The sequence below is a fragment of the Ptychodera flava genome, chromosome 12 (assembly GCF_041260155.1).
Source record: "Ptychodera flava strain L36383 chromosome 12, AS_Pfla_20210202, whole genome shotgun sequence".
Lineage (NCBI taxonomy): Eukaryota > Metazoa > Hemichordata > Enteropneusta > Ptychoderidae > Ptychodera > Ptychodera flava.
The window spans coordinates 12,765,377-13,053,734 of record NC_091939.1 but is presented as its reverse complement, the minus strand read 5'-3'; the positions used below and the strand labels follow the sequence as shown (position 1 = coordinate 13,053,734).

The window sequence follows — 288,358 nt, the reverse complement described above, 5'->3', positions numbered from 1 at the left end:
TGCATGCTCATTTCAGTTCAGGCAAACAGCCCATTTCCCATTTAACGCGGAAAACCGTATAAGGAAAGTGTTTCGGTAAAATTAACCTTAGAACATTTCAATAAAATAAGATACAAGGCATGAAGTCGACTGTCAGCTTTTTCAACAGTACAGTCTCAACACCATAAATATAAATAACACGATTGGAACTAATTTGGGATAATTGGATCTTCATATTTTTCAAATTTCTCAAAAATGCTGGGTGCCCTTTAGCTGAATGTTGCAATATTACAAATTACTCATATAAAAAAAGGTATAACTTCAAAAGAAAAAAAAGATGAGCTTACATTTGCAGATTGCACCGACGTTATTTCAACATCCAATTATCCCAGATTAGTTTCAACCGTGTTAAATTTTCAAACTACTCGAAAATGGGTCCTTTTGATCCACGCTCAAATATAATCGAACTTTACTGTCTAGTTATTGTTCCACACATGGTGTTCATGAAAAATGAAGCAAATTTAAATTGAAAAAAGAAGTTTTTATTTGTAAATCACCTGAAGCAATGCAATGATTGGGTGTTTCTTCTTAAGCAATATATCTCCTCCATGGATTAAAAACGTTATTATACGCTGAAGGAGTTGGAATCGGATCTATTTCTTTTTGTCGTATTCATTATTTAGGCTTTGATTTTTCTCGTTCACGGCAGGGCGTTTGCTGGTCGCCTCTTTGCGTGCGATGGTCCGCATGATGCGCTTCCTGATTTCGTCTTGGGTCAGAGGTCGCGTGTCGTCTATGTCCATATCAAACTCTTCTTCCTCACTTCTGGAATAGAAAATGTATGCAAATATCGGTGTGAAAGGTTAAGCTCCATTGGGTGAAGCTTTTCATGTTTTTTTTCACAGCATTTCGTTCTGTTGTAAATTAGAGCGGGTCGAAATGCAGTGTACATTATGGACACAACTTGTAAGCTTACATAATATGTACATGTTATCATTGACAACTGAATTTTAGATTGGAATTAGAATTCACAACAATGCCGTTGTTGACAAATGAAACTGTACACAATGCTATGTGTTGGCAGGTCTAGTGCAGTACATTTGGTCATATTTTAACCCTTTCACCACCATGGTTTTGCCCAAACCTATTGTCATTAATGAGGTTGTGGACCTGTTTACAGAGAATTCGGGGTGAGCAGGTTAGGGGAGAAAAATAGGAAAGTGTGTTGTTTCATAGAACAAATCAAAATGATGAAAATATGATCAAGTTACGAAATATAGTGACATGAATTTTAGAAAGATATTTAAAACTGTGCATGATTACACAGACACACGATCAAGTTTTCAATAGTACACACTTGAATTAGATCGACACTTTGAATAGGCTTTCTCTTCGCGAGAAGACGAGTGTTTTATTTTTTCTGTTCAAAACCTGTAAAGTTTGCCCCAACATTTTTGACAGGGTATGCGGAACTTGATCATCACAAACAGGCACCAGGAGTGGCATCGTCCGCTCGCACGGCTCGTTAGCCAGACAGGAGTCTTCCACTAACTACTGAAGCATCCGGCTGCCCGAACAGCAGGCCTTGGCAAGCGAAGATGCAGGAGTGGTAACAAACACTAAATACGGTTTTCAACACATGTGTTCAGCATTTGTTGAAAGAACAAGAACAACTGAGAAGGCCACAGGCGCATGGAAAGTCGACGATATTTTACAGTACTGTGCTGAGCACTCAAAGCGAACACACAGGCAATTTGAAACAAATATCGGCAAGAGTAATTCCCGATAAACTACCCTTTAAAGGAACTCATTCATCTGTATTTACCACAGCTAATCGTTGAATTTCACAAGGAAGTCACGCTTTAAAAAGTACGTCGCTTTTAAAAACTGCCCAGGCCGCTTACTTGATATATCAGTTAACAGTCCCCGGCCTCGGACTGTGTTACATGTAAAATAGTGTATGTCTCGAGGGGGAAAACTTAAACTTGTACTAAAACTTTTTTCAAGAAAACTTTCAACCATTCTCTTGCCAATTAAAGAATACAAATCATGGGTAACCGATGCAAAGTTCGAACTCGAGCAAGATAACGAAATTACCTAGCAGTATTAGAGATATGTATTTGAAAATCAAAATGGCCGCCATCCTTATGTTAACTCTATGGTAAATACAATTTTCGATTTTCAAAAAAAAAAACCGAGACAGTGAAAATGTTTCTTACTCCAAGAAGCTCAAAATGGGCTCCCATAAGCGGTAGATTAAAGAAGTATCGGAAAGATCAAAGAAGTATCGGGAAAATATGAAATCCCGAATGTTTGTCCCTGAGGCGCATTACTTAACTTACTCAAAGGATGATAGGACACATTAACCCTTTGACTACCGATTTCGTTGCACTCGATGTCTTCAACGTTAGGAATTTGGGAGAGTCGGGTTTATTTGTGACTCATGAGTTTGTCGTGCCCAAAAGCTGAGACAATCGGGTCCAACAACTGTAATAAATTTAAAGATTCCGTCATCACTTTCAGTTATTCTCGTCCCACAAAGACAAGCCCTTTCTTTTCAACATATGTACGCCGTCTGATCGACATCTGCTGTCCCTTGATCTATCACCCTGGTAACTGAACATAAATAGCGATAAACAATACCAAAATACAAGACTAATTACCAAGTCGTGCATGCCCACCAAGTTGCAACAGAAATTAATATTATCACCCATCTCAGGTGTTACCTCCTGCGGTTGGTGGCTAGCGTGATTCCAAATTTGCCATTAAAAAGTCACACCAAATTAAAATAATAAGTAAACGAGTAAGTCTCCAAAATCTGTCGAAAGGAAAGCCTGTCTTTAAAGACGGTTCTCGTGACAGAATTTGTTCCACAACACAGTGGAAGATAGTGCATTGAAATATATAAGACGAAAAATATCAAGCCAGAACCATTTGCTGCATTTCACGTTTTAAGACTCTCCCCCCCCCCTCTCTCTCTCTCCTCTCCTCTCTCTCTCTCTCTCTCTCTCTCTCTCTCTCTCTCTCTCTCTCTCTGATGTATCTATGTACGTGTGGTGTATGATGTATGCATTATGTATCTATGTATGTATCTATGTATCTATGCATCTGCATCTATGTATGTACCTGTATGTGTACGTTCGCTCCGTAAGACAAACCATAGACCCTCTTCTCGAGGGTCTATGGACAAACCATGGTAAATATTAATGTAGTTAAATTACAAGACCTGATTGTTATTGGTTAATTACAGATTTTCCTCTATTCGCACACAACGCTTGTTAGACAAACATATCTGTCGATTATCAGGTTCAGCCTGACAAAGCTTTTTCTGCGACAAACCAAATTGATGATTCGCCAACATAGGTGTAAACTAAGCATTCGAGAAATAGTGTAGCGTTGCCTGTTTTTTGTACGCTTTTTGTCCCTTTCAGTCCAACTTCCCGATATTTCAGTTAAATCACGCCATTGACAAAAATAGACCATAGACGAAAGTTTGGTGTTGAACGAGTTACACACAGAAGACCACCCCTAGCATATATACACCATAGATACTCGCGATGGCATGTCGGTTGGACGCAGTCGTTTTATATCATGTAGAGTGATGCTTACCCGGTAGAAGGCGGGCAGATGACGATAGCTGCTACGGCTGGTTTGGTCAGGGGAACCGAGACACTTGCTGTCTTCTGTGGCTGTGCAGGCGGTTGTGGTTTAGGCTCAGTGGTGATAGTTTCCTGTGAAAAAAATTTTGCTCTCATGTAAAATATTGAAGTAGCTGGTAACCTGAGCGATGCTGTCTGCGAGGTTTAAGGGTTTAGCATAATTTGTCGGCAACCTCTAACAAATTAGATCTCGAATATCTGTGTCGCAGGAAAAGGCCAGTGGCGTTTGCTTTACTGTTCGGGGCAACCTTTAAAGTCTAAATAAATGATCAATGCATATGGCCTGTGCTGTGTATACACAAAATGAGATGATGCGTACACGACGAAACCTAGGCCTGTAATATAAGTGAAGAAATCTCCATTGCTCCGTCGAATAAATATTTGTAAGACGAGCAACAAAAATAAAAGTACAAGTTTGAACCAAGATCCTTCTGTTATTTGACTTCCTTTTTACAGAATTAATCGATTTTCAGCGTCGACAAAATGTTTGGTTCTGTTTTTGTACCAGTCATAGCCGCAAATTAAAGTTCCCCTTTTTGCGATAAACCCAATTGATGATTGTGAGCATAAGTATAAGATATTCGAGAGAATTTAGTGTTCCCTGTTTTTTGTATTTCGCGTCGTGTCTGATGTATTTCTCATCGTCCAATAGCAGCTGGCCTTACTGGGATCGTATACTTGTTGTGTCACTACAAACCTTCATTTTCAGGTACTGTTTCAGTCGCAGCAGTTCATTGGTCCTCTGTTCGATGATGCCGAGATACTGCATGAGATTTCTGTCGCTGATTCCGCCACTACCGCCGAGCATTTCGGTGATGGCTGTCTTGTCGCAATTGACCTTGTTGAAAAGAGACTCGACTCCGCTTTTTATTTGATCTAGAACCTTGCTGGTCTTTTTCAGTGACCTTTCGCTTTTGTCCGCATCCTTTGTGGCTACGGCAAGTTTCTCCTAGAAGTAAACGAGATATGAACTGGAATGCTCACGTATTTCAGTTGTCTGTGAATTGAAACTTTTCCCATAAGTATGCCACTTCATTAAAATCTTCATTAAAATAATTATTGTCATGATCAACTTCACGAACAATATTCACCATAGGTTAATTCAAAAATTATCAAGTATACAAATATGTAATTAGCTGAAATGAAGATACCACATGTCTTTGACTCCTGTCATTGTATCACCACTTACATAGCGAGTGTAATTGCCTTTGGTAAAGTCCTTCAACCTTTATTCATTGAGTATGCAAACTATAAACTGATCTGGTGCAAAAAAAACTATTTGTTTTGTACTTTCACTACTATCATATAACGTTATCATCGTTGTACATGACACTTTCATCAACTTTGGCCAAGTCCTTTAAGTTAACACTGATTTTTAAAAAAAATCATTAAATATGCAAATTAACAATTAAATTACATGTCGATGATCACCCTTTAATATCTCTCACGGCTGATATATCCTTGTGCAATTAACATTTTACCAAATCTCATAAAATTTTGTCCGTGCAGCCGTTCTAAATGTATATCCGTTTTTTTCTTAAATCATTAAATATGCAAATAATCATAATCTATTCAAACCACATCCACCAAAACTAATCAGCTATTGCCATCTCCAAACATAATCTATGTGCCCAATTTCATTCCACTCCCATCAGCTGTTCTTGAGATATCGCGCCAAAAGACAGACATATAGACTCACAGACGCACAGACATCGCTGCGACATTAGCTCATGGAAATGTGTGAACACGTGAGCTAAAAAGGAGTAGACAGTCACAAAACAAGCAATGTTCTGGCAAAATGGAAACCTTTCAATGTATTTGTACTCTCTCTGTCTCCATCTCTGTTTCTGTCTCTGTTGCTGCCCCTTCCCCCGCAAACACGAAGCTCTCAATCTAGTGAAGTCGTCCATTTCACATTCGATAATTGCTTTTTTTTCACTAAGGGAAGAATGTGAATTTCAAAGGTCAATGGAATAATTTTCCTTTTAACATCTGACTGACATTTTTAAACGAAATTCATCCAGCAATTCACACCGTGCAGACACCTGCGTTCTTTGACCATTCGCCAGCAGGAAAAGGGACAGGTACGTTCCTATTTGTGTGACAACGGCCATCTCGAATGTTACCCGCCTTGGGAGGGAGATTCTAAGCTTTAAAATTTCGATCAGTCGACCCTCTTTGCTCTGCCTCTCTAACAAGTAATGGAGCAGCTTTCTTCGTACTTGTCTGCTGAAAACAACCTACATTTCAATCAAAATTTATTGCAATCCAACCATCCTTCACAACTTCGAAACAAAAACACAAACACACAAAAACAAAGAACATGAAAGCTCATGATGTTAATTTTGCAAATTAACCCCAACCCTCGGGTCTTTTTGCAAGTTCAGATTCCCACAAAACGATAACATTAATTACGATCGTAAAAAGTATTTCCGTTATTTTCTGTTCGAAATGATTAATTTATAGTAACAACAGCGAAATGGATCCCATGTGCTACTTTTCTACGTTTGTGTCAATCTCTTGATTTGTTATTTTGTGTGCGTGAGAGTCCTGTCAGTGCCGATCGCAATATTACTAATTATTAGTAAAGTCTTCTTTCAAATCCCATATATCTGCATTGCAATTATCTCAGAAATCAACAGATGGTGATAATCAGCTATAATGCAGCAAAGAAAGCTGCGGGCCGTCATTCGTGGTAGTTATGGCAACTACAGAATACCCAGTAGACGAAGCCAGGAAGGAAAAATTCATATTCGCGCAAATTTATGAGAATGCGAGAATCACGTGACGGCAACAGTGAGTAGTAAAAACAATAAGGCATGTTTCATGATTAAAATGGGATTACTTCTTGTTATGTTGTGCGCGTGTGGGCGTTGTTTGGACACCTTAAGTTCAACCCTCTCTCTCTCTCTCTCTCTCTCTCTCTCTCTCTCTCTCTCTCTCATTTGAAATAGAGCCAGATTTCTTGATATGAAAGACATGATGCAGAGTTAGTTGTTTACGTAGCCATTCCCGATACAGAAGAAATATCTATCTATGTAATCGCTTCACCCTCTATAGATGGGAAAGTTTGAGAAAAAGTTTAAGGTTTTCAGTTCCGAGGCGCATATTACCTTAACCAAAAATACTTTTCCATAACAACGTCTTTGTACCGTTATGCACAGAGTAGCAACACTAGTTACGATTGATGACTTTCGATCTCTGAGAGAAACTCTCAACATATGGTCACCTTGTTTTGATAGGCGATATAAAAGACGCCTGACAAATTAATTACTGTCAGAATATACACCGTCGGATCGTCGTCCAGTCGCGACATGGCAGTCAGGGTCTCGTCTGTACAGTTGTTGGTCCTCTTTATGTGTATTTCTGGGACCCCGGGTCAAGACAATGGTAAGTCTTCAAGTTTCCTTATGCTTGTCTCCTCTTATCCTGTTGTTAGTTGCCTTACGATTCTTTGACAGCATAAGGCAAGTATTTCGAGTAATTTGACGCGAGATTCAACGTGTTACGGCTCTGGACGGCACTTGACGATCAAATGCGTTCAAAAATCTCTACGACAGCGTCGCATTTTGTATTCTGGACGTCACCTCCACCAACTTGGCAAGGTGAGGCAGCTTATCGAAGTGAAGGTTCTTATGAGTGAGGTCACACATTCTCTTAGATAACCTGTCGGTGTGGTTTTTCTTTGAACAAAAAATTCGGCATAAAGTTTTAAAACTCTCAAATTTCGACGTAAACTTTTAACTCCTAAAAAGGATTTTAGTAGCACTCTTTCTGGCATTACTCAAGAGTTAAACATATTTCCCTCCTCGGCATGTTGTACCGACTTTAGATGCAATTTACACCAAAGTAAAACCACTCTTGGCTTACCTTTTGAATTACATAGAAGTGCGCATTTTGTGGTCGGCAACCGCTGACATTCCGTTCCATGGTATCTTATGATATTATGATAATAAATTAAACTGTATATTGATACATCAGAGCAAAATTACTGCGCTTTTGAGGGAATGGACGAATTTACGAAATTCTACGAGGTTAAGGTCACGTGTAAATGACGTTTACGGAGAACGTAGATATCTAACAGTGTTAGTCAAAATTTACGCAAACAATTTGTCTATTTCATTAGGAAGTGGAATACTGTATAAGCCAAGGCTATTGTTGCGACACAAAATCTTCGGGGTCTATAAGAGTGAGAAACAACCCCCAGGTTCCATTTCGATTCAAATTATCTTCAATCTCGATTTTCAAAATTTCAAATAAATGACTAAATACCTATTAATGTTAACTTTTGTTGATGTATAGCGTAAAACTGAAATTGAACTCTCAGTTTCCATACATATAATGCTATTTTAATAGCGACACCCGCCAGCAAAGAGTGAGTACGATAATATAGAGTGAAAGAATGAGTGGAAAACTTTCTGGAGACAGATTTTGACTGAAAATCTTTGAAATCCAAGCTATTGGCTTTGGTTCTTTTTATCCTGCCTATTCGCCGATAACAGAGGAAAATTAGGAAAAGTGGAGGAAAATTAGGAAAAGTGCAGTTAGGCCAAGAAAAATAAAAAGTTTTGTTTCTCATCCTCGCGCGCGTCAATTCAGACCCGCCGCGTCAACCTTTTTTTCTGCTCGTGAGGAAATTAATGAAAAAGAAAATAAACGCAAAAATACGCGACGATAGTGCATAACACAGTGCTGTATAAAACAGAACCATAAAAAAAATAATTGACACTAACATTCCATTCAGAACTATACACATATGTCGCTGTTATATTACGCTGTCAAAACTGTGCATTGCTGCTATACAAAAATACTACAGCAACACTGCTGTGCATTTATTTCTGCGTGCATTTCTATGTTGTTTTCATGTTTTTGCGCGTTCTTGTTGATTGAAGAATAAAAAATTTGAGAGAAAAAACCCGCGTCACCGCATCATTTTTGAAATATGTCTAGGATGAGAAACAAACGTTTTATTTTTCTTGGCCTTATGTGGAGAAAACTTTGTGTCGTACCTTTTGATGACCTGGCCAGGATAATTTATTGCCTTTCGTCTGAAACTTACCAAGATTGAAATATTGAAATATGGTTTTGCGGAAATAAGATTGAAATATGGCGGACAGTGGATAAATCACACTTTCTCTTCTTTGTCCTTGGGGTAACTTAATTTCACTAGAACTTTATCGACCTTTTTATAATAGACTGCGATTATCCCGACACACCGGTACCGGACGACTCGTGCAAATGGGTGAACTATGACCTGCCCAACGCTGACTTTGAGGACCAGACCAATATGATCGATTGGTTCCCAATACCAACGGAACTTTTCAAATACACCACGGAAGAGGCTCACAGCGGCATGCAATCTATCGAGGTTGAGCTGGAGAGCAGCGACGAGAGAGGCGGCGCTTTCCAGATCGTGCAATTTGACGAGGGGTGAGTTTGAAGCTTGCAAACTTTACTCCCAATATTATTTTACGCATGGTGAAAATATTTTATGACAAATCTGGTGGCATTCTAATCGATACCACGGGTTATGCAAGCAATATTCGTCTAGAAGTTATGAATATGATCAATAAATGTCATGTATATATGAGCTGCTAACAAGTTATTTGGTCAGGGCGATAAGCCCCCACGTTGGTGATCGGCAGAACAAATTAATGATGGGGATTAGGGAGGGCAATTAACAGATATAAATTGTTTTCTTTGAAATACTATACAGAGATAGCTAGGGTAAAGTAATCGGCACACACTAGACACAGGTAAGGCTTGTATAATGAAAAAAAAAGTTTAATACATGACATTTATTGATCATATTAATGACTTCTAGACGAATACTGCTTGCCATACCCTGTGCTCTTTCCGAAGTTTGGGGCCCACAGAGTTCAGTGGCAAATCAATCGATGTGGCCAAGCAATTCCCCCGATCTTGCCCTCTGAATAAAGCTAAAGAAGTAAATCTATTTTAACTTATAACGTTTGGCTAAGGTCTTAAGGTAGAACGCGCCTCGGGGACAGACATTCTGACTCAAACTTTTACAATTCTCTTCTAGTGTACTACTTGTGGGGGTTCATTTTAAAGCTCTTGGTGTAAGAAAACTATTCACCGCTTTAGTATTACGAAATGCGAAAATTTTGATTTTTCTCCATAGAGATAACACGGGGATGGTGGCCATTTTCAATTTCAAATATCGGTAAATCTTGGGTTATTTGTTTCTCTTGTACCAAAATTTGCACGGTGACCCCCTCCTCCCCCCCCCCCGATTTTTATTCTTAATTATGAAAGAGAATGATTGAACGGTTCCTTTAGGAAAGTTTGAGCAAAAGTTTAAGACTTTCATTTTCGAGGCCCATACTACCTTAAGTCATTGTACATACACGAACAGCTAAAGGTATAGCACCTTGCGTTTTAAGCATTCGTAGCGAGAGGAAGACGATCTTTGACTTTTGAAATTATCCGGCGATAAGATGAATTTCGCCGGATAATACTCAGGCCGTGCAATTAAATTTATTATTTCAACAACTTTGTGATGTGGGGCATATCCCCTAACACTAGAATGTGGCCAAAGTTTACTCTGAGGCGTTTTCACCATCTTTTAAATTGACACCCACAGGTCGGAACCCACTAAAGTCGTCTTCCAGGGCTGGAGCAAGGCAAAAGACGTCAGCGGCGTTGTGGACAAATATTACAGCTTAGAGTGCAGAGCTACGGTGAGTAATTCTCAACAAGTATACGACATCTATGGCTTTGAGTTTTCTCATGTATATTATAATACAGTTTAGACAGGAAGCGCCTCAAACAAACATATAATTTTTTCGGTAATTTCTTTTGTTGCACGGTGACTCTTCTTTTTTATAATTCTTTATTTCGAAAGGGGTGTTTTACCGATGACAAATTTACTCTTTACTTTCATATACTACCCAGAATACACTCGGCGTGGAACAAGGCATCTACAACGCTAATTTCACAACGGGGAATCAGGACTGGAACATGCAAGAGATCTACATCACGGCAGACCCCGACACGGAGGCCATCACCAAACTGGTCTGCACCTGTTTGTTCCAGTTCAAGACGGGAATAGTGTATTTCGATGATATGTCACTGATACTGGGGTATGACTGCGAGACTCAATAGGTGCGTCGTGGAATTATAGACTGTAATCTGATATTAAGGTTCGGGTGGTGTTAAGACAGGGGACATTCTTTCTTAGATTCACAAATTTGAACTTGACGACGTGTACAGTGTCTTTGCAGACACTGGTACGAAGTTTTAGAGAATTTACCAAGGGTCTTACGCATAAATATCTTAACAGTAAATCATGTGTCTTATAAAATAGGGATTGTTTAAACGTCAAATGAGCATAAACACATTAAGGAAGGTATAAATACTAAATTTTAAAAAATATTAAAATAAAATATAAAATTTTTCAGCTCTTCGTTTTCAATTATTTTAATAGTATTTAGACTAATATAGAATTTCTCTAGTGTAGTTGCGAGTGTAATCGGGATCAAAAGATGTCCAACAATTAGAATAATTTCATCATTTCAGAGACTGTTGTGCTAAATCTCTTCGCCCAACTACATTTTTGAAAACATATTATATAAGATTTTTGAATCTTTGATCAATGGCGAAAAATCAAATAAAAACAAACAAACAGAGAATTCAAATTAGAATAATAATTTCACGCAATTTTCAAGCGAAAAAACGGAATTTGTAAAACTCCTCAGGGGGCATCTGTACATGAAATATATCAAGAGGTACGGAATAACCCTGCTTGGTGGAAATGTTCCTTACACAGATAGCAATTAATTTTACGAATTGAAGTATTTTTGCCTATTTTGAGAGCAATGAAAGGTAAAGAAACTTACGAAGAGCACCGAGAAAAAACGTGACATCACAAAGTGTCGTCTGAGACGACAACGAACCCAAACTTGATGAATTCAAAGATGGTGGCTGTAGTATGGATGCTGACCCCTGTTACTGTTATTGAAAACTCACAGTGAGGTTTCTTGCATGGAATACCTTACAATATATTTCATATCTAACAAGCCCACTCCTCTTTTAATGATATCGGATATATGATAAATCCTGTCTTTCACCCCTTTCATATTGGCGTCAGTAATGAAGGTCTACAATGATTTGCATTCCACATTTTCGATACTATAGCACACTATGTGATATTTTGCGAATTTTGTATATTTGCCGATAAGATAAAATAATTTCGGATTGATTTGGCCAGGAAAAATAAAAAACAAACAAACAAACAAACAGTTTTAGTAGAAGAAAACATACAAAATCTTTGGTAAATCCAAAAACTTTGGTAATTTTTTTGTCCGAGCAATAATCAATCAGCTAATCTAGACTCTGAACTTTCGCTTTTGAAAATATAGATATAAATTTTAAAAAAATGAAAGTACGACAGTCGAGCAATGCGGCTATTAGTGGCGCCGCCAAACGGGGGACATAGGGGGCAGGGAAAAGCAGATTGTTGGCAACATATCCAAAGGGCATTGGAGTTTCAATGGTGTTAAATACAAATGATGTATTATGGCATAAAAGATGTTTAGTCGATAGATGAAGATTAATAAAGCTATAAAGCATTGGTATAAAAACTCAACAGCGAGTATCACATCATTTTTATTTTATGTGCGAGGCCTGGCAGCTGCCAAGTTCCCAACGTGTTGGCATGGTATCGCTAAAGCTCCTGTGAGCTTGCTTTGGTGTCAGCTAGCAGTTGGGCAGTAAATCATATTAGTAACAAACCATCGGTTTATTGATATGATATCTCACGTCAGAGGAGCGGGAGAGAGAGAGAGAGAGAGAGAGAGAGAGAGAGAGAGAGAGAGAGAGAGAGAGAGAGAGAGAGAGAGAGAGAGACAGAGAGAGAGAGAGAGAGAGAGAGAGAGAGAGAGAGAGAGACAGACAGACAGACAGACAGACAGACAGACAGACAGACAGACAGACAGACAGACAGGCAGGTAGGCAGATAGAGGCAGATATACAGAGAGACAGAGAGTAAGACAGACAATCGGACGGACGGATAGACCGACTGACTGACAGACATTCATATGGACATGCGCACACTGAACACTCTTTGACCCTCTTCCCTCTTCCCCTCTGTCGAATCCTCCTCCGCGTTCAACAGCTCTTCTTTCCATTTCTCTCTCCCAACAAGCCCCCTCCTCTTACCTCGAGACTTTTCATAACCGCTTGTCGCTGCTTTTCCAGCGCGATCCCTTGCTTCTTGAAAGCGTCTATGTCTGCATTTACGGCGGCTATCTGGTCTTGCAGCACTTCGATTTCGCTGTTGAGCTCGTTCACGTAGTTATACAGGGCGAAGTTCTTGTCTTCGGTCTCAAGAAATTTCTCCACGATAACTTCGACGTCCTCCTCGCCGGTGATCTCCTGAATTCTGCTGAAGGCTTCTTCGAAAGAAGTCACTGTTTCTTCGTGACTGTCGTGGTCCTTCTCTGCTCCCTTACCTGCAACAAAGGAGTTACTGATGTTACTCTCAATTGCTACCTAAGAGCGCATGCGCCTCGAAACTGAAAGTTTAAAACTTTCGATCAAACTTTCCTTGCGGGAGCATGGGAAAATGTATCACAACCAGGAACGAAAATCAGGTATAACCATGTAAACTGTAGCACTACAGAAAAAATTACTTTAGGTCAACCGATCATTGAAATTAAAAATGTCCGACACACCTTTATCTCTGCATAGACAATAAGGTTTTTTTATTTTCATAAGCACAAGAAGGTGAAAACTTTTATTTCGCCCATCTGCTTCAAAATGAGGTAACACGTACACTGTAAATGGCAAGCAAACGTACATGTAGTACTGTAATTTTCGTGAAATTTTACTCGTAGATCGATCAAAAGAAATCTAGTTTACTGTTTGGTAAAATCACGCTGTCGCTATGCTCAACCTTGCCTCTGCGTGGCAGGGCTGTGTGTTACCGGCGTTATACTGCCTCCCTCCTGCCACGCAGAGCTTAAAATTCCCACTGCAACCGATCGTACACCGATGAGCAATTTTTGAAAACTCGAAAACTTTGTGCTCGTGAAATTACATCACAGTCACAGTGAAATCTTCGCGCGATATCAGAAGTTTAGTTGTTTGCGGTTACACGAACGAACAGCAAAAACAGGATGCACTTTACAAGGACTACGCACTTATTTGTCTGTACAGAATTGCATCGTCTGCTAAATGCCTAGCTCTGCCCATAGGGTCCTCAGTCTCCGATGATGATGCTGATGATGATGATGATGATTAAATATTTAAAAATGAAGAAAAATAAAAATATATTTGTAAACAGTGAATTTGTTGTTGTTGTTGTTATTGTTTTGTTGATAGTATTTGCAGAAAAATACAAAGTATGCGCTGCAAAATTCAATACAGCCTAACTTTAACCTGTATTGAATTTTGCAGCGCACATGTATAATTAGGCTGTATTGAATTTTGCAGCGCATTCTTTGTTCTTTTCTGCAAATACTATCAACAAAAACAACAATAATAACAACAACAACAAATTTACTGAGTCCAAATATATTTTTATTATTTCCTCATTTTTAAATATTCAATCATCATCATCATCATCATCATCATCATCATCATCATCATCATCATCATCGGAGACTAAGGATCCTATGCTCTGCCTGGCAGGGCTGTGTGTTACCGGCGTTATACGGCCTCCCGCGGTATAACGCCGCTAACACACAGCGCTGCCACGCAGAGCTAAATACCATGTTACGCCATTTCCAGTCGAATCACACACACTTGTAAACTCTTGTACCTCTCTTTTTCCGTTTTGCGGCCTCCTCCGCCTTGTATTCGCTTCTTTCCTGTGCCTTGGCAGCCATGAAGTCTTTCAATTTCTGATCGTGGTCCAGAATCCGTAGAAGTTCCTTCAACTCCGCGTTGTACTGCAATTGATCTTTCTCGCTTCTCTCAGTCAGCGATGTTATTTTGGATTGTGCCTCGTCTCTGACGGAATAAACAATTGTGGTATCAGTTAAGGTATCTTGTTAGATGGTCTTTCACTCTTGACGATTAACTATGTTTATATCTCAATAATCTCACAACCAGACTCTCAATCAAACGATCAGAAAGTCAAACTTGTGTATCCGTCATCAAGTTCTTCCGTTTTGTATGACTGTCCTCCTAGTACGTCTGTTTAGGTGTCTACCTGTATATATTTGTCTGTCTGGTCATTAGCACCGATTTTATTTCCTCTACCTAATGTCTGTTCGTCCGCATCATTGTGCTATCTCCGTCTGCCTACGGATGTATGTGTATATATATAATATATATATATATATATATATATATATATATATATATATATATATATATATATATATGTGTGTGTGTGTGTGTGTGTGTGTGTGTGTGTATGTGTATATATATATATATATATATATATATATATATATATATATATATATATATATATATATATATATATATATATATATATGGACTACAAGCCCATTGGATTAATATTTTATATTAAGTGTTTTTTTTGTTGTTGTCTTGTCATTTTCTTTTATGTTTTTATATGGACGTTTTTTTATGTCTGAATTAAAGATTAAATAAATATATATATATATCGTTCATCATTTTGTCTGCACTGACTATTTATCATGTTACTTAACTCCATGCTATTTAAAACACTCTCTTTACCTGAATGCATAAACTTATCTGTTGCAGTATATATACGGCAAAAACCCGTCTAAGTGTTGATATGAGCTACAGTAAGATCTGAGCTGTAAAGATCATTTACCTTGAGTCATAAGCTTGTGTGGCAGTCTCGATCACGGACACAATCTCTTTCCTACCATCGCCCAGCTCTCGTGACAGTCTTTTGTAGAGGGAGTCAAACAAGGACCTCTCTTGCCGGAGGTGGTCGATAGTCGACCGCAGCTCGGCGTTCTTCGTAAGCAAGGTGTTGAAACGAATGGTGGCCTTGTTCGATAATATAAAAAAAGCGCTTGAAACCATGTATATTCAGTAATTGTACTTACTTTTTTCGCATTCTATGTTTCTAAGAATGTTATGTAACGCGATTGGAGCTTGTCTATATTTCTATAGTGCAGAAATATGAACGAATTCTATACGTTAATCTTACGTGTTTATTTTATTTCTCATGTCATTTACATTTTGTACGAAAATGATAATTAATTACCAATTCAACCGTTTCGCAGCCAAAATAGTATTTTTTGCCACGTGAAGCTGCCGAAAATGGTTCAAACCAAATTAATCCTCTACATACTGGTACTGTGCTGTCCCATAGACCCTCGAGAAAAACGTTTTTCTCGAGGGTCTAAGGCTGTCCGTATACTTTAGACGATTTTGTTGCGTTTCGGATATTTGACCCTTTAAAAAATTTAGTGCTATTTAGCACATATTTTTCCACTAAGATACATCGATAACTCCACAACATCCTACATCTACTAACCGAAGTCCGCCCACCCCCCACCCCCAAAAGTGGCTATGTGTAAAAAGGAAAGACGCCATATTTAGGAGTTCCGATTTGACAAGTTAGTTCTCAGTGGTAGCTCGCGTATATGATCGCCATTAACTCACATTCACAAAATCAATAATACATGAGATTAGTATTGTATTATATGTGTTATCTCTCGAGACACTCAACCCATTCTTCCGGAAATTACAATCAGCTGATCAATTCACAAACTTCATCGGTACATGTCAACGGAGTTTCCCGTCTTCCGCTTTGGTGCTGACTGACAGCATATTATAACGGTAACCAAGAGCAACTACATTTCTGGAAAAACGAACTGTGCGAAAAAAGTGATTGTGTCTTAAGTATCTGAAATCAACAACGTGTTAAGTTGATTAATATAAAGCAACAGAAAAAAGAGTGGGGATATTTCCATGATCAGAAAGCACATCTAATTGTATGTTTCACCGTTGATGGACACTCAACCCATTCGAGCAATTAGGCTATGGCGTGCACTCGATCTTAAAAGATTAAAATTTTCATCCCCTTTTTGTTTACATATCCCCCTTAATATAGATGCGATCTAGTACAACTGGATTGAATGACAGATAGCTAACGTAATACTTTTTGAGTGAATGTAGAGGGGTCGCTGAAAAGACTCTCTACGCTTCTGCAAGATACAAGTACCCCTTTGTCGTTTTTTTACAACTCTATTCCAATAATGAGTATGGCTTCATATCTATAACCGTCTCTACACTGTGTATATTCTTTATTGTGTCAATCTCACATTGAGTCTATTATGTTGGTAATCAAATATACGAGCACAGATTTTTTGCCCACGGCACAGTCCCGTGCGTGTGTGCAGAGAATGTGCAAATGCTGTTCTGCCATACATCTTGCATTTCAAACGTTCACCTCTCACCTGGTCCAGCCGGTTTTCAAGAACCCGGATGTTCTTCTGGGTAGCAATGTGCGTCTCTTGTCCGTTGTTGACACCTCCCATTGTTTTGTTCTGCTGGCTTACCTTCTTCTCCCACTCACGTATCTGCCATCCAAAACGACAAATACGTCTGTACTCATTTACGGTTAACAGTTCCATTTCCTGTGCAAAATCCTCGGTTTTATTTCTTGCCGATTGCTAAATCTTTCATATGGTTTCACTGCAGCATGTTGCGTGCAGGAAACGTGTATTTGGATCATACCAACGGTACACCTTTTATTCGGTACGACTGTGGATCACTGAAGTAAGGAAATGCCGAGGTAGCCTGAAACATAATTCTATAATGGAGAATTCGTTGACCGACAACTCTGAAGGATCTTTCCTTATCCATGGGCATGTCTCAATATGTTTGCGAACTGTAGCTCGATTTCCCGAAGTTCAAATCGTATCCTCGGTGAATGCCTCCCAAACATCAAAGTCTGTTTGATTTATATCTGTGAGCCCCCCCCCCCTCCGAAATTATCGCAACAGCAGTGCCACATCTGCCCGCGGACACAAACAAGGGGCTTCATGGCAATGTTATGCGGACTGAAGCTTCACTTCACATCAGGTGAATGTATATGAAAAGCAATGCATGACCGTAAAGGCGAATATTGGGCATAATGCTTGTACAATTGACATTTCGATTTCTTCCTCCCATTAAACGGAACGAATCGCGGCCGAGAAAACGCTTTTTTTCCAGTTATGACAGTTTTATAAATCTGATGATCCTCTAACCCCACTGGATAGTGAAAAAAATGCCCCTCTTGGATTCCAAAATTAAGATGAACCCCCCCCCCCCGCCTTACAAAATCTAGCCACTCCTTTTACAGATTTGAATGAAGCAAATGCAACCACGTGACTAGCATAAGCCTTGAACTTAACTTCTTTTCAGATTCGAGGTAACCCTGCGATATTACGGGAACCTTGTGGTTCGTGATGTAGTGCTATATCTATACAGAGCGACAGTCCTCAATCCCTGGTGCATTAGTGGTTGTTGGCATTGGCTGCATTGGTTCTTTATGTGGTTCTCCTTTGAAAGTTGTGCACAGTTAGTCAATTTGCTCAGAGACAAAGCTGATAGAAACAAGCCCCTTGAAAGCTAAAGCCCACTCCCTGCTATGAAATTACAAAAAAGTATGGCCTCCCCAAGCATACATACTTAAACGGTGAAAACTAAATATTGGACACCTAGACTACCTTCATATCGAGGTCTGCTATTTTCTCCTTTTCAATTTCAAGCAGAGCATCGTATTCGTCCTCACGTTGTATCAGGTTTTCCAGTTGTCTGGTGTTGTCTCGGTCTTTCTTAGCGTTGTCTTTGCTCTGGGCGAGCTTCAAGTCAGTCGTGATGTCATCTTTCTCGTTCTGAAGTGCTTCGATCTCGGTTCTACAGGCGAGTCAAAAACAACGAAAATGTTTTCTATCGTCTGTTCATTATTCCAAAAGCACCGGGGTGACATTTATTAAACTTTTGAACACGATCGTGATTGGATAACTGGGATTGCACGGTGTCCTTTCTTTTTGTCGTGAAAGTCGACTAAGTATCTTGTTTCAGGTCCCTCTGGGTAGAGGACGCATGTGAATATGGTGCGAGAATATTTATTGCGTCTGTAAGTATTTGATGGATTTATGGTTAATATTATCATTTATGCTGTGCCCTGACTCTAATTTTCCGCCTTAAAGTGCTGATTCGTGATGTCCGCAAGGAAAAGTGGATGTCGCTGAGCTGATGAACTATTTGTGGGGGTGGTAACTTAAACGAACTTGAAAGTAACAAGTCACCAGTATTTCACTGTCATGCTGAGAGAGAGGGGGGCGAGAGAGGGAGTGAGAGGCACAGACCGACACAGAGAGAGACAGGCAGAGAAAGATATAGACAGTCAGACAGACAGATAAAGTGGGATGAGACAGACAGATAAAGTGGAAAGAAAGAATAAACGAAAAAGAAAAAGAAAGAAAAACGAGGGAGGGAGAAGAGGCGAGAATCTTGAATTTACCTGACAGTGTCCCCTATACTTAAACGGCTAAATGTGCCTGAATACATACATGTAAATCTAAAACAAGGCCCCGTCGTCCATTTTGTGGCACATCATTGATTATTTTAATCTCTTAAGAGAAGCTTACTTTTGTTTTCGGATGATATTTTGAGTTTCTTCATTGTAAGCTTTCCGATCACCTTCCATGATGCGATATTGTCGCTGCAGCTTTGAAAGTTCGGCCTCCGCGGCGCCATCTATCTCAGGCTCGCTGATGTCAGAACGTCTGCTCAGTGCTCGTTTCATCTTGAAAGTTCAGTCTCTTGTGGCGTTAAGGTGGATCACAACGCTGAAGTAAAACAAAATATGATCACTTTCTTTACTGAAAAGGGACTGCTCTTGCCATTTTATCTCTAAATCGAGCATTTAACTCCAATTTTGAATACATTTTGTAAAATGTCGTCTCGTGCCGAGACTTTTGCGGATATCCCAAGTAGACAATATTACAATGGCTACTCCTGCATTTCCACTTGGCTGACACTGTACTCCACTAACCATATGTAGTAAACAATCTAAACCTCGCTTTAAACAGAGAAATGACCTGATTATCAATTTTTTTTCAGGAGTTAAATTCGATCAACTACACGTAACGCAGTAACACTTTCAACACTTTTAGATCTTAATTTGGGGGAGCGGGGGTAATATGCACGTACAATACAACTTCACTGCATTTAAAATTGAATATTAAAAATTGATTACACAACTTCAAAGACGCGAAAAGAACTTTGAAGCCGGTTTTTAGAAACTTCATGATGTTACACTAGCAGACAGTCACAATCTAGCGCACATTCTCGCATTCATATACCCAAGTGTGCGTGCTCTGTAATAGTGTCAATCCACCTTTACGTGTTCTTTGCAAGTCTCGTTAGCTCAGTGATAGTACAGGTGGTGAGGCGTTTATCAATATACGCCTCGAAAGTGAAAGACTTAAACTGTTGCTCAAACTTTCCTGCATGAAACTTTCAACCATTCTCTTACCAAATCAACAGTAAACATCTGAGGTCACCGTATAAAGTTTGGAACTAGCGAAACAAATTACCCAACATTTTGCGACATTTGAAATTATTCAAAATGGCCACCATCCAGTGTGCGAAATTAAGAGACAATAGCTTCAGGTCATAAGGACCTGCACCAAGCCAAAGCTTCAGAAAACTGCCGGTCCTCAATAAATGCAGATGTTAACGACCATAGAAGTCAACTTCTCCACCAATACTAAGCTTATGCTTTTGAATGTTGTAATATTTAATTTTTCATGCCCTTTTACCAATAGAGTCAGTACGTATTCTCTGAAAAGGACTATTGTTCACATAGATTGCAGAATAGTGTAAGTGAATGATCATGAATCATTCATCTACATGATCTGGAATCTGAAAAAGATCACAGCCCTCATCTTCCTCACTTTCATGCGCACACGTTTATCAATGTTTTCAACCACGGGGGGGGGGGGACTATGGGACTAACAGGAGAATTTGACATTTTTTTCCTAGCCATGTCAAATCCCCCACTCTCGGACTATAAAATAATGTCAAACACCCAGGGATCGGTGAATACAGACTGATGCACTGGCTACATGTGAATGATGAAAGCGAGACAGTTTGTCTCTCAAGGCTTTCTATGGGGGATGATGTTCTCTACATTGCTGTGTACAATTGTACACTACACCAGGGCATGTGATATTGTGATTTGAAAATGGTTGGCGAGCTGAAAATCACTTCTGAAATTAGCCAACAGGAGTGGTAGAAGAGTGAGTGAATAGCTTAGTACCCTGAAAACAGTCACGAGAAAGGGGAGTGTATGAATAATTTTCTATGCAAACATTGATCACTACGTCTTTTTTATTGTAATGTAAAACAGAAGGGAGAAAATACCTGGTATGTATTTTGATATGACGTATGGATTACTTTATTTTCAAAAAATAAATATGCTTAAATGTGGCCTCTGTTGCATTCATGAAGAAACAGATGAAGTTATACTTTTAATTAAAAGGACAAGTATCGTAACTTTTTCTCGATTATAGAAATTGCAGACAATATGAATGGCACACGTCGCCACTCATGGAAATGAATGCATTTTTTCTGATCGAAAAGTTTTGCCTTAGCGATTGCTGGGTCTCATCGCCCTTTAAAAGTTTAAAGTTATTAAAATGACTCTGAAAAGTTTGACAGACACTCTATAGGCCCTACTGCTGCAAACCACTATCATTTAATCAGTTAATCAATTAATGATACCGTAAAATCTTAAAAGACGTCATTTTTTGCGACATTTAGGCCTACAGCCCAGGGTGACGGTGAGTTTTGCATGCCTGTCGTAAAACGATATACATCGAAACAATTTGAAGCCCCTCAGTCTCTGAGAGTATACGAGACGGATCGTGCAACTCGACAAAACTGTTATGAAAATGCCGCTTTGTTTTATAGAGTGTAAACTTGTTATCACGTCGATATATCGTGGTATCAGTCGCCGCCTTGTGAAAGACCAACGAGTAAGCAGGATGTTCTAGCGATCCATAAAAAAATGCAGCGAAATGTGAATTTGACTGTCGACTGCAGGTAGCACAATTGGGCTATTGTGTAACATCTAGTCCTTGTATTGGGTGTAGTTCAAAACCATAGAGGTTAAAAAATATCTCCATCTTCAAAACCAAATATGTTTAGTCAACAGCACTTTTCTCGTTGTAGGTTTTTGTCTTAAACTCATCTATGAACTGTTTATGTTTTGAACGCTTCAATGGAAAATCAAAGCAAAGAAAACGGAGTCAGTTTGATAAAATGAAGGGCTGTATTATGTACATTTGTATACATGTACAGTCCGAACACTTAAAGTGTGGAACTAGTGAAGGGATACTGGATTTTGTTGTCATATGACACAGATATGCTAACATTACCATGGTTACACTCACTAGACGAGTATTATTATAATATTGTGCCACATTGTTGCACCAAAATCAATCCATTCTATTGCTAGAATCTGCATGCACGGGCATAATTCATACTGATCTGAATGTAATCAGTTGCACCGTGCTATGCGCGTCGATTGGAGGGATTAGACTCTTCGTAAATGCAAAAAGTCGCAAGACAAAAATTACTATGTTGTGACATTGTCGACCCCCCGGGGTCTGGCGTAGGCCCTACTATCATATAGAGATCGAATTCCTCACCATCAGGACACGAAGTGCGATCAATATCCCCTGTTGCCCCGCACTCCCACGGTGAAAAACATTGATAGGTGCATGGCATTCAAGTCTGAATCAAATGATTCAGAGTCAGTCATCATCTGCATCTGTTACAGGTCTTGACGGAAAAATTTTCATCATATTCCAAATTTCAGTCGGTCATAAGGATCGACATATGTTGCAAAAAACTTTCGGCCCGACGAGAAATCTGTCGGTCTCGGACCGTCGGACCGACGTTAATTTCGCACACTGCCACCATCTCCTGTGTTAACTCCATTGGGAAAAATTAAATTTTGGATTTTCGAAAAACTAAGACGGTAGAAGTTTTTCTTTCTCCAAGAGCTTTAAAATGAGCCCCTTCGAGTGGTAGATCAGACAAGAATTGTAGAAATTTGAGAGTCCAACTATCTGTCCCCGAGGCGCGTTCTACTACCTTAACGAGAACAGCAAAGAACAAGCAAAGGTGGAAACGTCGCATACGATTTTAATCAGATTGGTGTAGTTTGTGCCATGTCGGTGCACAAACACATGATGAGACAGACAGAAGCCTTGAGAAGACTAGCTCTGTGGTGGAAGGCCTACAGCCTGCAAGACACAGTCCTGCCACGCAGAGCCATTGTCATGCGGTGGTCATGTGCTTTGGTTGAATAAGACTGTCGACAGTCCGTTGTGCGTTCTTTGCCAAAAATACCGACGTAACCACTGTGCTGTAGAGTGTGCTTGTCCCCATAAAAGTGAGAAAAAGGCTCGAAAGCGTGCCGAATGTTTGTGTCTAACGAAACATTCCAACTGCGGGACAAAATGGCACAAACGGCTATGGTCAGGCTAGAGCTGCATGTCGACATTGATGTCTGACGACAGGGTTCGGTAACATGACAGGAAACTTTTTCGGAAATCATGAAATTACCTAGAATGCGCCTCGGGGATAGATATTCGGACTTTCAAACAATTACAATTCATTCCTAACCTACCACTTATGGGGGTTCATTTTAAAGCTTTTGGTTTAATAAAACTGTTCACTTGCTTAGTTTTTCGAAAATCGAAAATTTTATTTATATCCATGGAGTTAACACAGTGATGGTGGCCATTTTGAATTTCAAATCTTGGGTTAATTTGTGTCTCAAGTACCAAAATTTGCATGGTGACCCCCAATTGTTATTCTTGATGTTGAAAGACAATGGTTGAAAGATTCCCTGAGAAAAGCTTGAGCAAAAATTTAAGTCTTTCACTTTCGAGGCGCATACTACCTCAGGCCTAATTAATAAATAAATCGTTTGCATCTTTCCGACCGACAGATCTAGATATCGCGACCGTTCGAACTCAGATACGATAGTTGTCTGTGCAATGATTCATATTGTAACTACTCAACTATTTGTGTGACCATGGTGTGAGAATGCGATCGCGTGTTCTGCGGTCGTCATAGATGTTTTGACCTAGTCCATTAGTAAGTACGTCATCAGGCCTAGTACGCTATGACGTCAAGCTTCACACATCCTTTACCTGAAACTTTGCCGAACTTATTTAAGACACGACTTCTAAATCAGAGCTTAGTTCAAGGTGTCGATGACGTATTTGTTCAATGATGTGTGTAACAGTCGTGAATCGGTTGATGACGGTGAATCCACGGAATCTATAGAGGAAGACCGCTCTGTACAAAATTGAACCTTCAGAGCGTGAAACGATGACAATAATCTACATTCCTTTTATCACTCACTTAAAATTGTCTCAAACACTGGCATATGACAAACCTTTCCGTATTACTCACGTAACTCAGTGTTGCTACCGTGGAAACATCCCTCAGTACGTACTTGTCGTGGCTTCGCGACAACGCGTTCTCTCGAGACCAAGTTTTGTTCGAGTTGCCATGGGAATGTCAACAGACTTTAGAACTTGTAATCTCACCTCTCTTCACGTTCACGTTAGACTAGAATAAGTTTCAGGCGCGCACGCGTGCGGTCATTAAAAAAATTACGTCAATTTATATCAGCGTATCAAACTTAAAGCAAATTTCGAGATTAAGTTTTGCTTCTGTGCTACCTTTTGTGAATAAGACAATTTCTTATGTGTGACACGATCTGCAGTTATTCGAGTAAGTTTTGGGGAGACGGCAGGCACTTTTACGAACGCAGAATAGGCCTACAACAAAAATATGAGTAGGTAGCGATTCTAGCATAGCTGCATATTTACAACCATGTTAGCTTTATCATGTGACGAAAAAAATTACTGGAAGTATACTATAAGGTTATTACGAAAATACCGCAAAGAATGGAGGAGGACATTCGCGCACGGCGATGCACGGCGACATGTGCGGACTACATTCTTTGCGGTATTTACGTATAATAACTTTATTATTACATTCGTGACTGACGTCAAATGGGCCTTGTATCGACCGTTTTCCTGCAATGTCAACGGTTTTTCTTCCGATTTATGACGCAAGTGTAGAATGCTATCTTGCACGCGCTTCTGTCTACATAACTTGTACAGCGCGCGAGATACATGCCTGCAATTGTTCTACTCCGGAATAAAAAGGACGCGATGCGTACGCCGTTCTACATATACTCAGTACGCCCATATAATCACGTGATGCCGGTACAAACAAACCCACATGTGTACTGAACGCGTATGGAAATACACGTACGTCTGTGCGCGTTTGCGCACATGGCTTTGTTTGTACCGTGGTCGATTCGAATTCCGGGTTTGGCCTATGTCCAATGGGTCTCTTGAAACCGTTCAACAGTGAATGTGCACGGGCACTGGAGGAGCCCTTGAAACGGCAAATGTTGGGGAACGGGCTTTAGTCTCTGAATCATGCATACAGCTTCGTCTGTACTAACTTTCGGTACATTCAGCCCATTCATTTCCTTTAATACAACCTATTAGGCCTATGCGCTCACTGAAACGAGACAAACTTAATAAAGTCATTTGGTTACATATGACTAAATTGGATATAATCATGCGACTGTGTCAAAATCCCTTTTCTCAGAAGCCAAACATTTGATATGTAATCTATCAACTTAAAAACTTTCCTTCAGTCCAAATCAGTGAAGCTAATTTTTTTTATGTGGCATGATATGAAAAATGTCAAGCAAAATTGAGGCCAGACCTTAAAGTGTGCTTGAAAAGGCTCGGAGATGTACGCTTACCCAAATATAAAATCACAGAACTAAACATAAGTTCATTGAAATCCACATCAGGCCAATCTATAGGAAAATAAATTCTGACAACCTAGAGACTAAGTCGCCATGTCAGCATCAGGTCAAAAAATAAGCATCCATTCATCTTTCCAATACAAGTGTTTCGTGTCAAAAACCAAGCAAGCAAGACACTCGTTTACCTATCTCTTTCTATACCGTAACAAGTCTTTTATTCTAAACGAACTCGGAGAAATATACCTTTTTATTTTGTTTCACTCCACTTTTTTGTTGTCGGGAATGTAGACAGAACGATCACACACGCTTTGTTGAAAATCAAATATTATTTAATTCCTGTTTCTTGCTCATATCGATTCCGTCGAAATGCCCCTTTTTTACAGAACAGCACCGACGTGTTTTTACGAGATGGTGAGGCAGGACTCTTATGTTGGGTTCAAAAGACGTTTTGGATCATCCAATGATGACTGTATCTCGAGGGATACAGTTTCAGAAAAACGAACTAAAGTCTCACAATGGTATTAATTTTTTTCTTTATTAGCCTTTTATCGAAAAGCGTTGACAGTCATAAAAAGTATGGTATGTTCGTGCAGTCATGCGCTCGGGGAATTAACTAACCGTCTTTACAAAACGCTTTCCGTTCTTAAAGCACAGACTTTCAATTGCACATCCATGGCAACATTTAATTATAGGAATTCATTGACTTCAAACTACATTTCATTTGGACGATAAGTTTGATATGTAATAATAAAGGATACAGGTGCAAGATTTCTCATACTAAGTATAGGTTACAGTTCAACATGAACATGCTGACATTTATGCTAAGCACTCCCCAAGCTTCTTTACTCAAGTACATAATCCTATCCATACAATTTTCAGATTGGCAAAAATTTCATTCTGATTGCCTTTATTTTTACCTTTTTTACCTTTTTTTCTGATTCAATTTCAGTAGCGAGAAATGATCCACACGTAATAAATATCGCCTTGTGGAGTTTAAATGTTGTCGGCTGGGGGTGAGAGAATGAATGAGAGAGAGAGAGAGAGAGAGAGAGAGAGAGAGAGAGAGAGAGAGAGAGAGAGAGAGAGAGAGAGAGAGAGAGAGACAGACAGACAGACAGATACAGAGAGACAGAGAGAGACAGAGAGAGAGAGACAGAGACAGAGAGGGAGACAGACAGACAGACAAAGAGAGGAGAGCAGAGAGACAGAGACGAACATAGGCAGAGACAGTGAGACAGAGACAGACGTAGGATGACTCAAAAAAAAGAACAAAAGCAGAAAGCGTAAGGCTAGTCGACATCTTACATACCATTTACAAAATAAAAAAGACCTGATCGTTGGCGTCAGATTTGGCACGAACTGGCAATTTTATCGGACTTGGTCACCAATTTTATTGCTCTAGTTGGGGCATTAATCCACTAGATATGGTTGGTTGAAAACTACTCATTCGGCGGATGGGCAGCTTACCCATATAAACCAGGGTGATGCTCACTTGGTGCGAGGAAAAACCTCAGTGGAGTATCAATTTATTTTCTGAATTTCAAGTTGGGATTCCTTTTTCTAGGCTTCCAATAAATGAAATAAAAATCCGAGAAAATATCAAGAACGTTTTCCTGATTGCGACATGAGCAATGCACAGTCCACAGTTTTCCTCATTATAACCAATAGGAATAAAAGGACACGTCTCGCCCCTAATTAAATATGTTGATCAGCCCAGGAGCATGTAAAGGTGAGATGGACTAATATAGCTGCGCTTTTTTGAAAGCCGCCGAGGATTAGTTCAAGGGAGATCCTTTCGAGGCAACTGGGATTTCAATGCCACCCGTTGTCATTAAAGATTAAAACACGACGAAATGAGCTCACGAAAACCAGCCATAATTTCAACAATCATTGTATATCCCTCAACTTGTGTAGACCTCGTATATTTTGGACCTTTCTTGCATCTAATTAAGCGAACTGAATATACCGTGCTTGTCGCCGGAAAAGTAGGCGTTCTTTGCTACACCCGGATACTTTCACTGTGAAGTGAGCATGATAACCTTTTCACTACTGGGTTGGGGCGTGGCGCAGACTTTCAACTCAATGACATTTCTAGGAATGACATAGATAGGCCTTCAGGCGGGTCGGAGATGAATTCTGCAAATGTTACCTTTACTTTTTACCCGCGCTTGAGATTTAACCCAGATTTTATGAACCTGACGGGCAGCTGTTTCTTTTACAAAGAGAGACCGGTTATAAAACAGGAAAGGCCTTCTGGCGGGTCAGAATTCTACAAATGTCACCTTTACTTTTTTACCCGTGCTTGAGATTTTAACACAGTGACTGATTTTATGAACCTGACGAGCGGATGTTTATTTGGTAAGGAGAGGCCGGCTATCAAACAGGAAAGCGAACCTCGCCAAGACGTGTATGTAAACATAACCAATGAAGATATCGATGTACCGTTCTACTTCTTCCTTTTCCCTGCCATCTGGCCGGGTCCATTTTTAGCGAGATAAATGACGCATGCGTATCCACCTCAATGAAATTGACTAAATCTTTCTCCTCTGTTCATTCTGCACAAAACGCCATTAAGACAATCAACACATTGGAAATAGATTTACACGTTGTAAGTATAAAAGTGAAACTGAACACAAAATCCAGCTGTTTATTCTTTCACAAATATATTTTTATTGACATTTTTATCAAATCTATCATTGCTTTCGATTCTTGGTTAATAGTTCCGCCACAGCCCCGCCCTCCCCTCTATCGCACAGGCCCTCCATCACAGAATATTTACTATACTTTATAATCAAGATCCCAATTATTAGGGACACGATTTTAATAAGCGCCTGTGTTTTTTTTATATACCAATCGACACCATAAAGTCTAATGACTTGTCGGTGGCGAATGGATGAGGCTCGATTTTCGTATTTTTATAGAGACGTTCAGACGAGCTGATCACAAGCGCTGAGTACCATGACCGATAAATGGTGATCAAAAAATGCTGAAATTTGACATTAAAGTGTCATCGGGTTTCCGATTACGGAAAATGAAGCACCTGAGATTTATAACGATTTTCCATTAGTTTTTCATTTTCTTCGCCCTTCAGCCATTCACTCGCTAAAATTATGACTAACCACACACAGAGTACCAACTTACATGTCGTATTTCCCAGGGATTTACAGCTACTTCCTGTGTGGCTGATTAAGTAACCGTCCTGGGCAACGAATTCATTTCTTATTAGGAGACAAGAGGTGGCAAAAATGTAGCATCGTCTTAATCGGGCAGAATGGCCAGGTCTTTTCGACATTTCGTGTGTCGCTCTTCTATTAATTGACTGTACAGCCGTCCAAAGTTTGCAATGCGATACTGATAGAAATTTCAAGCACGTTGTATATATAACAGGCCTGTCATGGTGGGACTGCGATGACCTGGCCATGGTACGGTGTGGTTTGTGTATGTAAAGGCCGGCCGTGGTTCATGGCTATAGCATTGTCACTTATTGTGTGCTCCAAGAGGATAAGAGGTTATCGCCCATAGCCTTCGTAATCAACATCAATCCCTTCCACCAACGCCACTATTAGCATTATCACTGTCATCGCCGTCTACATCATTATCATCAACGCCGTCATCGTCGTCATCATCATCATCATCATCATCATCATCATCATCATCATCATCATCATCATCATCATCATCATCATCATCATCATCATCATCATCATCATCATCATCATCATCATCATCATCATCATCATCATCATCATCATCATCATCATCATCATCATCATCATCATCACCATCATCATCATCTTCTTCATCATCATCATCATCATCATCATCATCATCACCATCATCATCATCATCATCATCATCATCATCATCATCATCATCATCATCATCATCATCATCATCATCATCATCATCATCATCATCATCATCATCATCATCATCATCATCATCATCATCCCCTCTACCACCACCATCATCAAAATCAGTGACAGAATGATTCATATATTTATTCAGTAAACTGAAAAAAATTCTACCGTCCAAAACTGAAAGTTTTAGTGAAAGATCAGTCTAACAATTCAACAAATCACAAGTATAATTTCAATAAAGTTACATCATGTCAACTTGATTATATTCAAGCATATTTCGGGGTAAAAAGTAACCATTTAGTGGTAAAATAACTTGAGCGATAAAAGTGAACAACTGTCAATTTGACGAGACTCACGGAAATGATGAAGAATTCATTAGGTATAGCAGAGAATGATTAGACGGTTTCTAAAACGTAAACCAAACGTTTATTCAATTCGTAGCCTGGCTATAAACTGATCCAACTACGAGATAAAGCTAAACAGAAGTAACCTGTACCACATTCTTTGACGAGATTTACATGGTTTTTAGGGGCCTTCAAACGTTACCACTTAAGCATGGACACGCATTTCATTCACTCAGAAGTATTTAATGTGGACTTCGTGTCCTGTACATAGGTGAAAATGACATTATACAATGCATCCTTGAATAACGTTTGCTGAGAGGGATTTCTTTTTGTACGGCGGGAGATGGTAGGGTTTGAAATCATAGAAACCAAAGGAGTTACTTTTGTCACGAATCCGTCATTACGATCGAGTACCCTAAGGTTATTGAACAAAGTCCCTAGGAAAGAGGAGTGACTCTAATAAGAACGCTAAATGCCTGAAATGTCAATTGAACTCTGCAATTTATACATTAAATTTTTTGATGGTATAAACATATCTAGCAGTGAAATTATTCGTTCGATGAAGTGTATGTATCGCACTGGGGAGGGGGTCGAGGGGGTGGTGGAATGGGGAACGGGACGAAGTATATCGTTTTTAACCTCTATGTTGTTCTGACAGTCAGGGAGTGCAATGCTTTGACGTTACTCACGTCACCAAACGTTTGCTATGTTAAGATCTAGTCGGTAAAGTGTACTCTGCGTCACACCCTTTCACTTACAGTAGTTACTTTCTAGAGACCGTGTGAAACAACGTCATCAGTGACTTCACATGTACCCCCTAACTGTCTGGAATTTTATCCTTGTTTCAAACTTGAGGCATACTGACACGACATTGTTGAAAATGTTACTAAAATGCATTGCATTGATATGAGACTTGACGATAATTTACAACTCAAACAACACTAGAATGTCACCATGGTAACACGTAACTTATATCCAGGAAGACAACTTCTGTTTTTTTATTATTTAGCGGAAATCATGCAACAAGAATACGTGGTTCCGGGAAAAGAAAAACAGCAAAAAGAAATGTTGGTTTGAATGATAAGAGGGGATTGTCATCTAACGTTTCCACTTACGTGTGAGGTGGCATGTGCCTCGAAAGTGAAAGACTTAAACTATTGCCCAAAATTTTCCCCCAATGGAACTTTCAACCATCCTCTTACTAAATCAAGAATAACAATCAGAGGCCACCGTGAAAAGTTTGTAACTACAAAAAAAAATTACTTAACATTTGTCGTTACATGTATGTGAAATTAAAAATGGCCGCCATCCCTATGTTAACTCTATTGGGAAAAATAAAGTTTTCGATTTTCAAATGAAATTAAGACGATGATATTTTTCTTTTACTCCTGGACCTTTAAAATGAGCCCCCACAAGTAGTAGATCAGAAAAGAAATGTATACAGACTTGTGAGTCCGAATATATGTCCTGGAGGAGCATTCTACCTTAACGGCGAAGACCATATTCATTGAGTCCAAATCATTAAAATAACACCCTGGTTAATTTCCCTTGGTGACGTTTTTAAAGAAGGTGGCGGCAGCTTGACGCAAAATGTTGTAATTGAATTTTCTGTGGTACACTTTAACTTTCGACGCTATTCCGAGTTTACCAAAACATACTATTACTAAGATAAACTGACCAACTGATCTTTTTGGGAAATCCTCGCACTGCCTCGGGATGTATTGCATTGTCCATATGGTCCAACAGACTTGAAAATGTGACATGGGGTGAGATCGTCAAAATATCATTTTGTCATCATTGGGTTTATATTTGATTATTTCATAATAACATCGAGTCAGCTTATATATGAGTAACTTTTGTCCGAAAGCATAAAATAAGGTTTCAAATTGCTTGAGTTTTTCAAATAAAAGTCAAACACATGATCAAATAATGCGGCGTTGCACTCAAGTAATACTTTTTTCAAATCAATATTTCTCATCAAAATAGCTTGAAAACCCCTATGCTATCAATTTCAGAAGGCAGAGAAGTTTGGTACGGTAGCAGTAAGGTGAGAAGCTGAATGCTGTTATTACATACTAAGATTAACTTAAAGGTAAAAAACCTTGATATCATTTTATAAAAATTAATATCTAATCGGAAACTATACTTCATTTTGTCAACACAGTGCCTTTGTTCTGTCTACTCTCATTCTAATTTGACCAGAATGGAAAAAAAAACTTATATTAAAGGGACATTATCGCTATCTTTTGATCCTTTATCACCAATATTGTTGCAAACGAGCAGTTGCTGATGTTGTTCGACTTATTGAAAGATGTCTAAAAATGGTCGACCACAGACAACTTCCATCCCATCTTGCCTATTAGAAAAACCTCGGGTCAGGGGTTTTAGGTGGGCTACCACTTTTAGACATCTTTCAATAAGTCGAACAACATCAGCAACTGCTCGTTTGCTACAATATTTGTGAAAAAAGGGTCAAAAGATAGCGATGATGTTCCTTTAACCCTTTTCCTGCCAGACAGTATAAAGACTATTACTTCCCCATCAGCCAAGTCAGTAAAAAGCGGTATCGAGCCCAAACATGACGTATTTTCACCCGCTTGGCTTGCATATAGCATCTTTAGTCCACAAAAATCAAGTTTACAGTATTTATGTTTTCAACAGCCTTCAAATCTACAGTATTATGTTAAAATACACCATGTGGAATATGTTATGTTTCATTAATTTTAACCATCTTGACCTGATGGTGAAATATGGACTTGGCAGGAAAAGGGTTAAAATGGTGATTAACGACTGGATAAGCTAAGGTGAAATGAATATTATTTTCAATTGTTTTCTGACAAAGTTTGATCCGACATTGTGATTTATGATTTAGTAAGTTACTTGAGCCTACGAGTAGTTGTTGTGCTACAGTCTGAAGTTTTCTCCAAAGTCTTCGTGTCAGGCAGGAAAAAACCCAAACGGACTAATCGGTTAGCCCCTTGCACGTCACTTTATCGCCTGTGGCTATGAAAATCGTGATGAAAATCAAACGTCAATAGGGGCAGACATTCCATTAGCGATTCGCCGTCTGCTAGCACAGAGTGCAGATTTTGGTGTATGTTTTCGGAGACCAAAGTTAGTTTAACAAATACGTCATGAAAAACACCTGCCGTTATTCGGGAATAGTTGAGCATATTGATTCCCTGCCGACACATCCGGGGAGCTGTGGACTCGACGATTCTTTCAATGATTGGGGCGACCCATTGAAGACATTGGACACAACGACAGAGCCGCACGACATCGTCCTTTGTAATTCGGGAGGCGACCTCTGATTTTCGGCATCAGAAGTATCGCTAACACTGTCGAAAGTTACGCCTTTGATGTCGATGAAACTGTCGTATAGCTGCTGCAACATCACTAAGGAAAGCGCTCTCTTCTGCGACAACGACGTCTGGTCAGAGGCATCGCTGTTTGCGCCGTTGCGTCTGTCTGACCAAGTCGAGCAAGAACGTTGTAGCCTGCACGGAAGGGACACCGAGTCTGCCCCGGAGCGATAGTTGACTTCCTCTGGGCCGGGGGAGTTTGCGGCTTCGTTAAAGCTGCCGCCGTCCATGATGAAAGATTCTTCCGGCAGTTGTTGCAGAGAGACCCTGTAATGGTCGGATGGTGAGTCCATGGTGCCGTCGTCCGACTCACCAAGAGACATCAGGTCCAACAGCGGCAGTTCGTGTCTGTCTTCCGACTTGGATCTCGAGAGGGATGACTTTAGGCGTGAACGCGTACTTTGACTCAGGCGTCTTGCGCGGTTGCCTAGCGACGAGACGGAGAAGTGACTTTTCAGCGAATCGCGTCGCGAGCTCGACTGACTTACGCTGTCGCTGTTGTTGATCAAATCTGGCATGTTTGATGGACGACTCTCCGGCGAGTAACTTTCGCTACTTCTCATTCGCTTCTGTCGGCTCAACCGGCGAATTGAAAACGATGAAGACCTAGAAGACGACGACAGTGTCGACTGTCTCCTGACATAGTGCTTTGATCGCGTTTCGAACGGGATCTCCCAGCTTGATCGCTTCTCCGGCAACGTCAGCGTAGACGAGCACTGCCGTACCAATTTCCGTATAGGGGGATTTTTCTGCATTGGAAGTTCAGGAAGGACAGTCTGCACCACAACTTTCTCGGAGATCGTCATTATTTGTTGCTTGTTGTCGGCATTCACGCCATAGGGCAGACCCATCGCTGAAGCCGACCGTCGGGCGTCGGTGTCCTTTTCAGGGAAACTGCAGCAACAGAGGCAGGTGGTCTTGAGCACTCCCAACGTCACTGGGTGGTACTCTTTCAAATACTCGTAGAAATCGTGACGAAGCTGTTTGTTCAGAAAGCCGTACGCGATCGGATTTATGGCGCTGTTTATGTAAAGTAACCAAATCGACAGGACCCCAAAGATTGACGCAGTTCTACCACTTGCAAGACTTGCCATCAAAGTCACAACGCTGAACGGTGCGAGTAGGATGAACACCTTTGCCAAGATTGCAAATATCACACCCCGTGCCTTCATATGCAAAATCACTTTCCTTGGGCGCATCTGCACTTGCCTTTTCTCGGGCTCAGCGCCGGCGTTGTTGCTTCCCACGATGACGACGGTGTTGTGTTTAGAGAGCGAAAACAGCAGCCATAAGTAACAGACTGCCATGGTGACCACGGGGAAGAATGCGCCTACCACGACCAATGTGGTCATCATGACAGTGCCACCACCGCCAGTGGGAGTATCGATATCACATACCGATAGGTAGTTGTACATACTGTATCTCGTTTCTGCGTGAAAGACAAAAGGAATAATATTTAAAAAATTGGCATCAACATAACTGTCCAATATACGCAAGAAATTCTGCATTCGTAATAAAGGCCTTCTTGGGGATTTAAGATACACTAAATTCGGGTTCAATACTCGACATAAATGCAACGAAATGAACCCAAATCAAGTGTATACTATAGCCGCCTACGAAGGGGATTAACGCTTTCATATGCTTTTATGTTATCAACATTTGTGTTCATCACATTAAAAAAGTGTCTCCTCCATAGTTTTAATAGTTTTAGCACCAGAAATAGGAGAAAGTAGAATCAAATATTCAGTGATCGTCGTCGGACAGAATTCAACGCCCGGGACCGAGCATTGTTGAAGGAAGCAGCACGCACACTTTGCCGTGGCTGGAAATGTGCAGCAACTAGGAAGGTTAAATCTAAGCAGTAGATTTGACATTATTCACAGCAACTTAAGGGGTCTAAAGCTAGAGTGACCGAGTGGTGAATTTTTTTGAAATAATTCAACAGGAACAAGGAGTTTCAGCTAACCAATTTGCATAAAAGCTTCCGAGAGGTTGGTGACACTGGTAAAAAAACGTAAAGTCGCTAATTTTAACTTACGTCAGTGTTACATAGAATGGAGAAGTTCAGTTTTACACTTGTCACTCTAACTACGTGGTGGAGAATCCTGTCTAAATTGCATAGAATAGCTTGAAAAATGGAGGATTCCTCCCGAACAATTACATAGAAACGGTCGATTAATACTACTTATAATCATAGCTAGTGGACAGGTAGCGAAAAGTTAAAACTCTGAGAACGATACCTTGAACATCATGACATTGCCATCTTATAATGAAAATCTAGAGTGGTGCTATCACAAGTTGAGCCAGCTTCAGTTATTGAAAGCATTATGACCCAGACCGGTATCTTTGAGTCAACTCATTGTCTCTGAGGCGCGACCGTGATAGATGTGGGAATCCTTACCTTTTACAAGTATGGGAAGAAGACCAAAAAGTAGCCCCGATGTCCACAAACAAAGCAGCATCTTCAGCACCCTGGGACGCCGTATATTATTGCGAAATCCGTAGGGACAGGCAACGGCCATCTGCCGCATGACTGCGATCGATGCTTCGGAGAAGAGCGATAAGAACAGGCAGGTGTAGCGCAAACAGCCTGGAGGAAGATACATAAAGTGTATGACAGAGACACAGAAAAAGTACTACAATTAAGAATTGCAGAAATACACAAGCCGTACATACACACTTCAACCCTTTGAGTACTGTAATTTTTTCTCACAAAAATTTTAGTGAAATATTTTACCAATTTGTATGAATTTTTCTGTGTCTTTTTATAATTTTGGACCAAACGGACATCACATTTCATTGGCTAAAGTTTTTTATCAAAATTTTGGCAGAAATCTGAAAAAAAATCCACTTGTGTTTATTTTATAAACGTGACAAAATTGACATTTGCGCTCAAAAGGTCAATGTGGAAAGCAAAAAATCTAATAGAAATCGGAATAATCTGTTTGACTTTTGTGAAAGTTAAGTCCAATGCAACTTTTGTCGTGCGTGTCCATTGCAAATTTTAAGACCGTAAAAATACTGCAATTATACGGTGTCGCTCAAATTTGATCAGAATTGGTACATACCAAAGATCAACAATAAGTGTTATTTCTATCTGTTCAGTGCAGGAAAATTATACGTTGACGTATGACAATTTCTGCACAGTACAACCAGAAAAACCACAAGAAATATTTAAACCAGAAAATTAAGAATGACAACAGTAAATAAGGTCTGAAACTTTAGGTACTGAAGGTCAACTTTAGCAACATGCATAGCAGAGAATCTTTCTACCATGGATGTACAAAAATAGACATCCATATGGTTTCAGCAGATCATGTTAATATGTCACAGTTCATAAACAATGACGAAAATGATCAATTAGCTGTTTCAGTTACTGCTACCACTCCCAAACATAATAGGTACCCTGCATACAAATAGGTTAAAGGTCCAAATCCTCTTATTCAGATGTGTGGGCTGATTCAGTTCACTGCCACCACTTCTGCACACTTGCAGTATTTCCCTTTTTCGTACCTCATTTGCATATTTTTGACACCGATGTGTTCATTTGAACCATTCACATCTCAACCCCTACATCTACCTGTACACCAAATACTGAGACGGTAGCTTGGCGGTATGGGAGCCTTTGTGTGTGACGGATATACATCCGCACATACCCACAAATATACAGACATACAGACATGCAAATCAGATGCAAATGAACTGATTCAGCTTATACGATAACCTCACATTGGTATACCAAATGTGAGCTAAAAACTGGCATTGATTTGCGAATTAGTAGCTTACGGGGACCGGTATTAAAATCGGTTTTTAGCGAGACAGAATTAGGATAACACAGTGTAACATCATGTTCATCGCTTTATGTAGATATTATCGTAACTTATCAAAGACACAGACAAGGTGTGTGTCAAAGATAGGACAGACAGATAGGAAAGCTACGCAGCTGCAAAAGAATGCCAACAGGCAAGTATACAGACAGACAGACAGACAGACAGACAGACAGGCAGTCAGGCAGGCATAACAGATAGCGTGAACACTCAATGCAGAGCACAGGGTCGGACGAACACTACATTGATTTATCAATTACGGAAAATGTATTAGGTATTTAATATTTCATAACATTAGCTTGATTGTGACAGTGCTTGCCTATAGCTACCCATTCACTGTCTCCGCATTAGTGTTTCATCGGAAACAGTCCATATCTATTAACTGCCCATCCAAATTTCCCACATCAGTTACGCCAATCAGGAAAATAATGCTCCGCGTGACTCTTAACAATAACTGATGGCGGCGATTAGGACGGCAATAAGTATAGTTACATGTATTTGTTTGCCATAGGAACTGTCGCCATAGACACACACTGACACAGTTCAAGCTTTTGCAGAAATGTTTAACCTCTTCTCTAATAATATTTAGTGCTCGCTGGTCGCTTTGTGCAGAGCAAGAGCGACGGTATCTGGAAGTTTTAGTAAAAGACAGGCACGCAAAAAATGAATCTACAATGGTGTGGATGAAGATTCTAGAGTTGCGACAGGGTCATGGACAACGACAATAGGGGAGTGATGATTGAAATTCTTTCTAGTTAAGCTCAAATTGAAACATAATCCGCACTGCATTTCCAGGCGCTCAATTTCGTGTAACGTCTACGGAGAGCGAAACACTCGCACGTGTGGAGTAAACGAACGCGCTTCGCCTCTCATGCGCATGCTCCAGTTACCAGTCATTTTAGTGATTCTCAAGAGAAACGGACACGTCTATTCTAACCTTCTCCTCTCTTTCTGATAACGTTTGAACAAAAGAGACAGATTGGACTGAAGAGCCAATTATTCACGTTCACCTTATGAAATTTGATGCGCCAAGGAGACCGATAAGTTCACCTATGCTACCACTTAACCTCGCCATCCCAGTGAACTTCACTTTACTGATGTAAAGCTGCGTTCACAAAAAATGTGGGGGGGGGGGGGGGGTTGGAGGAATTCAGGGGGTGGGTTCGAAAATTTTGGGGTAGTAGAGGGGGGACTTGAAAATTTTGCTCTGCCTGTAAGGGGAGGACTTGAAAATTGTTTGGTTCCCTTTTACGTTTTACATTTTCCAATTCCAAGTTTTTGTATGTAAATCAATGAAAAATAAATACCATTTTTATGTCATCCAATTGTTGTAATGTTTATAATAGTTTAACAAACTCTAGAGGCATTTTGTCACATTTCATGACTTTTATCTTGAAAAAATCTAAACATGTATGATTTGTCGTAAAAAAAACAAACTTGAGCCCAGTAACAGGGCAGAAGCTGCAACTGTTGATGATTTTGCAATATTTCTGTGCGATATATCAACTACAGTTTCTTACTGTTTCCCTACAGCATCCTCAAACACACAATATTCAGTTTGTCGACAAAGCCTGTATATGCAAATATGTATTAGGTGATAATTTAATTAGAGTCCAGACTGACAGTCAGTTGTCAGTGATACAAATGTATGGTACACCTACACAGGCTGTGTCAGCAAGCTGAATACTGGACAGTTCAACATGCTGCAGGGAGTAGAACAAGAACACAGTTGTATAAACTGAAAAATATTGTGGATCGAAATCAAAACTCCTATCGGAAGTTGTTTTCCGCAAGCGCCATCCGACAGCTTTGGATGAAATCCTAAAATATTATACCCTGCAGTCGTCACCGCTTCATGATCAGGTATATGAGGTATATGGAAACGACCAAGTGTACTGAAAGATCCTTATAAAGACTGAACCTCTGGTGTGTTTTTACATCATTTTTGTTCTTTCTGTAAAGTATCTGTTGCAATTTATTGATCTTCTCCAAAAGTTACGCCCAAAGTACCAGTGTTCCGCTACTGAGCACCGTCACGCTTATCGCCAGTATGAAAGTAATATTTGGAGCTTATTTGAGCAATTAACCACACCCAGCGTCTGTATAACACGAGATTTTCACCAGTTCACGATATTTATGCACGAGCGACAGTATCAACTGGTCAAAATCTCGCAGTATACCCGTTGCTGATCTATATCGAATACTAGTGTAGCATGGTTATTTTCACGTCTCGATTAATCGGATCGCAGCATATGCGTCATCAATATACTGGTATGATATACCCATTATAATATACCAATGCCCATATCGCTCCATCCTGGTGACGTTTGCCGTAAAACGTCAGCCATGATATTTTACAGTAAACGCCGATTATGCGATAAACGTCATCGCTTTTGGAGTATTCCCTAAATACATTTACAATTTGATAGTAAACAAAGTAAACAAACAAAATGGCTGTCGCTCTCGGCCTACGATGCGATGTTGCAGACATAAAAGTTTGAAGGGCTTTGAGAAACAAGGATCGGGTGACGAAATACAGGACTAATATGTTGAATCTTGTAACTTTACTGGAAACGTCACCAGGGTGGGGTTATATTGGCATGGGTATATGATAACCAGTGTTATTGTCGATGGCTGAATATCCTCCAGATTACAATTCATTTATTAACATTAACATCACACATTACACTGAATGCTCTTTGATAGAATAAAATGTATGTCTAATATACAATGCAAAGGAAACAAACAATGAAAATATTGCGAAAAGTTACAGATATTATCCCTCTAAAATTGACTTCTTTCACTGAAATCTGTTGAACTCGATATGTGGTAAAAATAGGCAATCTTGTGCGATTACGTTGCATTATTAGAATTGATGACAAACAACAGCTTGCGTTGAAGAACTCAGTGTTTGCAGCTTGGGGAGAGGCGTGGCTAGCGTGTAGCGGGCAAATGACCTTCAGTTGGAAATCGATCGTAACACTTAGTTTATCTCGTCCATCGAGATAAATTTGATCAAGTTTATCCGGCTTTTAAATTAGAATTCCACTAATGAAATTGTGCTGACCGCGACTGTCGGTTGTTGATAAATGAAGCATCACGTGAGCGATATTGGCTATGGTCGAGAGAACTTTCGGACGAAATTTCCCAATGCGTCGGTTTATCACATCGCCTCGGTGTTGCAGGAGTCCTTCACACTTTTGTGTCATATCTCATATCATTGTTCGTAATTGATGACCATTTTCGTCGATTTTTTTTCTTTGCGTGAAATTTTCGAAACTCTTGTCAAGTGATTTCAGACGAATATGACGTCATTTTTGAATCAGCCCTACTGAACGCTAACATGTCGCCCTAAGGCCAGACTCGACAAGCTGAGTCGACTTGGAAGGTTTCATTCTCTTTCCAAAGGCTGCGGTTGACACGGAATAAATAGCTTATATGTGCATTTCCTCGAAGTTGACGCGTGTACCTCGCCGAATGAACCGGGGATAATTTAACTCCCATTCAATCTAACAAATGATATCAAGGCTAAAATGACGTTGCCTTGGAAACAGATGATCGCTTCTAATCACGGCGGTAGGATCCGGCCGACGGCTAATGTAATCGTGACAATTTCATAAGAGGACATTCGTTTGTGGGAAGCTTTGTGCAAGCGAGATCACTCGTATTCACGTTTTCTGTATAAAACAGCGCGAGAACTGCCGAAATAATACAACAGGGTGAACAAATCACTCCCTTGGCTGTAAGATTTATCAGTTTTCTTTCAATGTCAAGTTTACGTAAAATTATGCATTTGCTTTATTTCACTTTTACGTTGGCGTTTTTGACAAAGACAATAATGGATAATATAAATTACCGCATTAAAATCCTCGCATGTCCTACGTTTAAAACGCGGTATGTCAGAATTCTTGACGGGATATTCTGACAAATAGAGTGAAAAACCTCAAGATCTAATACGAAATGTTGCCGGCATGTCAGTGTCGATTTAGCGCTTACTTGGCACATGACCGTAATGCCATTTTAGATTATCGATTATATGAAGCCCTAAGGGCAGACCATATTGCAGAATGGACGGTGAGATCAAAGCTATCTAACAAGCGAGTTTGGAGATATGGTATATCTGTTTGCTTCCTTTTCCTTGTTTTCTTAAGTCACGTGACTTATCTTATCATTTGTGGGAGCCACGCATGTTATCAGCTCAACACGAAGTCCACTATTCAAAGGTGTAATTTAAAAATGGCCCTTTTTGAAATATCGGTGACAGCGCTGTCCTTGAAACCGAACAAATGCACACATTAACTCGCTACGTTCTGACTGCAGGGTTTTCTTGCCTGTTGAATGCATTCATTTAAGACTGCAAATTGAAGCCCTAAATGAACACCAGCTTTGAGATGAATGCGCTCCCGTGTTCGAGACTCGATTGATCAAACAACAACAACCACATGAAGTGAACTGAATGGAGTGTGCTCCCGTGTTCCCGAGTCTTGTAGTGGTTTTCTGTTCATTACACCCCAGAAAACGACTTCGAGATAAATAATACCTTGATACTCTCACATTTAAGAATTTAATTCACAATTATAGTTCTGTGTATAGTATATACTCCATGAGTAAGGCTTAAGGCGTAGCGTGATTGATAAAAAAGGGCAGACCCGAATTTTATGTGATCTAAATTTCACTCTGAATATGATGTATAGCGGACTGACCAAGTTAAAATCTGGTTTTTCGTTGATATGTCAAATATTGATCACAATGTGTAAAATTTCCGTCTTATTACAGTGCCACATTCGTTTATGATGACCGTTTTCTCCAAGCTTTATCAAGCATTCGCAGCTTATGTTGAAAAGCTTGCCCTTGTGCTGGATTTAATTGAGTATGCAGATGACCCTTGATTTTGCAAACAACACTCAGTAATTACTAATCATTTGTGCGTAGGCGTCACATAAATGTTCTGGTCCATATTCAACACACCGGATGTTTTGGTCAGACATTGATCACTTTTTGAAAGATTATTTTGTATTTAATCAGTGGCGTGTAATGAAATTATGTAAGCTAATCCGTCATAATGTTATCCTGCTCACTGATTCATAGGCAATACATTTGTACTCAAGTCGAGTTTCGCATGGCAAGCTGTAATTTAGATTGGGATAGCGTGAACTAACAGAAATGTATACTAGGCCACTGAAGATCGCCACAGACAATGGTACCAAAGATGCATTAAAAGTAAAGGGAAGTAAGGCGGATCTTTGCTGGTCACCTTTTAATTAACCGGCCACGATACGATGTACTTTTAGCAAAAAGCTTCTCCCCTCCCCCCGACAGTAATATTCTTTAAAGCTACCACGGTCAGGGTGTAACTGATACAGATGAGTATCGATGGGGCGTGGCATACGCGTACATCTGATGCAATCATTGAAGGTAACTACGAAACGGGTTTCCTAGTGATATTAATATTTAATATATATTATATATATATATATATATATATATATATATATATATATATATATATATATATATATAGTATATATATAAAATCAGCATTAAGTTTGTAGTTTTCTCTGCATCATGTTAATGAAATAATGAGGATTAAATGTCATGTACAATTAGTAATGGCTTTGCTCTTTACAGAGATTCGCCGTTATCACATAATTGAATAACAGCAGACATGGAATGCCTCAAGTGAAATTTAAAAAAATATGATTGTTATCGAGTAGTCTTCTTAGTCAGGATTTTACTCAGCTGGTATTGAATGTCATGTTTTTTTTACATAGTGTGTAATGTATGACCTGTCTCTTTTACCAAAAATATCATATATTTAGAAATTTAGCACTTTATCATTGATAAACGTTTCCCGTGGTTTATGGAACATAGCAGTGTGGTCCAGTTGGTCAAATGTCTAAAATCAATGATGGCACAATAAGACAAAACTTCACGTTTAGACATAAACCTAAATGATATTGTCAGCGCCGTGGTTCTTTCCAAAGCCGCTGTAACAAGTGCTTAATGCAGTAAGATACAGCGGTAAACTACGCTCGCAGAGAAGGAGCGTGGATGCACTCCTCGTATATAGCCAGCAACCATGAGTTCCACTGAACAAATATGTGAAACATTCAAAGTGCATAGTCGTTATATTATTCGGCGTTTTTTAAGGCAAGAAAGACGCCAGTTACAGCTTCTTGAAATCAATCAGTAGCCCGAACAATATCCATGAATGAACACAATAATTGCCAAATGTATCTCGCCAAATGTATCCACACAGTATACTGCACGCCGAGGTTTGTTAAATGTGCTGGTACCTCATTAGCGCCTATTGCAGGTAGGTGATACAACATAATGTATGATGGCTTCCTTCAAATTTTTTATTTCAAAATTTAGCTGACGCAGAGGCTATGTTTTGTCAATCACCGTTCTGAAATGTTTGAAGATGCCGAACTGTTGAGTTCAAAAAAAACTCTCAGGAAATACAACAATTGTATAATCTATGTCCAGAGAGAGAGAGAGAGAGAGAGAGAGAGAGAGAGAGAGAGAGAGAGAGAGAGAGAGACTTTTTAACTGCTTACATTAGACAACCAACATACCAAACTGTAGAGTTGAGAATTAAACAGGTCAAGTAACACGGCATGTACTCAATATTTGCAAGTTCAAATAGTTCTCTTTCCGGTAACTCAGATAATTAAGAGGAAGAGCATGTATAACGCCAGTGGAATTGGTCAGGGATATTGGTCAAACGACAACTAGTATTCGGAAATTAGATCTGGCTTTTCGGAAAGAGTGGGCATATCCAGTCTATCAAACAGACACCACAGCAAGGCCATTGGTAATGCTATTTGACACCTTTTTGCCACGTACGGTTAAAATTCTTTTATTTTTCATGTTTACAAGATATTTGCACAAGGCTAACGGCCTTATTAGTCATAACTTCAAGTACAAACGTTTCATACATGTACCGGACAGACTTCTTGCAAATAAGTAATGTACTGGTACAAAAAAGCTCCTTGCTGGAAGTTGCTGCTCACAAAGGACGTACATCAAAGGCTTCTTTCTCTCGCTCACAAACTCATCAAAAATACGTTTCTGTTCAACAGAACAGCTGGGCCAAAAGTCATACTAGTGCCCTGCGGCATCTTAGGTCAAAGTTACGCTGATATACAGATGCTATCAATCCGATTGGTGTTTTCATGAATTTTTCAAATTTCCCTATCGGAGAACTCACACACACACTGTCATTTTTCTCGGTAGCCTGAGCAAGGTCTCAATCATCGGTTTATCAGAGAGATTTCATGATGGACGACGCTTGTCCTAATACGTCATACATTTTCAGAGGTGACGTCACCAACATGCGATGCTCCCTTTGACCGTTTGTCCATGTAGACGAAGAAATCACAAAACTCAAAAAAAAACCTAACAAAATCGAAAATAAAAGTTAACTGTAGGACTTGTGTCCTTAAAGTCTTATTATTCCTGTTTTCAGCACAATACTTTCCGTACAATATTTAGCAATAATGTACCCCCACTCAGCCCATAGTAGACGAAACGAAACTTTTGCACAACATAATGTACAGGGTGAAGTCGAGTACATTAAGGAGTACAAACTTTACTTGAGTCCATTATGGACCGGAAGGGAGTACATTCTTGCTATTATTTTATAGTTTCACAATGCCGGTGAATTTGTAGCTGAGGAAAATATCTGGGATAATCTGGGATAAGCACTGGATAATCGTATAGATTATCAGGAATAACCTTGGGGAGGGGGGATGATGTCACAAATTTCACTTATATTGAAAAGGCTACGATACAATACATGTTATAGTTGACAGATACATTCTACACTAGATTGTCAACAATGGTCCTGGACATGACACGCCACTAGATTGTCAACAATAACCCTGGACATTACACGCATACATACTGTGTTTACAAGTTTGCAACATGGTATTTGACATGGCTTCGGGGATAGAACAGGAAACTGCATTTTACATAGAGAACAAAAGTAATGGAAAGTGCATCACAAGATAATTTTACTGATGAAAGTCAATTATTAGCATATGGAAACGACATGTGTCATTTTGAAAAAAATATAGTGATGAGAACACATCCAAGATGTGACGATACTTTTGATGGTGTATTTGTGGTAAAAATATTGCAGTGTTTCTGTATATCGAAGTGTGAAGCGAAAGTATTATATGGAAACCAGAGTGAAGGTGTTTTAATCTTTACACATTGCGAAAACCATTGAAGGATTAAGGAACGACATTTGAAAGCTGAAACGACTTTTGCGATAATTGCAATGCGTTTTTTAAGCTCCTTATGCAGAAGTTGAAGAAAACAAATTTGCTATACATCATCTTAAAGAACGACAATTTATTGACTTGTAGGCGGTCGACTTGTAGGCGGTTGATTTGAGGCGATTAATATTTCTGAAAATTCCCAAGTACGCAGCTTGTCGTTTCAGGTGCGCTAGCAAACCATCACACCTAGAAACAAAATCTCTCATATTCTACAACAACACTTCTGACTTATGAAATGATAGTGCGATTGATAACATAGCATTACCCCCCAGGGAGATAACTATATGATACATTCAACAGAACACGTACAAGCTGAAATCCCTGCAGAAGAGAATTAAGCTCAACCATTGCCAGGGAGCGAAGTACGTAACCCAATCAAATCGAACTCTGATAAGGCCAAGAAAAATAAAAAGTTTGTTTCTCATCCAAGACATATTGCAAAAATGATGCGGTGACGCGGGTTATTTTTCCTTTCAATCTTTTTTTTATCCTTCAACCAACAAGAAAGCGCAAAAAAACATGACAACAACATAGGAATGCACGCAGAGATAAATGCACAGCAGTGTCGCTTCAGTGTTTTGGTATACACTGTAGCAAAATTTCCGCGGTTTGAATTTTAGTGCAGCAATGCAGAGTTTTGACAGCTTAATATAACAGTGACATATGTGTACACTTCTGAATGGAATGTAAGTGTCAATTATTTTGTTTACAGTTCTGTTTTATACAGCACTGTGTTATGCACTATCGTCGCGCATATTCATGTTATTTCCTCATGAGCAGAAAAAATGGTTGACGCGGCTGGCCAGAATTGACGCGCGCGAGGATGAGAAACAAACTTTTTCTTTTTCTTGGCCTGAGGATCTTGTGCTCATTACCCTCGGACTCAACAATGCGGGATACGAGATAATCATATATGGGTCATTGACTACTGCGAAAGAGTTATAGCACAAAATCGTCTGATTGGAAAGAAACGTCGGATAATGGATACAGAAACTGAAGATGCATTTTTTGACCCATGTCAGCTTCACTCTATGTTGCAATTTCTTGCATGTCTTAGTGTTTTTTATCCCGGTTATTGTGAGTCTAAGTTTGGTAACGAAACTAGCTGCACGATCGTTGTTTTGCACCGTAAGAATTGCAGATGTGTGCATGCATGCGTGCTTGCATGTTTGCATGCATTCATGCCTGAGCGCATGCATGCACGCATGCATGTACGTACGTACGTACGTACGTACGTACGTACGTATGTATGTATGTATGTATGTATGTATGTATGTATGTATGTATGTATGTATGTATGTATGTATGTATGTATGTATGTAGGTAGGTAGGTAGGTAGGTAGGTAGGTAGGTAGGTAGGTAGGTAGGTAGGTAGGTAGGTAGGTAGGTAGGTAGGTAGGTAGGTAGATAAGTAGGGATGGATGTATGGGTATATGGATGCATGGATGTACGTACGTACGTACGTACGGACGGACGGACGGGATGGTGAATTGATGGATGGATGGATGGATGGATGGATGGACGGATGGATGAATGGATGAATGGATGGGGGAGGCAGTTGTGTTATACCTGCCAGTCCTACGTCTACGGGCCTATATTGAAATACGCTGCCGATATATTATCATTATTGACTTTCAACTTATGACTATTGTTACATGATAACTTTGGAAAGGTATTTTCAAGCTATTTATTCCCAATATTCCGAGGCAAAAAGCTCTATAGGTTTATTTATCAGGCCTACACGGATAGATTTTCGAGATATAATTTTCACTCAATTCTTCTGAACAGGAATGTCGACAAAATTTCAGCCGTTGTTATATTCCAGCTTGTTCCTAATCAGTCGTAGACGTCAGACAGTCTCTAACAGAGCACGACTTTTGGCAGTCCGGATTACCGAAATAACAATACCGTCTAATTGTATGTACCATAGGGTATTGCATGCAGCATGAACGGTGTATATCTCGTGTGGGAACACTGGATGTCACTACGTGCATTAGGGACGATTCAGAATTTACTTCCAGGGGGAGGGTGGAGGATTTTCTATTTTCTGGGTGATTTTTTCCACGGCCCCCCCTAGTAAATTATAGAAAAAATCTATGGCCCCCCCCTCATCTTTCCTGTTTTTTCCCATGGCCCCCCCTAATATATATATGCATGCTTATACATTATAGACATATCCAGTCTAACAAGTTGCAGGAACTGTAGTGGACATATAATCGATGATATAACAAATCATTTCAGGGTTATGTGACTATAAAAGAATGATTTGCAGGGACTGCAAGTGGCACACTTTTGGAAAGGGTAGCAATAAACATATCTGGTTGTAAATTTCTGAAGAAAAGTTAATTACTAAATATGAATACTTTTTTCGTTATGTCTCACTGATAAATATGATGCACACAAAGACAAGCAAAGATGTCAGTTAGAATAGTGAACAGAAAATCAGAGGAGCAGATAATTGGCAAAGTGATGTATATCTTGAAGTTTAATGGTACATCATTTGCAGATATCCAGATATTTCTGGAAAGTGAGATGTACATGTACATGCACACGTTCAGCATACATTTTCATTTGATGATGCTGAATTTGCAGACTCACGGTGAAAGTTTTAAACATTAGGAATTAAAATTGGTGAAAGCCAACTTATTTTTAATTTTCTCTTTTTTCTAATTTGGTTGTCATAAGACCAAGTAGCTGCCACTGAAAGCAACAATTGCTGAGGAATATTTTAGAACATTTCTTGAACAAAACACCTTATCCAAAACATGAATTCACATGTTATTCTGCTCATTCCATTCACAATCCAATGTTCATATTAAAATGCAGATTACCCTGTGTAAGTCAAAGTTCACATTTTGTCAGCAGTATTTTTCAAAATTGACAGAGCATTCATATTTCAAATTTTTTTAACAAACTTTAATTTAAAATAGTCGTAATGCACATGTTTTCAGATGACACGAAACAATACATGTTAATTTGTTTTTTTGCCTTTTCTGCCAGCCGCCACTGTGAAATCTTTGATTATACATATCAGAATGAATGGGACACAAAAGTATTAGCATCAATACACAATGTGTAAGCCTATCCAGATTTCTCCTAGCCTCATACACATTGAGATCACTTCTTGGACTACAGCAAATTTCTTGTGTACACAATATTTCAACAATCCGACACCTAGCATTGATGCAGTGCCACATAATCTTCTGGATGCCCATACAGCATTATGGCAAATCAACCCTTTTGTAAATTTATCACCATATATTTTTGACAGTAATACATAATATTTTTATTTTAAACATTAAAAAACTATTCGCTGAAAAGCAACTTGAAGATGAGAAGGCCATAAATTTATTTTCAAAAAAGTTTATAGTAGATGTAAGCACTGTAAAAAGTTATGTAAAACATTAAAAATTTAGAAAGGTAAATTGATGAGAATGAAACATAGAGAAAAAGGAGCAGAAAAGAAGAGAGGATAAAAAATACGAGGACTATGACTGGTTAAAGTTGCTCTTGAGTGGGAACCTTCAAAATTTAAACGTAAAAGAATTAAAAAAATACCTTGATAAACATAAATTACCAAAACAAAAGAAAAATGAAAGCTGAAAAAGTTCAAATTATAACCGCACATATACATGCACAACCTTCATTCAATTTAAGAAACTGTCAGGGAAAGATATTGTAACAACTTATGTCACAGATGAGTCAGAGTCAGATAGCAGTGACTCTGAATTGGAAACCTCTGTCAATGGAGTCATTGAGAGTGATGATGATGGTGTTGGTTCTGAATATGATAGTGACACAGACACTGACACTGACAAAATCCCAGAGAACCAACGTGACCATGGCAGAGTAGCAAGTCGTTTTGTTTTGAATTAAGGTGGAGCTGCATGTTGCCAATACAGTTTTTTCAAAGCAATATTTCTCATCAAAGATGACAAGGAAACCCCTCATACCATATACTTTCAAAAAGCAGAGACTCTAAAGTTTAGTATGGTAGCAGTAGTTACTCAAAGGATGAAGTGGGTGTATATTTGGGGTAAAAAACCTCAATTTTGGTATTAATGATAAAAATTAATTTAAGTCAAAAACTAGACAGTATTTTCTGAAATGTAATATTTCACTTGAAAGGAGAGTATATGTAGAAAAAAACAACTATTTTATTTGGCATTATCCATCCTCATTTTAAAATTGTAGGGGTTTAAAGACTGACACACTAATAATTGATTAAAATCATGATCAGCAAAATTAAAATGCCTCTTATTCAAAATGCCTCTTATTAAAAATGTAAGAGCTTTATTGCCAAACAAAACCAATTGATAGTCGTTGTGTTATATAGCACGTAAAAAACATAATGTGAAATTTCAGAAATTTGACCCAGCCGGAGTGGAGTTAAATTCTTTGGAAATTTTGAAATTTGGAGGCAAAAGAAGCCAAGAAATCGGGTGATTTGCATAAATTAACACTTCTTTATCATACAACTTTCAACTGCTTTACAAGCTACAAGGTAAACCAACCTTAAAAAGACATTTGCTGTAATTTTTAGCATTTGTTCAATGTTCATCTCTGTGTATCAGCATTTGTTTGATATTCTATATCACTACATAGAACACCCAATGCTGTATTTAGCAACATACCAGTGTGACATAAATGACCATTGTTATTGTTGATAAATGAATTCTAGTCTGGACTTGATCCGAGATCTCTTTTCACACAAACAACCCTGACTGTTCACTGTATGGTTTGTGTTGACATGCTAAATACTGGACATTTCATGACGCTTCAGGGAGGAGAACAAGATACTGCAGTAGATGCATAAAACAAAACCACTGTGAATATTACCGAATTTGGCAGCTAAAGGAGTTTAAACATGTTGAGTTTATCTGTCACCCAGGTAGCGTCTATGGTTCTCTTTTGTAGAGATCAGAAATTCTGGGCAAATATTGAATTGATGTTTTTTTTCCTTGCCCCCCCTAAAAGATTGTGGTATTTTTGTCTGGCCCCCCCCTAAATTTCTTGGGAAAAATGGGTGGCCCCCCCTGAAATCCTCCACCCCCCCTGGAAGTAAAATTCTGAATCGTCCTTATACCTTTAAAAACGATGGCACAGTGCAAGAGTCTTCTGTGTTTAAGCATTGGAGATACGTCCCTCTTCCACTGGGTCATCGAAAATATAGTCTAAGCAGACTTCGAAAACGGCATGTATTATTTTAGAAAAAGAGCATATCCTAGTCTTGTGTCTGGCAGAGATGATGGCTAATTGATAATAAATTATCTCTTCATGTCGGTAAAACAGAATCCATTTTGTTTGGTTCAAGTCGAAAATTAAAACAGTGTTCGGAAATGCAGGTTTTGTGTGGGGATGTCGACATCGCTTCAAAAAAATGTGTGCAATATCTTGCTACTGACTTGGAGCAATCCTTGTCTGGTGAAACAGTAGCATCTAAGGTTATTAAAAAGACATGCTCTAGTCTCAAATTTGTATATCGTAATAAGGAGCTTTTATATTTTCATACGAGAAAACTGTTTGCTACCTGTTTGATACAATGCCATTTTGATTATGCACGTTCTTACTGGTACAGTGCCTTGACTCTAAAAGGCAAACAAAAACTTCAAACTTCTCAAAGTAAAGTTATACGGTTTGTCCTTGGTATGTCAGCAAGAGCACACCTTGAATCGGTTCACTTCAAACAAATGGGGTGGCTACCTAACCACAGAGTCGCATATATAAAACTCAATCATGTTCATAGAGTTACATTAGGATTAGCACCGAAATATTTGTCAGATAATTTAGTTTTTAACAGTCATGTCCATAGAACGAGATCCGACCCTGTTCTATTTTTATTCCAGGTGGGACTCGGTTTTATCAGAAAAGTTTTGTATATACAGCTAGTGTTGAATGGAACTTAGTTCAAAGAAATATACAGAGTATTACTTCAAATTCTCTGTTTAAAAGAAGTTAAAGGGAAACCTAAGTCCAGCGACATTGACCGTTTATCCCTTCCAAAATCACCCTTGAATAAAATGCAGCTCAAATTTGCAACATAATTGCACGCGCCGACGACTACGGAGCGACGAAAAGGACATTGAAGTAGACGACATTTATGGAAATGAGCTCGGAATCCATGGGTCGCGAAAGGGCTCATGGGAGGAGCGTGCGTGACGTCATCGGCGATACACGAACGTGTGTAACAGCTTACCAAAGCATTGGAGTCTATGACTGCAGCAGTGCAGTTCTGCACGTTACGACTCTTTTATGCTCAGTATCATAAAAAATGCTGAGCATAATTATGAAGCAATGAATCAACGTGAGCAAAATGATTTTGTTTTTTATTAATTGTTGTCGTGCCGATTTGCTTGTGATTTTATTTTTCGTGGGATCACAGTGGAAATAGGTTTTTAACTTTTCTGTGCTATCCCAGCACTTTCGTCTTTGTCTTTTTCCCTGTTTGTATAGTATGGTTTTTTAAAGTGCTAAACAGATAAATTAAAAGCAAAATCTAGTCTGTGGCTGTTCTATAATGCTATCAGCGTTACCATAGATACTCACTCTCTCTACTGTCTATTGTGTTCTAATAGGAGTTACAGAATCGTTCATAGGCGGCCGCGAGAGACTTGAATTGTATCCATACGAGAATGGCGACGCAATGACAACAATAGTTATTTCTGTGAGGTCCTATAGGATCATTAAGGTGTTTTACGTTGTCTTCATTGGTATAAATGTGAATCAGCATATATACTGTAAAATTCTGAATATATCTTTAATAGGGAATTCGAAGTAAAGCTTATTTTCACAGATCATGACTATGTCAAATTCGTCATTCCGAGAACGATCATATATTCCAATTCAATTCAATTCAATTCAATTCAATTACTTTATTATCCACAATAAATGTAGAAATTTGCCTTCAGGCTCATCATATACAAATTGAAATAGTACAACTAGCAAGAGCATTCTATAAAAAGGGACGCTATTACACATTGAAATGTTTAAAAACACACACAAGGTAGCGACATAGATACAAAAATTGACACACAGACGGAAACAACAAAGGACCAACTGGAGGTTTAAAACAACTACATCGAGTTTGAGTTTAAAATTGAAACTGCAGATGGAAGAAATGACTTTTTGAAGAGGTTTTTCTTTGCACGAGGAACACGAACATCTCCCGGACCATTGATAATGGACGAAAGGAAATTTTGCACATCATTCGCGTCGTACATTATGTCGTGCAAAGTTTGCTTGAGTCCATTTATGGGCCCGGAGGAGTGCATTATAATATTTACAGTTATGGGCAATATCAGAGATTTTGTCGATTAAGAAATCATCTGGGGCCACATCGATGATGGATAATCGGATACGTTATCTGTACTAATCTTGGGGAATGACGTCAAAAAGTTCACTGGTATTAATAAAGCTGTAAAAATAATTTTATTCACAGACTTCTAAGAAGTCTATACAATTAGATACGATCCTGAAAAGAGCACTCACAATAATTCTCGTTTTGTCCCTGAAGAATTTGTCATGAGTTCGTCTTAGTAGGTCACTATGCAGAGAGTTGTCAGTATGCTCTAGTTTCTCGTCGACGATTGAGTTTAGAAAATACAGTTTCCATCAATAATGGGGGATTCCCTCCGGTACTAAATAATGTATACCGGTATTGTCCTGCCAACTTGCTATTATATGAAAACTATTTTTCAAAAGCTTTTGAAACACATACAACACTCGTTTGGCAAAAACCATCAATTTTTGATCGATGTATCCGTCGACGATTCCATTTTATGGATCATTTTGGTAAAATGATCAGCTCCATCAAGCTCGCCTGAATAGAAAGATTTGATACTTTCTTTTGGCTCCTGCTCAGTACTTGAATATTTCCTGCTTAAAGAATCAATTTTTAATCCCACCTCCACCATTTGAAAATATCCTGAGAGCACAGTTCGACTCTCATCAGCCTGTGGTGTTAACATTTCAATGAATATGTGCGTGAGAGTATGAGCTGTATATACGCATTCATTCATTCTTTTTTGCAAGCTTTCATGGGAAGGTTGCTCTAGAAAGCGACTTTTAAAAATCTCAACGCCTTTGAGAAGGTATAGTGGCTCTGCGGTGAACAATTGTTGTACAAGATTGCTCAGAAATTGCAGGGTAGAAAATATCGGTGTTTATTGAAATGCAGATGTGGGAAAGATCGAAGACCGTACCAAACCAACTGTATTATATGACTCTGCGTTTACCTGCACGCGGAAATGGAGAAATCCTCCTATCCGGCCGTAAGAAAATCAAATCTATGCCAAAGAAGTAGGGGTCGTAAAATGCGAGCTGTCCAAATATTGTAATGTAACATTGATTATGATCAGCAATAGTTTGCTGCCGATCTGCCATGCAGGCGCAATTCTCGTAGAATCGCGTAGACTCGCTCTTTGAATTACAAGTCATTGTGAGAAGTACTGTCTGAAGAATGATTATATCATGAGCAACACATTGCCAATAAACCCAAGAGTTACCATTTTGTGGTAAGACTTTTCTGATGGTGGTACATATCCTTCTGATCAGAAGATGGGCAATATACTTATTCGTTTGAAACACGATTGGAACTAATTTGGGATAATTGGATCTTCATATTCTTCAAATTTCTCAAAAGTGTCAGGTGCACTATAGCTGAATGTTGCAATATTACAAATTACTCATAGAACAAGTGTATAACTTAAAAAGAAAAGCAGACGAACTTACATTTGAAGATTAAACAAACATTACTGCACTATCCAATTATCCAAAATAATTTCCAATCGTGTTTTGAGAACTAGTGTACTCATTGAATACAATATCTGAAGCTGTCGGATGGTAAAGTTTGTGACGAAATCCTGTCATCAGAACCCTTTTGACGTCGACCTATTATTCTAAGTTATGATTTAGAATAAAAGCTACGGCATATTTCTTTGATTTGCTGCTTTAAAACTATAATTATAAACAGTCTGTCAAGTCAAAAAGCAAAATGTCTTGTAACTATTCATTCCAGACTCCTTCGTCAGGCAGTTTCAATATATCGTGTTTCTGTCGTGTGGAGACTTACAATTCCCCATACCCCTTAAACGACACCGTAACCCAAATGTGTAACGACAGAGTACTCTTGATGTGAAACGCATATGCTGTCTAGGGAGAGCCAGCTCATCTTTGATATACCAACTGTTGTCTATCAGTGTCAGAGAACATCACATTTTTGCGAGTCGGATATTCAGGCAGTTTTGTCACATGATGTAATCTGAGGCAATTCACAGTATAGGGTTACTACATATGGAAACATGAGAAGACACGCTCCCCGTCAGAAATAGGATTATATTATCCAAATTGTACACGAATAAGCGCTTTTGTAGACACAGAGCAGAAGGTCAATTATTTGTACGTGATTACTGTGTAGGTGGTAAGTTGAAGTCACGCTCAGAGAGTGTGCTGCGTGTAAAGACATTTCTCATGTAGCATTTGTCTCCACAGCTAAGAACTGTTACACACTAGTATTCAAACAACACATCCCACCGATGATATTCCCAGACTCCGGCTTCATGCTCAATCTCTGGTTTTCGCGTGAGCGAATGTGTGAAGTGCTCGCTAACACTTTGTCATTTTTTTTTGTTCTCCGTTGAAATTTTTATCAACTTAAGTGCTCCTCTTGTCGAGAATGTATTTTGGAATATTGATATTTCCTCGTGATAAAGTTGATCCTTGGCTAACAAAGGAATTATTTTTTTAGTGAAATTATTGTTTAGGTGAGTATCTCTTATTGAATTTTGCGTCTGGGATTAGACTTGGGTCTGACCTTGCAGGCGCCTTTCAAGTAATATTATATCCCTCGTCTTCGCATTGATTGATGTGTGAAGTGCTCGATCACACTTAAACTTCTGCTCTCCATTGAAAATTTTATCGGTCAAAGAAATTTCCTATTATATAAATTTCATAATAAACTCGAACGTTTAAGTCTGCCTTGTGTTATTCAATAGTCACACATTTTCAAAATTTGTAAGCGAGTTTGACTTGATAATTCGTTCCTGTGGTTCTTTTCCTCCAGGAAGAGCACCGACATATTTTACATGCTTCTCAATTGACGTAAAATGTGTCTCAATTTTTTACGATTCTTCTCTGGTCTAACAATTGTCGACGCTCTTTGAATTAGTTATGGTTTCAATGTCGTGTTTTCTTGAAAGCCAATAGCCAGATAGGGTAAACCCAGGAATAGCGGGCATTTTGAATTTCAAATATGGTAACATGTTTCATGTAAGTATTTTGTTCCTCTAGTATCAAACTTTCTCTAGTTCCACATTTCTTATTTTTATTCTTGCCTTGTAAAGAGAATGGTTGTAAGTCTAGTTGGGGAAAGTTTTAACGAATATTTAATTTTTTCCGTTTCGAGACCTGTATTTACCTTGAAGACAAGAAACAAAAAAAAGCAAAGTACACAAACTGGCTGAGAAATCAATTTTCCTGGCATCGTAAGGTACACTCATCTAAGGGAGCGTTCAGCACTTATAGCCGGTTTGGGCCCGCAGATTCTTCTCATGCCTCCGTAAAAAATACCAAAAAATACCCCTACCAAGTTAAAAAATACCCCTACCAAGTTAATAATATGTATGTATATTTGCCATGTCGTGTTCAGATATTCTCAGCTAATTTGAGATTGATGAAATTATATCATCTTTTTGTTCGTTTGTGTAAAGGCGTCTCTTCTGTTTAAATTTTCGGAGCTGTATTTGACATGGTGCCTACAAACTCGTAAAAATACCAAACACGTGACAAACAAACAAAAACTTCTAAGTATCTATCGAGTTTCATGAAGATGCAAATATGTCTTCTGCCAAAAGTGACATCCTAGGGAGGTTAATGTGTCTAATACTCTGACCAAGCCTTTACAGGTGTGACATCTTATTGAACATTCCTATCATAGAACAAGAGCCATCTAAATCATGTAATGATTGGATTGAACCATTTTGGGTCCGCAGCAAAAACAAACCAAGTGGTTAAGGGTAAGACAGATGATGTTTTCATCATCAACATCATCATCATCGTCGTCGTCATCATCGTCATCATCGTCATCATCATCATCATCATCATCATCGTCGTCGTCGTCGTCGTCGTCGTCACCATCACTATTAGTGCTGTCGTCATTATGTTACTTGAGAGTATATATCAAGCACATCATGTACAAGTACCCTCAAGCACAACGAAACCTTGCCGTCAGCTTTGTTGTAACACTGTCTTATGAAGTATCACTGAAAAAAAGCCACTGTATATCGTTCCTGTTCGGGGTCAAAACGTTTCAGTTGCATCATTATTTTCAAGCGCAAATTGGAAGCCTTGATAAGCCACTGAGTGGCCTGCTTCTGATAAAAGTAGCTTAGTATTTCAGGAGTGATAGTTAGCACAGATCCCGAGTCTTTCGAGAATTCATTACTATTAGTTCATCCTTCCCTTGTCACTGTGTCATTGACAGTGAATCTCTGTCGCGCACTTACTGATTCAACCAATTGAAATGATAACTATTCATTACTGCCGTTATTATGAATTGGATCGACCATAGAGGGGATATTGCAACAAAGTACCCGGATGGAAAGTTCGTGATACCGTAATCGTCTGGTCCGCGGGAGATCGTTAATATAGGACAACTGTGGCCTACAACGGCGGCGATGTCTGCAATTTATAGAAATTCTAACTCATTACGGGAGTGATTCATGGATAAATCCATGGCAACTGGAAAGCGTGAGATGCGATTAGAACACGGTCGCAAGCAAACAAGACCAATCGCACCTACTCTGTGACCGCATGAGGTAAAGCACGATGGGCCGTCGATCCTGATAATTGCGAAGGCCAGCTGACATGCGACATTTAGCGAAAATAAAAATCTTGTGTCCAAGAATACGGAAGATGCAGAGCTACGATTCACAAAGACTTGTTCGTTTTATGTGATTTCTCTCATATTTTACACGTTACAGGCCCTATGTCCAACAATGACATGTTGCAACCTACAGTTAACCTGCACAGTTCTACTCTTGCTTAAGTTTGGGGACGTATTCAAATATCAATTTGCAAAACAACAACAACAACAACAACAACAACAACAACAACAACAACAACAACCACCACCACCACCACCACCACAACAACAACAACAACAACAACAACTAAAACTAAACAAACAAAAACCCAACCAGTGCCCCCAAAACAATGAATGTCGGTAAAATTAGCTTTTTTTCCGTTTCAAACCACGATCCAGACGGAAGGGAGCTTCTCCTTCAGAGATAACTTCGAAACGATTAATAAAAACCCGCTGCCTTCATTTCCAGACATCACGATTCAAGATCCTCTCTAACCCTAATAGCTCGCCCCTCTGCTTGAATGAATGGTCTTTTACGAAAACGATGTGGTGTCGATCACAGTTTTTTGTCTCACTTTCTTTCTCTTCTTTTATTTTTTCTTGCATGTACGCTATAGCCCACAATATACAACTACCTACATCGTCGATCGCAACAAATCAGAAATGTCATGTTTGCATATAGCACTGCGGGTACTTCTGACAATCATGCATCAAGTGGACGACAATATAATTTGACTGTTCAGAGTTGTACAGGCCGCGCACACCACACCACACTACAGACAGTACATGTTGAACTTTCTTCTAAGTGTCGCATACTGCCATTTTTCATGTAATTTTTTTTTCTAGCGGAAGTGGCAAAAATGTTGACACAGCTGATCTAAATCGACGGATGCGACGATGAAAAACAAAAGCTCTTCTTTTAATAGCATTAGAGACGTGACCGCAGTTTGGCCGACATGAGGACTTTTAATGGAATATGAAGGAACAAGAAACAACACCGTTCATTGGCTAAGGCCAAGAAAAATAAAAATTTTGTTTCTCATCCTCGCGCGTGTCAATTCAGACCCGTCGCGTCAACTTTTTTTCTGCTCATGAGGAAATAAAATGAAAAAAAACCCGCAAAAATGCATGACGATAGTGCATACCTCAGTGCTGTATAAAACAGAACTGTAAATAAAATAACTGACACTAGCATTCCATTCAGAACTGTACACATATGTCACTGTTATATTAAAAAACTGTGCATAAATTTACTGCACTAAAAGTCAAACCACAGAACTGTTGCGATACAAAAATACTAAAGCAACACTGCTATACACTTATCTCTGCGTTCATTCCTATGTTTTCATGTTTTTGCGCGTTCTCGGATCGTTGATTGAAGAATAAAAAAAAAAAATTGAGAAGAAAAAAAACCCGTGTCACCGCGTCATTTTTGCAATATGTCTAGGATGAGAAACAAACTTTTTATCATTTTTTTTTTGGCCTAACCATCCTTTGTGTGACAATCAGTAATTGGAAAACTGAGTACACGGTCTAGTCAGATTTTAAAGGTGCGAAAATGCTCGGGGGGGGGGGTGTTTCTCCCTCCAGTGAGATCTCAAGTAGGGGATCTTTAAAGGGGTGCAATGGTAATTGTTACTGTCGGAAAATAGAAAAATGGTCCAGAACACACCATAGTGAAGATAACAATTGAAAAAACATGCTCTCAAATTGTGTTCCCTCTGGTAGACCATTCAAAAGTTTCATTTTGTAAGAAGGCTTTAAACGCTGTCACTGATGATAAAATATTAAAAGAGCAGCGATCAATCGACCACTTTCTTCATTGTCATTGACGATGCATTATCTTTTACTTTCCATCAACAGTCCGTGTACTTGAAAAATTTGGATTGGAGATGACAATGCTATCTTGCACTAGGCGGTAGACATACTTAAGGTAGAACGCGCCTCGGCGACAGATATTCGGACTCTCAAACTTTTTCAATTCTTTTCTGATCTTCTGCTTGTTGGGTTCATTTTAAAGCTCTTGATGTAAGAAATCTTTTCACCGTCTTAGTTTTCCTAAATTCGAAAATTTTATTTTTTTCTCCATAGAGTTAACACAGCGATGGTGGCCATTTTGAATTTCAAATATCGGTAAATCTTGGGTTATTTGTTTCTCTAGTACCAAAGTTTGCACGGTGACCCCCGATTTTTATTCTTGATTTTGAAAGAGAGTGGTTGAAAGATTCCTCAAGGAAAGTTTGAGCAAAAGTTTAAGTCTTTCACTTTCGAGACGCATACTACCTTAAGGTAGAATGCACCCTATATTCGGACTCTCAATTGTTTACTATTCTTTTCTGATCTATCACTGGGGGCTCATTTTAAGCTCTTGGATAAAAAAGTTCACCATCATAGTTTGTCGAAAATGGAAAATTTTATTTTTCTCCATAGGGTTAACACAAGGATGGCGGCCATTTTGAGATTCTTATTCTTGATTTGGTGAGAAAATGGTTGAACATTTCTTGGAGGAAAATTTGAGCAAAAGTTTACGTTAGACTCTTTCACTCTCGAGGCACCTACCATCTTTAACGCAGTATGTGCCTCGAAAGTGAAAGACTTAAACTTTTGCGCAAACTTTCTTCAAGAAGTATTTAAACTTTTGTCTCTCAAAATCAAGTATGAATATCGAGGGTTACCGTGCAAATTTTGGAACTACAGAAACAAATTACCCAAGATTTACCGATATTTGAAATAGCGCTGATAGCAAATGACGTCACTGTTCTCTCTCATTAATATGCATAAATAAACATTTGTCCGCATTTTCCGCATAACCACGAAAATAAAACCTGTGAGTGTTAGAATGGCTATTTAGCGTCACACTTATTCGTATGAATTGATGACTGAGACTACAAGCTGCAACAACAGCCGCGCATACAACGACAAAATTTGTCCTAATTTCAGCATATATGTCCGAAAGTCGCGCGCGTGCAGCTATATTTAGTAACAAACCCGAAATCGCGATCAACGCTATTCAAAATGGCCGCCATCCCTGTGTTAACTCTGTAGAGAGAAATAAATTTTTCAATTTTCGAAAAAGTAAGTCGGTGAAAAGTTTTCTTACACCAAGAACTTTAAAAAGAACCCCCTCAAGTGGCAGATCAGAAAGTTTGAGAGTCCGTACATGCCGTACCCGAGGCGCGTTCTGTTAAGCATGTCGTTCATGTCGTAACGCGTAAAGTAGACCACGCATATGAAGAAGTTGTTTCTATTGCCATTTCTTCAGGAAAGAGTTGGTCATGTCCAGTTGGAGACGATGTGTATTATTTACTTCTACTATATTTCCAACTTTGTGATGTCTTTTCTCAGTCTGTCTCTGCAATGGGGATATGCCCCTGTTATGTCTGTCTGTCTCTGCATATGGTGTGCAGACCTCTCTATCCCCGTTGGTAAGCCAGTATTTGTATATCATGAGTTGGGCCCATGAGGGCATAAATGCGACTTGAGCGACGGAAATGATAGCCGCCTTTTAAAGGATCATACGTGATAAATGCGCTTCTAAATAATCTTGTCGGAGTTGGAGAAGTATTAAAACCTTTTCGTTGGTATATTGTGGGCGCCATGTTTATGAAAGCCGAAAGCGAAGTCGCCAACGCTCGTGACATTGCACTGCTGTGGGATTTTGAGGGTGGTTGTGCTCGTTTCATTCGATCTTTAAAGGTGAATGACATCACTGATCATTAGTCCACAGGATCCTTGCTGCATCCCAGAACGGTATTCCTTTCGGGAGATGGTGTTTAATTGAGCATTTTTCTCCTTGGAAAATGGTCAGGGGGGCTTCGAATGCAGGCCTTTTAAGAAGTAAGCTTTCTTGAGGTAATGGCGTTTTTTCAGTGCTAATAAAATCAAATTGAACTTGAATGGTTAACCCTTTGAGCGCCATAGTCAATTTTTATTGCCTTTATAGAATATTCGAAGTCAATTTTTTTCAGATATTTGCTAAAATTTTGATAAAAAACTGTAGCCACTGAAATATGCTGTCCAATTGGTCCAAAATTATCAAAAAAAATACAGAAAAATTCATGAAAATTGGTAAAAAGTTGCACTAAAATTTTGGTAGGAAAAATTACAGCACTCAAAGGGTTAAATATATCTGTCATTGGCTTGGAGAATACTGATGGAGATAATTACTGCTACGACAACTAAAACATTCACGGCTACCTTATTCAGTCGAGAAAAGGGCTTACCTCATACCGTGTTACCGAGACTGTCCAGCTGCTACCTACAGCCAACAGCATGAGAAATGTGACGTAATACGGACCGTAGCAAAACAAATTAACGACATTACATTTTCATATTTTTAATGGGCGTAAAATAGCAAGTATGCTTAGTATATTCAACCAGAACCGACTCATATCGAATAAGATTATTTTCAGAATCTATTCGTCTGCGCTATAGCGTTTGATAAGGGATAGGTATAGATGCGGCGCATGAAGTGGTTGAGACAATTAGTGACAGAAATGTGCCATGGATTTGTTAGTAAAGGACTGAAGCAATATGCCACAAATGTGTCGCTACCGAGAAAGGTAAAATTGTTTACATTACCAAGCTTAGTTTTTAATTGAACAATGACGAAAACCAATCCTACAGTAGTATGACGTCACGTTAATTCGAAAAAAAGCAGGTTACGGTCATTGCATGTGACGTTGTTTGATGAAATGCACCCCATTGCGCATAGCAGTTGGCTAATTTTCAATATTGAATTTCCCATTCAGCAGCTTTGCATTGGATACCTAATCATTAATTATTGCGTCATTTCAGACAAATGATTTCGCACTGTTGATCCGACTACGAACAGAAGAAATAAATGCATCCCACGCTATAGATTAAAACAAACAAGAGACTTCGTTGAAACCAGTTGGCAAAGAACTAGCTGTTTGAAATATTACAGTAACCGTGGCATTTCACTCTTTTTTGTCTCCGTCCTTTTTTAATGCGGGAATAAATCAAATCACTGGTTCAATTAATTGTAATAATCATGTTTGGTTAGTGTGATTGGTTTGTTACGTAATAAAACACCTGAGAGATATTTATTTCCACAATGACGGCGACTGTTGACGATGACTTACAACATAATTGAATTTTATAGGTATTTCACACAAAATTGTACCAATCTCCTTGCCCCTCGCTCAGCGAGATCGAGGCAAACGTTCGACTCATCTTTGGTAATCAAACATAAAAAACTATCAAAAACACAGCAGAATAATAACGAAGAGAAAATTGGAGAAAAATTAGCGAAAAGATCAAGTGAAATCACTTACCGCTTAACTGGCAGTAAACAGGCAAAACATCACTATCAACTACCAGGTAGTACAGGTTACTTGGCATAATGATTGCCGTTATGAGCGAGTCTACTAGTACCAGGTTCGTCTGCATCAGGTAAATGGGTGTTTTACGCCTTCGCGATCTCAGCAACATAATCAGATCGAAGCAGTTTAAAACCAAGGACGACAGCAAGACAACCGAAAGGAAAACTATCTGTGTAACTCTCAGAGCGCTGTAAACCACGCCAACTTTCAGGGAAGTCGCATTTGCAGCAGATGTCCAGTTCAAAGCAACGCGCGAGTTGTTCATCGAAGCCATCGAATGTGAATGGCGAGAAGGCTCTGTGCGTATCTGGCCGGCTAGCAACGTTCACAAAACGAGCGTTAGGAGCGGGCACTGGTAGAGGAACACAAGATCGTCTGTAGAAACACATCGTGCGCAGCATAGAGCTGTGACACGAGCGAAAGCTGTCTCCTGAGAATGTTGTTGGCCTTCTGCGACAGAGAGTAGGTCCATGGTTGACCGGCAGAGGCTAGACTCTAATTATCACCACGCAGCGTATGGGCAATGCTCCTACACACTGACAGACATGGAACAGCTGAACTAGCGACTGAGATCCAGACTAATACGAGGCGTGTTGCTATGGTAACAAAGATGGGATCAGATATGTTTTGAAGATGACGACAAATGGAGTTTTACGATGGCGTATTTCTGTCGATTTCTGCATCCCGTTCTTGAACTATCATCACAGCTGTCAAATCTTACCCGTTACATCGATAGCTAGTATTCACTTGCAGGGACAAAAACTCTTCTATCGAGAAAACGCCATCTTGCTGAGTGACTTACATAGATAGTTATATGTACAACAAAAAATGTAACACAGATGATCTTGACGATGATAAGCTGCTATTTGTTGACGATGGCAACTAGGTCGGCAGTTCTTAACCAATTTTATGCTAAATCGTTCTTGCAAAAGAAATTCATCGTAGCGAACGGACCAAAGCAGCGACAACGATGATAACGTATTTTTTCTGCCATATTTACCTCGGATAAAACATTTTGAACCAAGTGAGTGACAGGGCAGTATTTCACAATAAGAGTGAAAAAATATGCTTGACTAAACACTCAAGCTTCTGGTACTATTATTATAAAAACAATGCCCAGCGACTGACAGTTATCAGGGCACGGGCATGCACCGACCTTAAAACAGGAGACGTCAGCGTAATTGCTGTCTCACGTGCACATAAATCTGAATATTCTACTCAATGTTGGGAATTAATCGTATATAATCAATCACAATTTGATAACGACGGCAAATTAAGTTTAATATTTCTCATTCGAATTGGAAATCCCCTGGTATTGGAATTGATTTGGTTCAAGGGATGTATTATTACAAGTTGACAAATTGCAGCAAATACTAGCACCCTAGTTGGTGTAAACTTATTAATAGAATAGAATAAAATAAATTAAAATAAAATAAAATTGGAAGAGAGAGAGAGAGAGAGAGAGAGAGAGAGAGAGAGAGAGAGAGAGAGAGAGAGAGAGAGAGAGAGAGAGAGAGAGAGAGAGAGAGAGAGAAACACGAAATGATCTTATGACTATTATGGGACAATTATTGTTTCACTGCCTTTGTAATTTTCAGGCGAAGACACGTGCACAGCAGCAAATACACAGACCGGTATGTGTAAATTCTAAAGTGCTTTTTCAGCACCTATATCGAAAATGACAGTTACACCCCTGCAGTGCATTCAGTCACATTCTTGCCAAATTCATACACTTCCTCTGTGTCTACAAACACGTAAGCTTACCTTTCTTCTCCAACATACGATCGGACTTTTGCAGAAACATTACGTGGTCACTTCGAAACTTTCTACATAGCCTGCTTTTCATAAACGGGTAATGCATCGTAGATTCGACGAGAATCTTTGGGGAAAACTCGAGAATGATACATCTAATTAGCGTTATATCAACCTTGCATTGTAGTCGCAATGCACTATTAACAAAAGTTTCCGTATATGATGTCTTTTCCGTAGCGAAATGATAGACAGGGGGGGAAATACGATCTTAGGAATGGACGAACCAGCAAAACATTATGAAGTCCATTGAAAGCAGAGGGGCTTTTGCCATTTGCAGGCAGAGCTTCAATCCGATCCACAAGCCATCAAGTTGTAATCTATATTTACTTCAGGTTCATGTCTTTCTCAATTTAACGTGACTGGGTCGTCTGAACTGCGCTTAAAGGTCGTATTGGACCAATACTACTACTGTAAACACTGCATATGCGGTACGTTGGAACGCAATATTACTCTTGCGCCGAGCTTTTTTTTAATTTTATCTTACCTTAGGGACTGGTAAGTTTCATTGACCTGGGGTGGCGTTGGATTATTTTTTGCGGACGTAAAAAGTGGCTGACCCCCTATTCCAATTTGCGAAAACAGATGACCCAACTCCATATATATATATATATATATATATATATATATATATATATATATATATATATATATATATATATATATATATATATATATATATATATATATATATATGAAACGTCTGTGTGGATGTCGGTTAATGTATACTATATGTATTCGTAAGCCTACATCGATACCAACACAGGTAACTATCTACCTAAAACATACATATACATACTACGTATACATATAAGTATACATATACGTATACATACATATAGTCATACATACAAACACAGTTGGTGTAAGCCCCCCCCCCCCCGAAAAAAAATTGGAATATAATAATAGTATAATAATAGGTTCTTGCACAGGGCACATATCCATAAATACTTGCGCTCAAGGCGCTTTAAAATTATTATTACCCCTTGTCAGTGGACCTAATTTGATACCAATCAACTCCCTGGGTATTGGGAACATACAACAGCTCAAATGTGCATGAGCGCAGCAAGCTAAACGCACTCCTTACAAGCACTGTGGTAGCTACTGGCCTTCATAATAATAATTATAATAGGGCCTTATATAGCGCATATATCCACAAGTTAAGCTCAGGGCGCTTTACAATTATTACCCCTGGTCAGTGGACCTAATGTAATACCACCCACCTCCCTGATGAGCGTACAATAGCTCACATGTGCAGCCAATGAGCGCAGCAGAGCTAAACGTACACACTACAATACCAGGTACCCATCACTCCTTGGTGGGGAGAAGCAGTGAGGAATAGCGCGCCTTGCTCAAGGACACATCATTACACGTTATAGCCATGTCGGGGCTCGAACCCGCCATCCTTAGATCGGGAGTCCACTGCTCGAGCCACTCACTGGCCAATGATGCTGCTTCCCACCTCAAATTGTCATGTAAAGTTCTCGTTCAAGTCGATGTGTTATTTGTCCTGTCTCAATGCACATAAAAATTCACCCACTAACACTCATCCTTTTGAACATGTTGGTTTTTCCCTTTAAAGTTTAAGGATATAGGCATCGACAAGGTTGTGACAGAGCTTTTAAGTATGGTGTGTTGTTCCCTGACTGTCAGCGACTGCAACTTGTAACTCTTTAACTGCTCCAGTAACAAGTTTTCCACAGTTTTACGCTCATAACATGGAATAGGATCCTATCGTTTACTGCTGCCGCCTATCTGTCTGTATATGTTCCAATAGTTCGCAGATTACATCCCTTGAACAGAGACTTTTTATAGAGGGCACTAATGATATTAATCAGTGCGAGCCAGTTTAGGCACAGGGGACCAAGAAATCTGGTTGTTGTTGTTTGTATTGTTGTTTCTTTTTATATTAGTCGTGTTGTTGTTGTTGTTAACCAATAACATTCAACAAACATAACTATTGTGATGTTGTTGTTTCAAACCACGGTTATAGGGACCGTGTTCAAACGTAAGGGACTGGTCAGTTTCTTCGGCAGGGGGGGGGGGGAAGCGGTGGATTATTTTTTGCCGACGTCAAAAAGTGGCTGACCCCCCTATTCCAAATTTTGAAAACAGGGTGACCCCCCTATTCCAAATTTCGAAAACAGGGTGACCCCCCCCCCACGCGCGACAACGGTAAAAAAAAGGTGTAAATAAATTATATCATATGTATATCTAAATAATTATATATAAATTATATATAAATATATATATATATATATATATGTATATATATATATATATATATATATATAATTTTTTTTACATCTATTTTAAACAGTCATTCTGTGTTTTAATGAAATTGTTGACATGTCAGTTGTAAGATAGGAATTTCAAAGTGTCAATCTTAAAGTTTGAATACAGTAAATTTTGAATGAGCTGTGAATGTGTTTCACACTTTCTATGCTTCACCAGATGTCCTGAACTGTTGTACAGAAATGGATGTCAATCATTAATATCAAAGAGGAAAAAGCAGTAAATCAAAAACTTTGATGGGTGTTAAGACTTGCCAGCCATCCAATTAAATCTCCTGAGGAGCCATAGAGAGCTATTTTAGTCAAATCTGATGTGTACAGTGTCCGAGAGGACCTTTTCTTTGAACATTGAAACCATAAAAGCACAGCTAATAATGAGAAAACTGCCTTTTTTTAACTGTTACTTTGGTCATAAAAAAGCATCTTTCTACAGAAAACCTGAGACACAAAGGAAAATAGTTGCATAAATGAGAAGGAAAGATATCTTGTCATAAAATAATGTCATAAAATAAGTCACTGTATATATTGTGAAATATTTGTGCATGTTGCTTTCTCATACTGAATTCTCATAGAGAAAACAGAAAAGTATCAGGAATTTGTCATGCTTTTCATATGAACTGCAGATTTCATAATGGTACACTTAGCAAACATCAAGATATCTCTGACATGTATCTCTGATTTATCAAAGTATGGCGCCCGAAGGACAGGCCGAAAAATATGAAACATCCTGATATCTCTGATATATATGTCATGCATATTAAAGTCATGCACCGGAAGGACGTGCTGAAAAATGTCTGATACATTAAAGTAATGTGCTCAAAGAGCATGCTGAAAAATATTAAACATACAGATATCTCTGATATATGTATGCCTGATATGTTAAAGTCAGGTGTGCTGAAAAGTATGTCTGATTATTAAACTTACGCGCCCAAAGGGCGCGCCGAAAATTGCAACTGAATGATGAAATTTGTGGCTGACACGATGCATTTTAGGCAATGATGAGCCAGTGTCAAAATTGCATTAATGAGAAGGAAAGATATCTTGTCATAAAATACACGGTAGTCGTGTCGATAAACGTGTCTTTTCTACTTACTGACACGATGATCATGTCACGGTGATCGATACGTAGTTTTTTTGATTTATTGACACGATGGTCGTGTCGATTATGAGCATTTCCCGCTTATTTGCATCGTGTCGATAAGTAAGAAAAACTATGTATGGACACGTTTATCGTGTCTATAATCAGTTTTTTTATCAAAACACATACAGACATGATCATGTCTTTGTGTAGATAAGAAAAACAAATGGACAATAGACACGATCATCGTGTCTATAAGAAGCATTTTCCACTTATTTGCACGACGATCGTGTCTATAGTAGTTTTTCTTATTTATTGACACGATGATCGTGTCTATAAGAAGCATTTTCCGCTTATTTTCACGATGATCGTGTCGATACGCAGTTTTTCTTACTTATCGACAAGATCATGAGGTTTTGTTTCTTACGATCATCAAACACAGCAAATAATGTTAATGTTAATTTCCCATCGGGCAAGCAAATTTACTTTAATGTGTATCGGCACACTTGTCTTCCTTAAAGCCAAACGCATGATACTTTGTATTTTTAAAGTTCTGAATCTCCACCAAAGATCGGCGGAGATTGTCCAAATGCAATGAATGTAGCGGGAAAAGAGAAAAAATGGGAAAGAAGAGTGGGGGAGAAGAGAAAAATTACAAAATAACGGACAAAATGAAAAAGAAAGTAGAAAAAAATGTTTCAGCCAAATGGAATTTGAACACACTCGCTACGAAGGGACGAGTCCATTTACTCGCCGACCGTCCGTCCTCCCTACCCCAACTCCATACGCCACAAAAGGGTCGGTATTAAAAGCGGAGGCAATAAGCTTTATGAATAGAAGAAGTGGTTTTGTGTGCTTGAAGCTGCAATTTTGTTTGTTATGCTCTCTAATTCATTTTTTCGGAGGCAGTTTGAGTCTCGAAAACGTGAAATATTGAGATCGCGAACACGATTTCAGAGGTGGTTTATTTATGAAACGGCGATTGGATTTTAGCAAGCGATGTCAGCAATTGTCCATCGAGCACGTAGGGCTTAATATGGAGAACACACTTTTGTCACACGAGGAAACTTTATTTCAACACGAAAGCCGTACATTTGAGACCATTGGATAAAGCAAAATGGTGACATAAGTGTAAAAGTTGCAATTAATCGCAAGTTGTCATGATCGTGTCTATAAAGGTGCTTTTTCGCACTTACCGACACGATCATCGTGTCGATAGCCAGAACACATTATTTGACCCAATGCAACTTGCTCCAAACGTACACTCTCTTCATATTGTTCGTTGGGAGCGAGTTGCAAATAACGATAGCGTCCTTATACTGTTCCTTATGACATCTACATTATGTTTGAATACGGTCCCTATAACCACGGTTTGAAACAACAACAACACAATAGTTATGTTCGTTGAATTTTATTGGTCAACAACAACAACAACAACAACAACAACAACAACACGACTAATATAAACCTTTTTCAGCTAGCTCTTCTGTAACTTTTTATTTGCATTTCCAGTGCCCAGAGTAATTTGCTGCTCCTGTTGTTCTCAGTGAGCCCCTGCTTTAAAAGGGTTGCAAGAAACAAACAAACAAACAAACAAATAAATAAATAAATAAATAAATAAATAAATAAATAAATAAATAAATAAATTAATAAAACAAAAAACAATACAAACAACAACAACAACCAGATTTTGGGTCCCCTGTGCTTTAGGTTCGTGAGAATGGTACATGCTAGAATCTTTGAACTTCTCGTCTGAAAGTGTATTGTATGAGTATTTCAATAATACCCTCCTCCCCCCTCCCCTGTCGAAACTGATTACACTTCGAGTATATTCAACACGCCAAAAATGACCACAATCCTAAAGATGCCTGACAACTGCACCTCAGAGTCAAAACAATTCTTTTTCAACAAAAAATCATTCAAAGCCACAGAAGCTGAAACTATTGTTGATTTTTTCAGAATTGAAATGTTCAGTGTAATATCAAGTACCATTTTTTGTTCTACTCTTAAGAGTTTATTGAAATACCTAGTATTCAGTTTGTGAACACAAGTATACATGTGAAGTGCATCAATATTGTGTACAAATGAATCTCATCCCGGACTAATATTTGATTGTGCACAATAAGATTGCAGTGTATACATGGAATGGCTGTAACTCTTAGTACATCAACAGAGAGTAAAACAACAAACTACAGTGACATTGAACAAAAACACTGAAATAAAAAATCATTAAACTTTATAGTTATTTGTCTTTAATATTTGATTATGTCATTATGTGAAAATATGTAACTATATCTTTGAACATGCACATCACCGACTTTATTTCATCGTTCCACAACCTTCAAAGATGAATTCAGAGATGCAATGTCCCTGCTTGATGTACAGCACAATGCTTGCAAACTTTCCATCAGGTGATGACTGGTCTTCACAATGCTGCAAGGCACTACCTTCTGTATTTTCCATCAACCCATCACTACATATACTATGGTATAGCAGTGCAAGAATTGGAAATGACAAGGACTAGTGTTAAGTCAGTGGTTGCATCATGCAGGCCTATATTTCATATATATATATATATATATATATATATATATATATATATATATATATATATATATATATATATATATATATATATATATATATATATATATATATATAATGAAAAGAGTTACCTCTACCTATCTGCAATTTCCTATTTTGTCTATATTTTAAATTGGTAGTCATAAAGTCTTCCTAGACAGCTTATGAAGTGCTTTGAAGTTCTCTTTGCTGGTTCCTACAGGTGTTCAGATACTTCAACGTGCAAGTTGTAACAAAATTAGCTGTGTTGATTTTAGGATAGTTAGATTATCAGAATATCAAAAAAAAATCTCCAGAGAATGCTTTTCTAATTGTTTGAAGAGACCAAGCATTCCAAGAAATTTGCCCCTTTTTAATAAAATGTTAATAGAAAACTGTTAAACAGAAATGTTTAGAGCTACAATGTCCCCTCGTTTTTGCCTTTTTCCTGAAGTTTTAGGGTTTCAGCCTGTTAGCAGGAATGCATTTGTAAACAAATTGCAAACGCACAGAATTCAAGTACACATCCATGCATACTTACTCAGCTTTCTGCTCGAATATTTCCACTAACCCAGTCTTGCCATATATCCTATTCATCAGATTAATGATCAACCAAATTGGGAGAATTGGATCTTCACATTGTTTAAATTTCTTAAAAGTGTTAGGTGTCCTATGGCTGAATGTTGAAATATTACAAATTACTCATAAAGACAAGTGTACAACTTAAAAAGAAAAGCAGATGAGCTTACATTTGCAGATTCAACCAACATTATTTCACTATCCAATTATCCCAAATTACTTCCAATCGTGTTCACTTAAGATAGTCTACTGTCTTGGGGTACACAGCAACATTTTTTACAGCCTTCCTTGAAGCACTTTTTTCCCCTGCCCACTGGGCAGACACATTTTTTCCTATAAATGGCCATCAGCAATTTTTTCTGAAAATCCCCCAGCCCTATTCCAGAAATCAAATGATCCACCGCCAAGGACCAGAATTCTTTGAAGCTTTTGGTCATTTTGTTGGCTGAAACTCATACTTATTATTTCTCATCAGCCAATCACAGAGAGAATTGCCCTAGTTTCAAGACTCCTTAGCTCTCTGAAAATAATGACAATCTACCAGACTCCTTAACTTTCTGTAAGTAACGACAATCTACCGATCAGATAAACCTGATGCACAGCTGGCTTGGAAGGTTATATCTGATTGATCGATTGTTACTATTCACAGCAACTTAAGGAGTCTATTGTGTATAATTCGATGAAAAGGTAATATTCAGCCAACCAATTGGATAACAGCTTCTGAGATGCTTTGCATTAGATATGTTCTGAGAGGCTGCTCCATTCTCAGTAGTCTTTGCACAACCAACATAAAAAATACCGCCAATGGCACTTGGACATAATGACCGCCTAGTATTATCGGCAATTATCAACAACCCCACTCACTGTGTATTAGACAGACCACGAAGTCAATGTGCAACATATAGCTGAAAGAGTATTTTTCACTTTGCAATTTTAAGCCCATTTTTGCAAGAAAAGGGACATGTATATGTATATGGAGAAAAAAGCAGAAGACATATTTGTAAATGGTTTGTTGAGTGACAATCATGTATGCATATCTTGAAAATTTTGTGGTTATAAGGTATAACAGTAGTGTAAGAATAATGAGGTTAGAATAAGTGAAGTAAAGTTAAGTTGATTAAAAAGGAGGTTAGCAATTTCCCAAAACTATCTAACGGCTACACCGTTTAACTCCATTTTTAGGAATCGGAATCTTGAACACAATCTGAATATCTGTACTAAATATCAACTCAATCTATTCAGTGGTTTTTGACTTTTTGTCATTTAAGGAAAATTTTCATTGTCCGACACCAACTTTACCCATCACAATGACATGATGACCATCGGTCATTATGTTTAAAAATTACAATATGGGCTTGCTGCAGATCCATAGCCCTGCCACTCCCTGTTTGTATTGGGGAGAGAGTTACAGATCCACAGAAATATTTGGACATGAAATTACCCAAAGAAGTGAACAAATCAACTTACACAAATTTTCTTTTTCCACTCGTGGTGTATATTTATTTATACATTGTGATAATTTCAAAAGGTAAAACAAAACAAAACATTTAAATACATGAGTTTAAATGTCACAAGCTTTGGCTTATAGTCACACAGAACTGCCGGTAAAATAAGACTGCACAATTTAGATTTCCCAATCTAAACAATGCACATTGATGTTAACAGGCAGGACTGAAAGACGCAGGTCTGAGTCACTCCATAAAGTTACTACCATTATCAATGATAATATGTAAATAGTGTATTTATAAGATATGCAAAATGTCACAGTCCGAGGAAAGTCTTATATTTACGTGTTCATTTTCTTTACTCACTGAAATAAAACGTTTGAAGTGGCGTTTGTACATAACAGTTTACCAGCTTAAACTGCACCCACCTCACAGCTGTGACAAATAATATACCATACACAGCTTTTAGCCAAATTGCATTTTTTTACACTCTACATAACAGTACAACAGAGAGAACATAGCAAAGAATAGTGATATATGAAAAAAGAAATCATCTGTGCTTAAAACATACCGGTATCTTTTCAGTTCAGTGATTTACACAAAAAAGCCACTAATACTGGGCTATATCATAGACCCTCGAGAAAAACGAGGGTCTATGGCTATATGTTCAGAAAAGCTGAAAGCTGAAATAACCTTTGGTATATACCGTAATGTTATAGAAGATGGTACTCATCTTCCTGACGTCCTTCACATTTAGATTAAATCGATGGCAAGATTAAAATAGTTCCTGAAAAAAAACCCATATTTGATGAAGAAGCATTTTCTGAGACATTCATATTTTACTAAGTGCTCATGGCTATTAAAAAGACTTGAAAATAATAAGGATGTGCAATCTTTTTGGTCGCTGTACATTTGGTGTCCATTAAGGTAGCGGTAAAGGCTATTTTTGCACCAATTCTTTTCTCAGAGTTAATGTCAAGTTTCAAGTGTTAGAATCAAGATATTTAGTTCAAATTTTCAGGATAACTCCCTTAGTTAATACTTTCTCCATAGAATATAAAAATTGTATATATATAGCCATGATTTTGAAATATGACACCAGTCAATATTAAAATTTAATTTTTCATATTTTTTTTACATATTCGAATTTAATAATAATTGGATAGTATTAATATTACCAAATTAGTTATAAATATGTTGACACTATTCATTGTAAGATTTGTACGGCATGATTTGTAAATAAAATGTTTTTATGATTTTACATGGGTTTACATATCAAAAAATTATTAAAAATTCTTTCAAATTTCAAAATGTGGTTTTTCAAAAAGAACTTCAAATACAGGAAAATTGTGCCATACAAATCTTATCTGTAACCTTGTTAATAGGCTGTAAAAATTCCATGTCCATATCTCATTTCAAACGTTGGATTAAATTGGCATAAATTATGTAGGAAAACTGTTATTCTGTCAAAAATGTTGAAAACAAGCCATGTTTGCACCCCTCCTTTGAAGTCACAGGGCAGTCTTTTTGGTTAATCTCACTGTTGACACATCTTGACACTCAAAGAATCTAAATATGCATTTACAATAGCAGTCACGCATTCTGAATGCAAGCACTGCCTTGTCAAACTTTCCTGAAAAATAGTAAAAAATGACTTTCCCTTTTCAAACATTTTTTTAAAAGCTAGGGGACCTCTACCATAGTTAATACACTAAGGACTCCCCAACTTCCTCTTATTTGGTCAGTTTTTCAGAAATTTAAACAAGCTATAACTCTGCAATGCCTATGACCCCAAATGTCTAGTTTTTTTATTCCACAGAGAATGTTGACTACTTTTATATTTTAATAGTTTTATTGAAGTTTATAACTGACGCTCTACCCTTTACCGCTACCTTAACACTTCTTTCTCAGTACAGAAATGGACCACGTATATTCCTCACTGACATTACTGAAGAAATCGGAGAGAATGTTGGTTGAGGATTTACGCTGTATATGATACAATACTTGAGCGAACGTTGACAGAAAAGGTGTCTAACCATAGCGAGAGAGAAAATGTCTTTGTTGTTGAGATTCATCATTAGCTCGCCAGAGAATGTCGAAGTATGCCAACTTGTACATCCCCGATTCAATGTAAACTGCCCCATACTCACCATTGAGGACAATGGGCTTGGGCCAAACCACGGTGGTAAGAGGGTTAAATATGTTATGGAATTGTGTTGTATTAATATCACTATTTCCAGAAGGTATTTCAGCGGCACTTGTTTCACAAGTAAAGAATTCTTGCTTGTTGAAAGTTAACACAAATGAGCTTCTTACTGTAAAACTGACTGAAGAGGGCTACCCCACTGGACTGACTGGCTAAAGGGATGGACTAGCTTCTTTTATAAAACTGTCTAGTCTGGCCAAGTTTGCCGAAGCAAAAATTCAGCTATGGACAGAGACAAACAAATCATGCCTTTATGGTTAAATGACAGTTAACCATTGGTTGCATGTGCGTGAACTACAATATCCTTATGCAGGCAATGTCAAACCACAGGAGCCAAGTACTTGCTATCTAAATCTCGGTCATGGATGCTGATGGTGAGCTTCATAAATACCAACACTCTCTGTTTGTACTGGACACAGAATTTCACACGGCGTAAACTTGGCCTAACAAATATTCAAACAGGACAACAGTTTCTCAGAAAGGATAGCATTTCAATTGCATCATCAGCTATTTGTGAATCGTTATTTGGTACTAGATGACAGACGCACTCTACGCTGTTGTCACCTCGTCATGGTCTAACTGCAGGGATTTCAATATGATGGATGGACCCTACATGTACAAACTTGACATGGGATGGGGATGTAGGCTTGAGAATTGAAATAAAACCTCACAATTTGGTCTTCACTTTTAAATTTATTCATCCCTTTTCTTCGTAAACGTACAGATGTTGCTGTAAAAAAATGGACCATTCCAAAGGTTTGGACATTGAAAGAGTTACAAGACTCCAAGGAAGTATATCATCCTATATTATGATAAAACTCTACATTTCATCTTGAAATAAAGATAATGCTTAAAATATGTTATCACGGTACAACTTGCAATTCATCTTTGGTTAGGGGTACAATGAATTCGATGATGTAATATCTTCTGGCTGGCTACAAAATTATAAATTACCGTCAAAGCTACAAAAAATACCAAATGTAATACAGTTAACCCAAAAGGCATAGCCTGTTTGTTTATAAAAAATAATACAACAATGATATAACTGTTACTTTTTGTACATAATTTATAATGAAAATTATAAGATAATACAAGATCAAACCTACAGCCCATGAATTAGGGTTTATATAGCTGCCCACCGAATTATTCCATCGCTAACTGAATTCAAATGTTTCAAGAAAATAAACAATGATCACAACAAAATCTATCATTTAAACCGATCAACTGGCCATGTCACAGGTCTCAGAAAGATTCCTACATCATGTGGTGTTGCTATAGCAACAATGTCTGCACATGATATTATGACCTCTGACCTTCAGGTCAAAACTATTGTCCACACAGCATCCACATTTATCGCTTGCAAACTTTCCCCCTTCACATCAACCTACTTGGAATATTAGAGACAATATTGAGGTTAACAAACTTGTTTACATGTGAAATAAAATTTACAAGTCAAATATCAACCAAATTTACTTTTCTTTTGTGTGGTTTCATCTTGTGGGCGACTCTGAGTCACATCATGGTCACGTTTTGTGGAGTGACCATGGTAATATACACACAAAATACTGTTAGCAAACTCTATCTACAATAACCCTGCCATCTTTGTCTTTCACGCGTATCCTGCCATTGGAATATCTGGTTTCTTGTCTTCCGTCTGGGTAAACAGTTTTGACAGTTCCATCCGGATATTCCCGTTTCTGGAAAGAAATACTGGATTGTGAGGAAAAGAGCTTTCAAATTGGTGGTTTGACAAACCAGCACAAAACCTTCCAGTTTGCTCCTTAAGGTATTATGCACCTCGAAAATAAAAGACTTAAAACTTTTTCTTAAACTTTCCTCAAGGAATCTTTCAATCATTCTCTTTCAAAATCAAGAATAAAAATCAGGAGTCACAGTGCAAATTTTGGTACTAGAGAAACAAATAACCAACGATTTACTGATATTTGGTATTCAAAATGGCCGCCATCCCTGTGTTAATTTGGAGAAAAATAAAATTTTCGAATTTCGAAAAACTAAGCCAGTGAAAAGTTTTCTTATACTAGGAGCTTTAAAATGAACCGCCAAAAGTGGTATATCAGAAAGGAATTGCTAAAGTTTGAATATCTGTCCCCGAGGTGCGTTCTACTTTAATACATTCAGGCACAGAACCAGTCATCTGACTTCTTCACAATCACACTTTCCTACATTCCTCCTGTTTTTGATGGAGTGATATAGATGAAAAAGTTACAAATCATTTGATCGCTCATATTTATGTCTTGCATTCTTTGATTTCTCAACTTGAAGATTCTACATTTTATTTCTTTTACATGTTGATGCCTTTGCAAATATATGTAGTAGACTTTACAAGCACAGACACTATAGGTATACGAACCGATTTTTGAGAAGTTTTCTTTGTTATGGAATCACAGTACCTTCCCATGTTAGAAATGTTAACTCTACAAGTAAATTCAGGCATTTCTTGACATTTTCTAGCAAACAAGATGCCAGCATGAGAGAGGCCAAATTTTTGTCAGGTCACAAAAAAGAATGTGGAGTCAGTGGTGTGCTGTATCGTCTTATAGAGGTCACTCAGGAGGACATCATAGTGCAAGATTTGAGACCGTCAAAAACAGAATTTATTATAAGTTACAGATACAAAGTGCAATCTTGGATGGAAAAAATGGCATCGAAGACAAATGATCCACAGCAGAAACCTGATCATGGCAGGAAATAAACCTGATTTAATCCCCTTCTATCTGTATGCTTGCCAATGGCAGGATTTACCTCTTGCCACATTCACAGAGAAACATTGGACTCATCCTACAATCATGTTTTATTAAGCTTTCCCTCTGATAATTTTTTGGAGGATTATGGGTGATGGTGATTGGGAAGGGGGATGTCGTCGTTCATCACAACATTTGAATCAAACAGCACACTAATCTATAATCATACATAATAGTCTTTCCTTCAGACTATCTTGAAGTCAGCGTTGTATCTTGCACAGTGATGATTTAGCTGAAACTTAAGATTAATCTAGGATGATAGTACATGGTAACATGTGCCTAGAAACTGACAGTTGAAACTGTTGCTCAAATTTTAGAGCAACCCAATCACCTTATGATCTAGTAATATTTGACATTCAAAATAGCAGTTTCAATTTCCACAAAACCAAGGCGGCTCCCACAGAATTCAGAATGAATTGACACAAAAACCAGACCAGCAAACTGGTGTTAAAAATTCAGCATTTACCAAAATGTCCCAAAGGCAAGTACAAACATGGTAAGCCTGCCCTCCGAATATCTGAGAAGCATATAGGCTTGCGCACCATTGTTACATCTGTCATTGGGGATGATTTTTCCACAGACGTGAAGCACTGCATGAGCTATGGACACACAGTCAGATCATATTTTACTTCCCAGCCAACTTACTTTTGAGAGAGAATATTTTTTTCCTCAGGGGGTTCATCTTTCATATAAGCAAGAATCACCAAACTTCCCATCTTATTTTCCTTGTCCATTAAGACTTACTTTTAATTGTCACTAGCACAGTACCTGTGGTAGGTTACATTTACGTTTGCTCATTTCTGACAGGGAATATCTACCAATGTTGAACACACATCACTTTCGAAATCTCAGAGACAAAGAAACTGACAAGAAAATATGACAAAGTGAATGATGTGTTTTGTTAAAGGCATATTTTTTATCAGCTTTCCTTATCTGTCAGCAAATTTACGAACTATACTTCAACTCGATGACAGGCAAAATTTGGCGGTAAGGCTGATATATTATCCTTCAGTCATCTAGATGCAAACTCAATCCGTGACATGAAACAATTTTTTGAATGCACAGTCATGGAACATCAAAGTAAAGCACTCAATGTATAAATTCCAGGCAGTAAAGACAAAATTACAAGTGACAAGCAATGAGAGAGAGAGAGAGAGAGAGAGAAAGAGAGAGAGAGAGAGAGAGAGAGAGAGATTTATCTTATCATTCTGCCCTTTGGTACAGGGCATTTTACTGTCCTAGGAATACAGTCAGTGTGAAGATTCCCTCGTTTACCTTGTACTGGGGTGTATGTACTTCCCGTTGTCCATTGGGAAACTCCATCGTCTTGTCGCCGTTCTTCTCCATTCGAAGGACGGTTCCATCCGGGAAAATGCTCTCTTCCGAGCCGTTTGGGAACAGGTACTTGATGGTGTGGTCCGGAAAGGTTATTTCCTTGGTGCCGTCGGGATAGTGTTTCTCAATTTGTTTACTGCACAAAAGAAACAAATGTACAGTTTCTGAAGTTGGTATCATCTGAGATTATTCCTAGCAAGTCAAGACACTACGTCATGGCATGTTATGAATCTTTCACACACACTTCCAGTTGGGTTGTATTGTCAATAAAGTATATTAAATTGTAATTAAATGTGGTACAGGAGTAAGTGACAATGTGTTTTCTATTTCCACACAACTTGGAGATCTTTGCAATGAAAATCTGTATGATGGGAAAGTGACATCCTGACAATTGATATAATGTTTGTTGTTTGTTGTGGTGTGATCACTGTTCACCCTTGATGACAATTACCCTATATAAATGCCTTCTGGAAAAATGGTGAGATTTTCAAAGAGTTCGATGATCCAAGCCATCTCAAAAGATTACGTGATATATTCTGTCACAGTATGTCCACTTCGACACATTATATAGAAACCTTGGCCTTCCTGAATTGTGACATCACCAGATAGCAGCAAAATCTTGATAGATATTGTATCATTGCTGGGGATGGTATGCTTACTCTGACCACCGACACTGGGTGTACATGGAAAACCTTACCAAGACAACACTGATCAAATCTGGTGATTCATTTCATTATAAATAATGATCTTGTCTTGTCCACTTGGCAACTTTAATTATGATTACATTTTTTTAACATAACAATTCTTACACATTTAATGTTAACTGTGACTTGCGACTTTCAATCACTAGATGATGAATACTGGATAACACAATCTAGCTGATAGAATTACTTGGAAAAGAGACAGGGTGATATGCCACATTTCAATTCAGAATAACTCTCCAATATGGACTGAAAACTTACTTTGGAAACTGTAAGACTTCCAAACCATCTGGGTAAGTAGTGTGGGTTGTCTTGGCTTCGTCGTAATAGTATATCTGTAACATTCCAAATATGAATACAAAAATATTGCAACTTTTGTTGAATCCAGTATCAGAGTATCAGAACATAACAATATGCACATCAACATTACATGAATCTCTGAATTTATTTTCTGTTATCACTGAGACCCCATGTGGAAAGCTATAATACATGCTTGTCTTAGTATTGTACAAGACCGTTTGATATAAAGGCACATGCTACCATATGATAATGGAAGGTATCAGTGATAAGAGGTGTGGTTTGCCTTGTGTAGGGTATATCAGGCAAAGAGGGGTTAAAAAATTTTTAGAGATTGAAGGTTGAATTTGAAGACCTATATGACAGAAGATAACATGACTACTGACCACTCGTTGATCAGGTAAGATCTGTTTGATATCGCCATTGAAGAATGAGACAACAATTGTTTGGCCATCTTGACTGATTTCTTTCCTTGTTCCATTGGTAAAAGTAATCACTCTCCTACCACTTGCATAGATACATTCTACCTGTAAAGGGAAAAAGAATGATGCCGGTAAATTTCTGTGATCGGTGGGTATTCTGATTTTCTGACTGTTCAAGTGTTGAGATGCCTATAAGTTCAGTGGAGTTCAGTTCCTACAAACATATATAAAAGTTGACATGGACACATAATTTTGTATTACCCATGTGCTACATCATAACAATCCCTTTCTGGTGGAAAATGACTGGAAATGATTTACCAAAAGATATCTGGCTACTCTCTGGGAGTTGAAATAAATGAAGTCAAAAACTCATTTTCAAGTAGGTAGCTGACATAACCAAAATATTCACACAAGGAAGTGAGTTGCTACGTTGCTGAGCAATCAAACTGTATTCATGACAAGGTCCTGTCACCGCGGCCATCTTGGATTTGGTGAAGTCGGAATCAGATTTGTAATGATTTCAAATATTGATCATTTGGTCTTGATTATTTTTCAAATACCTTCATGTAATCTGCTTTTCAATGATTGTCAAACCGAGCCATTACATTTCAACGACAAAGTACTACAATATTGGTGTAATATTGAGTTGAATTTGTATGTCAATTCACTTTGTCGACTCATGAACTCATGTAAACTTTCTAGGCATCACAGTCCAAATCCTTTCAGAAAAGCAAATTTTGCTTTTTGCATTAAGTACATGACCTTTCAATAATTATGAAACATACTGGACATTGATTGATAAGTCTAAACACACTTGCACACACTTGGGACAGCTATATGGGTCAGCTCTCAAGATCTGTCCATAAGGGACATAATTTCACCATTGTTGCTGAAACCGGTTTCACAGCTATGGTGTCACACACACATGCTCCCCCTAACACAGTGAGTCGATTATTTCATGAATGTACACCACCATGTATATGACCTTCGACACAGTAATTGCAGAACTAAAATTGCTGCCAGAGGGGCCACCAGCCTCGAGGGCTGCAATGTTGGCGTCCTGATGTTGGCAATAAACTTACAATAAGGAGAGATTTGATGGGGATTTGAAAGAGATTAGCTGACATTAAAAGCAAAGAGCGAGATTGGTTGATCAAGGCGCAGGTTGTCTCAAGGACAAGCCATCAACAATGGCGCATTTACGGCATGTATTTGATTGGTCAGATGATAAAACTGCAGGTCTGACTCGTTGACTGTTGTTTGGCCATTGTAACATATAAAGAGCAATGATTTTAAATTATACATCCTTGTTGCCCAGAGATCCCATTCCTATCCTTAGCAACCACAATCACACATGGTATTTGGGGATCAGGGGTTGCCAAGGTGGCTAGGCACCCTCTGACGTATCATGGCTGTAGTACATTCTGATACTAAAAAAAATTCCTTATGCATGGTGTATATTTGTGTTTTCTCAATAAACATGTCCTCCTGAGTCTTGATTCTATTTTACCTCATCTTGTACTGCTTGGAATACATTTTGTTTCGGGTCATATATACAAGGGCAGGTTTCATGAAAATTCAGTCATAACTGTTCCAGCTCATTCTTGATGACCGGCTGACATAAATGCTTGTCTACATGACAAACATGAATTAACACTGACACAATTTCTAAAGTGGGCCTTCAAATTTTTGACAGCAGCTCATTCAAACTTCTGTCATTCAAACTTCTGTTGAACTGCTATGTATGGTGGTCTTCCTCAGCTACGGTGACACAGCTCATAAAAGCTCTTATGAAAAACGGACATACATTGGGCGTCATACTCAAAAGGAAAACATGAAGAATTCTGTTTCTGGGCAACGCTTCTACTGTTTTTGTCACAAACCTCGGATAATTATTAAAATTTGTTGTGAAATAATGCACAGTTAACATAATTTGTTTAAACTTGCTATTTGTCATACAAACATAACTATTTTTACAAGGAAAGACTTCGTTTACTGAGGGTCACCTTTGCAGATCAAAGACATTATACCTTTCTTCTTTAATCTCAATGAAGCAGAAAATCTGCATCAGAATGGATGAACGTTTGCCATACCTTTCCATCTGGGTGGACTATTTCATCGAAATCACCACTTTCATCGCTGTCCGTCCTGACGGTTGGTTTCAGCCCATAACCAGTATCAGCGTCACTGTTGCCGTCAAATTTGATCGCTCGTTTTCTCTGAAATCGCCTTCTGGGAGGGTTGTCGGCGCCCTCACCATTGTATCCCTCAAACTCACTGGCGTCAGAACTGTAATATAAACGTGAAAGTGACAAGGATGACTGACTTACTTTCATAATAAGGAAATCAGACTTAAAACTGTAGTAGTGGTGGCATGGCCGTGGTGGGGGGGGGGGGGGGGGAGGAGGGGTGGTTGCTATTGTGACATTTGGGACCATGCTGTGGGAAAGTTTTGATGTCATAGTGGGACATGCCAAGGTTATATGGACTGGAAAAACATCAAAACTTACTTGTAGATAGATTTGATTAAAGTATATGTGCATTCTTCAAAGTATTCATATGAGATACTCTTTGGAATTACCAGGGGCTTTACTAGTAAGTTACTAATGGAAACTGTGAGTTCAAGAACTCCATACAGCATTTCAAAACTACACCTTCATGAAAACTACATTGATAAACTGGCCAAATATCTTTTTTTAAGGCTATTGTAGGGGCTATTTTAAAACACTAACCGTGTAGTACCTTGTTTTCAGAGTTTGCCATCTTTTTGTTGCAGTAGATGGTAAAATGCAGTGCAGGGGGAAAACCGGATATTCGGTTGGCATGGCGACAATTTCAGGGTTAAAAATATGAGGAAATTTGTTGCAAAGATATCTATTGAACGAAAAGTCATACAACAACCGAATTTTTTCTGTAGCATTCAGATGTATATGTATTACAATATGAACCTAAATCTATGACTGTATAAGATGTCAATATAAATTAAATCATAGTCATCTCGGTAAGATTGAAAAATTAATAAATTTCACAACTTTCCGTCAAGTTTTTACTATGACATGATTGGATGACCTTGTTTTTTGAGGTTTATTTTGTAAAGTATTTAATTTCACATATGTTGGCTGATTTTCATGGCATTCCAACCATTCTTTCAAGAGTTATTACTGCCACAAGAAACGAATGCAGTACAAAACACAATTGTTAGGAGTATTGGATTGAAATGTTTACAACATAAAGGTGATACTCATACTTCATGCAAAGTTTACGACCTCAAAATAGGGTATTGGACAAGTTTAAATTGTCAGTTAGAATTCTATTTACAAAAGCCTGGTTGTAATTGCTTTCTAAGTGAAAAATGAACTGTTATTATCAAAAAAACATTGATTTTATAATCAGCATGATAATGAAATTCATGTGAGATTCTTTACTTGTTATGTATATGGACACCATAACATCTAATATGGTTGTTTTTTCTGGTTTAATTGCTATACCTGAATGAAAATCTTCATATGCCTTACAGTAATATCCACACAAAATATAAAACAGAATCATTTGTTGCAAATTTCTTCCCGATTACTCATTGATCTGGCTTTTTTAGACTGCAATTAGTCTCAAACTCACAATTTCCACAACGCCATATTTTTACCTCTGAAAAAGCTGCTTCAATAAGCAAGCAAATGGTCACTACTTCATACATGATGCCATAACTCAACAAAGTTTTTAGGTAACCAAAAATAGCGATTTACCTGTTTTGAATATATAATTAGACTAAATAAAATTTGACCAGGGGTCAGCGGGAAAAAAACGCGATTTTTCTCGATTTTAGTTAATATTTTTTGAAGAATGATATAGCTTATTTGAAAGTATACATTTCGAGGGTGACAATGAAGGAAAAAAATAAAATTTGATTTTTTGAGCATTTTGACCGACATTAGCCCAGACGATGGCCTTAAATTTATTAGCGTCACTTATGTGAAGTGCCTCCTCGAAAGTTACTAGTGATACAAGCTGGCAGAGACAGGTTGGTCCAACAATGGAGCCAGAGAGTAAAGGGAATATATATTATTGCACGATTTATTACTGTGACGTGTGCTTTGCATTGTAAAATACCTACTTTTGAGTAATATTTAAGAAAGATAATGGTTGTGTCTGAATAAATATTGGTATATTTGAGTACATATTGGAACTACTGGGTGGGTACATTGATCATAGCATGCAATTTCAAGGAAATACGACGGCATGAATATCGGCATGCAACATAGTAAATCAATCACTTACACCACTCTCCGATTTCTCTAAGTCCAAAGTTGATCAGTGGAAGACGGAAAGAAACAAAAAACATTTCAAGAAAACTGGTAAAGTTGGAGGATATAAATAACTGTTGAAAAACTTTCTTGGACTGTCTTCCCTTTTTGGCGTGGCACCATACACAGGAACAAACAGTTTGTTATCGATATTTTGAATTGGAGTCAGAGCCAAACATTTCCGGAGTTCTTTGAAACTATCAGATGACATTTATCGAAGTAATTGTACCCTGCTGTTTTTCATGCAGATGGAACAAAACACTGAAAAATGCGAGGGGGTGAAAAGTTCAGATCAGGGCAGACGATAGCCGTGTAAAACTGATGAAAGTGGAGCCCACATAATCCCAATAAGATGCATTATCACAGAGCTACGAATACTACATCAGTGTTTTTGTCCAGGTTGGGGAATTTTGGTAAAAGTGAATGTAGAAGTAGGGTATTACTCTTTCAGTGTTTTCTAATAGATTACTTTGATCACAGTCACTCAGACAGACTGTACTTTGATACAGTAATGGACTGATATGGGAATGCGAGAAACGTTTACTCACTTTTTGGCCTTCAATGTAAACATATTTTTTAGGATGCTAATACACAGATTGCAAACAAATTAAGCTTATAGCAGCTTTGCTTGAGGATTGTTTTTTAGAAAACAAGAAACAAAGAAAAGCCAGATATGGTATTTTGCTGCATTCAACTACTTCAAAAGAGTAATAGTATTTAAAAAATATAACATAAAGCTGTGTACATAACTGAAGTTGTGTATGATGTATTCGGTACACATTTAATGAAATGGCCTCTTTAAGCACATCTGAGCCTCAAGTTTAAGTGTGATGTGTTTGTATGAGAATAAGAAAAGAATGCAGCTTTTAACACAGTAGATAGATTTACAGGTACCACTGCACATACACCAAAGAGATCAAAGGTGATAGGCAAAGGAACATATTTAAAAACACACACTAGATTCCAAGCTGAGGTATTGCAGAATGCACCTGAGAAGCACGTTGTTGATTTTTGTGTAAAATATCAGATGTTGCGATTGTTTGCCATACTCGAGTCATTATTTATTCAAAACCAAAAATGATGCACTATAGTTAAAGATAATGTTTAGAAAAGTTTGGTGGCTGGTCAAAGATGATGTTTCACAAAACATGGCTGCTAGTCAAAACGATCTTTCAAATATAGGCAGCGAGTCAAAAAAATGATTTCAAATAAGGTGACCAATCTGAATCTTGTGAAATGAAAATGGAGTCCACAATACGCTGGTTCACCACCTGGCTTTTCTTAAGTATTTCACCAGCAGAGTTCAGACTTGGTTGTCTTTTTGGATCGTAAATGATGATAAACATTAGATAAACTGTTTTCAAAAGTTAAGAGGACCACTGATATTTGTATTTTGGAAAATATCAGCAAGCAGCATAAACATTGGTTAAAGAATTACTTCTGAAGTGCATGGTGCGTGATCCACAGAAAAATTGATTACACACATGATTGCTGATAACTAAACATACTTTGTAGTCAGGAATGTCTCTTTTTAAGGACTCACAAACAACAAACAACAAACAACAACAACAAATTCACATGTTAACTCTGGTTAGAAATGACGTCACATATCTTACTTACGGCAATGTTGTGGCAGTTGTGGTTAGCTGGCTAGAAACAAACATGTAAAACAGGTAATGTGATCTCAATGAACGATTAGACGTTCAACTTTGGATGGCAGTTGTGGTTAGCTGAATTGAAAGACTGATAAAGGTCAAAACAGTAAACTGTCATATTGTTATTCTCTTTTTTGAAGTACCTAGAAGGAAACTGGATGATTTAATAGCCAGATTTGACAAAAGTGTAAGTAACTTGTTACAGAGAAAAGATACTTATGAACATTAAAACAAATATGACTTCTGTGTTAATGTTTGATGGTTATACTTTGGAAAAAATGGATGACATAAAGTGAAAAAAAAAAGAGTAAAAATCCAAAAGGGTACTTCAAACTTCAAACTATGTCAGTGTCATGAGGCAGTAATGGTTAGCTGATGACCATGAAATAGTCCTTGTTTGGGCCAAGTTCACTGTCAGTGTTCACACAACATACAATAACAGACAAAGGCACTTCATTGCACACATGACATTGACAACACAAGATAAACATGGACAACACAACACAACACCAATAACAATAAATCAACAACATCAACAAAACAATAACAGAGAAATAAACACTGTACAAGGAGGCTTGTCATAGATGCTCTTTCACGATTGCTTGCTGAGTGAATTACAACTATTGACAATACACTGGCAACTGGACCATAGCCATGGTGGAGTCACTACTACACAAGCTGGCAGCTGGCCATTTGAATGAAAAAGTTATGTTTCATTGGTGTTATAAAAAACACAGATATACACTGTACAATTAAGCTGTGATGAAATGGTTTGATACTGGACTGAAAATGCAGACTGTAGGCCGATCATGAAGTATGCAAATATTATTATTCCCTAGATTTCAAAGTAACAGCAATTTGGATAACCACAGATATTCATAACCCAACCAACCCAGGTAATCCTAATGAATTGAATCAAAGAGGATTAAATAAGACCATAAAGTCTATTGCCAAATGTCTGATATTGATTCTAATCAGCTGTACCTTTGTTTTGCTGGACTGGTCACTGGTAAGAGTTTACGTGGAGTGTCCTCTGGCAGTGACATTTCATAGAGCAGTCTCTGTGACAAGTCCCCGTCATAAACTTCCCTGTGTCTGTCTGTCCTCTTGGCGTGTTCATCTTTGCTGTTGAGTTCTGGTGAGGTAGATTTAGCATGCTCTGCCTTGCTGTTTACGACGACTGGACTGGTGTTTTCCTTGGACGTCTCTGGTGAGAGGGCTTTCTCTTTGCCCTGGCTCTTTTTGCGAGGTTTTTCCTTCCCCTGAACATGGGATTGTGATTGAAAATAATGATTACAAGGTGTTGTTGCTTTATGTTTGTAGAGTTGACCAGGTAAACTTAAATAAAATCTCTGCTGATTTGCTGTTTCTATTTTCCCATTATTTCAATTTTTTCTCAAAAATTCCTTAAAATCAAGTTAGGATACCTCTGCATCGCAATTTTTTGTAGTGCTAAATTACTGTAGTAACTGTGTTCTTGTTCTTACTTTGCACGCTGAACTCCTCAGTTTTAAATGAAATTTTGTGTTCGTTTCCATCCAATGATTTTGGTGATATTACTTAAGCAGTAACCACATCTTGTTAAATTATTCAGGGAATTTACTAGTTTGTATAAAAATATGAGAAAACTTCTCCTACCAAAAATTTGTTGTCTACTTAAGATAATCTGAATAATTATGATTTCTTTTCTTGCCTAAGATGACATATGCTCCTGGTTTTGAAATTCAGTTATGAAGCATTTTGTAGTACATTTTGCAAGGTATTTGAAGCTGTCATTATTTACATGCCATTATTTATAAACATTTGTATACTGGCATATGTATTTTGTGAGTTAGTACGATAGCAGATGTACTAATTTTTCATACCTGTAAAGCACAAACAAAATGTTCAACATGATTAAGGCAGAATGTGCTTCGAGACAGTTTTCTAGTCATTCAAATTTTAAAATTATTCCCTGGTCTGTTTTTTTGTGTGAACTCATTTTGACGCCTTTGGCAAGTTTTCAGCCTTTGTTTTTGCGAAAATCAAAAATTTAATTATCTCCTACAGAGTTAAGCGTTTAGCACACACTTGGTGGGCCATTTTGAATTTCAAATATCAGTAAAGTTTGGATTATTATGTTTCTATGATCTGCAATTTGCACAATGACCATGGATTTTCTTATTTTTTATCATTAAAGAGAATTGAACAGTTTCCTTGAGCAACCTTTTGAGCACAAGTTCTGAGGTGCATGCTACCTTAGCCCTTTCACCCCCATTTCCCTGTCTAAAGGTCCAACTTTACCATAGAAAACAATGGGATTGGTTCAAACCACAGTGGTAAAAGGGTTAAACTCAGAACTTGAAGTGATGGTGAATTTCTGTCAATGCACACTCACCCTTCCTGCATGATCTTTTTTCCAAGCATCTAGCCGCCGTTTTTCTAAAACTTGAATTTCATCTCTGAGTTCTTGGTTTTCCCTTTCCAGTGTGTCTACTTTGCTGCGAAGTCTGGTACTGCTGCTGGTCCACCTAGACTCTTTCCTCTGCATCTCATCTTCCAATTCACTGACCTGAAGCAGGATACAATTTTTGGTGTGAGTTTCTGCCCTGAAACACTATTTGGAATTGGGTTTGAACAACACTCTGTACTTTGGTATTTCCATGGGTTTTATAAAAAATAGTTATAATTCTGATTGCACTTTGATTAAACACAGTGCACGATTTTAGGCCTTCTCCACTGATAGTTACTCAGTATATATTAATTTGCATAGAGAAACAATGCTCATTCATATGTTGACAAAAATCTATCCAAGAAATGAGATGGTTGAAAATTACAATAAAAATCTACTCTGATCAGGACCACAATTGAGAAAACTGACGAAAAATTTCAGTCAACATTTTAGTACTACAAGCACAATGCATTGTGAAAACAATGGCAAATGCCATTTAACAATTAAAATATTCAAAACTGAAAATATTTTGCACTGAATTTCTTCATCCGCAGAAAATATTAAAGATCAAAAAATGTCTTACCTGTCTTTTCAAATTTTCAATGTCTTCCCTCTCTTTCTTGTCTGGCATTGCCCTTGCTGCCTTCTGGTATTTTTCAAATATTTTCTTTTCCTTTTTAATTTTTTTCATTTCTTCATCCCTGTATTCCTCTATCCTCTGCAACTCTTCATTTTTGTATTTTTCAAAGTCTTTCATTTCCTTCTGTAAACTTTTCATTGCCTGGTTGTGGAGAGGGTAAGAAATTTTAAAATATATTTGACACTACTTCATTTGTTGTCTGTGATATGTACAATGATAAAAGGTGGCCGCTGATTGATCAATGGCCAATGTTTACTATTGAATCAACCAATCATAGCAGTGCTTTTAATGTATCTGATCTTTTCACTATACATCACTAAATGGCAGTCAAACTTTACCGTACACACATCTCAGTTATACCAAAATTGGCAATTCACAGTGAAGGGATGACAGTCATACAGGGAACACAACAAATGCCGTTGGTTTTTTTCCTGCAGAATTCAACACCTAGGACAAATGTGTAAGACCACTCCAGACCTATACACTAAGGGGTACCAAATGTTGTAGATGTTGCATCCTCATATCCTTAACCTGTTCACCCCTGATTGCCTGTGAAAAGGTCCAAAATCTCCATTGATAACAATGGGTTTGGGCCAAACCATGGTGGAGAAAAGGTTGAAATATGGACTTAACCACGCTATAAGAACTGCATTATTTGTTACCACACTTTTGGAAGCCTTATGGTGCTGAAAAATTATCATGCATTGGTTTCTGTGTACCAAGTGTTTATCTGATAAACTTTTCAGGAAATTCTCAGTGACATGGGACATAATTCTTATATGGACTATTCAATACCTAGCACCTCTGTAGGAATCATTTACTGGATTGTAAGTCAAAATCAAAAGTGATATAAAGGCCTATGGAGGCTGACTGCTAGAATAAACTGTGGGGACAGACACGAATCTTTACAACACTTTCCTGGTAGGATACGTGTGTGTGTGTGTGTGTGTGAATCTGCTTTAAGCCTGTTGAGTAAATGGGGATTTCACAACTTGTTTTGTGTGAGACTCAAAAATTTAGTTTTCCATAAAAGGAATATATGAATATCAGTAAAAATTCATATAATTGTTTTGTAATTTAAAGCTTTGTGGGGGTCCATACCCCTGCTCACGGTCCCTCTACCACCAAGTGATAGAGGGACTGTGGTGATAGAGGGAACGTGGTGACAGAGGGACTGTGTCCCTCTATCACCACGTGATAGAGGGACTGTGTGCCCTGCTTTTCGTTCTTGATTATGAAAGAGAATGGCTTACAGTTTCCATGGTGAAAGTTTGAGCAAAAGTTTAAAACCCACTGTTTTGAGGGATGTGCTACCTTAAGGACCTCAATGTATGTGTGTCCAGTCTGTTTAATTAAAACTTTCCTGCATTTGCATGGTCTTCTGTCTCACGCTTCAAGCAATGAGCAGCCAAAACAGTAACTGAGTAATTCCTTTTGTAAGACTGTCTTGAAGCCATTATAAAATCAATCTTTGAAATAATTCTTGATTCTCTGTCAAACATGGATTTCTGGAACTCATATTCATCTTGTAGTATTACTAGTAATTTATTACTGTATTACCTTCAACTCTTTTGCATTGCGTGTAATTTCTCCTTTTGATGATTTTAAATCATGGTTTTTCACAACTGTCCAAACTAGTGAAGAAATTACCTACATGTTTTTCTAAACTCAAGACTTTCATGAAAAACTTCATGATGTCACAATGCATTCTTAAAACCCCTATGTTTGAACACCCTACCACTGGACTTTCAATTGGTACATCACAAATGTTTTCAGTTGGATGGGTGGACCTATATGTCAGGAAGTAGGTGTGCCAGGGTCGTTACAAGGCAAGGTTTTGACCTATGAGGGGAGCTATTGAGGGAGAGGTTACGCCAATGTAAACACACTGTTACATATAAACTGTAGTTCTGAGAACACAGAAGATTGTAGAGTTTTGGTCATTTATTACTCTCTCACCTTCTCTCTCTCTTCCCTGAGTTTCAAGAGTAGTGCATTTTCCGTCCGAAATCTTTCGATTTCCGTTTCTAGTTCCGCTAGCTTCTCTTTCAATAGTTTGGACTGTACACCGTCTCCAAGCGGCCTGTCATTCACTGCCTGTAGCTGCCTTTGTTGCTGATGCTGCTGTTGGGTTTGTTCTTTGGAAGCGACTGGTTTCAACTGCGGAAACAGTTTCGTCATGAGCATTGAAGTGGGCGGCGTGGAGGCTGTTTCCTTCAGTGTTTCCTTGGTGATCAGTGATTTGGAATCTATGAAGGAATAAAACACACACAGAGATAACAATGATTATTCAATGTGCACACACAAAAAAATATTTCATCATAAACTGACAAAATGAAGCAGTGTCGGTATACGATGCTCTAAATACCAACGGAAAGGTCAGCATCCCAATTGGAAGAAACTGGAAAAAAGTGGACCTCATCACAAAAGCGTGACTTCTTTTTCACTGATAGTATGCTGTTGACCAAGAGATAATTGCCCTCTGCTTCACCTTGTCCTATACATTACCTTCAAACCAAGTATAGTTGTATTTTCATTGCATGACTCTACCAGTGTGATTGAATACAAAGTAACAGTCAACCATATTCACTAAGCAGTGAACTGCATTGCTCAAGCAACTTTTTTTTTGAGAAAACAATTGTCTTTTTCTTACAGCGAAAATATTGAATTTTGAATATTACACACTACTCAACTAAAGGGGTGTTTAAATCATGCAGAGGTCATGAAGATGACCCCTGTATTCATAACCCTTCACCTCTATTTTACTCTACTGCAATGAAAATGGTGCTGTGCTTAACTATATTTGCAGGTAAAAGGGTTGGAACATTTTCTTTATCCGTACTAGAAATCTCATGCTTAATCATGCTCTAACACTTTTGAATGCATAAACACTGACAAATAGTTGCTTCCACAAAAACAGAAAATTTTTGACCTTTAAAATTGCCTGTAATGGCATATTTTTGTAGCTGACTTTTAATTGAAATTGCAACAACTTTTCAAATGTGAATGAACATACAAGGAGATAGTTACACAGAAGACACTGAAGCACATGGACAACAAAAAAGATCAAGCTTACCATGAGATGGAAATTTCCTGACAGGTGGAGTTGATGTCCTCATAGGCACAGACCCTGCAATAATGCTTTCATCATCTTTCCTGTCGTCATGGTCACTGCTCCCGTCTTCATCAGACTCCTCGTCCTCCTCGCTGTCTTTCACATCTTGACTAAAATCACCCCAACTTTCATCATCGTTAAAGTCAGTATGTGACGTCTGCTCCCTGGATTGGTCAAGTTTCTCGCTGTCTGCTCCTATCGTTCTATCATTATCGCTGTCTTCATCATCTTCATCTTCTGTTGAAGAGTCGCCGTCATCTCTCGTCTCATTCTGTGAGGCATGGAGCTCATCCTCATCTAGAGATTTTTCCTGAGTAACTTCCCTTCTGTCATTATCAATGGCAACGATCTCCTCAATGGTACTGGCTTTTGTTGTAAGTTTCTACGAGCAGAAATAAACAAACAAACATACAACAAGCAAATAAATAAAATGTGAGCTCTCAGTACCGACACTTGCATCAACAAATTATCCATTTTATCAGAACTGGAAGAATAAAATGAATGCACGTGTACATCTTAACTTTGAAGTGTGTTCAGATTGTAGTTAGGGTTTTGACAAGCAGGGTACTCACTGGCATATTGATGGACAAATAAATAGACAGTCAGGAATACAAGTACTTCAATTACAATTACACACATTGATGGCTTCAGACACTCACCCCAATACAATACAATGACATGATATAATATTGAAACTGATTGAAACTCTGCACACAGACACACATGCTGCCATCCTAACACATATTAAACTTGTATAAACACAAAGCTGCATCCATCCACATCAACAGTTATAAGCTCATTATGACTGTAATATTACCAACTTTACAGTAACACTGCATGACACTCGTACCTATCTGTTCATGGATTTATATAAATGTACTGGCCAAACTAACTAAAGTATCACATAAGTCAGTTGCTTTCATGGTAAAAGGTCCACTTTTGATCTGGGTGTTAGTTAATAAAACGAAATACAAACAGTATATTTGTTATATTTATGTAGATACATGTATGTGCCCTGATGTTGCATGCAATTCATGGCAAGACAGAAGAAAACTGGGAACCATTGTCAATTTCACTCATCCACGTAATCTTAGGGGGCAATTGTGAGGGCCCCTTAAGAATACAGGATTGTTCTTATAATGGAGATCGGGCCAAGTATCATACAGTGTTTTAACCTTTTCACCACCATGGTTTGGCCCAACCCCATTATTACCAACAGTGATTGTGGACCTGTTTACAGGGAATTAGGGGTGAAAGGTGAAAGTGTTACAGTTAGGTTTATCAAGGATTTCACTTCATATACGAGAATTTTATTGTTTTCCTTTTTCACAAGAAGATGCTATTTTAATGTTGTGATTTCTTCTACCATTAGATTTTATTCTTTGTCAGAATAATTGAGTCTGAACTGAGGCAAAGGCCAATGTGATGCAAACTACTGGACAGGCAATAAACAGCAGCTCTAAACCTTTAAATGTTTACACGTTTGACTGGACACATACTTCAGATAGCTGTTTCACCATGGCAACATAATTGACCTTCGTTAAGTTGTCATGACCCAGCAAAAGCTGAAACTTTGATCAAGATCTGTCTGGGAGGCAAATTCAAACATTCCACTTGTATTTGTGCCACTGCAACTGTGGAGTTCATCACTGTCTGGCATTGGTCTTGTTAGCCAGTCAGGTCTAGTCCTGCATGGTCCTATCCATGACAGCAGAGCTATTTTCTGAGTCAATACTCTTGACCTTTGCCACAAAGGTCAACCGATGATGACCTCTGTCACAGAGGTCAACCAATTCAATCGCCCTGCTGCAACACATGGTTACAGTTTAATGATACGGATTGTTGAATAGCGGCAGAAATGGTAGCACCTCCATGTTTCAGGGATTTTGGACATATTTGGGAAAAACCAAAACAAACAGCAACTCTTCTATGTGAAATCAAAACACTAACCTTTTCTTTTCAAAAACCTAAACAGTAGCCACTCCTTTGCATGTAAGAACCAACTGTACATAAAATGATAGAGACTGCCTTTTACAAAACAAGTAACATTACATGTTCCATATGTTGCCTTGTACAACTTAATAATCATCATACAGTCCTGCATGGCTTGCTTCAGTTGGCAAGGTACAGTCTCTCCATTGTTTTTAGGGAGGGTCCCTAACCTGGTAAACTAAAGTTGCATCGTAATTTTCACTTTTACCATTTTTCTCGCACTGTAAAATACTTTCAGTGACTCCCACCTACAGATATCACTCAGAGTTTTCCTTAGAATTTACACAAGCTAGATGATATATAACAACATTTTTTATTGGGCCTATGTCACTTTGCTGCTACCTCCGGTCTGTTGAGCAAACAACTCTATCTGTGCAAAAAAGACAAGTTTACTGAATGGCAACAGTTTTTTGTCATTGACTTGACAAGCTGAAGAAAGTTTACGTTTACACACCGATAAGAATCCCAAGATTGCAGAGTTCTTTGTGAGCTGACAGGTGTCTTTTACAGCCAGAAGGGGATTTCCATAAATGTTTTTTAACGATGTTGGACTAGCAATAACTTGAAAGACAACTTATTTGGTGGTTGGCTACATGGCAAAGACACGCTAAAACTAAATTACTCATTTTGATGCGATAGGCGATAACAACATGTACAGCAACACCTACAATAGATAAGATATACTGAATGAACATGGTGAGCTTGACCTTTCAACTTTAACCCGTGTGTGAGACTTTCTGAAAAGAATGGCCACCAGTTTTTTCAATTTTTACCAGGTTTCAGTGTTGTTATCTTCTGCATGTCTTTTAATCTTGACTGTGCTAAAACACGAAGTGGCCCGGGTCACTGGACTACGTGTAATAAACACAGCATAGTGATAATCCTCTGACCAGAGTTCCTGCGATATCTGACATGGAGTGGTATCCAGGCAACTCACTCTCAGCTAGTATTAAAATATCCGCTTGTTGGGACACTTGTCACTTTTGTGATAAATTAATGGGGACTGATCTGCCACTGTGCGATAACTCTTTCTGGTCACTGCAAAGAGTTCATCTGAACCATAGATGATCTTTGGATAACTCTCTCTCTACCTTATTGGATGAAATAAATACCACTTTGTACGTCAGTGATTTGTCATGCATATCAGTGACATGCCTTTGGCAGATCTCACATTTTTTTTTGCTTTTACTATTTCTTCCTTTTTCACCAAATTTTTATGATTTTTTTAAAGTGGTAACATCTTAGCCTTGCCACAGGCTTTCCTTTATTGAGATTAAACACTTCATCACCAAAAATAAGTTTTTTTGTAATCCTCAGAAAAAAAACAGACATACTGTAAATGTTAAGTATTATGAGGATGAACATCAAATTTTGTCTGGTTGTCTTTTACCAAGAGATCGGATATGCGACCAAAGTTGCTGAGCACAGTGTATTGAGAGTCACGCTTTGCTGCAAATAGATGTGAAAAAAGAACTTTACTATCATGATCAGCTCCTTATTCCTTCCTTCCCTATCTCACTCCCCCCTCTCTCTCTCTCTCTCTCTCTCTCTCTCTCTCTCTCTCTCTCTCACTAACACATAAACATAAACACGTACCTGTCTACTCATCATCCTTGCAACCATGGATGAGTTGCTGGAAAACGACATGTTATCAGCAGCTTTTTCCAGCAATTCAAATTCTTCCAGCTCTTGTTTCTCTGTCTGCAATACAAAAAGAAAGTAGCTACAGGTTAATATCAATAGAATTAAATGTGATGATACAAATCAGACTAATAGCCAATACACACTATTCAGTGAAGTGTAAAGTATGTGTTGAGAAAGGCTTGTCTAAAACTAGTTATCACTACCCCTATAACTCCTCAGTAATATACAAATGTACGGGGCGGTATCTACATTTTGCAGAAACACAGGAGTAAACATATTCCAAGTGAACTGATGGGAGATGCAAAATAATGTGTGCAAATGTGATAGAGGTTCCTCAAAGTTAGAGTCATGGGGAGAGAGATGGTGACTCTAGTTTTTCAAACTTTATTAATAATATGACAGGCATGTTGTGCAACTGCAACAGGAACTAGTAAAACCATAGACAAAACTATCAACAGGTAGATGATCACTAGGTGAGAGTGTGTGACGAACAGTTTCAGTGGTGGGACTGGTCAAATTACAGCTGTTGAGAACAAGATGCCATTCATACATGCAGTCATGTAACGTGCTGAGAATTGTCAGTGTCTGACGTCCCAAAATTCTCCTGTCAATTCTGACTGTGAGTATCGTGGTGTTGTTTCCATGTTACAGGCTACATGGTTTGAATCTCTACAGAATGAGCTAAGGTGCTGTGTATCTCGGTGGATACCAAGGCGGTATCTGAATCATATAACGTATACAAAAAGGAACAATGTGAGTTTGCCAATTAAGAACAGCGTGACACTAATTCCTATCAAAGTAAGATCTTCCCAAAAAAATCAGCAAATTTGAAATCATCATAGCCAGGTGGTTTGGTACATAAATATCACATTAGTTATCTAGATGGGGAGAGTTTTACTATTTTGCAGTTTATATGAAAAATGAATTCTAAATATCTCGTTTCAAAAGATGAATATTTTGCTCAATGTTATGTGGAATGGTCACTATTGAGATTTCAGCAAAATTTCTGAAATGTATACACTGTTGAAAACCACTTTTGAATCTCAACATTTTAATTAAACTTGATGGTACATATATAGTGATTTTGCCAAGCGTTAGGAAGATAGATAAATTGTATGGGAACCCTCGTACCATTTTTGTTGTCCCCAATTGGACTGCATTGGTATATCAGGGGCAAACACAGTACAATGACTGGGCAACTCTGGTATAATTTACCAGGTCACTGGCCTTCACAAAAACACTGAATCACATGAAAAGTTGGGTTTTCTACATCATGACTCCACTTGAATTATATTCTGTCACCATTTCTTAGATAGCTGCACACATCTTGTTCTTGGTGGGCTCTACACAGATAATGTCAAAAAACATCATGATCTCTTAATAATAAAATTTTATGACCAGTTGCTGGAGCTGGATAAACAGAGGTGTGATATATTTACAATGCTCTTGTTAAGTTCATGGATGTTATTAGGGTCAAAGTTCACTGCACATGGAGTTCTACATTTGTTTTAAATCAATACCTTCATTTGAATACAGGTGTTAGAGAGGAAATTTTCATACCAGAAAAAAACAAATCTTTACTATTCCCCTCTAAGAGTGAGATTAAATCAGAAATATTATTAATTTCATTATGTGTATGTGTGAATGGAAATCGTTAGGTGTTCAAAATAAGCTCTTGATTTCAATACCAGGCAAACCTAAAACACATCTTAACAATCCTTCTCTTTTGTGGAAAAAAGCATATGTTGTCTCCACCGAACATTTCACCGAAAGGTCTAGAATATGGACCATTTTGTGAGATTCAAATTTGGTGTCTGTGAATTCTAAAAGCGACCTAGCGGCCGATATAGCTCCGCTGTGTTTATGTAGAGAATAACTATTTTTGACACATGTTGATGAAGAAGGTGGAAATCTTTGATACCTCAATGCAGTGGCCAGAAAAAAGTGGCTAAAATAGCTGCAAAAATACAAAATCGAAGATTTCATCATACTTTGAATATATCACATGGGATCATCCCTAAGAACATGTCAACCAAAGCTATCTCATGAGTAATTTTTATGAGAATAAAATTTTCTGACCAAAATGGCAACAATTGCCCCAAAAATAAAATTTGCAGATTTCATCATAATTTCAAAAGATCAAATTTAGTTCATCTATAGAAACCTGTATACCAAATTTCAAAGCTGTTAGAGCAGTTATGTTATGCTATGTTATATCAATTTATTAAAGTGTCATGTGTGGTCTTAAACAGCTTGGCTGCCTCACCCAGCCCCAAGGGCTTACAAGACACGAAAACAGTATATTTTGAGAAACACATTTTTTAACCAAAATGGAAAAAATTGACCCAAAAATTCAAAATTGCTGATTTCATCATAATTTCGATAAATATTATTTAGTTCATCTATAGAAACCTGCATACCAAATTTCAAAGCTATCAGATGAGTAGTTTTGGAAATACACATTTTTTGACCAAATATGGCAAAAATTGCCCCCAAAATACAAAATTACAGATTTCATCAGAAATTCCATATATATTACTTAGCTCATCTGTAGAAACCTGTATACCAATTGCAAAGCTATCAGACCAGTACTTTATGAGAAACATTTTTTGACCAAAAATGGCAAAAATTGCCCCAAAATTACAAAATTGCAGATTTCATCATAATTTCCACAAATATCATTAAGGTGATCTGTAGGAACCTGTATACCAAATTGCAAAGCTATCAGATGACTAGTTTTGGAAATACACATTTTTTGACCAAAAGTGGCAAAAATTGCCCCAAAAATACAAAATTGCAGATTTCATCATAATTTCAATAAATATCATTTAGTTTATCTGTAGGAACCTGTATACCAAGTTTCAAAGCTATCAGATGAGTACTTTTGGAAATACACATTTTTTGACCAAAAATGGCAAAAATTGCCCCAAAAATACAAAATACAGATTTCATCAGAAATTCCATACTTATTACTTAGTTCCCCTATAGAAACCTGTATACCAAATTTCAAAACTATCAGACAGTACTTTTAGAGAAATACATTTTTTGACCAAAAATGGCAAAAATTGCCTTAAAAATGCAAATTTGCATATTTCTGCACAATTTGAACAAATCTGAAATAGATCATCCCTAGGGACATATGTACCAAATATCAAAGCTATCTGACTGGTAGTTTTGAAGAAGAAGATTTTTAAAGATTTTTTTACCAAAAATGACAAAAATTGCCTTAAAAATACAAGTATGCAAATTTCACCACGATTTGAACAAATCTGACTGAAGTCACCCTAAGTAAACTGCATATCAAATTTCAAAGCAATCGGACAAGCGGTTCCAGAGAAGAAGATTTTTTACCAAAAACACCAAAAAATGCCCCAAAAATACAAATATGCAAATTTCACCACGATTTGAACAAACTTAAGTGAGGTCACCCCAAGTGAGCTGCATATAAAATTTCAAAGCAATTGGACTTGCGGTTTCAGAGGAGAAGGAAATTGTTGACGGACGACGACGACGGACGACGACGACGGACGACGGACGACGACGGAAAATCAACCTATTTGATAAGCTCCGCGTCGCTGACAGCGGAGCTAAAAAGGGATATCGTTTACTGTGTATCAAACCAAACATCCCCCTACCTCCCAGGTCTGTGAATGGGCAGATAATGTGCGACGCAAGCATACGTCACGGTATAACCACCTGACAGTGCAGTGTCTATTTATGTGGAAATCATCCTGTGAACAGAGGAGGATGGGTCACTTGCTGATTTACTGTGCACTACAGTCACTGAAATCTTGTTTTTCAATCCAAACATGAAGATATCAGTAAGGTTTTTTTTTTCCTGAGATTCTTGATTCTCTATTTCTAGTTTATTTGATGGGATATGAGGATAAATATCACAACTGAATCAACTGTTGTATGGGCTTACGAAGGTTGATAATTTTCTTATTGTGTTTAAAAGAATGCTAGTCTCCACATAATGGTTATACAATGATAAGCAAAATTCATCATACAAACTGCATTCTGATCCGCATTTTCACTTTTGCCACTTTTCAGAATGGTGTCTAAAGTATTCTCAACCGATACTGTCATCAGATTAATTTGAACCTTTGTAGTCTGGTATTGTGAAAAGACTTCTGTGACAGTTGCAACTCAATCAACAACACGATGTGACCTGCCAGGAAATGTTTTCCTAAATATTGATAAGGCCACACTTGAGTGATTAATATCTGTCCCTAGAAGTTCAATGGAAGAGCTGGGCTGGTTTTGAAATCTGCTTTGTTCTGCTCATGTTGATTAATAAAACTGGTACATACGTAATTAGGTCGAACCATAGGTGCACTCAGACAGCAGTTGCGTAAGTCTGCTATAACTGTTTGCATTTGTATTTTCTACCTTAGTTGAAGTATGAATAACAACAGAAATCAAAACACTGCTATGCCTTCATAATACTTTGAACACTGTAGCCAAATAAAGCTTAGGTAGCTCAAGTTATTAGTTAGAAATCAACAAGAACTTGTGATTGACTTCACAAACAAGTCCTTTTCGAAAAATTGACATGCTGGTTTGTATTCAATCAGCTCTGTTAGAAAATTTTGGTGTTTGGATTTCAACTATTTACCATAGAGCTTTCACCCTAGTGCTTTTTGTTTCAATTAACATGAATATCTTATTTTTGTCTTGTCTAGCGCAAGTGTGTTCATGCAGTCGCATAGCCATGAGGCAAAACCTGGCTCAGAACAAGAGTCCGCATCTAAATATCAAAGGAGAGTTTCAATGTACAGGTGATTCAATGGAGCTGGTATATCAAGACTCGGACCCTGTAATGCACTGACAAGACCTGGCAATGACCTTCTTTTGTCTACTGGTCGGGAAAAGTAAACCTTTGTTTTTGCATTAGAATACAGTACCAAACAATGACTTTTAGCCAGTTCTGCGAACCCACAACAATGCACTGTTTAACTAAATCTCTTGAAAGTTTACGTGTCTTTCAAGTCGGCACAGAATTCATTTGCATCTGATTCGTGGCATTTCTAAGATGCCAGAAGACATACTTTCTGCTCAGCACTTGATGCCTTAGCTACTGACGCTTTTCAGAATGTGCTATTGACACATTTCCTCCCTGAAGATGACATTTTTCAAAGCGATTGCTCGGTTGTCAAGGGCGGTGCGGACATTTTGCTGTGCCCTGCAGGTCTTGAAAAGAAGGTCTCTCAGGATCAGGAGACCTTTCGATTGTGAAACAAAATTCCTTGACCTGACTTCTTTATCTGTCAAAGCCAGACAACCGACAATTTTGTTCACATAAGTGACGCAGATTCAGTGAATACAGTTGGACCTTAGGCTTTCTTGTGAAGTATATTTCATGTTGCTCGTTGCAATTTCAACCATATCAAACATCCTAGAGCTGATCAAAGCCAACACTTTCAAGTGAAAGATTGGATCGTATTTGGAGTGAATGTATTCACAACTTGGGCAAGAACAAATTAGGAAGAAAACAATTCTGGTATCAGAGTTTGAATGTTGCACACTACAACAACGGCTCTTGTCATCTCAAAAAAAATCAACCAAAATTGCCAGCCACATAGATAAGTTTTTATTTGCAAAATTTTAAAACCACATTTCTCTATTTTAGATCAGTAATTTCCAATTGAGAGATACGGTTTTCTATTTCTAGTACTGATATTAGCTCCATTCTCAACAATTTTGTCTTTTTCAACATTTTAACTTTTATCTATTAAATCTTAGTTTACGAATCAGGGAAACAATAACTTGGCCACTAAATAAAACATCCCAGTAACAAATAACCTTGTATGTTTGCCAAGGAACTGGGGATGACCCATATACAATCTAACAGTTATATTTGTTCATACCAAATTTAGAAAAAAACCATGGAGGATAATGCCCTAATTGGATGGTGTTCTCCAAGACAGCGCCAAAAGCTACCAGCATCTTTGTACAAGTGTGCCAAGCTTTCCAAAGCATTCACATTGTAAAATTTGATGCTGAACTTTGACCTAGACTTTTAGGTTTCCTCAAGAGCTCAAAATTGAACTTTGACCCAGATGTAAATTCCTTTTATACTCACACTCCTTTGTCATATGTTTTGTTCATAAACACAACATATAGTTAACGTACATGTGACTTTGAAATGAACCTTTTCCTGGCTGAAGAAGAGATTGTAAGTTTCCTCACACAGTTAAAAAAAAAAACATTTCACCTACTCAACCACTCTAATTTAAGCAAAACTCACTGACTGGGGTAGAACAGATTGAAAAAAAAGAAAATCAACTTTGAAAATTCAGAGAGGGTAGATGTTGCTTCAGTTTTTCACAAACTTTCAAGGGGTCCTAAAAACCTTGATTTCTTGGAAAGAAAAAATTAAAATTTTGCTTTTCCATAGGTTGCACCTGGGTTTGAAATGTAAGGTTTGAGGATACAGCTATAGGTACACTAAGACTTTTCCATGAAATTTGTTTCCCTTGAGAGATCTTCTTAGAGTCTGCAATATCTGAAGAAAAAATAATTACAGTTGTATTTTTCCAATATTTTGATATAACACTTTCATTGAATCTCATTACATGTAATTTTAGAAGAGAAGTTGGAACTGTCCGCCAAGGAGGGATTGTATTCTAAGTCCACCCCTTCACTTAATGGTTTGATCCTATCCTGTTGTTTTCAGCAGTGAGGCTGCACCTCCAGAGAGTGATATGGCAGTGACAGGGCTAATACCAGACATTCAGGAAATGAGAATGTCAAATCTCAAGCATAAACAATCCAACGAACTTCTGAATATCATCCAAAATGGCGGATTGTGTCAAAACACATTTTGTTCTGCCACCTGCACACGTGTATCCCACCTAGAGGGCTGTTCAGTGACCTAAAATCCAGCCTGAGAAGCTAAACAGTACAATTTGGTGTCAGACACTGCATGGGCAAAATTTCCCTTCCAAACCACAAAGCAGCTTAAAAAGCTGGCTGATCTGCTGGTAACTCCAGTCAATCCCATCCTTAGGCATGTCTGGAAAAATTGACCTTTTTTATGTCTTTTTTAAGCTGTAAGAAGGGAGATACATGAGGCTGAGTATAGCAGAGTATCTCTATTGGGGTGGCAGAATGATGTGGTTGAATTGGACAAGGCAGTTTGGAAAATTGGCCTGCTAATTTTTGAGATTTTGGCTGTACGACATGGATATATATATAGTTTGGTGAAAATCTCCTATAGTATGGATAATTATGCAGTACTTGTCAACTTAAGGTAGTTCGCGCCTAAAAAGTAAACTTTTGCTCAAACTTTCATCAAGTAAACGTTAAACAATTCTCTTTCAAAATCAAGAATAATCATGATAAAGAAATTTCCGATATTGACCATATTTGAAATTCAAAATGGCCGCCATCCCTGTGTTATCTCTATAGGGGAAAATAAAATTCCCGATTTTAACAAAACTAAGCCCCTGAAAACTATTTTTAGTTCATCCTCACAATGAACCCCCACACGTTGTAGGTCAAAGGAATATAATTGTAAAAGTTTGCAAGTCTAAATATCTGTTCCACAGATGCATTCCACCCTAACCCTTTCAGGCTTGAACACCTCTATATAGGGGTAGTTCTGGTAAGTTACCAGAAAGCCAGACCTGAAAGGGTTAAACATCAAGTAAAAATGCCCAACAGATCAAATGGTTGTAATTGTATTGCCTTGTTGCTGACAGCCATGTGATACTGGTGAGTTATTCTGATGACTGACAAACTTGAAAGAGTTCCTTCCCCTCTAGGGTCACACCAATTATCCACTTTTGAACCTCTTTATCTTTGAGCATATGGAAGGAAGTTTTCTGTTCCATGATTCTCAGAAATAAGGTATAATCAGGGCTTATCTACTAATTCTGTTAACCTTGTAGAATTAGAATTAGGTCAGTTATGTTACACAGCAACTGTGGGCAGATCGTCCATGTAGCCGACACGAACACGAAGTGTCTGTTACCGGCTACCAAAAACTATGAAAAATAGTCAAGAATGAGCTACAAATCACTATCAGTTTTAAGTTGCAGGTAGAATAAGTCTGTGCCTTTGTATTAAAAATACTATAACAAGCGACCTAGCGGCCGATATAGCTCCGCTGTGTTTATGTAAAGAATAACTATTTTTGGAGGGCGCTGTTTTACCACAATTCGGAGAACAACGTGTGTGCATGTCGTCTCCGAATTTGTTACATTTTGTGGGAAAGACAAACCCTGTTGAAGCTGAAGAACTGAGTGAGTCCACTCTATGTATTTGTTAACAAGATTTTGGCAATATGGTGTCTCTCTTGAAGTATGGAGGTTGCGAATCGGCAGTTTTTCTCAGCATGGGCAAGCAAGGTGCCGTGACAATGGAAGACGCCATATTGGAACGGACAATGTATCGTTGAGTGTCTTCGTCCGCCTAGCCATGCTTCTCAGTCTGCTAGTACTGGTGTGTGGAGACATAGAAAGTAATCCTGGACCCAACAAAGAAAGACAGCAGCAACAACAAATAAAAGCTATGATTACCAGGCAGAGTAAACACACCGAATCAGCCGTGCCTATCTCTACTGCCACCTGTGACCCAATGCCTTCGCCGATGAACACTCAGCCTAGTGAACCGTCAAACGGTAGTGGAGACGCCATTGTTCTCCAGCTTAAATCTTTCATCAATGAGAAAATGTCATCCTTACACAAGTCGCTGGAGGACAGATTCTCAATATTGGAAGAAAAGGCCGAGCAGAGAGCAGCGGATTTGAAGGAAGGTCTCCACGGTGTGGAAAAGGAACTGGCTAAAGCTAATTGTCGTATTGCCGAACTGGAAGCAGAAAACTTGGAACTGCGTAAGAAACTCGACAAAATGGAATCGCAACAGGATTACACAAACGGTCAGTTAAGAAGAAATAACTTGATAATTCATGGCATTGAGCAAAACGAAAATGAAACATGGAGTGACACTGAACAAAAGGTACGCAATTTCGTGAACAAAGAACTCGACATAGAAGATGCAAATGTGGAAATAGAGCGAGCTCACAGACTAACCAGAGCCAAAACCAGTCCCCAACCTGTCGTCGTAAAGTTCAACAAATATAAAGACAAAGACAAGATTTATCAAGAAAGCAGAAACCTTCCTCGTGATTCTCCGTATCGAGTAACAGAAGACCTCTCTCCGTTGGTGCGCGAAAAAAGAAGAAAACTCGGACCGTTCCTTGCGGCAGCTCGACAGGACAATAAAAGAGCCACCATGCGTTACGATAAATTGATTATAGAAGGTGAAGTATTCATTCTAGATCCACATGAGAAAGATCCGAAATTGAAGAAGCTCAACAACAGATAGGGGTTTGGCCGAGGTCCATGTGAAATCCAGCCAGCTGTATATACACAAGGTAATCTGAACATTCCAAGTGATCAGCCACAAGCAATATTACAGAACTCTGTAGGCCTAAATCATGAAAATTGTTTTTCTGTGAAACCGTTATCTTGTATTCTATGGAATATTAATGGTATAAAAAGTAAATGGAGCAATCCTGATGTGTTAAAGTATTTTCAAAGTTTTGATTTTATATTCTTAACAGAAACTTGGGTTGCACCGGAAGCTGACTATTCACTGTTTGGGTATGAGAAATGTCATGTAAGTCGTAGTAAAACCAAACATTTTGGTAGACTCTCAGGAGGAATCAGTATTTTTTATCGCTGTCAATATTACAATAATGTTAAGATTTTCAAGAGTGATGCCACTAGTGATATTGTATGGGTTATGTTTCACAAAGATTCTCTGAAGTTGTGCTTTGGTATTGTTTATTTTTCTCCATATGGATCCAGCAGTTATGCTGATGAACAAAATTTCACACTTCTGGAAGATGATTTTGCATCATTTACAACAAAGTTCCCAGATTTTAAATTTATTTTATGTGGGGACTTCAATGCAAGAACAGCCACAGAGCCTGATTATATTCCAAACGACAATGTGGGTTTTCTCCCTCTTGCGGAGGAATATGCTTATGATGAACAGTTACCAGAACGATCCTCTATGGATCAGATTGTAAATTCTTATGGTCATTTACTTCTTAGTTTTTGTAAACACTCTGGTATGAGAATTGTAAATGGTAGATTGTTCGATGACCAGGAACGAGGTTATTTTACATGTGTTAAAGAACAAGGTGGAAGTGTAGTTGACTACATCTTAACCAATTATGTTAATTTTGCAATGTTTGACTATTTCAGTGTCTCAGATCGCTCTGAATCAGACCACCACCCAATTGTATTTGATATTCAATTTCCCTCAGTATCTCAGAATTCAAATAATAGGTGTGTGCAGGATCCAATTCAGTCTACAAAATTTATTTGGAATGAGAAACATAAAGATGCTTTTAATGTCTTTTGGGAAGGTGATATGGGAAATGTCTGTTCAGAAAATGTATTGTCTGCCTTGGAAGACGGTGACATATCTAAAGCTGCCTCCATCTTTATAGAATCAATTCACTTATCAGTCCAGTCTATGAAAACTACTACTGTAAATAATTCCAGGCCAGGTTTTGACAAACATAATGCCTGGTATGATAAGGAGTGCAGCCAGATGAAAAAGTGTGTTAGTAGGTCCTTAAATCTCTTTAGAAATTCAAGATCTAGAGGTTCACTCCAGGGTTATGTTAACATGAAAAAAGAGTATCAACTTTTGTTAAAAATCAAAAAAACTGCATTTTATGAATTGGAAAAGCAAAAACTTCAAATTCTCAGTAGCCAGTCAAACTCAAAGGAGTTCTGGAAACTGCTTAGCATAAAGAGCTGTGGACCAGCTCCAAATATCTCAGTTGATGAATGGTTTGAATTTTTCTCAGGTTTATTCACAGAACCAATAATCCAGGGTCATACTGCAAATGATGAATTTTATGAGGAAGTTAAAACATTTTTGGAGCGTTTGAACTTCAATGAGGATTTTAGTGACACTTTGTATGATAGTAGTTCCATTGATACAGATATTACAATGGAAGAACTTGATAATGCTCTTGGGCGTCTCAAAGCTGGTAAAGCATCTGGAAATGACGGGATTGCTCCCGAGATTTTAAAAAATGCTCCATCACATCTTAAGAGATTGATATTGTATTTCTTTAACAAAATACTCAATACAGGTCAGTTCCCTAAACAGTGGGCTCAAGGATTGATCGTCCCACTGCATAAGAAAGGTCCAAAAGATAAGGTAAACAACTATAGGGGAATTACCCTTTTGCCAACGATAAATAAAGTTTTCAGTGAGATTATCTATCAGAGATTACTTGTCTGGTCAGAGACCCACTATCCTCTCATTGAGGAGCAAGCAGGCTTTCGGAAGAAATATTCAACTGTAGACAATATTTTTATTTTACATACCATTATAGATCGATACATAGCTCTGAGTGGCAGATTATACTGTGCCTTTATTGACTTTGAGAAGGCTTTTGATCGTATTAATCATTGCTTGTTATTTTATAAATTGTTCAAAGCTGGCCTTAAAGGTTTTTTCTGTGCTGCGTTCTATGTATGCAAATGTAACTGCATGTGTTCGAACCACCTCAGGGTTGTCAGATTTGTTTAAATGCCAGCTTGGTGTACAACAAGGTAGTATCCTCTCTCCCCTTCTGTTTACTCTGTTTATTAACGATATGGGTGAAGCTCTTGAACATGATTTTGCAGGGATACATATAGCTACCATTAAACTTTTCTTTTTGCTTTTTGCTGATGACCTTACTCTTTTTAGCTCAACACCAATTGGACTTCAAAGGTTATTGAACAATTTATCACACTATGCTAGTAAATGGAAGCTGAAAGTTAATGCTTCAAAATCCAAAATTGTTGTGTTTAGAAAATCAGGCAGGCTGAAATCTTGTGAAAAATGGTTCATAGATGGGAACAAAGTTGAGGTGGTCCCCACGTATAATTACCTTGGTGTATTACTCTCAAGCTCTGGTTTGTGGAACAAAGCTCAAAGACAATTGGCAATTCAAGCAACAAAAGCTTTATTTAATGTTAAAAAAGCACTTTGTAAATTCAGTTCAATGGATATCAGCTTAGCATTTAAGATATTTGATTGTAAAATATTACCAATCATGATGTATGGGAGTGAAGTGTGGGGATTACATGCTGGGGAACAATTGGAAGTAGTTCAAAATAAGTTTTGTCGCTATATCTTGAAATTGTATCATAATGTACCAAATCTGGCCATCAAGGGTGAATTGGGGCGTTTCTCAGTTCGCACCTTTAGACTGGCAAGAGTTGTAAACTTCTGGCTTAGATTATTGTCTCTTCCTCAAAACCGTCTCTCGTACACCTGTTATAAGTTTCAATTTGATGAAGCGGAAAAGAATAAAAAGTGTTGGGCACTTGGGGTGAAACAGCTGCTTTTCTCAGTGGGGATGGGAGAAGCTTGGATAAACCAAGGTGTTGGGAACATAAATGTTTTTATTAATTTATTTAAACAGCGTTGTAAGGATATTTACATCCAAGAATGGCAAGCTAATTTGAGTTTTTTCTCTAAGCTGGATACTTATTGTGAATTTAAGAGAACATTCAATAGAGAGAAATATTTTTCAGTCTTAGATAAGAAGAAATTTTGTTATGCTCTGTGCCGTTTTCGTGTTTCTGCTCATTCTCTACGAGTTGAGACAGATAGATATTTACACAACCCTCGTGCTGATAGAATCTGTCTTTTTTGTGATACACACCAGGTTGAAGATGAATTTCACTTTTGCTTGATATGTCCATTTATACAGATTTGAGAGCTAAGTACTTATCAAGATATTTCTATACTCCACCTTCTACAGTTAAATTTGTAAAATTATTGCAATCTGAAAATGTGTCTATTATACGTAATCTATCAAAATTTATATTTTACGCCTCAAAGAAACGTTCTAGTGCAATTCCAAATGTAACAAGTTCTGTATAACTGAAATGAATTTTTTGTAGAGCACAGTCTATATTTGTATTTACAGCGTCTTCAGAGATGTAACTATATTTTGTGATATGTATACTTACGGGCCGGTGGCCTATAGTATATGAAATAAATATTATATATATAAATATATATATATATGAAAAAAAAAAAAAAAAAAAAAAAAAAAAAAAAAAAAAAAATAACTATTTTTTACACATGTTGATGAAGAAGGTGGAAATCTTTGATAGCTCAATGCAGAGGCCAGAAAAAAGTGGCTAAAATAAGCTGCAAAAATACACAATTGAAGATTTCATCATACTTTGAATATATCACATCCGATCATCCCTAAGAACATGTCAACCAAAGCTATCTGATGAGTAGTTTTTTGAGAATAAAATTTCTGACCATAAATGGCAACAATTACCCAAAAAATGAAATTGCAGATTTCATCTTAATTTCAAGAGATCAAATTTAGTTCATAACTTCATCTGTAGAAACCTGTGTACCAAATTTCAAAGCTGTTAGACCAGTACTTTTCTTGAGAAACACATTTTTTGACCAAAAATGGGAAAAATTGCCCCAAAAATTCAAATTGCCGATTTCATCATTATTTTTTAATAAATATCATTTAGTTCATCTATAGAAACCTGTATACCAAATTTCAAAGCTATCGGATGAGTAGTTTTGGAAATACATTTTTTGACCAAAAATGGCAAAAATTGCCCCCAAAATACAAAATTACAAATTTCATCAGAAATTCATTATATATTACTGAACTCATCTGTAGAAACCTGTATACCAAATTTCAAAGCTATCAGACCAGTAATTTTTGAGAAACACATTTTTTGACCAAAAATGGCAAAAATTGCCCCAAAATTACAAAATTGCAGATTTCATCATAATTTCAACAAATATCATTAAGGTGATCTGTAAAAACCTGTATACCAAATTGCAAAGCTATCAGATGAGTAGTTTTGGAAATACACATTTTTTGACCAAAAATGGCAAAAATTGCCCCAAAAATACAAAATTTCAGATTTCATCAGAAATTCAATATATATTACTCAGTTCATCTATAGAAACGTGTATACCAAATTTCAAAACTATTAGACCAGTACTTTTTGAGAAATACATTTTTTGGCCAAAAATGGCAAAAATTGCCTTAAAAATGCAAATTTGCATATTTCTGCACAATTTGAACAAATCTGAAATAGATCATCCCTAGGGACATATGTACCAAATATCAAAGCTATCTGACTGGTAGTTTTGAAGAAGAAGATTTTTAAAGATTTTTTTACCAAAAATGCCAAAAATTGCCTAAAAATACAAATATGCAAATTTCACCATGATTTGAAGAAATCTGACTGAAGTCACCCTAAGTAAACTGCATGTCAAATTTCAAAGCAATCGGACAAGCGGTTTCAGAGAAGAAGATTTTTTTACCAAAAACACCAAAAATTGCCCCAAAAATACAAATATGCAAATTTCACCACGATTTGAACAAACTTAAGTGTGGTCACCCCAAGTGAACTGCATATAAAATTTCAAAGCAATTGGACTTGCAGTTTCAGAGGAGAAGGCAATTGTTGACGGACGACGACGACGACGACGACGACGGACGACGGACGACGGACGACGACGGAAAATCAACCTATTTGATAAGCTCCGCGTCGCTGACAGCGGAGCTAAAAAATAGTAGAAAGTGAACAACCAGCTGAAAGTTAGTTGAGGAGACCTTAACCGCATATCATTTGCATCTTATTGTCGGCTACATGGACTGTGTGCCCAACTGTGCTGACCCCTGTTCCCATGTCCAGTTTTTGAGAGAGAGCCGTTTCTGTCTCCTCAGTTGCATGTGAAGTTCCATCAGTGCGCTGTTGTATACTGCCCTGGAAATTTGTTCAGTTTGTAAAATGTATTTTCTCGCTCAATTCCAAAAATCATGTCAAACTGTGCTGTGTTCAACATGTCAACACAGCCTGTATGAGTGTAACATCCGGTGTTATTTTTTTACAAATGAATGCCCATCCTCACTAGATGTCATCATCCTCACTAGATGTCACACATAAACAATAACACAGTATAGGGTGCCTTGCGTTGGCAAGACTATTACTATTTTGCAACATACCTTGGGAGAAAAGAATATGAAAGTGAATTTGTCTTATAGAATAATGAAAATGTTGGCCAAAATTGGGTATCGTTCCTCCAAGATGAGGAGATCAGGGCAATAGTATGTTGATATCAGAGCATTAGTATGTTGAGATAAGGGCAATAGTATGTGGTGATCAGGGCAATAGTTTGTGGAGACCAGGGCAATAGTATGTGGAGACCATGGCAATAGTAAGTGGAGATCAGGGCAATAGTATATGGACACCTAAAAGGCTGGCCACAACTATGTTTACATGGAGAGGGGAAATTTGTATGTATATGCATGAATCAATGTGAATTTGTTGAACTGAGGAAACTTTACTGACAAGCCAAACTTTACCTCTGCCTGGAGTTCAAGCTCCTTCATTCTATTTTGAAAGGAGATTTCCATGGTGCTGTTGAATGGCTCCACCTTCTCCAGCGAGGAGGGGCTGCCTCCGGTGTGGTCATCATCCTTTGTGACAGTGACGGCAGACTTCTTAGGCTTGCCGCCTTTTGGATTCAGTTTCAGTTTCATTGGAAGGGGACGCTTGAATGGATCACTGTTTTCTGTTGACGTTTTGGTGGCTACTTTCCTGGAAACCTGAATGTATGAAGCATGCAAGATTTATTACTGGGAGTATACACAACGTAGTTGAGGAAACTACAGTAGGGAATGGGATGGAAAAATAAAATTTCTGAAAAGCAGTGCCATTGACCAAATGAAAGGAAGTTTATATATATATATATATATATATATATATATATATATATATATATATATATATATATATATATATATATATATATATATATATATATATATATATATATATATATATATATATATATATATATATATATTATAGGTGTATATATATATATATATATATATAGTGTGTACGACTTAACTTATGAAAAAAAATTGGAAAATGTGTAAGTCTATGAGGATTTCAATTTATTTACAGTTACTTTGCTCATGAATAATTTTACGCCTTCAAGTTGATGGAATTTGATACCAAATTCATTGCTCGTGATTTCTTGAAATACACTCTACAACTGAGCTTGGTGTGACAATACTTAAAACGGATTACATCAGCACACACATACAATGTAATGCAACAGACTGTACAGCACATAGTTAAACAGTGTTTTCTCCAGGTTTATATAACAAGGGGGGAGTTTCGCCTGGTTGAAAGTTTAATTGAGTAAAGTTTGAGCAAATGTTTAAGTCTTTCACTTTCGAGATGCGTACTACTGTAATAGTGCTAACAGACTTGTATGTAGGGAAATGGAGCTGACAAGTTAATGGATATTGCAATTCACATTTATGTGTGTCATCATGTACTCCTTGTAAGCCTAATTAGGACTTCCTATACCTTTAAGATAAACATGATATTTGTGGAAAACAAACAAAACAGATGTTGATACAGTGTCAGAATTACACAGTGTCCAAGTTGTTATGGTATGTCAACATGACACTAGAAATATAGCACTGAGGTCAGGTTGCTGTCATTGAAAATGGCTTGTTTATGCTTTACCACCAGGTGTAGGGACTTTGAGGTAATCCCGTTTCTATGACTGGCACCATAGCAACCACATCATGATCATCCTGTCAGTCAATAATGTGTGTAAATGCCATCAAGACTGGAATACCGTCATCACTAGACACGCTGAAATCCGCCTCAACTTTGTACTCAAAATTCCTGATGACTTATCTGGGGATGACTGCCACAGGCATTTTCTGCGAGAATTGTTTGGAAATTTCAACAAATCATTAGCTTCTTTGCAAGGTAGTGTAAGCTGAGACTCCTTTTTATGCCCCAGATGTACAGCCATTGGACACAATTTCACTAATGCTCAAATCTTTGTACTGTTGCTACAGTTGTTTTTTTGAGATAGCTTAGTTGTTGTTGTTGTTGTATTTTATTTATTTAAGTGTCCTATGTGGACTTATTCACCATTTAAATAAATTACAATGAAATGTTTTCTATTGCCACATCCAGCCCACTGGGCTTATAAGACACGTTGAATATCACATTGAAGACAAAAAGGAAACATTATTTGTAAAGTGTACTTTTCCTTCTCGAAAATGCCCTATAAATGTAGTCTGCTACATCATTACAGAATTTTGTCATAAGTATACATAACTTGTTATCGTTGCTTAAGTCATTAAAATCTGGCATATCAGTCAATATCTTGTCTAAAAGTGACTTACGGTAATCTTTATACAGAGTACATTGAAACAAAAATGAAATTCATCTTCAACATGAAGAGGACAGAATTCGCATAACCTCTGTTCAACTGCAAGATTACTGAATCTCCCAGTTTCTATTTTAAGTGGGAGTATGCCCGTCCTAAACTGGGCCATGAGAGACCGCTTGGCACGAGACATACAACCTGCCAAATACATTTCTTTTCCGTATTCCTTTTTAAAAATACAATACGTCCTTAATTTTGACTTTGTTGCACATCTAGTTCCAATTTTCTTGCATGAAAATTCTTAACAATTCACGAGCTTCTTCTAATTTTATCACTTCTCGGTTCACAAATCTATTTTGAAAGCCAATTTCTGAGAGAACACTTATATCGTTAGACCAATTTTTTGTTTGCAAAGCATAATCCCACAGAAAAACTGATTTCGTTATTCTGTTGTCTGGTGTTTTCAACAGTCTATTCCAGAAACGTAACATATCAAGCTTTCGACGAAACTTGGGTTATCCCAACCCATATCTCCATTTAAAGCCAACTTTGGTGCATATTTATGTACACCCATGAAATATCTCAATGCTCGATCTTGTATTGTGTCACAGTTTTTAAACTGACCAAATCCCCATATCCCCGCACAGTAGTCCAAAATTGGAACAACACAGGAATTATACAAGGTAGAAAAAGTATTGTAATGGAAATCCTTAAATCTATGGATTTTAGAAATAACAGCTCCTAAAGCCCTTCCTGCTGAATTGCATAAGATTTTTGCCGTTACTTCGTAGTCTAAAAACTCATTGAAAACCAGACCTAGATATTTATACTGAGACACTGTTTCTAAATTCAGTCCTTCACATTTAAAAACAAAATTTGACATCCTGACATTTTTATTTCTAAAATGAACAACTTGTGTTTCGGTTTGTTATCGTTTACTACCATACGCCATTTCTTACTCCAATTTTCTAGACACTCAACAGCCTTTTGGAGATTTTCTTCATTTTCAGCAAGAATGACTATATCATCTGCGTACAGCAGAATTGCAACCTCTCGGTCACCAACTGGAACTCCAATATGGAGGTTATTTACCTCTTTAGCAAAATCATTCAGATAAATAGAAAAGAGTGTAGGAGATAGTACATCTCCCTGTCTAACACCAGAATTTGTTGAAAACCAAGGGAAAGCAAACCATTTACATTAACACAAGAAAGTGGGTTCTCATAGAAACTCTTAATTGCCTTGTACAATTTGCCTGAAACACCATTTTCAAGTAACTTAAAGAACAACATATCTCTGTTTACCCAATCAAATGCTTTTTTCATATCTATAAAAGCTGCAAATGTGGGCAAACCTGACGCTTTTCTATTTCTGATAATACTTGTCATAACATAAATGTGGTCGATACAGGCCCTACCTTTCCTAAAACCATTTTGCTCATCGACTAAAATATTTCTGCGTCAAAATATTGAACAAGTCTATTATTTATAATTCCAGAATACAATTTACTCACAGTTGACAGAAGGCTTACTCCTCGATAATTTAAAGGAACTCGGGGATCATTCAATGCATTTTTGGGTATTGGTTTGATTATAGCTTTTCTCCACATACTAGGTATTTTTCCAAAATTAAAATAAAGTTGAAATAACTTGTGAAGCAATTTAATTGCAGTTGGGTTTTTGAAAATCTCATAAGGAAGTTTGTCAACGCCAACTGCTTTATTGAGTTTTGACTTATTTACTACATTCGTTACCTCTTGAAGTGAAATATCACAATTCAATATGATTACTGTCTAACTGCCATTCCAACTGATTTTTACAACTCAAAATATGTTGGTAAAAGTCCTCATCGAATCCAGTGTCTCCCGTGACAGAAAGGCTATAGAGATCTTCAAAGTCAGATTTCCATTTATTTAAAACTGAATTAACATCTGTTGTGACGCTATTGTTTTCTGCGTAAACCTCCCATGGAATATCATTTTTTGTTCTAGGACCCAATTTATTAATGTGACTCCAAAACTCAGTTGGATTCTGTGTGTTTAAATTTTCAATATCCATCATAACCTGTCTTTGGTATGACCTCTTCAGCTTTCTGTAAAATTTGTCAAATGTATGTTGGGCATTCCTAAAGTTTTGTTAAATACCAAAAAGGAAGATTTTATTACCCTACAAAAGTGGGTCAGCCCCTGCGACTGGTGCCTGGGATAGCATTGGCGCCAGCAATCACCAAATATTGGTCCTTTGAAATTAATAGCAGTCCGAGAAATTTGGAACTTCTGAGCTCATGGATAAACTCACCTGCACAACAATGAATGCGTACATGCAAAATTTATTTAGTAAATAAATTTTGAATATTTGAAGATTTCAGAGATGGCTACTGACGTTGCAGTTCATGCTATGGTCAGCCTTTGATATAACAATGGTCAAAACTTACAGTGTATTCAATGTCAGTACTTTTGAAACAAAAATTTGTTTTACCAGCAGTTTATTATAAATGATACAGATATTTCACATGAGTTTTTGCAGCTATATACCGTCACTTATATACCGTCACTTCTACTTCAAAGTTGAGAAGCATTCTAGTCATTTGCATGTAAGCATTCTCTGTTGTGTAGGTGAGAAGTTCCGAATTTCTCGGACTGCTGTTAATTTCAAAGGACCAATATTTGGTGATGGCTGGCACCAATGCTATCCCAGGCACCAGTCGCAGGGGATGACCCACATTTGTAGGGTAATAAAATCTTCCTTTTGAAAATATATGCCCGTTTTGTTGCCTAGCACATAATTGTAGACGCCACCATTTTCACAAATGGTGTACAGCAAATTCTAAAATCATAGCCCCTCAAACCACTGCCTCATTGGATGTAGACTACCCTATTCATGAATGGATTTGCCCAGTATATTAATCAGACGGCTCCCCTATTGCTAGTTAATTTCCATAAAGTAGTTGGATTTCTACACTATGAAATAGGGGAATGAGAATGTTATAAAGGTAGATCTGCCTACCTTTGGAGAGATTCTTTGAGTTTTCTTCACTGGTGATGATGGTTTATCATTTCGTGTTTTGGATATTTGTCTCTCAGCGCTGCTACTCCTTTGCTGTTTACTGGAAAGCGTTTTCTTTTTACTGGGTTGCTCATTTGGAGGTTGTTTCGACTTCTTCACTGCCTCCTTGTTCATTCCAAATCTAGCTATTCCGTCCCCTTTTTTGAGGAAGGGCTTCGTTGAAGCCATTTTGCGGTCTGGAGACAGACTTCTCCTATCCTGAAAAGTAAGTGGGTAGAAATTTGGCATTTAATTTCAAGTCATTTTCAAATGTTCTGACTTTACAAAAATTTACAAAACCAGAAAGTCATCAAAGTAAGCATTACGTATACCTTGTCAGGGCACTGTCTCACTTGACAAAATCAGGTGGCTGACCGTCTTTTTGTTCCTTCACACTTCTTGTTCATAATGAATTTTTGAGGGAATACAGCAGTTTTGCTAATTAAATGTTTCCCTTAAATACGTCAAAACAATTCTATTGTTTTCTGTGCCAAAAAGTTGGACAATCGTAGTTTGGCTTTGGGAGGGAGTTTAAAATATTCTGTGAATTTTAGTATCTGTGAATCTCTGAAAGAATTATTAGATCTACATTGACTCTTTCAAATAATAAGTAATTTGCATGTTGCATTATCATTGTGACATCTGCCAATGCCCAGTTCTGAACCAGAGAGCTACAGAACAACGAACTTTCTTCCTCCAGTGCAAGCTAAACCAAAAAATATCTTTGAATTCTTTGAATTGCTCCTGTCATTGTGGCAATGAACTAAGCTGGAAAGGGCGCTGTTTAGGCATGCATTTTGTGAAGTCAGCGTCGCTTTCGAAAGTGCAAGGAAATTTAGTTCCAGGTCAAGAAATCTTCGCTGAAGTTTCAGGGTCTTTGTTGAAGTTTCGAAGCAATACCTAACCGAATGTGAACAGTTTAAAATTATCAAAGTGCTCCTTCTCACTACTAACTAACAGCTTCACAGTAACAGACAAACTGCACTATTTATGTGAAGCGAGACTTGACCAATGAAAAGTTTTCAATTCTCTGCTGTTATGGACACCCAAAACACTGTCACTAACCGTCTTTTACAAGACCAACCAAGAGTGTGGCTTTTGAGAACAAAGCATCCAAACAGCCGGAAAAAGCCTTGAATAGTCGAAGTTATATCAGCATTTTCCTTGACTTGCTCCTGACAAAGGGTAGTAATATTGAGCATGAAATCACCATCAGATGGGTTTGCCCAGTTACGGATTGTATTGAAATGTGGACATTTTTTTCAGAAGACTTTGATGGACATTTTCAAGATTTCCAATTCGCATGCATTGATGCTTTTTGGGGGTACGTTTGCTAGTTCAATCTATTAAAAAAGTGCAGTATTTCATTCAAACGGAGTTATGCAACACATGCATCTTGGAAGTAATTGTCTATGAATGACAAATCTATCTGTCTGAATATTTCAACATCCTTTGAAAACCATAAAGGCAAGCAGACAGTGCTGTGTCTGTTGCCGTTGACAACAAATCAACCTCAGACAAGCTCATAAAAATTTTTACGATAGTGACAAAATGAAAGGAAGGAGACAGGACAGATCTGTTGTTAAAAACAGACAAGTGCTACTCATCACATAATAATGGACAAAAGTTTTCGACACTTGGTTATAAACATAAATAAATTGCAAACCAGGAGATGTTGCTATTACTAATCCCATTGTACACATTTCACCGCCCAACCTGATCCTATTCAAAGGATTTGAAAAGTGTTTTCTTCATATCCACTTGGGCAATAATCTTTTTTATTAGGGGTGTAGTTACATTTACATTTGCCTTTGACTGGTCTAAATGGATGAGTCTTCAGGCACCTGGTCGGTCCTTACAAGAAAATAATAGTGTCTTGTGTTACGCAGGCATCAAAGATGTAAAACAAGTTCACATCATTTACAGTCAGGCTGGATTTCAGTTTCAGTTTCAAGTCATTGAGATGAAGAAACAGTAACAACAACTCTGATGCCCCCAAATAAATTTTTTTCGTGATGAATCCAATCAAATGTCACTTTTCTGTCCATGAGGTTGTCTGAGAAATTCAAGTTCGAAATAGACACCAACTGCTTGCAGTAAATGTAGTTTTGATATTTGACAGATAAATATCTATGTAAAAAGTGTATCCCGACTGTTAATGGGCATTCAATGAATTGATTATTAAGATTACAGAACTTGCAGAATATATTTTTATCTTAGATCATCAGGAATACTTTAGACTTGAAAATTGCAAACTTCAAACCTCTTGGAATCAACAGGATTCATACTCACTGTTGCTTCTTCATGCCGTAACTTTTCCTCAAGAAGCTCCTCGAATGTTTTCACTCTTGTGCCGAGGCAAGAACTCACCGGTAAATCATCAAAGTTTGTGATCGGTGAGTCTGGCACCTGACCGTCTGTTTCATTGAGCGTCTGCAAAGGGCATAAAATAAAAGAAACCATGGTGTCAGTTTCTATATTTGGGACGATCTTGAGGTCAAAAGAAGCAAACATAAATGACAATCTGTCCATAACAGAACCTACATCAATGTATTGTTTCACAAATTTTTGTACAGGAAAAATTTTTGTGAATGCGCGGGAAACTTGAAGAAGATTGGCTTTGTATCAAGCTGTAATAAATAAAAGTTGAAATTTTAAAAAATTACTCTGTTTGGGTGTTTTTAATAATTTTCTATATTAAAAATGCCCTCTAACACAAAGCACTAACTATATGTGAGACAGAACTACTCAATACTCAGGTATCCTGTACTGTTATAATGAATATCAAAATTTTCTTGTTTTTTATGGTGCAGGCATGCCTACTTACAACAGAATGGAAGAAGAATGGCTCATTGGACAATGGAAACAGAAAAATCACTATATTTATTCATATTAAACACTGGCACGGACTTGAAAAAACTTATTAAGCGAAGTTATTTATTAATACGGTTTAAGATTGATTAAACAAAACAGTTTTTTGGAAGTAATTTGCGTGAATGCAGACCCCCTGTAAAGGATGATAGGGATGCTTTACTAAGGCATAGTATTGCATATATGGTATTCAAAGGTATTTGTCGAGGTACATGTGAGTACAGCCACGCAAACAACGTGGACAAATTCAGATGACCCTTAACTTCCTTGACTATGCTTTGATTCTTATATGTACTAAACTGCTTTCCTGGTGCCTAACACATTCAGATCGTTTAAGCCCAGTCCATTTTCAAATACTCTAGAAGGTTAAAATCAAGGTTTTCACAACTGACCTAAAGGACGCTGTCGTGTTTGCACATCAATGAAACGACCCTTGAATTGAGTGCTTTGGACAAGGCACTCTGGATAAACCACGGTACAAAGTATACCATTGAGATGTTGACCTAGATTTGCAGGGCAGACAGTGATGTAATGTGAAGGGGTACACATTGTAACATGCGAGTGTGGGAGCTGTTGTGCTCTTTGCAATTGACTTAACTTCGATATTAAAACACTCAACACTCCATTTAACACACCTATGCCGTATCCTCCAAGTTCACAGTCCATTCATCCATATTTAAACAGACCCTCCGGAACAACTCCGGGGTCTGTGGTTTAAATAGGCGGGTATGTTTGATTTGGTGTGGCAAAAGCTCTGGGCTGCGTTGGAGGGCCTCATAAATATCAACATTGGTGTGATTGGAGTGGTTTTCGTAGTGTTTGGTTCTTTTTCACCCTTTTACTCAGGGTCTAAGGCACAACATGCAAAACATACATTTTATCCATCACAAAAGAAACAAAAACACCTGGTTCAAAATGCTGGTATATATGTGTGTGCAATGGTAGTAATCTAAAAATGTGGTTTTTTTTTCATTGGGGGTGGGGGGAGTTGTGGGTTTAAGGGTGGATCTCTAATGTACTGGATATACAGAACAAAGGGTGTACCTCTCATCTCTTGGTAAGTAACGCGTGGAGACATACACATAAGTGTGTGGGCTGTAGGCGCACAAATGGAGTATAGTGGTTGACGTTATGCAGTCTCATTCTCACTTACAAAATCTCACTTTGGCCTAAAAACCTCAGAGAACAAAAGATGGGATTATCTTTTTGTTGGGACATTAGAAAATGAATTGTCCCCACTGTTTCATCTCCAGTGTCTTGGCTAATCCATTTGTAACTCAGTGTTCTGTGGTCACATTCAAACTTTGTGTGTCAGGGGAAAAAAGCTTGGCTGTGAGGTTTGAATGTATTTGTAAGACAACAGAATATTCTTCCTGTCGATAAACACACTTTGCGGAAAATGAGTTGTTCTTTCTCTTTGGAAAATGAGAAAACATCCACTGGATGGGTCGGAAAACCACCCAGAACCAAGTGATTTATTTCAAAACCATGACGAAACCTCAAACAGAGGGAAAATTCCAACACCTGGGCCAGTGCATGAATAGATGTACACAAAAGTTTTCTAACTGAAAAGACTGACGTTATGAAACACAGGGTCTCACTTGTAAAAACCACTGACCATTGGAATTTATTGGTGAAAAAGTCCTTATTCTCACTAGTCTTACTCACATGTGTGATTTATTCTAAGCATGGACTGACCTACATCATGCTGACAATAATTCCTAACTGTCACAAAGGTGTCAACTGCACACACATTTCAATTGAATATCTTCTGTTTCAACAAGGACTTCATTCAAAGTTGTGCCTACAACTGAATTCCTTTTTTTCCCATCGAAAGACTTTCGTTGGGAAACAATCTTTTTCTATGGAAGGCATGTTTTCTGATGTTTCATTTCTGTGGAATCAGCAAACACTGTATCTTGTTAATGACAACATCTGACACCAACCTCTCACACACTTCTTCAAATGGTGACTCTTTCCAATTTATTCATTACCTTCTAAGTCCTACTACTTAATTTCCTTAATAATACATTCATCTATGCATAACGTGACTCATTATGTTAGGAGAACAGTCAATGGTCTTAAATCTGCACTTAATTACCACATAAATGTTCATCATCATTATTATTATCATTACTATTATCATTTTATTATCATTACATTATTATGAAATAGAAGGGCTGAATTTTTGTGCAGGGATGTAAGTTTCACAGATGGGGAAGGATAACTGTGGCAGTAAGTGGCATTGCAAAAGTTTGTTCGTTTACCTATGTCACATTACTTTTTGAAATGCCTATTCTTTTCAATTGCATCAGCATACAAAGAAATCACAGTTGGTTTGGTGGGATGTGAGCAGAATTCACTACAGATTAATCAGACACAATATTACTATGCATGTCATGTAGGTGGGGCATGTGCCATAATAATTACAGAGAAAGGATGACATATGGGTACATGAACAGGAAGTACCCCTAGATAACCTTATATACAATATTCAGTATCTGTTGATCTCAACTTGAGACCAGTCAGCATTAAACGTCTAGTGGTATGGTCCACTGGTTGGTCAGTCCTGCTGCACTGGTTGGCCAGTCCTGGCGCACTGGTTGGCCAGTCCTGGCGCACTGGATGGCCAGTCCTCGCTCACTGGCTGGCCAGTCCCGGCACACTGGTTAGCCAGTCCCGGCACACTGGCTGACAAATCATGGCACACTGGTTGGTCAACCCTAGGTATTTGGACTCTCAAACTTTTCCAATTCTTTTCTGATCTACCACATGCTGGGGTTCATTTTAAAGTTCTTGGAGAAAACTTTTTACTATCCTAGTTTTTCCAAAATCGAAAATTTTTATTTTCCTCTATAGACTGAACACAGGGAGAGTGTCAATTTTGAATTTCAAATATTGGTAAATATTGGGTAATGTATTTCTCCAGTACCAAAATTTGCATGGTGACCCCAATTTTTATTCAGAATTTTGAAAGTGTTTTGCTGAAAGATTCCTTGACGAAAGTTTGAGCAAACGTTAAAGTCTTTCACTTTCGAGGTGCATACTACTATAAGTGCTGAAAGGTACTTCTTTCTTAAGACAACATCACTCAAACAAAATTCCCAGCAGTATATTTACAAACTCATGTTGAGTAAACTTGTTTGACAGAGCTTTAATCCCTACTTCAGAGCAAAATTTTACTAGTATTTCAACCTGTGATGCTTTGCCAGTGAGATATCTTTTTTGAAAAAATTGTCTACACACAGTTGTAGTTTGCAAGGATTTCAGAAACTGGATTGGTTTAATGTTAATTGCAATTGAAATACCAGGTAAATTTGAACTTGACTGAAAAGTAGGAAATTTGAATTACTATACTGTCAGAAAACCTGAACAAATGTGACTACGGGAAGTGACAGTTAACTGACAACCTACTCATTGGATGTTTCAAGGTTGGATTTTCAGTGAAATTAAAACCGACTCACCCTTTCTTCACTTTCTTCATTATCGGCAATTGTTTCCATGGTTACCACTGGCTGTGCCCTGGAATGTTTATCTTCCCCTGGCAAGTCACTTAATTCGGAGGCTGTGTCAGGGAGCGGCTCCACCCCCTCAATCATAGTACTGCTTGGAACGTCACTGACAGAGTCCAGTTCAGAGTCGTACATTTCTGGCTCTTGTTCTGGAGGGAGTGAGGGCTGGGGAATGAACGGCTGGAAAAGAGAAATAATCAAACTTTAGATGGAGAAGTACTAAAGAGCCACCAGAATTCACAAATCCAAAAAAGAGTTTTCATGGGTCTTTGGATAGGAATCCCCTAATTCGTGAATAAAAGAGAGGATATAAATACCCAAGTCTAATCAAACAGCTCTTTTCATATATCATTTGAAATTCCTTTATATATAGAATAATGCACTATAAAAGTGACTTTTCCAAATTTCAGGCTGTTTATTTGAAAAATCTTCACATGAATACTTGTCACTTACATTGGTCTGTATCATGCAATAAACTGACATGCAGTCATATCAAGCCTCCCAGTAGAAAGATTGAAAGAAATTCTACCAGCACTTTACTGTTACCATATTTAATCATACCATTGAATTATATGATATCAATTAATGCTGATCCCAGTTCTAGAGAAAAAACTATGAAGATGTCTTCACGATAGCTATGGATGCAAATAAACTGACACAAAATGACCCATAAGTCAGACTTGTATGACAATGCAAATGAATTAGTGCACAAGTACATCACATGGTTATCATGTGACCAACTGATAATATGCAAATAACTTATGATGACATTGAGTTTTGAGAAATGTGGACTACAACATTGGACTATAAAATGTTCACAATGCAAACTCTATCTTTCTATGCATCGTTTGTTTGTTTGATTTTCACTTGCTGCTATTATGGTTTACATACCCTGTCTCAATGGCTTGGTTAAAACCCATACCAACATAGACGTAATTTGGGATATAAGTGGTGATAAATAACTGCAGTGGTTTGAAATCACAAATTTTAAACACAACCCTTTACTTTTTAGTTCACAAATCTCAAAAAACCAACAGAGTAACATGAGTTCAAAAAGCAGACAATGGAAGGATTCAAGCAGTTGTGACATCTTGTTATCTTAAGCTTCTTTGAATCCAGACAAGATTAACAGATTGTACATTTAATGAGTGGCTTGTAAGCTGCAAAGATTATGATACTGTGGAGGGTTGGATATGATGAACCACTAGGTCACCTGTCCATGAAGAAGTGTGTAACTGTCACAGCGTCTGTTGTCTTGTCTGGTATCTGTGATTTATAACTTGGTGCATGGTTGAAATAAAATGCCGGAAAACATCATCACACCGATAAAACATTTTTGTCTTTACTTCCTTTCCTCAGGGGCACATTAGATACATTTGTCTGTGATTGGAACGGAATGTTATTATTCGGAACAAAAACTGTAATGAAAGAATCTTATTTCTCCTTTCAACATGGTATAGAATATTTGTCAGTAGTTGAAACTGGTGTTTTATTACCAACATATTTGTTACCATTAAAGGTGTAGTCATTCAAAATACATCAACAGATTTTAGAATTTTGTCACATTTCCTCAATCTCATCACTGAAATATTCATACCTCAACTGGTATATGCACTTGTTTGACCATTCACATCTATCTTACATTGCAACAATCTTTTAATCATTTCCCCTAAGAGTCTATTCGTAGAGTGAGGGGTTCTACTGTTGAGTAAATATACGACATGACAATGTTTTTGGAAAAATTCAAGAAACTGGGTCCATGTGATGCCATCTTACAATTTAATATAATCCTAGGGGGTATGGTTTCATGACATCATTATGACAGGTACCCTTAGGCAGATACGACATGCACCAATCGATGACTGGATACACTAGCCATTAGGTTGTCCATGTTTTTGTTGGCATAATATTTTCTTGGAAAAAAACAACAACTGAAAAAAACAAGTAATCTAAAGGGGTTACTATTTGGGCTCTTATAGTTAAAAATATATTATTAGTACTAACTTTTAGCATAAGTTGTCATTTTAAATTTGACTTGCCAATTCTTGTAATCCATTTCAAACATAATCTCAATATAGAAAATTAGGCTGTTGTCAAGTCATTCATGTCCTACAGATATCTACTGGATTTATATCATATGCTGGATTTACGGATATTGTGAATGTTAGGAGCTAAAAATATGCCCACAAGAATTGTGTATTAAATGAAGGTTCTTTAAGAAGCAGAACAACTGAACAATATATAGTTTGCAATTTAAACTATTTAAAGAAAATAGTTTGGAAGCGATAACTAGTTTTTCCTTTTTTGTACTGATCCATATTATCAATGAATCAGGACAATGTTGATGGGAAGCGATAACTAGTTTTTCTTTTTTTGTACTGATCCATATTATCAATGAATCAGGACAATGTTGATGGTTTGAAATGAAATGTGTGTTTCTTTGAGTTTGAAGGCTGCACAAGACTTTCAAAGCATCTTTTCAGCTTTCAACTTCCAAAGTCACAATGTGGACACAGGCAGATTAGTGGTAATACTGTTTCAATATTGCCACAGTACTTTCTCTCTCAGCCTGTAGTCCACAGAAAAATGTATAGTCTGGTATCGGTATGTCTGTTTCAAACTCCAAAAGTAACAGTAGTTCAGTGTGTGACTTCAATACAGATGTACAGATACTAGACATCAGAATGACTTCAATACAGATGTACAGATACTAGACATCAGAATTTAAGAATGTAAGGACTGGATTATTGAAAATGCCATTCTACCAATGGCTTCACTAATGTTTCGTTGCAAATAGTACAGCTGTATTTGCATACATCTGTGCAATCTTGCTGACAGTGTGAGCCAGAATGGAGAAATTGAACGGTGCATAGCAAAGTGTTGGATATCCAATGGCGAAATACTACCTGGCACTCAACCTCTGTCAATGGGGACAAAGTTTCAATATTGAGGAGATAACCTACGGATATGGACAAGCACAGATTAAGCCTGACATCACTGAATTTGCAACGACCCTGTATCAGTCGCAACATGTATCTTGAATGCGTACATATCTGGGTGTGAATTTAATGAAAGACATATAATGACCTGTGTCTGCATTGGAGTGATCTCGTCTAAAACCCAGGTCACAGATTTTAGAAAAACTGAATTGAAAAGCAAACTGTCTTAGAAATCGAGGCCCGAATCCTTTTGTTCCCGAGAGAAATAACATCCAATGAAAGGCCTGAATGACACTGAATGAAACCAATAAAAAAACCCTGTTGACAGTTTATGATGTACAACCTACATGTACTCAAAAAGTTATGGCTTTCTGAAAGACACATTTGAATGATTGTTAGTCCTTAGGGGTGGCATACTTTCTGGGCATAGCCCCCGGGGTGATTTGCCTTGCAACAATGATATAACGGTTACTGCAATTTTCCCAAATCACCAGAGGTTAAACTGTGCAGCTAGCCGTATCTGGTGCAGTATCTCTCACAGAAGCCCCATTGAATTCACTCATGGCTACCCTAATTACATATCTACACCGTCCTCTCTCCTCCTGCATTCTTTTCCTTGAACCCGGCGGTATCACGGCAACCTCTAACCATCCGCGCACAATGGCAGGAGGGCCGCAGACAGACATGTCTGACTCTTGAGGTCCCCGGTTTAGCGGTTACTCAGATTTGAAAATGCAAATTCACTCCCCTCAACCGTTAGCTTTTACCCCTGGAACAGAGCAACTCGCTCCAGCAGAAGAACCCTAACACTGATTTACAATAATTGTTAATTAACTCTCATGTTCTCACTTTCTATTGATTAATCAACAACAAAAGAAAGCGGCTATGCTCTGTTGTAATTAGGGGATGGTATGATTGTCTCGCAGTTGCCTCTGTCCCTTGAAAAGTTCCCACTCACTCAATGCGTGTAGTGACATGACAGTCAGCGCCACTCACTCATGCTTGATGATACAGATAAGCTTTGGGAATCACTCCTCAAAGGCAAACAAAGTAAGATCACGCTAAATGCTGGCTAGTCATAACTACCTCCCAGAGGACGACTCCAAAGAAACGAAGCAAAATGCACGCAGTTTACACTACAAGAGAGGACATATTTCCCAAAGTTATGTACCCCGTCACTTGCATGGAACATCCATAGTCATTTGTAGACAATGGACTGTCTGCTAATTGTCTGATTTGGCTAATTAATTATCTCTGACAAAAGTGGAAGCTGCTTACACCATGTAGGAATGTTTGCAACAACACTGATAATAACTATACTTCACACTTGTTTACAAGTGACTTCAAAGCCATGGATAAACCACTGATCTGTGGGTTTGACTAAAGGAGCCATTCAGTCTCCAAATATAATTTGTATAAAAAATAACCATTTTTACAGTTAATGTTGCTGAGGCACACTGAAGTTTGATAGGCTTATATTTCTAATACTGTCATTTGCATGTAAATGAAAACACTCAAAAAGATCCGGGGGACATACCTAACTTTACAATCAAAACTTTGATCTTGGAAGACTCTTTAAATAAACCTTTGGAAATTCACATAAAGAATTACTGTATTTTCATGAACTTTGAGACTGAACAGAGACAAATTATTGATGTTACTGAACCCACTCTTTTGACTAAAAATATATTTTAAGCAGGCTCAACAGAAAACAAGGCTGACTGAAAAACATGATAATGCTGTTTTCTATTACGCTTTAAAGAATCTTAAAATCACTGAGTTTAAAATGTTCAGTACATCAACAGTACTACTAAACATAGGTATGGACTGATATACATGTACGCCTTTTAAGATAGAATTCGCCTTGGGTACAGATATTCAGATTTTCAAATGTTAACAATCATGCTAGTATGGTCTTTGTACGGACTCATTTTTGAAGAAAGCATCTGGTTTTTGTGAAAATTGAAAATTTTGCTTTTCATCCACTGAGTTAACAAAGGGATAGCTGCCATTTTGAATTTCAAGAGATTGAAACATAAGGTGACTTATTGCACTGGTATCATAATGTGCTAGGTGACCCTGATTTTATTAGTCTTGATTACAAAACAGAATATTGTTAAATTTCCTTGAAAGTTTGAGCTAATGATAAAGTTTTCCGATTTTGAGCAGTGCACTCCCTTAAGGTAGTATGTGCCTCGAAAGTGAAAGACTTAAACTTTTGTTCAAATATTCCTTATAAATGAAACTTTCGACCATTCTCTTACCAAAGCAAGAAAAAAATCAGGGGTCACCATGCAAAATTTGGTACTAGAGAGACAAACTACTTATGATTTCTCGATATTTGAAATTCAAAATGGCCGCCACCCTGTGTTAACTCTATGCAGAAAAATAAAATTTTTGATTTTCGAAAAACTAAAGGTGAAAACTTTTCTTTCACCAAGAGCTTTAAAATTAGCCCCCACATGTGGTAGATTAGAAGAGAATTGATAAAATTTGAAAGCCCGAATATCTGTCCCCGAGGTGTGTTCTATCTTAAAGAAATAATGAATAGAGTCTAATATCACATGGATTGCTTACTTTCATCAGCTGTTTAGGTGGGAAGTCTCGATGTGTTTGGTGTGATGAGGTACCACTGGTGTCCCCATTAGCAGACGATTTAATGGCAGCGTTGGCAAGAATCTGAGGTATGGTGCTCGGTTTAATCGACGACGCTGATGCTGTGGACGTCGAATGGCGCGACTGAACTTCTACGCCTGTTGTCTGTGATCCTGTACCTTTCCAGAGAGGTACCAAAAGCACAATTGCATCAACAATTTCGTAAAACTGCTCACCAAGTCAATACAAAGTTATCTAACTGTAGTGTTGATTCATGTAAAAGTCACACACAACTTGTATGATATTAAAGAGCAGAACAAAAAGACTTTGAATATTAAAAAGATATTCATAGCCACCTTATATCATTATGACAAATGAAAAAGGTAACATTAAACAAACATTGAGACAGGATAAGTTGCAATAAAAATGCTCTAAATATATACTTTCCGGTTGAAAACATCTTGATAAGCTAAATATTTGGTTGTATTTCTACTCAGACTGTATAACTACTGTTGTCTGTTGCTGATGTTTGCTGTATTTATTTGCATGTCTTTTTAAAGTGAGTCAGCCGCTTTGGACTCCAGTAATTAAGGACATTTTCGGTCTTCAAAGCATGTTTACTGTACATGTTCAAAATAAATGGTCAACTGCTCCACTTCTTGTGCTGTGTCGATTTCTATGCCTCATCCTATTTTGGTTGAAAAATGACAAAGTGTTTTCTGAGAGTCAGGGTTCAAGCTGAGTTGCAACTTTTCATCCATGATTGCTTGCCCTAGACCAAGACAAACATGTCTTGCATTTAATCCCTGACACATTCCTGCGTTGAAACTGCCTGAAACCATGGAAACTACGCACGGGTACCTTCCAGAAACAAAAACGTTCCTGCGATGAAAACACATGCAAACATCTCATTGAACAAATGATCTTCATTGTAAGTAACACTTCAAGGGACTTCTAATGGTCCGTACAGAAGGCACCGCACAATTTTTTTTGAACAAATCAATCAATCTGATAGCATGGGAATCAGTCTGGTCCTAAAGGCAGTTAATTCAAACAGATAGGTCACTTCCACAGAGGTCTTGGTGTCAGGCAAACAGCTGAGATTGCTGCGATGGTCAGTAATGCTACATTTCCTTTAGGTTTTAGACCTAAAGTCACCAATTTTGTACTGGCAAATGAAGCATGAAACACATTGCCACTTTGAAGTCATTGCGTTCATCTGAGGATAAATTCATCAAAGATACTCCAAATAATTGCTCAAGCCTTTTCTGCAAACATTGGCAGGTATATCACAATGACTTTCTGTCTCAAATGTCATCAGTAGTAAGTCCTAAAGTTTTAACTCTTTAACCCCCTCCCCCAACCACCACAGAGATGATCCCTTCACACCATTGAAAAGAATGAGATCAGACCAAAACAAGAGTTAGAAAAGGGGTGGAACGCCCTGGAGGGGTGGATCATGACATGTTCTTACCTCCCCACTGTATTTGTCTTTGTAATGCTATCTCATTGTTCACTCTCTCTTGAACACTCTTCAGCTGTTCCAATTCCTGGTACTGCTTACGTAAGAGTTTCTCCTGTTGTTCCTTCTGTTGCTGCTTCAGTTGCTTGTACCTCTGCAGCAGTTTCGCTTGCTCCTTGGCCGTGTGGTGCTCAAAGGCATCCCGACTTGTTTCTGAAGGTTAGGCAATCATAGAATGATGTATACATAAAACGTTCAAGGGTTAGTGCCCATAACTTTTGATGATGTTTTTCCCGTTACTTTTGTTTTTAATGTCAACTACAGTTTCTTATCATACTCCAAAAAGCATATTGAGATACACAGTATTCAGCTTGCCAACTCAGCCTGTGCATGTGTGTAGACTATATTGATGTGCTTTGAAAGTGAATTACTACATGGATATTGTCGACAAGAGGATTCTGGTCCGGACTAGAATTCAAATACAACAAAAACAATGCATTTTTCATTTATAGACACTGTGTCCACCAGCTAAATAGTTGGTGTTTCAACATGCTTTGAGGAATAGAACAAGGTGTTGTTGACAATAACAACCCAAATAGTGAAAAAAATAATCAAAAGTTAAAGTTACTGGGCCCTTCATAAAGATATCAACAAAATTCAAAGTTCAACTGTCATATACTTGTCTCGGGCAAGTAAACGATGTAAAGATTCTCCATTGAAATTTACGCCATAAAAGCATGTATTCATCGTGCATATTATTATATTTGTATGTCAGTAAATTATACAGAAATATTAATCGGCTGAAGTTAAATCTAGTTGAACACCTGTTTTGTGCCAGAGATATCTAAAATATTGCAAATTCTAGTTCCAAACAAATGAAATTATTGAAACTGTGTAATTTTGACAGTTCAAAGACAACTTCGTCGACAAGCTACTTATGGGCGTTGGATGGATAAAATATGAAATGAAAAACAATCAAACAGATAATGAGGTTGCTTGAACAGTTCCCATAACGCTATCCCCACCTTGATTTGGCCCAAACTCATTATTATCAGTGGTGCCCGTGGACCTGTTTACAGGCAACTGGGTGGGAGGGGGGGGGGGGGGGGTAATAAACCTGGCAACTGTGAATATAACATGTTGGCAGAAAGAAGATTAATAAAGTATTCCAACATTTTTGCTTGAATCTTCACGGATGAAATGAAGTTGGTCATTGTATGGGCATGCTATATTGATTCACCCTGAACTGTCCACACAAAGGAAACTATGGAAAGGGGTTCCATTCAGGAACACACCTGAAAAGACCTTGACCACTGATCCGTATAAACTCACACCATGGATCATGTGGCTTTACAGTTCAGTCCATCACCATTATTCACACCATTTGTCAGCCTTTTCTAAATTTTCACGAGATTCTGCAGACCAGATTTCTTGAATCCCTTTTTTTTATATTAAGTCTGGTATTGAACCAGTTAAAATTGAAGTAAACCAAGATTGAGTAAATGAGTTATGATTTTAGCCATTTCAAAAACCACAAAGTGGCCCTTTTAAAATATTCACTGTCTGCTCATGAAACTGTGATTGCGATCTGTATTAAAGTGAGCATTTCTGCACCACTGTCTTGCAACATGTGAAAAATGACTACCGCAAAAGATGAGAAATTCATGCAAAGGAACAGAGAGTAACCTGTACAGAGGATACCCACTGATGAAAACTTTTTCTGTCACCTGTCTAATGATCAATGTGCTCTCTCACTTTTAAGATTTCGAAAATTTAGAAATCGTTTGAAATTTCCTTTGGTTAGCCCTAAAATGATACCTGTAAAAATGTTCAAGTGAGAAACAACACTATAAGTCAGTGGTGCGTCAAAATGCCAGTAGGGTACTTTCTGACCGCACTGTTCAAAACTTTCAGACATGTCAAAGTTATTTCTGCAATGTCAGATTGTTTGAATCGGTGGTTTGTCATTTATCTACAACGGCCAACCACACAGTGACTGATCCCATCCTTAATCCTGTGTGCAAATATGCTTCAGTGGTATCTGGATGGATAATCTCTTCATTGCAGATATGGAGTTTGTCTGATGCAAATAAACATCATATATCACAATTGAGGTAGAATGTGCCTGGGACACAGATATTTGGACTCTCAAATTTTACAATACCATTTGTGGGGGCTTACATGTATTTGGAAGCTAATGGATTTAATAAAGTTTTTGCATGTTTATTTTTGTGAAAATAATATTCTTTGCAATAGCGTTAATACAGGGATGGTGGCCAACTTGAATTTCAAGTGTTGGTAAATACTAGGTAATTTGTTTCTATAGTACCAAATTTTCTGCAGCGGTTTTTATTCAAGTTTCCTTGAGGAAATTTGGGCAAAAGTTTAAGTTGTTAAATTTTGAGGTGCAAACTAATTACATTGAAATGGACACCCTGTTTTCACATGTATCATTTCCGAGTTCATGACCTTTCCTTTTCCAATAGTTAAAATTAGCCCTAGTATCCCTAGTATCTCTTCTCCTTTCCATCTAAAATATTTACAGTATTGAGTCTCATGATTCTAATGCTAATTAAGTACATGTATATCATATGGGTAAGTTGGAGGGCCACTCAACCTAGTCATTGTAAGTTTTAACTCAATCTGTCTGATATTCTGTGAAGTTGAACACATTACCCAATGGTTCTTTTATTTCCATTTATGCCCTTCAAGATGTGGTAAAGATGAATTGGCCAAGTTCCACTACAACATACATGATGACATCTTTGCACTTCTGTACATTCTATAAACTCTATCATCATTTTAAATTTATGCATTTTCCATGGGCCTAAAAAGTTTGTCACATAAATATAGAACAAAAGGTGTAACATAAAAAATTTCCTGAGACAGGATACATAGGTGGGTACTTCATTTTCTGGAAGTCTGAAAATATGTTAATAGAGAAGCATGCAATCAGTCTGACAGACAGTTCACAGTAAATGTTACTTACTGTGTGCTCTATGACACTGAAGTAAAGGATGGGGAAGGACTGAAGATAATTTATACTGCTACATGAACTCTGCCTACTTCAATTTTAGGTCGCAGAAAAGTACAGAGCCCAAAAGATTGACTTTGATGTACACGTCAACCGCATTTGTAGACTTAATAAACTGTACGTAGGTGACAAGACTTGTCCCAAGTTATCAAGCGGTGGAACAAAAACTGAATGCCATAGAAGGATATTGTTGTTTGCATTGGGAGGTATGAAACAGTCTTAAACATGTTGCAGGTTCTTCTTCTTGCACTTTATTGATACAATACTTGGTGATGTAATTTTTGGTACATCGTTCTATGGTATTGAGTTGAATGGAACAAAGGTATATGTTATGAATGAGTGTCACATGGTGCCCTGTAGTGCAACTCAACTGCCAGGCACGTCATGCATAAGTGGATACAAAATAAACTATCAGAACATTCAACCAGTATAAGAAAAATACCCTTTGTTTTTGCCATATCGCCTGGTAGAATTCGGCATCAGTGAGCATGCAGATTAACTGTGTATAATTTGCATAGAAATGGGTATTCACAGCTCGTAAACTTTATTTTGAAGCAAACAGTTGTAGCTCACTGAATGCCATGGGAGTGGAAAATATCAGTTAATCTAATGACTTCATGCATTTGTTGACGTGGAATGCAGTTTGGCATTACTCCTGAGAAAGCATGTTCCATAAGAATGGCTTTTCTGTTTTGCATTCAAACAAGCCATACTACCTTCAGTTAATCACTTTGGATAAATTTCAAGTGTGTTATACTTGATTCAAAGACATCAGCCGAACATGTTTCAGATTCCTCACTGAATGTAACTTCCCGTCACGTTCTCTGCATGCTTGTTTTACAATATACCTTCTAAAAGCTGACTTTTACCACTACCACTGGCTTTGTAGATGGGCTTCCTGCAACTTTCTTTATCAAAAAGCTAAATATTTTTCTTTGGGAGCCCAAATCTCCCTTTATGTGACAGCCTGAACAAGGCACAATACAAACACATGGGGTCTTTTCAACCCCCACCATGATGACCTTGTCTGGTGTCACCGGCAAAGCACACTTGTCCTGAGCAAGCCGAAAGCAAACATACCTCACATGATAAATAATACATGATTTAAATGCAGTGATAAAGAATAGCCAGTTATATTGGTTCAGGAGGGCTTTCAAGCTCCTTTGATGGGTTAGTTCAACCTTGGATGGTGCGCATGAAAGACAAAACAGATAAACTGGCCAGAAAGGCATGTTTCAGACTTGTTTTGGGGGGAAGTTATCATTGGATACGAGGCACTTATAGCATTGTAGTTAGAATACCTAGCGGCATTTAACATGTAAGAGCCTGAGGGCTAAGAATGACATTTCAATCAGTTCGCTGGGATGACAAATTGTTGTGAGAGTTCGTAAACACCTCATAACTGCAACAATGCTAACAGAAGGTCAAAACTGAAAGCTGATTGGCATTTGGAACCGTCCATATTTTGAACATTTTTCTGAAAAACTTGTCTTCACCAATAAGATGTAGAGATTTTTATTCTTGTGCTATTTATATTACAGTAATGAAACCCCCAGAAAATTATTTGGATCAAACAATTTTAATACAGGGAAACTAAAGAATGGATGACTCTGGTCGGAATGAGCTTGACTGTCAGTCTGTCTCCTTGATTTGCCACATCACTTGTGAAACAATCCAAGATAGGTTGTTTTCCCTGAGTACACTTCAATCGTTTGCACAGATCCACTCACAGTGTACTTAATTCAATCTGATGAACTACAGGCAGGGATGAATGGCTCTCACACAAAGATGACTGAACGGAGCTGTAGATAAATTCCTCCTACTAAAAGATTCAATGGGACCCATTGTGGGTCCACGCTTTCAATTGCTCATCATTGTGCCACCTTCCCGTTACAGCCTGCCTTATCAATGTCTCACAAGCCAGATATTGCCGCTGGTGATTTTTCAAACATTTTCAATTACTCTTGTAATCCAATTGCAATGAAGAGGCAGACCGTAACTTATACCCTATACATCAGAACACATAAATTTTGTGACAGCTAATACTGAAGTAAAAAGAGGCCGTTGACCAAGGATTGTTCCCTTAAAATCACTTGGACATACTTACCGAGCTCAGTTGTTGAGTTGTATCCACTTCTTTCTGTGCTGTATGGTACAGCTAATGCCCCTGGCAGTTTATTATCATGTGATGTGTCCTTATGAAGGTCATGCATAAAATCTGTTTGTACAGGTCCATTAAATTTTGGATTTTTGCTGTCCAGCCCATGCAAAGCATGCACACTGCTGTGATAAGTATCCCTGTGTCCTGGGGCCACCGCATTCACGCTGTCTGACCCCGGCACATAGGTTGTCCTGCTTTCAGTTGCCTGCATGTCTGCGGCGACATTATCATCAACGTTTTTCGAGTTGAGAACCGGTGGATGGAAGTCCAACAGGACACCGGCTCTGGAAGTCCAGGCTGTTGAGGCCGAGGCTAAAAATCCTGAGGGTATGGCAGTTGTAGATACTGGTAAATTACTCACACATGGAGTGTCCTGCTTACTTTCTTCACTCTCCATGTTTTCACAGCTAGTGCACTGGATACTCCATTATTATCTAATCCCAGTTTATCTCATCAGCAAACTCCAAACTGATTCCCTGTTCCAACTACATTGATATATCTGAGATTGTGAGACCTACATTGAAATAAAAAACAGTTGATATTTACAAAGGCTTCGCTGCATTAAGTATTCCAGATCTTCATATCCATCATAACATTAGTGTATGTTGTTGACAGCATCAGATAATATACGTATGACTGCACATAAAACTATCAAATGCATGTCAGAAAGATTGTTTAGATGTTCCCTCTCCTTTGCTTGGCGGTGCTAAGCGTTCATGTAACAATACTCACACTACATTTAACATTTTCTGACTGGAGAGGGCAAATGCACATGTGCTTCATCATTCAAAATTACACGGATGTAGGAACAATTCTACCTAACCTGTGTTACAAGCACATTATCAAGATAAGCCCTCCAACAGGTGGTTGGGAAGAACAAACAGGCACCAGCACCAGTCTGCACTTTGAACAAACAAGGTCAACTCATAACTCCTCGAAATTTCTTTGCATGCATCCTATTCAAATCTATGTGATATTTAAAAAACCTGGCATATAAGAGAACTCTTTGAGGCCAAGTAGTGTGTTACACTGAGAGAAGAAATGCTGATTTGTTCTGATGGATAAAAAAGCTATCAAAATTTGTAGCGCCTCCGCATTATCTTGTCAGATAAGCCAGTCTTTGCGTTATCTGATACACAGTCAAGGCTTACAGTAAACTTACCCCACTTAATAGGAACATGACAGTTTGGTGCTGTGATATTTGAAAAAAATGAATGCATAAAAAAAGAAAAGTTACTGAGAAGGCTGAACTTTATGGCTGTGCAGTGAACTTTTGGGGTTAATCTAACGTGCTGTTGCTATTTCCTGTTCAACACTTACAATTTAGGTTGGATTTTGAAAGCCGCATTGTATGGGTAAAGTAGATTACCAAAGCATGCACAGTAAAACAAACATATCAAGTTGAGGAAAAAAATGTAGACATGAAACCTTACTACCATGCTGCATTACATGTGGTTGAGTTTTTCTCACAGTTGAGACCAAGGTTAATTCATGTAATTGGGTCTCTATCAAGTCATGGGACAACTCAACTACTCCGTTTGAAGACTAAATAAGCATTTGAAACCAACAATGCATGGTGACTGAGAAGCCCTGTGAGTCTTTGAATGAACTGAAAGGAGAGCAGAAATAATAAAGGTGGAAACGACAAAAAGTACAGAAGAGAGTTCACAGCACTAGAGGGGCAGAGTTGTGACTTTGGTGATTTGTCCTGGGGAACTGACCTAAATAGCAAAAGAGTTAAAGTTAACTGCTTTAACTACTGTGCAAGATACACATACTTTATCCACAGGCACACTATATGCCATGGCCACTTCTGTTACAACCAGCTTTTCAAAGGAGTAATTATACAATGGTTTTGACACAACACTGCATCACAGGTTCGTTAACATTAAAAAGCATGTGCACTGAGATAGCTATATCTTGACACACTCACTTGGATGTTACTGAATCAACAGATTTACCGCTCATGACAAATGGAGATAAGTTGCTGCACTGAAGATACGTCCACAGGGTCAGTTAGTCGAATTGCCTCTCAGCTCAGTGTGACATGTTAAGTGCGACCAAACATTTTTATGGCTTAAGCACAAAACAATGGAGGGCAGAATACATAAAGAATACCAAAGGGCCTCCCATGGGACTGTGAATAAAACTCACTCAAAATTACCGGTACTTGTATAAATTAAACACTTTGCCAATAAACTCTTTTCATAACCTAAGTTTACTTATTTAAGTCCGTGTAAGCTGGATTTGTAAATCATGGATGAAGCCCTAGACGTATATCATCCCTTGAGCGCCTACAGCAAGCAGCAATATTGGATGCTTAGAATACCTCTTGCAATGTAATGCCATGTATCAAAGCTTCATTGGCAAAATATAACAACAGAATCTTTTGCGGACCATACAACTTTTTATTGTCGCCATGTCTTGTACACATAAGCCTTACGGCTATAAAATATGTGTGCATAGTAACTTGTACCGTGTAAATTCCGGTACCAGAATGCAGTGTAGTTTTCACCCTGGACTCTCGGTCTATTCACGCAGAAGACCCATTTTCTGCAGGGTTTGAAACCTGGGACGAGCGCCAGTTTACTTCGGAGAAGCGGTTCACTTCGCTATGATAGTATGACAATGTACAACGCACCACCGCACCGCGTGCTTGTGCCTTGTGGCAAAGCACTGGCCCTGAGTCGAGACGTGAACCACGTTACTGAACTCAGTGGAAACTGACACACACACTTAAGAATTACACATGTGAACAAGCAAACTGTCAAAGTGCACGGTTTCTTAGGAGACAGAAGGAAATAGTTGGGAGCGACATACCCTTATCCTCATAAACGCTGCGTCGATTTCCAATGTCATACAATAGCGCTGCACTCCAAATTTCTATCGTGCACCCTCATGCAGCTCGGTGTCGCGGTACGACACACCACCAGGCACCGCTACCAAAATCTTTCCACAGTCACTCTTCAAATTTCAGTCAACGACAACCTTGTTTATCCGTTAATTGCTCCAGTTTTCGAGCGAAAAGAACACAGTCTACCGTATATAAACGACAGTCAAACTTTAAGCCTACGAGGCAATCGAGATTTCACCTTGTCAATTGGAATTCAAATCCCTGCATACAATTTACAGTGTAAACATCGACTGTACTCTACATGCGTGCCCCGCCATTTTCAATTTGTGACCTTGCATCCTCGAGTGCGATACCGATATTTAGTAATTGTGCAACATGACACAAGGCTCGTAAATTACATAAAAATTGTCACATATTAATATTAATTGATTGTATATTATTACAAATATTATTTGAGGGAAGGAAAGTGGAAGTGAAGACGAAAATCTCTTTCAGGAAAATATTGATTGGAACGAGGATGACCCTTGACATATGAAAGAAGGCTGAACAGGAACTCGTGTGTAATTCGTTCGGCTAGGCTGCTGATGTGCTGAAACGTTGGAAGACCGAATTCATCTGTTCCATTATATCTACGAATTCTCTCAACGAAGGAAGAAGTCTTTCTGTTTAAAGTAAATAATTTAATGACGCAAGACGGGTGTTACACTGTTTATGTTGCGGGAAAACAAGGTATCCCACAGAGTGATTCAGTGTGAACTGAACTCTTGTTATTTGAAGCGTCATGGAGTAGCAGGCCTGCAGTTGTGTATCATTAGCAAAACTGTCGTTATGACGACAATGTAACCCGTATCCAATTACTACTACTTTTCTCTAAAATTGCTCCAATTTGTAAGTCTTAGAGACGAGTCAGAGCAAGCGGGAAGCAACCATGCAACATCGTTATCGTGATGAGCCACAGTTCATCATCGTCTTTCAAAAAGAATCTATCTTCATCAGTGAGAGGACATCTTTAGAGAACCAAAGTGATGGAAGTGATAAACAGGATAAATACCTCAGATTTCAAGATCGTCAACCTGAACCGTCAACTGGTGAACTCACAGAGAAGGGTCAAATTCAAACGGAGATAGCGAAAGTTTCTCTGATGATGGATCAAGTGCTAGCCACCTGTGTCATGAGCCAATTGCTCAAATCGCATAACTTCTTGCAGCATTTCATCAGATACATTTGCACTGTGAAGAGAGTAAGGCTTGCAAATCAAAAGGTGATGAGTGTACGACTGAATAAAACTGCAAAAAATCTTAAATTATCTGCAAACAACTTTATAATGTTTATACATTTAAATAAAAATATTCAAGCAAGCTTGCTCCAGATTGGACAAGACTTATCGTGGTAAGTTCTGGTCATCAGTTTCAAATGAAGTATTTCTGTCGGCTTGACAGGATCCTTACCATCAATCCCGTTCAAGTAACACAGCAATCATTTAAAAAACAAAATTGTTTGTTTCAGTCGTGTACATCCAGCCTTCAAGCTAGGCAATGTTCATTATTGACAAAACACAGTCGGGTACGAGCTGGTCATATGTGCAAGCTCTGTGCATATTCAACTAGCTGCATCAATTACATTAAACATTTTATACAAACTGACATGTGATCACTCAAAAATAACTTGAAAGCAATTTTCCGTGAGGGACCAACACTTTCTAGCAGGCAACTTTGAAAAGTTGCCTGCAGGATTGTCTGGTTAATATTTTCCGTAAATTTTCGAAATTGTGAACAGGTTAAACCTGATACATACAATAATGATATTCATGTGCATGATTTTACATCCTATTTCATTATACTCTTGAGGGCTATAGCTTTACGTTACAGTTACATGCATGTCAATTCGTAAATGGTAACCTGTTTCCATACTGAAGCATGATCCTATCATCAACATTTCCTCTACAGAAGGTCGAGCTTTGCAACAAAAAAATGATGGTTATTCCAAATTTTAATAGCGGCAGGAAGGTTAAGCAATGAAGGAAGGTGTACTTGAGTTTTTCTAGATTTTACACATGTATCAGTCAGCAGGCTAGTACTTTATATAATATGGAAAGCTTACAGTTGCAATATTATGTCCAGGGTATTTCCATCATGTTCATGGCAGGATTGCCAAACCGAGGTGGTAAAAGGCCATAGTCTCCTTTCCTTGCATAGTTTTTGATTCACAGAAGGCTTCAACTGATCCTTAGACCCTGGTATTATAGGGCATGAACAAATTTTGAGATATATGCTATAGCAACAGACTAATTTTTCCACATTTTCTTCCAAGGTCAAATCGTATGGTTCCGCAGATAAATGTTCGAATTCATTTGGAAGATGCTTTTTCCTGGTTATCAACTCTTGGTGGCGCATACTCATCTCTTGGAGATACTTACATACATTGTGTAAGTTTCATTATTCAAATTTATAATTCCCCCCTTTTTTTTTGCAACTTTCTAATATTTCATCAAAGGCCCAGTAGATACATTATCTTTTATTGTTCTCTTTCGATTTGATTCAATTTTAATTGTACTCCAATAACATACTGTTTGAAACAAGGCAAGGGCCAGAATATGTATTATTTGCCTGATTTCAGATGCTGGATACCATTGCAAGATATGCAATGCTCATTATTGCATAAAGGCTTTCAAAAGAGTAAAAATTCATGCAGTGTTTATGATGCGGGGATAAGTAAAACCAGCAGTCCACAGTTCAGTACCACGAACTCCTTTTTTTTTTTAATCAGGGCAGAGAAATTTGCCATCTGCTAGTTGAACTGTCTAACAAATACCATTGCCCTTAGGGACCGTCTCAGATTGTCGCATAAGTTCATGAACGAAATTCCTTCGTTTACATCAAAACCCCCTCCCCCTAAACGAAAGTTCAAAAGTGCGAAATGTTGATGCCTGCCTGTAAGTACAATGTCGCATTTTGCTATAGCTACTGAAGAATATGTATCCCCTGACCACATTACATCGTCAAGTAATCAATCAAATTTGGGTACTAACCGTCATCAGTATGACACGAATGAGTCGGAAATATACAGCAAAATTTGTTCGTATGAGTATGCAGTTTTTGTTAATTTTTACACACAATGTAAAGAGAACTTGTAATCATAACATAAAAGTGCGAAAGTGAAGTTCACTAATTGAATGGAGGTCAAACCCCCTCCCCCCCTAAACGAATAAATTTTGCTTCTTGAACTTATGCGACAATCTGAGACGATCCCTTATGTGATTATGAACATATATACAGGATTGCAGGAATGCTGACACTGGTCTGAGGATGAACAGATACAAGATGCATTTGCTCATCCTTGTGAATGGTCAGTTTTTTGTGCCACTTGCCAAACTTCAAAATTTGTTTATAAAATTTGGAACCTGAAACATCACATTGTACATAATAAAGGTGTGTTTTTTATCACACTCCTAAACTTGAATTTTCATATCATTTACAGTGGCATTAATATTTTACTCTCATGAAATTTATGTTCCTCTCATCTCATTTAAATACCAGAATTTTCCCTTTTTAGTCTTTCCTCAGAGTGTCATTACAGGAGTATATCAATAAATTATTGATATACTCCTGTAATGACACTCTGTCTTTTTTTTCCAATACACCTAGTCTTCAAGAGCTGGCAAAATCTCACTTCAACAGTTGTACTTGGCATGGTCCCTCGGTGAGCCTTTTTTAGAGTCCAGATGCAAACTGTTCCTGGCACAAAGTCTCATGCAGAGGGGATACCTGAGGCAGGCAAAGAAAATCATTAGGTAGGTGATATGAACACTGCCCTCAACGGCGGTATTGAGAGATCTCACGCTGCCTCTTCTGACAAAGTGTTGACACACAACTGTCAGTTATTATGACTGATGCATTAGTTTGAAATGGCATATTTATTAGAACAAAGCAAAGCTTGTCATAGAATGTCGAAGTGATTATGGTGTTGACGCAAGCTGATGGAAGCTTAAAAGTATCATATGCAGGAGGACATATTAGGGTTAGCATTGGTGACAGTGAAGCCTTCAGTTTCACTGACAGTGACATCGTTATTTGAAATCTGACCTCTATCACTGCAGCTGTATAGGTGTGCTGGATATGTAAAAGTTAACTTGTTTTGATGTGCTGCCCCATATATCATGATGCCAAATGTATCCAGGCATTCTTTTGTTTCGGAAAAAAAACTGGCAAATCAAACGATAAAGAAAACCCAATGGTATGATTTCCAGAAACGGCTTTTGCTTTGACAAGGGAGTTTGCCATTCACCATACTTCAACAAGACTAGCAACACTCATGGAACTAAACATCGAGAAATATATTCGGGACTACGGCAGTATAAATTGTTTGACCACAGTGATTGGGATTCATACCTTGATTTTATTCCTGCATGGGGACGACTGAATTCAAAAACAGATTTACTATGTGTGTGCATCTGTCAATTCACACTCCAGGGAGCATAACCAGGTGACCTCCACAAGCATGAGTAACACTTTATTGAGCCTCTCCAGAGAGATATGTGTCGTTACAGTGTAAATATAATAAATTCCATGCCTTACAACTTTGTAAAGAAGTCTAGTCAGAGAGGGCGGCATCATAAAAAAAAAAAACGAGACAAATATACATAAATCAGATTCTCTGATCATACTATGTTATTGTAGGCTCCGAAAAATACTTTCATTCTGATTGTTTCATTTTACTGGGTACAGCAAAATAAAAATCAAACTAACCTAGCGTAAGTTTTGATTTATCAGTTAGATATTTAATTTGATTTGTATCATGGGAAGATTAGATTTCCAAGAATAGTAGCCATTGTTACTATTGAAAAATGTTTCATCTCACTGTCACAGTACATGCAGTTTCCCTTGCGCCGTCCTTAGAGAGGGGTTGATGTGTACGGCAGCAGTGGTCTTGCAAGGTTGTCTGTGATAGGTACAACCTCATCATATTTTGTACACTGACAAATTGTAAATCTCTTAATCAATTGGATTAGGATTACATCTTGTGACGCACACGAAAAAAACTTGTCATGAATGAATGAATATGATGAACAGTGAGATTCAAATAAGTGCAGTTTCTAATGGATATACCAATATGATGCTATGATACTTGTGTACCTCTTATTTCTGATGATTTAACCTTTTCACCACCATGGTTTGGTCCAAACCCATTGTTTTCTATGGTAAATCTGGACCTCTATACAAGGAAATGGGGGTGAAAGGGTTAAAGTGTTTTTTTTAAACTCTTCTGCAAAAATCATCAATTTTTAGCCTAATTGAAAAAGAAAATTGCCAGAAAAAGCTGTCCACATCTGTTGAGAGCACTTAATGATGAAAATATAGCTGCTTGAAAATTTCAAGTAAATATGGTGAAATTCATGCTGCTGAATGCTCCTCCAAAGTCAACTATGTATTGCTTGTGCAGAGGCACTCTCAATGACTAAAGAAAGTTTCACACTTTACATTCAATGATAAAGCTGTTTGCAAATTTATTGGATTTCATGAATGGGCCAAAAATACAGTTGAGAAAGAGGTATGTCATAGGGAGCAGTGTTACCTGTATATCTGTATAATTGACAATGGTTTAAACTAAATGTCATTACAGTCAGTGTGGTATCAACATTGCATTTCTGTTGACTCATTCTCTCAGCTGTCTGATAAATGAACACCCCAAGGTCTCTGCCGTTACTTTAAAATATATAGTTTAAACATAGAGAGCCATTTTTCTTTAAATATCTTATCAGAAACTTCAAATTTCACAAATGTATTTATCACTCATATCAGCTCAAGGCATTTCTGTATAAATATGACAGGGGTCATAGCTCAAAGGGAGTTGTAAATATTAAGTCGATCCATTATGTTTTTACATTTTTAATTCAGAAATGCGCATATTAGTCCCCACGGACACCGTCCAGGGGGACTTATAGGTTTGGTCATGTCCGTGCGTCTGTCCGTCCGTTCACACAAATATCTTAGAGATGCCTTGAGCGATTTTTTTCAAACATGGTACAAGGATTACTTCATATGTCATGCAGATGCACGTCGATTTGTTTCTGATACGATCCAATATGGCCGCCAGGCGGCCATTTTATTACGATTTTTTCATGCCATAACTCAGACATGTTTCAACTGATTTTATTCAAAGTTGGTACAAGGACATTGACCAATGTCATACATATGTACGTCTATTTTTTCTGTGATATGATCCAATATGGCCGCCAGGCGGCCATTTTGTTACGATTTTTTCATGTACAGAGCCATAACACAGGCATATCTCAACCGATTTTATTCAAAGTTGGTACAAGGACATTGACCTATGTCATAGATATGCACGTCAATTTTTTTTGTGATGCAATCCAATATGGCCGCCAGGCGGCCATGTTGTTACGATTTTTTCATGTACAGAGCCATAACTCAGGCATATCTCAACCGATTTTATTCAAACTTGGTACAAGGATTACTTCATATGTCATACAGATGCCCTTTGATTTGTTTGCTTATACGATCCAATATGGCCACCATGCGGCCATTTTATTATGATTTTTTCATGTACGGAGCCATAATTCAGACGTTTCAACCAATTTTATTCAAAGTTGGTACAAGGACATTGACCAATGTCATTGATATGCACGTCAATTTTTTTTGTGATGCGATCCAATATGGCTGCCAGGCGGCCATTTTGTTTCGATTTTTTCATGTACAGAGCCATAACTCAGACATGTATCAAGCAAATTTATTAAAACCTGGTACAAGGACATTGACTTATAGTGTACATATGTACGTCAATTTGTTTATCGATATGGTCTGATAATGGTCACATGGTGGCAATTTTGTTATGATTTTTTTCATGTCGAGAGCCATAACTCTGGCAAGTCTCAACTGATTTAATCAAAGTTTGTACATGGACATTGACTTGTGTCATACATATACGTGTTGATTTTTTAAACAGTAAGAGCAAATATCGCTGCATGGCAGCGATTTTGTTACGATTTTCTCATGTACTGAGCCATAACTCAGACATATTTTCACCAGTATCATTCAAAGTTGGTACAAGGACATTGACCTATTTCATACATATGCTCGTCAATTTGTTTAACGGCATGTAGCAGTATCATGTCAATTATTGAAGTTTTGTAATTAGGCTGATATGTCAAGAAATACTGCATCAAATTTCATGAAACTTTGTACAGATGTTAAGCTGACAATGCTTTAACAGTGAAAAAGACATTTATCAGTGTCATTTTAATTAATTTGTAATTGCATATGTAATGAACTTTCCTAATTAGAGTGATATATCCACAAATACAACGTCAAATTTGATGAAACTTGATACAGATGTTGATCTCATAGTGTTGTAAATACTGCATCAAACTTTATGAAATATGGTACCGGTGATAATCTGTTAGTGTTAGGATAGTATGAAAAAATGTTTTGCAACATCCTGTCGACTAATTCCCAGTTGACTCATGTAATGACCTTTGGGATAGTGGCCTACATTGGTTTTATGTTTTCATCACCATGGAACTCATTCTTGGCCATTGAGTGCCATCTGTATCAAAGTATTTTTGTCACAGACCTAATGAAGAGGACTCTATCCTCTCTGAGGACTTGTAATCAAAGTACCCATTAACAAAAGGGGACTGTGTCATCAACGATGACTTGCTTTGTATATACCATGAGAATACATAAGTTTATGCCAAGCAAAATACTATGATACATTCAATTCTTTAGGTGTTTTATGACATTGCATGTTGTTTGTTGCAGGCAGCAGTACAAGTTTGCAAAGGCTGCCCTCTATGGCCGTGATGAGAGATTGGTGACAATGTGCCTTGGAACATGGCATCGACTGAAATACTTCTATGAGCTTAGGAGAGAGAGACGGGCAAGGCGTAAAGGTCGTACTGACGAGAGAAATGGTCTACAAATAAGAATAGATGTTAAAACATAGAATGGTATAACACTTCCAATTCCTTGTGTGGGTAGTTTAGAAGATAATCTGTGTTTTCATCTTATTTGCAGTGTAAGCAAATATCAAGAGATTTTCAAGGCAAATGTTTGTCACCTAAAAATGTAGATAAATGTTTTCCTGTGGGTGTTGCAATAACGTTTCTATAATTTTTTAAGCAAACTATGATGTTCCAAAGTCATGTTACATCATATTATGTCAAAATTTTATATGCAAAGAGGTGTGAAAGTTTGTGATATTTTTCACGATCATTTACAGCAAAATGTCTCTGAGAACTCCAATGCCAGATTTTGTGAAAGAATTTGAGTAATTATGGAGTTTGTGCATTTACAGAAGGTGAATTAGGCTCTGATCATCATATCTTAACTTTTATCACATGTAAAAAAAAGAGCAATAATTATAATTATCAGCATGTTACATGCCTCAAGAATGGCCAAAATTTCAGCTGTAAGCGCATTTCATATACCTGCTTGGTGCACCTGTGTTGATTGTCTTATGTAGCAGAGAACTTGGTATGATGAGAGGGTGCCTTATATTAAATACCACCCTACTACAGAAAACGGCATCAGATCTATGCCAACTGGTGCAATCAAGATTCCATCTGTAATTGAATCCCTGATATAGGAGAGTGGTGTAATAAGGGTAGAGCTTATCGTTCCAATCAACCATGTAGGATAACATCACAGGCGTGCAAAGCACTCACTACTTAGATTTAGGCCTTTTGTGATGCTTGTATGATTAATATTATAGAAATAACGGGCGACGCGCTGACCATCAACGTTTATTTGTGGGTAAGGGCGAGAGGAAAGCCAAAAATAACGGGCGAGGCCTTCTGAGCCCGTTAATTTGGCTTTCCTCAAGCCCGCGCCCACAAATAAACGTTAATGGTCAGAGCGGAATCTGTTATTTTCATTATATTATCAGCGAACCCAAGAAAACCGTCAAAATTTCCGAAAATTTCAGGAGCGAATGACAACTGGGCCCCAGAAACTGAGCAACACGCGACGCACTGTCACGCGCGCTGTAAAAAATTGGCAAATCTGGAGATGTTTTCAGAAAAAAGTATCTCAACTTGACCTACAAGTGCTCCATTTTATTTTGTGATTGATTATGATTTACGTTTGAGCTGTAAAGTTACGATACTTAAAGTTGTTAATCTTATTATTCATATTCGCGGGTGTATTTGTGGTCAGTCACGTGGTTCAGCTCGACCAATCAAAATGCGACGGTCAGGGCATGGTAATATAATTAGTTTTCATGGGTAATGAAATTTACGATTTGTTGATTTGATGATCAGTATGGTAATGCCTAACAGGGCTATTTGCATGTACAGGTTTGTTTGTAAAGTTACCTCTGCTCATGTGGCATGGGACACTGCTGATAGAAATTGTGACAAATTTTTTTTCTAGTTGGAGCCAATAACATTTCGTTTCTAATGTTCATCGTACATTGGCAATCACCTATTGAGCTACATTTTCTTTGTTTTTGCATGCCTAATTTCCAAAAATGTAATTTCGCATATTAATGAATGGCATGACTAGCCCTATTCTATGTGTTGTTTTTCCTCCACAAATGTAGCAGAATTTTCTGTACGTGATGATTCAAAGTTGTTAATACCAAGTATCGCCCGTTCAGTTGTATTGTAGAAACATCCCAAAACTAACAACCTATAAAGTGGACATCTCAACATTTACTGTATATCAATGCTGATATTATTTACAGTAAACGCTATTACTATAGTCTGATATTGGCATGGATGTATGAAAATACAGTATGTCCTTTATGGTGAACATGGTAGTTACTGTCTTTACAATATTTGTGTAAGAGAGGTTTTGTGTTGGTAATCAAATGTTAAACATTCAGGAATCTGCTTGGATTTTTCACCCAACTTGATTATAAAAGAATTGATATTGATTTTGTACATTTTGAATAAAGATGACAAGTTAAGTCATTTCAGTCAATTTGAAAAAACTGTCTCTCAGGGTTAATTTGTTGTGTAGTATTTCACGGCACTGCATTTATCATCAGATGGCGCTTATTGCGTTGTCAGGTTTCTAACTAAGTATTTCACGTAAGTGCAACTCTTAATATAGCTGCCAACTAAAATTCAAATGAAGTTTTTCTCAAAACACTTGTCCTTATTACTGTTGCTTGTGATCATATCCTTTAGCAAATAATTGTTTAAGTACGTTTCATTCATAATGTTGTTGATACCAAAGTACGTACCACTCTCACTATTACTGTGAGCTAAATTTGCAAAAGTATTATCAATAGTTTCAGACAAATATGTATTTTGCATGTCAATGATGGAGCTATGACATCATCATGAATTGATCAGCCCTACTTTTGCATGCAGTATTGGGTATATTGAATGCTATGATCACATATGTACAATCAAGTGCTGCGTGTGATTCCATTCTTGTGTGCACCTGTGAGAGTTAACTAAACTTATAGCTTGTAAATCCTTCACAAAAGTGGTGACAATGTGTGATATTAATACTTATTGTAGGTATTTTTTTTTTTCCAGGAAGCTGTGATTGATGATTCAAAATCTCAACTAAATGAAGGGTCTGTTCGCTCCTTGAAAGTCCTTGAATTTAAAATCCTCTTGAATGGTCCTTGAAAATGTGATAGTCTTCAAAAACTAATAAGCCACCCACAATTTCCATAACTCACAAATCTATTGGTCATGATATCATAAATACACAAATCTATTGGTCATGATATCATAAATACGATTTATTATTATATGTAATAAAAAAAGTACCTGGAAAATGGTACTTTGGACTTTAAAAAGTCCATAACATTACTGGGAAAGTCCCTGAAAGTCCTTGAATTTAATGTGACTGTGATTGTGTTGACCATGTACTTATAACCCCAAGGATGAAGGATTTGACTTTTCATGCAAAAAACAAAAGTTATTCTGATATGCAACACTAGAGGACATTTTAATATGGGGATCGCCGGTAATGCAATATAGCCAGAATTTCTTTTCCTTCCTAATTTTGACTACTGTGCTTGCACAGACCGCGCTATTTATTTTAAAAGGAATACCAGTTTTTCCCGACAAATTGTTGTTTATTCTTTGCCTACAGTACCAAAGTTAAGGACGACAGTAGTTTATCGATGCATGAAAAACTGTTCACTCGTAATATTCCCCAAATTAACAACTGGAAACACTTGTACCACAGGGGGCTCTTACTTCTTGTTTATTTGTGTCTGTGTTTGTGTGTATGTGTTTGTGTTTGTTTATTTATTATTTTTAATAAAATAACAGCGAAAAGCTGTTTTGTTAATATTTGTCAATAAAGAGCAGTTTATTTATTTATTTGTTTGTTTGTTTTTTGTTTGTTTGTTGATATGTATTTCCGATGGTTAGGGTTAGGGTTAGGCTTAAGTTAGGGTTAGGGTTAGGGTCAGGGTTAGGCTTAGACTTATTCACTCCCCCTATAGTCTAACCCTAACCCTAACCCTAACTTAAACCTAACCCTAATTCTAACCATCGGAAATACATATCAACAAACAAACAAAAAGACAAACGAACAAACAAATAAATAAATAAACTGCTCTTATTTGACAAATATTAACAAAACAGCTTTTCGCTGTTATTTCATTAAAAATAACAAATGAAAAAAAAACACAAACACAGACACAAATAAACAAGAAGTAAGAGCCCCCTGTTCTTGTACCTCTCGCCGTTAGTTTATGAGAACAATTTTCCCCCCGAAGGGAGAGCGTCTCAGTTCTCGGCAGCCAAGGACATAAGATCTCTATTTTGATTGCTTGTAATATTTGCTTTTATCCAATCAAGTAACAGCTTTGCAGAACTCTGTCCAATGGCAGATCTCGTTATATTCGCCTTTGTGTAGGCGAATACGATCGCTTCCGTAGTTACAGCTGAACGCCAAAATGGCTTCCTACAGAAGACGATAACACTTACGGTGTAATATTTGTACAGGTGTCAATAACTTCAAGCGTTGCGTGTGATTTGCACATTCTATGCCAATGTTACAGTAGTGTAACGTTCTCTCATAAGGTGAGTCACGAGTTCGCGGTGTCAGTGTATTATACCAAGCAGTTAGAACTAGAAGTATTTCTAATGTACTCGTTCAGTACCAGTTGTTTGCCCGTACGTTATGCAGGCTAGTTACGGCTGAGCGCCGCTATCAAATCGCTGGCGCTGTTTTCACACACAGCTGACAAGATCATAAGTGATTTAAGGAACGGTGCAAGATACCGTCCTGGTTATTCATCGCAGGTAAACATGTTGTTATTTTCCGTTTATTTATGTATTGGTATGCGTTCGAAAGAATAGAACGAGACCACCATACATAACTTTACATATGAAATCGATTTAACGTGCTCGCCGAGGCAATCAAAGCTGAGTCATCGTTATAAGCGCGCCGACGATACAGGCGTATAACAAGAAATTTCTGCTAAAGATAATCTTATTCTGCGACCGATGTTTTGTTATGGAGCTCAGTAGACTTGTTTTCCTTCCCTATGTCACACACTGACATTCACATTGTCGACACGGACGAGGACACGCTCATAACATGGGCCATGATGGGGGTAGAAGGTGACGAGGCTTCCAGTCTTCAAATTCACATTCCCAAGCTGTACGGGAGATTTAATACTCGAACAAATTACCCGTTCATTGTTATTTTACCGCGAGGCGTCAACACGCCAAAGGAATTCACCTCGCTTTAGGCGATGGCGTTCATATCATACGTTGCGCACAACTGTACTATATAACAATCGCATTTTGCGCATTGTACCACTTGTAATTCGTGTTGTGGGAGACTAATCTTTCTTTCCACAAACAGGGTATGCATATCGCGGCATTGAAATTGACTGAATTGATCGCAAAAAATCGATTTGTTAGACAACAAGAACCCAGATACACAGTGTATTAACTAATACTTTAAAAGGCCTCACACAATTGAAGCATCAAATAAGTTTACAGCGCCAAGTTGGAAAAAAAAAGATTTTAAGTTAGTTAATCACACAAGGGATTCATGATATCTACATCACAACTCAAAACACTTTGTCCACATGTCAAGTCTATGGAATTGATCAAAGGTTTGAGCAGTAATTTTTTCATAAGATTCCTATTCATTTTGCCTTTGTTCTGTCCAAATCTTACAATTTTCAGTTATATAGAACCATATTGGCTGCATGACAGCAAGTTGCTCATTCAATCTTAAATTTTTGATCACAAATAAGTAATAATGTTGTCTTCAATGCGTTTCAGGATTTGATCCGTCCATTTTTGAGTCTTCTGTGAAGATGAGAAGTCAGCTGGAAGACATAAGCCAAAATTTGTTCCCAACTTCAGTTTAATGACCTCAAGAGCATCTCGTAACCATGGTTACTCCGTAACTGTCAGTACTGGAGCCAGTGATTGGGCCGTCTCAGTCGGATCAAAAGATAGTAACAGGAAACTACCACAGATGGCGACACCAAGGAACACAGCAGCAGCGCACAAAACAAGGCGTTTAGGGTCTCCCAGAACGATAAACAGTGTAGCCGGTGCCCAGACCAAATTCCCTCCGCTGTCAAGGCGGTCTTTGCCGGACAGCAGGTCAATCAAAAATTACAATGAACTTCAAGGTGCTTTACAGATTACAGGGATTGACACTGAAAGCCCTGATGGCAATACCAGTCCAACTCGAGCCTTGACTGCAAGGTCAGACACGGCAAAGTCAGAAGAGATAAAAGATTTACAGGTAAACAACTATGATTGCCACGTAGCTCAAAATTTGTACGCTGACATTTTTCTATTTAGTCCGTGATCTGGCTATTTTCATGTGAAGATAAAGAAAATTTAGAAAAAACTTTGCTGTAGGGAAACCACAATGTTGAAGACTAGGTTGTTGAAGCATAGCAGTTTTCATTCCACTGTCTTGAAGTTTGAGAAAAATTTGCAAAAATTGTCATTACCTAGACAATTCTTTCAACTTTTCAATAATGACATTCAAATGACTAAGTAATTGTTTTCAAATTGGTTTGCCTTAAAATGTAGAGAAAACAACATTGTTTGCCCATAAAATAGATTATATGGCCACTGTCCTTGATAAAGTCAACACTCAACCCTAACTATGTTGTAAATTTTGCATTGTGATTGTATGCAGCACAGTCAACTCAGAAACATTTGATTATGTACAACAATTTACTACCTGACAAACAACGAAAATGTCTCATACATTTGGCAAGCGCAGTGTACATCTTTCTAACGCATACCAGATGGTAGCACATAGAGAAATAAATTCAATAGTGCAATTTAATAAGGCAGACAGAAAAGTGTTAAATCAGATGTTGATTCCATGGTTAGTGCATTTATAGTACATGGAAACCATGTAGTGTTCACATTCATGACTTGAAGTTCATATCAACAGGTGGTTGTATGCACAATTTATGTCTTGTCACTGTGACACAAAGTGAATTCTGCAAGATACGCCCTTTTGTTATGGGATTTTAGCTTGACCCATTGTTTTCAATGGCACTGTATGATTTCCATAGAGGAAACGGGAATGAAAAAGTTGGAAATTTAATACATCATATGTTTGACAAAACCAAAACATTCTATTATCCGCACTTGAGATACATGTAGACAGTATAAGAACCATTTTAGCCTATCAAAACACACTTTATCTTTTTCTGAACACATAGTGGTTAAGTTTAGAGGTCATTTTCTTCAATTTGCCAAGTTTCATTCCATTGTAATCTGTATTCTCATCTGAAGAAATTTTCTGCAAGTTCAAAGTCTTTACAGTCCTGTTAGTAGAATTCAAAAGGAACGGATAGTGGGGTACTTTGAAAAATTTGATCCCAATTTTTGACTGAGGACATGTTGTTAGTAAATTACAGCATTTTAATGCATTACACAGTGTTTTTGTTATTGGATCATATCCAGCAGATGGTTGTGCGGAAAATAAAAGGAGTGAACTTTGACCCTGTGAAACACTGACTTGAAGTATTTTGTTGATGTTTACACAGGCAAAAGAAAAACAGTACAAAAGTAAGATAGCATCACTACAGAAGCTTGTGGATCAGCTGAAAGCTGAATTGAAAACCAAACAAGAGGAGAATGACAGCCTTCAGTTGAAATTACAGGAAGTGGTAAGTTGAAAAATTCTGTAGAATAGTAAATTACGTCAAGAACCAGAACAATCATATATTTTTTCAGAAAAATGCTTGTGAATGATTTCGCTATCATTTGGTTGTTATGTATCAATGGTTGTTACATAATTTTGTATGTTTGACTCTGTGTTTAATTTTAATTTAAAGCTGAACTTTTACTGTCTGAAATTCAATTTCCCAAGAATAACAAATTTACTAAATTTTAATCATTTTGAAAGATATTTCATTAGCCTAACATTACCGGGGTACCTTGATTTTGCGTTGATATCAAACTCATGCAAGAAAGCGAGAGAACACCATCCTGTGTTGGTGGTGAATGGGCTGTTAACTCTGTCCACAAGTACCTTACCTGAAGGACTTGAATTTGAATAAGCTTATTTCAGTTCAAAGGTCAACAGTTGCCATGGAACTGAAAATGCTTTCCCATGACCTCTGAGTAAAAGCTCACCTTTCAGTGACTGTGTTTCAAATAGTTTGTAAATTGCATCAATTGCATCATTGATAACTATGACTGGCTCCAAAAACATTTTCACAAGTAACAAAGGATTTGAAAATCTAAGTGAAAAAAATAATTGATAGCTTTTCCAAGTCTTGTAATTTTCTGAATAAATGTCCTTCCGGTAAAATGTTTTTGGTGCCACCATTGCGCATTTATTTCTGTTATGCCATGAGATCTCAATACCCCATTTGTTATACGGATCATTATTCATTTTACTTACAACCAGGAGCAGAAATATAAGAAACTGTATGAGGATGAGAAAGAAAGCCATGAGAAAACCAAACAAGAACTTAAAGATGCGTTAGAACTTTTGAAAAAGAAGGAAAACCAAATCACTGAACTCAATTCGGAACATGAAAAGAAAATAAAAGAAGTAACTGACAAGGTAAGTTAATGTTTATTCAAATTAATTCCTGTTTATGTTTATTCTGTGGTACAACCCCATTGGTTTCTATGGAAGGGTCAGCTCCATGTGGAAAAGTAGGGATGGGAGGATATCAACAAAATTTATATGTGAAGGGCATTAAAGTATAGTGTATATACTTTTGAAGTATCAATCACAGAGCTAGGTCTATTGCCAAATAAATTCATGCATAGTCATTAAAAGTTTTTGGGTGAAACTTTGGTGATTTCTGTGAGTCTGTTGAATGCCTTTAGGCTTCATGGAAAAAAAAATGAAAAAACTGAAATCGAAAATTAATACATTCAAAAGCAGCAGGTTAGTGTGTAAAAAGCAGCTGATATTTGATGTAAATTTCAATTGTACTTCTTAGGGCTTAAGAAAATTGCAGCACTGTATTTTTGTCCTGTGCCAGAAGATCATTTCCCTACAGAGGAAAAGATAAATCCATCTTGTGAGTTGCTATCTCTCACCACTGAACCATAATACTTGTAGAAAATACTTAATATTTAAAAAGATGTGACATTTTAAAAAATTGACCAAATATCAAAACAAATCAGTAAGTGCACATCTGTCTCCATATTCTATGAAAGGCAGACTTCATGAGATTTCAGTTATTGAAGAGGTAGCAATATTCAATGGATGGATTTTTCACATGGAAGCTTGGACATTTCTCTCTGTCTGGCATTAAAGGCATCTATCCTTTGTAGCTATTCAGCTCTCATTATACTGGTGGACTATTTCTCATAAAAAACTAACAAAAAGGCAACATAACCCATTGTTCAACAGATTGGTCCTATTGATAAAGAGAAAAACATTCAATCTATGCTGGAGCCTGTGGAGACTGACACTGTTTTGTCATAATAACAGAACTTAGTTCCTTTGCAACAGAGAATTCAAATATCAGATACGCTTTGAGGCAGTACCCTCTTTACAAACTACAGTTTGACAGTAACTCATGTTCTGTGCAAAGACACTCATAATCAATAATTAGAATCAGGGGTTAATATGTAAATTTTTGTCATAACGAGAAGTGAACAGCCTTAAATTTACCAATATTTGAAATCTGTAATGGCTAGTTCCTTGGTGTTAACTGTAGGTAAAAAATTGGATTTTCGGTTTCAGAAAAAATAAAGATAAAAGTGTAGAATTCCATCAACAGATATAAAAATAATTCTCTTGAAACTGTAATCTAGTGATGAATTGTGTGAAACTGTTTTGAACTTGAATATCTGTCTTCTGCTTCAACACAACATCTCAGTTGTTATTTGCACATCTTTTAATAGTTCAAGAGATGTGCTCTGCAATACAAAGAAATGAAAGGAAACCACATGAGTTTCCTGCAACCAAACAAAGAGAAATCAGACAGCGTTGCCAAACTCTACTCACAATCATACCCACCATTGAGTATTGATAAGACACTGGCAATTGTAACTTGTTAGCGAGGTACAATACGGTAAAGGTAAACTATGGCAACAGACAAACAAACGTTTAAAAATGTACCACCAGGTGAGGTCGTGACTTCTCATAATAGAAAATCAGGTATCTGTTTTACTCTCTGGAAAGTTAATTATTTTGAATCAGTCACGCTCTGGGTGTTTTCTATGGAATGATTGATATTTTGGTCATGCTAATTATTGTCTGTTGTGCAAAATCGCCTGCAGTGAATTCAGCAGATGAAATAAATGCAATTAACCTTTTGGTATTGACATATTTGTCTAGACATTTTTAATGGCTGGCTATTACATCCCAGATTGTTGACAGTATACTTTACAGCACGTGTTGCCATTGTTGACTGAGAGCAGACAAGGAATTTTTTGTTCAGGTTTAAACCATAATCTTCACAAGATTTTGATATAGTCACAGACAAAATGTTTTTTCAAATTCCTTGCAAACCTTTCTTGTGTAATCCAAACCGCTACTGTTATTTTAGCTCATGAATTAGGACTTTAATATAATTGGAAATACAGGCAGTGAAGATGTTCCAAGGTTCTACACACCTCAAAGTTGACAGACATTAATTTATTGTCCAAACCTGAAAAGTATTGTACAGATTTGTTGGTCTAAATATCTAGCCAAGAGGCGCATTCTACCTTTCAGTTTAGATGAGTACCTACAGGCTAAATCAGCCATAATGTTAAGAAACTAAAGAATACAGAGTCTCTAAATTTCTAATTGTGGTCACTTTTCTGATCATTTGTATTCCATATTGAGACTGAGGAATAAACCTCTAATTGTATTTCCTACATTGTTATTCTGAACTTGAAGGGTAAATTCAAGTTGACGGTCTGAAACATATTTTGACAACGTTAAAACTACTGTTTATTTGAAGTACAAAACAAAATTGAACTCAATGGAGAAATTCTAGCAAAGGCAGTTATAGTATCCTGTCCAGAGTCATTATAAAGTGTCATCTTTTGACTCTTTACTTGAGGAAGCTTTCAATCAATTCATGATTCTCCTTTATTTTTTTTCAGTATGAAAACAAATTGCGGGAACTCAGGATAGAGAAAGACCGAGAAATAGCTATACGGGATCAGAAGTTGGACAGTTTGAAAAAGAAAATGGCTGAAGCCCTGAAGGACAATTCATGGTAAGGTCAAGGCTGTATTCCAACCTGTTTACGATAGTTTGTGAGTGATTTGGTCAGTCTGTTTTGAAGACTGTACCAGTGTTCAGACTTTATGTACTACATAATGTGCACAAGGTGATTTTGTTAGGTTAAACTGTGATTTTGTAATGACTATGAGCATACTAAGAATAATGTAATTTCCAATTTTGTGCCTGCAATGAGTTTCTTTGTAAATACAATTGAACCATACGACTTATTTTTCTGTTATAAAAAAGTTACACAAGTGAGTGTTCACATCCTGATATTACAAAATTGACTACGATTAATATGAACTAACATCTTACAGATAACCAAATTATTTGCTGTCACATGTTACTTTTAAACAGTGGAATTTTTTTCTACTTTAATCCCCAGTTTAGGTTTCCATTTTTCTCACCCTTATTGATTGTACCCTGAACTTTAACCTTCATCAAACAAAAACAAAACACACTTCACTCTAAATATACCTCCAACAAATGAGACACATTATTTGAAATCTTTGCCCTTTTCCTCATCATTGATTCTCATACAGATTTATTGTGTATGCGAATGTATGTTTTACGTGCATTGTACTCCACTATGCAAGAAAATTAGTTTTCGATAACAGAAGCTCAGTGAAAATTGACATTTTGCACCTATCCAAAGCAGTGAAATACCAACAGCATAGAACGATGACTGTATCTATGTTCAGACTACAAGAGTTTAGCTTCAGCCTAATCATGTTGATGTGAAGGATGGTTCAGAACAAACACAAATTTTAGACAAGGCCCAAATTGTGTATGAATGGTTTATATTGGCCCTGGATCCAGTTGATGCCCTCTCAGTTGGCCTAGAGTGGGGTCGATAAGTGACTTGAGTGAGGTCAAGTGACTCGAAAGGTGGGAGATTCACATACATAGCGTGAATGTAAACCAAAATTTTTTCTTACCTTACCACAATTGGTATCCCTTGACCTGAGTGTGAATCTAACACTTATATACATAATTTCCATAAATTTAAATGCTTAATCGGTGATTACTTATAGGAATAAATATAAACACATTTAATTAATTAATTAATCAATTAATTAAATAAATATAAACATATTTAATTAATTAATCAATTAATTCATATTTGTATCATTTCAGGGAAAGACAGCAGCAGCTGGAAGAGTTGAGCAAAGAACTTGCAAGAATAAATGAAGAATGCAGACTTCTGAAGTCTAAAATGAAGGCACTCAAAGTTAGAGACGTGAGTTCATAAATGCAGTGAAATTCCGGTGAATTTTTTGTACAAAGGTAGCTTTGTCACTTTATCAGTGCAGTTACAAAGTTCACTGTCAATAATATTGCCCTTGTTTGTAGCAAAATGCAGCCAGGAATGACTTGATGTAGTTTTTATATTGTGATTGAATTCAAACCACAAACCAAGCTAGGTCTTCTTTTCTATCAGTTTCACGGTAAAAAGCTTAAAAAAAAAGCTTATTAAAATGTAGTTTTACTCTTTGATGCAAACACCTTAAAGTAATCTATGAGTCTGTATTAAATCAAAGGCCAAGAAGTTTGAATCAGGCTGATTCAAAATGACGTTGAAATGACAAGACTCACGCAAATCATGCATGCAAACGATGAAAATTCGGCAGTTTGTTATCACTAATTTTAGTTGTCGAAGCCATAAAAATCACAAATCAATTCACTCTGTCAGACTTCAACCAAAACACACTGGGGTGATTCGGGTATGTTACCTGGGAATCTATCTTGAAAGGGTTCAGCCTCCAAGCATGGGCTGCAAAATAAATCTGGGTAAAAACAGACCACCCTTGTCTTAATTTCTGTTGGCAGCAACCAATATCACTCATGGGACACCGTAAACCTTCTGCATCACAATCACAATCTTTGCTGTTACATAAATCACTTATTCAGTGTTGCATGTACAACATGTCAGATTAAAAGCGGTGATTACCATCAACTCATTATCTTGTAATCGGGTATGGTAGTTTGTATCAGCATCTGTACATGCTCTAAGACAGTGATTTGTAACTTGTTGTTTCACAGGACAACTGTCAGAACTGTCAAGCTCTGATAAAACAAGTGGAAGAAAAGAAAGCCACTATAGAGGGCCAGGAAGCCACCATCAAACAACTTGCAACATTGTGTAAGAAATTTGAACTTCAGTTAACCCAGCAGGTAAGGCATCTGTCAAGTTCATTGAAAATCAACAGAAAATAACAAAACTAGAAATTTACGCTTTCATCTCTATAATTTTTGCAAGTGTTTGAAGTGATTTTTATGATTCAACATTTACATTGGACACAAAGAAAACAATTCTGCTCTTCTTTGTTAATGCATGCATTTTGTGTGTATGTGACGGCGCACATGTGTATACATGTTCCTTACATAGATGATTACAGATCTAACTAAAAGTCAGGTAAATTCTTAGGGATGGAATCTCCAGTAATGATTACGGCCTGACTAAGGTCATATACTCACAGCCCCAAGCTTATATACTGACAGCCCCCAGCTCATATATTACCATTCCCCAGCTCGTTGCTCACAGCCCCCAGCCCATATACCCTCAGCCCTGAGTGGTTACATGCTCTCTGGTGACCTAAGTGTAATATTCCAAGTTATGAATGATGATCCAAAGTCTAAGGCTTTCAAAGTTGTGCCTCCCCTCCCCCATATATTATGGCTTAATGTCATTCTTCTCCTCCTTGTTTGATCATACATACACATATGAGCACAAAGATGATGATGGTGATGATGATGATGATGATGATGATGATAAAATGATCAAAGACACGAATGCTAAAGTTCAAAACAAATTGAACCTGCCATAGACACAGCAGTCAATTTAATATTCATTTTGAGCTATTCTACCATAAACACAACCCTTTGTCCTGCGGTGACACTGTCCCATATTTCTCTCTGTTCCAGGACAAACTATTGAAGCAGTGGGCAGACAGTAAGGGGTACGACGTGGGAGCTGTACCAAATAGCAAAAAATGATGCACGCAAATCAGAATTTGTTTGTAAATCGACTTCAGCAGATAGCATGTACATTGTGCAGACAGAGTCAAGACTTTTTGTACTTTTTGGTTGAGACGACTACATAAACCAAAAACCGTCCAATTTTATGGTTTGTCCTTTGTAGGAGGAGTTTATCATCCTTGCCAGACGTGTACAGAAACATCCATAGTGTAGATCAATACTGATAGCTGTGGCGTCATCTTCAGACCAGTGATTACGGCGATAACTACCAGCGCCTCCAGGATTACCAAGTTACCAGCCAGCAGGTTGATGATGCGATAACTATCACACTATCTTCTGACCAGTGACCAAAAGGAAAACTACCAGTTCTTCCAGGGATTACCAAGTTAACATTTAGTGCGCTGATTTTTTTTTCTGAATTTAAACTGGAACAGGAATTACGCACCCATATTTCAAAGATCACCTTATTTTCATATTGTTATGATAATACAGCATTAAAGGACATACTCGTTTGTATTTAGTCAGAAACTTTGGAATTCAACCTGAGAATGGAATACAGCAGAGATGTGGATATGTAGCATGGGCTTTTGACAGTAATGTGTGGCACAGAACTCATGCCTGTGTGTCTCCAAAACTTGTTATACAAAGCTTAACTTGACACCACCGAGTATTACCGCGTATGTACCTGGATCTGTAGGAGTAGCTGCACGCCCGTGGAATACTGGACCCAGTCGTCTTCATGGACCATGTAGAATTCTGCTTACTTACAAAACCACTCATTTCTAATCCTCAATTGTGTCAGTCAGCACTACCAAAGTCAACCCATATTTTTTTGGTTGCCTTGTTGGGAAAAAAAAAAAATTAATCCTTTGAGTGCTGTAATTTTTCCCACCAAAATTTTAGTGCAACATTTTACCAATTATTATGAATATTTTCTGTAATTGCTTTGATAATTTTTGACCAAATGGACATTGTGTTTTGTTGGCTACAGTTTATTATCAACATTGTGGCAAAAATCTAAAAAAAATTGACTGAAGTATATTTTATAAAGGCGACAAAAATTGACTTTGGCGCTCAAAGGGTTAAAAATCGTTGCACCTGGTAGATATGTCACTGTGTGTATGAATCAGATGTATGCACTGCACAGTTCTAAACAGTGAACTCAAATGCTGCACAGCTTGGTGTGTGTCAGTGCTACTGCTGCATCCAAACATTCCACTTGTTTTTTTTTGTCTACTGCTTTTTAGATCTTGTGATTTCAAAAATAATCCCATTAATTCCAAAATCAATAATAAGAACATGTTGACCATTTACTAATGAACTCTCCATTAACTGAAGTTTATTATATCGTACCAGTATACTGATGGTGCAAATACAGTGATCTGATCGGTCGAGACACGAAAAGAACCGTGGTATATTCGCGATATACCACGGCTGGCAAACGGGCGAGCTATCGGCAAGAGCAAATATCCTCTTTTTGACGTTCCATGCCAGAATTTCAATATACTGTTAAGATATAAAAGCAATAAATCACACCCAGCGATGGTATACCACTCGATTTTGACCAGTTCACTTCATATATGCACTCGCTATCGCAAACTGGTCAAAATCTCGTGGTATACAGACACTGGATGTGCTTTATTGCTTATTACATTCCAGCCGTTGCGTTGTGCAGTTATTCTGCTCAGCAAAATATTTGCAATACAGCACTGTTGGAACAGGCAGAAGTTTTCAGCTAGAGAAAAATTCCCTTTTTGATGTTTCACACTAGAATTTCAATTTAATGTTATGATATAATAGCAATAAACCACCTCAGCAATAGTTACATACCACTCTATTTGGACCAGGTCACTCAATACATGTATATGCACTCGCTCTCGTACTTATGTCGTGAACTGGTTGAAATTTTGCAGAATACTGTCGCTGGGTGTGGTTTATTGCTTAAATACCGACCAGTTATTGGTCTGTTTGAATTGGAATTTGAAGATTTGAAGCACTGAGTGATATGTGATTTGTAAAAAGTTATGTTCATTTCTTTTCCAAAATATGTAAAAATTCGCAAATTCTATCAAAGATTGAACTTTTTCATAATATAACTTGTAAAAATTGTCCAAAGTAAGGCCTAGTCTTTATTCAAATAGTTTTTATTTCATGTAGATAATATATGTAAATTTATACATATGACTTGTACATTGAAAAATTTATGCAAAGATTGAACAGGCAGAATATGATTGTTTGTTGAAAATTTTTGTTATTTTGCTTTAGAAGTCATTATTCCATTACAAGCTATGCAGTACACATCTTCTTAAATTGTACTACTTGTACGTGAGGTTGTCCTTCGTTAGATTGGTGAAAAACTTCCTTTTAATCCACAATGGTTTTCCTCCAAGTTGTATGCGCCTCAAAACTGAAATACATAGAATTTCCTTAAGGAAACTTAAAAACATTTTGTTACCAAATCAACAGTGAAAATCAGGGCTTATTGTGGAAATTTTGGTACAAGAGAAGTAAATTACCCAACATTTAATGATGTTTGAAATTCAAAATGGCCGCCATACCTGTGTTAATTCTATGCGAAAAGGAAAATTGTCGATTTTCACTGAACTAAGAAAATGAAAACTTTACATGCTACAAAGGCTGCAAAACAAGCCCCTACAAGAAGTATATCACAAATGCTTTGGAAAAATTTGAGTCTAAATATCTGTCCTTGAGGCGCATCCCATCTCAGATTTGGCACTGTAGGAACAAGACTGGAACAATGATAAAACTTCTACTGTCCTCTGTCATGTTGTACACATTATTTGATTTTTGTTTTCAACATTCATCCATTTACTTTGCAAATACATGGAAACTTTCTGAGCACATACTGTGTAGACACAAACTTATTATCTTAGGGCTAGGGATCTTGATAAAAGTCTGGCCACAGTTAAAATGCTCTCACATTGTGGTTTTCTTCCATTCTGTTAGTATTCTTTTTTTAAATGGTCATCCAAATTGAATTTGTCTTCCAGAAAATGTTTAAAAAATTACAAAACCCAGTCTTAGAATCTATTGTCAAGTCACTTATCTTCCACCAACCCTTCCTATATGTACCCACCAGAAAATATTCAACAGACTGTGATTATAAATATTTTTGGCTTTATAAGTCATTAGGAGATAATGTTGAAAAAGTGGCAGTTTTGCTTTCTAAATGATTTTCTTATTTATTCCGTATAGCCATACTTACATTCTGTGCCAAAATTTGTTTTGTCAAGTTTAGAATATGCAAATTTTGATGAAAATGTCACATACAGTGAGATTACAATGAACGAGTAGAGTTACCATTCATTGCTGAATTGCAAAATTTTATTCAAGAATTCACACGATTTTACCTGACATCATATGAACTTATATTTTGCATATATTTAGTGAACTGAAGTTTTTTTTTGTTCTCTTCAAAATGTATTTTATTTATTATCAATGTGGTATGTTTTTGTAGTTTATAATAAGTTTTATTGATGTGATTTCCCTGAAAGCTGGTGTTACGAAGCAATTTTAATTAATGATTTACTAATTGTGTTCAATAATGAATAAAACAATTTGAAGAGCTAAAACCTGTACGTCTTTAAGATCTCACGATCTGAAAAAGTTACTCTTTCAAATAATTGAACGTGACAGCAATGGGGACAAGTGAGGAAAATGAGTTGGAACGCTGTAACCAAGTGGTGCGTTAAAGGTTTTGCAGACACATGACTTCAGGGAAGACAGCTGCTATGTGTTAATTTAGTTCTAATTAAAAAGAAATAGTGAGATTTGGCTTGAAAGTGAATGGAGTAGGTTCGATTTTACTGTACACATAATGTCACACAGCAGAAACATTGAGTATGACACACCAATACCTAACGTTAATTTGTACTGAGGCTAGGTACAGAAAATTCCGATGTATGTGGCACTGAACATGCTGAGTGACTGTCAAACTGATGCAAAATGGAATTTATGTAACCCATTTACAATCTTCAACTGACCTTTTCAGCTCATAACTTGGTGGAATCTATTGTATTCTTGGGGCCCAGCTGTACCTTCATGAAAGGAAATCAGTAAGAAGTTTCATTGATTTTGGTTGTTTTGATGTTGAGTTCTAATCTTAAAACCACTTTTTTGTGGGGGTCAATGCGCATACCGGTAATGTAATTACGGTTAACACGTAATTGAACAAATATTTACTGTATTCAACATTCAATAACACTGCAGCCATTTTAAAAACAATTGCAAGAAAAAGAATTCAGCATTAATGGAGATACGTAACATTTTAAGTGATGAAATTGGAAAACCCCTTTCCATAATTGAAAGGTACCGGGAGTGATTGTCATTGCATAAGGTCCAATCAAATTACTGTTACCGGACACAACTCCAAATGAGGATTTCCGTGATAGACTGTCTGTCTTGATGTATTTTGTTCTCTCTTCAGGTGTAAGGCCAAAGCAATCAATGAGAGCCGCTAGAAATGTAAAAATATTTAAGGTAGTTTGCGCCTCGAAAGTAAAGGACTTAAACTTTTGCCCTGACTTTCCTTGAGGAATCTTTCAACCATTCTCTTTCAAAATCCAGAATAAAAATCGGAGGTCACCGTGCAAATTTTGGTACTCGGGAAACAAATAACTCAAGATTTACTGATATTTAAAATTCAAAATGGCCATCATCCCTGTGTTAACTCTATGGAGAAAAATAAAATTTTCGAATTTTGAAAAACTAAGCCGGTGAAAAGTTTTCTTAAAATGAACCCCCACAAGTGGTATATTCGAAAAGAATTGTAAAGGTTTGAGAGTCCAAATTTGCGTCCCCGACAGGCTAATTGTCTCGGGTTCAATACTTGACACAAAATTACAATGCTGTGTACATGCCATTGTATTCAATGGTGAAATGAAAACCCCTTTGTGTTGTTATGATACATGAACTCTGTGTACATCTCAGAAACCCAACGGGCATGCATGATGAACATGGACACAAAAGCTTTGGATATTAAAACTAAAATATTTCCTAGAGGACTCAAAGCTATGTACTTTGTCTGTGACCTAGGCAGATGCTTTGGTTACAAGTTATCAATGTGAAATGTTATCTATGTGAAATGTTATCTGTGTCCCCAAATTTTCAACACTGCCATTGGCCATAGTTGGATCTGTTGGGTGACAGGTTTAACAACTACGCTGTCCAAGGCAGAGAGCAGAGTATAGGCTATAACGATGATCGGTCTTTGCAACAGGAAATCTTTTCTCATTGGGAATCAAAGCAATGCATTTCTGTTCTGACTCGTAGAACATACACATATTGAAAAACCCCTGTCATAATCAGCTGTTGAAAATTAAGCCAGCCTATACAGTTCACAGTTTAGAATAAAGGCTGATTCTTCAAGGAAATGCTACAGATAAAGCTGCATGTTTATTGCCATCACTTGCTAGCGGCTCATTAAAACTTCAAAATCAACTTTTGTGACAATGATGCTATCAACAAAGTATGTACGGATTCTGCCTTGCATTAAAGCCGATGAGTTTTCTCCCAGCTGCCTCTTTCAGCAAAGGTTAGAGAAGTGTATGGCACCTTGTTTAGCATGGGCTTTGGTGAACATCATGGAATGAAGTTTTGTATAGACACACACAGTAAATGGAAATACTTCACCATATTATTTTGATCTTTTAATGGAACTGAACGGCCAAAAGAAAATACCGTCAATGACGCTGTACCTTCTCTAATGTGTGGCCAGGTCAGGTAATTGGTTGTTGGCATGGAGTTGTTGGTAAATAGTTGATGATGTAGGGGCATGAGGTGGGATATGGACCCAAAGAACCCAAAGATGATTAAATACATCAATCAAAAAAATTCTAAGCTACAGTATAAACTGCCTTAAGATAGTTCAATGTAGAAAAAAGTTAAACAATTCAGAAATAAGAATTAACAGTCCAAAATAGTAATGACGCACTTCCTTACTGACCTGAGTGCATGTGAAATACACAACCTGGCATCTGTAAATTAAATGTATACCAAGTGATCATTTCCAGTCACTTTTAACTGTTTTTAATGGATTTTCCAAAGAGTCCTGTGGAAATGATGAAAAACGCCTATCTGGTCTTGTGTTTGTATAACCTCATGGCTGATAATTGTCATAGTATTGAAAAAAAATTGAAAGTGAAGAAATTACTGTTTTTCATAGGCATATTTTCCTTGAAATACATGACCGTGTAAAGAATATATGCTAAAAGTGTTTAAGAGTAAATTTCTTTTCAAAAATAATTTAATTTGTGACCAAAGGATTTTTATTCTTTGAGTTTACAAATTCAAACATTGCAATTTGTTCAATCATCTTGTGCAGTGCAAAATTTATAAAATGACTGAAAAACAAAAAAATTGGCAGAATTACAGTCTTTGTGATGTAAAATTATGGGTTGACATCACTGTTAATCTGTTTGAAGTACTAATATACTATAATTTAAAAAAGAAAAATTCATGCAGAAACGGTAAAATATATTGTCAGCAATGTAGTGTTAATTTTGACTTTACATCAAAATATGCCTTTGCTGGATACCAAATATATAGGGCGAAAATATCAGCCATGTTCAGCAAAATCCACACAACAGCATTGATCCTTTTCTAATTTGATTTGATTTGCTTATGTTATCCTTGTATGACAGTCAGTACAATATGGAACTTGAACACAACACAGTGAATAAGTATGCTGTAAATGAAATGGTGTGGCTGCATCCACATGCAGCAATAGGAGTGCCTTTGTCTCTCACCCCTCATTTCCAACCTGTCCCATCCCTGAAAAAATAGTTTGGTCTTATATTTATAATGTTAATAATTTCTGTATTTGTTAAAATGTGCGCATCTCAAAAACTTTTGATCATAAACATTTTCATTGTTTTTTATAGCTGACCAATCAGTTAACCTGTTTATTTTGAATATTTGCGCATTTTTCCTCAGTATTTGACATTTTCTGAATACCTTCTTATTCAGTTTGTCATTTTCTAAAAGTTTAAATGCTCCATTGTGTGGTCAAGCTTTCCACAAGCATCAAATGTGGTACTTCATATAGGAGGGTCTGCCTCTAGAGGGCGGGCATCAACAACACTCCTGTGTTTGTTGGTTAATTCCTCCACATAAACTTCCGATTGTACTGTAAACATTGAACATGGCCGACGTCCGATTTTCCTGTCTAAAACTTTCACTCATTTTCGTTCATATGACTCTGAAACTCCAGGAAACGATTGGGAAGAAAGGGTTATCTTGAAATATTGAGGTACTCGCCGATATTTTTCAAAATTAAATGAGAAAAAATGCAAGGAAAATGCCGACAGGCTTACACAATGACAGTTTTTCAGACTCGGAGGCATATGATCATCTCTGCAGATTATGCAACAGGCCCAGATCACGTGAGGCCATGAGGGGATATCCACGCAACTCAGTACCAAACACTAGCGCTCACAGAGTGAGCAAACACAAAGTGAGTACCCCTAACGTCAGCTCAGTAGTCTGTAATAGATTGTAGTCGACTAAGAAACCTTGGAGAAAGGCTTAACACTGTGGCTATGCCGCTAAGTCCCTTTTGATTTTTGTCATAGCTCAAAATCGTTCTCCCACACCTCAACCTGAGCCATGAACACCCCCACCAGTTTATGATATGACCCATCACGATGGCATGCGTCAACGGATCTTGACAGACGGAAGTCTTGACAGACGGAAGTTCTTGACAGCAGCGTATTGGCGGTTTTCAACTCTAATACCTTCTCTGTCTATAAATAGACACGAGAAGGTAAAAAACTGGAAATTTTCAGTGTCCTTTGGATCTGTCATGGTAATGTTTGTAAACAAGCACACAGCCATATCACTCAAGGAAATGAAATGAACACTACTTTGATACTGACATACATGTAACTAAAAGCTTTGTAACTGATAAAGAGTTTCCTAGTGCCTTTACATTATTGAATAGTGATCAAGACTATTGAATTATGCTGAACTTGTACAATACCTTGAGTTGGACAACTGTTTGCAGACCAACTGAATGGATATTTCCTTCTGATTGGTACAGAATGTCTGTTTTCATCAAAGTAAGGGCAAACTAATAAAGACAAATTTCAGGTCCAAATTTTCAATTCAAATTTACACAGGGGAATCAGTTACAATGGATACTCAATAAGTATAGTAGTATATCTACTTTCTTAAGCTGAATTACAGAAAAATGTGTAAATGCTGTTTATGGAAATCACTTATGGAGAAATGTTAAAACTGAAAGGTAAAGAAATGTTGATAAAAAGGCTAAAACACTGAAATTGAAAATGCTAAAATGAAACCTTTTTAATGAGTAACTTGTTTTTCTTCAGTTTCGGCAATAACAGATGGCAATGTACATTTTTCAATTTATTGTACTCTCTGAACAGAAAACAAGGAACAGTCAAGTACTGTTGTTTATATATCATGGAGGGGTAGTTCAATTGTCTGTAAAATTTGGTCGCCATGGATTTGACAATTTTGTGATGTCAATGAAGGGCCATACTGTAATATTCACTCGGGATGTAATTATCGGAAAACATATCGTCTCTACTGGCACACCGATCACAGTGTTCCTCGATCTGATCCGCTGAAAACTCCTGTTGGCATAGCGGACACAACATTAAATCCACAGACTGTGTCGTGATGCTTTGGTTTCCACGGTGAGACGTCACTGGATGGTGTGTCAAAGGTTGGTAGTTGTCGTTGCTGTCCATGATCAAACTGTCACCGATGCACATAGCTGCATGAGCTTCTATCAATGTCTTTGAATACAGACCTGTAAAGTATGCATTTAGTCAAAAATACATTCTAAATTGGTGTGCGAGCACTTGAAATTTCTCTGTCATTGTTTTGAGAATTGCGAATTAGAAAAAAATGTAATGTGGTTGAGATTCTCAGAGTTAATGGGTTGAAACAGAGCCTGCCCTATGTAACTTGAATAATATAATGACATAAAAGACAACTGGTCTATTGTCCAAAATAATCGGTGGCAATGGTGGCATTTGCCACCAAAACTATCAATCTGCCACCAAAATTTTTTTCTGGTGGTATTTTTCTGCCACTAAATTTTGGGTCATCATATCATTGATCCTACGGCTTGAACGAAGGAACACTGAAGGAACACCGCGTTGTCTGACAGCGGAAAAACTCATTAGCAAAAAAAAAAACCGAACTAATTGCGACATTTTGGCATGAATGAAAACATAGCGTGAATCCAAACTTGTGATTGGCTAATCTCCATATCGATGACAGCAGCTTTTGTTACACTTGACATGTTGTTGCCCTCTGTGATAGCCGCATATGCAGTCAGAGGGCACAAGATAAAAGCATGTTGTGACATTTTGAAAACAAAGCCAAACTGCAGCCTGCATGAATACTTGCAACTCATTGGGTAAAAATGTCCCATTTTGATTAATTTCACCCCCGAGTGATATTGGTATAGTCCACATTTCTTCTACGCATGCTCACCAGGTTACTTTTAGCTCTCTAGTCTGACAAGTAGCTGTGCTTTCTTTACGTTAGTCAGTAGACAACTTTTAGCCATCTTTTTACTGAACTGTTTCACTTCAATTAGTACCGTTCTTAATTACGATGTCTGATAAGGATCCTGAGCAGAGCCCAGTGGATAGTCAGCAACCACATTTTCAGGGGGAAGGTACAGATCCGGATGCCCACAAACTCATGGGGCATGCCACATGTGTCAGCGCAGTTGACGGTGAACTTCCCACGAATACTTCCGGGCGATACGGAAGGAAAAGACCACTCGTACCCGCAGCAGTGCTCGTAAGTCTAAACCCAAACTCCAGATCAAGTTGATGAGCTTACAGCGAAAGTTGAGGCTTTAACAGATAAATTGGCGGGTTTCTCTGGACTTTCCCGCTCAACACCGACGGCGCCACTCAGGGTAGTAACAGTGTTGCCAAATCACTAGGCGCAACTGGTTCACCATCCACATCGCCAACTACTCGTGCAACGTTGAATGACCTGAAGACCAATGCCAGTTTGCAACAAGCGGTAGACAGGTTGTTAGACCTTCTTCATGTAGCTCGACGGACACTCAGTATTCGGATTTAGAGAAAAGCCACATATCGAATGGTTCTACACACAAACGACGCAGCTCGCGACGTCATGCACACGTGTCACCATCTCTTCTCGGCCACTGTGACGAACCTAAATCGAAAGGTAAGAGGATGAAGAGCGGTGTCAAGCGTAAACCTACCGACCGAGTCAAGAAATACGTGCCTTGGCCTCACGAATTTACAAGAGACCCAAACCCAGATAGGTCGGACGCTTTGGACTATGAACAGTTAACATTAGCTCAGTTAGTTGCAGGGGAATTAGAAATAATTTCCAGTAGATTGCCCAGAAGTAAATCCGCTTTATTAAGATTAAGACACTTGCAGGATATTATCACAGATGCTCAATTATATCCATGGGAAAGAGTTCGAAAGTATCATTCCATAATTTTACAGTATCTGGAGCAGGGTCTTTTACGTTGGGGCGATAGTTTCGAACAATTGCATGTTCGTTTTATAAGAAATCCTCCAACTAGTAAAGTAGTTAGTCGTCAGAGATATTGTGCAGGTTTTCAATCTGGTAAATGTAAGATTAAAGGAGATCACTATGTTAACGGTAGATTAGAGAAACACATGTGTGCCTCTTGTTATCGTTTAAAACACAAACAAGCTTCTCATCCAGCTAGTGACTGTCCTTATCAGGATAAAGGGCACACAGATAAAGACAGAGTGACCTGCAATTCTAGTTACTAACAGGGGATCATTTTCAACTGTAGAAACCCCTGATAGTTCATTTACTAGTAATGACATTGTTCATTTAACACCCACCTCCGCAAGCTCGCCTGAGGTGGCTTTATTTTCATCACAGGTTGTTTCCACTAGTTACTTTACTCAGCCTCTGCATGACTTTGTAGTTAAAGATATTGATTTTACAAGCAGTGCTTTTGGCGATGAGGCTTTTAATATGTCAATTTCTTTCTTTGATTCAAATTTGTACACTTTCAATCATTGTGCTTTATCTCAGGCCTTTACAGTCATGTCTAGTTTTTGTTATCCAATTGTAGATTTTTCTAGTTCTTCTCTTTCTGTGGTTTTACCTGTAATACCTATATGGGTTGCCCCAGCACATCGCATTTGGCCTCCCGTTTCATCCTTGTCACCACAACGTTTGGCCGACATGCATTTAGCAGTTTTTGACTCCGGTCAACCTAATTTTTCTGTATGCGTATTCCTATACACACTGCGCTCAATATTCCAGCCTGGAAGCAGCGTTTGCAGTGGTATCATGATCCACTAGTAGTGGAATTTTTACAGTTTGGTTGGCCAATTAATTATTCATGTGATTCTCTTCCCCTTTCAATTGCACGTAATCACCCTTCGGCTCTTCATTTTGCTCAAGAAGTGGATAAGTTTATTTGTAAAGAAGTGCTTCTTGGGGCCACAGCCGGTCCTTTTGCACAAAACCCACTACATGTTCCTTTGGCTACCTCCCCCTTGTCAACAGTCCCCAAAAAGGGGTCATTAGAGCGTCGCGTTATTATGGATCTTAGTTTTCCTGAGTCTACATCAGTTAATGCAGGCATCCCTTCTGATACATTTTTAGGCCTACCTTTTCATCTTACATATCCTAATTTAGACTCGCTGACTGATATTATTCGTTCTCTTGGTCAAGGGTGCCATTTATTCAAACTTGATTTGAGACGAGCCTATCGCCAGCTTCCAGTGGACCCTCACGATTATCTTTGCTTGGTTACACATGGCGCGATTCTGTTTTTGTTGACACTAGATTACCTTTTGGTCTTAGATCTGCGGCTCTGGCTTGTCAAAGTACCACTAATGCAGTTGTGTACATGTTTAGACAACTTGGTTTCAGAGCTGTTAATTTCCTAGACGACTTTTGCGGCGCAGAAGTTCAGCAAAGGTCATTTTTAGCCTTTAACACATTACGTTCTCTCCTTACAGAGTTAGGTTTGGAGGAAGCAGTTGACAAAGCAGTTCAGCCAACGACACGTTTAACTTTTATAGGCGTTTTGGTAGACACAGACACTATGACTTTACAAGTAACTGAAGACAGACTTCAAGAAGTCAATACACTGTTAGCACAATGGGTTGTTCGTAAGAAAGCCAAGAAACGCGATTTGCAAGTACTCATTGGCAAATTATCATTCGTAGCTAGCTGTGTAAGACCAGGGCGTTTGTTTATCAGTCGCATGTTAGAACTTTTGCGCTCCATTTCTTCACCACATCATCATATCTCTTTAAATGCAGAGTTCCGTAAAGATGTCGAATGGTGGTTAACATTCATGGCGCAATATAATGGCATTTCTTTCATTCCAGAAGTAGACTGGTCCCACCCTGACGACATTTTTTCAACAGATGCGTGTTTAACAGGTTGTGGTGGTATTTGTGGTTCAGAATTCTTTCATTGTGTATTTCCAGACTTTATTGTTCGACAAAACTTACCTATACATTGTCTAGAAATGCTTACTATTGTAGTTGCTGCCCACCTCTGGGGTGACAGGTGGGGCAAGCAACGAGTATTGGTTTTTTGTGATAACATGGATACTGTTCAAGTTCTTAATTCTGGTAGAGCCAGAGACTCCTTCTTGCTTGCAGCTGCTAGAGAATTGTGGTTCACAGCAGCTTCTCATGGTTTTGAGCTTAAAGCCAAACATTTACCAGGTGATAAGAACCGTTTAGCAGACTGCCTTTCTCGTTGGCACTTAAATCCCAGTTACTCGTCTCAATTTCATGCACTTACTAGCCACCTGCATTTGCAGCAAGTATTGGTGCAGGATAGGCATTTTTCTTTCAACAATATGTTTTAATTGCATTTACAGATACTCTTGTTGAGTTGGACGTTCTCAGACAGGAATTGCAGAGGACTCGTTCAGCCGCTTTTCGTCCTGGTACACAACGCAACTTAATTTCACAGTTCCGTGCCTATTTATCCTTTTGTATTTATTTTGGTCTTGCACCTTTTCCTGCATCAGCAGTAAACTTATCTCTTTTTGTTCAATTTTTGGCACGTTCTTTTCAAAGTACAGGATCAATTGCAAACTACCTTTCTGGTGTGAAAACTTTACATGTACTTTCTGGGTTCTCAGTGGACAATTTTTCATCACTGGAACTCCGTCTTACGTTAGCAGGTTTAAAGAAAACATCAGTGCATACACCTGTACAAAATTACCTGTTACCATAACTATGTTACAGGCAATGCACTCCTTAGTTGATAATAGTGATCCTTTTCAGGTAGCGGCCTGGTGTGCAATCATTATTGGATTTTATACTTTCTTCAGAAAGTCTAATTTGGTTCCCCCTTCCAAATTAGCATTTGACCCATCTCGTCATTTGTCTCGGAGAGACATCAGTGTGCAAGATGACTTTCTCGTCATTGCAGCTCGCTGGTCTAAATCTTTGCAGTGCCATGAGCGCACTTTTCTCACTACTATTTCAGCTGTACCTTTTTCTTATCTTTGTCCTGTTGCTGCCTTTAAGCACATGCTTGCACTTTCACCGGCTTCGGGAACTCTCCTGCATTTTCTTATACTACCAAAAACAAACTTGTAACGCTTACGCATCACAGTTTATCTTCCACTTTTGGCAAGTGGATTGCAGCTCTTGGCAAAAGCACCAAACTTTACTCATTACATAGTTTACGCAGGGGCGGTGCGTCCTTAGCATACGCAGCGGGCGTACCTGTAGAACTTATTAAGCTTCATGGGGATTGGCGTTCAGAGGCTTATACAGAATATATCAAAGTTCCTCTCACGACACGTTTGTCTGTCACGAAACGCATGGCTGAAATTGTTGCCTCCCATTAGCTTCCAATTTGTGCTTTCAGCAGGCATTAAACTTTTACTGCAGCTTTGCATAATTTGCTTGTGTTTGTAGCTTGATAAGCCTTTTACCCTTGTCTGCATTTCAGCAGATGGTAATTCAATTCGCCAGTGCAAGCCCTTCCTTACATTTCAATGTCACTTCAGTGTGTTTGCATATCTGGGTTAACCAGTTGCACTTCTATGACTACGTTCTGCACTAGAATCAGTGTGTCTATTTTCAGGTTTCCTGTAGTCAACATTGGCTTTTTGCACTGGCACATCTGCTTGGCATTTCAGGCAATTTTTGCCTCGGAGTAGTGATAAGTTGTTATTACAGTAGTATTTGTAGTTTAACCATGTAATACAGTTGTTAGCCTTTTTACAGGCTGTGTTTTGCAATTTCTGATCTTGTAACTTATCAGTTTTTTTTGTTTTTTTTTGTTTGTTTTTTTTTTGTTTGTTTGTTTGTTTGTTGTCTGGCGGCCTTGCTGTCTGGTGGAGTTCAATAAAAGAACTTCCGGTTTTTGCCGCCAGACCTGTCTCTTCTATGTCTTGTTTGAGAGTGGGTGTAATTGGGTAAAAATGTCCCATTTTGATTAATTTCACCCCCGAGTGATATTGGTATAGTCCACATTTCTTCTACGCATGCTCACCAGGTTACTTTTAGCTCTCTAGTCTGACAAGTAGCTGTGCTTTCTTTACGTTAGTCAGTAGACAACTTTTAGCCATCTTTTTACTGAACTGTTTCACTTCAATTAGTACCGTTCTTAATTACCCACCCACCTCTCCACAGCCTTGTTTTTTAGAATGCAAGTATTTTTATGCGTGTATTTTTACCTTTAGTAGATTTACATCTCAACAGTTTTGCTATGTAATCTTTTACTGTTGCCTGTTGGTTAAAATATTGTAGTTTTGTAACTATGCTTGGTTGGAGTTCAATAAAAGAACTTCCGGTTTTTGCCGCCAGACCTGTCTCTTCTATGTCTTGTTTGAGAGTGGGTGTATTAGCCAGTACAGGCCTCGAAAATTCCTATCGCCGACCCCCGTGGCTAGTGAATTTTGCGTTCGGGCAAGTAAAAACAGTATGCTTCCCGTCCGATGGGCAAGTGCACCAGCGGTTGAATTAACTAAGCCCTGGACAATTCAAGCTTGAAAATGTATTTCATTATGTCTGTACACGCCTACAATCATTGTAAGTCCTTCAACTCTCCAAAGTTTTTCTGAAAACCCTTGAAAATCCGCCCGACATCGCAAAATAATCGTTCTTGCTGTTGTAAAACACAAAAAGTCGTAAAAATAGAGTTTTGCGACATGTTCTCTCCGACGACACGGAGTGAACTCACTGTTTTGTATGTGTATGCCGTAAAGTGGTATGCTCTTGACAGTGGTTGCCATTCTCTTTGTGCAAGTGTATGAGTCGTATGACAGTCGATCGGCTTCACGCGATAGTGTAATTGCACCATGTGCTTAGTAAATGGATGTAAACTTATTCGAAGCCATGGATCTCGGCAATGCTTACTGTTCAACGTAAATCAACACCCAGTTGAAAAATTACAAGTTTACATCGTAGTCGAAACGGGCTCAGTCGACCAAGGAGGCCACACATTGCAGCTACGTAGTGCGTGAGATGCAGACAGTTTCAAATTACGTGACCTTGGTTGTTAGGGATCGGCTCTCACTTACAGAAAACAAATCTGCACTGAAGAGTAACGAAAACGAAACTTGAATCTGCTCTCTTGACGAATACATTTATCAAAATAAAACTTTGAAAGACTGCTGTGCTCAGTGAGCAAACATGTAAACAGGTAAAAGGGTTGCAGATGTACATGTGCGCATGCATTGGCAGATAAACACCAGCAGAGCAGTTGTTTGTGATCTCAGCTTGATAATAAAGAGCAGCAGCCAGCCATGCACATTGTAAATCACACAATCTTATTACTCTTATGCAAAGATTTTAATTTGGATTAGGTTGTGGAAAAATTCCAAATTCAAAGATGTTTTCTAGATGGCCAAATCTACAGAAAAGACTAAAGTATTCCACATTTCTTCTGTGACATTTCAGATTTGGTAATAGTCCTTCATTTTAACATGATGTACATGTAGTTCATGTTTGAAAATGTTTTTTCCCTCTTTGAATTCACTTCATATGGCCAAACTCTTGCTCTCTGTTACAAATTACTGGTACAGTTATTAGAAATTTAGGGCAAGTAATTTTTCCTCTCGGCCAAGTAAAAATGAAATTCACGTGTCCCGCGGTTAGTAAGTTTGCAAACTTTTTTTTGAAGCCTGTAGTATGGGTTGACTTTTTGTGACGTGTACTCACCATATTTTCAAGAATTTATAAATTAGAATGAGTATGTGGCAATGACAAAATGTTGTATTATACCGATCACATGATGTGTTAAACTGCCACCAGATTTTTCATAATTGCCACCTGATTTTATATCCGGTGGCAAACTTTTGCCACAAGAATAAAAAAGTATTTCTATCCCTGTGGTCTATTGTCCAAAATGAATGGCTGACACACATGGATACAAACAACATCACTATTTATGTAGCACGACTGATAATTCAGATAATAGTCTGAAAAATTCTTGTCCAGCTTCTGCAAATGAACACACAAATACAGATAAATTTTGCCTTACCTGAACAGATAGGACACTGTGTGTCATCATCACTGTCACTGAGATTTGATACATCAAGTCTGTCATTGTCAGAAGCCTCAATACAGTTGGATGGCCATGGCTCTGGGTACAGAACAGTTGCTGTTCCACCTCGTCCACGTCTCCCCCTACCTCTTTTCCCTTTTCCTCTGCCCCTCTTGCTGTTTCCTGGGGTAAAGTCTGTGTTCTCTGGCTTCTCTCTTCCTCTGTGTTTGTAAGCCAGAAAACAAATAGTATTGAAATAAGAAGTTGAACAGCGCCCTCTACAGTGCAATCACAATATAATTTTTCAAATGCTGAGGTACACATGGATACATGGAAGAGACATTATAGCATCCAGCTTTGCACTTAAAAAGTACTGACACATCTAACCTTTGGAAGATGCTTTGATGCAGTAAAGGCAACAAAGCATTGCAAGACGGTACAGTAATGCCTGCATTCCATTTCTGATGAATTGGCTTTATGAGGAAGGTAGGCTGTCATTACAGGGTGTACTAAGACCTACCTGGTATTTGAATTTCCTCTGCCCCTGCCTCGACTAGATCCTCTACCTCTGCCACGTCCCCTATGCCGTGGAGTGCTAGCGCCCTCTGGAGTCTCCATACAATGTTCATTCCTATTGGTCCGACTCCCTGTAGATTCTTTGCTGTTATTACTACCAACTTGTGACCGTGAATCGGCAAAGTATGGTGTGTCACCATTGTAGGAGTTAGTACACTTTGACGCCGCTGGACTGCACATACTATTCAATTCTTTCCCTTGGCTGCATTCCAAAGTCTCAGCTACAAAGACTTGTGCGATGTCAATAAAAATCCTCTTTTCCTCTTTGCTCAGTTTGCGGTTACATCTTGATTCATACTGACGGCGAAGATCTATTTTAGTTGGAAATCATAAAAATAAACAGAGTCATAAAATAAATCATATCTACTTAGCTTCTTGGAACAAAGTAATCTATTCTTCAGTAACACTTTTTCTTTACTAATTTTACTTTATAAATGGTCATTGTGACCCTGCCTAAAAGTCTTTAACCCTTTGAGAGCTAAAGTCAATTTTTGTCACCTTTAAAAAAATTTTTCTCAGTCAATTTTTTAAAGATTTTTGCCAAAATTTTGATAAGAAACTGTAGCCGATAAAATGTGATGACCATTTTGTTCAAAATCATCAAAAAAATTACAAAAAAATGCATAAAAAATGTAAAATGTTGCACTAAAGTTTTGGTTGGAAAAATTACAGCACTAAAAGGGTTTAATTCATGTTTCATTAGATATAGACAAGATTGCATCGTTTTATAAACAGGCACATCTCATCTGTGTGGTTGGAACACAAATGAGCTCTTTGAAAGCACTATCAAAGCAGTGGCAGCCCTCAAGCAAAAACTTACGTCACTGCCATCAGTGACTTTGTGTAAGAAAAGTTAAACGTTTCTACTTTATCTCATGATACGATGATTTTGCATTAGAAAATGCAGCCCATGGTGTACAGCATTGAACTGTGTCTTCCTAGTCTTCTTTGTTTTGTTGCAGTAAATTTACACTTTTCTGTTGAGTTGTGGCTATCGTATGTGTCTGTTCTTAGAGCGCCATCACAGCTGAAATCAAAGTGTGGTCCAGAACGTTACATCTGTGATATAGTGAAAGGCGATCACTATCTTTAACTGACCTGCGTATGTCATTGTATCAGCATCGATTTCAGAAAAGTTTAAACTTCTCAAAAACTTTGTCATGCATTCTTTGGTTTCTGCCTGCAAAAAAAATCATGTGATGTATTTAGTTTGTCGAAAATAACCAATCAAAAATGATACAAAGTGGTATTTTCCTGACAGCAATACATGTACAAAATTCATTCCTTTTTTAGGTTATTCATTATAAAGTATTTATCAACAACATTTGTGAATGGCTTTGGTGCCTTAAATACAAAGTTGTGATCTCATCCTATCATTTACAGTGGGTTGGTAGGATCTACGTTGTGACAAACCTGGGATCTTAAAGCCAAAGAGGAATTTATTAAGTGTACCAGCTTTCTGCATGGCAAACATCCCTTGACTCAGAAAAAGTTTAACTTTTGTGAAATAAAATGTGTTAAGTATCAGCATGGTGGTTTATCAATGTAAAGAAAATGAAAAATTGGGCACGATAATTTGCTATGAATTTACCACAACTCAAGAAAACTACCAACTCAAATATGAAATCGCCAGGGAAAGAGATGAAGTGGAGACACTTTGGTGCAAATGGATAAAAATGCTATTGACTGTCCTGTTAAACCATTCTGATATCACTGTCACATTTCACTACTAGTATCAATAAAACTTCTTCTGTAACAAAAATATTGTTAGGTGAGAGCTTTGATAGAGCAAGTTCTCCACACTTACTGCATTAATGTCGTCCATTCCCGGTGATGCACTCGTTTTTGTAAACAGCTGTTTTGTTTTTTTGCCCTCAGTGTCAGTTCCATTCTTGGAATGCTCTGAATGGCCTCTTTTGAGAGCATTTTTGTTTCCATCCTTTCCTGTTGTTGGTGTTGTTGCCATTTTCATAGTTTTCACAGTTGCCGCTGCCATGATCATTCTATGTGTCCTACTGAAGGAATTACTGTGTTCCGTGGCCACATCAGAGCTTCCGGAAATTTTCAAGAGCTTGGCCTTCACCTTTGATGTTTGAGGACTGTAAGTCAAATGAAAAGAAAAAAAACAAGCCAATAGAATTTAAGATGTAAGTTTTTTTTCACCTATAAGACAAGTATTCCCCAAAAGTTTGTTTTGTCATTTTCGATTTTGACTGCAATCGTTTTAGAGATGACATTCAATCTTTATGGCATCATTCTTATTTGCCGTGTATTATTTGAAAAGTAATTTATATTTGTCAGAAACTTGGAACGCACTGAAAGAGTGGTTAAGGGAACTTCTCCTGTAACTTTTGATAATATTCTAATTGTCTTTGTTAAGAAAACTGGTACATTTTCTTGTTGTTCTTCTCAAGGTATGCTGAAACGAAAAGTGTGAGCCTTGCAAACACAGGGCACTGTTGATAAATGAGTTATTGTCCAGACTTAAATTCAACTGTCAACAGTAATACCGGATAAACACACCCACTCACACAACCGTGGTGTTACCAAGTTGAACACTGGATATTTTTGATGAAATTTTGGATCCAGAAAAGGATGGTCATGACTATGAGTGATTGCGCCATCACCTGACCTTGATTTGTTCCAAAATGCCTCCAGAGGGCGCCCTCTGGAAATGTTGGTGATTCAATTGATTCATCCTACCTTTCGTCAGTTATCAAGGCTTTCCTGTAAAATGAACTGTCAGTCTTCCAGGTGGGTGATGCCATTTTCATTTTGGATCCTGACCTCATAACACTGGGTGAAGATACCTAGATGAAGACATCAAGAAAATATATTACAAGGGGACAACTCAAAGCAGATGACTACAGAAATCAAACTTCCTCATTTTCAGCCAGAAAAACTCCTTGGCATAATCTGGTGACATTTGCTGGGGATGAAGTTTGACACACCATGATCTTTTACTGCAGCAAGATGCACTTTACCATCTGGCCTGTGCATTTTGGTTCAATTGCATTGTTTCGGAACAGCCAATGGTGAATTTGTATGGTGTGGGAGAAAAGTGTCAAGTTGCATTCACGTGCCTTTAACATTTTACAAAACATTTTTGCAGAACACTTTAGGGAACATCAGAAAAGTGTGCATACTCATATTCTCAGACATACAGGCATTGCTGTATGTAACTCTCACAAAGCAAAACTTTACACATGTGATTTACACAGGAAAACTTAGGGGCAACATCAAAAGTTCAATATAATAAATCTAACTTAATTGCTTAAGTTTGGCCTGAGACCCCCCCCCCCCCCCCACCCCCGCTTCTAACTTAACTGACCTAAAATTGAAAAACATTGCGGACTCATACCCTGTACTAATTCTTTCAAACGACGTACCAATGTACCATTGAATTAAATAAAAATTGAAAACCATTATAAAGTAACAAAAATACGGGTGACTGGATCGGTTTTAGTGTACAAAAAACAGCCTTGAAATCGTAAAATTTGCCAAAAAGACGTTAAATCGTTTTTGACTGCACAGAAATTAATTTGACCAAAACCCCCTCACCCCCAAACTTAAGCAATTAAGTTTTTTTTCAAACATCGATCTTTTGACGTCGCCCCTTAAACCGAGCCAGCCTCAACAAAAACACATGTCAATTTCAATTGATAACATCAGAGTGCATAATTATCATTTTGTCAAGACAAGACAACATCCTGGGCAATATCTTGAGGGAAACAGATTCAATTAGCCTACTCAGAAATGAAATACCGCACTCTGACCATGGCATTGTTCTATGGGGAAAAAGACACTGCAGAAAAAGTTATTGCCGAACCAACAAATACATATTGATAAACATATAGATTGGAATACACATAGTTCCATGGAAATTGTAGTATGTGGTTTTATTTGTACTGTGGTCTATTGTGAGTCAAGGTTTTGCCTATCCAGATATATATTATGTACCTTTGTAGTGACAGGAGATCCTACGTCTGTGTCTTTACTTTCTTCTGGAGTTCGCAGTCTCAGAAAAGACAGCCCAAACTGACAATCTTTACGGTATGGCTGTCTGCATATTACCCGGACTCTGTCCCATTCCTCGGTTGTGGCGTCAACACTCAAATGATCTTAAGGGGTAAAAGAGAGTAACCATATTTATCTAGCACACTTTGTGTCTGTTTATGTGGAATGACGTTACTGTTTTTGACAGATAAGGCATAATTGCGGACCCGACTAATTACAATGCAATTGAAACATAAAAGAAAAGATCTCTTTTTAGGTCAAGAAAAAAAAATGTTTTTGGTCTTTGAAATTTGGCAAAAGAGATCTGACAGTGCAACTATGTTTTGAGATGATTACTGTATAAGGCAAAAACTTCAATTTTCACAAAAATACAACAGTGAAAACTTCATAATCTGAGTACAGGCTTCAAAATGAGTCAAAAAAAGGAGCAAAATGGAAAAAATATAGTAAAAAATTTGAGTGTGCCATAAACTGTTCCAAAGATGAGCATTCCATCTTAACCTTTCAGCCGCCATGGTTTGGCCCAACCCCATTGTTATCAATGGCAACTGTGGACCTGTTTACAGCAAATCAGAGGTGAACAGGTCAAAGTCGACAAGAGGTATTAGAAACTTGAAAACTTTTCAGAGGACATTGTCTATGATTACCTTTATTCAACATTTTGACGTTGTGTTTATTCTTTCCCAGTTTACAATCCATGATATTCATCAAGGAGGTTGCAGGCAGCAGACAGACATATTCTTTGTCTCTTGACCAGGATGCTCTACCAACCCAGATTTCAACAAAAGCTGACCCATAGTTACCTACAAAATATCATACCAAAGGAACTTAACAATAAACATGATTTGCTATTTGTGAAGAATTTTTAATTTACAGTACATTTTACAAACTAAACATACCAAAATACTACAGTTCAATACTGCACTCATAACTAGCCATCTCTCCATAATTTTTTCCCCACTTTTGGTATCAGCATGGAGGTAGTAGGGTCTATAAGGAATCTTTTGTTGAAGGTTTGAATATTGTTTGTTGTTGCCAGACTGTAATTTTTGGCATGTCACAGTCTATCTACATGGTATATATTTAGTGACAAATTCCCCACTTGATACAAAGTACAGGTAAACCAGCAATCTCCAGTAATTTCTTTCCCTCCATTTTGGTCTGCTGGTAGGGTGAGAATCATATTCTCTCCACAACCTATCTGGAAAACACCATTGTTTAGGGTGTGAACAGGGAGGTACTAGCTTGTACCTCCATGGTGTGAATTACCTCAATCATTTAGGACAAGCTTTAATACGGATTGTTCTCAGAATTTTCATCCCTTTATCTCATCATCAAGAAGTGGACAACTTCCTAAACTTGGATAAATTGGTGATTCATGGTTTTAAAAGTGTCATGAAGTATTCAATGTGCCAAGTCAAAAAGTTCAAAGTTGGAGGTCTGTTGAGGGTACCACAGCCTCCACTTTTGTCATACTCTGTAACATGAAAATGTTGTAATTTAACAAATAAAAATGATATGTAAATAACATGCACAATGTCAACTAAGGTATCACTATCGATATCCATAACAAGCCTTGTCACAAAGAAACCAGCTGCGTTGTAAACTAAGGTAACAATTGGAGGGACTATGGATCAATAAACAATAAAAAGCAGGATGTCATCTGACTATTGGTGCCTATTCACTGAATCAGTGCATAAAATTCCACACCTGTGCTAGACTTTGTCCCTCTGCTAGTTCAGTCTCTTTGCACACTACAATCACACACAAAACACAGATTATACACGCAAAAACTCACAGTAACTTGAATGAACACTGGTGCACATAACTGTGATCAGAGGCTACTCACCAATATCAATATATCCAATCTTAGATATCTTCTCAAGCTGGAACTCTGCTTCCAAATTTCCACTTCTGTCTTCTTTCGCCGACAACCATTTTCTCCATCCACTGGCCTGGCTTAGAAGGTTTTCTGCTCTGTGTTGGGAATCCTAAAAGTACATCATGAAGTTGTGTGGTAACTTACGACCAATTATTTGTTTATTTTCAGAATTAGTTAGGCTGTGGTGATTGCTGTACATGGCCCTGGTCGTCTTGTTGATAACAGGTGTCCGGAGTTGCCGGTGTACATGCATAGAGAGAATGGGCCATTCTCTCTATGCATGTACACCGGCAACTCCGGACACCTGTGTTGTTGATAGGGGCTAGGTGGCCATTCAGTTGCTAGTTGGGAGGCGGCGTAACCAAAGGCGGACACTGGCCATACTCCGATTACTTTAATCCTGTGGCCCAGCTAGGTATGCAGCTCAGCCACTTTTGCGTACAACAACGTGATTTAGGAATGATATGGTGCTATCATACACAGTTAAGAAAGCTCTTTATTGGTATCGTGAATCATCTCTGTTATCAATCTATACTGTGTACCACGATCGGGATCGTGTATCCCCAGTCCTACACATTATAGAAGTTTTAGAACCCTAGAAATTATGTAAACAACTATGGACCATGGCATTGGCAAGGATGGAGCGCCGGTCAGGACTTCGACTCCGATTTACGCGTAACTCACGACAGTGATATTACGGCAGTAAGAAGCCAGCGTTGGACATACATAAGTAGTGATCATTGACAACGATAATGCAGAATTAATGTATGAATGAGTTATATAGTACTTACTTGTGAACTGAATGACACAACATACTTCATTTCTATGGGAGCCATCTTGAATTTTCCCGCGATGGTAAAATGTCACGTGACTCCCGCCCTCTACCGTACACTAATCAACGGGCTTTTGTTTTTCGGTTATTTTCCCCGCTATCATTGCACTGATGGTGTCCATCTCTAAAAAGGGCTCGTCATTAGCTATTATTTTGACAGCATTTACGATTACAATCTTAAATTCTTCTTCCAACGGTACGTAGAAAGATAGATTATCAGTTTTGTCAACACAGCCCACTATTTACACAATGCAATGTTTATTGCTGACATATAAATGTTAACACTGTCCATTAGACACACACAAGCTGTGCGGGGAAGATGAGTATCAGGCATTTTGGCATAATGTTGAAGGAGAACAAGACACTGTACTTAACAATTTGAAAAAGTACAAAGACTGGGGAATGCATAAAATGTTACACGTATCGGACATTAAAGTTACTGTTATGTGAGAAATTAGGTTTGTAAAGCATGGAGGTAAAAAAAATTACCTCCATGTGTAAGGGAGGGGAAAATTGAGAAAGAACTTTGTTGCATACGGAATTTGTTTTTTTCAGCCGATTTCTCCTTCGGTCGAGCACTGATTTGCAAATCTGATTTCCCGTCTACATATAATATGTGAGAGACAAACACTGGGTTACTGCCTTGGGATTTCGACTGGGATATCTTTGCTCTGATACTCCGAACCATCTCCAAAAGTTCCTAAGCATACACACACACATACATATATACATAATAATAATTGAAAACTTTATATAGCGCAACATATCCAAAAAGATTGCCCATAGGCGCTTTACAAAACAACAAAGTCTTTACGTGTATAATTTGTAAGCCTTAGTGTAAAGTGAGTTTTCAGTCCTTTTTTAAAACTCTCAATTGACGTACATACATACATACATAGATACATACATAGATACATAGATACATACATACATACATACATACATACATACATACATACATACATACATACATACATACATACATACATACATACATACATACATACATAAATACATGCTTGCAATGGGCGTTTGATTTGTGGAGGGATTGTTAATATACGTCAACGCAAGGGTAGTCTGGAAGGTAAATTTTGATACCTCTTTACTGTTTGCTTGCTTTGGCTAAAGAGCACATTTGCCACTTTACACACGCGCAAAACAAACAAACAAACAAACAAAGAAAGAACAGGGCCAGTAAGCATGAATGTACCAAATGGTATGTCCCTGGTTTTAACGCAGGGAGGTCCTATAACTGGAAACACACACACATCCTTTTGTCTTCGAGTTGAAATTATTAAACTATTAACTGTCTCACTCGCCTCTTCCTGTGCGTCTTTAGCATTTTACTCGTAAAATAAGTGTAACCAAGGCATGTTCTAATCACTTAACTGTATTTCTAACTGTGTGATGCAGCGATAGTAATTGTGTTGCTATACTGCAAAGAATTTCTCTGCTAGTGGGATAATTATACGTTACCCCACGCGACTTCAACCGCAGGGTAGAATTAAATTGTGGGTAGCATGCTAGGGCTCTCGAGGCACATGGAAGACCTCATGCGGCCACCCTCGACAATCAACCTGCAGTGGAGGACGTTGAAAATCTTGAGTAGGCAGGAACAGAATGCATATTCTGTGATGTAGGCAACCCAGATCAGTCGCCGAGGCTGGTTCACGCATTGAGATCCGATGAATGACTGTCCAATCAGAACTAAATCGCGAAGCATTATCTAAGAGCTAGCAGTAACCAGTCCCAAACTCTATATACCTCGATTCTAAGTCCCCGTCGCGGTTGGTTCGCGATGACACCTCCAATGTGTGTCTTCGTCCTGCTGGTGCTGAGCTGTTTGGCACCAGCTCTTGCTGTTATTAAGATAAAGATAGGATTTCTTGCCCCATGGAGCAACTACGAAGTTTTGAACGATTTCGGCGGTTCTACGAGTGCTGGTGCCATCAACATCGCAATTGACAAAGTGAAGGAGATGGACCTGGTTGAAGACGTGGAGTTCGAGTAAGTCTCTAATTTGCAATTTAAACTTTAAAAAGTTGCACGTGAATACCAAAGTGAAGAATTTTCATATTTATCGATTGTGCGACGCCATGCTGACTAATATTAACGCAAACAAATGGATTTTTGTTCTTTTATTTCTTTTTCACAACATATATGGCGTAAACTGCAAAAAGTACATACGGTACGAATGGTTAAAATCTGTCTATTTGAATAAGTATGTTTGCCTAACAGCTCAAATCATTTTTAATTGTTTTCTTTCTTCATATAATGATTCTTTCGATGACAGATCATAAGAATTAGGAACAACGTCCCGACTTTGATTGGGACTATACAAACTTCAATAAAGAAGCTGAAATTCCAATACTGTTGTTTTGGATTTCGCTATGTAATCACAGATTGAGTCATCCGGCAATGGCAGGGACTTCAAATGCCCTGATCACGAAGTCCTTTTTCATCGCAGAAACTCCAAAGTCAAGTGAAATATGTATAATTTTGTACGGTGCGCACACATCTTCGACTTTCATACTCTGTTCCCACTGAGTTAACCACTTTTGTCAATTATTTTCTTACATTTTTGTTATCATCGATTATGTTTTTTATATTTTCGTCCCATAGAATAGTAACTCGTGACTCAGAATGTAACAGCAAACAGGCCGGTGGCTACACTGTCGATCTTCATGTCGAAGAACACGTGGATGTTCTGATTGGCCCTCCGTGTTCGCAAGGTGAGTAGATTCCTGAAAATTGATCCGCACCGTTCATTGTAACTGCTTATAAGAGACGCGCGATTTCCTCGGAAACTTTCGAACCCGCTTGCAGCTTACCCCATATCTTTTTGTTGAAAATGGTCCCGTTAAACCATTGGAATCGTGTTAAACCTGTTATTTGCCCTCAGTCAGACACCATGGTCGGCAGATTAAAAAATATTTTAAATCCGAGGTCGCGTTCCAATTCTGCAATCCCGAACATTCGGACAGACATAAAGCAACGAAATCACCAAGGCAAGCAAACAAACAAACAAACAAACAAACAAACAAACAAAATTCTATGTATATTTACTACGATTTGAAGATATGTACGAATAACGTGTCTCCCCTCCCTAGCATGCTTCATCGCTGGGCAGCTCGCCTCTTTCTGGAACATTCCAATCATATCATGGGTGGCAACGGCGCCAGAGTTCAACGACAAGAAGGTGTATACCACGTTGGGACGTTCTCTCGGTCCCTTCAGCAAACTGGGCATCTTTCTGTTGGAAATTATGGACAGTTACGATTGGAATCGTGCTGTTATCATCTACTCAACGTATCTGTTATATGGCGATGCAGGAAAAGCAATAGTTAAGGTCTGTCTAAGCGCATTTTGTAGATATATGGGTCCCCAACTTTTCAAGTTTTGATTGTCTCTGTTGTTCAGTATTTGTCAACATTTACCGACGATATGACACCAAGCACTACTGACCGTCATACGGCTTTAAATTCATGCAGAGTACGGTAATTTAGTTCTCTACTCCCCCCTCCTCACTGCTACCGAGCACATCAACATAATAACCTCCTCTTGTTTCGTATTCTTAGACTTTCAAAGATAAAAACGTGACAATCGGTTACGAGGTGTCGTATGACAACAACCCTGGGATCAGAGTTGTCCAAAATATTTTGAAAAAGACGATAAGAGAAGGAAGGAGTAAGTAATACACGTTATGAAACCATTCAGCGAAAGAATGGGACTTAATAAAAGGAACCCGCAAGAACAAACTTACGATTTTAAAATTACGGGAGTACATGCCGAATAGCACAAACACATAGGACTATGAATGACAACTGTTTGTGCAGGGGAATATTTTATAGTGTACGTTTCGCCAATGATGGAGGTTCAGCTCTGGTCTTTCGATATTAAAACAGTACAGTGTACTAATTAGATGTACTGTGCATCAATGAATGAAGTTATGTCGCGCTCTAAGCATTATATGGATAGGTATTATACAGAGGAAATCGAGTGTATGTGTGTACGAGTGAGCACGTGAAATGGGGTTTTATAAAATCAACAAGGGAGAAGAATAATGACAGTCAAGTCGACATTTAATCTTATTGTGCTACACATTACAGTCGTCGTACTTTGCGCCCCCAAAGTGGACCGTCGCATGATCATACTGGAAGCCCACGACATGGGCATGACAAACGGTGACTACGTTTTCTACACGGTCGAGATGTTGCCGGATGAAGATGTCATCTCGGCGGAGGAGACGTATCTAGGAGACGATGGCAGAAATGAAGATGCCAGGAAAGCTTTTGAGGCTGTTTTTCATGTAAGTCGTGCGCTAGAAGACGATAAAATAAAGGTGAAATATTCATAGGATTCGTAGTCACCAAATGATGCTCAAACCCACCTGGCAAAAAAGATTGAGGCGAAACAAGCACCAACCTACATGTCCAACTAAACATTTGAGTAGAACACATTTGTTCTAGTGTCCATACCCGTTACATGTTAAACATTTTGCATAGAATAGCTGGCATGTGCCCTGCAATACCAACGTAAACGTTGATGTGTAACAAAGTATGCCATTGAATCGAAACATATCATGCTAATTATATTAAAATAACTTAAGAGATTTAAACACAATACAATTAGTAACCTCTTATTTTGTCCAGAGAAAGATAGAAGAAGGAATCGGTTTTGGTATTTGCTTTCCTGGAAAGCTGCGATGGTTTGTTAAGTAACATGTTGTCTTCTTACGCATCAACAGATGTCCCTGGCGGCATTGACAGCGAGCGAAGTCGACGATTTTACTATAGAAGTGGCAAAGAGATTAGAAGACCCGCCATGGAGTATGACTCTTCCACCGGACACTAAGGTAAACCGACGCAGCCGTCCTGTCGATTGTCATCGAACAAATGGATTTCACCAGCGATTTGGACATTTTATGAAAATTGAATGGCCCATCCCTTGTTTAACCCTGTCTTCGAAAAAGAAATTAGGCTGTGAGTTCTTTCAAAATGTTAATACCAGGCTCAAAGAAGTATATTGTAAAACAACATTATTATTCAGTTTTTAACAAGATTGCTGTATCGATTTCTGCAGCTTAGTTTACCAAGGTAGTGATCCGTTATTGGAAGGCTCTTTTAAGACTTCATCGAATACTCGATATGATAATACATCGATAATACATCAGAATATCTGTTTTAGAATCTAGTGTGACGAGATTGTAAGCGTTTGAAAGAGTATTTTCTTCAATCTAAATTCATCAAGACGAGAAAGAAAGCATAAATATCAGGTGGCATCGAAATGGTAACAAAATCCTTTAAGAAGTCATATTGACCAATCTTATGTGTGATGTATGCCACTCTTTGCGTTTTTTTTCAGTACCGTTTGTCGCAACAAGTGATATTTTGACAAGTAAATATTAGAATTCCTAATAAGCAGGGGTAGGTTACGCTTGACATAGACAACCTCACTGACTTGGTTTGTTAGACGCTTCACAGCATACAAAGTTGCGTACTCTGCACGATAATGTCAAGGAAATGAAACGTTCAGAAATGTGGATCTTGTCGCTAAATGTGATGAATTTTAGGGTTTGACTTAGGCTTTAGTGTACGGGTTAAAACCTAGAAAAAACGTTTATAGTAAGCTCACTCCAATGGGTCGACAGTTTTTCATAATTGCAACTATACTAAAATACTATTGTTAAATTCCGACGAGTCATGTGTTGGGGAACAGCTTGCTGAAAGGGAGGGGGCTAGCTAGAGTTTCCCTTATTCATGTTTATGTTTTACTAGGGAAGCAAATATTCTGTATTCCTCCATGATGCTGTGATGTTATACATTCTCGCCCTCAACGACACTGTAAGCGATGGACAGAACTACAAGGATGGTAAAGGAATATTCAAATCGATGAGAAGTAAATTTTTCAAAGGTACAAAGAAAAAAGGGCGGGTCACTGTCATCGACATATAAGGGTCACACCCTATTCTATCGTAATCAAGCACTGTGGAAAGAGCTCCCTGGTTTCCCTTTAAATTCGTCGTTCGAAAGACAAGATCCCCTGACTTTTGTGCCAACTGCTCATAAGGGCGCCACGGAAAATTCAGAAAGCTGGGGAAACGTTACTTCACGAGATAAAGCGAGAACTTAGCGTGATTTCACACATTGTCTCTCGGTAGGGTAACAAGTATGCTGCCTTCCTCCATGATGCGATGATTCTGTATATTCTGGCCGTTAACGACACAGTCTCTGACAAGAAAGACTATAGAAATGGCGCCATCATGTTGGAAGCCATCGCAAATAAATTTTTCAAAGGTACAAAGTAGAAACAAGCCGACAACGGGCCATTATCATCGACATGGAAAGGTTGCTATCTCTGGCAATATTTTCAGACAGATATGGAATCCAATCCCGAACATTGGTTTGAAGCGCAAATGGAACACCAGCACCTGATTGGGCATTCTCAAATGACACAGTTTCGTATTCTCAAATTACCACGACTTTTAAGATGAGCAGGGTATCCGATAGTTTGTAGGCTTTCACGACAGTCAATTAGGAATTGGATTCGGAGCTTTGAATCTCCCTGGCATTTTGATTGACTTCAAACATTCCAATTTCCTGCACACACTGCAGTAAACTGACAGTGTTCAAAAAAGCGAAGGCCTCTGTCGTGTCTTGTGATTGTACGTGACGACATATGTACATCAAGTGCGACCGTTCGACAGGTAAAGCTGTGAATATCATTATGTCGATCGCGCTCGTATTTTGCATGTGTTACTGTCACATGCATGCTTTTATGAAGTTTGATTTTTTTTCACACCTTGGTTCATTCGATCTCTCTCGGGCTATCTCACTGGCCAACATGCCTCTGCCACTGTCGTTGACAATCGACTACAGTACAATTAGAAGTGACCTTCATCTGTTGTTGATAATGGCCCAATCTAAAACTGTTCAATTCTGTATGAGAATCTTTTCCTGAGCCAACATTTTATTTCTTAGCGTATTAAAGTTGTTTACGGGGAGGGCGCACGACGGCCGAAGCAACTTAAGGGGACTAGCACAATCAACGGGAGGGCGGAGACAGAATGGGTACATGAAAAGAAGCCAAGGTGTTTAAGGGGCACTTTAACAATTGCGGAATACCATGAGGGGCCTCCAACTTTTCACTCAATGCAAACCATACCGGTAAATCACTCTGAACGGGGCAGACTGAGGTTATACAAAGAAATAGCTGTGTTTCAGTAACTGACGATCATAAACCATTTGTGCTTGTGAACACTATAATTCTGACTGTCAAAGTGTAAGAATGAGAAATGACACCAACAGTTGACTATCATTGAGGTACTGAACAGGTAGTCATTGGGAAAGGGAATATGACCTTCAGGCAAATTAAGCAATTTAACAGATGTAGCAAATTTTAAATTGTGTAAACATTTTGATATATTCTGATAATACTTCAATATCATATTTGTTTCACACCTAAGCACTTTTAATTACCATATTCCAGTGGATTAAGAGGGACTGCAATTAAACTTACGTCAGCTACGTTGTTAAACATATAAAATGCACCAGTCTGAGGGAAACAGATTGCTCACAGTTTATACCATAGACAACCATGCACAGTGAAGTGATAGTTTGGGATGAAATTCTAAATATACACACACCGTAACAGTAGGGGCTTATAGGATAAGTTGGCACCAATCGGTTGTACATTGTCATATCGCTGGGCTCGAAAATTTTTCTTGCTAACAGAAGGGCTCTGAAAATTTTGGCTACCGTTGTGAGGATGGGGAAAAATTGACCAAATAGTTTCTCTTTCACCCCCCCTGCCATTATTTGCGCTGGTTCCCTCAGTTTCTTCGATGTTGAAAAACTGAGTCAATAAAATTTGTTTCACACGAGATCTATCAGGCTTTGGTCGCCAGTACAAAACTGTACCTGGTCCAACTATTTGTCGTAGGATATCTCAAGTGAGTCTTGTCGACAGAGTTGAACAGTAATTATCGGCTTTCAATCATTTTTTAAGACGAGCTGGTTGAATCATCTTGTCTCTTCCAGGGCAATAAGTATTCTCCCTTCCTGCATGACGCGGTTATTCTTTATGTGCTTGCCCTCAACGCAACTGTGTCGCGAGGCCTTGACTACCAAGATGGAAGCACTTTCGCCAAATCGGTGGCCGGTACTTTCTTTAAAGGTAGCAAGTCGTGCCTTGTTTCAGTGGATGTGATCTTGATCTTATCAATCAGAAATCAAAAACTGTCTATCACTTTTCTTCTGATAACACTATGTTATTTTTATATATTTGTTTCGTAAGTATACACCCAGGTATTAGCTTTCTCAAATTAAAATTATGTACTTCGAAAATATAAAATTATAAGAATTAATCCCAAAATCGTTTCCTGTAAAAGTATATCAGAAATGAAATTGTTGTGGATTTTCTTGTGACTATACCAGTACATTGTTTTTGGCGAAACAATGAGAGAAACGAACTTTTCTTTCATGATTACATAACACAAAAGATAAAGCCTAATTTTTGTTTCAGAAAACTTCTTCCGGTGAAATTAATATTTGAATTAATGCACGTAAAATTTCACAACATGCTGAGGTAGTGCAAAGCAAGCGCGGTATTTGATTAGCGTCCAATTATAAATATCAATATTTGTTTGTTTGTTTGTTTGTTTACTTGTTTGTTAGTTTTTGTTTGTTTGTATAGCGTTTTCAGTTGCTCTCCACGGTATTGCGCTTGTAGCTAAGGCGGTCTTCTTCATTGCGTCGAATCCGGTTTTGATTTCCAGGAATTTCAGGAAACGTGCTCATCGACGAATACGGAGATCGAGAGCCTGATTACTGGATCACAGACCTGCAGGAAAATGGAGCGTTTGAAAAAATTGCAGAGGTGGTTAACTTGGACGACGGGAGCAGAGTAAGTTTTCCGTTGATTCGTCTAATAATTTGTAAATTTAGAAGATTGAAAAGCGGAATATTCTAAGTAAGTTTTCTTTTCGAAGCGAGTAAAATTGAAACAGTATCGTAACGTTGCAAACTGTGATCTCACAACGTGTAAGAGTGTTTTTCCCTAGATTCTCTCACAATGCTCTCACAGCAAACGAAGGAAAGCATACCTTAGATTCTGACTTTTTAAACTAACGATGTAATTCTCATCCGAAACTTAAGGCAAACCACACGAACCACAATAAGAAAAAAATTAGACACCTCAAAGCCTCCACTTATACTTAGATATGGAATGCCGTGGAATGCATGTGAAAACTTTGGCAAAACTACTTTTCGGCGAAAAAAAAATGGCGCCGTGGAAGTGTCATGCTCGTAGTTAGGGGAATTTACGAGTTGAGATACCAGTCTGGATTGTACTGCTTTCAATAATTGAAGCTGACACGCCAAGATGTAGATTTAACACAACCTTGTACTTTATTGCAAGATGGCGACCGTGTCGTTCACTGTCAACGGTCTGATCTCAAGTCTCTAATCTAAGCTCTCTACAAAGTTAAATACATCTCCAAACTTACATAATTACAAAAGTTATCACGTGGTAATTTTCCCGCCAGTCTTTGACTGTTTCTTAAGATTAAATAAGATCACACCATGGAATATCCCGTTCTCGATTGTTCTCATTGAAATCTTAACCAATAATTAATTAAAATATCACACTATTTCTTATCTGCTTCTCGTACGATTTGAGTCAATGACCTTCACACGCCTTGGCCACGTGAGAGACGCTTCGGGATAAATCTCTACAGGGAGGGGCGTTACACTCTCCCACCTTTTTAATAACCAGCGTCCTCGCTGGTCAAAATGAGTGACGAAGGTTCTTCGACATCGGAACTGACAAAGATCGTCATGATTCTGGCAGAACAGAATAAAAGGCTAGTGGGAGAAGAAGGCCACCGTACCGCAGGTTGCAGCGACGAGCGGGATTTCACCAGCACCGGTACAAGTAGATACGGTACGTTCTAATTTTAGTGATAATTATGACCAGAGACAGAACACTTACTCGTATCAACGGAACAATAGTCAACAGTTCAGGAACAATGGGAGAGAACAGACTTCCCAAAATCGGCGAATTAATCAAAATGTTGTTTGTTATAATTGCGGAGGGGTTGGGCATATTAGATCTGCATGTCCAAGTAGTATTAATAATAATAATGTTGGGCAAAGTGTTAAGGTATGTTACAATTGCGGTCGACCTGGCCATATTGCTCGTAACTGTCCAGCAGGGGGGCGTGTATACCAAGAAAAAAACGAATAGAGCCGACAGGTGTTTGGATAAAGAATCAAGGGAATGGTACCTGTGAACGGCCAGATAAGGGGATAAATGATAATGTTAAGAGTATATGTAATTTGAATATTGATGATATTTTATGTACAAGGTATTGATGTTATCAATGTTAGTATAATGAATCAGAGTGTTCCAGCAATTGTTGATACAGGTGCTGCCATTACGGTTGCTTCGGTGGGTTTGTTATCTGAAATTCCCAAATTGCGTAATCAAAGAATTCACAAGTCAAATTACAACGCAATCAAATTAGCTGATGATCGTCAAATTCCAATTAAGGGTGTTGTAAATGCACGTGTTAATATTGCTGGTAAGAAAGTTATGATGTCAATTCATTTAGTTGAAAATTTGAAACAAAAGTTAATTATTGGTGTTGATTTTCTTACGAAATATAGAGCTGTAATTGATATTGCCAGTAAGAGATTAAAGCTTCGTTCGGCATTTGCAATCCCTGATATGAAGGCTGAGACAGTTGCTAAGATTATGTTTGAGCAAATCTTTTGCATGTTTGGTTTCCCCAGTATTTTAATCTCAGATCAAGGACCTAAACTTACCAAAAATTTATAATTCTGAACGAGGCGGAACAGTGAAGCCCTCGGTAGCCTTGACAACCAAAGCCGAACGAAGCTTTAATCTCTTACTGGCAATATCAATTACAGCTCTATATTTCGTACGAAAATCAACACCAATAATTAACTTCTGTTTCAAATTTTCAACCAAATGAACTGACATCAAAACTTTCTTACCAGCAATATTAACACGTACATTTACAACACCCTTACTTTGAATTTGACGATCATCAGCTAATTTGATTGCGTTGTAATTTGACTTATGAATTCTTTGATTACGCAATTTGGGAATTTCAGATAACAAACCCACCGAAGCAACCGTTATGGCAGCACCTGTATCAACAATTGCTGGAACACTCTGATTCATTATACTAACATTGATAACATCAATACCTTGTACATAAAATATCATCAATATTCAAATTACATATACTCTTAACATTATCATTTATCCCCGTTATCTGGCCGTTCACAGGTACCATTCCCTTGATTCTTTATCCAAACACCTGTCGGCTCTATTCGTTTTTTTCTTGGTATACACGCCCCTCTGCCGGACAGTTACGAGCAATATGGCCAGGTTGACCGCAATTGTAACATACTTTAACACTTTGCTCTACATTATTATTATTACTTGGACATGCAGATCTAATATGCCCAACCCCTCCGCAATTATAACAAACAACATTTTGATTAATTCGCCGATTTTGGAAAGTCTGTTGTCTCCCATTGTTCCTGAACTGTTGACTATTGTCAGGTGCAGCCAACGAACAATGCACTTTTAAAGAGGTCCTTACTATGATAAGATATATTGTGCATGACAAATAATGTGAACTGACTAATTTTAAGTCAAGAGGGTAATTAATAAGCTGTTCATAATTTGCCCTCCCACAGAAAATTTTTCGACTTACCCTCCCACACTCAAACTTCATTTTTACCCACTCCCCACTTATTTTTGCCTGTTTCCCCTCCCCACTGTGAATTTTTGAAGCTCCCTCGCCCTGTGGCGAAAAAAACTTGCCAATTTCCCCTGCCCTGGAAACAATTCCCCTCAAAAGTTATTCGCCAAGCCCTGTCCCCAGGACAATCAACCGATATCCGCCCTGCCCTACAAAAAAAACCTAAAATTTGCTCCCCTACCACCTAAAAACATGTCCCCTGCCCTAGCAAAATTAAAATTTCCCCTGCCCTCGAAAATTGCTCCTGGAATAGCTTTTTCGATGAATAGCTCTGTTGGCTGCACCTGTATTGTTCCGTTGATACCAGTAAGTGTTCTGTCTCTGGTCATAATTATCACTAAAATTAGAACGTACCGTATCTACTTGTACCGGTGCTGGTGAAATCCCGCTCGTCGCTGCAACCTGCGGTACGGTGGCCTTCTTCTCCCACTAGCCTTTTATTCTGTTCTGCCAGCATCATGACGATCTTTGTCAGTTCCGATGTCGAAGAATGATCGTCCTCGGGCAGATCAACCACTAACTCCCCGGTCTTTGCGGATGTGAAAGCCGACCTGAAGTCCTCCGGGTCCCGTCCAGTGACGAACTTCTTAAGCTTTGGCCGCAATCCCTGGAGAAAGCGCTCAAAAATTCGGTATCAGTTCGACCATACCGATCATACTTGTCTTTCAGGCGACCTGCATAACTCTCCACAGATTCGTTTGGCCCTTGGCGAATGCTGCGAATTTCTTCGTCATTACGCCACCCACAGGCGCACGGAACGTTTCGTAGATCGTCGTCGGATGGGAAGTGATTGACACTGTGAGGCCGAAGGCCGAACCTCGGTACTGTATACCTTTCTTATACATTACCGAGGTTCGGCCTTCGGCCTCACAGTGTCAGTCACTTCCCATCCGACGACGATCTACGAAACGTTCCGTGCGCCTGTTGCCCTCGGTTGTGCAAACCCTGCACCTGTTCAAGCAACTCTCCGATGCGCCGCTGGAGGTCATCATATCGCTGGTCATGCTGCTGGTTCAGTGGTACATCTATTGGTATTTCTGCTTGTTCTGCCATGTCTGGTTCTTGTCGCCCGTTGATTTTACCAGATCTAAGAATCATATATTCGTCCTGCTTCAGTATACTCCGGATTTTCACACCAATTTGTCACGCTCGTAGTTCGGGGAATTTACGAGTTGAGGTACCAGTCTGGATCGTAATGCTTTCAGTAACTGAAGCTGACACACCAAGATGTAGATTATAACACAACCTTGTGCTTTTTTGCAAGATGGCGACCATGTCGTTCACCGTCCAAGATCTGATCTCTAATGTATCTAGTCTAAGCTCCCTACAAAGTTAAATACATCTCCAAACTTACATAATTACAAAAGTTATCACGTGGTAATTTTCCTGCCAGTCTTTGATAGTTTCTTAAGATTAAATAAGATCACACCATGGAATATCCCGTTCTCGATTGTTCACATTGAAATCTTAACCAATAGATTAATTAAACTATCACACTATCTCTTATCTGCTTCTCGTACGATCTGAGTCAATGACCTTCACACGCCTTGGCCACGTGAGGGACGCTTCGAGATAAATCTCTACAGGGAGGGGCGTTACAGAAGTGCTTGCGCGTACGAAAATACTGAACACTTAAAATTTGTTATTTTCTGTCACAGGTAGTTCGTCAGCTTCGAGAACCCCGCTGGCCGAGCGGCAAAGTGGGGCACCAGTATGCACCGCCAGACACCCCGGAGTGTGGTTTTACAGGAGATGCCAATTGCAAGGCAAATTCTTGTAAGTTTTGTATCACCTGTCCTTATTCAACTTGAACTTTCCATACCTTTTCGAGCAAGGCTGAGCCAAACGAGCCTATGATCAGCTGCTACATTTGAATTGGTGTATGTAGATTTTTTTCAACATTCAAAGTGTTGATGAACACACCGCTAACGTGGAAACAATTAGATTTGGAACACCCTAGTGCGATTAAACTTAACAGCTTCAGAAGTCGAAAACGTAAAATATTTTCACTCTGACATTTGATAAATATGTAACCACTTTATTTTTAAAAAAATCTGTATAGACACGTCAATTTATGTGGCCGCCTTTGCCGCCAGTGCTGTGGTTGCTGCTGCCGTGGCCGCCCTCGGGGTTTGGCTCAATCGGTGAGTTGATACTAAATTTGGTTCAAGTCTGTGATTTCTGAATGTTTGAGCGGAGTGAACGGCGTGATTTGTGTTCTGTTTTCATGTGAAACGCGATGAGTGGGGTGTACTCTATACGTACAGGGAGGTTTTTCTCTGGCAGAAACTAACTCACTACTGCGCAGACTCAAAGGTAACGCGTTCAGTCGCTAAGAAAACCTTACCCGGGCTGCCAAATTTAAATAGGTATGAAATAGGAGAGACACATGCACAAAAGAAACTATTAAATGATTTTATTTTTAAAAAAATCACCAACTTAACCAATTCTAGGTTAATACCAGTTGTATGACTTACTCTATAATCTCTCCCTCACAGTTGAAAAAAACGGTTTGTAAATTTCTTTGTTTATGCGCAGAATTCCCTTAACCTGGAGCGCAAGCTTCACACAAAATTTCCCTGACAACTTCGGAATACGTGGACTTACACAAATGACCTCAGCATGAATTTTATAACAATAATTTTCGAAAGAAAAATAACGAAATTTCCAAACATAACATGCGATTCACGATCCGATCGTTCAGGGTAGAAGTAAAGGAAAGGGAAGTGAAGGAAAGAGACATTGCAGCAAATATTATTTTCCGTTAATGTGACAGCATTTTTTGTTAATTGTCAGCCCGTCATCAAATTGTTTTTTTCCTGTATTCAAAATGTAATTTAAATCTGCTGGAACTTTTTGTTTTCTACTGAAACCATCACAGGACCAAATTATTTTTCTTAACCTGCTGACAATTCACCCCCTCCCAATTCTTCATCCCCGAGAAAGCAAATGTTCTACCCTTAGGAAGAAGTGAAAAAGCCTGTACACCATTTATGAAGAGAACTACATTCCTTGGAATTTACAAATACACATTTAAAATTCCTTGAGTTTTATAGTCGACCAATTCAATAACTAAGTTCCTGGAAGATACTTAATCTACAAATCAAATTATCTCAGAATAAGATTTTGACGACTTTTAGTTTCGTAGATGTGCCTGTATAACTGCTCAGTATATAGTGAATTCGTTCACGCGTGTTCTCTTTGTAAATCATAGAGGTCAAAAATATCGGAATTATGTCATCAAAGCTGGCTAATACTATACTTGTATCATTGTCTTGTATACATGTATCTCTGTTCCTTTCAGACGCAGCAAATTCGAAGCAGAATTGCTGAACATGAGATGGAAGCTGCATGTCGAAGAGATTCGTTTCGTTTCTGGAGATTCTGGTAGCTTAGGGGGTCTGGTTTCTACGCATGAGAAAGGGGCCCGGAGAAAGTAAGAATGTAAAGACAGTGAACACACTACACCAACGCTTTGAGCGCAAACAGGGATAGGACTATATACACCGTGGTAGTTTTGCCATGCTTTGAGCGGGAACATCGTACCGAATCTGGGTTAAACCATGGCCCCTCGAGAAAATCGAGGGTCGAGAGTCTATGGTTAAACTTTATACCGCCCTTGAAAGCGGCAGCCCCAAATACCAGGTTCTCGCATTAGCTTTTAGACATTCGTTCTCCTCTGAAGCTTGTATCCAGTTACTTAATTTACGCAGAAATAAATCGATGATAGACTTACCCCTTTCAGGTGCACAGACAAGGTATACATATCCATTGGAAGAATAAAGAGTGGGCAAAATCTGTCGATAAAGGGTCATTCATAAAGTAAACAATTTTCCCTCTTTGCTCTTGAGGTTTGCTTAGCCAAACAGGTGGTTTTGCAGTCAAAACTCTTACTTGCCGAACTCTTACTGAATTGATGGTTGAATTTGAGGTTACGAATTCTAAAATGATCCATTCAGTTTCATTATGGCAACTCTTTCATCTCTATCCCCTTCTCAGTAGAGAATAAAAACATCGTGATCAATTCCCGACTTGATCTCGATTCATTTGTATATAATTCATCGGAAACAAGTCATTAGACTCATCTGTCAGTGAACAGCTAGCTTGAAACCTGGAGGATTATGAATGCTTGAACCAGTAACTTACAAGAAACAAGATTCAAACATGGATGAAGTGCGAAACATCTCTCAGCTTTATTCCTTTATTTCTGATCAGGAGGAGGATCATGAGCAAGCTTTACCCCCAGACTAGTAAGTCAATATGTACACATCTCTCTCTCTCTCTCTCTCTCTCTCTCTCTCTCTCTCTCTCTCTCTCTCTCTCTCCTCTCTCTCTCTCTCTCTCTCTCTCTCTCTCTCTCTCTCCATGCACAGCCTGGTACCTCTGGCACTCATTCGCCTTCTGCTCTGTCGAAGCAATCGTCAAGTACGTCCCGAAGTTTGGACGGTAAAAGTTCAGCCCCGTCAAACCGTACCATACAGTACTTCGCAAGGACGGCTACCTACAGAGGCGTTTCAATCGCCCTGAAGAAAATCAATAAAGAGCACATCCAAATCAGCAGAAATGTCTTACTTGAGTTTAATGAGGTTGGTTATATATATGTAATTACGGCATGAAATTGTAATTTGATGTCATTATCATAAACTCGTCGTGACGGTATTACCATTATTGTCTGTATCAGCATCAGCAATACGACCGTCGCTAAAATTCACGTCATCAACAAGACAGTAACCATCATCATCATCTTCATCATCATCATCATCTTCATCATCTTCATCATCATCATCATCATCATCATCTTCATCATCATCATCATCTTCATCATCATCATCATCATCATCATCAATCCATCAAAAGGAAGCAGAACCAGCGGCAAAAATAATAAAAATCACTAACTCAACGTGTTATCACTTCATTTTCACTAATCTGACAATTAAAGGTATACAGTCACCTGTTCATATTTTGCCACAGTTACCATGGAAAGAGAAAATCTAACCTATCACAGATTTTAAGCGGGTGGCCGCTTTTTAAAAACAGCGCCCTCGCATGGGCATTTGAATTCCAAGGAACGCCCTTTTGACCATATATGGGCATATTTAGATTACAGGTGACTGTATACCTTTAAGCTATGACAACTTAAACCCTTTCGATTGTGCATGCGTGGAGGTTGGTGGTATATTTTTAGCTAGCAGTATTACTCACCACCACCATCACCACCACCATCATCATCATCATCATCGTCGTCGTCGTCATCATCATCATCATCAAAAACATTATAAATCCAACAACAGAAAGCAGAAATATCAGCAACAGCAAAGAAAATCACTAACTCAACGTGTTATCACTTCATTTTCACAGATCAGACAATTAAGCCATGACAACTTAAACCCTTTCGTCGGCGCATGCGTTGAGACTGGAAGTATATATTTGGCTTGGCAATATTGCTCTAAAGGCAGCCTGCAGGTAGGAAAGCATATTTATAGATCTAGTTACTTGTTTTATCCTGTGTGTTTCGCATTTGCTGTCTGCTTACTCTTATCTGCTAAAAGAACATTCTAATAGTTTTAATCATGACATTCCAAAGGTGGGTGACTAAGCAGGAATAAAGATATTTTCATTTTCTCTTAATTTCATATGTTCTAGGTTACAATGAGTAAACAAGAAATGCAACGTGGAAAATAGTTTTTGAGATACATCGTAAAGAATTGCGTCATACCATTTGATTTTCAAATAAAACTACTTCATGGCAAATTTCAGTCCTCCAACACGTAGCAAGCTTTATCAAGACCGAATTCAGCATTGCTATTTCCTGTAGGCTCTACAACATTCTTTTACAAATGACTTTTAGATCATATGAAGAAACGTGTGTTGTTGACACGGCGATGAAGGTACACTATGAAATACGTAAATAGTGCCGAGTCAGCATTCTTTTGCAGGTTCTTTTGTACGCTGTGGAAAATTTTGCCGTGTTTGAAATCTAGCACAATGACACCATGCCCATTTTTTATCAAACATTTTTCAAAATGACTTCTCATTCCAAGTCCATAGTAAAAGTTTCAAGAAACAACAATATTACAAGGATGTTTTCTTGCATTTCTGCGCTGAAACCGATGGAACTGACTGATACTGCACTGCCGATGGGCAGTCCTTACCCTGATGGATTGATGGACAAACTTTGTCATCGCTAAACAGTAGATGATAGAGAAACAGACTAACAGCCAGACAGATAGCCGAAAAGCCATACATACATACATACATACATACATACATACATACATACATACATACATACATACATACATACATACATACATACATACATACATACATACATACATACATACATACATACATACATACAGACATACATACATACAGGCAGACAGACAGACAGACAGGGAGATAGGTTGATTGATTGACTGACTGATTAACTGATAGAAATTGATAATGTATACCCCTTCCAGGACGTTCTCCAAAACGATGATTTGAAGTTGGATTCGTCGTTCAGAATTTCTTTCATGACGGACATTGTAAAGGTAAGCAATGGACACGTGACGTCTACGTGATCGACTTGATTTCCGACATGGATCCTCTTGGGTTTTGGTCACTCAACGTATGTGCTGGCCAGAAAATACGTCGACTAATCACAATGAAATTGACTAAAATTATCCTAAGTTATATTAACTACCTTTATATAGATATACCACTCCAGGTCATGTGACATATTGTTCTTGCCATCCATTTATCCCTGAAAACACGACCCACACCTATTGTTCTTATGCAAATAAGTAATCAGTCATACTTTTATTCATATGTAAATAAGTAATCACCACACTTTAATGAAAGAAAATCATTATCATATCAATAAAGTGTAGTGATTACTTACTTAAATATGAAAAAAGTATGACTGATTACTAATTTGCAAGAGAACAATAGGTCAAGTCGAGATGTCTAAAGCATTCACACACATTCAATAACAAAATGAAGACAATTTGTTCAACTGATATGTTATAGCATCACATTTTATAATTCAATTTTAACTTTCTTTGGACCATGCTCAATGTAAGCAACATGATTTGTTGATGAAGACTGTCCATCTTTAGATTCGGCGTCTTCTTGGGTTGGACCAATCTTGTCTGTTTTGTTACATTGTTTTGTCGTAACTTGAGAAACTGGTTTACTTACAGATTCCTCTGATTTAACACTAGATGGAGGTGGTAGTAATATATTCGACACATGCTTTTGTTGTGCAGTAGACATACATTTGAGGCGCGTAAACCGTCATCTGATCTGTGACCTGTTTGTTTTTTGATAAGCTGCTCATCGAATCCCTGATGGTACAGAGATGTTGCCGCATTCACCTGAAATTATCAAACACAAGACATATGTGACAAATATCATGGAAATAAGTGCAGCCTTTTGTAACGTTTTTGGAATAGTCGAAAGAAATTCTGTGATGCTGCCGCACACACAACAAATTGTTTTGGTCAATGAATTTAATTTTATAACTTTACAGAATTCGTTTTGTGTATAAATATTTTAGTAAAAGAATAAATTACCTTGCCAGAATATCCAGTGTGCTGGCAGTCTGGCCAAGCCATCTTGCACATTTGCTTTGTGTGAAGACGTATATTTTTTGGCAGGAGAACTTAATTATCCCTTGGTAAGGGTCTTCGATAGTACAATCCCGTCCGGTGTTATCATCGCCAAGTACTTTTTTATAATTTGAAGTACACATCGTGGATTTTATGCGCTCCGTAGTAGCGGCTGCTCTTATAGGGCAGTTTGCCCGTGTAAAATCCGCTTTGGTTGTTTTTACATGGCCGTCCATGGAACTCTAGGAGGTCTCTTGGGTCATCAGATCAGACAAGTTGACAAGGTCCATCTTGACCAGTCGAAAACACGAAAATGGTATTGAAAGCCTGATGCATCCACGAGGCAATCACATGCATCTACAGATTGAATTCCTTCTCGCTATAGCCAATAACCAACAAGATAGAGTAAGGCAAGCCATTTTATTTAACCAATCAGACTAAAACATTTCCTTCTACACAGGTGCATTATACCACTCTGTAGCCCGTATTCAAATGCAGATTTGCAGTTGACCAGAGCCCTTGTCCTACTTGTCTGGGATAGGTCATTCTCCCAAACTCGCATGCCAGGTGCATAATGACCTCTGTGAACCTTTCGACGTACAATGGGTCACTCCATTCCATTGTGGTATTCAATCAAAAGTAGACGATTTATTGACAGTAATTTTCAAACAAAAACAGTTAAACAAAAAATGTATATGACTTAATCATACCTTGGAATTGCATGTTGTTATCCAGGGAATGGAATATTTGCACAAAAGCAAACACGGTCTGGGATCCCACGGCATCTTGAAGTCGTCCAACTGTCTAGTTGACAGTCGTTGGGTGGTCAAGATTACAGACTACGGACTACCAAGTTTCGTCCAGGGTCAATCGTCAAATGCAGGGGAGGAGCAGGACAAATTCTTGCGTAAGTCGACGCAATGTAAATGACACGCAAAACCCTCATATCACCAGCTGCCAACAGAAGATGTACAATTTTGTCGCCTGCGCATGCCTAGTTGAATGATGTTTACCAACCATAGGGGTTTAGTTTTTACTTGTTAAGCCAGCAATAGCAGCATATTTAGGTTACTTTGATTGTAACAGCACTTGCGTTGTGTTACAATTTCTATTAAACAGAGGTCACAAATTAAGGATTGTTTGATGTTAAGGTATAGGTGACAGCTACTTGGACCGTTAAATTTTTACAATAGTTTTTTGTCGACAGCTTGTGGGGGCTCCTTTTGAAGCTCGTGGAGTAAATAAAGTTTGTACCTTTTTTTTCTATTTTTTTATTTTTTTAAATCGAAAACTCAATTTTACCACATAGAGCCAACACTAGGATAGAGGCCGGGGATGTCGGCCATTTTAAAATTGAGATATCGGTATTTATAAGGTAATTGTATCTCTTGCACCAAATTTTATTCTTGTTTTCCAAAGGGAATGGTATACAGCTCCTTGATTGGAGTTTTTGCAAATAAAAGTTTAAAGTCTTTCAATTCGAGGCGCGCACTGCCTGAAAGGTAGAATATTCCTCGGTGATAGACATCAGACTCAGATTTTTAAGAATACTATGCCAGTATGTTGCTTGTATGTATTCATTTTGAAGACAGAAATGTAAATAAACCTTCTACAGTCTCATTTTTGCGAAAATCGGATATTTTATTCTTCACATAGAATTGAAATAGGATAGTGCCAATTTTTAAGATTCAAATATCAGTATATTTACACCTTTAGTCTCTCCAGTACGAAAATTTGTACCGTGGTGGCTTACGATTTTAATCATTGATTTTTAAAGGGAAGCTGAACTGGCTAGAACTACCAATTCAATATCTATGGGATAATTTTTCAAACTGTGTTTTATTTAGGTAAGTTATGGACGGCTCCAGAAATACTGCGTATGAACTTTCCACCTGCCTGCGGGACTCAGAGTGGTGACGTATACAGTTTTGCGATCATTATGTATGAAATCATTCAAAGGAATGCACCATATACATTTGACAACATCACGCCAAGGGGTAAGCTTTTAAGGTGTACTAATAAACTGTACAGCCAAGCACCCCCAAAAGAATAAAAAATGAAATACCACAGATTTTCCAAACAATCGCTTACCAGCAACTAATAAATCTACCGTAGGTTATGAATTTCCTCTATCCTACACACATGCAAGCACACACTGAGGCACACAGGCACCGATACACACACATCATCTCTCTCTCTCTCTCTCTCTCTCTCTCTCTCTCTCTCTCTCTCTCCTCTCCTCTCTCTCTCTCTCTCTCTCTCACACACACACACCAGAAAAACCACACCACAAACATACATACACTGGTGTATACAGGTGTATATATGCACATATAATGTATGTATCTATCTATCTATCTATCTATCTATCTATCTATCTATCTATGAAAAGCGAATGGGCATTTAATGGACTATCATTCTTTCAACAGATGTGATCAATCGCGTGCGAAATGGTGAGAGTACACCTTTTCGGCCTACGTCACAGAACAACGCAGACGTCATCGATTTCGACAGTGCCGTCATCGATTTGATGCACAAATGTTGGCATGAAAAGCAGGATAGTCGGCCGTCCTTCTCTAAGATACGTGCAGAATTAAGAACAATACTTGGCAAAGAGTGAGTATGATATATAAAGAGGCAAGTCACTGGTACAGACATAGCCTTCCCCTTCCACCTCAAGGCAATTTTTTAATGTTTTGGTTGTCGTTGATACATAATATGCATTATACAAGAATGTTTGCACTCAACCTTGATTGTATATCAGTTAAAAATGTATGGACCAAAGTAAGGCAAAATAAACAACTTGCGATTTCTTTACCATGCCATCGGAAGGTATGATAAGTAAGTCTACATTTTTCTTGGGCCGCGGTCAATTGGAAATTTCACTAGTTTCTGAAACTGAGTGCGAAATTACAAACGCAGTTCCGATCACCGGAACACAATAAAATTAATATATATCAATTTTATTAGAGCTCATTGAATCTCATCTTTGTGTCACTTGATCACTCAGAATCAACATAGTGGACAATATTTTGACCATGATGGAGAAGTATTCCACCAGTTTGGAAGAAATTGTCGATGAAAGAACTGAGCAAGTGATGGAGGAGAAACGGAGGACTGACCGGCTGTTGTACAGAATGCTGCCACCGTAAGACAAACCGTATTTCACACCAAATTTCCGTTGTCTTTTGGAGAGATATGTCGACAGGAATTGATGTGTATTCACCTGACAATGCATGAACTGACGTCTATGACGGCATGTCCTGGTCGCAACCATGTCAGAACAAACAAAACTAGTCTTGTTTTCATAAGTTCTTTAGGATGATTTAAACACCAAAATTACATGTATATATACACACACACATATAAACACACATACGAGGATACATACAAAGATACATACAAAGATACATATATACATACATACATACATACGTACATACATATACATACATACATACATACATACATACATACATACATACATACATACATACATACATACATACATACATACATACATACATACATACATACATACATACATACATACATACATGCATGCATGCATGCATGCATGCATCCATGCATCCATCCATCATCCATCCATCCATCCATACATACATACATACATACATACATACATACATACATACATACATACATACATACATACATACATACATACATACATACATACATACATACATACCTTACATACATACATACATACATACATACAGACAGACAGACAGACAGACAGACAGACAGACAGACAGACAGACAAACCATTTACTCAGACACACACACACATCGCTGGTCCTATGATGATTGAAATCAATTGGAACCAGCGTCTACGTTTTATTCACCTCTCTACGCACAACGCACGCCGACAGTAACTAGCCTTTCCGTAATGTCAGCTTCGTATCCTTCTCTCAGAACCGTGGCAGAAAAGCTGAAGATAGGTAATAAAGTCGACCCGGAGAACTTTGAAAGTGCAACCATCTATTTCTCTGATATCGTGGGATTTGCTGCTTTATCGTCAGAAAGTTCACCGTTCCAAGTAAGTTAAGTTTGTGTGCGTTATTTGACCGGTCAAGGCAGATATTACTTGAAAAGCTGTCAACTCACAGTTTCCAGAAATTTTCATTGATATGTCGTTCGGCTGGATCATATTAAAGAACATTATTTTTAATAAAGTATTCATGATCGCAATTTTATTTTCAGTGATAGACGATCTGTCTATTACTTATTCATTCATTTTCTTCTCATTAACTTCGCTGTCAACTCTTAACCTGGGGAAAAATCACAGGCGCACTTCTCCGGGACACTTCGTATTCTGTATCTTAAGGTAGTGTGCGCCTCGAAAGTGAAAGACTTTAACTTTTGCTCAAACTTTCCTGAATGAAACTTTCAACCATTCTCTTACCAAATCAACAATAAAAATTGGGGGCCACCTTGCAAAGTCTGGATCTAGCGAAACAAATTACTCAACATTTTGCCATATTTGAAATTCAAAATGGCCGCCACCCCTTTGTTAACACTACGGGCGAAAAATTAAATTTTGGATTTTTGAAAAAATAAGCTGGTGAAAGTTTTTCTTTCTTCAAGAGCTTTAAAATGAGCCCCCATAGTGGTAGATCAGAAAAACAGAATTGTAGAAATTTGAGAGTCCGACTCTCTGTCCCCGAAGCGCGTTCTACCTTAATCGCATGCATGTTTGCAATATCCTATTTTTAACTTTTTTCTTCACAGATTGTTGATTTTCTCAACGATTTATATCGCTGCTTTGATGGAATAATTTCAAATCATGACGTATACAAGGTAAAGCCTTACACACAATGTGCGTCAAACGTATCTTTTTTTAGTAATGTTATGTACGAAGAAAAGGTACACTTATAGATGGGTGTAGTAAGAGTGTGCCGAGTTTTACGCGGTAACACAAGTTGGCGTCAGTCGTAAAGTCTAGGGATTTCGTACCGCCCCTTGATTGCACGCTAAATGAAAGAAAATCAGTTTTCACGTTTCTTGATGAGGCAACAGAGAATCAGAGAGTTGTTGCTCGGAATCATCTTCTTCTTTGGAATGTGACGTTCGAAAATACCACAATGTTTATCTGCAATACTTTCTCATGGTGATTTGTCGTAGTTACATGTCACGTTGCTATCGTTTGTGATCACATTTTTCCAAATACAATGGGTTTAACGGTGCCACAACTCTGAGCGTGAGATAGTTTTAGCTTCAGCAAAAATCTTCTAACTTTCAGTTGTAGTCGTTAATACTAAGAACTGATATGTTGTAGATAAGGTCCAATCAACTGTTCAGCTAGCGGTCCAGATATTGCCCCATTCTGGTTTACTGTAACTAATCATTGGAGTCTTGACTTTGAAATACCCAAGCTAATAGTTTTCATGTATTGTACATAGAATGTCGCTGTCTCACACACACAGAGCTGTGTCACCGAATTGAAACCCATCGCAGTATAATATGCAGCATTTACTAGTGATTTTTGACCGATTCAGAGTCAGGCTATACCCTAGAGTATTGTAAACGTTATTGAATTAAATTAAGGACAATCAATTCGCCGAGCTCCGTCCATTTGTGTGTTTGCATTTATTCATCTACTCGCACTTTTTTCTTTGCTAACAAAGGAACTGTAGCAAGTTCTAAAGTTTGATGAATTTCGCGAATGAATAAGTGATGCCAGAAAATTGTCATTGTGCGGAGCTGCCTTCCCGACATTATCCTGAAATGTTGCACAGGAAGGGAGGGCATTTTGAAGTCGGAGAATAAAGCACCAGTCTCATGCGCAGCAAGAGTTATACATAACAGTAAAAAAGGATGTCGCATTTTCGCATCAATTTTTTCCAAATTTCAAGGACCAGAAATGAATCCGTTTTTCCTAACATGACGTTTCTTTTCTGTTTTCTCTCTTCCTCTTTCCGAGGTTGAGACAATTAGCGATGCCTACATGATAGTGTCCGGCCTCCCTCAGAGGAACGGTCATCGCCACACCTCGGAGATCGCCAACTGTGCCCTCGACTTGCTGAGTTCGGTCACCCATTTCCAGATACGTCATCGACCCAAACAGAAGTTGCAGTTGCGCATTGGCATACATACGGGTCCTGTCGTGGCAGGGGTTGTTGGTCTTGTCATGCCTCGGTATTGTTTATTTGGTGATACGGTCAATACTGCCTCTAGGATGGAATCAACTGGAAAGGGTTAGATTCTAAACTGCAAATACTCTTTGATGCTATAGCGTATTTTTCTGTCTGTCTGTCTGTCTGTCTGTCTGTCTGTCTGCCATTTTCTCTCTTCCCGTCCCCTATGTCTCTGTCTCTCTCATGAATGCGAGAAAGATGACTGCCGAGCTGAAGTGTTCCTAAATCCAGTATTTATTTCGTCCAATATGCCACCTTCTGTCGTGTACATACTGTACATAGCTCTGAGCAATATCAACCTTTTCTTACAGCATGCCACATCCACATAAGCAAGCAGACATACACTGCCCTTTGCGATACAAACTTGGGTTACAACATGGCGCCACGAGGTGACATCGACGTTAAGGTAAGCGTCATCTGTGTCAAGTTTCTTCATTTGCGACCCTTCCATCTGTGTGATTTCCACACACAAACACTTTGTGCCAATTTTTCCGCCTGTACAGTACGATTGCCATGTCAAGGTACCAGTTATGCCACAATAATTAAATCGCGTATACGGAATCATTTCCACGTATAGATCATATTTTATTATGAAGATGAGAATGAATGCACACGGATATGTATACGTGATTTTAATAGAATTTACTTATTAATTCTGTGGATCTGGCTAAAAGAAATCTCCAATAAGGTTGTAATTGCCATGTGGAACAAATGAAAACCATATTTTACATCAAACAGAAGATTAATCACATAAACTCATTAAAATGATAATTATATAGGTTCAAACCGTATGTCTATCAATCATGACGATTTCCAACTCTTCTTTGTAGGTTTACAAAATATCACTTAAATACTTTGAAATTTCCCGTGTATCGTCTCCCCTCGTCTTTTCAGTAAATGATCAACACATTTCAACGAAGCTTTATACCATTCGGCAGTTTTATGATAAGATAGGTCTGCGCACGAATTACGGCAATGGCCGCTTTCATGAATTCGATGACATACATTTTATTTATATTGCGACATTCATCCTAGGGCAAGGGCATGGTGACAACTTTCTTTCTCTATGGAAAACGAGGATTCAATAAGCCGTTACCCAAGTTGTCAAAGTAGGTATTGATTTATATTCAATAATTCACCAAACTTTTACCCTCGTTGCCATAATGTTTTAACTAACATCATCGATCGCGCCGCATCATTTTGCAGTAAACGTGAGCCCACTTGGAAACGTGGACGAACAGACGGAAACTGCATTTTAATATACACTCAATTGTGTTGCCGGGAGAACAGTATTCCTCGATCTTATCGTGCCGACAGTACTGATGCTAATATAGTTTACAAACAGCAGTTGTCCTAAGAACGTTGATATCTTCCACATTGATAATTGCGAACATTTAGAGATGTTTACTCTGTATGGGGAAGCAGTCTGGCAGCTGATTGTTCATCATCATAATTTCCTTCTTCCTCTCGTTGTTCTTGTTACTAGCGAATTTAAGAAGTCTGCGAACTTTGATTCCGAGTATGGTGTGCAAGAACCGTAAGTAGGTAGATGACATTCTGTGTCAGAATTAATACATTATTACCCCAGAAAAAATATCTAGAAGAGCAGGTACACTGAAGGGAACTTATTTCCTCCGATTTTTGTGTGACAAGATATAACATGCACGGCATGATTCCCGGTAAGCCAAAATGATAAAAGCTTTCTGTAAAATATGATGATACTGATAATGATCTGTATCATAGTTTTGATTATATATGATAAATTAGGGAGGCTAAAACGTATGGTGAATTTCTGTTTCACAAACAGAGTTGTAATGTCCAATCATTAAAAGAGGTTTCTGCTTTCGATGATTATAAGAGAGCTAGCTTGAACCACAGTTAATATATCGATGAATACCCGGACTCGATGTTCAAAGACAGCCGATGACATGCATCCCGCTACCGAAGCGATTGCGTACTAATCAAGATAAGGCTTGTCCGAATCACCGAGATGGGTATGGTTGGTCATGTTGTGCTGTCAAAGATATGAATCGTACCCTTACACTATGCGGGATGCCAACACTGTGAAGTCCGGTGATGTCCGCTGAAAAACCCGGCAAGGATCTGTCGTCACTAACTTTTGAGTATCAAACTTTACATGACGTCATTGAATATATTAAGCGAACTTCACATTGTCATCTATTGGTCGTAAACATTAAACCTATCTTTCTACCATTTCGCAGAGAAAAGAACCGAGATCATGGCCTTTCTGAAGACGGTCTCATGGAGGGAGCATCCGAGGAAACATTGTCGTCATTGCATAAATTTGCATACTCAAACTAGGAGCTTATGCCAAGCGCATTATTCTGCAGTGACCAAGAAATACCATAATAAATGGCCAATTATTAGTCATGAAGAAATAAACAAATAAAAAAATAATTTATTATTAGTTAACATGTAATGAATGTTCCAATGGTCAGGTTTCGATGTTTATTATTTCATCGACACATGCTCCTAGTTTAGTTCCAGACGATGCGATAAACTTTTAACAGGCGCAATTTTGAGTCGCTTTTGCATAGAATTGTGTGTAACATGGTTGTGTATACGGTAATATTGTATTGCGAAAGTGAAAATTATTCCATGTTTTGCTTGTATAGACATTTTCGTAAAAGTGAATTATCTCCCAAGCTAAGAAGGAGAATATTGATTTTACTTGGTCAAACAATAAATATTGTTGATGTTGTTAACTGTGCGATATTTCGCATGTAGATGTATTGCCCTCGATCAGAGCCAACTGAACGGATTTGGAGTCGAATCAATACTTCGTGGAAAGTTAAGATTTTGCATAAATTTACATATTTTGGCAGCTTACGAGCTACCAACGTGCAATATCTAATGCTCGATTTCGAAGGTAAATTGTGTTCATTTATGTACAGAGTATTACTGAGCATTTCATATGCATGTAAATCAACTTAAAATCAGCTAAAATCAATGTAAGATATTCTTTTGCCTATAGCCATGCACAAAATGGGTGCAGACCCATCGTGTTTTCATCTGAGAAAGCAGAGAAAGCGGCCTACATCACGCACCGTCCATAAACAGATAAAAGGGGTTGTCGGTCCATGATTGACATATTCTTTTATAACCTGGGGTTTCATCGGATATTTAAAAAAAGAAACCTAAAGATATGATTGAAGTGAAATTTGTAGACGATACTCGTGCAAAGCGGGTTCTTAAGGGCGGTAAATCCGTGGCAAAACGCGTCCAACAGTTATTCCTTTTGGATACAAAGAGATGAAAACAAGAAAACTGCTGTCGTATACTGTTTTTCGGCATTTGCTGAAAAAGTGAAAAGTACATGTAAGTTCCTTTTTCATGTTTTTGCTTTTCTCTCCTGTATACTTATTAACGAAACAGGGAGCCCTACTTTCTACAGAGTGGTCTAAGTGCGTCCATTCATTTTACGAATTTTAAACATAACGCAAAATTGACAGTGCAGAGATATTTTAGCTTCTTTTTATAACGTGCGTTCTCATGGGGCGTAATTTATCAACTCAAGAGTTCGTTGTATAACGTTGACCAGTTTTTTATTGTTCATAGTTGGTAGGTTTGTGCATAATTATTTATAGTTTCGATGAATTTCTTTTATAATTATGTCGATTTGCCATGGCAACCTTTCTTGGAAGCTCTGATTATGTTTTGCCAAAGCAAAGCGCCCTCTTAACGAAATTATAGGAAAGTGCACTATTTTCTAATTTGTCCGAAAAATTTAAATTTTCTGAAGATGTACTAGCAATATTTATACTTTATAAACCATAAGTCATTCATGGATAATTTTAATATTACAACAAAGGATGACCATAATAAGTTGCCTAGCTTATACCGGATACCAAAGCTCCACAAAACACCTTAGGTTTATCGCAGGATCTTCAAAATGTTCAACAACAGAGTTATCGAAGATACTGACTTCTGTTCTTTGTACTGTTAAACGGGGACTTCAAGCATACTGTGATGTTGTCTTTTCTCGGAGTGGTATAAATCAAATGTGGATATTAAAAAATTCGAAGGAACTCTTGGAAAATTTGAAATCAAGATCTGTTTCAAAAATAACATCTATTAAAACTTTCGATTTTTCCACATTGTATACCACAATACCACATGATAAATTGAAAGAACGCTTGAAAAACATCATCAACCAAGCATTTTTCTACAAAAACGGTTCACGCCGTTACAAATATGTGGTATTAGGGTATAATTCTACATATTTTGTTAAAAATATTACTAACGCTAAAGTGTTTTATACCGAGAAAGACATTATCAGTATGCTTGATTTCCTCATTGACAACATATTTGTTGATTTGGAGGACACATTTCCAACAGTGTATAGGAATTCCCATGGGCACTAACTGTGCTCCCTTACTTGCCGACTTATTTCTGTTCTCATACGAGGCAGAATTTATCCAGAACCTTATCAAGCAGAAAAAGGTCTCTGTAGCTCGTACTTTCGACCTTACATTTAGATACATAGACGATGGTATTTCATTGAATAACTCTGAATTCAGTAAATATCTCGCTATGATTTATCCTCCAGAATTGGAGATTAAAGAAACTACAGAAACGGCCTCTTTTGCTTCATATCTGGATATTTTACTTGAATTTGACTCTAATGGTCACCTTTCTACTAGGCTATATGACAAGAGAGATGATTTCAACTTTAGTATAATCAATTTTCCACACCTCATCAGTAATATTCCACTCTCACCTGCTTATGGGGTATACATTTCCCAGCTTATTCGATATGCAAGAGCATGCAGTTCATGTGGTGATTTTGTAGAGAGACATGGCCATCTCTCTTACAAACTGTTAAATCAAGGTTACACCAGAGCAAGACTTGTCTCTACATTCAAACGCTTTTTTGGCAGGTATCGCAAGCTGGTAGATAAATACAATATCTCTCTTCGACAAATGATCACTGATGGCATCGGTGACATGGGGCCTTAGTGACCACTACCTATCTGACTTACAGATTGATATATGGCGGGTGCCACATGTGGGGCAGGATGCGCTTACTATTTTCGAAACACCTGACATCACTTCTTGGTCTTTTGGCCAGAGGTCCATATATCTTTCTTTCATGAATTTGACTTTGTTTGTGTACCGTCTATTTACTGTCTGTTCTGTGCTGTTTTGTGTCTATGTTTACAACTATTGTCTTACAATTTTTGACCTAGTGCTATTGGATTACGGATTGGTATAATAGCGATTATTATACAGCCACGCTGTACAGTTTATCATATTTTAATGACAAAAAGGGCATTAAATGACTAGAAATAGTAGAAAATATAGTTGGCATTGTAAAGTTACGATCAGTTCCTCGAACTCAAAACCGAATCCGAAACCGAATTCGGTGTCGAATAAAATCACTACTTCCTATAATTGTCTGCATCGCTTTTGGCAGGAAACTTTGCGCGAGTTCTTCCATCTGGCAACATGTAACTTAGTTTAAGTCAGATTAAGGAAAGGGCCGCAGTCAAAATAAACGGGAAGGTATCAACACAGACCTAAATCATTTTACTGATTCTATTTGCCATAATTCCTGTAACTCAGAGCGAATTGCTTTCGGTAGAATATTTCGACTGAATCACTCAGCCTTCATCAGCTGTTGTGTGATTGTGGAGAGTGCGATGACTTAACTGGTCCACTGATTCAGTCGAAATATTGTACCGAGAGCAATTCGCTCTGAGTTACAGGAATTACGGCCAATAGAATATGATTCCAGAGCAAGGAAACAATACTTTAGTTGTATTTTACTGATTGATACTTAAAGTAGATACATTTCATTGTTTGAACTGTCGAGTGTGACAACTGTTGATATAAGCATTTGCTGCGAAGGTAGCAGTATACGATAACTGAATCAGAGCTTCAAAGAAAGGTTGCCATGGCAATGTAACATTATTATAAAAGAAATACATCGAAACTATAAATAATTATGCACGAACCTACCAACTATGAACAATAACAAACTGGTCCACATTATATAACGAACTCTTGAGTTGATAAGTACGCCCCATGAGAACGCGCGTTATAAAAAGAAGCTAAAATATCTCTGCACTGTCAATTTTGCGTTACGTTGTAAAATTTGTAAAATGAATGGACGCACTTAGACCACTCTGTAGATAGTAGGGCTCCCTGTTTCGTTAATAAGTATACAGGAGAGAAAAGCAAAAACATGAAAAAGGAACTTACATGTACTTTTCACTTTTTCAACAAAAGCTGAAAAACAGTATATGATAGCAGTTTCCTTGTTTTCATCTCTTTGTATCCAAAAGGAATAACTGTTGGACGCGTTTTGCCACGGATTGCGGTACCTGCAATTTTACCTCTGTTCCTATGTGTTTTGCCGAAGTTCCCTTCGATATATTAAAGGGCCAATAATGTTAACTTTTGATGATTTTCTCATTTTTTTTGTTTGTAATGTTAACCATAATTTCTTGTTCTACTTCCCAAAGCATGTTGATATACACGGTACTTAGCTTGTCAACTCAGCTTGTACATGTGTAAACTGTGCTATTATTGTTGACAAGTGAATTGTGGTCCGGACAAGAATTCAACTTTAAACGATAACAGTACATTTTACACACATAAATGATATGTTGACAAGCTGAATAGTGGGTGTTTTAACAATTTTAGGAGTGGAATAGGAATTTGCACTTGATGTACAAAATATTAAGAAACTATATATATATATATATATATATATATATATATAATATATATATATATATATATATATATATATATATATATATATATATATAGATATATATATACTCAAAAATAAGAACACAGTATGTTTGGTTCATATATATATATATATATATATATATATATATATATATATATATATGTGTGTGTGTGTGTGTGTGTGTGTGTGTGTGTGTGTGTGTGTGTGTGTGTACACACACACACTTCTTCTGTCTGATGATATTGCAGGATGCATGAAACTTAGGTCACAGATATCATTACATTGTACTTGAAGTAATTTTCTGTTATCATATATATATATATATATATATATATATATATATATATATATATATATATATATATATATATATATATATATATTATATATATATATATATATATATATATATATATTTGTTATCATTACAAGCCATTAAAAAGTCCATGTGAGCTATTATTGTTTTCTAGTGTGTTATTTTAGATGTTCAGTGTTGTTTGTTATGGTTTCATTGCTTCGACAGTATGTTTCTCCTAGGTTATTTATTAATTGGTCTATTGACCCGAGCACTTGCCACACCCCTGGAAGCAGTGATTCTCTCTCTCTCTCTCTCTCTCTCTCTCTCTCTCTCTCTCTCTCTCTCTCTCTCTCTCTCTCTCTGTCTCTCTCTCTCTCTCTCTCTCTCTCTCTCTCTCTCTCTCTCTCTCTGTACCGTCCAAATTTCCGATTTAATTTTCCTCCTTGGATCTAATGATCTAGTGACTTTTATTGGTGGACTGTTAACTGACGAGAGACACGAGAAGTATTGTAAAGCTTACGAATGCGAAGCAACCACAGCGTTGTCATGACAGGCGTAGTTTTGAATCAACGGGAGTGCAGCAGCGAGTGTGGTTAACTACAACCCCTTTCAGAATTAGAGCGCGAAGCCACTGCAGTGAACTGCAATAAAACTGCTTACACTAATTAGTTTCAGCTGTAGCCGTGGCCACTTTGGTGTTGAACAAGGCTACTTAAAAAAGACCAAAAAGTCTGCTTGTACAAAGGCAAAACTAGCTCTGTCTGAGGCTCGAGTTGTAAATGAGAGTTTACGATTGGCACCCTGTGTTCAAGATTAAGATACAATGTAACATTACCATGCACTGGTCCATGTACAAATCTTTTTTATTTCAACTTCCCCAGACAAACTGTCTGCATGGGACATACAATGTTGTCGACTTTGCCAGCTGGCTACAGCTGAAGCTAATTAGTGTGAGCAGTTTTATTGCAGTTCACTGCAGTGGCTTCGCGCTCTAATTCTGAAAAGGGTTGTAATTAGTGTGAGCACTTTTATTGCAGTTCACTGCAGTGGCTTTGCGCTCTAATTCTGAAAAGGGTTGTATTAGGAGTCCATCACAGACTACCAAGTCGATGTAATAGTTTCCTAGCAAAATAGGACATCTTTGTAACACGGTTACATGGTGGCTAGAGAACTTCAGACCGTTTTCTTCACCGCTCAAGACATGTTTAACCGTATAAAAAGCGAGCTATTCACACACAAAGCACGTTTTCTCTCGAATTCATTACACATAAGAGGGGTAGTGTGGGTCCCGCGCAAGATACGGTGTAGCTCGAGGCTACATTGTCGTGGCCCACCCCATTGACGCTGTACGGCTATCCTCGGCATTCAAAGAGTTGTCTGTTTTGCGAAAGGGCTTGAACCCATCTCAGCGAAGAGACTGACACACCAGACGATGGCCGCCCTTTTCATTTTTTCGTACACAAAATGATAGGGGAATGTTGGCTTAAATTCTTTTTTTCGGAGGGGGGGGGGGAGGTGATAGAGGGAAACTTGGATATTCATTGATTTGTTCGAGAGTCGATCTGGAAATACTATGTTACTTTCACACAAAGACATGGTATATTTTCATTTACCGTGCTGTTAATCTCATCCATAGGTGCTAATAGCAAAACAAAATGGAAAGTCATTGCGTTTCGTAACTTTCATTGCAACAAACCTAACGACAAAGTGAAATGCCATTGCGTTTCCGTAAGATCCACCGATAATTAATGGTAGTTACAAAAAAATACAGACTTGTACAAGACCCTTGTCGACACCCCCTTGCTCATATAAATGAGTAGGCGGTATTTCTATTGTTGGTAATCGAAGTCCATTTAAATTTCTCTGTTGACTTTGACAGTTGCAATGTATATAACACTTAGGCCACGTCAAGCTGGCTATTAGGCACAGGCGCTCGTTAGCTGGGTAGTCTGCTAAATCGATCGATTTTCTGCTCCAGCTATCCATCCCGTAGTCGATATGCCCGCCACTGCAACCTTGTGAGTATTTATTAGGTTGCAGTGGTGGCGGGCATATCGACTACGGGATCGATAGATCGAGGAGAAAATCGATCGCTTTAGCAGACTACCCAGCTAACTAGCGCCTCTGCTATTAGGTTTGTAATGGCTGCATAGAGCCAAGATACTGGAAAAATATTAGTAACATTCTAAAGCTGTACCTGAAAGTCATTCATCTGTTTTGTTCTGTATATCAACCACAGTTCTTGTTCTACTGACCGTTGAAATGTCAGTAAGTGAATTTCGATCGCGACGAAAATTTGATTGTCGACATTACGGAAATGAGAAAGGTCAAACTTACAGCTACTGCCCGGATCCCATTAACAAATATTTTCGTCTAAACTTCAGGCTGGATCGATGGAGTGGTGTTTAAATTTTCTTATTATGAATTTAAAAGATTAAAATTTCATCACATGCTTCAAACAGCCCCACCATTATTTATGAACGACAATAATTTTGTTCCCGAAATAAACCTTCATTATAAAAAAATAAAAGATGCATTTATCTTTTCGCGAAAATTAAATTAAAATTAAGATAAAGCAAGAGAAGTGCGTACTAATTTTGTTTAAGTGTTTTTGAAAAATCTATACAACCCAAGGGGAAGTTTCCCGTTATGAAAAGTATGTTATCATTTGACTTAAAACTGCTGAAAACAGAAGTATACGGCGCCTTTCCTTATAGAGGATGATGCTATCGATACGTCCACTACCTATTCGATAAAATACTGACAGAGGAGGGTGATATTTTTCTAACCCACGGGGTATTGCTCGCAATATTCGTCAGGAAGTTATTATCAGTAAATGTCATATGTGTAACATAATTGGTTTGTAAGGTTGTTTCAAATTTTACTTGCAGTCATCAAGTTGCGTCGAACAACCGACCGATGATAGGGTGTGTAGCTTCTATTGTAATTGTGTAGATATAGCAATACAACCAGTCAGCGGTTGGAACTGATTGGTGTGTGTATTTGTGTGGTTTTCTTGAGGGAAAAGAAACCAGAAACGGTTCAAAATATTCGACCATTGTATGGGTAAAATATTTGGGTCTCTTTTCAGCTTTAACTTTTTAGGCAAAAAATTTTAAGAAGTGACAATGCAAAGACAAGAGTCTGACTCTGACCCAGCTGCTAGGTAATATGACGTAGTAATGTTATACAATCGCCTGTGTCAAAAAGTGCACCAGACAGTATACTCCCCTGTGCGTGTGTGTTTACCCCTGTGCGTGTGTGTTCACTATGGGTCAATATACAGTCCTTTGATCAGTGTTACTACAACAAGAGCCTGTGTGAAATAATCGCTCCGCGCGTTTACACATGAACGCATGATCAATTTCGAAACGAAAGAAACCAAACTGAAAATCTAAATGCCCATTCGCTGAGAAACTTTGCTAATTTGGAAATAAGCATATGATGCTCATTCATTCAGACGATGGCACTTCAGGTACTCTGAGAAATTTTGACCCACCGTCATCGATTTCGGAACATTCATCGAGAAACTAAATAATCAGTCCGCCAGTAAAATTGGCTTTGAGCAAATCGAGGATTTGCAATTGAGCAAAACGAGCTGTTATTTCTTCTCTTCGATAATTAATAGAATAATTTTGTATTCGGGGCTCCTGTCTTTCAAAGGATGCACAAATCGGTAACTGATCGCCCTGTTTCACCTTCAATTCTTGTATTACATCATTTGACGTATGAAAAAGACATTAACGCAGACAGTTTTAAAGTTGCCTTTTCGAAGTTACATTAATAACAATCGCCAGCAGTCTTTTATAGAATGCTACATCTACAATTTCTGTAATTGTCTATCCAAGAAATGTAACTCTCTCCTCGAATGGCAAGGTAATGATTGATTGACAGAGTATGGAACATTTGAACATCATTTATATATTACAAGAGAGTATATGAGAACGAGAGAGAGAGAGAGAGAGAGAGGAGAGAGAGAGAGAAGAAGAGAGAGAGAGAGAGAGAGAGAGAGAGGAGAGAGAGAGAGAGAGAGAGGAAGAGGGAGGAGGGAGGAGGGAGGGAGAGAGAGAGAGAGAGAGAGAGAGAGAGAGAGAGAGAGAGAGAGAGAGAGAGAGAGAGAGAGGAGAGAGAGAGAGAGAGAGGGAGGGAGGGAGGGGAGAGAGATTGCAATGGCGATCAAGTATAGTAAGTACGTTTTATGTACGTGTTTGTTTCTTTTCGTATTTATTAGTAAACACAAATATAAACTACACTCCATTTGCATAACCAGGCTGGCGATCTATGGACCTGGCTTTTGCATGAATCACTCGAAAAGATAGACTCGTCTGCAACTGTGCATTATTAAAACTTGAAACTTTGAAAGTCAACGTCATGTTCCGATTATTCATCGTCCTTGTTCTATTATGAAAAATAAGCAGGACTACACAAATGCGTGGCGAGAATCGATAAGGTGGGACACAAACATGTTAGAGTCTGTGAATTCTTTATTAATCCTAGGCACGGGGATCCATGGTCGCTGATCACGACACCATTTCAGATTGGTTTCTCCCATTACGCTGGATAACCGATTCTAATTGATACAGGAGATCTTTTGAGGACCCAGAAAATCCATGGTAACCGTTTAGAACAGCAGGTCTCCCGCACTCAGTAGAGTTGATACCAACCTCGATAATTATGGCTTAAACTGCTCTCACAGGGTGCATTAATTACTATTTTCTGCAAGCCTTCGCAGGGGATGTACTTACAACCAACCAGTAATGTGGTAAAAAGTTTCGTTACAAAGTTTAAAACTCATTCCTGATATCACGGACGTTACCACTGACAACCGCACGAAACAGCAGGTCAACCGTCGCTGGAGACGAGGCCGTTCCATATTTTTCGGATAGGATAAGTAAAACAGCATACGTACGGTGCGAAGTACTTCACAGGGGTGGATTCAATCACTTGCATATCCCTTTGTTAAAGATTGTCTATCTCGATTCCACTGTAGTTACATATTCCACAGCAATGATTCGACGAGTACGTCCTCCTTGGTCCCGAAAACTAGCCATGCGCCCCGACGAGCGAGCTCTGTGGCTTGCACTGACGCTTTTATGCGTCTTTGTTCAAGACAGCAAATCGGTCCTAAAAATCAAAGTCGGCTTTCTCGCTCCGTGGACAAACGTGGATGTTCTGGACAACTTCAGCGGACCCACGAGCGCTGGTGCGCTGAACATCGCCATAGACTTCATCAAAGAGAACATGAATCTTGTCGAAGATGTGGATTTTGAGTGAGTGATAAACTTTTACCGATTTTTTTTGTATTAATGAAAAATTCGATCTGCCAAAGACTCATATACCATATAGGAGTTTTCGGTTATACATGTATGCATTACAAAGGCCAGTAACTGAATGTAGGATCTAGGAGGTGGGAATCATGGGCCATAGGCGTAACTTTTGATTTATTTTATGTGTGAAATTTCGCTTCTTGTTCTGTTCATACAATCATACAACGTGTGTGAACGTGTCTACGTGTTATTGTTGGCATGCTAAAAGATTGTTTGTTCGGGACATTGCGTCTCGTAGGCGATGAATTAGGCTTGCAAGGAGGAACATGCAATTTCAACATAAACATTTATTCTTTACACAACAAAAATCAAAATGTTATCAAAGGTTACAGCAGCTGCTATTGTCCCGCTGTATGAGCTGAACACTTACGATCTTGAAAAAAAAACTTGCCTGACTACGCGGGTAATTATTTTACTCGTATTACCAAAATGAATGAAACTCAAACAAAACGAAACTTTTAAAAATACATTTCGGCAAATCGATCAAATGGGAATGTTGAATGAATACAGATCCCTTTTGCGTATAGTCCACACTGCGTGATTCTAATCATGAATGAAGGTATGCTAGTCTAATAAACCCGAAGCCAAAGTAACTGTAAGAGTTGTGACTTCTTCTTCAGTGTTTCCCATTTCATACACAAGTTTCCCAGTCTTCTCCTAAAGGTATGTAATCGTCGGATTGCAAACACGGCCCATTTTTAGGGTGATATTGTCAACAATAACGATGACACTTATAAAATATTACACAGACAGTTAATTCGTCCTAACGAAGAAGCTTTATTTAAGCAAGGTCCGCTTTTTTGAGCGATTACCGTGGAATTCGATTTTACGATTCTCCAATTAAGGACAATATCTCCGTACACGAAGCATAGTCGACCGAAATCAATAAATGATAAAATAAAATCGATCTACGCAGTTATAATAATAGAGATCACTGCGCTTTCCGTTAATCGTTGAAAAATAATTTGTCACCTACAGAAAACACCCAGTATCTGTACCATCCTGAAAATATAAAACTTTTTTCTTAAAAAAATTAAAACAGTCTGCGGGTTGACGCAGTACGAACTTATGCAAGGCTCGAGAATCTGTTCGCTCTAGTTTGCATTTTAACATCCTTTATATATTACAAGAGAGTATATGAGAGAGAGAGAGAGAGAGAGAGAGAGAGAGAGAGAGAGAGAGAGAGAGAGAGAGAGAGAGAGAGAGAGAGACAGAGAGAGGCAGTATGAACTTATGCAAGGCTTAAGAATCTGTTCGCTCTATTCACAAGATTTAACAAGAAAGTAAACTAAGATATGTCAATCGAAAAGATGAATCTTACAATGCAGATTTAATGTTCTCCAAATATCTGTTCTACTGTTGTCTTTCTCACGTCACTGTGCATTTCCCATAAAGCTTATGCAATACAATGCTCTAGTGGTCATGGATTATATTTGCTTTGAATATTTATCTGTAAGATAGTTTCTGTCGGAAAAGTTTGGCAAAAAATCATTTTTAACCAAAACATCGCTTATTTAATGGCTTCGCACGATGTCGTTTCTCAGTTTCTCCACATGTTGCATCATAGACCATGGTTTTCCCTAGGGTTTATGGTTTGAACGTTTCATGTTCATGCTCAGCTGTGATACAATTTAACACTGTTCAAGGGGTAGTTTGTATCTTTCGTTATGAAATTAACCCTTAGAAAAGCACCGAGGGGATTAATATCGTTAAGAAGAGCTGGCTCAGTGTTTCCCAACAGTTTTTTTTTCTGTTAAAATCACAATAGAATTTTTACCAGAGACTCAGCTTGCGACAGCAAGCAGGCCGGAGGCTACATGGTAGAGCTCCACGTTGAAGAACGCGTCGATGTGGTCATCGGCCCACCATGCTCCATTGGTAAGCAAAGGCCACTTATTCATATGAGTGAAATTGATTTGCGACATAATGCTGGTAAGAATACAGCACAGTCATTCAAACTTATATGGACTGTTTCTAAATTGAGGAACTTTCCAGGGTAGGACAGTAGAGAATTCATCACCTTTGAAAACGCTAAAAGAGTAAAGAGGTCATGTAGGGTGAACAATGTGTTTCAGTCATTGACCGTGACAGAATAAACGGCAGAATTAGAATACGGCGCCATTTGCATTGGCTTTTTGACACCTTTGTGAAATGAACACATAATGGAAAAGGATCAATTGCTAAGTGGGTCATTGATTAATTGATCGATCGATTGATTTACTGATATTTGAAAGAACAAACATCAGATCTCTGTAAATCAGTAATTTGATCTCTACTTATCAAAAGAGATCGTTGGTCAATGTCTTATCCAACGATTGTTATCTTGTGATCCTTGTAGTATCTTTCTACAGCTGGTATTCTATGAAAAATGCACATCATGCTTATTCTCATTATGTCACAAAAGACAGCGTTTTCAATCGATTACCAAGGTCCGTGAAAGTAAGGAAGAAAAGTCCCTGAAAGATTACTTGCTAGACAAAAGTAATGGCAGAAAGTCTGCTTGTAACTCCTTGTTGCTGAAAAGTGAAATTTGTCTTCTTTAAATTTTATGGAACTAAAACGAGTACTCATCGTCCATTGCGATGCAAAACTCAGGATTTTTATCGGTATAAATCCGTGTTCCTTTAAATCGCAGCTTGTGTGACAGCCGCTCAGCTGGCTTCATTCTGGAACATTCCTATCATATCTTGGGTGGCGACAGACCCAGACTTCAACGACAAGAAAATCTACACCACGCTGGGTCGCACCCTCGGACCCTTCAGCAAACTTGGCATCTTTCTGAACGACATACTGAGCAGCTATGGATGGACGCGCGTTGTTGTGATTTCATCAACCTTTCTGTTGTACAGCGATGCCGGAAAGGCGTTCATTAAGGTATGCGGTCGATTATTGTTTGAGGAAAATCCAAGTTTATCGTGCTGAAATATTGAAATCGCACTGAATAGATGAAGACAAGAGGAATTTGAATTAACCATGAGAAATATTCTAATTATGGCAGTACGAACATTGAAATTGAAAGAAGTTAATATTTGCTAAAACCCTCCGTAACGAAACTTTAGATTCAGTACCTTTCGAGATGAAGAATTTAAATTAGGGGTCACCGTGCAAAATTTGGTACTGGAGTAGAAAATTAAAATGCTCGCCATCCCTGTGTTAAATGTACGGAGAATAAATAAAAAAAATCCAATTTCACAAAAATAAGCCCGTGAAAAGTTTTCCTCCTTTATAAGTTTCAAAATGAGCCCTCATAAGTGATAGATCAAAAAAAGGATAGTGAAAAGTTAAGAGCCTGATCTGATATCTGTCCCCGAGGAGCATTCTACTCTGATTGTCTAATCAGTCAGTGAAGTTTGTCGCTCTCGTCTCCATGCCTCCGTCTCGCAAGATAGGGTTTCCGACCACGAGTCACAATTAGTGAGATAGCTTGAGGTCCAATTCGCCGACTTGAGGAATCGAAGTTAAGTAAAACGCACGACTGCATCTTACATTCCAGGTGTTCAATGAGAATAACGTGACAATCGCCTATCAGGTTGCTTACGACAAAAATCCCACCGTCAGGCGAGTTAGGAATATACTTCTCAAGACGAAAGCGGAAGGACGTAGTAAGTATTACTGTGTTGAAAACTTTTTCAGGTTTCACTGAATATCCTCTGAGTAAAGATGGAACTGCATCGCAAGTATTGCATTGATAGAATTCCAACTATCATACTTAACGGGTAATTCAACTTCATCGACTGAACACATACGATGCTAAGATTTCTGGAAGCACAGTCCCTCTATCATGGAGGGACCTTGCTGGAAGTTGAATTTATTGGGGCACAGTGGGTGGGTAGGTAAGGGTACCGAACTCTCTATCGGAGGATGTGAGTTAGAGGCTCGAGTATGGTGATGAGCCACTAAGCAAAGCACTTTATTGCTCTTAGCTTCATTGGGTAATGGGAATTAAGTACCTCATCCAGCAATCGGATTTTGACTTGTTGGCTTCAGTAGTAAACAAATAAACAGCAAACAAATGAAAAACAAACGAATAAACAAATAAATAAAATTGTTCGCATTTCTTGACTCATGTCGCGAATACTAGGCAGATGCCCGACAAATTATATTGGATAATATATTGGCCACTTCACTACCAGGCCCAGTCTAATATTAGACTCTAACTTAGATTTTAGACGATATTATCAATTTTATCGGATATTATCCGATAAAACAGCATGTCGGGCATCTGCCTCTTCCCTACTCGTCTAATATTAGACTCAAACTTAGATTTTAGACGATATTATCGATTTTATCGGATATTATCCGATAAAACAGCATGTCGGGCATCTGCCTCTTCCCTACTCGTCTAATGTTAGACTCTAACTTAGATTTTAGACGATATTATCGATTTTATCGGATATTATCCGATAAAACAGCATGTCGGGCATCTGCCTCTTCCCCACTCGTCTAATATTAGACTCTAACTTAGATAACTTAGATAATATTATCCGATAATGCCTATAGTGCCAATGTCGCGGTATCCTCAGTCATGAGGTTACGGCTTTCAAGCTTTGACTTTTTCCCGGTAATTTTTCTCAACGGCCGGTCGCGAGGTCATGGCTGTAAAGTGTTGAATTTAGCCCGACATTTTCTCAATGATCAGTCATGAGGTAATGGCTTTCAGGCTTTGACTTTTTTCCCGGTAATTTTTCTCCACGACCGATCGTGAGGTCGTGGCTGTAAGTGTAAAGTGATGAATTTTTGCCAACATTTGTCTACACGACCGGTCGCAAGGCTGCGGCTTTCAGGTTTTCAAATTTTCTCAGTAATTTCTCTCAATGGCCGGTCACTAGGAAGCTCCTTTACTGTTTATTTATGAATAATAAGTTGTGTACCTTCCTGTTTATTTACGAATTCATGAATATTTTAAGCGTCCACTAGTTTTACGGACGACATCGTGACACTGTGTCTGTGATCTTCAACCCTTTCCTTATTTTAATGCGTGTGGGACGGCTGTGGTGTTGTCGCTGATACGGACAGCGAATTAGCAAGTTGGCAATGTTTTCGGAGCAATTACAGTGGTGTATACACAAGTTGGAGAGGAGATAAGGACTTGTCGGTAATATATATAGCAGTCAGACGGTCTGGAGTTGAACTCTTTATTTGAAATATCACAGTCAAAATTAATAAAATCAAATAAGGTAAACCGTTGCACCAAAAAACCCTCCCTCCCTACCCCAGGGGACTTTTTTCTTCCCCCTGTGCTACGGGGTGTAATCTTTCCTGTCGGCATATACATATCAAAACAGAGTAAATTGAAAGAATATACTTTGGCAGAAAGTCGCGTTTGTGGTAGGCTGTTGAGTAGATTGTGGATGAACGCAATGACCCACTGTTGCTGAGAAAACCCAAGCAACTGGAGTCAATCTATAGTTAGATGGTTTAATTTGTCTGTCTGTTAAATTAAATGAAATGAACGCAACTTCACTCATCGGTCCTACCTTTGTTAATGATACGATATAGTGAGTAGATCAGTGTGGTTTCATGATAACAGCAACCGAGAAAACCCAAGCGATTGGGGCCAGTCTATATAATGACCTACCTCGTGTTGGCTCTCGTGGTCATTTGTGATTTTCTATACCCATTCTGTTGAACAAGCCACACAGCCCCACTCCCACATATATTTTCTTGAAGGCCTGATAAAGGCGCTGCCATAGGTTTTATCTCTTCGTCAATAAATCAACCGAAGAAATCTGAAAAATACAAATTTCAGATTCTTTCTACATCTATAACAAGTAATTTTTTTACCAAAACCAAGAGATGCCAAACGAATCTTCGAAGGGAGTTGAAGTCACATTACTGAAAATATACCAATACAGCCGTCTTAAGGAGTAACTTGTCGTCCAGCTCAGCTCAATACACAATGCTTATACTTGTTGTGTCTAAATAATGAAATTACAGTTGTTCATGATTCAAAATTATGTTTATCATCAGGAATTATCATTACTTAAAACCGCAAGCTTCTTTTCCTCAACTCATTATTATGATTTTTTAAGTCTTCGTTTGGCGTAAGTACGGTCCTATACAGTATCCAGAATGTCAACTCTTCTCTTTACTTGTATAGACTATTGTTAGTAAGTGAATTCTGGTCCGGATAAGAATTCAAATGTAAGCAACAAGAGCACATTTTACCTTTATGGGCTCTGTGTTAACGAAGCAGTTGAATAATGGGTGTATCAACATGCTTTGGGAGTAGAACAATAACTTGCAATTGACACAAAAATAACGAAAAGAGTGAAAATCTCCAGAAGGTCAGCCAGGCACTTTAAAACTGCATGATTGAAACGAAGAATTATGCTGGAATTCTGGTAAAAATTTAGTTCCATCGTGTTGAATGACAATAATGAATAATTGATTTCACAGACTTCACAACATTTTGCCGAATTTCTGACCTGCACAGGTTAATTGGGTTTTTTTTGCTCGATTGCACCTTGTTCCGTTGAAGTTATTTTCATCTGCGCACCTAAAAATGACCGTAGAACGTTCCTGCTCGAGGCGTCCAGCCTAGGAATGACCAACGGAGACTACGTCTACTACACCGTGGAGATGTTGCCCGATGAAGCGGTCGTCACGGCCGAAGAGACGTATCTTGGCAACGACGACAGAAACGAAGAAGCCAGACAGGCATTTGGATCTGTCTTTCATGTAAGGCATTATTATTAAAGGGACAAAGTCGGCCATTTTTCACCGATTTTGTTTGACACGAGATACTACTTATATTGTTTGACATGTTGAAATATACTGAATGAATGGGAGACCATGCATATATTCGACCCCGATTTTAGACACAATACTAATTCATTTTCGCGATGGTTTCATTTATTTTGTCTAAAATCGGGGTCGATGTCAAACAATATAAGTAGTATCTCGTATCAAAGGAAATTCATGAAAAATGGCCGACTTTGTCCCTTTAAACATCTAAAACATCTGTATCCTTTCCTAACCTTCTATTTTTTAGCTTGAAGACAAGTGAATATTCTTCTTTGTCTTCTCCCCGTAATATGTCTAAATACAAAGAATCAGCTGTGCAAAGACAAAACATTGTGCACAATCTGCATTAATATTGTTGACAAATGAATTTTATTGAGTTGCCGACAATAACATCGAGCATTGCACATATACAGACTGTGCTATTAAGTTGAAAACCATTCATGTCGACATGATTTTGGGTAGAACAAGAAACTGATTTTTACGAACAGATCGAAAAATTATGGACAATACATCAAATGCATGAAAAGTTACAATTAATTCAGCTTAAAGAATTATAAGGTATGAAATCTAAAGTGAAAAATTCATCTTTAGCTTCCCGCCTGCTTGCGTTGATCCCTATTCCTGCAATACATTTGGTTACATTTCGATATTTTTCATCATCATCATCATCATCATCATCATCATTATCATCATCATCATCATCCTCATCATCATCATCATCATCATCATCATCATCATCATCATCATCATCGGCACCATGCTTTGTGCTTGTTTTCTAAGTATCAGAACCTTTTAATCCTCATCACACTTTCGTTTGTTGTCATGCAGGTATCCCTTGCAGCTCTAAGTGGTAAAGAGATTGACGATTTCACAGTCGAAGTGGCCAGACGTCTGCAAGATGAACCATGGAACCTCACTCTGCAGGAAGGAGTCAAGGTAATTATTCGAGTTAAAAAATCGGGTTCATACTTTCAATAAATGAGTTTAAAAGCACGACAATTGTTTCCATGGAACTGAGAGGGCTTTACCAGTCCGATTGCATTAAGTTGTTATCAATGCCTGGTAGGGGGTTTCATTGAGTCGAGAGCTGGCATGCGCTGTACCCATAAATGAAACTGCAGTATTTTCAAAGTAGAGTTCTTACTGGCGTGACGTTGTAAGATAAATAGACCCAGAAGCATCATGCATGGCTGATGTACTGAATATACACAGAAAAAGCTGTCGACAAGATATCTTTATGGGAATAAAATTGAAATTGGTTCAAATCCTGCAGTGTACATAGCGCCCGGTTACTGAACCCTGAGTCGTCTGTGCATTTATTATATAACTAATTTTTATGTTCAAAATTCTTTATTTGGTCAGTTTTGAGCCATATAAAAATCACTTAATAAATAATTCAAATTCAAATAATTTCTTTGTATATAACCCGCATACTGTTGTATAAATAAAAATAGAAATTTATAAATTAAAAAATGAAACAATGCACGGATTTTATTTGTTAAAAATCAGTCCCCTAGTACAGTACTTGAACAATCAAGTACCCTTGCTCATAAGTGGCATAACTTAATAAATAAGCATTTCTTTGCAAATAATTAACGAGAAAGTTCTATTGCGTGGGTCTATAAGCTTAAGTTCACACTACCGTAGATGCAGAATACTGAACAATACTGAAAACTCTTCTGCATTTATTCGTAGAATGGCTCTATTACAACTTTACCAATATCAAATGTAAGTATCCAATGGAGAGTGGCAATGGTCAGTTAATGCCATTTATGGATGACGTGGAAACCGATGGGAACAAAGGAAAAAAAACTAATTTGTAGATGGAGAAAGTCATGTCATGAAAGTTTGCATGATTAGGTCTTAGTCAAGGATACTATAGGACAGTTTCCCCTCGGACGTCCATCCTTTGGACACTTATCCTAACCCTATCCCTCAACCTAGCCCCCTTCCTCACCAAATTGTTGATGGGTAATGTCCCCGTGGTACACGTCTAGGGGTAACCGTCTGGATACTGAGTGAGCCGAGTCAATTGGCAACGCCCCGGCTTTAATTGTAATAATCGACCAAATTCCTTCTGATGACCTATGCATCGGATGTGTGTTTGTAGTAAATGCATGACAGATGTGCCACTGGGTGGAAGTAAAGTCTAGGCTATAGTGCACTGGATAGAACTTGATAATATAACTGAAGCAATTACTGGTGAATTTTAACAACCTGTCCTTTATGTGCTGTCACATCACATTACATCAAAAAGACAAAACAGCTGGTATATATGGAGCTCCCTTGAATTGTCAAGGTATTTTTTTTGCAAAAAAGAATTATCCTGAAAATTTTTCAAATCGCTGCATGCTTTGTTTGTTGTGGCCAAAAGGAAAACTCAATGTTTTCATTAAAATAATCGATTTCCTATTTCCCCATAATGACGCTGAGAATGATAGCCATCTCTATTTCGAGTTCGAAAACTTGGTTTTAATTTATTAAGTATCAGTAGCATTAAATATCATTACCTGTGCCCCAGAGTTAATGGATACAAATTATGATTCCAGAGGGTTCCCTATGTTAACAACAGTCCAGTACAGTCAAGGAATCTAGGCAGAGTTGTGGCCGCACTAATGCCAAATGACAGCGATTGAGTAGGAAGGATCGAGAACAAACAATTCCTACATATGGGTACACAATTATAGTTCGACATCGGCATTTCACATCGTCAATTTTACCGCAAAGCATCATATCACGTATGAGCCGCAGTATGCCGTTGTTGGAATGACTTGCCAGTTCTTTCAGTATCTACTTGTTTCGATAATCAACCACTCTTTCATTGTATACTCCCTGACTTATGATGAAATAGGTACGTTGCACAGTAAGTGATGTTACCCATAATTCTCCTTGATCCGTACACAGTGAGATCACCTATTGAACAGAAGCAAACGACTTCTGGTCCATATTTCCAAATTTTGACAGCATTGTTTTGATGATCAAGATTTTCTTATTTTCTCTCTTTTCTGGAATAATGAGAAGATCAATCCCTTTTGCACGGAGGAGATAGAAATTTTTAAAATCCGTCAACATACATTTTCAAGGAAACTAAGGGATAAGTTTTATCTGTGTTGGCAAATAGAAATATATTGATTTTCTTGACTGTTCATGACAAAGGAAATTTGCATGTCTGATATGTGGTATGATGAGACCATCTCAGTTGCTGATAACTCTACCTTGTGTAAAGTGTAAAATTTTAACACTTACAAACATTGCGTTCTTATTCAATTTACTCTTGACTTTTAAACATAATCAATAATTTTGGAGCATGTTTTAAACAAATAATCTTAAAATTAAAGTGAAAGTTTCAAAATGTTCTGAAATTAATAAAAATTGAATTAGCCTTTAACAAAAAATGTCTGAGTGCACAAATCAAGGTGAATTGTGGGTAACATCACTTACTGTGCGTTGGTCAGCAAAGCGTCATTTTTCAGTGCTGAGGGTCGTCGAAACTGCGCCTGTGCGACTTTCTCGTTCACAAACGATTTTTTTTAATGCACGATATCTAGATGCATCACGTCTGTAACCTCCACAAATGTAATAATCTCCACAAATGTAATATCAACCACAATTGTAATAAAATCAACCACAAATGTAATAAAATAGTCAACCATTAATGTAACAACCTGCAACCACAAATGTAATTAACAAATTATCCATAAATGTAATAAAACTCAACCATAAATGTAATAAACTTGAACTTGCATATGTGATCATTTTTTTATCAATGCCCTGAGTAAATAATAACTTTAATAAGACTAGTGTAATGTTATTGCATACTTTCCTCAAACTAGGTTTCCTTTCCGAACCACAGAATAGAATACTTTGAGAACACTATCAGAAAACGGCGAGGTATTGATCAAACCGTTAGATAATGGAAGTGGAACAGCACTTCTAGACACTGATAATTACATAATAAGGAAGCGTCAAAATAACTCGTCAACCAGTGATACCACACAAAGTTTATGACAGATGACTCAGAACAAATAACAGAGAAATATAAAACCTTATAACCGAAACTTACGACACAAAACATGTTGACGAGAACATATATTTCAATCTAGTAAAAAGCAATACGAACACTACTTGAACACAGTAGAACAAAATTAGACATCCTGGCATCCCTAGTGAAGGAACAAACTTCAAGTGGGACAACAGAGGAATACAGACAATCTATCGATTATTCCACACAATTTATCCACTGAAGACGAATTTGAGGTGATCGATTAAGAAAGTGCGGCAATTTTCGAAAAAAACGGCGTTAAAGTATCGTAGTGTTATACAGTCTTCCCCACTCTGGAGTAGAGACTGCACTGACGTTCAGATTACAGCTGTGTCTAGCCATAGCCAATCAGTTCTGTACACAAAACAACGTAAAATACACTTTCAAATATGCAAAACACACTAAACGCAAACAATTAAGAAATGAACAATGTGTGGAGTTGCTTTACTTATTACATAGATCAATATTTAAGGGCTAATTCCTCAATTGCAACGACAAAATAGATTTATTACATTTATGGTTGATAAGTATTACATTTATGGGTGATTTTTTTATTACATTTATGGTTACCATTTATTACAATTGTGGTTGGTGTTTTTATTACATTTATGGTTGATTTTTGTTACATTTATGGGCGATATTACATTTATGGGTGCATTTTATAACAATTGTGGTTGATATTACATTTGTGGAGATTATTACATTTGTAGAGGTTACACACGTCAATGCAGCTGCAATATTAAATTTTACGACGTACAATATGATAAACACGTTTAACTTTCATCAATCGCCAAAGTACCTTGAATATGTTTGCATTGGTCGCATGAGTCCGTATGACCTTTGACCGCAGTTCTGACGACCCTCTGCGTGTGATTTACGTCCACAAAGGAATTCAATAATTTTGGAAAGCATGCTACACGTATAAAGGACGCAAAGTGTGACCACCTGAATAGTCAATACCCCAATTGCGGGAGCGGAAAGAGATATAAACATGGATAAAAAGTACTGGAAATTATCAAAAGTTGTTCTTACTGGGGTTTAAAGGACAGTAGCTGCAACTTTTGATATTTTTTGTTTGTTTTAAATGTCATACGACTTTGTCTTTCTACTTTTCTACTTCTGATCTACCGATTGAAAAAGCTCATTTAAAGCTCTTTGAGTAAGAAACAATTTCTTAGCCTTAGTCTTAGTTTTTCGAAAAGCGAAAGTTTTATTCTTTCCCATGGAGTCAACACAGGGATGGCGGCCATTTTGAATTTCAAATATCGGTAAACATTAGGTAATTTGTTTCTCTAGTACCAACTTTGCACGGTGACCCCTGATTTTTATTCTTTATATGGTATGGTGAAGGTTTCGTTTAGGAAAGTTTGAGCAGAAGTTTAAGTATTTAACTTACAGCTAATTTTACCTTAACGAGAGGGAAGGCGAACCATACCAGTATTATAATAATTTGACCTAAAAAGTACAGGATTCGCACAATGCACATTTCCGTACTCTGTGCTCGGTCGTTGTCCCTGTGGCTTACACGATTAAAAAATACCCCTAGTTTCACAAAGGCTTTGGCAGATGGCGACATCATTGAATTATCGTTTACAGTCTCACTCTTTCCGAACTCGTCGCAGGGAAATAAGTATGCGGCTTTTCTCCACGACGCTTTGCTGGTGTACGCCGTCGCGCTCAACGAGACGGTTTCCCTGGGCAACGACTATCGCGACGGTGAAGTGATGCTACAGGCAATGGCGGGAAAATTTCTAAAAGGTAAGAAAATATTTATGGTCTTATGACCAAGCCAGATCACTCACTGTTTCTCATTCAACGTTGATTCCTAAGAAAAGTAAACGTTGTTTGAACAAAGAATGCCCGCTTTCCAGCGGGATACCGAATAGCTATGAAGTACTATAGAAATAACGGGCGACGCGCTGACCATTAACGTTTATTTGTGGGCAAGGGCGAGAGGAAAGCCCAAAATTAACGGGCGCGGCTTGCCGAGCCCGTTAATTTGGCTTTCCTCGAGCCCGCGCCCACAAATAAGCGTTAATGGTCTGAGCGGAGTCTGTTATTTCCATTATATTATCAGCGAACCCAAGAAGACCGTCAAAATTTCCGAAAATTTCAGGAGCGAACGACAACTGGGCCCCAGAAACTGAGCAATACGCGACGCACTGTCACGCGCGCTGTAAAATATTGGCAAATCCCGAGATGTTTTCAGAAAAAAGTATCTCAACTTGACCTACAAGTGCTCCATTTTATTTTGTTATTGATTATGATTTACGTTTGAGCTGTAAAGTTACGATACTTTGAGTTGTTAATCTTATTATTCATATTCACGTGCATGTAAACAAACCATTACTGTGTATTTGTGGTCAGCCACGTGGTTCAGCTCGACCAATCAAAATGCGATGGGCAGGGCATGGTAATATAATGTAAAAGTCAAGACTCTCAAACAACCGACGGCGGTACATTTTGTCCTTGGCGAATCTGTTTCATAGCACGGTTCCGAATTCGGTTCGACCTACGAAAGTCTCACTTGCCCCTAATATTTTTAAGAGCACTTGTTTCTCGGAATCTGGAAGTAACAAAGAGCAATCTGCATGCACAAGATTACGTCAACCTCGATTATTTTTATCAATCAACCGTTAACAGAATATTGGGAAATTATGGCATATAATAACACATATAATTTGATCGTCTTAGATTAAAAGTCTTTTAAAAGCCTAACAGTCGTCATGAAACATTTACATCAGCATCGCGAAACTCAAAGGAACGAATCTACCTCTCATTATATTACCATGCCCTGCCCGTCGCATTTTGATTGGTCGAGCTGAACCACGTGACTGACCACAAATACACAGTAATGGTATGTTTACATGCACGTGAATATGAATAATAAGATTAACAACTCAAAGTATCGTAACTTTACAGCTCAAACGTAAATCATAATCAATCACAAAATAAAATGGAGTACTTGTGGGCCAAGTTGAGATACTTTTTTCTGAAAACATCTCGGGATTTGCCAATATTTTACTGCGCGCGTGACAGTGCATCGCGTATTGCTCAGTTTCTGGGGCCCAGTTGTCGTTCGCTCCGAAAATTTTCGCAAATTTTGACGGTTTTCTCCGGTTCGTTGATAATATTTAGAGGTTATTACCCAATGTCGCCTGTTCCTGTATCGTATCAGCATGAGTGTCATTTGTGCTGCGTCAGACACGAGACAAAGTCGAGTGTCTGACGCAGCACAAATGACACTCATGCTGGTACGACACAAGGAACAGGCGATATTGAGTAATAACCGATTTATCATATACCCATGCCCATAATTTTACTAATAGAACGAAAAAAAAACTTTAAATTTTGAGGCTTTACTTTATTACGCCTTGCGCATAAATATCAGAATGTTTATGTGAACAGGCTTCATTCATAAAGTATACGACGACGAAGCTGTCAACATCACGCGCGACATCGCTGCAAGTGTAAGTCGTCCATATCGCAATGAAACCCAAGAAGAAAGACACCGGGATACAAAAATCGTCATACTTTTAAGGTGCAATATGCTATTACAACTGTAACCGATCAAAAACTGTGCCCAGATTTAAATCTATCCTGATTTCGATCGTCGTACGGCACGGAGCTCGCGCGGAGAGGGGACGCCATTTTGTCAGTCTACCATGAGAGTTGCCATGTCAACAGTCGTTGCGCGCGCGACATCGCGCGCTGTCACGCCACGCGCTCACTACCTGTTCGGGGGAGACCGTGCTCAGTGCTGGCGCCGTGCGAACGGCAGAATGTTTGCTAGAACTTGACAAAAAAAATACCATGGGAAAACATTTCAAGACTCAACATGCTATTTCCGTATTTTGCAACCAGAAATACCCGTGTTCCTCGAAGCCCTTCAAGTTTTTACGTCGGCGACATCGCTTCGCAGGCGGGGAGCGACAGCCATTTTGTTATTTAGGCTACCAACAAACTGCTAATGTAGTTCGGGAGACCTCTAAAACTGATGACGTTCATCGTGCATATCTCGACGTTTACCGTGAAATATCACGGCTGATATTTTACGGTGAACGTCACTAAGATGTAGCAATATGGGCATGGGTATATGATAAAATGGAAATAACAGACTCTGCTCTGACCATGAACGTTTATTTATGGGCGCGGGCTCGAGGAAAGCCAAATTAATGGGCTCGGCAAGCCTCGCTCGTTAATCTTTGGCTTTCCTCTCGCCGGTGCCCATAAATAAACGTTCATGGTCAGCGCGTCGCCCGTTATTATATAAATAACGGGCGACGCGCTGACCATTAACGTTTATTTATGGGCAAGGGCGAGAGGAAAGCCAAAAATTAACGGGCGAGGCTTGCCGAGCCCGTTAATTTGGCTTTCCTCGAGCCCGCGCCCATAAATAAACGTTAATGGTCAGTGCGGAGTCTGTTATTTCCATTATATTATCAACGAACGGGAGAAAACCGTCAAAATTTGCGAAAATTTTCGGAGCGAACTACAACTTGGCCCCAGAACTGAGCAATACGCGACGCACTGTCACGCGCGCTGTAAAATATTGGCAAATCTGGAAATATTTTCAGAAAAAAGTATCTCAACTTGGCCCACAAGTGCTCCATTTTATTTGTGATTGACTATGATTTACGTTTGAGCTATACAGTTACGATACTTTGAGTTGAAAATCTTATTATTCATATTCACGGGCATATAAACAGACCATTACTGTGTATTTGTGGTCAGTCACGTGGTTCAGCTCGACCAATCAAAATGCGACAGGCAAGGCATGGTAATATAATTCTATATAATGAGTCAAATCTACTCGGTATTTCACTTGTGAAAGTTACAAATGGCTGAATGTCAGCGTACAAATAGTATCTCAGAGTGCATACAAGAACGCAGCTACCAACACACACCTTCAACTTCATGTACAATCTGGGCATTAATATGCCTAGTCAGGAACACAGAATCTGCATGATTAACTGACCTTGCTGTATTCATTAATCAACCCTGCAAAGTTACGTTCATCGTTTGGTAGGGCATCCTTTGTGCAATAAAGGCACAAAAGTTATAATGAGGGCACCGTTACTGTAAACTTGAACTTTGTATTTGTCCTGTTTCCTGTGTCTTCATGTGATACCTTTGTCAGCGTGGGATGCCGATTTCAACGTTGAGACAGCTATAGCCTACACTGTTCGCTAAGGGAGCGTTCAGTTTTTACGGCCTGGGGGGGGGGCGGCAAAATCTTGTCGCCCGTGTTCAAAAAAATATAGACCCCCCTGCATTTTTCGTGAAAGAAAGATGACCCCCCCTTTGTAACACGAAAAAAATTGATGACCCCCCCCAGGCTGAAAAATAACCAAAACCCATATGTCAAATTTACCCGCACGGTTTGGATTTGAACTCCGGTATGCAGCGCACTTTATTCGTATAGCAGAGATGCCAGTGCACAAACTTCCCAGCCACATCCATGCAAACGTCTGTTAATTAGGACAAGTGTAAGGCAATTTTTAACTACATTTCCATAGACAACTTATGTCCATGGACATTGTATAAAGTGAACTTTATTGGAGTGGTTCGCCAAAGGCAGCCCTCGGGTTAAGAATGTCATGGGCCATTACGTAAAGTAAACTTTATTGGAGTGGGCCGCCGAAGGTGGCCCGCCGGTAAAGAGGGTCGATCATGGCCATTGCATGAAGTAAACCTAATTGGAGTGGGCCGCCAAAGGCATCTGCCCGTTAAGAGGGTCATGGGCTATTCCATAAAGTCAATTTATTGTAGCGGGCCGCCAAAGGCGGCCCGCCAGTAAAGAGCGTCGATCATGGCCTTGGCATAAATTGAACTTTATTGTAGGTATTATGTTTTTGAAAATGTGGTGACCCCCCCTTTCCTACCAATGAAAAAGCGATGACCCCTCCCCTTCGCGGATTCCAAAATTACGATACCCCCCCCGGCCGTAAAAACTGAACGGTCCCTAAATACATTTGATCAGAGCTTGCAAGAGTAAAGCTGGATGATATCTTGTGAAAAAAATGCACAAAGACACAGGACCTGAATCCATTTATCAAACTCGACTAAATGAGAATATTTGCTCGTTACGCCCCTCTTTCCATGAACCACACGCAAGGCATGACGGGCAACCTTCTAATCGATGAATTCGGCGACCGCGAGCCTGATTACTGGATCACCGACTTACAGCCTAATGGAGCCTTCGAGAAAATATCCGAGGTCCTGAGTCTAGAAAATGGAACACGGGTAAGTTCTATAAGACAGATGACGAGTTGATCGAATTTTACCATCAATTTGTTACAAAGTTTTGAATGAAATGCCTTGACCTCATTAATAGTCGTCCTTTACACTGCTGTGTTTCTAGACTGAAAGATCCGTCGGTCGAGGATGCTCTCTATCATAGGCGCTCGTGGGCTGGGTAGTCTACTGGATCGATCGATTTTGTGCTCGAGCTATCGATCCCGTAGTCGATATGCCCGCAACTAATATTGCAGTGGCGGGCATATCGACTACGGGATCGATAGGTCGAGCACAAAATCGATCGATCTAGCTGACTACCCAGCCCACGAGCCTGAGCGCCTGCTGTGCTCTCTACGCTCCCCTCCCCTTACGGAGCGTAGAGAGCGCCCTCGAGCGACGGATCTTCCATCAACTTAGTCTGGTTCCCTGACCCATTTCCCCGGTAGAGGACGTGGGGAAATATAGGGTCAGGTACCGGCTAATGTAAACATGGACGCTATTGGGTTAAAATAAAACAAGCTGTGATTGGATGAAAGTAACACTTGTAACTTTTTCTCATGTTTCTTGGGTTTCGCACTTTCATGCTCACTTGACACCAACTTCTTGTTTGTACCACAAAGCCGTGGAGGTAAAACGAAAGACTTTTTACCTCCATGATTTAGCCACTGTGATTCAGCACACCTCTTGATACTTTTAGAACGTCGACATGATGCCTGGCATTTTTCACGAAATTCGGACACCATTCTATCCATCGAAATCAATCGTCGTTCACAGTTCCAACAAAGTTTGCTTTCAATTAGCTGTGATATCGCAGCAGTACTTGTGGCGTGTATCGAACGTGCTCTGGTCATCGGGGTCACGCCACAGTCGGCGATGACCTCAATGACCATAGCGCGTTCGATACACGCCACAAGTACTGTAGCTGTGGGTCCATAGCTGTGGTGTTTTCAGACGGATTCATGCCTTTTACGGGCTTGTTTTGACTTTTACGATTTTAACCCCGCCACCACAGCTATGGGATATTCCATAGACTAGCGTCCATGTTCCGCCGCAAGCACCCTTTGCGCAAGTTTGCTCGACGATATTTCGAAAAGTTTTCCATCCAAATTACAAATCGCCAACACTCATCGACAGCTTGGTTATTAGGGACTCACCAGACCAGAAATCCGCTCAAAATTTACTGAAATATCGCCTTTTTTCTAAGTTTGCCCGACATGACTACACGGAGACCGCCATTTTGCTAGCGTAAAACTGTTGGTCGAGGATCCCTGCAGTACGTCACTACAGTGACGTAGCGGTGACCTCTCAACTTCTAAACACAAACTGAGAGATTCACCGTAATAATAATAATAATAATCTTTATTACCCTTAATCATAATAATATTACAATTCAATAATGAATGTACATCTGAGTTGTGCTGTGATAAAGGGTAAATGGAAACGGAAAATAGCAAATGCTAGTCTAGTCCATTCCCAAAGCCATTTGATCTTAAAGCAAGTAAACGAAGAAGAAAAAAGAAAACTGAAGTATATCGAGGGTAGTGTACATGCAAGTAGTGGGATTGCAAAGTAACCTAATTGTAACAAAGTAACTAAGTGAATAAAAGAACAACTACATAAATAAATATATAACTAAATAGATACATTACGAGTAAGTAGAAATGCGTAAAAAAGAAAACGATAAGAGAAAAAAAAACGTATATAAAATATATATATATTTAAATATGATATACATATATGTAAAGTTGAATATAACTCTTCATCACTTAAAAAAAACAAAAACAAAAAAATCGTGTAAAAGTAGACTTGAAAGTGCTAAGTAACTAAGTGAATAAGAACAACTACATAAATAAATAAATATATAACTAAATAAATACATTACGAGTAAGTAGAAAATATGTAAAATAAAATAAAATAAAAAAAACCAAAATGTATAGTGAAATATATATATTTATATATCTATGATATACATATTTGTAAAGTTGAATATAACTCTCCGTCATGTAAAACACTAACCGTGTATGAGGAGACTTGAAAGGGAGTGTCTGAACGAACTTCTAGTGGTTTTTGTTTTAATTTGTTTAGGTAATGTATTCCAATAGATGCAGCCTGTATATGATATCGAGAATTTACCCAAGGAAGTATTGACACTTGGGACATAAAGGTAACCATTAATTTTATGACGTGTACTGTTGCAATGAGAAGGCAACTGACAGTATGTTGTAAGACTGTGTGGCAAGTTATTATTTATAAGATCATACATGAATGTACTGATATGTAATTTATGTAATTTGTATATATCGAGAATATTAAGTTGTTTGAAAAGAGTAGCTGAGTTTGCTGTGAAGTCACTGAAAGTTATAGCTCTGACTGCCATTTTTTGCGAAAGAAAGATACTATTGAGATATTTTTTGAATGGCTGTCTCTTAAGTGTCTTACTTGTACTAAATAATGCGGCTGAGATCAGCTTCTCTTGATATAATGAGTGGTCTTGAATTGATGTCTTTCTTGATATAAATTTTCTTATTGTAAGTCCACATGAACTGGTATCTGGCTTCCTTTCTGGCTATGTTTACTTTGTATAGTCAGTCCGGGTCAGCTCCAAATTGGAGACGCTATACCATAATATTTCCCCCTCTCATTAGCCAATCAGCGGCCAGCGCGCCATCAGTAAAAATTGTATTTCCTGGCAACCTCCACATGCGTCCTTCGTTACGTACGCCATACTGTGTCGAACTCCCGCGCCGTATTCTGTCATAATGTCGAACAGTTGTGTGGCCACTCTGTCAAAACACAATTTCAAAATCGCGTACCAGTTTTATTCTGGCTAAGACAACCATACCCCGTATATCGCTGTGATTCCTAGACTCTGGCTTGAAGTCCTGCGAAATATAAATCGTGTACCTACACAGATCGTTCAGAATACCCCATTTGTATCGGAGATCGAGATGGCAGCGATACAAATTCTACCGTATGGGGAACAGTTGTGTGGCCACTCTGTCAACACATTTTCAAAATCGCGTACCATTTTTAGTCTGCGTTTGACAACTACAAAACAGGTATCGTTTTAAAGCTCTGACATTGCTCTTCTTTCTTGCAAAATGTTATACGCGTACCTACACAAATAACCTTTATAACAGTATTTCTAATAGAGATGACGAACATCCACAAAATGATTCTCGGTACGTGAGCGAAATCGATAAACTGGGGGTAGAAATGAATCGTCAATATTTCGAATATTTGTTCACTAATCGGACTCCTTGTTGGACATGACCTTCTGCAGAACACGTGGATTATGTTGGACTGTCGAAATTCGTCGAAATTCACAAGACAGGGGCTTAATAAGCGGCCCAAAACTGCCGATCACACTTGGTGGGTAATTTGTGACCCAGCTTGACCTGTACTTTATTAATGATGTAATCTGGTCGATGATTGGCTGAATGCCGGAATACATTATCATAATGAGTCTCCAATTTTGGAGCTGACCCGGACTGATAGTAGTTGACGTGTTGCTGGTAGTAGATTTTCATTGATGAAAATTTTTGACGTACTATCAAGTCCGAAATCTCTGGCAGTGGTACCCTTTAATTATCTTCTGTTGTCGTATATGGAGTTTCTGGCTTTCCTGGTTGTGAATCTAACAATGATAGGTCTAGGTCGAGCGCGGGAAGACCGTGTGATATCGATGACCATCGTTCGTCTTATGGACATTCCCAGTCTCACAAAACTGAAACCAAACTTTTACTTGGGGGGGGGGGGAGTTCAGTCCTAGGATCTATGATTATTCGTGGCGCGCGGATGCTGGCCGTAATCTCTTAGTTTGTGTTCAGAAGTTGAGAGGTCACCGCTACGTCACTGTAGTGACGTACTGCAGGGACCCTCGACCAACAGTTTTACGCTACTAAAATGGCGGTCTCCGTGTAGTCATGTCGGGCAAACTTAGAAAAAAGGCGATATTTCAGTAAATTTTGAGCGGATTTCTGGTCTGGTGAGTCCCTAATAACCAAGCTGTCGATGAGTGTTGGCAATTTGTAATTTGGATGGAAAATTTTTCGAAATATCGTCGAGCAAACTTGCGCAAAGGGTGCTTGCGGCGGAACATGGACGCTAGTCTATGGAATATCCCATAGCTGTGGTGGCGGGGTTAAGTTAAAATCGTAAAAGTCAAAACCAGCCCGTAAAAGGCATGAATCCCGTCTGAAAACACCACAGCTATGGACCCACAGCTACAAGTACTGCTGCGATATCATATCACAGCCAGCCTTCAATCACCTCTATTTCTCCGTACTTCTGGATTAACCTTTCAGAATTTACTTCCAGGGGGGGGTGGAGGATTTTCAGGGGGGGGGCCACCCATTTTTCCCAAGAAAATTTAGGGGGGGCCAGACAAAAATACCACAATCTTTTAGGGGGGGCCAAGGAAAAAAATCATCAATTCAATATTTGCCCAGAATTTCTGATCTCTACAAAAGAGAACCATAGATGCTACCTGGGTGACAGATAAACTCAACGTGTTTAGTTAAACTCCTTTAGCTGCCAAATTCGGTAATATTCACAGTGGTTTGTTTTATGCATCTATAGCAGTATCTTGTTCTCCTCCCTGAAGCGTCATGAAATGTCCAGTATTTAGCATGTCAACACAAACCATACAGTAAACAGTCGGGGTTGTTTTTGTTGAAAAGAGATCTCGAATCAAGTCCAGGCTAGAATTCATTTATCAACAATAACAATGGTCATTTATGTTCACACTGGTATGTTGCTAAATACAGCATTGGGTGTTCTATGTAGTGATAGAATAACAAACAAATGCTGATACACAGAGATGAACATTGAACAAATGCTAAAAATTACAGCAAATATTCAGCATCATCAGTAAACAAATGCTAAAAATTACAGCAAATATTCAGCATCATCAGGTTGGGTTTACCTTGTAGCTTGTAAAGCAGTGTAAAGTTGCATGATAAAGAAGTGTTAATTTGTGCAAATGTATGCAAATCACCCGATTTCTTGGCTTCTTTTGCCTCCCAATTTCAAAATTTCCGAAGAATATAACTCCACTCCGACTGGGTCAAATTTTCTGAAATTTCACATTATGTTTTTTAAATGCTATATAACAAAACGACTATCAATTGGTTTTGTTTGGCAATAAAGCTCTTACATTTTTAAAAAGAGGCATTTTGAATAAGAGGCATTTTAATTTTGCTGATCATGATTTTAATCAATTATTAGAGTGTCAGTCTTTAAACCCCTACAATTTTAAAATGAGGATGGATAATGCCAAATAAAATAGTCGTTTTATTCTACATATACTCTCCTTTCAAGTGAAATATTACATTTCAGAAAATACTGTCTAGTTTTTTGACTTAAATTAATTTTTATCATTAATACCAAAATTGAGGTTTTTTACCCCAAATATACACCCACTTCATCCTTTGAGTAACTACTGCTACCATACTAAACTTTAGAGTCTCTGCTTTTTGAAAATATATGGTATGAGGCCGAGGGGGTTTCCTTGTCATCTTTGATGAGAAATATTGCTTTGAAAAAAACTGTGTTGGCAACATGCAGCTCCACCTTAATTCAAAACAAAACGACTTGCTACTCTGCCACTTCTTAAAGTAGCATGGTCACGTTGGTTCTCTGGGATTTCGTCAGTTCAGTGTCTGTGTCACTATTATATTCAGAACCAACACCATCATCATCACTCTCAATGACTCCATTGACAGAGATTTCCAATTCAGAGTCACTGCTATCTGACTCTGACTCATCTGTGACATAAGTTGTTACATCTTTCCCTGACAGTTTTCTTAAATTGAATGAAGGTTGTGCATGTAATGTGCGGTTATAATTTGAACTTTTTCAGCTTTCAATTTTTTTTGTTTTGGTGATTTATGTTTATCAAGGTATTTATCTAATTCTTATACATTTAAATTTTGAAGGTTCCCACTCAAGAGCAACTTTAACCAGTCATAGTCCTCGTATTTTTTATCCTCTCTTCTTTTCTGCTCCTTTTTCTATGTTTCATTCTCATCAATTTTACCCTTTCTAAATTTTTTAAATGTTCTACATAACTTTTTACAGTGCTTACATCTACTATAAACTTTTTTGAAAATAAATTTATGGCCGTCTCATCTTCAAGTTGCTTTTCAGCGAATAGTTTTTCAATGTTGAAAATAAAAATATTATGTATTACTGTCAAAAATATATGGTAAAAATTTACAAAAGGGTTGATGTTCCAATAATCCTGTATGTGCATCCAGAAGATCATGTGGCACTGCATCAATGCTATGGTGTCGGATTGTTGAAATATTGTGTACACAAGAAATTTGCTGTAGTCCAAGAAATGATCTCAGTGTGTATGAGGCTAGGAGAAATATGGATAGGCTTACACATTGTGTATTGATGCTAATACTTTGTGTCCCACCATTCATTCTGATATGTATAATCAAAGATTTCTCAGTGGCGGCTGGCAGAAAAGGCAAAAAAAACAATTAACATGTATTGTTTCATGTCATCTGAAAACATGCGCATCATGACTATTTTAAGATTAAAGTTTGTTAAAAAAATTTGAAATATGAATGCTCTGTCAATTTTGAAAAATACTGCTGACAAAATGTGAACTTTGACTTACACAGGGTTATCTGCATTTTAATATGAACATTGGATTGTTAATGGAATGAGCAGAATAACATGTGAATTCATGTTTTTGATAAGGTGTTTTGTTCAAGAAATGATCTAAAATATTCCTCAGCATTGTTGCTTTCCGTGGCAGCTACTTGGTTTTATGACAACCAAATTAGAAAAAAAGAGAAAATTAAAAACAAGTTGGCTTTCAGCAATTTTAATTCCTAATGTTAAAACTTTCACCGTGAGTCTGCATTCAGCATCATCAAATGAAAATGTATGCTGAACTTGTGCATGTACATGTACATATTATTTTCCAGAAATATCTGGATATCTGCAAATGATGTACAATTAAACTTCTAGATATATATCACTTTGGCAATTATCTGCTCCTCTGATTTCCTGTTCACCATTTCTAACTGACATCTTTGCTTGTCTTTGTGTGCATCATATGTATCAGTGAGACATAACGAAAAACGTATTCATATTTAGTAATTAACTTTTCTTCAGAAATTTACAACCAGATATGTTTATTGCTACCCTTTCCAAAAGTGTGCCACTTGCAGTCCCTGCAAATCATTCTTTTTATAGTCACATAACCCTGAAATGATTTGTTATATCATCGATTAATGTCCACTACAGTTCCTGCAACTTGTTAGACTGGATATGTCTATAGTGTATAAGCATGCATGTATATATTAGGGGGGGGGGGCCATGGAAAAAAAACACGAAAGATGAGGGGGGCCATAGATTTTTTCTATAATTTACTAGGGGGGGCCATGGAAAAAAATCACCCAGAAAATAGAAATCCTCCACCCTCCCCCTGGAAGTAAATTCTGAATCGTCCCTTAATCCTTTCAGTTTATGTTTCCCGTCTCGTGTGCCAATGTTTTTGGTTCGGATACCAGTGTTCGAACATAATTCTGATCCAGTCGAATTTTGACCGGCGTTTTCATAGAAGCAGCCATATTTGTTGTAGCATGTTCTGTCAGGTGACTAACCTCCGCCATGTCGAACAAAATTCTGTTCAAGATGGCTACCCGGTACCTGACCCTATATTTCCCCACGCCCTCTACCGGGGAAATGGGTCAGGGAACCAGACTACCATCAACTGTGTTTCCTGCTCATCGTGAGATCTCGCGAGATTTTATACATTCAACTTACCGTTCGGTTTTCTGCCATGTGATTCTGAAACAAGTCAACTCTTTTTATGATACCAAGCTATCTTTGTAGTCGCCAACTAATTACACTACGTGCTGTTAGTTCTCTATCGCGAAAAGTTGTCCTGAAAACATCACGGTCACTCAAGATATCATGTAGTCCCATACGATGGAGTTTGATATTGCTTGTATTGATCCGGTTTGACTGCTTGGCGCCATCGGTTGTTTGCTTCTTGTGGAGTACATTCTGCCCGTCAAAATATGTAATAATAAATGACACATGAGCGTATAGCTTTGTGTTTCTGATTCTTAGCTCACTTGTTCACTCAGGTGAGCTAAATGTAATGCCGATGTCACTTGGTTTGTGTTATCTATAAAAAGAAAAACGGCGGATGGGCTCTGAAAATGTCAAAGAAAAGTGTCAATTTAATCAGTGTAATTTCGCGGCCAAACAATAGATCTAATTCGAATAGCCATATCGACGTATAGGTTTATTGCTAAAATGACATTTTCCTTTCTATCAAGTGCGTCAAAACGACACGCTTTTTCATCCTTTAAACATTACATTCAAAATTTACCGTACTTGATGCGACCATTCGACTTTTGAAGTCATTGAAATTTGAATTTGATAAATACAGATATCTATCCTTGACATTTCGCCGCCAAACAACATATATATTTCGAATATAGTATACATAACGATCTACAGGTTAATCGCTTAAATGTAATTTTCCTTTCTATCATGTAAGTCCAAATGACACGCTTTTACAAACTTGCAACATGCAATTCTTTTTAGCCATACACAATGCGGCAATTCGACTGATATCATTCGTTCCCCCTTGAAGTATATGAATACGTATATCATTTAGTCGCGACAAGTGATTTAAGAGATGTGATAATGTTCATTCGGTATTTCGGTTGTTAGCCTAATGTTTCTCTATCGCTAGAATGTCGCATTCGATTTGGCGGGGATTTGGCCGAGAGGTGTTGAGGGCTACATTCGTTGCTAGGCCATTTGATGACGTTATGGCAAGATGTAAGGATACAAAAATGCTTAAAAATGTCAAAGTATTAATCTTATATTACCAGAAAGCCTTGTTGGTGGCGGCATCTGCCTTCATTTGGGTATCATTTGCCGTTTCGTTGTGGATGGTTTTACTTGAAGCTATTTTGATTTTCAAGTGTCCATCATATAAAATTTAGTGTGGAAAAGGAAATATGGCGACGACTGTGAAAGTCGTGGTGTAAATTAGCTCACTCTCAGGATTTTATTTGATTAGTCATAACATGAGGGCAACTTATTTTTTGCCCAAGTAATATTGTTGATGTCATTCTTCGGGCGCCCTCCCCCAAACTCTTAACATACATTGACCATTTTTTCAATCGTCCTTGCTCGTAAAAGCAGCACGTACGGCCCGAGGGATTGGCATCGTTCCGATCAAGGCAGATGGCATGCTAGCATAGATGCGGTGGAAATAGCTACTTCCGGCCGGCGACGATACGTTACTTTTGGCGTAGGTCAATCGTCATCAGAATGTGATGTGGCTAACATGTGTACACGTCATCCACGGAGGGTTTCTGAGATGAATATGATGATGATAACATCATTAATCTCAACCTACTTCAAACTTCCCGTCACTTTCTGGGACCGAACCTTTAGTTCCACTGTAATTGTTATTTTCAAGGGATACTCTGATTATAATATAGAGCATGCGATCAATAGCATGCAAAGTTAGAATCGAACATTCAACATGTGACAGAAAAATCACATCGTCCAAATTAATTCAAATATAAAGTATTAGCTTTCATATTCTAGCTATTGAATGGCCGCAAAATGTGCCGCACATGCTGGAAATTCAAAAAAGTTAGATTGATGGAGTTTGGTTTGCAAAAAAGAAGCACATGACGATCAAGAATGTCCAATATATCGATTGTCATACGGAATTTCGATACGTCACTATTATGCACTATTGTGTGTAGGGATTGACCGAAAACGCAAGTGTGCAAATCAAATAGGAAATTCGGTTCTTGCCGAAATACCGAAATATACATATACCGATTTCAACTAAATATATCGTTTGGCCGCGAAATGTCACGGATTACAATGCCGTTGCCTCGGGGACCGTGCTACTTTCACGAACAGGAATAATTGCAAAATGGTCAATGTACAGAGTTGGGAAGAGAGAATGGCGTCCGACGCATGGCATCCACGGTATTACTTGGGCAAAATATTATGTTATTACTAATCAAATTTAATCCCTAGGATGAGCTAATTTACAGCACGACTTTCACAGTCGTTGTCATGTTTCCTTTTCCACAATAAGTTTCAAATGATCGACACTTGAAAATAGCTTCAAGTAAAATCATGCACAAAGGAACTGCAAATAACGACCAAAGAACGCAGATGCTGCCGCCAACCAGGCCGGCTCTGCAGTTACATAAGATTGTATAAACCCTCAACACTTTGACATTTTCGCCTTTTTTCTTACATCTTGCCACAACGTCACCAAATCACCACGCGACGAATTTAGCCCTCAAGACCCCTCGGCCAAATCCCCACCAAATCGAATGCGACATTATGGCAATAGACAAAGCTATCACGCTAAAAAACCGAAACTGTCTGATTTATCTGATTAATTGGACATATTTTTTTCTATGTTCTATTAGTAAGCTGGGAGGAAAAAACTAATTAGATTGAATTGCCCCTAGGGAGTCTGACTGCACGTTGTAACCGAAACTAATAGCCACGAGTTAATAGATAAACCAGCTTCATGCTTTACATGGCATATCGTTGAATTTCAAAGATAAACTTTGTAATAGAATTTCTGCGTGCTTTGGTTGGAGGAAACAACCCACGAACAATCACATGTATGGAGAAGAGCCTCTTGTCAAAAACTGATTGGTCGTTTAAAGTTGTCCACTTTCGGGCCTTTATAAGCAAACTTTGAAAACGGGAATTCGGAGAAATAAATAATGTTAAAGTAAATTTGTCGCAAAATTTGAACTTGATAAACATCTGTGGAAACGTGTATGACGTTAAATGTAAACAATACATTTTCCTTCATGATTGAAACAAATCGTCTGGTCACTGAATAATGATGTGTCTACCTTGTCTTCGAAGATTGCACTCATATGCAAAAGTATCTGAATGGTGAATTGTAAAATGAAACTGAAGGAAGCCGTAGAGGGCCATCCTATTCAAAATTCAAAATTTTGAGTTAAAAGTTTTGGTCCAACCCTCACTTCAGATTTAGCCTTTTAAGTTTACAAGTCATGCAAAACTTCTCACTTCAAAGTTTCCCGAAGGTCTATAACTTTTCAATTTAGTGATACTATTTGAAGTAAAAAGTCTTATTCCCCGAAGTCCAAATTTGGAAGTTGGATGTCCATGTCACTCTACAGCTTCCGTTGAGAATTGAAGTTTCACTTTAGGGTTCCAGGACAAGTATTGAAGCCTCCCAATATTAATGAACTCTCTGCAGAAAAATTAAGCTCGTAACCCCATCAAAGAATATATTTTCTGAAAGCCTAGATATTGGCAAATACTGTTGTATTATTTGGCAATTGTTTACATAAGAACCACGTGACAATCACTTTTAATAACCTCTTAAAATCGTTTTTTCCGTTTCCCTGTACTAACGCTGCAGTATTTCTATAAAAAGATGTCTTGTCAATCTTCCAAAGTGTGTCTGGGATTTTTTAAATCTGTCCTACTTTTTTATCTTACATACTTTGAAAGGTGTTGGACCAGGGATCAGTTATCGGTAAGATAATTGTCACATCATAAAAAACGTTGTAGAGCCTAAAACGAAAATCGCAGACGTGGCAAACTTTGAAAGATTGACATGACATCTTTCTATCATGCTAAATTCGATCGGAAATGCTGCAGCGTTAGTGAAGGGAAATGTAAAAACCGATTTTTAAGAGGTTATCCACATTGACTGTCACGTGGTCCTTATGTAAACAATTCTAAAATAATACAAAACACAGTATTTGCCAATATCTAGGCTTTCAGAAAATATATACTTTGATGGGGTTATACGAGCTTAATTTTTCTGCAGAGAGTTCATTAATTGGACGGTATTTGAAACCGTCGACAATTGTACGGAACGAAAAACTAAGATGGTGGAGAGTTTTATTACACTAAGAGCTTTAAAACGAACCCTCACAAGTGGTAAATCAAAAAAGCATTGTAAAGGTTTGAGAGTCTGAATATTCGAGGCGCATTTTAACTGCTTTGGCAGGCCCTCTTCCGCTTCAGTACAGTAAACCACATTATGAATTGTGCCAATCTCTTTTCCCAAACCCCGCTTTATACCACATTTAACCCTGGCACTGGAAATCCATTTTAAGCCGTTGAAACTAGAACATTTAATTATGTAATTTTTGAACTGTCATTCTAAACATCACTTTTCCGCAGATTGTGCGTCATGTGCGCCTGCCGCGCTGGGGAGACGGCCGAGTGGGTCATGAGTACGCTCCTCGGGACCGGCCGACATGTGGCTTTGACGGTGAATTTTGCAAAGGAGGAAGTTGTAAGTGTACTGTATGTGAAATCCAGAATGTTTTCGACAGGGTGACCCTTCAAAACGTTCACAAATGACGAGATAGAAAATATCATTTAACAATCAGCATGAGTGCATTTGTACGCAGGTACAGTGCGCTGTTTTGGTCCGTATTTCTTTTCGAACTCGTACAAAATTTGAAATAAAAGTATATTAATTCGTACTCCCAAAATGTGGTTTCTTAGTTTTCTTTTTCAATCTATGACCGTAACAGAAAACCATTCCAAGAAAATAAGTCAGCAACCGACGGTAAATTTAATAACTATAATGACAAATACTACTAATTTTAGAGAGGAGCTCGTCCCGTCTGTGGCTGTGCGTATGGCCACAGACAAATATAAAAACTGTTTCTATATTTGTCTGTGGTATGGCACCATGTACAACGGGTCCCTTCGCTATTCACAACATATCCAAATATCCCCTGTGCATATCCAAAATTTTAAAATAGTGGCCGTACCGAAAATGATGAAATCGTCAGTTCCTAGAAAGAGGCAATGTTTATCAATAAGAAAGTCGCGCAGCTGCACACTGGATGCCCCTCCCTTTAAATACATGCAATATTGCTTAAAATACATGTATCTTATGCATGCGAAGGCACAGATAGTATTGTTCGGATCAATATCGGAGATGTAACTGAGTATGGTGATAAAAGTTCAAGCATTCGTACCCGTGGTAACAAAATTAGAAAGTACAGCAAAGGATTCAATACTCAAGGGTATTTCTCATGCTGGCTTTTGAAATCGTCATTTATGTTTGAGGATATACAGGAAACAAAATTATTACACAAAATGCAATTTTGAACAGCTCAAATGTTTTACAATATGTTCCAGGTTCCCTGGTTTCATTTAGATTTAAAATCACTGTACATTGGCTAAAAATCTCCGGATCAGTAGATTTTAGTATTTTTCCGACGAAATATATTTCCATTATATTTTTATACTTGTCACACTCTTAACATTTTTCTATTATTTTACCTTCCTTCTAGATACTTATATTTACATAATATCGTTTGCAGCCGCTGCATTTGCGATAGTTGGCGCTACCATTCTTTTCGTGTACCTTTTCAGGTAATTGTGTTTCAGTGACGTAACAAAACAGTATTACAAGAAAAGGAAAGTTGACACACAAAATAACAACTGAATAAACAAACTAAGTTTAATTGTCATATAACTCAATGTAACGGGATAACAGATTTGAAAGGGGCAATCAACCGGATACACTATTCTTCTATTATGGGCAGACGACAGTCGGGACTTTTGGCGCGAAAACGTCTGAACACGTAAAAATGTCAATAACCGGATAGCTTTGGAAGCTATATAAACTTTGAAAGGCTTTTACGATTATATCAACATACTATTATAGTTCTCGTAAACATGAAACACAATTTCGTTTTTCTACAGACACTTCCGGTACGAATCGGATTTGATGAACATGAGATGGAAAATACTCTACGATGAAATACAGCTTTTAAATATGGGATCCCGCCAACGAGCAAATAACAGCAACAGTCAGGTAAAGATGCCACGCCATCTTCAAAGGACGAATTTCCAACTTCTGATGTTCCCGAACAGATTACGTCCAACAAAAATGAGCACATTTTGTGAAATATTATCCGAAGAAGAGTTCTAATCTGTACATAAAACTAGATTATACAATAATTATTACAGGAATTTGGTCATCACTTGATAGTGTATGCGATGATTGCGGCATTAAATAACACTAATTTAACAACCAAAGTCGAGGAATTTTCTTACTTGATTTCGTATTATGGGTTACTTAACTGTTTCGCTTCTGATTAGATATCTGACAGTTCGAGCGAATATTACACACAGACATTCACCATGTTTCTTGTTTTCGGACACAAACCTCCTCGCGTATGCAAGGGTCGGATTGATCGACATTTTCATAAAAAGTAAGCAGCATAATTATCAGTCAGAAAAATCGAGCATGCGCACCTGACGACATAGGCCCTTTAAAGGCTGTATGAGATTATAAGGGTACAATTTTGTGAAAGTTCTTTGCTTCGTGTCCTTTTCCTACATGTACTTATGTGATATTCCGTTCGTTTCAGGCAAGTTTGAACAAAAACAGCGCCAGCAACAACTTGGGGTCTACCGGTTCCAACGGTGCGGAGAGTAACGCCACCTCTCGGAGCGTACAATACTTCTGCAAGACGGGAATCTACAGAGGGGTGCACGTAGCTGTGAAGAAGATCAAGAAGGAACATATGCAGGTTACCCGTTCCGTACTCATTGAATTTAGCGAGGTAAAGCTTATCCGGATAGTTACCATGTTCACAGTAGTTGTGATTTCATTTGCGTTCTAACATTTGACAGTTTTTTTATTTTTCATCGCATGCACAATTCTCTCCCCAATATTTACACTTTCTTCGGCCGACCTTAGTGTGAACTTGCCAATATTTTTTATCCAAAATCAGCATATCTGCAAATTTTCCTTGCATTTTTCCCAATTTGTGACACCCCCTCCGAAGATCTAATGTGCGATCCCTAAGTTACTTGCAATAGTAAAAATGTGGAAATCCCAAAGAATTAATTTTAACGACTGTAAACAAAATGTTCTTTCATGTTTCTGGACGGTCGATTGGCTTCTGTGATGTCATAAGTGATACTGCCGTTTTATGGAATCTTATAAATGTTGACAGCTAACAGAATATTTCCGATTGTTTTAAATGCCGGTCTGTGTGTTTAGCAGACACGGGAATTACCGATGAAACCCTTAACTGAATTTTTTTAATTTTCAGTCCAATATGTTCCCTCTCCAGCCCATCATGTTGGGTCAGTACAACCAGTAATATGACATTAAACTGGTCCAATAATCATTTCCATTCAAGGTAATACAGTACCAGGTCCATGGGACAACTGTGATTTACAAATTATGTCGCAATACAACTGACGCATAAAGATTAACGTTGAACCCTACATTATCATTGAATCCCATCCATACGACCATATTTTGCCTGTTTTGTTATTCTTGTTTAAGGAATAAAAATCATCATAGGGTCATTGACTTCTACAATTAATAAACCCCAAACACTGGTGATAAAACAAGTGATTCAAGTCTGTGTAGAGGAAGCATATAAATTTGACTTAAAGGTCAGGAACAGTTGCAATCGCGACGTTTTCAGAGAATACCGTCTAATAGAATGTTGGTCTTTGCCATTTGCCATTCTCAAAGACAGGCAAACCTTTTACTAGACATTTCACTAGACATGTCCTATCGCAGTGAAGCCCCTAAGAATGGATGAACCATTTAGAAGATGATGGAAGAGTTTGATCAATTGATTTCAATAAATTACACTGTAAGGCACAGATTCTAATCCGGCTAGTTTAATAAAGGTACAATTGACGATATTATTTCGCAATAGGTAATTCTAAATTTCCAGAGCTTCAGAGCTCAGAACTGTCAGAGCCTCAAGCCTTCGGAGCTTCATATCTCTAGCAAAGCCCTTAGGTCTACCTCCAAAAACTGCCGGTATGGAAAAATACATAAATAAGATCAGTGTAAACAATATGCGTGGAAACAAAGATATGCTGGCTGATTTCGCCAGTGTAATTTCAATCACATCGCAGCCAACAATGTAATTGGCAAAATGCTGACCAGAAACTGTTTAGATATAAAAAAATAGGTAAAGGTTTAATCTAACAAACAGTTACATGTAATGTATTGCGACCGTAGAAACTGCAGCAATTAATCCAAATCAACATCAAAGAATCCAGTCCTACACTTTCCACCGTTGTGTGAACACCCGCCATGTTGGATTAGAAGGTATTGTCAATTTCAGATTCTGATTCACATCAGCATCGTATGGACAACGATAACAACCATGCCAGGAACTGATATGAGAGCGGTAGTTAAAAAGTAATATCGAGGCTTAAGTATTTTAATTACTGAAGAACATTTAACAGTTGGAATAATTTAGGTAAAATCATTTATTCAACCACTTACCACAACCCAGCTATTTTATTTTACAGACCGAGTCAAAGATCTGAAAAATCAAACAGAAATAAATCTCATTTTGAAGAGTGCCATGTTTGAAAACTTCACAGGGTAACAAGGTTTCTACTATTAAAAATTTTCCTGTAGACTTTCCCTCCTTCCTGGCAGTCGGATGCCTGAAGTAGGATGCACAATAACTTAGATATTTCAATCTATTCATTTCTATTTGAAATCATGATATAGTTGGACTCTTCATGGTTATTGCTGTAGAAGTGTAGCGGGCGCTCTTCGGGTGTCGTCACTCAAATACAACTCCAACTAACTTTCCTGCCACACAAATTACAAGAGTGTGTATAGGCAACTTTGTCCAGTGTATGGCAAAATTTTTGCTCTTTATGGTGACAAAAAAGACACATTTAATCTTGTAGCCTTTTTACTTGTAAAAGAAATCCTGAACTGACACAAAAGTTAGTTTTTAAAGCAAGCATGTAGTTCACGATCATATATATTATATATAAATCTCTTTCCATCATGAAACATATAATGTATGTACCCACTCATGGAAACTGATCTGTATACTTTTTGACATTCTTCTCAACTTGAACCACTTTTAATGTTGTAGTATTCATTTTGGACATAAGCACTGTGCGATCATTGACAATCTTGAAAGATACCGTTACAAGACTGCACCGAAAAAATTGATACAGTCAGTGTAGACAAGCTGGATACAAGGTATCTGAACAAACTATAGGAAGTGGAATTGCTATAGAAGCTACCTCTTCACTCACCAGTACCTTGCATTCTAGACCCTAGAGAAAATGTTTTTCTCTAGGGTCTATGCTTGCATGTAGCCTTACTGCAGAGCAGGACAGTACTTATAGTTCTCAATAAATAGATATTTCAATATGCTTCACAATAATATGGTTGACATACAGAGAAAAAACGAAGGAAGAAGTGCATCATTGACAGTAACATGGTGGGGAAGGGAACTTCAAAAAGAGAAGAAAAATTCTCTGGGGGTAAAATTTAGTATGAGAGTTATTTTTAATATCTACATTGTGTAATGGAGATTGTCAAATGTTCTGAAGTAATGGCAAGACGCATGCGGAGTAGTAACCGCTATCTATTATCAAGCGTTTCATAACAAGAAGTAAGGTTTATTTACAAGTCACCGAGGGAAAATTTAGACGGCGTAATTCAAGCTATTCTTCAAATAAAGATCTATTTTGGTTAACCGTGCATGTTTTTCTTTCTCTATAAAACAGCAGTGTTTGGCGCCCTTCATTTTCATTTGACTTTTATTTTTGAATTCTATAAGCTGCTACCGGTTTATTCAGAAATAATGCTTTGAGTGTTCTGTCGTCATTTTGCCGATGAAATTTGGCGGTACATGGCGAAATTTTCCAAAATTCCAGTAAATGCACGGCATGTCTTTTATATGGATGTATGAATTACAACATTTGGATGGTCATATTTTACTGTGCCGGCAATTTTGGAGATTGAGGGCGTTAGGGTTCTGAAGCTCCGAAAAGTCAGCTCTACCGTCCTCCATGTTTTTCTTCCAGGGCAATTGTTACGTCTGTCATGCGTGGTCGCGCATTTAAAATGGCCTCATGCGATCTAAACCTGAAAGCAATAGAAAAAGATTCGACCATTATCCTTGACTTCATTAAGGCAACATTTACGTCATTCATATGATCTGTTTCATGATTTAAAGTCATCATCTCGGAAAGCATCCTTCCATCTCAAAATTTTTATCGTGCAGATACGAGAGCTTAATCACGAGAACCTGAATAATTTCGTCGGCGCATGCGTGGAGGTGGGCTCAATTTACCTGGTCTGGCAATACTGTGCGAAGGGCAGTCTGCAGGTAGTTCGTGTATTTGTTTTTTTGTTTCCATGTTGGTTAATTTGTTCGTTCGTTCGTTTGTTTGTTTGTTTGTTCGTTCGTAAGTTAGTGCTTTTATGGAGTACATATTGAATGATAATTATCAAATGTCCAACTTTGTACTGCAGGTGCGTGACCTAAAACACGAGAACTTGAACTCATTTTTAGGTGCTTGTGTCATATATCCAGACCTATGCCTCGTTTGGCAGTATTGTCACAAAGGAAGCCTTCAGGTACCAGTAAATTGCACTTAAGGCAGTACGCGCCTCGAATTTTGCTCAAACTTTTCCGTAAGGTAACCTTTCGAAATCAATAGTAAAATCAGAGGTCCATTTGCTTCTAAATAAACAGATTATCCAACTTTTCCAGACACTTGAAATTCTAAATCTATAGGGTATTTTTTATTTTGACAAATATATGCCGTGGTAGACAAAAAAAGCATTGTAAAAGATTGAGCGTTCAAATATCTGTAACCCCGAAGCGCTTTCTACCTTAAACGCTAGAAGCTGTAAAAATCTTAACAATGTCGTCGGCAAATTTTGTCGTATACTGCAGCGTCTCGCTTTTCTAAGAAATTGAAACGCCCAGTATTCGGTTTGTCAACATAGCATTTATATATAATACATAAGTGTACGGTAAAGCCAACATCCTTATGAATGACAATTAAATCTGTGTTCGGATAGAAGTTCATTGTCAAAAATGGCTGTGCTCCCGAATGTGTTTATTGTCGACGTTTTGGTGTTTCGACGTGTTTTAGGGATTAGGAAGCATTCATTTTTACGGGGGGGGGAATCGGTGGAAATCAGGGGGGGGGGTTCGACTTTAACAAAACAGTTTTTTGAGGAGGAGTCGAATTTTACAATCAGTGGTTGAAAGGTCAAATTTTATCAAAGGTTTGTACGGAATTATGGCAAAAAACAACAGAATTGACCGAAAAGTATATGAAATAGAATACGAACATGGCTTCAGTCTGTTTTAACATGTGATGACAAGTAGAAAGGGGTTGTGCACTTTTGTACACATATATACCGGAAACAATTTTATTTTATTTTCTTCAGAGTAACTTGTTTGATAGTAAAAATGCAAGTGAAGACAGACTGGGCTTTACTGTATGTGATTTGTAAACAAAAAAAGAAAATAAGAAAGTTGAACTTGATTTTTATATACGGTACTTTGAAAGCACAATATAATGCAGGCATTTCTGTTTATTACTATAACACTAGCTGGAATAAGGCAAGCGTGGGCGACATGGGTTAGGCCTACCTCAGACAATGACAAAAGACAGAGAAATCATCAATATCGACAGTGTTGTCTTCTGAGACACCAACTTTTTTATACTTATGTACATGCCACAAAAAGGGCCTTTGTTAACATTACACTTCATAAGTCAGAACAAAAAAGTATCTGTGTATCTTCATAATATTTTTTACAATTTTATGTCAGTCTATGCTGATTTGACAGAAACCAATGGTTTGTTAATGGAAAATGGTAAATTAATGAGGATCTCCTATGGCAATGAACAGACATGTGGAAAAAGTACAATTTTTTATATGTTGGCGGCCATTTTAAATATTTAATTAGGTCATATGATCATAATTTGCATATTTTTGGAACAAGTATTTTATGGTGATTCTAAACATTTATGGTTATAGGGGGACGGTCTTTGATTATTTCAGAAGTCAGACGCAAAGGTTTAATCAATCTAACCAGATGAATAATGAGGGGGTTGTCAAATTTTACAATTGATGAATTTAAGGGTCAAAATGCAGGAAATAATTTGGAGGAGTGGTCGCTTTTCATTTGTAGCTAAAATTCCATCGACCTCCCCTCCTAGTAAAAATACGAATGCTGTCTTAAGCCAACAAACTGTTGTCGACAAAATATCTGAAGTTTCAGTTACTGAGCCCTTAAAGGGACACAGTCGCTAGCTTTCGTATTTTTTTTATTTCGAGAAAAAATGAAATGTGTATAAAAACCGAACACTGAATTTACATAATAACGATGTATCGTATGCGATGTTGTGAAGGCCATTACGCACTGCTATACACCAATTGAGCTGCCTGCATGGCTGCCGTCAGTTCATTAGCATATATTTCCGGTTAAGACCGGAAACTACGTCATCACCTTCTACATGGGTTTTAGCCGCAAGCGGGCCGGTAGGAATATTTAATTTGTCAGCCTTCTTTTCAAAATGTTTGAAAATATGCCGACCAATCAAGCTGACATCTCAATTGATGTGAAAATGGACAAAATAGTGTGGAAAAGCAGCGATATGTCTCTTCTATTGATAGAATCGCGGTCCCTGACAGAACGTAGTTCAGAAAAAATACGACTCATACTGTGTAGTCTAGAATATGTATCAATATTATCAGCAAGATATTTTCAATTGATTACGAGGACTATATCACAACAATTTAGAGCTCAGAATCACCAACTGAACGGAAAATTGTAGTAAGGGAGCATTCGTTTTTTACAGGGAGGAGGGGGTCGGTGGAAATCGGGGGGGGGGTGACTTTTACAAAACCGTTTTTTTAGGGCGGGTCAAATTTTACAATCAATGATTGGAAGGGGGGGTCAAATTTTATAAAGGTTTGTATGGAGTTATGGAAAAAAAATGACTTTGGACTTTCACCGAAATGTTGCTTGGTCCTCCATACATAATCTATGAGTAGTCTATGAGAAGCTATGAATAATTTCTTTTAAATACAAAACTAGCTAAATGTGTGTATTTATAGACTCTTCATTATTGATATTAATGTACTTGATCAGACTAGGGTAGTTACCGGTGCATGTGTGAGCAAGAAATTTGATTTTGGAATTTCACCGAAATGTTGATTCACTATCTTGTCTATGAGGAAACTATGAATTAATTTTTTCAAATACGAAACTAGTTAAATCTGTGTATTTATGTACTCTTGATTATTTATATTAATGTACTTGATTAGACTACGTGGGTTACAAGTGGATGTTTGTGCAAGAAATTTGATTTTGGAATGTCACCGAAATGTTGATTCACTATCTTGTCTATGAGGAAACTATGAATATTTTTTTCCAATACAAAACTAGGTAAATCTGTGTATTTATGTACTCTTGATTATTGATATTAGTGTACTTGATTAGACAAGGGCGATTACAAGTTCACGTTTGTGCAAAAAAATTTATTTTGGAATTTCACCAAAAGTGTTGATTCTCCATACATTGTGGTATGTGAGGAAACTTTAAATATGTTTTTACAATACAAAACTAGCTATTAAAATCTGTGCTTTAAAAAAGTTTGACAATTGATGTAAATGTACGTGACGAGAATATCATACTTGAAAGAGCAGATCTGAAAAACCAATATGATATTGGAATTTCACCCAGTGATTATTTGTAAAGTTCAAAAAAGATTCTTTGAAAGTTCAAAGGTCAAATGGAAAATTATAAGTCAATTAAGATATTATTGATACGGACTGTGACATCTGGGGGAGGGTCGCTGTTTTTTGTGCATGAAAATTGGGGTGGGTCACTCTTTTTCTTACAAACACTTTTGAAGGGCCTAATTTTTCAGCCCAGGGCCATAGGGTGCGAAGGGTTAATGAAGCAAAATCTGACGAATTTTTTTTGAAGGGGGAGGGGGTCACATTTTACAATTGATGATTTGGGGAGGGGTCGAATTTTAGAAATTTGATTTGGAGGGGGTCGCTTTTTACATTTCATTTGTCGCTCAAGTTCCACCGACCCCCCCCCTCCCCCGGAAAAACGAATGCTCCCTAACAACATGATACCATTAAAAGCTTATCACAATCATTGCCAGTCCCTATAAGGTTCTTAACATGTGTTACAATGAAAAGGACGTCATGTCATGATCTCGTGGGTCTCAATTTCAATATAATGTTTGCTACAAGCTACGATGAATTTAGTTGGCAAAATTTGCATATACTCAATTTTCGAATGAAAGAGGGGAGTTGACCGCGTGTGGGAAAGCTACTCGTGAGAGCTCGTTGTCCAGAGTGCACGATGCGCGCCAGTGACTGAATCGTCCATGCGCTTTGCACAAATGAATTTCATGATATTACTATATCCGCTCCAAGCGTTAGACTGGCGGGTTGACATCAGAAACGGAATACTTTGTCATGCCAAGTAAATTAATACATCAGTTGTTCAATCCCTAGTCTGACAAAAACGTGAAAAACAACCGTCACTCGACCCAAATTACCCTTTCAGTCGCCATTGACGTAAGCGTGGTCTTATGTTTCTCGACAGGACTTGCTGGAAAACGATGACATAAAACTAGACCGCGCTTTCAAAGTTTCATTTTTCAACGATATCGTGAAGGTAAGGCAACCTCTGTGACATTTATTATTTTTTGAGTGGGTCTATTGCAAGTATTCGTGACGTCGTAGCTCAACCGCTATATGTAAGGTAACAGCCATACAAATCACGTTTTATGTTACACAGTAGGCCTTTTACCTGCAATAACGAAGTCCTGCGATTATAATTCATCTCGGCGCATTGTTAGTTTTTTTCCACGAATTTAGTTTGATATGAAAAGTAGTTTGTGTTGTTTGACTTCTTTAATCATGCTGAAACAACTGCACACAACGTCAACTCTGCTTGCAGCCTGTCAAGATTAAATATTCAGTGAAACTCTTTACGTCTGTACCTAAAAATCAAATCGAAAAAAATCATTAGTGTACAACATTTCCATTTTGTCTGATGATCACAAACGGAATCGTCTGCTTGTATTCAGTAAAGGTGTAATTTTTGACGCTTTTGCAGTTATGTACCGTCGTCATTTTGTACACTGAGTGACTTTGTGCTGGTGTTTCATGTTTCTTGATACATGTTTTCTTGATATCACAAAAAGGTAAAGAAAGAACAACTTTGTCCCCTCCGTGTAGTATACGCCTCGAAAGCAAAAGATTTAACCTTTTGCTCAAACTCAAACCATGAAACTTTCAAGCACCCTCTTACAAAATCAAGAATAACAATCAGGAGAAAGAAAGCGTACAGGTGTGTTTTAGAAGTCACAATGCGGGTCGTCGATTATTCAGTTACGCGTGTGACAAATGACCTTGTTGAGTAATTGGGAACGAGGGGTGAGGCGGTAGCATTATTTCGATGATTGCGCGCTTTTGTACCGATTCGCACTAACTGTATGCCACGGCAATGCGTAGGAAACTATGGATTTTGCATGACACCCAAATACTCTATTGATTTTGTTTTCAAACGTTTGTCGTTAAGGTAGTGCGCACTTCGAAATAGCAGACTTAAACTTTTGCTAAAACTTTCCGTGAGGAAACTTTAAACCAAGCCTTTCGAAATCAAGAATAGAAATCAGGGGTTAGCGTGCAAAATTTGGAACCAGAGAAACAAATTACCTCATATTTACCGATTCTTGAAATTCAAAATGGCCGCCATCCTTGTGTTAACTATATTTGGAAAATTAAATTTTCGATATTCATAAAAATTAGCCTGTGAAAACTAAGTTTGTCAACCAACTTCAAATAAGCCACTTCTCCCCTCCCACGAGTGGCTGACCAATCTTGATAGCAGTTTAAACAATTTCGAACAATCTACTTCAGATATACATCTTTTCTAGGGGAAGTCCAAATCATAATTGCGTCGTTCGAATTTCACACTTTGAAATCTTTTATGGCAAGGGGAGGGATAAGACGTTAAACGCTACGAGTTTCGTTTGCCGTGCGTTTTTATCATCCTTTGTGCCTAAGAGTTGGTGTACAAAACATGCAAAATGAGTTTCCTTCAAGTTGAAGAACCTCTTTGACATGCAAGTGTGATAGATCGCCGATACTGTATACTTGTAAACTATTAAACTTACAAATCACCCGAACGTTCACTGCAACTCAACGCCTGTGTAACCATGTTACGTTTGTGCAATCATTTTTATTCTGTGGTCTTGACCGCCTATCTGCAGGGATTGGAATACCTACACAAGAGCAAGCACGGGAACGGTTCCCATGGCAACTTGAAATCGTCCAACTGCCTGATAGACAGTAGATGGGTTGTGAAAATCACGGATTACGGTCTACCTAGCTTCCTGCAGGGGCAGACGCAAGATGTCAACGCGGACGAGCATGATAAATTCTTACGTAAAAACAACTTTTAACTTAAAGATAAGACACTAAAGGTCCAAAACTTATATTTGCATAGAGGGCCTACAAATACGGATTTTTCTACAGTTGATTCCAAAAATTGACATCTTTCACTATGACGGTCACGTGTGTCGATATCACTAAGACACTCATTTTATGTAATCTCAATGTCGAATTTTATGTAATCGCAATATCGAAAGTGGGTAGTTCCGTCTCACAGGCAGGGCTACTTACTTAAGGTATACTTTTCCTACCCTTTAGGCAAGCTCTGGACAGCACCAGAAATTCTACGAATGAATTTTCCGCCTGCATGTGGGACCCAAAAAGGGGATATATACAGTTTTGGCATCATTTTGTTTGAGATTACAGAACGCTCTCGTCCATATGCATTCGACCACATTACACCACGAGGTAAGCTAAAATATCGCATAATTTGCTAAAACTACCAAATTAAAGATTTTTTGTTTCGATCACACATAACCCTGGAAATGACAAATTGTAAAATTATGTTCAAGAGTTCTGTCCGAAATGTTTTAAAAAGTCTAATTACAAGTTTCAAGTTTCAAGGTGAACTGCATTGTGTTAATACTTTAAAATACATATCGATATCAAACAGAGAAATAATTGAACCAGGAAAACTTAATCTAAACGTTCCAACTTGAAAAAGCACTCAGCGAATGCTGATTTACTGAATTTTTGAAGACTGACCCAAATGTTTATTTAAATGGCATACGTATGTTGGGAGGATAACATAGTTAGCCTGAGACAATGTAATGATGTTTGAGATCGTTCTCAGTGGCAGCGTTATGATATTGAACAACTGAAGAAGTAATGGGATATGCTCATCGTTTTCGTTCTATGAACTAGTATTTGTCATTCAAACCAGGTGGTTTCAAAATTACCAGCAAAAATAAGGTTTTTTTTAAAAAAGTAATTATGCTTCAGGAGATGAATAAGCCAAACGGATAATCATTTTGTTAGTTGTCTTCTTAAGAACAGGCTTTAATTGTTGAGTTTCCCGTCAAATACAAACAAGCGCGAACGCCGGTCCATGGATTAGCGTGGGCAATTCACAACAGTACAACACAATATACTAATACAGTTGAGCAATAAGTCCATCTCTCAAGTACACAGAGCTCTTTACATGCTACAGTCAACCTCCACAAGATGCCACGTCTTTGTCGTTCTTCCTAGTGGATATCTGTATGACGAACATATTAAACCTATTTCTGCAATTTTTTATTCATCTTAACCTTATTATGGTGTAGCAGGTGTTGATTTTATCAACTTCAATCACTATGAAAGCGTTCACAGATTCTCGTCAAATAGTGTGTCAGACGACTAGGTAGCGTTTTAAGTGGAATAGCTGCTTATGACAAACTGAGTGTGACAAACACTTCACAGAAATAGATCTTAAGAAGATATTTCATTTGGATAAACTGCCAAGGGCATTTGTAATATTTTAGCACGGGCGCTCGAAACATTTCAGCGGCAATATGATACTTAGAATCACAGGCATCTGCGATATAATATAACCGAAGGACAACTTTTAGGCTTCAGTGAGTGAGACGAATTTTTCTGAAGCCGTAGAGCTTATTTATTTATTAGTTTCAAACTCAAACACAGATATCTGATGCAGTTTAAAATCACATTGCCATCCACACTAACAAGAGGGTCCTCGCTTCAGGGCTATATATGTCGTTTTCGTAAAAAAGAAATGAAAATGGACAAAGACGCTAGATAATACAAGTGACCATCATCCTGGTTGTTTCTGGGCAAAGCATAATATCAAAAACAAGCGCTTTTAGCGTTTCTTTTAAACCTCAAGGCAAAAACATTAAAATTCAGTAAATTTACGACCTGATTAATGAAGGCCATTATGTAGCATCGGAAAGCAATTAAAAAAAAAACCGAGTTAACGGTGAATTTAATGCTACCACCAAGTTGATGAATCGGTATTTTCTGTCTAGATGATCGCATTGAAAACTGTTTAATAATTAAGAAGGGCGTTATTGGTTTATGTAAATATACAAGGCTACGTAAAATGTATGCACCTTTGAGACGGCATAGGTATATCAAATTGAACACACAGATCATCATGAAAGTAATTTCAGATTTTGCTCTTGAAATGTTGTACAGATATTCTTGGTGTTTCCCCACTGGTTGTTCCGTGCTGTCATATAAATGCCATCAAATTATACCAGAGACGAACTGGAAATGATGACGTGTTTCATTATATATTGCAGTTGTGTGTAAATTTAAACTTTTGCCACATGTTTGCAACTTCATGGAAACTGTTATGATCAACATCATGAACAATATTCACCACAGATTAAAGGTCATTAAGTATACAAATATGTAATTAGCTAAAGTAAAAATACTAAATTTCTTATACTGCTGTCATTGTATCAACACTTTATATAGCAAGTGTAATTGCCTTTGATCAAGTCCTTCAAGCTATATCTGAAAAACTGTGAATGCTTATTAGATATTCAAATTATAAATTAGCTGACATGAAAATGCAAAATGACTGACGATATTGTTTTAATCTGATATCATCAATGTACATAGCATGTATTGCCAACTTTGATCATGTAAATCCCGGTATATATCCCTAATTAGGAAAGTTAAATATGCAAAGTAGGAATTGGCTGAAATGCCATTTGTAAACTGAATGATTGCATGTACCGGATTTGATTCTGATCTGATGAGTCGTTTTTGAGATATCGGGCCCACAGACAGACGGACAGACAGACGGACAGACAGGCCGACAGACAGACAGGCATCGCTACGACAGTAGCTCAGGTGTGTGAACACGTGAGCCAAAAATGACACATGGCGGACTTTGACTTGTTTTGAGCGCCCGTACGTTTGGAGCAGCCCTTACGTGTTTCCCAACCAACGACATGATCGCGCATGTAAACTTCCTTGCTTCCACAGATGTTGTCAACCGTATTCGTAACGGCGAGAGTACACCTTACCGTCCTGTCATACAGGCCAGCACACACATGCAGGAGATGGGCGAGGACCTTCTCCATCTCATGGTAACGTGTTGGGCTGAGAACCCGGAGGACCGACCCTATACCGCGAAAATTCGATCCAGAATCAAAACCATATGCGGTGGAGAGTGAGTATGCAATGATACACTGTACTTGTAAATAGAAATTGAGAATCCGGTGAGAATAGGTAGCGGGTATATTAAGGTACCGGTCACCGCCACGTATGATAAACGTTAAGTTTAGAAACTACTTCTGGCTGAATAGTAATTGAGAACCCATACAGTAAATTTAGCGGACCATCTGAAGGTAACAGAACCGCTAAAATTAAGCCCTCTTCACTCTTTCCACATATTTTGATATAACAAACAACTGTTACAGTCTCTTTCGACTTCAAGAAAGTTTTAAGTAGAGGAATAAATTATCTTAAATTTACTAATATTCTCTATAAACACGATTGGAACTAATTTGGGATAATTGGATCGTGATGTAATGTCGGTTGATTCTGTGAATGTAAGCTCATCTGCTGTTCTTTTTAAGTAATACACTTGTTTTTTATGAGTTATTTGTAATATTACAACGTTCATCTATAGGGCACATATAATTTTTGAGAAATTTGAATAATATGAAATCCAATTCTCCAAAATTAATTCCAATCGCGTTTATATTGACTCTTTGAGAAATTGCTACGTATTTGACTTTTTTACAAAAGGGAGAAAATGATGAAACTTTCATTTTTTTCTACGAGTTTTTGAATTAGCCTACAAAGCCTTACCCCTGAAAGAATTTATGATTTAAAGAGTCCTAAAACCCGTCCCTGAGGAACGTTCCGTGCTAATAAAATGCCTCAATCCACGCCTGGTTAAAGGGAGGTGGTCGTCGGAACTCTGCTCAAAGGTTGCCAGGGACCCCTACGACCGATGTCAATACTGTATCTAGGGTACGTTGGCGATTGATATGAAAGTTGAAACATGCTTGTTAACAATGAATATCGTAAAATGTATATGTTGCAGCTATGTCGAAGTCATGCATATAGATATCAGGCATGAAATACATTGTTTATAAACAAGAGAGCCGCACACGCGCAGTTCCGACGACCGCCCCTCTTTAAATTTGTCTCTTCTCATCACCATAGAACCCTATATCTCTTCATAGGAACGTCAGCATCATGGACAACATTTTGAATATGATGGAGAAGTATTCAAATAATTTGGAGGACATCGTGGAGGAACGAACAGAGCAACTTTTGGACGAGAAGAGGAAGACTGACCGACTACTGTACCGTATGTTGCCACCGTAAGTGAGCATTTTTACTCGTCCTCCGTGTTTTCAAGAATTTACACCGTGATGTAACAAACAGTCAATGTGTCCACGTGTCTCTCAGTGCATGGTCACACAACCATTTTGAAAGATTGGATATGTTCGCATTACCTACTCACAATCCGTCCTCAGGCTGTGCAAGACCTAGCCTAGACTAACACAATTGGAACTAAGCTGGGATAATTGGATGGTAAATTGATGTCGATTTAGTCTGCAAATGTAAGCTCATCTGCTTTTCTTTTTACGTTACACACTTGTTTTTATGAGTAATTTGTAATATTGCAACAATCAGCTATCGAGCACCGAACACTTTTGAGAAATTTGAAAGATATGATCAATCAATTATCCAAAATTAGTTCCAATCGTGTTGACTCTAAACGGAGTGTGTTGGCCTCAGAGGTCTTTTTGCCTTTGGCGAAGGCAAAACGAAGTCTGAGGCCAAAACACTGCGTTTAGAGTTTAGGCTGTGCAAGACCGTAAGTAAATGTCATCGACCGGAGCACAAGATTTGTTTTATTGATTTAGTCTCTGTTTTCACTTAGGGCGGATTTATCATACCAGCTTTCAGTAAAATGCAATAATAGGACCTGCGTTGTTCGTTTGTTTCAGAAAGGCCTCCCAATATTATAGTAAGCTCCAGTCCAGTTTTCTAACCCATGAAAATTTGCTACGGTTTCATCGTATAACCCTTACTTGCAAAAAAATTGTCAGCAAAATATCTGCATGCAACTTTAATTGGGATGTACTTCCTTTGACTTTTAGGAGTGTCGCCGAACAGTTGAAAATTGGTAACATGGTCGATCCTCAAAACTATGACGCCGCCACTGTCTACTTTTCCGATATTGTTGGTTTTACGACATTAGCGTCAGAGAGTACTCCCATACAGGTTCGTACTCCGTTTCCAAAAATAATTCTGTGAGCCTTTGCTAGTAACACGTGCACCACTTTTGCTGCATTTTGGTACCTATAGGGAACTGCATCTCCGCGAACGTATGTCTGTAACTTGTGTCACTAAATTAACCTAAACCTACTGTCAGTTTTACGACGAAGAGCCTCAGTCAAGCGTACTCTCTGTTCGGTATCTCAAGCAATGCGTGCCCTTTGTGTTTATCAGCAACGTTTCTCTTCCATGATGATAAATTAAGACAATGCCGTGAGAGAGACATAAATCGTCGTATCAGAATGAACCTACATAGATTAGCCCTAGTCCGCATCACTAGTGTATGTTTACGGGGGGGCTCACAGACGGCCCGGTGGCGAGGACGATGATAAGGAAACTTTATCTCAAACAACTGTAAAGAACTATTATACAATCAGAAATGTGTAGACAGTACGTGGCCCGTATACGAAATGAAAAAATCTGCAGGACAGAGAGAGAGTGTCGGTTTAATTATGCATCTAAATGAAGCTTAGACCCAGTCACATGAAATAATGCGAGGGGGGGGACTAATTTGCGGCAGTTGAGCGTTTATAGAATACACCTCTTGGACATATTCGTACTAACTTTATACAATGTTCTCTTGGTTTCTTGTGATGGCTTATTTTGAAGTTCTCGGAGTAACTATAGTTTTTACAGGTGTAATTTTATGAATTTTTCTCCATAGAGTATGGTATGGCTGCTATTTTGATGGTTTCGGTGAAAATCGGGTAATTAGTTTCTCCAGTACCAAATTTTGAAAGGCGAGCCCTGATTTTTTTTATTTCGAAAGGAAGGGTTTAAAGTTACAGAATGCACGGAAAATTCGAGCAAAAGTTAAATCTTTCAATTTCGAGGCCCATATTACCTTAAGATAGTACGCGTCTCTAAAGTGAATGACTTGAACTTTTGCCCAAGCTTTCCTTAAGCTATATTTCAACCATTCTCTTTCAAAATCAAGATCAAAAATTTTGGGGTCACCGTGCAAATGTTGTTACTGGAAAAACAAATTGCCCAAGATTTTCCGATATTTGAAATTCAAAAAGGCCGCTATCCCCGGCTGTATTAACTCTATGGAGAAAAATATCACTTTTCAATTTTAGAAAAACTAAGACGATGAATTTTTTCTCACACCAAGAGCTTTAAATTAAGCCCCCACAAGTGGTAAATCAGAAAAAAATTGTAAAAGTTTGAGAGTCGAAATACCTGTCCCCTAGGCGCATTCTACCTTACAGGTATACTGTCACCTGTTCCAATTTTGCCACAGTTACCACGGAAAGAGAAAATCTAACCAATCACAGATTTTAAGCTGGTGGCCGCTTTTTAAAAACAGCGCCCTCACATGGGCATTTTGAATACCAAGGAACGCCCCTTTGACCATATATGGGCATTTAGATTACTGGTGACTGTATACCTTTAACAGAGCGTCCCCTCTGTTATTTACAGGTTGTCGATTTTTTGAATGATCTTTACAGCTGTTTTGACGCGATCATTTCAAACCATGATGTTTATAAGGTAAGTGAATGTTTCTTTAGGTAAAATCCTCTATCAACAGTGAACTGTTATATACCTAATCACGTTTTTGTCCGCGATTGCCATTGTCGACAATCCGTTTTATGTGACATACTTTGAATTGATAAATGACTTGATAGTCGTTTGTGGATTTTTAATAGTTGTTTTTCTCGTCTACTAGTTGTGGCGGCTTATTTTAAAGCTCTTGGAGTAAGAAAAACTTTCATCATCTTAATTTCTCGAAAATCAAAAATTTTATTTTCCCCTATAGAGTTAACGCAGGGGTGGCAACCATTTTGAATTTCAAATATCGGTAATTGTCTGATATTTCGTTTCCTTAGTAACAAACTTTGCACTATGACCCCTGATTTTTTATTTGGTAAGAGAATAATTGAAGCTTTTACTGTGGAAATTTTGAACAAAGGTTTAGGTCTTTCACTTTCGAGGCGCATATTACCTTAACTACATTTAATTTAGGGATCTTCACGATTCCGTAGCGGTGAGTCCCGAATGATGTTTGCTGGTCCACACTCAACAACAGTGGACACGACCACATGAAAATCAGACTGTCAGCTGAAGACGTTTATAGTATTATTCAAAAAGAAAGGTACCGTGACCCAGGCTACTGTTACACATAGAGGCATGCACACAGACATAAACATACATATAAATATTAATTATTCAGCACACGTCACGACAAAGGAAGTGTAAAAGCATATTTAAAAATGAGAACAACCAAATCTCTTTCTGACAGCTCTGATTTTTTCTTTTTATTGCAAATTTTCCTTCGCAGGTTGAAACGATCGGAGATGCGTACATGATAGTGTCGGGTGTCCCTCAGAGAAATGGCAACCGCCATGCCGCTGAAATTGCAAATTGTGCTTTAGATTTGTTGAGTACGGTTACCCACTTTAAAATACGCCACCGCCCACGAGACAAGCTTCAGCTTCGCATCGGAGTCCATTCTGGGCCAGTTGTCGCCGGCGTGGTTGGACTGGTGATGCCGCGATACTGCCTGTTTGGAGACACGGTCAACATGGCGTCCCGGATGGAGTCCACAGGGAAACGTGAGTAGAAGTTGAAGTCACGTTGTTCAGAGTATCCTGTGGCCATCAAGCTGGCCAGGTCGTGATCAGTTGCGCACGTGCGACACTCAGTGCATCCTTCCGAGGTCTATTGTGCATCCTAAGGGCTGATATCAAAAACCAGTTCAAAGAATGGCATTAAAGTGTATACACTGCTACCATGATACACTCGCCAAGTCAGACCTATACAGTCATATGAATTGTAAGCGCATCGGACTACTTGTCGCGCATTTGTTTTTGTTAACTAACTAACTAACTAACTAACTAACTAACTAACTAACTAACTATATATATATATATATATATATATATATATATATATATATATATATATATATATATATATATATATATATATACTTGTTTAGTTCAAGATCAGCTGGAGTAGAGTGCTCAATACTAGAGTAGAGCTAAATACACAACTGAGTTGATCAGGATAATCTAAAATATTACATTTCCACTACAAATTTGTTTCGTATAGGCTGCAGAGCCGCCTACACTCATCGGGTGGCTGTGATCGACTGAAACTTTAGGCGGGAAACGTTTCCCGCCTAAAGTTTCAGTCGATCACAGCCACCCGATGAGTGTAGGCGGCTCTGCAGCCTATACGAAACAAATTTGTAGTGGAAATGTAATATTTTAGATTATCCTGATCAACTCAGTTGTGTGTATATATATATATATATATATATATAATATATATATATATATATATATATATATATATATATATATATATATATATATATATATCACATATATTATATATATATATATATTCTGTCATCAAGATTGTACATTGCTTTTTACATATATTATTAATTGTTAAAGAAGGAAATAGAGTCATCTATTTGCAGTCATTGGTATTGCACTATCTATTATCCTCTGTAATCTTATCTTAAATTACATACATCTATGTATTCTTTTCCAAAAGACAAAGAACTCTAGATAATTGTTATAGTTTTGAATCACATAAATGAAATGTAGATAGCTTTGAAATACATCGTACGATAACAGCGATTTTTAGCATTCATTGTTTTTCTAAAATAAACCCATGAAGAAAAAATAAAATACTTTGCAAGCTAGCGTGATCATCAAATTAACAACTAATCAATAACAATTCACGAAGTGGTTCATAACCTTATACAATGATATGTAAATCTACAAGTATTTGTACAAGTTTTGTCGGTAAAAAAATTGATCTGCTTCCAAAAGAGTCCGAACCCTTTTGCAATTTCGAAACAATTATTAGTATAAATCAGTCAAATTACAAACAGTTTTACTTGTTTCAATTCTCCAACCTAGAAGATTTTGGGCCATGCGGAAGGATATTGTGCATAACTTTTGAAATCAAACTCTGCAAGCTTTCTGTCAGCCCTGAGTCCGATAGTTGGATGAATCCATATTTTATTCCATTGAGAGGGAGTATAAAATGTAATATATTGATTGCAAATGTATCGGCTATTGGAATGTTTTGATAAGAGGGTTGAATAAAATAGTTCTGAAGTTAATTTTGAAAGGTTTCGTGGAATACAGATTCCCCTCCTATGAAAATTAAGGGAATTATGAAGGAAATCAATCCGCGTTTCTGCAAATGTTCTGTTCAAGATGGAAGGTATTGACCTTTGTAACAATAATCATCTCAGATATCCAATTTCTTTTATCATTAAATTTCCATAAAATGTAATTTGCATCGGTAGAACCTGTATCTCTGTCTAAGATGTCATTCACAAAGACGATGCCTGAGTCGATCCAGTTCTGAAAGTATAGGCTATGACCATTACACAAAATATTTTCGTTTCCCCATAATTCTACTGCCCAAGGTGCATAGGGTTCGGCAGGATCAAATATCCCCCTTTCAGTCTCATGCCATACATGAACGATATTCCTGTAATGTTCTAATTGGCAATATTTGATATGTGGAAATACAACGCTATTTCGATGATTAAAATGGAAGCCTGAGATCAAGAGATCTGGCCCAAACAGTTCCAATTTTTTAAAAGGTATAACATTCCATTTAGCATTATCACTAGTACATAAACCACGTATCGAAGATGCATATCAAGACTTTTGTGAAATAAAAATATCGGGCGTGTTCAGTCCTCCGTTTTTGTACTCTCCGATTATCGTCGTTTTGATTTTGTCAGTGCCATTGTGCGATAAAAATTGTAAAATAAGCGACTGATCTGTCTGGACATCCAAGCGTTGTCATAGAAAATAAGTGCGGTGGTATTGCTAGGGATTTTATTAATTTTAACATGCAGTGTTATATTTCCACTTTCCCATATTTCTAGATTTGATTTGAGTCTCTATTCTCTCCCAATTTGAAAGGACTAATTTTGCATGATCATATCCGAAATATATACCTCAGGATTTTATGGAAGCTGACAGCTAAGTTAACTCTGCGATTCATCATTTCGATCTTTACATTTTCCTAATGGTGACATTTAGTTGTAGTCCTGATAGGTTCCCAAAGTGTTTTACAACTGCAATTGCTGCTGGTATTGAGTATTGATCAGATACAAAGAGTGACTTGAGAAATTTTAATTTCAATTCTACTAGGATTTTTTCCGACTCCAATAGCTTAACATTGTAACCGTAAGAATAAACATAAGGGCTGAATCCTTGACGGATGCGTGTCCCGCCATTGTTGAGTCTGAAGTTCCCCGAGGTTTTGAACCATCAAATTGGATATGTTGTCAAAATTGCCAGCACACGATCGTGGCTATTAAAAGCGCCAACAGCAGTGAATGGCCAGGAAGTCACGTGTCTGAACATCATAAATTGTCACGTCGCCTGACACAAAACCTTCGCTGAAAATAAGGAAGCTTTCAGTTATTATGAGGGGAGGGTCATTTTTACAAACCTGCCTTCAGAGAGGGTCACATTTTGCAAACTTAGTCTGGGGTCAATTTTACATTTGCCAATTTTGTAATTAATACAAATTTTCAATGTATTTCAATGTACAGAATTTCAAAAAAAAAATTTCACAATGATCCTATAGAGAGAATAAATGGCACAAATAGACAGATATTCAGCACTTTGCCTTTAGTACAATTGGGAGAAAACACAATCGTCATTGTTGGACATAGAAAGCGAATAATGTTCTCCCCTAATTTCTTACTTTCAGCATTTCACATTCATATCAGCAAACAGACATACTGTGCACTCAGCGACCTAAATGTGCGTTACCATACGAAAGTCCGAGGTGAAATCAACGTTAAGGTAAGAACGACCTTCCGTTGGGAGTGGTGGGCTCTACTCCTTAAATGTGTTACGCATTTCCTTTGATTCAGAGCAATGGCACTGCCTTTTAAATGTGTTGCTGCTAAATTTTTGAAACAAGGCAACGGCAGGCGAGACACCGTTTGACGTTGACGTCCCACCTTTTCTGCTTCTGTAAGCAGCAGCAATCATGGAAATCTTACCAAGAGAATCACAGTTTTCACCTTTAAACTCTCGGTACTTTGATTCAGTAATGTTAACTGACTCATCCTTCAAGTCGTTTTCGGATGCTATTTTGTCGCGCACTTTGATTCAGTAATATTAACTGACTCATCCTTCACGTCGTTTTCGGATGCTATTTTGTCGCGCACTTTGATTTAGTAATATTAACTGACTCATCCTTCAAGTCGTTTTCGGATGCTATTTTATCGCGCACTTCCCTCTCTTAATCCATCCTCTCATCATCCACAAAACACAAATGAAAACAAGGACGGGGCTCACTGAACTCCGAGACAACCGAAGTGATAAAAAGGGGAATAGAGTGGCTCCGGTTGATCTATAAAAGCACTGAGGAACTGTGATAAAAGAAATACTAAGTAGTTTCTTGCACTTCAGAGCTAGATTCTATGGAAGACCGGTCACGACATGCGACATGCGAGATTTTTAAACTGCGATCTGCCTTTAGGGTTAGTGTTAGGATTAGGGTTAGAGGTTAGGGTTAGGGGTAGGGTTCCTGCGTCTTTAAACTGTGATCTGCGACCTAACCCTAACCCTAACCCTAACCCTAACACACAGGCGCTCCTTAGCCAGGTAGTCTTTTGGATCGATCTATTGATCCCGTAGTCGATATGCCCGCCACTGCAACCTAAATACGAACTTAGTATTTTGGTTTCAGTATTTAGGTTCGTATTTAGGTTGCAGTGGCGGGGCATATCGACTACGGCATCAATAGATCGATCCGAAAATTGATCTCCTTAACAGACTACCCAGCTAAGGAGCGCCTGTGCCCTAACACTAGCCCTAACACTCACCCTAATACTAACCCAACTGCAGATCGCAGTTTAAAAAACTCGCATGTCGCATGTCGTGACCTGTCTTCGATAAGATTCATATTTGAAACATTTTCAGCTTTTGCAAATGGTGGACTTGCTCAAAATCGTTCCTCGTTCTCCAGTAGCAACGACGGGATCGCAATGTTTTTTTTTATTTTCCTTAACGCACTGTACCATTTAAATTGTAACCAAATAACGCTACTTGTTTATTTTATCAGGCAGCAGAAAATTAGAATGAATGACATATTAAATATGTTTTTTTTTCAGGGAAAGGGGCTGATCACTACGTATTTTCTTCTATCGAAAGAGGGATACAAGAGTCCATTGCCTCAAGACAGGTAGCAAGGGTCGTTTTGCATTAAATTACATACTTTTTCACAGTTGGTCGTGAGCGAACGAAGGATGGCTCTATTTTTCATTTGATTTTTATGACTGTTGTCGTAAAACAATAGGCCCTTTTACGGCAAAAACATGCGCATTGCAGAATCAGATGCCTGACTCGATAATAACGTCCGGATGGGAAGTTTCAAAATGAACACTAGTCTTTATTTAATATTTGTCCGTGATGTTGGCTTTTTTATTTCTCTCAAACGTCCAACCCCATCTGTCCTCGGAAAAAATCGATTGAGTGTTCCACAACCTAAAAGAACAGCTTACTCATCACTTCATGAATATATTTTCCAGACGAAAAAGTCAGCCTTTCTGCCATTCGCTCCTTTCTATTCAATCGCCTGAATTAATCTATGTCTTTCATATTTACAGTTCAGTGAAAACAAGAGATGGAGATGATACCAGGTGAGTGGTACTTAAATCAGTCTTTGTAACTCCTGTGACCATGGGCGCGACAAGTTTGATTGGTGCTTGCTCAGTGACCATGGTGTGATGAACGAGGTTTTACCGACGAGCACGCTGTTGCTGATGAAGTGCAAGGCCAGATAGCAGTGTAAAAGCGATCAAAACGATGGCAAAAAGTAAATCACCAAGAACGATGTTGACACCACCACCACCACCATCATCACAACAACAACAACAACAACAACAACAAACAGCGTTGAATGATTAGATTTAGAGCATAAGTGCAAATCAGTAAAATGAACTTTTTACAGCATAACTATAGATGTCACAAAGTTTTGTTTGAATAAGAAAAGGAAATATACAAGGTGTGCAAGATCAAGTTGCTGAAATACCCAACAGTAGGCTAAAGGTCACCCCAAAAGTTTAAAACAAATAGTGACCCTATACAGGTCCATGGGCAACAGAAAATCGTCCTCTTTCCTTATTTGTTAGCCTCAAATTAGGTATGCACATAAATAATGATACAGTTCCATGGGCAAGAGAAAATCGTCCTCTTTCCCAATTTGTTAGCCTCAAATTAGGTATGCACATAAATAATGAAGTATATCAATTATGTAAGAGACAAGATATCTCATGCCACTTTATTTCAAAGCTAAACCTGCTGCACCTGCTGAGATCCACGAAAGTAGGTCAAAGGTTACCAAAGGTCATGGAAAAACTGATGAAAAAAATATTTTCCCATACTCATCAAAAGTCAACACAAATTAAAGCTCTTGCCTGTGTGGCTCAAACGATGTGTGAAAACAGGTCAAAGGTAATCCAAGGTCATCCCCAAAATGGGGAAACATTTTTTGTTCCACATGGGTCAATATCTTACCGAACCCATACTTCTAATCTTGGGAGTTTCTGAGATATGCAAAGGTAGGTCAAAGCTAATCCAAATAATTATTTCAAGATAATCACGCGACGACATACTCACCAAATAATGACGTCATCATAACATATGTTCGAAAGTAAGAAAATTACTGAATAGGCCTATAAGGTAAAGGCAAGAAAAAAGGAAATAACCAAATAACGACACAATAATAGCAAAATAATCAAAAAGTGACTCAATCCTCGTGAAAAACACGTCACCAATAACATTATCGATATACTAAAGAAAATAGAAAAAAAGAAAACAAGTACCTGTAAGTAAATGGTTAACTGAATAATAATAACATAGGCACGGCAAAATACAACAAAATAACTAAATGATGACATAATAATGATAGAGATACGTTTCAAAGAAGAACATCAGTACTAGCTAATGTCACAATAACAACTAAATATTCAGATAATAACCTGTATATTGTCAAATATGAGCAAACGAATAACCAAATGATGACATAGTAACAAGCGTGCAACCAATCAAATAACGGCATAATCATGCTGATATAATTTAAAAGAAACTCTTCTGCACTGAATAATGAAATGATAACAGCAGAATGAGGCCAAAAAAGAGATCGTTTCCGGTTACCGAGCACGTCATTTCAGAACCTGCTCGTCATGGCTTTTTTCGGGGGGGGGAGGGTTTTACATACTCATCAGTATAGCTATCCTTGGTATTCCTGTTTGCATGTCCAAAATGCTCAAAAGAAAACGGGAGTGTTATGCAGCCAGTGATAAAAGACAATAACTGTTGCATCAATAGTGCCAAACCAGCATTGTTACTGAATAAAAAAGGAAGGAAAAAAGAAAGAAATAAAACTGTTCGCCGCATCACTTTTGCTGAATGTGAAGGACCAGAAACAATTTTTGTTTGCCTAAGGAAACGATAACTGAATTCTGAGACAACAATGATCAAATAACCAAATATTGGCAAATTAATGACCGAAGAATGACACAGAAAGTAAGCAAACGACAGAATAAGCAAATAATGGCTTAGTAATGATGACAAAAGTTTCAAATGAACAGATTGAGCTGATATTGCCTTTGTTCTTACCCCGGATGTCACGTCGTTTGTTCCCGATTCGTACACTGACCCGGAGAAGTCATGATGTTGTTCCGTGTAAGTTTCAGTGATACATGAATCCGCGGTACAAAGTATAAGATACTCCCAAGAAAGTAAAATTTTAGTGTATGTCGTTAAAAAAAAGATTATCTTCCATTTAGGCAAGCCAGTGTCGAGAATGGAAGAATAGACGGTGCAATTCCCAATAAAATATTTTATTCGTGTGGCAACAAAATGTACAACAACTTTCGAGTTACGACGCTGGTTAGCTGTGAACACTGCGACGTGTCGATCGCACTCTGGTCTGGGATCATCGCCGCATAACGGTGCCTGCGATCGAATGCTATAGAACCGCCTGTGTATTCAGAGCTAGAGGCTAGTATACTCACTCCACACCCTCAAGTTTTCCCTGGTCCGTTCACTAATTCCTTTCTCAGATAGTAATTCGGCATATAAGGCGTCTAAGAACATGTATATTCTTGGAGATAAGCTAACTGCCAGTGCTACTACATTATGTAGATGCTGTAGAGCAGGTCACTCTGGGAGGCTACTCGTGGATCACAATATTTTCTGTTAAGTGAAACGGCCCCCACTGAGGAATAATGTCAACAAGTTATACGGTTGCCATCATTCCATGGCAACTAACTTTCTATTACATTGAGGAACAAGCAAGGTCGATTCTATCAAACTCGCCGCTAATATTTTAACGTCTATAGGAAAATAGTCATCTACAAAGGGTGCATGTAGGATACAGGCATTATTACACCAAGTTTGGTCGATATCACGTCGTATTCGCCTAATGTTTCCGTCAATGTAGTTTGACTCGTTTCTGCGCAGCTCATCAAATAAAAGACACATCAGTCGAATACGACGCGATATCGACCAAACTTGGTGTAGCAATCCCTAACCATACTATACTCTACAATTTTATACTATACTATACAACACAATATAATATAATATAATATAATATAATATGATATAATATAATATAATATAATATAATATAATATAATATAATATAATATAATATAATATAGTATTGAAAATCACTAATTTATTATTATTATTATTATTATTATTATTATTATTATTATTATTATTATTATTATTTTATTTTATTATTATTACATAGACGACAATAATCATGAATATATTGAAATCTAAATTTGGAATAATGATGGATTTAATTGCAATGACCATCCAGAATTTGAGTATCTTATATAAAAAATAACAAAAAAATGACGTGCGCGTGTAAGTCAAGTTTTTTTCGGATTATGGATGGGTATGATTGCTATTAAGTGTATGCTACTTGTTTCCATGGTAAGTAATTTACGTATGAAGACTGCAAATTGCCCCAGGTTTCACAAAAAGACTAGTATAATAGCTGCGTACATTTTAGTCCCGGGAATTGCTGGTGTGATAAAGCAAAAATTATGTCCATTTGTTTGTCGAAGTTTCCAATGGCAACCATTTGGGGGCTGAAAATGGAAATTGTTGGGATCGCTGAGAAATATTCATAATATGGTGAAACTATCAACAATAGCCGAGGGCTGACGCCGGGGTGACTCAACCTCAAACAATAGCTTGCCATCGTGACGCTTTGTATTCACTTAGAGATTATTTAAGCGATAAAGCACACCCACCGACGGTATACCACTCGGTTTTGACCTGTTCACTGGCTATCACTCGTGTATATATGTCGTGAACTGGTCAAAATCTCGTGGTATACGGTCTCTGGGTGTGGTTTATTGCCATTATATCATAACAGTATAGTGAAATTCTAGCATTGTACGTCAAACAAGGACTTTTACCCTTGCCTAAAGCTAGCGCGTGTGCCAACCGTGCTATATCACGAATTATATCATACCAGTATATTGATGGTGCAAATACAGAGATCTGATTGGTTGAGACGCGAAAAGAACCGTGGTATATTGGCGATATACCACGGCTGGCATACGCGCGAGATTTCAGCTTGAGCAAAAATCCGTTTTTGACGTTCCACGCCAGAATTTCAATATGATGTTATGATGAAATTAACGGGCTCGGGTTAATTTTTGGCTTTCCTCTCGCCCTTGCCCATAAATAAACGTTAATGGTCAGCGCGTCGTCAGTTATTTCTATAATATCAATGCTGATATTCTACGGTAAACGTCACAATGATGGAGCGATATGGGCATCATTAATATGATAATTATCCACATTGTTAGCCTCAGTAAGAGCCCTGCTTGAGGTTTATCTGCACGGTCGTATAAACTTGAAAAAATCAGTAACTGAGACGAAGTACACAGAGAACACACTAGTGCAGGTAGCGTTTGTTTACAGTCTGCTCTGTCTATCTGCATTGTGTCGCTAAACTGTGGCTTTTGTTAAAGCATGAAGAACCAATCATGGATGCGTACACCACTGGTTCATTCAATTCAAACCCTACATCATACATAATGTTGCCGCTAAATTCGTTAAAGTCTTGTCCCCCTGGAATCTTACTTGATAAATGACGATGTAATACATTTATAAATCCCCTAAAGTTGTGTCGCAATCGAAAGTAAGGCATATGCCCAAAACTTTAAGCAAATTGCCACAAGGAAGTTGGATGAGACAACGACGTCAGTGACAATTTTATGAGCGTGATTCACCAAATCACATCACTTGATTATTTTACGAGTCTCAGTCCGCCGGATACGCAAATGTAAGCGCTTCAACGTCGATGGCGGGGCGACAAAAATACTCAACTCGACCAAAACAAAATTGAGTTTCATGAATTTTACGTACAGTTTTGTTTGGCTCAGCCCCGAAGAGCGGTGACTTATAGGTATGGTAGAACCCAAGTCGCTGGAACGAATGCATTAACAGTGTTGAAAGTGCACACAACAACGTAAGATATACCTCAGAAGTGTCGAACAATCCGACGGGTACGCTTTTCTATCATTATGCAACACTCGCCGGCAATTTCCGGTGCAGTCTACGTACAAATTAGTTTCTGGTGCTTGACATTCGATAAAAGTGATACAGTGATATGATTTGGTTTTCTCCTTTTTGTTTTTTTCTTTTTCCCTAACCACATTTTAGAACGGGATCACCACGCCAGTCTCTAGTATTTCATACAGACTGCAAAATACTTCCTCTTCATTTTTGGCATATGGAGTTTACTTTTTCCTTGTTTGATATAATATACTGTGAATCGTTTAATTTGTGTGTTTGCTGTTTGTTAGAGAAGTTATCGTTAGTATTTTTACCATACCAAGGAGAGGAAATTGAAAAGATTTTCACTCGTAGATTTTAATATGATGAGCGTGATGACCAGAACAATTCTTTTTTTTCCTGATGGTAAATAATTTAGCAGAATGTCTTGACTTCTGTAGCATCATTGCACATTTAAAGTTTCAATCTCTTTTATTGTTTAAAAAGGCTGAATTTCTCATCAGTGTGATGCAGATTTTGGCTGACATCATACGAAATTGGGTATAATTTGTTTCTCTAATGAAAAAATGGAATGAAAGACCTCTGTAGACGCTTAAAATGTCAATGAACCAAGTCACGTGGGTATGGTATGACGTTTGTCGCTCTGAGATGCAAACGGCACTCTTATATAGTATATGTCTGGTCTGTAGATTCTCTTTATGTATGTATGTATGTATGTATGTATGTATGTATGTATGTATGTATGTATGTTCCCCGCTGTCTGTCCGTCTCTGTCTGACTGCCCCCACTTTCTCCCCTCTCTCTCTCTCTCTCTCTCTCTCTCTCTCTCTCTCTCTCTCTCTCTCCTTCTGCCTTACCTCGTGGAGTGATCGGGAGTAATGTTGTTAAAGCTGTATGGAAGAAGTAAGTATGGTATGTATGTATGCATGCATGCATACATGACAAGTTTTGAAACATCACGTTTCCTTGATACTTTTCAGATTGAACGACAACGTGGCGGAAAGAGGAGGAGACGAGGAAAGAACTCCCGAAGGACTATTCTAAATACACTCTCAAGCCAGTCCATGCAAGATTCAGTATTTACTGACACGGACACGTCAATTTATTCATGAAGACAAAAATGGCGTCAATGCATTGTATTGTCTCACGTCGTTAGATTTTTGTTAAATTTTGTCGCGAATACTGATAAGGCGTTGTCGTTTAAAACTTAAAAAGATATTGCATAGTTAGGGCTATTTACTACGTCAACAAAGGCCTGATGCTCTTTCGATGTCGTCAGGTAGTTTGCATCAACCACATTCATTATGTGATTTTTTTTTTGTGAAGTGAATTATGCATAACCAAGAGCGTCATTGCTTTTCAAGGATGATTGAAGTATAGAACTTTCAAATATGAAAATAACTCATATTCGAAAAGCATTTCGAAATCACCATGGCAACCAAATCAACAACCTCTTGTCCGCTACTGACTTCCATAAGATAAGCGATCGCTGATACATTGATGTCAACCTCGGGGTTGAAGTGTTGTACACTTTTAAAATGTGTATGTTGACATTATCATGCCTGTCGAGTCTTTTCTTTGTACGCGGTGATAACAAAAGGTCAAACCACGCGTCATTATTTTTAAATACCTAAACGAGCATTGTAAAGCTCGGTTTAGTTACCTGAAAGACAGGTATACCGTGTTTCATGTCATATAGAAACCTGATATACATATCATATCGAAGCTGACCCACGTCTGACCTATTTTATGTGCACCGGTAACCGTAATTTACTAAAATTGTTAAGGCTTGAACGAATAATTAAATTGTTCATCGGAATCACCGCTTCTACTTTCAGTTAACCAATTTTGATTCTTTTTTTTTTGAAATTGACTGAGATCATAGTGTTGTGATACCATTGTGTAAAATGTGTCGGGACTGTGGTAAGGAGACTAAAACATGGGCTCAAAGTAAAATGACAATCGCACACGTTAGACCCCATATCGAGGGCATTTAAAAAGACAGTACTACATTTAGTTTGCTGATTTTGGGCCATTTTTATGCATATCTTTAGATTCTTTTATTTTTTTCTTGAAATGCCAAGAATTTGGCCTATCAACACTGCCTGTATAAGTATAATGCCTCTATTTTTATGGATAGTTTGTAAAATACAGTCACCAGCAACAGTTCAATTACTGGGAGATTTGGCTGATTTGTAAAATAATTAGGAAAAAGCCTCCCATGTAGCTTTGCAACAAAAATCCGAGGAGCAACAATTGTTTTCTCTTGCCTGAAGTAAAGATTGTTTTTTATCGCTCCATAAGAAATTTCTATGTATGTTGTCGATGCTCTTATTTCACTGAAAATACCAACTGTATGCCCTACTCAATACCCCGCTTGCAAGCATAATTATTGCGAGCTCTGCTTCACCAGAACTTTGTGGATCAATTATCCTTCGTTCATTTCACTAAAGGCAAAGGGGAATAGAATGCATGTGTGTCAGGTAAGGCGACCCTCCTATTTTATAGCTCGATCTACATGGCTTTCAAGGTTAAGATAGTTTCTGTGTTTTCTCTGTTTCGCCAGAGCGAGTAAAATGGAAGATAAATAGCAAATAAAAATTGCAAGAACGCGTCCAATATAGTGTCGGAGCCATGTGACAGCCCGAGGAAACATTTTTCATTTGGCCGAAACAGCATACGTCTCGTTAAATATTTTTGGCCTTAGAAAAACGAGTCATTAATTCCCCGTGCACAGATGGAAGGCAAACTGATAACAGGGATTGAAATGTTTAACCTTGCACAAGTAGTTATGCTGAAACAGTGTGAGATAGAATGACAAAATAGGGCAATCCTCAATAATATCTGACAGTTCTAACCATTCGAAACGTATCGAAGGTTCATGTATCGTTTTTCCCGCCAAAAGCACGTTTAAGGTGGAGCTGCATGTTGCTAACACAGTTTTTTTCAAAGCAATATTTCTCGTCAAAGATGACAAGAAAACCCCCTCATATATATATTTTCAAAAAGCAGAGGCTCTAAAGTTAAGTATGGTAGAAGTAGTTTACTCGAAAGATGAAGGGGTTGTATATTTGGAGTAAAAAACCTCAAGTTTGGTATTAATGATAAAAATTAATTTAAGTCAAAAACTTGACGCTATTTTCTGAAATGTAATATTTGAAAGAAGAGTATATGTAGAAAAAAACGACTATTTTATTTTGCATTATCTATCCTCATTCTTAAATGGCAAGGGTTGAAAAACTGACATTCAAAAAAAGTGATTAAAATCATGATTAGTAAAATTCAAATGCCTCTTATTTAAAATGTAAGAACTTTATTGCCAAACAAAATAATCTTTGTTTTATATAGCATTTAAAGAACATAATATGAAAATTTCAGAAAATTTCACCCAGCCAGAATGGAGTTAAATTCTTTGGAAATTTTGAAATTGGGAGGAAAAAGAAGCCAGGGAATCGGGTGATTTGCATACATTTGCATAAATTAACACTTCTTTATCATGAAACTTACGACTGCTTGACAAGCTAAAAGGTGAACCCCAACAATATTTCAATCTTGGGTTTACAAATTAATTAAAATTGAATGGATATTTGCAAAAAAGTGATTTTTGAGCAAAATATGCTGTATTGGGTGCAGAGCCCCCGTAAAATTACTCAGTATCTTAATTTTGAATAGTTACTACTCAATGGTAAGAGCTAATCTAAAAATCAAAATTACTTGCATATATAACACCAGGTGGTTGCACACTGAGTAAAGCAAACATCCATGCTAGTTCCAAAAATCTCGAAAAAGGGTGTTTTTTAGTCATCTTCACGGTCCATGAGACCGTTAGAGAAGAAAAGTGGTAGCTTTTGCCTTGTCAAGGTTAGAATACAGCAGCTTTATTTCCATAGTAACAATCGCGCAAAGAGACGAACACAATTTGGAGGAGTTCCTTACAGACAACAAATATTAATCCGGAAGGAAGAAACGCTTGAGTCCATGGACAATCAGAATTCTGCCAAATACACCTGTGGCCATTGATATTGACAGATGTGTGATCAGTAAAGTGTCTTTTGCTATAGTTGTTAATTTTCTGAGATTTACAGCCGTGCTAGTGATAAATCGAATGTGAGTGAGATTGTTTACAAATATTGACATAACATGTACACTTTGCTTTAACGAGTTCTGGGTTTGCTTTTTATACTAATGGGATGTCTTATTTAATCCTGCGAAACGAGCATGGATACTCAGCCATCCTGGGAGTGCCACCACCAGGATAAATCACAGACAAATAGAAAGACAGACTGGCAACGGGTATTGTGCAAGGTGTGAAGCGGTTACGTAACCCCTCCATGTACGCCTCGCCTCAGGTAGCTCTCGACTGTCTTTTCCTGAAAGTGCACCCTTCGGTAGTTTCCGGATTTTCACCAATTTTTCAGTGAAGGTATGTTCGGCATAGTTTGTGTTGTTGTTGTCGTGTGGTGCTGAGCGGAATTGATGTGCTGGCGAAAACGGGAAAGATTTTAGCTTCGGGGAGGTTAGTTTTACCATTTCAAAAATTCCTCTCACATTTTTATGAATATATAATGAGTGTTTTTGAACAAATTTGACAGTCTTTTATCGATACTGTCAGATTTTACTCAATGGTTTAGGATCAGTCATATCGTCTTCTACAAGTTCGTCATGGGTTAAGTGTTTATGAAACTGCTGGCGTGTTATGTTTTGATTGGCGTGAAGCAGTGTTTCTGCCCTGAAAGTACACAAAGTAAGTATGGTTGCTACGCGACAGGGTGCACGATGCCATGTCGTCCTACTTTTCGCATAATCTCGTACAATTATCAACCTCGAACGAAGTCTCGAAAAAGGCTGACAATTGTGAAGCTCCTTTTAATATGAAAAGGCCATAGTTTATCGAGACGACCATAAAACAAAAGGCGTGCCGCGTTGCTAGTCTGTCTTTCTATTTGTCTGTGCATAAAAATTATAAACTTAGTGCAATGCCAGGCTTTAAAAAAGGCGTCATGATGATAATACGCGCCTTGAAACAAAAATGTTTGGCAGATATATTTTAAATTTAATTGACTGTTACATCTTGCTTTTTTCAATTTACAAAATAAATAATTCAATTGAAAATAAACAATACGATCAGAACTTCATTTACTCCTCGGCCTTCAATATCGGTCCACACATGCAGACCCAAAAAGTATCCCCAAAAAGTAAAATTCCCAAAAACTGTCCTCATGTTGCATTCTACCTGGCCACTCTATTGTATAGGTACACAACAATTCAGTACAATAATAAAATAGTAACTAACTTTATATGAGACGTAAAAGTGGCAACGTATTTCATTTTGATTGCTTTTAAGTCTTCAATATTGAACGTATAGCCATTAAGTAATGTTTGTCTTTACCAAAACCCAGTGACTGTATTTCTTCTAATCCAGCATGGTATTCTTTTTCGGTAAATTCCAGAACTACGTGCCCCATACCCCCTTAGACAAATAGGAGGTTAACCAATAAACTCTGTATATCATTCACACAGGTTAAACGTCTTTTTTTACAAAACATTTTGAGGTTTTTATCGCAATCTGAACAAATCTACAGAACGCTATAAGATACAGTTTTCATACAGATTTTTTACACAGTTTGATGGGTTTTTTTGGTAGATGTGTCAATATTCTTAGATCACCTTTCTTAGTAATATATATATATATATATATATATATATATATATATATATATATATATATATATATATATATACATGTATATATGCATTTATACGTAGAAAGATTCAGAATAATCATAACCAGAAAGCTTAATGCTGTGTACTTATTCGATGCAGATTGATGAAGATCATATTTCGTCTTCCTGTAGATTTGGTTCACGAGCATTCAGTCGATTAAATACTGTGTCAGAATATTTATAGGCCATTCAAAACTTTTTTCTACTCTGGAAGAGTAAATGCTTAGTCTGTTCAAGACATACCGTTTACATCGCAGAAAATTTTAATGTTTTTAACGGCAAATAATAAGGAAATGTTATATATGTGTACTCGTGGTCAGTTTAGTTATGAAATATTTGCTTTTATTAGTAAGTGTAGAATTTCCTTTAACCGTTGCATGACGCAAATAAATATGGCTAAGTGCAAAGCGTAGCATGTGTATTGCGTATATCGAAAAGCATTGATGTTTGCGTTACTCTTTATGAAACCTGACCCTCTTCTAGGTATGACCATCTATGTCTGAACAGGGATGTCAAGATGATTACACTACTTCCTCTTACTTGTGTACAGTCTCAGAATTCCGTGGTCAGTTGGTGCCATAGAGTGCTTTGCGATACAAAATGTACTCAATCAAATACCCCAGGTACGGACGGACGGACGGACGTACGCACGCACGTACCTACGTACCTACATACGTATGTATGTATGTATGGATGGATGGATAGATGGATGGACGGACGTATGTACGTAAGTAGGTATGTATGTTTGTATGCAAGAGTGCATGTATTTAAGTAATAAAACATATCACGAGATTTTGATCAGTTCACGACATATATGCACGATAGTGAGTGCATGTACCGTCACTAGGTGTTGTTTATTGCTATTATATATAACAGTATATTGGTGTGGAACATGAAAAAAGGATCTTTGCTCTTTCCGAGAGCTCGTGCGTGTGCCAACTGTGCTATATCGCGAATATAGCAACGGTTAATTTCACGTCACGACCAACGAGGTCGCTGTATTTGCGTCATCAATTTAGTGGTATGATATAATTATACATATATGAATGCATGCATGCATGTAAGTAGGTAGATAGATAGGTTGGTAAGCGTGTCTGTGTGTGGTTTTAGAAACTTCGATCTCTGCTCATTGAAGAGAGATTTTTGTCTTTTATACCGATGAACACGAAATCAAATTCTCCAGAGACGTTATTTAGTGTGTGCACTCCGACTAATGAGGTAGTTTTGTCTGGTTAATGAGGCTAGCGTTGCGCCATGGTTCACCGATATTGAAAGCTTGAAAATTTTGGAGGAGGTATCTTACGCAACCAAACAGTACCCTTCTCGGAAGGTATACAATTTCCTTATTTTGGGGTTATGCGGTAAAAAAGAGAACGAAATGCTACTCACCTGAAAATTGAAAGATGGATAAATATGTACTGGCTCTTGTGGGAATCGATTGTGACTCTTGTGGTGTACAAATTTCCATCCTAAGCCGTTTTTTGTCAGTAGAGTCCCCTCGGGATTGTAATTCCGGCCATGAGTCACACTTCATCACAAATACGCTGGTGATAATTGCAGGGCTGACCTCTTCTCGTCACGACTCTGTCCGCAGGGTTTGTCAGCAGCCGCAAACTGCGAAAATTCCCTTCATTTTGAAAAGAATACCTGACAGCCAACAAAGTAAGTGACATCTGCCGCCCTTCAATTTTCAAATTTAACGTTGTCAGTCAGTACAATCTGGCAAATTTAAAATCACTAACATTAATAAACTGTGCTTCCTCTATTGCTAGAAATCTTGAGATCGGTACAAGTGCCGACGAGGAAGCATTTAGCAAAATACATTCTTATATTATAGCTTTGCCAATATCAGTGAAATTTGTGACGTCTTCCCCCATATTATTACTGATGATGTATCGATTATCCAGTATTGTGGCCCCAGATGTTTTCCACATCTTGAAATTCCCTGGCATTGCCAAAACTATAAAATGATAGCAATAATGTGTACCCTCCCGGACAATAATTGACTTGCAACGTTTGCTGGTCCAAGAGGGGGTACATTATTGCTTAAATATCATTATAGCCTCCACGAAAGCGGTGTTCCATCTGCCATTCTCAAGTCCGTGTGATAATAGAAGTTGCAGAGACGTTGGGGATACAAACACGCCTTCCAATTTTTTCATTAGCGAACAACGTCAATACTCCATGGAGCTATTATTATGCTACTTAAGTATTAGCTTTTATGTTTATTCAGCCATTTCTTCTTTGTCTTCTCGCTCTTTAGAGAATAAATTTTACAGTAGTATTAGAATATAACACGGTCCCTCCACAAAAGAGGGACCGTGAATATAAGTGTGACGAGCAGCTTATATATAATTGGCTATCATGTGCGCATGATCGCAAACATGGTCTTCTCATAACATGACAGACGAACGCCTTCCGTCACATTTTAAGACTACAGGTTAATTTTGCGTAGATAAGTTCTCAAATAACGAAAAAGCTAATACCTTCTAAAGAATCCCAATTTATTTCTATAGTGATTACGGAAGAGGTTGTGTCAAAACTTCCTCCGGGTAAGAAAAACGCGGGGGGAAAGTTTGAAACTGAAACTTTCATATTGACTTTGAAGGTGCCTGACAATCTTTAGCATGTGAGTTAATATCTATTGCGGCTGGAGGGACGCCACGACCTGCTACTGAATACGAAAAGATTACTTTATTTCGCAAAGCAGTTGCGTGCTCTCCTGCGTGCTCTCTCTGAACTGCGCTACATACAGCATAATGGCGAAACACACTTTCCATAACAATAGTCGCCACAGCAACAGGTTGCTATAGATACCACCTCGTCAAGTAAAGACAAGTCAATCACATTCACTTGTGTGCGCGACTGCGGCAATGGCGTCAACGCGCTCGCTTG

The 288,358-nt window shown here is 38.0% G+C and overlaps 13 protein-coding genes and 1 long non-coding RNA gene across 21 annotated transcripts in view; 9 read left to right on the top strand and 5 right to left on the bottom strand.

Annotated features, from left to right (window-relative positions):
• Positions 1-499: 499 nt before the first annotated feature.
• LOC139145049 (coiled-coil domain-containing protein 63-like) lies at positions 500-19,385 on the bottom strand. The gene is made up of 9 exons (XM_070715977.1): positions 19,199-19,385; positions 18,272-18,461; positions 17,015-17,137; positions 15,415-15,596; positions 14,425-14,615; positions 12,822-13,114; positions 4,336-4,587; positions 3,589-3,710; positions 500-804 (listed from the first exon to the last, which is right to left on the bottom strand). The coding sequence occupies exons 1-9, from the start codon at positions 19,354-19,356 to the stop codon at positions 633-635; spliced, it is 1,683 nt and encodes a 560-aa protein (XP_070572078.1). The 5' UTR covers positions 19,357-19,385; the 3' UTR covers positions 500-632.
• On the top strand, positions 6,642-12,249 carry LOC139145050 (tRNA nuclease WapA-like). The gene is made up of 4 exons (XM_070715978.1): positions 6,642-7,028; positions 8,834-9,068; positions 10,246-10,342; positions 10,557-12,249. The coding sequence occupies exons 1-4, from the start codon at positions 6,953-6,955 to the stop codon at positions 10,764-10,766; spliced, it is 618 nt and encodes a 205-aa protein (XP_070572079.1). The 5' UTR covers positions 6,642-6,952; the 3' UTR covers positions 10,767-12,249.
• Positions 19,386-29,461: 10,076 nt separating the features above from the next.
• Positions 29,462-62,859, bottom strand: LOC139145048 (uncharacterized). The gene is made up of 3 exons (XM_070715975.1): positions 62,270-62,859; positions 35,399-35,587; positions 29,462-34,426 (listed from the first exon to the last, which is right to left on the bottom strand). The coding sequence occupies exons 1-3, from the start codon at positions 62,589-62,591 to the stop codon at positions 32,787-32,789; spliced, it is 2,151 nt and encodes a 716-aa protein (XP_070572076.1). The 5' UTR covers positions 62,592-62,859; the 3' UTR covers positions 29,462-32,786.
• Positions 62,860-74,970: 12,111 nt separating this feature from the next.
• On the bottom strand, positions 74,971-137,620 carry LOC139145045 (centromere protein J-like). Of its 6 annotated transcripts, XR_011554890.1 has the most exons (21): positions 137,256-137,620; positions 134,382-134,949; positions 129,253-129,453; positions 127,761-127,957; positions 122,197-122,424; positions 118,154-118,294; positions 115,823-116,080; positions 110,977-111,219; positions 95,538-95,642; positions 91,911-92,331; positions 90,794-91,083; positions 88,778-88,975; positions 88,141-88,314; positions 86,748-87,025; positions 85,729-85,758; positions 84,083-84,099; positions 81,901-82,096; positions 79,772-79,912; positions 79,350-79,423; positions 78,328-78,523; positions 74,971-75,987 (listed from the first exon to the last, which is right to left on the bottom strand). XR_011554890.1 is itself a non-coding variant. In XM_070715969.1 (20 exons), exons 2-20 carry the CDS (start codon positions 134,830-134,832, stop codon positions 75,859-75,861), a joined length of 3,951 nt encoding a protein of 1,316 aa, XP_070572070.1. In that variant the 5' UTR covers positions 134,833-134,949; positions 137,256-137,620; the 3' UTR covers positions 74,971-75,858. The 6 variants fall into 6 exon arrangements, 5 of the variants coding, with proteins under 5 accessions (XP_070572070.1, XP_070572072.1, XP_070572073.1 ...); XM_070715969.1 differs by lacking the exon at positions 84,083-84,099; XM_070715971.1 differs by lacking the exon at positions 84,083-84,099 and having other exon boundaries at positions 137,528-137,620.
• A 196-nt stretch (positions 137,621-137,816) lies between these two features.
• Positions 137,817-147,234, top strand: LOC139145047 (uncharacterized). Its single transcript, XM_070715974.1, has 4 exons — positions 137,817-138,678; positions 139,600-139,714; positions 140,934-141,079; positions 145,068-147,234. The coding sequence occupies exons 1-4, from the start codon at positions 138,218-138,220 to the stop codon at positions 145,249-145,251; spliced, it is 906 nt and encodes a 301-aa protein (XP_070572075.1). The 5' UTR covers positions 137,817-138,217; the 3' UTR covers positions 145,252-147,234.
• A 1,910-nt stretch (positions 147,235-149,144) lies between these two features.
• LOC139145044 (uncharacterized protein PF3D7_1120000-like) lies at positions 149,145-162,484 on the top strand. 3 transcript variants are annotated; one of them, XM_070715968.1, is made up of 8 exons: positions 149,145-149,305; positions 150,524-150,998; positions 152,269-152,391; positions 153,138-153,296; positions 155,789-155,904; positions 157,050-157,152; positions 157,956-158,087; positions 159,055-162,484. In XM_070715968.1, exons 2-8 carry the CDS (start codon positions 150,612-150,614, stop codon positions 159,097-159,099), a joined length of 1,065 nt encoding a protein of 354 aa, XP_070572069.1. In that variant the 5' UTR covers positions 149,145-149,305; positions 150,524-150,611; the 3' UTR covers positions 159,100-162,484. The 3 variants fall into 3 exon arrangements, with proteins under 3 accessions (XP_070572069.1, XP_070572067.1, XP_070572068.1); XM_070715966.1 differs by having other exon boundaries at positions 158,838-162,484; XM_070715967.1 differs by lacking the exon at positions 149,145-149,305 and adding an exon at positions 149,394-149,527 and having other exon boundaries at positions 158,838-162,484.
• A 1,632-nt stretch (positions 162,485-164,116) lies between these two features.
• Positions 164,117-182,749, bottom strand: LOC139145043 (uncharacterized). Its single transcript, XM_070715965.1, has 10 exons — positions 182,664-182,749; positions 181,840-181,981; positions 180,638-180,793; positions 179,934-180,094; positions 178,677-178,783; positions 177,781-178,072; positions 177,072-177,153; positions 175,918-176,284; positions 175,395-175,618; positions 164,117-167,688 (listed from the first exon to the last, which is right to left on the bottom strand). The coding sequence occupies exons 1-10, from the start codon at positions 182,706-182,708 to the stop codon at positions 167,399-167,401; spliced, it is 1,866 nt and encodes a 621-aa protein (XP_070572066.1). The 5' UTR covers positions 182,709-182,749; the 3' UTR covers positions 164,117-167,398.
• Positions 182,750-186,148: 3,399 nt separating this feature from the next.
• On the top strand, positions 186,149-192,169 carry LOC139146045 (atrial natriuretic peptide receptor 3-like). The gene is made up of 7 exons (XM_070717492.1): positions 186,149-186,196; positions 186,283-186,391; positions 186,814-187,013; positions 187,452-187,559; positions 188,865-189,000; positions 191,481-191,608; positions 192,122-192,169. The coding sequence occupies exons 1-7, from the start codon at positions 186,149-186,151 to the stop codon at positions 192,167-192,169; spliced, it is 777 nt and encodes a 258-aa protein (XP_070573593.1).
• Positions 192,170-195,365: 3,196 nt separating this feature from the next.
• LOC139145042 (uncharacterized) lies at positions 195,366-198,244 on the top strand. Its single transcript, XM_070715964.1, has 4 exons — positions 195,366-195,678; positions 196,160-196,277; positions 196,564-196,645; positions 197,806-198,244. Exons 1-4 carry the CDS (start codon positions 195,472-195,474, stop codon positions 197,939-197,941), a joined length of 543 nt encoding a protein of 180 aa, XP_070572065.1. The 5' UTR covers positions 195,366-195,471; the 3' UTR covers positions 197,942-198,244.
• A 636-nt stretch (positions 198,245-198,880) lies between these two features.
• On the top strand, positions 198,881-210,758 carry LOC139145041 (atrial natriuretic peptide receptor 1-like). Its single transcript, XM_070715962.1, has 14 exons — positions 198,881-199,087; positions 199,860-199,964; positions 200,966-201,037; positions 202,832-203,003; positions 203,944-204,093; positions 204,526-204,712; positions 205,107-205,244; positions 206,036-206,159; positions 206,852-206,920; positions 208,044-208,317; positions 208,569-208,663; positions 209,293-209,366; positions 209,744-209,794; positions 210,480-210,758. The coding sequence occupies exons 3-14, from the start codon at positions 201,020-201,022 to the stop codon at positions 210,577-210,579; spliced, it is 1,452 nt and encodes a 483-aa protein (XP_070572063.1). The 5' UTR covers positions 198,881-199,087; positions 199,860-199,964; positions 200,966-201,019; the 3' UTR covers positions 210,580-210,758.
• LOC139146097 (uncharacterized) lies at positions 201,493-202,292 on the bottom strand. Its single transcript, XR_011555079.1, has 2 exons — positions 202,061-202,292; positions 201,493-201,862 (listed from the first exon to the last, which is right to left on the bottom strand). It is a non-coding gene; the product is annotated as an uncharacterized lncRNA (long non-coding RNA).
• Positions 210,759-220,328: 9,570 nt separating the features above from the next.
• LOC139146044 (guanylate cyclase 2G-like) lies at positions 220,329-236,588 on the top strand. Its single transcript, XM_070717491.1, has 8 exons — positions 220,329-220,549; positions 222,375-222,484; positions 223,242-223,480; positions 224,100-224,208; positions 227,088-227,287; positions 228,182-228,289; positions 233,018-233,153; positions 236,536-236,588. The coding sequence occupies exons 1-8, from the start codon at positions 220,329-220,331 to the stop codon at positions 236,586-236,588; spliced, it is 1,176 nt and encodes a 391-aa protein (XP_070573592.1).
• An 876-nt stretch (positions 236,589-237,464) lies between these two features.
• On the top strand, positions 237,465-283,017 carry LOC139146043 (atrial natriuretic peptide receptor 1-like). The gene is made up of 17 exons (XM_070717490.1): positions 237,465-237,641; positions 249,840-249,954; positions 250,970-251,051; positions 251,385-251,496; positions 252,056-252,250; positions 260,075-260,146; positions 261,750-261,924; positions 262,189-262,338; positions 264,868-265,054; positions 266,079-266,219; positions 267,006-267,129; positions 268,606-268,674; positions 269,465-269,738; positions 272,887-272,981; positions 274,301-274,371; positions 274,796-274,828; positions 280,721-283,017. Exons 1-17 carry the CDS (start codon positions 237,465-237,467, stop codon positions 280,782-280,784), a joined length of 2,136 nt encoding a protein of 711 aa, XP_070573591.1. The 3' UTR covers positions 280,785-283,017.
• A 5,314-nt stretch (positions 283,018-288,331) lies between these two features.
• LOC139145040 (atrial natriuretic peptide receptor 1-like) overlaps positions 288,332-288,358 on the top strand; it is a 59,782-nt gene continuing 59,755 nt past the window's right edge. Inside the window, exon 1 of the mRNA XM_070715961.1 lies at positions 288,332-288,358. This exon is cut by the window's right edge and continues 202 nt beyond it. Within this exon, the coding sequence (XP_070572062.1) occupies positions 288,337-288,358 (22 nt within the window). The 5' untranslated portion in view covers positions 288,332-288,336.

Bases quoted from the DNA above. Each gene is read 5' to 3' on its own strand.
- LOC139145049 (XM_070715977.1), bottom strand. From the start codon at position 19,356: ATGAAACGAGCACTGAGCAGACGTTCTGACATCAGCGAGCCTGAGATA. The intron at 17,138-18,271 runs GTAGTCTAGGTG...TTTGGATGGCAG, and splicing joins TAGCAGACCTCGATATGAAG to ATACGTGAGTGGGAGAAGAA. The intron at 15,597-17,014 runs GTGAGAGGTGAA...TTATCGAACAAG, and splicing joins TTGAAAACCGGCTGGACCAG to GCCACCATTCGTTTCAACAC.
- LOC139146045 (XM_070717492.1), top strand. From the start codon at position 186,149: ATGACACCAAGCACTACTGACCGTCATACGGCTTTAAATTCATGCAGA. The intron at 186,392-186,813 runs GTAAGTAATACA...TACACATTACAG, and splicing joins GACGATAAGAGAAGGAAGGA to TCGTCGTACTTTGCGCCCCC. The intron at 187,560-188,864 runs GTAAACCGACGC...GTCTCTCGGTAG, and splicing joins CTCTTCCACCGGACACTAAG to GGTAACAAGTATGCTGCCTT.
- LOC139146044 (XM_070717491.1), top strand. From the start codon at position 220,329: ATGCGCCCCGACGAGCGAGCTCTGTGGCTTGCACTGACGCTTTTATGC. The intron at 228,290-233,017 runs GTAATTATTCGA...AACTCGTCGCAG, and splicing joins CTCTGCAGGAAGGAGTCAAG to GGAAATAAGTATGCGGCTTT. The intron at 233,154-236,535 runs GTAAGAAAATAT...TACCTTTGTCAG, and splicing joins GGCGGGAAAATTTCTAAAAG to CGTGGGATGCCGATTTCAAC.
- LOC139145048 (XM_070715975.1), bottom strand. From the start codon at position 62,591: ATGGCTTCGATGAACAACTCGCGCGTTGCTTTGAACTGGACATCTGCT. The intron at 35,588-62,269 runs GTAAGTGATTTC...ATCTTCCTCCAG, and splicing joins TGTTTACTGCCAGTTAAGCG to GCTGTTTGCGCTACACCTGC. The intron at 34,427-35,398 runs GTAAGGATTCCC...TCTTTCACGCAG, and splicing joins TCTTCCCATACTTGTAAAAG to AAACGAGATACAGTATGTAC.
- LOC139145044 (XM_070715966.1), top strand. From the start codon at position 150,612: ATGACCTCAAGAGCATCTCGTAACCATGGTTACTCCGTAACTGTCAGT. The intron at 157,153-157,955 runs GTGAGTTCATAA...GTTGTTTCACAG, and splicing joins AGGCACTCAAAGTTAGAGAC to GACAACTGTCAGAACTGTCA. The intron at 158,088-158,837 runs GTAAGGCATCTG...TCTCTGTTCCAG, and splicing joins AACTTCAGTTAACCCAGCAG to GACAAACTATTGAAGCAGTG.
- LOC139145041 (XM_070715962.1), top strand. The intron at 203,004-203,943 runs GTAAGTCGACGC...TGTTTTATTTAG, and splicing joins GGAGCAGGACAAATTCTTGC to GTAAGTTATGGACGGCTCCA. The intron at 208,664-209,292 runs GTAAGCGTCATC...CATTCATCCTAG, and splicing joins GAGGTGACATCGACGTTAAG to GGCAAGGGCATGGTGACAAC.
- LOC139146043 (XM_070717490.1), top strand. From the start codon at position 237,465: ATGAGAATATTTGCTCGTTACGCCCCTCTTTCCATGAACCACACGCAA. The intron at 251,497-252,055 runs GTAAAGATGCCA...CGTTCGTTTCAG, and splicing joins CAAATAACAGCAACAGTCAG to GCAAGTTTGAACAAAAACAG. The intron at 274,829-280,720 runs GTGAGTGGTACT...GATACTTTTCAG, and splicing joins AGAGATGGAGATGATACCAG to ATTGAACGACAACGTGGCGG.
- LOC139145047 (XM_070715974.1), top strand. From the start codon at position 138,218: ATGCAACATCGTTATCGTGATGAGCCACAGTTCATCATCGTCTTTCAA. The intron at 139,715-140,933 runs GTAAGTTTCATT...CAATACACCTAG, and splicing joins GAGATACTTACATACATTGT to TCTTCAAGAGCTGGCAAAAT. The intron at 141,080-145,067 runs GTAGGTGATATG...TGTTTGTTGCAG, and splicing joins CAGGCAAAGAAAATCATTAG to GCAGCAGTACAAGTTTGCAA.
- LOC139145042 (XM_070715964.1), top strand. From the start codon at position 195,472: ATGCGCCGCTGGAGGTCATCATATCGCTGGTCATGCTGCTGGTTCAGT. The intron at 195,679-196,159 runs GTACCAGTCTGG...TTTCTGTCACAG, and splicing joins CGGGGAATTTACGAGTTGAG to GTAGTTCGTCAGCTTCGAGA. The intron at 196,646-197,805 runs GTGAGTTGATAC...TGTTCCTTTCAG, and splicing joins CTCGGGGTTTGGCTCAATCG to ACGCAGCAAATTCGAAGCAG.
- LOC139145050 (XM_070715978.1), top strand. From the start codon at position 6,953: ATGGCAGTCAGGGTCTCGTCTGTACAGTTGTTGGTCCTCTTTATGTGT. The intron at 7,029-8,833 runs GTAAGTCTTCAA...TTTTTATAATAG, and splicing joins GACCCCGGGTCAAGACAATG to ACTGCGATTATCCCGACACA. The intron at 9,069-10,245 runs GTGAGTTTGAAG...TGACACCCACAG, and splicing joins ATCGTGCAATTTGACGAGGG to GTCGGAACCCACTAAAGTCG.
- LOC139145043 (XM_070715965.1), bottom strand. From the start codon at position 182,708: ATGGCTCCCATAGAAATGAAGTATGTTGTGTCATTCAGTTCACAA. The intron at 175,619-175,917 runs GTAGGTCTTAGT...TTACAAACACAG, and splicing joins AGAGGAAATTCAAATACCAG to AGGAAGAGAGAAGCCAGAGA. The intron at 167,689-175,394 runs GTAAGGCAAAAT...CATACTTTACAG, and splicing joins ACAGTGTCCTATCTGTTCAG to GTCTGTATTCAAAGACATTG.
- LOC139145045 (XM_070715969.1), bottom strand. From the start codon at position 134,832: ATGGAGAGTGAAGAAAGTAAGCAGGACACTCCATGTGTGAGTAATTTA. The intron at 88,976-90,793 runs GTGAGAGAGTAA...CTCCACAACCAG, and splicing joins TCAGGGAAGAGAGAGAGAAG to GCAATGAAAAGTTTACAGAA. The intron at 79,913-81,900 runs GTATGGCAAACG...TTCCCTTTACAG, and splicing joins TAGTCCACCCAGATGGAAAG to GTAGAATGTATCTATGCAAG.